Raw genomic sequence first — 271,600 nt, 5'->3', positions numbered from 1 at the left:
TAAATACTGTCATATTCTTCAGGAGTCTGCTTAATAACTAAATACTGTCGTATTCTTCAGGAGTCTGCTTAATAACTAAATACTGTCATATTCTCCAGGAGTCTGCTTAATAATACTGTCATATTCTTCAGGAGTCTGCTTAATAATACTGTCATATTCTCCAGGAGTCTGCTTAATAATACTGTCATATTCTTCAGGAGTCTGCTTAATAATACTGTCATATTCTTCAGGAGTCTGCTTAATAATACTGTCATATTCTTCAGGAGTCTGCTTAATAACTAAATACTGTCATATTCTCCAGGAGTCTGCTTAATAATACTGTCATATTCTTCAGGAGTCTGCTTAATAATACTGTCATATTCTCCAGGAGTCTGCTTAATAATACTGTCATATTCTTCAGGAGTCTGCTTAATAACTAAATACTGTCATATTCTTCAGGAGTCTGCTTAATAACTAAATACTGTCGTATTCTTCAGGAGTCTGCTTAATAACTAAATACTGTCATATTCTCCAGGAGTCTGCTTAATAATACTGTCATATTCTTCAGGAGTCTGCTTAATAATACTGTCATATTCTCCAGGAGTCTGCTTAATAATACTGTCATATTCTTCAGGAGTCTGCTTAATAATACTGTCATATTCTTCAGGAGTCTGCTTAATAATACTGTCATATTCTTCAGGAGTCTGCTTAATAACTAAATACTGTTGTATTCTTCAGGAGTCTGCTTAATAACTAAATACTGTCATATTCTTCAGGAGTCTGCTTAATAACTAAATACTGTTGTATTCTTCAGGAGTCTGCTTACTAAGCCGAAGTCGGAGATGACACCAGAGGAGCTCCAGAAACGAGAGGAGGAGGAGTTCAACACCGGACCCCTTTCAGTTCTCACTCAGTCTGTCAAGAACAACACGCAAGTCCTCGTAAACTGCCGCAACAACAAGAAGCTGCTTGGTCGTGTCAAAGCCTTTGACAGGTAGTTATAGAACTGGCCTGGGCCACTGACATTGATTCAAATATCCACCAGATATATACAGTTACTTATAGGGTCCATGGATGTCTAGCTATATTATCCAGCCCCATGCCACCTGCCACAGAGTTGACCGGTCCCATCCCGACTCACCCGTGATCAGGTTTGGGGGGGGAGGGGTAGTCGGGTAGTCACGACAACAACGTGAAAGTGTCATGCCACAGAGGGACATATCATCACAGTGTTTCCTCCAGGAATTTTCACATTAGTGGCGGATAGCCCTGTCCGCGCGATTTTTTTTCGCGTGCAGGGTTTCCGTTAACCGGTAATTACCGGTCTTTGTCCGGTAAAATCTATTGAAGTCCGACAAATTGAAACCTCTTCGGTCATAATGTCCGGTGAAAATAATTCCCTCTAAGCACAATTTGAATACAATTCGCTAAAGTTTAATTGTCACATTCTGATTCCTTCTATATGAAAAAAGACGAATATATAGGCTATATATTTCTTTTATTATTATATGATTTGACGCCGGCATGATGATGACTCCGCGAAACAGCGGTGGCAGGGTTGCCTGATGGGATTTTACAGCCTAACCAGTCTATTACCGCTAAACCCAGTAGCCCATTCGGCGATAACCCGGCCCATCTGGCAACCCTGCTTTTAACCTGCAAACGTTGCAGCTCAAAGAGCGAGCGAGAGGTAAACATGGCAAGACAAAGTAAGCTTAACAATGACTTCATGAAACCAAGCTACAATGAGTCTGAGGAGAAGTCTGACTCTAAAGAGATGGAGGTAGTGGCTCCTCCAGCCAGAAAGTCTCGAGGGTTCCGAATTGAATGGAAAGAACATTTCCCCTGGCTGCGTTTAGATGGGGAAGGAAAAATGTTCTGCTCACCGTGCAAAACATCGGGGAGGAATAACGGATTCATGAGAGGAGCAACGAATATGAGAATGTCGGCTCTCACTGATCATAGTCGGTGCAGTGAGCACATATCGGCGGTCAGTTTGAGGCAACAGCAAAGGCCACTGTGAGCAGGCTAATGAAACGGCTAACAATAAGCTGCACTCTCAGCTACAAGTTGCATTTCACATGGCAAAAAATGGCATCGCATGTCATCAGTATGGCGCGCGTTCAGCGCTGGACATATGGCATAGCGCGCATGCGAATCATGAAAGCCTATTATTATATTTATTATATAGCTCGCATCTAATCGTATCGGATGAGAAATAGACATTAAACGGCATATACTGTATAGGCTACACAACAGTAATCACTGCGACAAACAGCTATATTATATTTTAATATGATGACCGGAATATCTCACGTTTGTCCGGTAAATTGAAATCTTCCCGGACACGTTGACCGGCACAAATTTTTTCTAACGGAAACCCTGGTGCACGCGCATGAAACGCGCACGCGCGCTCAAAACAACGACCTAATTTCAACCAAAACTAGAGGGAGGATGGCAAAAAAAAAAATACAGAATATAAACTTATCAAATGACAAAGCTAAACGTTTAATGAAGGACATGAACGATTGTCAACAACACACTCAAGCAGTAAATAGAACAGACTAAACAACTTGGGTACTACGCACTCAACTGCGGACGGAACAATACTCCCAACTAGGGCTGGGTTCAAAAAATCGATTTCCCGATTCTGAATCGATCTTCATTAAAATGAGCGATTATCGATTCATAAATCCCGAGATCGATCTTTCATTTTTTTTATTTTATTTTATTTATATATTTATTTATTTTTGCTTGCAGCTTCAACCCGCAACGAGATCTCGTGGCCAGATCTCGCGCTACAAGAATTTATCATATCTCACGCAACGTGAGGTCTCAACACTAAAATCTAAAAACATGGCAATGGCAGGGACACTCAAGTCACCACCAGGCTTAAAGTCAGATGTCTGGGTGCATTTTGGATTTTAAAAATGTGACGATAGAGATGAGCTGGACAAAAGCAAAGTCATATGTAAATAAAAAGTACATTCATGTAACTGCTTTGGAGTCAATTCATTGATATGTTTAACAATGCTACATGTTATAGGGTTCCTTGAACCATTTATAGCATTAGTTCGGAGAATCTCTTTCATATTCAAGCAAAACATGTATATTGTAACTAGATCGAATCGGAATCGAATCGAATCGTGAATCGAATCGAATTGGGAGCTGTGAATCGGAATCGAATCGTTTTGGGAAATCAGTGGCGATACCCAGCCCTACTCCCAACCCATAGTTCCATGCGTGAATTATGTCAACCCACCACATTACAGAAGTAAAATCACAGTCAGATGGAGCATTCGGTAAACAGCTGAGTATCAGCTGAGTTAAAGAAAACAAACTCTTACCTTTGATGACACCCACATGAGCCCTGTTTTCCCGTACTTCTCCCGTGTGTCTCTTATTGTCCAAATGTTCCCTGAATTTTAGCTGCATGTTTTTCCAGCATGTAATTCCGTTGTCAATAAAAAAATCGACTCCCCTTCTTTTTTCCCTGCCAATACTGTCGTTGCTAAAGTGACGGCACATAAGAATCGTTTTTTGACTTGCTAATGTCTGCTGATACACCAACACAGCTAGCCGATGCTGATGGCTCTCCCGCTGTAGTTGTAGCTGGTGGTGGTGGTACCCCGCCATAAACGTTGTTAGCTGATCCACCACCTAGCTCCTTTGCTCCTGTCAGCCATGCAGTTTCGGATCACTCATAGCCACTGCTAGCTTCAGCAATGTTTGATGTGTCTGGGACATCTTTTTCCTTGAAAAATCCATCCATCTGTCGCTGTTTTCGTTTAATTTTTCGAAGTTATTTAACGTGATATCTTATTTGTGCACCTAGCTAGCTAGATCAGCTTTTTGTATCTTTTAGATGGTACTACCGGTGACTTTTAGCCCGTTATTTGCGAGGAGAAAACACAGGCGCCCGAGCATTTCGGCAGGTAAGACTGCTGAGCAGGGATGGTTGAGTCTGCACGGTTCTCATGCCGGTTCACATTTAGACCAATCAGGAGTAGCCCTTGTGTCACGTCGTCAACTGAATGTTTAATGTCATTAATCAGATTTTGGATCAGCGGTTAGAGAGAGATGGCCGTGGATTTAGGTGCACTTTTAGTCAACATCCATTATAGCGCTGATCTAGCATCAGATATATTTTAATCAGCTAAAATGTTCATATTTATATATTTATTTTTTTACATTTATTTTTAAGTGGACTGAATCAATTAGTGGCGGAGGAAATTCATTCGTGGCGGCCCGCCACCAATAAATGCATATAGAGGAAACACTGTCATCATCATCTTCTACTATCGAGAAAAGGTGCCGCCTGGCCTGCCCAACTGCAGTCGGAGTAAAACAGAACAAACTAATGAAGTTGAGGAAACACCTGTGCACTCACCTTGATTAGTGTTCGGGTAGACCAGACTTGCCCAGACCACACTTTTAGTAGGAGTTGATGATATGATGTCACTAGAGCCCAATAGATATATCAGAGCACTATTATCTCCCGATATTGGCCTTTTACAGAAATATCTGTATTGGAACATATTCCTCCGATAATGCTCTGAAGATGTGTGTCAGCCATACATTCAAAAATGATGTTTTTTTCCAGAGAAAAATAGAGGCCTATGGATCTTCATAAATGAATAAACGTATTTATTGCCATTTGCTGTTACTGGAGTGCCTACTGAAGTGGCTGAATTGATTTACCAATCATTTATTTGGCAACCAGCAAGTGCAGGGAGTATTCTAACTAGGGATGATCCGATATTGATATCGGATATCGCCGCGATATCGGTCCTGAATGCTGGATCGCAGATCGCACCAGAAAAAAAATAGGCTGCGATCCGCGTGCGCGATCCGGCGTGTCACTCACGTGATGACAACAGTAGTAGTCAGTGGTCACGGGCATGAGAGTTGACTACCTGTGTGTAGGGTTGGGTACCGAAAATCGGTACCGGTAGGTACTGGTTACTTTACATTCGGTATCTACCGTACCGAATTGCAAAGGAGATTTCGGTACCTCATTTCGGTACTTTTCTATCTCGCCCCCTGGTGTCCGGTGTCATGCAACAGTCAACTGGTGACTCGTGACGTGACATCGCCTGTTAAATTTCCACTCAGTGCGTGTCGTGGTAGTGAGCTGAGCAGTTGTGTATCATCATATTATCGAATTTCGCTAGCTAGCCTAGCTACGAGGTCACCGAGAAGACCTCACAACAAAAGCTCCAACAAAATTGTCTCCTACAGGCTGTCTACTGCGCTAGATAAAGCAGGGGATGACGCCATTTCTGTGGCTCCAGCTGCAACACAGCGAGGGCTGCATTCGTAAATTCGCTCCGAGAGCGCCGGAGCGCACACTGGGCTCAACGTCATAAAGCGACCGAGTAATTTGATTGGACAAGAGGCGTTCCACGAGTGCTGGTCGGATTTCCTGAGCGTATTTACGAACGCACCCCCAAACACTTCAGACAGTAGTCAGGAAAGGTGAACACACACACACACAATCGCGTTTGTGACCACCGTCGCAATTCACCTGTGTTTATCTGAATCATCCCTCTCTCTTGGATGTGACAGTCCTTGAAATGAATGCCAAATGGCCTAATGATCATTTATTACTCGATTTGCTCTCAGTGTTGTCTTGCATACGCAGCTCTCCGCGGACAATCATCGGTATATCTTCTTGTAAGTGCTACGATAACATCCACGGAAATATCAAACAGAACTAAACTATAATCGAAACAAGCCAGTGGTATAATATATAGTCAGTTATAGGCCTAGATGACAAGCAAACAATATTTGTTTACTTTATGTTTATAAATCTGTGCCATTAGACAATTGTCAAAACAAACAAAAAGTCAAAATGACAATAAAAAAGTCAAGAGAGGTGTCGTATTTTGCCAGAGAAGGCAAATATGCTGATCTTTTTGCAAAAGAATTGCTGAGGTGGGAGTTTTATTTTTATTTATTTTAATTTGAGTATATTTCACTGTAATATGTATGTATATTGTGCCTCAGTCAGCAGGAGTTTTATTTTCATTTATTTTAATTTGAGTGTATATTTAACTAATATATTATACTGTGCCTATATATTATTATATATATATATATACTATATATTATTATTATATTATAATATATAATATTGTGCCTCAGCAATAAAAAAGTGAAAAGCTGTTTAATTTTGTCGACCATGTTATTATTATATATATATATATATATTATGTCATTTAAAAAAATCAAAAGTACCGAATTAAGTACCGGTACCGTTTTTAAAGTATCGGTTAGGTACCGGTACCGGATAAAACCCAAACGATACCCAACCCTACCTGTGTGTAATGAGTCTGACAATGTCATGATGCTAGCTGGTGAAATCATAAACCATTTGCTAAAGTAATTTTTCGGTTATTTACATAGTCTGAAACTACAGATGGTAAGCTTTCAAATGATGCGTCATACATTGAAATCGGAAAGAAATTCAAGACGACACGAGTATTTGAATGTTGGTGCACCGAATGCGACAGGAGAAAAGTGACTCTGATCAAACCACAACAACAAACGCTGCTAGCGGCTAACAGCTAACAGTGGTACATCGCTAGGAACGTCTAACTGCGTTTTTATATCATCACAACATGCTGAGAGAACATGGACATGCTAAAAACACAACTCCATTCTGAATGCATCCGTTTGCGCGTCTGTTTTCAGTTTAGCGCTGCCTCTCTGGGAGCCCAGCCCCAGTTCATCAGCTCCCTCACCCCCACTCCCATCTTAACTAGATGAACACACAGTCCTTGCTTTTGAACACGTCCTAAAACGAGAGTATGTTTACAAGTCATTATCACTTACTGGTAGCCTCCGACAAACGAGAACAGTTAATCCAATCCACAGATTATAAGTATTTAGTGATGGTTAAACTGTTTTTTATTATATGGACTGGGTACAAAAAACGAAAACCAGATATTGTTGACACTCCTTCGATTCTGCGACTGGTTTCTGGTCTCACCAGCGGGCTACACTTTTAAAAAGGGTCCTATAATTGATTTGCCATTTGTAAGAGAAGATAAATAGAATACAAACCTGAAGGCACTAAAACTAGAAATCAGACAGTAACTCTTTTTTTTTCTACAATGCTGAATGCTGCTGTTTAAATTGTTTTAACCAGTTGGTCACTGAGTACTGCAGAGTACTGTTTTTGTTGCTTGAATAAAGGCTGGCAGTCTTTAATAGCCAACTGTTGTTGTGGACTATATACTGGGGAAGTATTTGTTATTATTCAGGAGTAAAACAATAAATACAAATATCGGATCGGTATCGGTATCGCTCGCAGATACCTGAAGCCCAGGTATCGGTATCGGTAGTGAAAAAATGGGATCGGGACATCCCTAATTCTAACAGTAGGTTTTAAGAATGCTCCCCCCCCCCCAATGTTGCTGACGACCGGAAGACAGCGGGTGCTTGAAATGTGATTACCCTCCCACATGGCAAAATGTTTGTTCTCAAAAGATTGGGACATTTGAAAAAAGATCAACATCATACATAGTCAGACATGATTACTGTAGAGTGGAAATGTATTCAAGGAGGCCAATCTGAAGTAAAACCACAGTAAAACTGTGCTGGGTTGAAAAGACTGTCCAACTCTGTAGCAGGTGACATGGAGGTGGATAAACCAGCTAGTTATATTGATAAACTTTACATGTTTTGCACATTCCATACAATATCTTTTACACTTCGGAATTCATGATATTAATCATTTTAATGTCATCAAATGAATGTGTGTGTTTCTGTAAGCTCTCTTATCTCCTATCCCCTCACCCCTCAAATAGTAAATTCTTATTGGTAACAATGTATTTGTAAAATGTTGTTTATTTAGACATTGCAACATGGTCCTGGAGAACGTGAAGGAGATGTGGACAGAAGTTCCCAAGAGCGGCAAAGGCAAAAAGAAGTCCAAGCCAGTCAACAAGGACCGCTACATCTCCAAGATGTTCTTGAGAGGAGACTCTGTCATTGTGGTGCTGAGGAACCCCCTCATCACTGGGAAATAGACTTCAGTCACCTGGCAGAGTCTAAGATGATGTCATAGTCTAAAGATGATGTCATAGTCTAAGATGATGTCATAGTCTAAGACGATGGCAGTGGACTGATTGGCGAAAATGCTAGTTTGTGTTGGATCAGAGCTGCGTTGGGGCTTATAGTCTAAGACAAAATGTAGTGTGAGAATTATAACTGCACACTTAGGATGGCTGATTAGGCTCATTCAGGTCTAATGTTTTATATTTTGTTTAGGGCTTTTTAAAAACGTTTTATAATAAAAGCAAAAATAGGAATTAAGTGTTTCTGTCAATGTGTTCCCTCCTACCCACCAGTTGAGTTGATGTTCTACTATGAGTACAGTCTCGTTGTAAAGCAGCAGATCCAAAGTGTCAACGGTAGAGCAAGGAGTCCACTGAGAGGAGCAGAACTCTTGACTCTCTCTCTCTCTTCACTCTCCCCTAGCCTGTTTCCCCTGGCAGCAGCTTGAGTGTCAGTGTTGATTTCAGTCGGCAGCGCTCAATATACGACAAACTGCCGTTTAAAGGCTCCATGCATTATCGATGAGACCAGATGTGCTGACTGTCACTTCACACCCCGCTCTCTGTTTTCAGCCTGTCCCTTGCCACAGCTCATTCCCTCCTGACCACTTTGTTAACTGTCTCAATAGCATATCTCTCTTACTTCACAAACATTTGGCACTTAACGTAGATAGTGCCGTCAACATGAGGCTTGTGTGCCGTGTAATTTTCCATGAATTGGTGTGTGTGCAAGGGCACCACAATCATTCTGCAGGCTTTCAAGTCACCTGAGTGAACAGATTGTGCATTTCTGTTTCACATTTTACTCCCTTTGGCCATTTAAGAGTGGCACAGTTGTACATAATCCTGTTGTGTATTTATGATTGATATCCTCTAACCTTTTGAGTGCAAGAGAAGGCACTTGACGCATTAACTTTTTATTCCTTTTTTTCAATAACACAAACAAGGATACAGAGGGGGAAATAAGTATTCAACACAAATAAATAAAAAACACATTTCCATTGCAGCTGTTCACATGAAATTTAGACCAGACATTGGTATTAACTCAATAAAACTACACAGCTAAAGGAATTGTAAAAGCTTTTTATGGATTAGAATGTTACAATTTCTTTAGCTGTGTAGATTTATTGAGTTAATACTAAATGTAATGTGAATAGCTACAATGAAAATATGTTGAATTGCTGATGTTGTGTTTAATATTTATTTCCCCTACTGTATGTGTATTCAGTTTCTGTGTTGAATACACAGAACATACACCTCCTCTAGCATACACAGTAGCATACACCTCCTCTAGTATACACAGTAGCATACACCTCCTCTAGCATACACAGTAGGATGGCCGAGCAGTCTCAGGCGCTGGGTTCAGGTTGTAATCACCTTTTCAGGTGTGGGTTTGAATCCTGCTTCTCACAGCCTTTTTTTTTTTTTTTACTTTTCAGTAATATAAAATATGGTGGACCCACATGCTACTGACTATGAAATACGATAAATGGTAGTATTCGTTCAGTGGACCACTGACTAACGACGAATGTTGGGTCGCTCACCACCAGATCTTTGAAGTGACTCTGTTTGGTGAACATTGTGTACCTCGTATTCTGTGATAGCAATTCAAGAATGAAAATAACAGTGATCGGTTTGAAGAAGAAAAAATAAATCTGAAAGCAAGACATTTGTCACACTCGAGTCCATGGAGAGACTGTAGCATAGGCTACACAGCGCCGGATTTGTCTGAAACGGTGAAGATTTAATATCGTTTGCACCTCACGGCTACATGACTCCGCCGAATTCGTGAGCTGAGATGATAAAACTGGGAGGGTGTTTTCATTTAATTTTCGGAGTCGTGTGGTTGGCGATTGGGTGCGATGACGCGGACACCCACAAATGTATCGTGGTTTACTTTACTTTACTTCTTTACTGTTCAGCACTTACATTCATTCATGACTTGATATATAGGACATGACGTGATATATAGGCTGAATAAAAGTATGAAAGTGGCAAGGCATTAGGCACGTAACATCCATATGCTGTATAAATAAAGTTTGATTGATGTATGTGCGCAGCCCACACTGTCTCCTTTCATTTCAGCCACAGCCAGCGACGGCTCCTTTCGGGGACAACGGTAAGTTCTTTAACTGCCTTCCTTTGGGCCTGATGCCTACTTCCTTCAGGAGCCTTGAGGTGGAACTGGCTACAAAGCCCCTGCATCCTACTGGCCCCTGCATCCCACCTCCACTGGCCCCTGCATCCCCCCTCCACTGGCCCCTGCATCCCACCTCCACTGGCCCCTGCATCCCACCTCCACTGGACACAACTTCGCATTCCAGCCTTGCTCCTCCACTTCAGCTGCCAGGTTGGCATACCGCATTCTTTTCCTTTCGAATGCCTCATCGATGGCATCCTCCCAAGGAACCGTCAACTCAACAACGAGGACACGCTGGCAGTAGTTGGACCAGAGGACCAGATCTGGGCGCAGGTCGGTCACTGCGATGTGGGATGAGGAAGGTGAGCTTCTGGCTTAGGACGACACGCATTTCCCAATCCCTGGCTGCATTCAGTGGACCTGTGTCTGGACGTGAGGAGTTAGTCCGCTTTTTATCTCCTTCCCGGATGAAGGATGTTGGGTGTGGGAAAGTGGTTTGGGCATTTAGGGGCATGGAGTCGGTTGTTACTCTCTTGCACTCAAGTGCTGAGGGCAGGGATTCCAGTACTTGGTTGTGGTGCCAGGTGTATCTCCCTTGAGTTAGGCTGGTCTTACAACCCACCAGGATGTGTTTGAGGGTTGCCGGGGCTGCACACTGGAGATTATACACCTTTCTGCACTTTGTAATACTGTGAATAAGTGATGATGGTCATCAAAATTGTTTGTGATCAGCTTGTTTGTCAGTAAAAAAATGTTTTATCTTCAACCAAAAGTATATCACTTATTTGACAAAAGACTGGCATTTCTTCTTCCATTGTACTGCAAATAAGTCCAGCTTTATGTCTACACCATCAGCTTTAACCCAACCAGTTGAGAAAACATCTTACAACAAGATCATTTCAAGCATTTCATTGTTGACCACATTCTCATCTCTGAGGGGAAAAGATTTAATTGGCCCGTACTCATTTTGTTTGAGGGTGAATGTTTCCCAGTGATGAGCAATGGCCCTCTGATGCTTTTTAGTTATGCTTTAGACATTTTTAAAATAATCTTTAAACAGCTTGTGTTTCGCTTCAAACCTCATACACCTCCAAAATAATCTTTGTGGGACAGTTTGTTTCTCGTTCTAAAAACCCATAATCAAAACCATACATCCTGGAAAGCAAGTCTTGCTCTGACATAAAGTGTTGTGTGAGAAGAAATTTGATTTCATACTGAGCCACACCCTCAAGAAGATCATGCATTATATCAAATGAATAGTTATTATTACAAACAAAGGTGACAGAAATAATAGCTACTGAATGACTCATTAAAACCAAGAATTGTGTGCATCCCTAGATTATCTCCAATGATCTGTGAGATTGTACCATATGTACTTAGCCCTATCATTCATCAACGGTTCCAGTATAACATCAAAACCATACTTGTTCCGATCTTGTGCGTGAAAAAGTGCTATCAAATGAATGTTCATCAAAACCGAATTAAATTTCGATTGTGAACAAAATAAAGACTTACATTTTGTGAATTCCATGTTTGGAGCCAAGGGGATTGGCTGTTTCAAAATCATAGTATAGTTGAATTTGTAATGCATTTCTTTTTGCTGTAAACAAAGGGTGGGTTTTAAAATAACTTCCTTCAAAAAAGTCAGTATAAGTGTCAGGCTCTGATCTACACTCTTTCTTTAAGAGAACACAAATGTCTGGATTTCTGCACATTCACATTTCTGGACTTCAATGTTTCTAAAATCAGCACATATATAATATGTGAATATATCCTTCACAGGTACTTGATCATAGGTACCGGATTTCTGATTTCGGCTGTTGTCATATCTCACTATATCTCAAATATTTATTTTGTTTCCATTTAGGTTAAGCAGAAATAACGGTATGCTTTGCTTCTGATGGTATGCTTTGCTCACTTGTTAGTTTCTCCAAATATCCTACAATTGAGGATACCAAACTATTGGAAATCCCAATATGGAGGAGTTACATATAGACTGCTACCTAGCTAATCACCGTAGCTGCTACCTAGCTAATCAAATTTGCTGTTCAAACAAGGCTTTGTAAAGCATATATTCTCTGTAGATGTTTCATTGTACATACTGCAGTTCACAGCATCAACTTATAATTGTTATAAATTATAAAAACAATAATAAAAATAGTCCTGCCGACTTGTCTCTAACCGAAGTAGTGAAATGTGTGGCTGGAGCTTAATTACATCTATCCAGAATTGGGCTAACACTAATGTGATCTGCTCCAACACTTCACACCATTTCAATCAGAATGTGTTAAAATTACACTTTGGGAGTGGAAATCAACTTCGGAAATGTTTAACTCTGAAATTATAACACTCCAATTTTTGCTGTGGCTTGAGACTTTTACTCAGCAAATTAAGAGATTCTAATCGTATTCAGAAATCATCCAAACTAAGAGATGTAATAATAAAGTTTTAAAAAACTCAGATTCCAGTTTGTCATGCATTTATGTATTCCAACACCACACAAAGTAAATACTAGTATTCTTGACTTGTGATTAATCATAATTAATCTGATTAATCACAGAATGTTATTGTGATAAACTAAATTACAATTTTTTAATCGATTGGCAGCACTATTCATTTGTGATTTGTATCCTTCAAATTATCTTTGTTTATTTCCTGCTGATGTTATTAATTCAGATGAGTTCTCTACCTAAAACTGCGGGGTGAACCATCTTTTGACTCATAACAACCCCATCCTGTGCTCTTTTCCCATGCTCTTTATTGACCTTGCTAGGCTTCTATGCTTCTGGCTGTGTCCTCCGGGTCTCCACCCTGTCTAATTGAACTTACAGTATAGACAAACATCCATACTCCCTGCTACATTGCCTCCCTGGGGCTTTTTTACCACCACAGCTACACCTGTGGTGGGTGGGTGTAGGGCTCATTCTCTGATTTATAGCTTTCAGGTGAAGCCACCTGGGATGGAATTGTCTATGCTCTGTATGTGTGAGAAGGAGGTCCACGCCGTGTGGGGATTCAAACTACAGGAATTGTATTGTCAGTGTATGACTCAAATACACTTGGATTGGATGGAATCTGTGTTCAAAGTTAGATTCTCCATGATACTTGACCTATTCATTGTCCTATTGTCTTCATATAGAATGATTTGTTGCGTGCCAGTAATTCAGACTTTTCAATCTGTGGTCAGACCTTCATTTGTTTCCACGGTAGTAGAGTGTGCGATGCCCAAGAGAAAAGTAGGCTAGATTTTCCTCCAGATTGTTGGGGTGAGTGATCCGCGGCAGGAAGGTGGATGTTTAATTCAGTAGGCATGCCGGCAGAATGCGCGATATGAGGGGAAGTGTGATTATGATAGCGATCAGTCAGTGTCGATACCCTCCCCTCCGCGCAACGGGACACCATAGCCCGGCGCACGGCTCACACTCGTCATCGACCCGCCGCAGTTTGTTACCAAGCAGATGCATGATTGGGGTGTCAGTGTCGCGAGGCCATGTGGAGAAAGGGTGACAGAAAGGTATCAACTTTGTATAAACACACACACACACACACACACACACACACACACACACACACACACGCACACACACACACACACACACACACACACACACACACACACACACACACACACACACACACACACACCCACACACACTCACACACACACACACACACACACACACACACACACACACACACACACACACACACACACACACACACACACACACACACACACACAAACTTGAGGTCACCTCATCTTCATGAATGTTACCCCATCCTACAGCCAAGGAGGATAGGCCCTGAGACGAGAAGAAAAAAGGTTTTGACATTGAGATTTAAAAAAAAAAAATATATAATTTAAGTAGGCCTATTGGGGTTGAAATAAACATTTTGCAGCAAAATATTATTTTAAACGTTATTTATTTATTTTATGTTTTTATCATATGTCCCTTGTAGTGGACATCGGGTCTTGGTTTGATCACAGAATGTAATGATGTAATGTAATGATTGCATTCATTTCCATGTGGATTTCTGTTTAAATTATTTTCATTTTATGAACATTGTTGCACTCTGTTTAAGAGAGGTTTCACCTTCCAAAGGGCATCATTCTTTTTCTCATCAGAGACATCAAGACCATTTGTGACTTTGTTGGACTGCCTAATCTTGAAGAATCTGTCTCAACCTCATTGAATTGGCTAAAACTGGGACTGGAAATTGTTTAAAAACGGGAGGTAGTAAGTCCTGTTGTCCCCTACAGAGGACATTGAATAAAAGTTGTGTTTTGAAACAGTTAAAATTACTGTATATTTCAGAAATCTTACTAAATTGAAGTTAAGACTCTCATATTGAAGAAACAATTTGATTATTAGCAGGAGAAATATAATATCTGCAAAAGAAGTACTTACCTCCCTTGTTGCCATAAAATATGGAACATATACAAGCCATTTTGAAAAGAAAGTCCATGTGCTCTGTTAGCCACACCCCCACAAGTGTGGCATCACTAGAAAGCAGGACTCAAATAGATAAGCATACATGGTGCTTGACTTAGAGGTCTCAGACTCATGTCCCCCCACAGAGGACAAAAATGATTTGCCATTGGGGCGCTTAGGTGGCGTAGCGGGTTAAGCGTTGACCATGTAACCGCAGGGTCACCGGTTCGATTCCGGGCCGGGTACATATCCTGCATGTCATCCCTCCCCTCTCTCTCACCCATCCTTCCTGTGTAAATCTCTACTATATCTGTAAATAAAATGAAAAATATGAGTGGGACTGCCCCAAAAAACTTTTAAAAAGTGGGACTTAAAAAATAAATTAAAATGAATTGCAGTATCTTAGGAGGGTAGAATCTACTGACATGTCACCCACCTACTGTACGTGCAATTGGGGTATTTAAAACGGTATACGTGCCGAGTAGTTAAGGTAAGAGGCGGGGGACATGGTAAATGTTGTTAAATGGTAAATGTTAGTAATCTTGGGTGCAACTTTAGCAATAGTCTACAACCTGACCATGTCTATAACAATGTATACTTTGTTATCAATCCAAAAGATTCATTATTTAAAAGTATCCTTATAAATAGAAAAGGTTATTATCATACGCCTAATGGGGCTACATAGTAATGTACAATGCCCTGCATAATTAATGGCGCAATAATTGTTTTCTTCTTTTGGCTTTACACTCCAGAGGTTTGGAATTGAAATCAAACAATTAGCTACTATGAGGTTAAAGAAGAGATTCTCAGAAATTACATGTTTTAATGAAAATCATAATTTGTCCAGTTGAGAGCCCCCCAATGTCTTGTATTGTGTCTGTATTGTGAGAACATCATTAAATGGGAAAAAAAAACTGGTGAGCTCAGAAATTGCAAACGAGCTGCTAGGCCAAGAAATACTTCTACAGTAGATGATTGAAAAATGCTCACCATGATTAATGAAGGAACCCCCCAGAATAACTGTCCCACAGACCAGGAACACTCCCCAGGAACACTCCCCAGGAACACTCCCTAGGAACACTCCCCAGGAGGAAGGTGACACTAGCAGAACTACAGAACACTCCCCAGGAGGAAGGTGACACTAGCAGAACTACAGAACACTCCCCAGGAGGAAGGTGACACTAGCAGAACTACAGAACACTCCCCAGGAGGAAGGTGACACTAGCAGAACTACAGAACACTCCCCAGGAGGAAGGTGACACTAGCAGAACTACAGAACACTCCCCAGGAGGAAGGTGACACTAGCAGAACTACAGAACACTCCCCAGGAGGAAGGTGACACTAGCAGAACTACAGAACACTCCCCAGGAGGAAGGTGACACTAGCAGAACTACAGAGGCTACACTGCATGGTGCAAACCACTAGTTGGCCAGGTTACGGTTTGCTCAACAGTGTCTTAAAGAGCCTGCAGAGTTCTGGAAAAAGGTATTGTGGACAGATGAGACAAAGATTAACTAGAGTATTAGTATGTACTAGAGTGATGGCAAGACTTCCCAATATTCACAGCATACCACCTTGTGTGAAATATGGAGGAAGGGGTGTTATGCCTTGAGCATGTATGGCTTCCACTGCAACAGGCTCACTTGTCTTCATTGATGGTGTAACTGCTGATGGCAGCAGCCAGATTAATTCTGAAGTGTACAGAAACATCTTGTCAGCCAGCCCATGGACATGGAAATGCCTCCAGACTAATTGAATGGCGCTTAATCATACAGCAGGACAATGACCCAGAACATTCTGCCATAGTAACAAGGGAGTTTTTCAGTGGGAAGTTGTTAACTGGCCAAATCAATATCCAGATTAAAATCCTTTCTAACATGCATTTACTGAGGAGGAAACTTCAAAACAATCGACAACTCAAGATTGCTGGCAGAGCATTACCAAAGAAGAGACCCAGTGTCTCGTGGAGTCAATGGGTTCGCAGACTTCAGACAGTTATTCATGCGACAGATTGTTATTAACAGATTGACAGATTGTTGACTAAATAAAAAAGTATTTTTTGGTGTATTTTTTTAATACAAATGCTTAATTTGGACATTTAATTAATCTGTGACCTAAAATATGGGAACTATGTCTAAAGAGTGTTGTAATGTATTTATGGTGAAAGCAATAAAACCTGGTAATAGCTACTTTCACCTCATAGTAATTGTTTGATAAAAAAAAAGAGAGACAAAATAAGAAAAAAAAATGTCACTCTCCCATTACTTACGCAGGGCACTGTATATAACTGGGACACTCACTAGAGGGCGCTCTTACGCTTCTTATCAGGGCTTTATTTGCAACTTTTAGTCAAACATCAGGCACTTTGGGGGCCCGCAGTCTGGGGCCTTCTTGGAAATATTGAATAATACATAACATAATGAATAATTTCATCTGTATTCTCAGCCAAGTACGTTTTGCATAGCTTTTCGACTCTTACTATTTGTGCTTTAGTTGGGGTTATCCTCCCCATTCCCCTCTGAGGGGGCCAGGGACCTGGTCCAGGTCAGCTCATTTGGACTCAACTTTCCAAATTCTTCCAGCTTCCATCTGCCTGGCGACTAGCCCAGATCTCACAACACAGTTTCTCTCTCCCTCTCTGTCCCCTCTAAACACACATTCCTTTCTCAGTATCATAAGAGCATTAGACATTTAAATAGCGTGCCATTCAGCTCATCTGGGTTTACAATGTTAGTCTGAGCTATCATGTATTGAAGAAGAAGATTCTTTGGTTTTCTACCTCCATAATATTTCCTGGAAAGATCATTCTACTAACTGGTCAAAACTACCCACGCTATCTTAATTATATACTGTATACATAACCGCTTTGCTTAAGGTAACAAATGACCTTAGGATAAATGCAGACTCGAAAAAACTCTCGATTCTTGTACTCTTAGACTTAAGTGCAGCCTTTGATACGGTAGACCATTCCATACTTATTGAGAGACTTGAAAACTGGGTTGGCCTCTCAGGTCCGGTCTTGAACTGGTTCAGGACTTACCTGGCTGACCGAGACTACTTTGTAGCCCTTGGTGACCATAAGTCAAAAAATTATAGCACAACCTGTGGAGTTCCCCAGGGGTCCATTTTAGGACCGTTGCTCTTTAGCCTATACATGCTACCCCTCAGTTCTGTTATCAAGAAGCATAGCGTTAACTACCACAGCTATGCTGACGACACTCAGCTTTATATCTCAGTAACTCCCAACGACTACAAGATGATTGACCACCTGATAGATTGTATTGCCGATATTAATATTTGGATGACACAAAACTTTCTCCAACTCAATCAAGAAAAAACAGAGGTATTGATCATTGGCGAGAAAACTGGGAGAGAGAAATTATCTGCACACTTGAAAACACTAGCTCTTAACACTAAGTGTCAGGCCAGGAATCTTGGTGTCATAATTGACTCAGATCTAAATTTTTAAACTCATATTAATAATACTATTAAAACATCCTTCTACCATCTAAGAAACATCACTAAGGTACAATCATTTCTCTCCCAGGCAGACACTGAAAAATTAATGCATGCGTTTGTTACTAGTAGGCTAGATTACTGTAATGCTCTCCTGACAGGTCTCCCCAAAAAAATGATAAATAGACTACAAATGGTTCAAAATGCTGCTGCTCGTGTCCTTACTACGACCAAACGAAGAGCGCACATCACACCTGTCTTGAGATCACTACACTGGCTCCCTGTCAGTCATAGAATAGACTTTAAGATCCTTTTACTAGTTTATAAATCACTTCACTGTGATGCACCCAATTACATGGTGGACATGCTCATAAGATACACACCAGCTAGACCCCTACGGTCTAGTGGCACGGAACTTTTAATAGTGCCAGAGGCTAGGACAAAGAGATTTGGAGGATCAGCTTTTAGCATAATATGCTCCTAGATTGTGGAACACCCTACCTGAGGGCCTGAGGTTGTCTAAAACTCAGGACATTTTTAAGCGTGACCTCAAAACCTACTTATTCAATGTCGCCTTTTGATACTACGGGAGACATTGGACATTATAGAACTAGGATCACTAGGCCATTACACCATACTCGTGTTTTGAGATTTGTGTTGACAGGAAAATGGACCCGGGTGCTGATGAGGCACTGTCAGCTCCAAATAGCACCTAGAGCAGTACTGGAACCAGTACAAGGGTGTACCAGGACCACCATCAGGTTGTATTGCTGTCATCTTTATTGTCTTTATTGTGTTGTTGCATCATAACTGTGCCTAAGATTCTCTTTTGGCAGGACCTGTGACCATCCGGATGCAGAACGATGCAAATATAACACTAAATTTATGGACAGAGTGTACGCCGATAATATGCAAGGAATTTTTCCTGGATACATGGTGTACAGGTTTTTGCCCTTGCTTGCTTGCTTTGTGCCGGTGGTCCTTGGCCTCCCCTTGGGGACCGCTGGGTACTGGTAGGCAAACTGGCTAGTAGTCGCTCTATTGGTAGAGGGCTGCAAGGGATTTTTTTCCTGGCTACATAGTATACAGGTTTTTACTTTTGCCTGCTCGCGGCTCTGTCAGTATTGATTGATTGACTGATTGACTGAACATTTTCATTGTGTGAAGCGCATTGAGTTGCATCTTGTAAGAAATGCGCTATACAAATAAAATTTGATTTGATTTGATGATAATGAAATAATCCATAATGCATAATCCATAAATCCATATTGTTACCCATATTAATTAGCTGTTATGAGTCCATACCTACAACTTGGCCCCACAGTTATGATCTCTTCTTTTATATTGTCATTATGCTGTCTTTCTTTCTTCTTTCTTTTTGGCTGTCCCTCAGGACCATACAGTTTATAGTCCTAGTCTCACAGACATAAAATGTAGTAGCATATATTTTTGTTAAAGATATGCTTATCTATTACTGCCAATCTGTTACTCTCTACTTTAATCTCATATTACCTCATGTTTAATGTCCAACAGGTCCACTGTGAAACTGCCAACTATGAAGAGAGCTGACGTCAAGGTGTGTTAAGGTGATACAGAGAAGGAAGAGGGGAGAACCCTAACATTACAGTATAACTACACACACACACACACACACACACACACACACACACACACACACACACACACACACACACACACACACACACACACACACACACACACACACACACTTTCATTATCACCCATCCTCTTTAAATGTACATCCTTGACTGGGGAAAAATCTGATGATGTCATTATTTAATTAACAAGAGCTTACATAATTGTTTGAAAATGTTCATTACTCTTTAAGCATGCCTGTAGAGTCAGTTTCAATAGAAGCCAGCAGAATGCAGAATGAAATGGATGACTCCAATTGTGCGACAGTTGCTATTGTGAATGGTCAGATGTGTGTGTGTGTGTGTGTGTGTGTGTGTGTGTGTGTGTGTGTGTGTGTCTGTGTGTCTGTGTGTGTGTTAATATGTTTACACAGGCTATGCAGATGTAATGCAATCCTCTCTCTTCTGCTCCTCTTGCCTCTCCCCCCATAGAGGAAATAGCACTCAATTAAATTACCATAGTATGGGTACCATAGTTTGTAGTCTAACCATATCCACATTTGCACACATTTTGGCTATGCTGGGCCCGGTATTTCAAAGATGTTTAATCCAGATCAGAATGATTCTTTTTGCTACACAGGCTCAAATTCGGAGTATTATAGGGGAAATCAGACAGCTTGATTTGATCCTGGATAGCAAAAAATAATCTGGATCATTCTGATCAAGATGAAAACTGTTGAAATACACTTGTTTACAAAGGCCAAGCAGAGTATGCTATATGCCTGAATTTGTTATGACATAGTCACATACCCTAACCCTAACCCTTTTTGGGTTTAATCCGATAAAATAAGAAAACCGTAGTGCTTTTTAGATATTAGGAGCCCAAATCCGATGGCCAGTTAGGCAAACTATTATATAGTGTCGTTGCCGATCAATGATCGGCGTCGTTAGCAGAGTCTTCTTCATATAGAAGATATGCTTTTAACCGTAAACTCAATGAACCAGGAGTTCACCCGCTGCTGCTCGCAGCACCGCTTGCTGCTGGATGAAACTCCCGTTGACAGCGGGGGGAGAGAATAGTTCTACCGGGGAATTCGCTCCGCGCTGTGTCGACCGTGATAGGAGTGTAGTATCGACACCATTCAAATGGTTATGGATTCCCTGTCCTCTCCCCTATCCGGACACGTTTGAATTGTTATCCTAACCCACGGTAAATCACAGTTATTAACCCGCAAAGGGTGCCTCCGGGCACCGTGTTTGCCCGTGAATAACACCGGCTATGAAGGTGGTACAAACCTCTACACCTACGACTTCACCCCCGTCCACCCCAGCAACTCCATCGTAAAGTTTGCAGACGACACCACCGTGGTGGGATGCATCTCGGGGGGGGGACGAGGCGGCGTACAGGGTTGAGGTAGAGCAACTGAGCAAGCTGTGCAAGGTTAACAACCTGCTGCTGAACAAGTCAAAGACCCAGGAAATCATCGTAGACTTCAGGAGGAAAAAGTAAGAGATCCAGCCCCTGCTCATCGACGGAGAGAGCGTGGAGAGAGTCTCAACCCTCCGATTCCTGGGGGTGCACATGCAGGATGACCTGACCTGGAAGGACAACACAAAAGCCACCATCAAGAAGGCACAACAGCGGCTATACATCCTGAGAGTCCTCAGGAAGGAACACAGCAAGCAGGAAATACTGGTGACCTTCTACCGCGACGCAGTGGAGAGCATCCTCACCAACGGCATCTGCAACTGGTTCTCCAGCTGCACAACCGCGGAGAGAAATGCGCTACAGAGAGTCGTGAGAACAGCCCAGAAGATCACCGGCGCCCCCCTCCCCTCTCTGGAAGAGCTGTACAACACACGCTGTCTCAGGAAGGCCTCCAAGATCTCCAGGGACCCAACCCACCCTGGGTACGAACACTTTACCCGGCTGCCCTCGAAAAGGCGGTTCAGGACCATGGCCGCAAGGACAAACAGACTGAAGAACAGCTTCTACCACAGGGCCGTCCAGGCCCTGAACACAGCAAAGACCTAGGTTCTGGGCCCTGGACAGTCTGGACGGATTGATGGCAGCTGCTGGACTGAAAAAATCAGGTGTAGTGCTGAGACACAAATATGTACATTTCAAGCCTGCAAACTGCGACACTTTAAATAAATGTGCAATAACACTATGTGCAATATGACAACCCTAGTCGTCTATCTGTACAGTATAGTATAGTGGATAGTGTACATAGCCTTTATTTATGTAAACCAGCTCCTTCCCTTCTTGTGTTTTTTTAAAAGTGTTTTTTTTAAAGTTTTTTTTCTTTCCTAACACCAGGGGAGCCACCCCTCCTAAATTTCGTTGTTTGGTACCTGTACTGTAGCAATGACAATAAAGACCATTCATTCACAATCACAATACTCCTTTGCTAACTTCACCATCGGTATACGGTCATTATGAGCCCTTAACCACCGCAATGACACCCCGAGAAGATATGCTTTTAACCGTAAACTCAATGAACCGGAACAAACATATACACATAACATATCACAAATATTACACACTAGACAAATTCAAAAGCGAAAATGCTATAAAACAAGCTAAGAGACAATGAGGTCCGTGGTGTCAAGTGCAAATAAAGACAACAATATTAAGAAAATAAAAACAACTATAAAAGCAAGCTAAAAGACATGAGGTCAGTGTCTCATCTGGTTCATCAGTGGTTCATCTGCGTCATATGCGTATAATGCGGTCAACAAAAATACATCGCTCCCCTCTCTCTCCACTACCGCAATGCAAGGTGCGCAGGTGCTTAAATTACCTTGCAATATCAACTAGGGCTGTCCCAAACGACTATTTTTCTAACGATTAATCTAGCGATTATTTTGTCGATTAGTCGAATAGTCTAACGACTAATTTAACGTTTTTTTTTTTTTTTTACTGTTCGGAGAAAAAAAAAATATATAAAAACAAATTAGCATGTGTAGGCCCCTTAATTTCCACCTCACTGCTATGTTTAGCCAACTTGAATGCCAACATGGCCATTTAGAAGTCTGTCCATCACCACAACACATAGCTAGCTAGTAGCTACATAGCTAGCTAACGTTACTCTCGCTGCTATGTTATGATTAGCTAAATTGATGCTAACGTAGCATGCGAGCTACGAGCTAGATAACATACAGTAGGTGCGAGCACCACAATGACAATAGGCTACCATAGCTAGCCAGCTACATAGCTAACGTTACTAACACCAGAAGACAAGACATACAAACTGTGGTGAGCTACATTGCTTGTGTAACATTAGCTAGTAGCTATCCATTTTTCACTCATACACGGCCGGAAAAGTGAACAGAAATACAATGGTGACTTACGGTGTTGCTATCTTGTGGCTGTCTTCACAAATAGCTCCAGGATGCTTTCGCTTGAGGTGCTCGTTCATTGCAGACGTACTGCTGTGATAGGCCATTTCATTTTTGCTTATTTTTTTTGCTTATTAAAAATTATTTGCTTATTTAATTTACGACTAACCGACGCATATTACGCAAACCGACGTATTGACGTAGTCGATGACGTCGATGACGTCGACTAATCGTAACAGCCCTAATATCAACCCCCATAACCATATGACTTCTCAATACGGTGATCAAGGCAATAAACAAACAAGTAAACTCACAATAAACTCCTGAAAAAGCCTGTTATACTAAATACCCCCTAAATCATATTCATGCCTCCGACAACACCTCAGGCCTTTGGGTGGTTCATCCACATGGATGGAGGCAGACTGAAAGTCTGTAATCCTACTTTGATTGTTTGTGAGAGGAGACCCAGGGGTGCACGTGGTATGGTGGGGAGGAACCAGGGGGTGTTATGGAGGAAGGGAGGCCGATGATGAGGCACTAAGACCGGACACTATAGGGTAGGCCATAGGCCCTGGAGGTCAGAGCTCCAGAGGAGGGGATACTAGTAGACAGCTAGGCCCAGTGAGGTCACTCCTACTCGGACTGGTAGTGTATCACATAGGCCCTGGAGGTCAGAGCTCCAGAGGAGGGGATACTAGTAGACAGCTAGGCCCAGTGAGGTCACTCCTACTCGGACTGGTAGTGTATCACATAGGCCCTGGAGCTGGACTTAGTCTGTGCAGAGTAGAGTGAGCTCCAGGGGAGAATGGTAGACAGCTAGGCCCAGTGAGGGCACACCTACTCGGACTGGTAGAGTAGCAGTTAGGCCCTTTAGTGGAGCTGGACTTAGTCTGTGGAGAGTAGAGTGAGCTCCAGGGGAGAGGAGGGGTGAATGGTAGCCAGCTAGGCCCAGTGAGGGCTCTCCTACTCGGCCTGATAGTGCAGGACTTGAGGCCCTGGAGCTCATGTGACCTCCAGCATAGGGCCACAGGCCTAGTCAGCACCCATGGAAGGTGTGTTGTCTCTGGGCTGTGTGTCTAGCTGAACACCTAGCTGGTAGTCTGGTTGGTACATCTCTTCCACAATGGGAGGTGAGAGTGAAGCCATTCAGCCTCCATTAGGCCTCCATTAGGCCTCCATAACAGGTAAGTTAATGCCCAGCAGAGTGACTCTCTGCTGGGCTGTGTGAGTAGCTGAACAAGCCTGGTTCTATTGTTCCACATGTAGTGAGGCCTATGACTCTGTGTCCATGCCCATGATAGTGTCTCTCTGCCGGGCTGTGTGTATAAATCAACACCCCTGGTAGTCTGTGTAGCTCAAAGGCCTTAAGGTCAAACTATGTGACCTCCAGCACAGGGGCATGGGGCATGTCAGCAGCCAGGGAATAAGTGTTGTCACTACCATTTTCACCCACAAGGATGTAGTGTCTATCCATTTATGGAGGCCTCCATGGAAGGAGAGCAGTCCAAGTCACTTTTTACCCCCATATAGAGTGCCATATGCCCCCAATAAAGTTATAATTCATTGAAACACACTTCTCCCTTCATCCAGGACACCTTGTGCATAGTCTACCCACAAATAGAGTGCTTTATCCCACATATTTTTTTGTGATACATTTTTTATTTTGATTTTATGTACAAACACACAAAGGACAATGACAAAACAATTACCAAAATACACATCATTTCATACCTGCATACATTCCCCCTACCCACCCTCCCACACCAAGGTCTTACTCCGCCCAAAAACCCTCAAGAAGGATTTAAACCAGCTCAACATAAATGCCACCAAATTAAATAAATAAACTTAATAGGATTATAATATTATATATATATATATTATAATAGGACTATAATATTCAAATATCAATACCCACCCCATTCCAAACCATAAGTTATGCATATCACCTCTGCATACATTCTATAAAGGAAGTCCATAAACTAATATTCTTTGCTTGAGCGCCATGCATGCTGGCCACGGACCTTTCTAGTTTGGCTAGATCTAACACAGTGTTTATCCCACATATTTAATAAAGTTCCATCAACAAGAGTGCTCCAGGCTGGGTCATATGGATGCTTAGGGTCATGGTCCTCTTGCTCACGGCCATACTAGCCTGAATACCCCCGATATGTTTGACGTTATGATTTTTCTGATTTGACCAAGGGCTGCCAGGCATAGATAAGACCTGTTATGCTACTTGGTCTTTTTTGTTGTCGTCCTTTGTCTATTCTATGTCTGTACCACATTCTGTTTTGTGCTGTCTGTCATGTCTCACTGTGTTATTTTACGTATCGTAATCTGTATGTGTTTTGTGAATAATGTAAATAACCAACTGAACAAATTATCTGTGAAATGTATTTTTGATAATAAAAGATAAAAAATAAATAATACCCCCGATCTCGTCCGACCTCGGAAGCTAAGCAGGGTTGGGCCGTGTTAGTACCTGGATGGGAGACCGCCTGGGAATACACAGTGCTGTAAGCTTTTCGTACCGCCACGTTACCGAGGAGAGTGTACTCTAGTGTACTCTAGTGTAAAATGACCGTATAGCGATGTTGGAGTGAGCCAGCATAGTCTTGTATTTTTACCACCTTCCTAGCCAGTGTTATTATTGGACCAAGACGGTGCCCGGGGCACACTCTTTGCGGGTTAATAACTTCGTTTTAACGGGGCTTACGGTGAAAATTCAAATGTGTCCGGACAGGGGAGAGGGGCGGGATCGTAAATCACTTTGAGTGGAGTCGATTGGAGACACCCATCGATGTCGACACTGCTCGGGGTGAAGTTAAGCACTTGACGCATGTTGAACTCCCGTTATATTGAGTTTACTCCCGGTTCACTTCTCGGGGTGGCACCACGGTGGTTCAGGGCTCAAAATGACCGTATACCGATGGTGGAGTTACTGTAGGAGCATAGTCTTGTGTTTCTACCCCCTTCATAGCCGGTGTTATTCACGGGCAAAGACGGTGCCCGGAGGCACCCTTTGCGGGTTAATAACTGTGATTTCAAGGACCCCAATTGAAATAAGCCAGTGGCTTTCTTGGGTTTTTATCCTGTTAGTTGACCTTGTATGTAATATGTACTGTCATGTACCTACTTCTGCAAATCTTCTAATAAAGTTTTCAATCAATCAATCAATTTACCGTGGGTTAGGATAACAATTCAAACGTGTCCGGATAGGGGAGAGGACAGGGAATCCATAACCATTTGAATGGTGTCGATACTACACTCCTATCACGGTCGACACAGCGCGGAGTTAATTCCCTGGTAGAACTATTCTCTCCCCCCGCTGTCAACGGGAGTTTCATCCAGCAGCAAGCGGTGCTGCGAGCAGTGGAGCCCCTAGACTTTTGGGGGCCCTAAGCAAACAACATTATGGAGGCCCCTGGTAAGGGTCTTAGGCGGGTGACGATGTGGACATTTTAAAATGTATTTATTTCCCTGACACTAAAATATAATACGGTTTTACGAAGTTCGCGCATATGCGCGCGCTCGTGTGTGTGTAAGTAAAAAAACTGTCTGAAAGACTAGCGTCTCTTTTACAAAGGAGCCCTGGCCAAGACAGCCACAATACAACAATTACATTTGACATAATAAAAGCACATAAAAACATGCAAAGCACATTACATAAAAACAGTAGAAACAGTAAAAACAGTACATGACCACAGGTACAGTAGCACACCTAGTACACATTGCGACATACTGGACCACAAGTAGCATACAAATTAAATGCAACATGGAGCATGTAAATGATATTTATATAACGTACTTTTCATCTCAGCGGATTGTTTGGCGCGTCATACAATTACCAGCCAGACCCTGGTTGCGTCTCTCAGCGACTTTTTACTTTTGGCTCTATCTATCTATCTCGCTACAGGTGTCATATAACCCTAACCCATATCCTGTCATATAAAAGTACCTTATTGAATCTCCAGGTAATGTATTTCTGACATCTATCACTTTTGCTGTCGTTAAGATACTTTATTTTTCTGTTTTGGTAGTCTGTCCAATGTGACAATTGCCCTCCTCCACCGGCCCTAGTTTTGGATCTAGCTTGCTGTTCATTATTTTCATGATAAAACGTCATAACATCTTCATATACACCATACAGTAGACACTGAACAGTAGACATAAGACATGTTCATAAATGTTTATCTTATATGTGTATATGTTTGTGAATATGTTTTCTGTTTTTTTGCACCTTCGGAAGAGCCACTACAATTTCATTGTATAGGCAACTGTACAACGACAATAAAGTCTATTCTATTCTATTCTATACAGGATAAATACTGATTAACAGTAGGCTACTTTGGCAAATGCCCATTGAACAGATTTATGTATTATCCTATCTTAAGAAAACTAATGTAACACTCCCATCTGGAAAAAAATTTAATAAAAAATTGGAGGCCCTTTTTGTTTGGTGGCCCCAAGCAATTGCCTTGGTTGCCTCTATGGACGGGGCGCCTCTGGCTGCGAGCAGCAGCGGGTGAACTCCCGGTTCAGTGAGTTTACGGTTAAAAGCATATCTTCTATATGAAGAAGACTCTGCTAACGACGCCGATCATTGATCGGCAACGACACTATATAATAGTTTGCCTAACTGGCCATCGGATTTGGGCTCCTAATATCTAAAAAGCACTACGGTTTTCTTATTTTATCGGATTAACCACAAAAAGGGGCGTGGACATGACGGGAGAGCAAAGTACCTGGATGCGTATTGCATAGAGAGTTTGAATTTTGTCAGCTTTAAAGCGGATGTGTTTCCTAGAACATGTCAATGCAATTGCGTATCACCGAATTGCATAGAGAGTTTGAATTTTGTCAGCTACAAAGCGGATGTGTTTACTCGAACAACTCGGGACTACAGCTGGAAATTAGCCATGTAGGCTAAAGCGGCTCCATTTACTGTTGTTACAGTTAATTAATGGGGACTGTCCACGACATCATAAACTAATAAACTAAACTAAATGCAATTGTGAATCACATTATTGCATTACAATTAGAATATTGACTCAAATAACGCAGGCAAAAGTGGCAAATGAATATGCTATTTTGGGATTGCAAAGTCATTTGCACATTAGAATGAACTTTTGAATTTTGTCAGCTACAAAGCAGCGCATGACTTGTCAAATGGCTTTGCATTAGGTACATGAAAATGAAAATGCAAATCATTAGAATTGCATTTGAATTTGAATATTGTCTGAAAGAATGCATGCAAAAGTGGAACATGCAATTGCAATCTCATATCGCATTAGCATTTGAATTGAGTCAGCTATATGCTTCCATAGAGAGGTTGTGTGTTCGTTCATCCACGGAGGGGAGGGGTGAGCCTGGAATGAAAGCCTGGAGTTGAGGCTGGCGGGTTGAGCTCAACACCAATGAAAGTACACAGTCCAGCTACCGTCCGGGAGGAATGTCTGGCAGGAAAGTTCACGGCGTTGACTCGATTTAAATGAAAAAGCGGGTGTAGTTTGACCGTGATTATTGTGCCCATTCGCCAGGGTTACCTGTTGAGAAAGGAGAGATGAGTCTAGGAGACTGATCGGAGTTGACAAGCCCGCTCAACTACATCCACTCTCTCACCCCCTCCTCCCTCCCAAACCAGGAAACCAGGAGGTGTGCTTGTGGCTCATACCACTGGCGGCTAGATAGATGTGTGTCTCGTCGAGATTGTCGTGTTTTATTGGCTTTTTCGCTGTTTGAAGCCGGGCTGAGATCTGAGATCTGAAGTCGGAGAACAAAGTGCGCCGGAGAGGATCTCCACTCTCTCCAGTCTAACAATGAGGTAAATATCTGATCTCTGTCCAGTGTGTTCATGTTGTTGAGGTGGAGGTGTTTGGTTATGAGTTCATCACATGATTTGTCTTATTCTGACCTGATGGATCTCGAGCTGTTACTGTTACTGTCGCTCAGTTGTGACCCGCGGGACATTAAAGTCATTAAAGCGCCAGGCTGTGTGAAGTTCTAACGCAGCGCACCTGATACAAAGTATCACTGTTTGGAGCCAGTGGTGGAACATTGGAAAGCGGTTCAGTGAGAAGTTCCCCAGTTACAAACGTATGACTGTCCACTGTCACTGTAGGCTAAACCAGAACAAAAGTCAATCATTGGTGTGTTCAATCATTGCAAACGAAATAATGAAGGCATATTTGCGTGAATGAGAATGATTTTGGAATGGAAAAGCGGTTCAGAATAGTAGCTTCAAGGCCTTTCATACTGTGATTTATAGCCTGTGGTGGAATCAACATCCTGGCCTGTTGGAACTGTCCCGGAATGTGGAGCAGCGCTCTCCGGTGTGATAGATCAGTGTGTCCTAGGCTCATACGTGTCCTGGGTTGGTTATTGGGTTCTGTTCTGTCTGCTACCCGCCAGAACCACGGAACCACAGCTGTGATCCCCACTATTTCCTTGTGTTGGGCTCGTATGTGCCGTGGGCTTCTTACCCGGAAACACACCGCAGAGCATGGAACTCTCCAGTCACACACTCCACATCCTGTCACTGCAGCTCCACTACAAAAGGAAGTTCCAGAAGAAACTTCATCGGCTTGCAAAGTCTTATTTTGGGGGTAGAAAATGTTTAAACATGTTTTGGACGATAGATAAGATTTGCTGGGTAGTTGAAAGAAAGTGAGACACTTATTTCTTGTTATGGTAGTGTGGACATAACACTGGTTGGTTTGGCTGGATGTATAAATGGTTGGTTGGATGTATAAATGGTTGGTTGGATGAATGAATGGTTGGATGGATGAATGAATGGTTGGTTGGATGTGTAAATGGTTGGTTGGATGTATAAATGGTTGGATGAATGAATGGTTGGATGGATGAATGAATGGTTGGTTGGATGTGTAAATGGTTGGTTGGATGTATAAATGGTTGGTTGGATGTATGAATGGTTGGTTGGATGTATGAATGGTTGGTTGGATGTATACATGGTTGGTTGGATGTATACATGGTTGGTTGGATGTATACATGGTTGGTTGGATGTATACATGGTTGGTTGGATGTATACATGGTTGGTTGGATGTATACATGGTTGGTTGGATGTATAAATGGTTGGTTGGATGTATACATGGTTGGTTGGATGTATACATGGTTGGTTGGATGTATAAATGGTTGGTTGGATGTATAAATGGTTGGTTGGATGTATACATGGTTGGTTGGATGTATAAATGGTTGGTTGGATGTATGAATGGTTGGTTGGATGTATGAATGGTTGGTTGGATGTATACATGGTTGGTTGGATGTATACATGGTTGGTTGGATGAATGAATTGATCCATAGAGAGATAGATACAGTAGGTGAGGAAAAGGTCAGGTAGACGAGAGAAGGTTGAACTTACAGGCATGCGTTGAGGCACCTCATGACAAATGGAGCAACAGTAGTCATGATTGATAGATTATTAATGACATTACTCTTAATTAATGGACGGTCTCCCTGGGTTCTTTATGTAAGCGTGTTTCCTCAAAACTCTGTTACATAGCTGCTCCAAATTCAGATTTAAATATGTCTGCAGAAAGAGTGGGGAGTTAGCTATCATATTCCTTGAATTTGAAAATATCTGTTTTGGTTGTTGAGCTACAGTAAGTGAAGTGGCTTTATATCCGGGAACAGAATGACTAGGAATAGGTCCCCTTTGAATGTCATTCTGTACATGATGATGTCTCTAAAATAGGGAAACAGAGGTAGAAATAAACACCGTTGAGGTAATAATGGATTATTATTGGGGATGTCCCGATCCCACTTTTTCACTACCGATACCGATACCTGGGCTTCAGGTATCTGCGATACCGATACCAATCCGATATTTGTATTTATTGTTTTACTCCTGAATAATAACAAATACTTCCCCAGTATATAGTCCACAACAACAGTTGGCTATTAAAGACTGCCAGCCTTTATTCAAGCAACAAAAACAGTACTCTGCAGTACTCAGTGACCAACTGGTTAAAACAATTTAGACAGCAGCATTCAGCATTGTAGAAAAAAAGAGTTACTGTCAGATTTCTAGTTTTAGTGCCTTCAGGTTTGTATTCTATTTATCTTCTTCAAGGACTGTGTGTTCATCTAGTTATGTGTAGTTATGTGTTTTTAGCATGTCCATGGCATGTTCTCTCAGTATGTTGTGATGTTATAAAAAAGCAGTTAGACGTTCCTAGCGATGTACCACTGTTAGCTGTTAGCCGCTAGCAGCGTTTGTTGTTGTGGTTTGGTCAGAGTCACTTTTCTCCTGTCGCATTCCCATTCGGTGCACCAACATTCAAATACTTGTGTCACCTTGATTTCTTTTCCGATTTCAATGTCTGACGCATCATTTGAAAGCTTACCATCTGTGGTTTCAGACTATGTAAATAACCGAAAAATTACTAAAGCAAATGGTTTATGATTTCACCAGCTAGCATCATGACATTGTCAGACTCATTACAAACAGGTAGCAACTAGCCAACTCTACTGTTGTCATCACGTGAGTGACACGCCAGATCGGCCACGCAGATCGAAGCCTATTTTTTTTCTGGTGCGATCTGCGATCCAGCATTCAGGACCGATATCGCAGCGATATCCGATATCGATATCGGATCGGGACATCCCTAATTATTATACATTAAAAAGGAAAATGGCAACTCACACAACTCACAAGAAACAGAAATCTGCCTTTGAAACTCTTCATTTAATGTGATTTAAATCTATGACATTTGTAATTTTCAGTGTCTTTTTTCCGTAACACCAAAATAAAATAACCTACACTTTTAACAGCAAAAACATATTCAGAGGTTAATATGGGTTATGCTGAATGATAATATGGGTTATGCTCTCACAAGCAGTGGCAGTAGCGTAGATAGATAGATAGATAGATAGGTAGATAGGTAGATAGATAGATAGACAGACAGACAGACAGGTAGGTAGGTAGATAGACAGACAGACAGACAGACAGACAGACAGACAGACAGACAGAGGATAAGTCTGGGGTAGTTCAGTTCTGCCCGCCTAACTGCTATGGGATCTAGAGCCATCAGCCGTTCTGCTCCCCACCTCTGGAACTCTCTGCCACCCAACTTACGCAATATTGACACTCTCACCACTTTCAAATCCTGTCTTAAAACACACCTTTTCACAATGGCTTACTTGGTTTGATCTCCTGTATTTTGTTTGTTGTTATATCTGATTTTGCTGTTTTTATCTCATTTTGCTTTGTTGATTTTAATGTTTTGATATGTGTTTTTAAACTGTCTTGTAAGGTGTCATTGAGAGCCTTGAAAGGCGCCCATAAATAAAATGTATTATTATTATTATTATTATTATTATTATTATTATTATTATTAGGGATGCACGATATTATCGGCACCGATATTTATTGGCCCGATAATGGGAAATTAATGTTTATCGGTATTTATCGGTTTTATAAAATTGTAGCCGATATAGAGCCGATAATATGAACTCTGCAGAATGTCAGACACACCGGGGAAGCTCTCATGTTTCGCTGTCGTCTATACACTGCGTGCCTGTACGCATGAGCTCATTTATTGTCATTGATATAGTACAGGTACCAAACAACGAAATTTGGGAGGGGGGGCTCGCTCCCCTGGTGCTAGGAAAGGGAAAAAAAATAAAATCATATCGGTTATCGGCCATGAGAAGCGGGTAAATATCGGTATCGGTATCGGTTGGAAAAAATGCATCCCTAATTATTATAATTATTATTACAGTGTTTCCTCCAGGATTTTTCACATTAGTGGCGGAGTGTTCTTTTTTCGCGCACTGGCGCTCAATACAAAGACGTAATTTCACCGAAAAATAGAGGGTGGCAACATTTAAAAAAAAATTGCCCTGTTTACCCGTACCTCCGCCGTTCTGTTCGTGGTGATTTGGGAGGCAATAGATTATCGCGCATATTGCCCTGTAATTAGACCACGCGACCACAGCTCCGTTGTGTCTCTTATTGTCCAAATGTTCCCTGAATTTTAGCTGCATGTTTTTCCAGCATGTAAATCCGTTGTCAATAAAAATTTGACTCCCCTTCTTTCCCCCTGCCAATACTGTGTCGTTTGTGACATTTACCAACGTTTATGCTACCAATAATTCGAAGCTAGCGTTAGATGCGAGGCTGCTCGGGAACATTATTTGTTTCACAAAATAGCCTGATTTAGTTGACCATGAACATCAGAGACTAGACTACATTACGAATGTTCATTTAAGATACTCTATAGTGAGCACTGGTATAAGAACATGAACCAGAGAACAGCAGTAAATGCAAGAACCCAAGGTCGTCGCTGATGATGTTGCATTTTCGATTAGGATACGCTTACGGGATTAAAGGGATGGGCGACGGGCGAAGAGAGAGGGAAGGGATTTCCAGAAATCCAAATGTCCCGCTAAATTCGGACCAATCACAAAACAGTTTTGCAAGCGTGTCGCCGACGAGGTTAATTGCAACATTGTAACATATTGTAACTTATTACATCCTAAATCGGAACGAAATGTAGGTCTGAAAGCGGCCTAAACTAGCTTCAATCTGATTTTTTTCTGTTCTCCGGTCATAAAGTGGACTGAATCAATTAGTGGCGGAGAAAATGCATATAGAGGAAACACTGTATTATTATTAGTGGAGTGGATAGAGAGTTTGTTGGTTAGTGGTCTCCTGTTGTTTTTGTTCAAGAGTTCCATAGCAGTTGCAGTAACAATGGGGCCCTCAGAATGTTGGCCTAAATCAACATTCCACCATGTTAAAAGCTAAGAGTTTTTGAGTTACAAAAATCTGAGTAGTTTAAAAAGTGTAATGAGATTGACAAATGGTGTGAATAGAAAAAGAAAGTAGTGGGAGTAGCCAGTAGCAATGCAAATGGTAAGAATTGTAGTAATAATAATAATAATAATAATAATAATAATAATAATAATACATAACCATAAGTATGAGCAAGAACAATAGTTGGACTTGTTGAAGAGTCCTGAAAGTTCCATGGCAGTTGCAGTAACAAAGGAGCTCAGTGTGAATTAGGGATGCTCCGATCTGGATTTTTGGGGCCGATACCGATCACCGATTTTTTTCCTCAAGATCAACCGATACCGATACCGATTTTTAAAAAAATACATAACTAGGCCTACTGACTGGATAGCCTACATATTTTTAGCTTTTTAGACAAAAGTTTTGATCCATTAGGCACCAAGCAAACGTAGACCCATTTTTATGGCATAGTAAAGGTCTGGCCTATCACCCAGTTAGGGCCTGAAGCCCAAGTCAGTCGATATGGCTGTATAAAAGACATCATAAACGTGGCCTTCATGGTTTACATACTGTTACGTCCTCCTATGTTTTCTGTTCAGTTATCTGTCTTCCCCAGGGGAAAAATAAAATAAAAATAAAAAATAAAAAATAAATCGGTTTTTGCGATCGGCCATTTTTGCCGATCACCGATCGAGTCATTTGGAGTGAAATCGGCCGATTTAAATCGGTGGCCGATAAATCGGAGCATCCCTAGTGTGAATTCCTAAATGAATATTCCACCTTTTGACCCTGATTAAAAGTTCATATCAGTCTCAGAGAGATTCTATCAGGGTTGATCCATGTTTGGACTTGTTGACACGTTTTACAGTTGGATTGGTGTGAATAGCTTGAAAGGTTAGAGAGAGGAGTGACACTAACTTCTGGCCACTATGGGTGAAAGGGGAGCACTGCTCCTTTTACAACTGCTGCACACAAACAGTGAGAAACCTCTGAGACATTTTCAAGTAAGTAAGTAAGCTTCCAGTGATCATTTAAACCCAATGGTATACTCATAGTAGTACAACTATGCGGTATCAAAAAGCTGCATTCAAGTTTTTAAAGTTTGAGCCAGACTGCACATTGCACTGTTGAATTGGTGTACCCAGAGTGTTCTGGTTGTACTTGTGCTAAGTATGTTAGTGAGTCTATTTGTAAAAGACAATGCAAAACAGTGCTAGCTAGCTAGAGACATAAATGGACTGCACTTATATAGCACCTTATTCCAAAGCACTTTACAATGGCCTCTCATTCACCCATTCACCAAAGCACAGTAATTAATATGATGAATAACTGTAGTGTTTCGTAAGTACACTAATAAGTATGAGAAAAAAAACAATAGTTGGACTTGGTGAAGCAAGCACACTTCTTGCATGCTTTGAAGTCTCCGCTATTGTTAATCCTTTTCTGCAATGTTATTTTTATTTCAATGAAACGCAATGGTCCCTTGCGATTATGACATGGGCCCAATGTTCACTTCCAAAATGAACTGCAAGTCTATTCAGAAGGTATTTGTAGCTAGGCTACTTTTACCTGTGCAACACATTCTTTATCTCTGGCCCATCTCACAGTACTTTTTCATAACCAAGTCGGGTAAGGATTATATTATCATTTTTTGATACCTTTGCTGTCCGATCCCTAGCCCTAAGTAGGCCTACATTATGTAGGGTCTGAGGCTCTCCTATGTTGGCTGCTGAGGGGTTTCACTCTTAGAAGATGAAATTGTCCTACATTAGTAGGGATGCACGATATTATCGGCACCGATATTTATCGGCCCGATATTGAGGAATTAATGTTTATCGGTATCGGTATTTATTATAAAATTAGCCGATATTTAAACCGATAATATGAAGCCGGAAATATTTCTGCTTCCGGTTTCCGGTTTCCGCACTCTGCTTCCGGGTTCCGCGCTCAGGCACGCAGTTTGTATAGACGAGACGCGAGCGAAACATGCCTTCCCCTGTGTGGACATTCTTCACAATTTCTAAGGCAGATGTTGCGTTTGCAATTTGCAATACATGTTCAACAAAAGTTCGGAGAGGAGGGCAAAGAGTTACAACACAACGAATCTGTGAAAGTCACCTGAAGAATCACCATTGCAAGCACGCTGTATGGAAGGAATATCAAGCACTCGTAGCAGAACACGTTAGCCCAGCCACGGAAAAAAAATCCGCGGTGCCTATTGAAAACGCATTTGAAAACAGCAGGAAGTTCACTCGAGACAGCTCAAAGGCTCAAGCCATCAATGAAAAAATAATGGAGTTGATGGCCCTCGACGACCAGCCTTTCTCTGTAGTAGAAGATAAAGGATTTCGCCAGCTAATTTCACATTTAGAGCCCAGGTATGTACTCCCAAGTCGCCGCTATTTTGCAGACGTGTGCCTGCCGGCTCTGTATGATACAGTCGCCACACACATCCATAGTCTGATCGATACTAGCGTAAGCCAGATAAGTTTTACCACGGACATATGGACTTCTGACGTTAGTCCAGTCAGTATGCTTAGTTTAACGGCCCAGTGGCTGGATGAGGACTTCAATATGAAGAAGACACTGCTTCATGCGCAGGAGTTCTCCGGTTCGCATACTGCGACAGCCATCCGCGGCGCTTTTGAAACCATGTTTGGACAGTAGAATATACCTAAGGAGCGGGTGCACGTTGTGCTGAGGGACAATGCGCGCAATATGGTCAGGGCTTGTGATGAATGTGAAGTTGCAAGCTTGGGCTGTATGGCCCACAGTTTACAACTTGCCGTTAATGAGGCTTTATTAAGCATATTAGTGTAGCCTACTATGTGCCTTGTATCATTCTGTTTATCTGCAGACTAAGCAGCCATTTGGCACTAGTTTCTGTACAAGTTCTATACAACTTTTGGTTCTTTAAAAGTCTTTATTTTTGTATTGACTGATGCACAAGGTGCACTTTATTTTTGTATTGACTGATGCACAAGGTGCACTTTATTTTTGACACTTTTTTGATCTAATTACTCTTAGGTGAGCCTTTTTTGTTTTCATAAAAGGAGGCCAGATCTTGGCTAAAAAAAGCATTGTGCACTGTATAACAGATTCTGTTTGTTAGAGGAAATAATAAATGAACATTTGAAGACTCAGAAGTGTTCTCTTTGTTGTGTTAACAATAGTGATGTAAGTTAGATTTGGTGAGATCACTATGGAATATTAAATCATCAATCTTTGCTCACTACATAGCCTTTCTTACCTTCAGGTGTGCATGAACTACAGGTTATCAACTGTGAAATGATATCTGAATGGTCTTTATTGTCATTGATATAGTACAGGTACCAAACAACGAAATTTGGGAGGGGGAGCTCCCCTGGTGCTAGGAAAGAAAAAATAAAATAATAATAATAATATCGGTATCGGTATCGGTATCGGCCACGAGAAGCGGGTAAATATCGGTATCGGTATCGGTTGGGAAAAATGCATATCGTGCATCCCTATACATTAGATACCTCATATAGGGCTTTCACACCAGCAAGGCTCTGTGCTGTTTACGTGTGTGTGTTTGAGCATGTGAGGAAGATAGAGAGAATGATGAAACTTTTGATAATTTCTTTAATCACTAATGATTAGATTTAGATTAGATTACATTTTGTCTCCTTCCTTCTTGCTGGTCTCTGCAGCCTAGAATTCGGTTGTTAAGTCGTGACGTGTTTCCGGGTCCAAAGTTGGCTGAGGCGCTCTCTTCGAAATGCCTCAGTAATAATAATAATAATAATCAATAATAATCAAATCTTTAATGCGCCATTGAAGACTTAATACCTACCAGACAATACATCCCTGCACAATCCTTACAGCTCAGTTCCCAAACATCCTGTACCTGTGTATCTCCAATTCTGCCCACAAAGGGTGGAGGCCATTTGTTTAGCAGTAGAGAGTGATGGTCTGTGCTGCATACCTACCAAACTAATTGCCTCCCTTCTTTGTGGGGGAGCCTTGGACTCCACATTTGGGAGGTCCTCTCTGGCTATCTGGTACCCATAATTATGTCATCCTGCATTGAACTAATCTCATTCATGCTGGTTCTTGTTAGTTTGTATGACAGATTTCTCTACCCTGTAGTAGATCCATATCAGTGTGATATGGTATCAGGTTTAGTAATCTCATACATTTCTCACCTAGATAATAATAATAATAATAAATGTTATTTATGTAGCTCCTTTTTAAAACAGTGTTACAAAGTGCTTTACAAATATGCAGATACAACAGATATGCAAATGAATCCAAAAATATGAGTAAAATAGTAAAACACAACACACAACATTAAAAAGAATATGGGCAACATCAGTGCTCTGAATGTATGAAAACCAGCACATACAGCCAGCTGAATGAATGGCCAGCCTTCCTAAAGAGGTCACATCATTTACCTTGCTTGCATAATAGGTGAGGAAAGGAATGTGGTCACATATTCACGTTCATTGTCCTCCAACATTCTGGTATGTGCATGTTGACACAGAAGTGCAGTCGATTGGTCAAACATTGTTTCCCGAATAGGTCTTAATCAGTATGGCAAGCTGACCCACATATGTGGGAAATAACCTCACAGTCAGTACATCTAACCAAGTTGTTATCACATATTACATAAAGATATATATATATTTTAAAAAGGTTGACAACCATGTCTGTGCATACATTCTACCAATACCCATAGTTTAGATTTTCCACCCAATTTCTCTCGTTTGTATTCACCGTGACACAGGAAAGACATCCTTCTGCAAAAAACACCATTATTTATTGTTATCAAACCAACGCCTGCGGTGACAGTGTCTGGGACTAAATGATCCCCTGGCTTATAGCACGGCTGCCAGGCTTGAGAGGAAACACAGGTGTAATGTGGCTGCAAATCGAACAAGTTCTTCCATGTGCTTTGTCTAGTTAGTAGCAACACTAAAGTGATTTTGTATTTGGGGCAAGAAAAGAGTGCTGTCAGCAGTTCTTCCATTTTCTTCTTTCACTCTCTCCTGTGAGCTCATAGGTGGTATTATTGATCCACTTTAAAGCAGGAACACAGACTCACCTTAAGTCTTTTATAAGTCCCTCACATCTCTCGCCTGTCTGCAAGTATACATTAGAACAGTCTGTAGAGGCCAGACGAGCAGACGAGCTGTGCTAACAGTATTTTTTTATTGACCCACAGAGCGAGGATCTTCGCTCATCATCACTGCCCCTCCCTGTGACCTTTTAACCTCATTACCTCAGGCTTAGGGCCCAGGCTAATGGCTGATGATTAGACATTTGCCTAACTTTGTTGTCTCTCAATGTGGGATGATAGTCATAGTGTTGTAATCTTAACCCACAAATACATGCATATACTCGTATAGGTCATGTTGACTTTCATGTCCCCCAAAGTTTTTCTTCTCCTCTCCTCTTAGTTCATGAGAGAGAATCTGTCTTTTGTGGCAGAGACTCAGATTGATCGGATTGTAGTTTTAAACACTATGTACGTACATTTGAAAATATTGGCTTTCCCTGTTTTGTACAACACAAGCAGTGACTGTGAAGGGAATGGGTCCACACATATTGTTCATTTCAAGCCTTTATTTCAACTCAGGGACCTCTGAGGGAGACCCTCATTTTTGGTTGGGCAGAGTGTCCAGGATATACAAATACATTGCAACACTATAAATACATAAACATACATAGTGCAACTATAAAAACACAATAATAACAATAACAAACACACATTTCATACAAGGATCAAACAAAGCAGGTACAAATAGATACGCAATGGTCCATAGTCATTGCCTTGAATTGGCCCATAGATGGGAGAGAGTTTTTTTAAAAAGTGCTTTGTAGCAGGTTCCAGGAGTGTGGAGCAGCACATAAGAAGGCAGTCTTTCCAAGTTATGTACGCATAGGGAACCTTTAGAGAAAGCCAGTCATTAGATTGGGTGAGGTAAGGGCCAAGATTCTGATTTAACAGTACAGAAATGTACGGTGGCAAATTCCCAATATGTGCCTTAAAAATAAACAGATAGATACCAATCTGTTTCCAGGGATGACCAACCGACCATGTTATATAAAAGACAATGGTGAATGAATGTTGTAATTAGCACCATAGACAAATCTATGGGCAGAGTGATAGACTGAGTCGAGTGGCTTTAGCGTTGAAGATGCAGCATGTCTATAGATCACATCACCATCGTCCAAGACAGACAGGAAAGTTGCTTCAACAATTATTTTCCTGCACGACAAAAAGCAAGATTTGTTTCTGTACAAAAAGCCAACCTTCCGACGCAGCTTGCTGACAAGGTTATCAATATGATACTTACATTTTAAGTTTATGATCAATCCAGATACTAAAATACTCTCTCAATGCCAGAGCCATTTACTGTGGTTATATATAGACTATCATGGTCAATATTTGTGATATTCGTAAATAATATACATTTAGTTTTACTTGTGTTTACCAGTTTAAGATTGAATAGTGCTTCTTGAAGAGCATTAAATGCAAGCTGCAGTCTTTCATAGGGTTGGGTATCGTTTGGGTTTTATCCGGTACCGGTACCTAACCGATACTTTAAAAACGGTACCGGTACCAAAATGGTACTTAATTCGGTACTTTTGATTTTTTTAAATGACATATATATAATAATAACTCGGTCGACAACATTAAACAGCTTTTCACTTTTTTATTGCTGAGGCACAATATATATTAGTTCAATATACACTCAAATTAAAATAAATGAAAATAAAACTCCCACCTCAGCAATTCTTTTGCAAAAAGATCAGCATATTTGCCTTCTCTGGCAAAATACGACACCTCTCTTGACTATGACTAGTCTATGACTAGTAGCATAGAACCGAATCTGCTCTCCCTGAATATGCCTCCGTCACTTTCCCGTCCGTATCCCCCGACATCCACCATGGTAAACCAGTGGCGTAGCGCAAAATCCCGGGGCCCCCCCGCAAGGTGGCGGCGGGGGCCCTTTCGCAACGGAGGTTTAAAAAAAAAAAAAAAAAACGTGCGTTTTTTAGAGTCCGATGGGTTATTGACGTTGCGAAATTTCGCAATATGCACTCTACATTCTAAATGCTTGACTTAGCAAAAGGTACAAACAAGTGAGAGCAATAGCCTATAACTAAAACCAAATGACTACATCAGTAGAATGTATTATCAGTAGAAAAGTACAAGCTTTATTTCTTTTAACAAAGTGTGGTGTGCACAGCAGCGCGATATCTGTAAACATACAAGCTGTAGACCAGGCCTATTCAATTAGCGGCCCGGGGGCCGCATACGGCCCAGGCGTGACCCCCGATTGGCCCAGCCATAAAAGCAGAGAAAAATGTTTTTCGCAAGTGTTCAGAAATTCATGCAGAAAATGTCTACAATAGTAGCCTACAGAACGTGAATATAACACTCTAAACAAACTAAGCGGGGAGCTTAAAACAACAATGGACAACGTGATGGCTACAATTAATTTTATTCGCTCCACTTCGAGCCTCCAACATTATTATTATTATTAACTTATTCCGCAAGCTGCTGTCAGAAATATCTGCTGAGCACCACGATCTTCTTTTGCATAACGACGTTGAGTGGCTGTCCAAAGGCAAGGCACTGGAGCGTTTCTGTAATCCACCTGGCCCTGCGAGCTCTAGAACAGTGGAAGAGCAACAGAGCGACGGAGCCGAAAGTTAACATGAGTTCAGAGGAGGACGTGTTTGAGGACGTGCGGAGACATTTCTCCGTGGTGGAGTGGTCCCGCCTGGCAGAAGGGGAGAAGGTCCGCTACAAGAGCATGAAGCGGAACCACCTGGCCCTGCGAGCTCTAGAACAGTGGAAGAGCAACAGAGCGACGGAGCCGAAAGTTAACATGAGTTCAGAGGAGGACGTGTTTGAGGACGTGCGGAGACATTTCTCTGTGGTGGAGTGGGCCCGTCTGGCAGAAGGGGAGAAGGTCCGCTACAAGAGCATGAAGCGGAACCACCTAGCCCTGCGAGCTCTAGAACAGTGGAAGAGCGACGGAGCCGAAAGTTAACATGAGTTCAGAGGAGGACGTGTTTGAGGACGTGCAGAGACATTTCTCCGTGGTGGAGTGGGCCCGCCTGGCAGAAGGGGAGAAGGTCCGCTACAAGAGCATGAAGCGGAACCACCTGGCCCTGCGAGCTCTAGAACAGTGGAAGAGCAACAGAGGCAGGCGCATTCCAAGTCAAACTGGACCTTTTCGCGGCCGACTTCTGCACCGGCAGAATGCTGCATTTTTCCGACGCTCCGCAAATACGTCTCATCCCCAGCACCAATCACAGATGTGATGACTGTTTTCATTGCGAGGTTGAAAGAGAACTTTGCTGGTCGACTGGATGGACTTGCTCTGCCCGCAGAGGTGATGGGCTTTGCCAGAGACCCGTTCACTGCTGCAATAGAAGGGGACTTATCCACCAGAGGAAAGGGAGTGGTGCCTTCCATCGACGAGGGGAAATTCATACTCGAACTTGTTGACATGCAGTCATCCGTAACCATGGCACAGGAGCTTCGCACTAATGGACCTGCGAAGTTTTGGAGTGATGTCAACGTGCACCAGTTCCCTAACGTTAAGAAAGTAGCAATCCATGTGCTCAGTATGTTTGGATCAACATACACCTGTGAATCAAGCTTTTCACACATGAACACAATAAAAAGCAGCTCTCGTTGTTCCCTGACTGACAGTACTCCACCAATGCCTTCGGATTGCATTGACATCTTATGAGCCAAATGTCGTGCTCTTGTTCAGAATAAAACATGTCACTTCTCACACTAAGAAAGTCAGCAGGGTAAGATTAGATTACATTTTATTGTTTAATTGTAACTTGTTAAATTGTGCACTCAAGGATGGTTATTTTCATTCAGTTAAAAGCACTTTGTGATGTGCCTGGGTCAGCTATGACCAACATTTTTATTTTACAAAAGGACATTTTTTATTGGTATACTACTGTACACTTTTTTATGCACTTTGAGATGTGCACGGGTCAGTTGAGACCAAAATGTTGTTGTATTACCTAAAAAGTGAAAAAAGTATTGCTATTAGGTTCTGTTCAATTACAGCTCTTTCATTGTGTTCAGTCAAGTCTTTTTGACGTGCCTGTGTCAGATGTTACCTAATTTGAAAGGAAAACTTTAAATAAACTGCTTGTATTTCATTAGGCCTACATTCATTTGTGTTGGTTTGAAATGTGTCATTACCTGGTGCCTAGGCTACTGGCCGCTGAAAATGTCTGGCCCAGCAAAAGTTCTTGGTTTTCAAATCTGGCCCAACTGAATTTGTAATTGAATACCCCTGCTGTAGACTCTCCGCTAAGGGTTGCCAGATGGGATTGAGAATTTCCAACCTAACCAATCTAAAAACTGCTAAATCCACCAAAAACCAGCCAATCTGGCAACCCTGTCTCCGCTGCATCAGAGTCTACTTGTTGCGCAAAATAGGCCAGGGTTAGTCAAATCCTTTGTTGGACATCTCGTTTCTTAAGTCCTGGTATATTGTGGCATTTCTTTACTGTTTGCCCTCTGGAATACCCAGGGAGACGCAGACAGCAGAAGTAGAATAGAATAGTAGAATAGAAAAAGAAACCGCTATAACCAGCTGAATGATGTACCTGTATGATGCACTGGCAGTCTGTGACTGTGTGCACCTGCCCGGACCCTGCCCTTCTGCCTGAGTTTGAGTAGGATGCTGCCCAAATGAATGTTATTGTTTCGTGATGCTGCCCAAATAAATGTTATTGTTTAGTGCTGTACGCTTTCGTGGTATTATATTGTGTGAATTATCATCTGTATGTTGTTTTCTTTCACTCGACTAACCGCCGAGATAATACTTGAGACATGTACTTCCGTAAGCATTAATCCAACTGTCCTGCAGTTCTAATTTGACGATGTGTCCCTCTACCATGGCAGAGTGGTCAATAACAACTCTCAAAAGGCTTTTGACGGACGCGAAAAACGCAGAAAATCGAACCTGTTCCGATTTTTTTGGGGGGGATGGACGAATATTACTGATTCGGTGTGCAAGCGTGATTGACACAACATGAGTTCTAATTTATTTTTTTAACGGATGTAAAAAACGCATTGGTGTGCAAGGGCCAGAAGCTGCATTGGGTAAAAGAAAATATGACATTTTTCGAAGTTTCGCTGAATTTTGTTCCTTTTTATAGGAAAGTTCCTGTTTTTGCGCACCGCTGAGGTATTTTCGCTTGCTCATTTTCGTGTGACGTCAAAGTCATGTTGCTATTGGATACGGCTAACTATGTTTATTTTTTAATATAGGCCTATATATTAAAATTAAGGTTGACACAATGAAGGGCCACTTCTTTTCTTTGTTTTATAAAAAATATGGATCCGATGTTAGGGGGCCCCCTAGTGGCTGGGGCCCCCCCTGCGGTGCGTCGCTTGCGGGCCTGTCCGCTACGCCACTGTGGTAAACCGATATCTGGCGTCGCAGGGAGCCATCAGGACAATGGAGTGGGCACCCTTGTAGTTGAAGTAGTCGCTGCCGGCGTGCGGCGGTGCCTTGATGTTCACGTGTTTTCCATCTACGCTGCCGACACAGTTCGGAAAGTTCCACGGTCTACTATGACTTTATCCCGTGCGTTGCCAGGTGTTTCATCAAGTTAGATGTGTTCCCTGCTTTACACGCGAATGATTTTAAGCATTTTGAGCACTTTGCGTTGTTTTCGTCGAGTCGGGTGAAATGCAGCCACACGTTAGAACGCTGCTTCATTAGGGGCTTCGGCATTCTCGGTGACCTCGTAGCTAGGCTAGCTAGCGAAATTCGATAATATGATTATGATGATGATAATAATAATAATAATAATACAATTCAGATAATATAATAATTTAGTATAAATTCACTAACTATATTACTACACTTACTATAAACTCACTCTTCTTAACTCGTAACACAACTGCTCAGCTCACTACCACGACACGCACTGATTGGAAATTTAACAGGCGATGTCACGTCACGACTCAGTCACGTGTGGTTGACTGTTGCATGACACCGGACACCAGGGGGAAAAAAAATAGAAAAGTACCGAAATGAGGTACCGAAATCTCCTTTGCAATTCGGTACGGTAAATAATTAATTAATTTTAATTTTGCCATTTAGCAGACGCTTTTAATCCAAAGCGACTTACAATTACGAATTACAGGGACATTCCCCCTGGAGTAACTGAGGGCTAAGTGCCTTACTCAAGGGCACACTAGTAGTGGTGTGGTTTCAGGCGGGATTTGAACTCACAACCTTCCGATCACAAGTCCAACTCACTATCCACTAGACCACCACTACCCACTAAATACCGAATGTAAAGTAACCGGTACCTACCGGTACCGATTTTCGGTACCCAACCCTAGTCTTTCAGTAGTACAGAATCTGCTACACAATAGACAATCGTATCGTCAGCATAAAAACATTTTGGGCAGTTTTTTAGTGCGGAGGCAATGTTATGTACAAAGTGAAGGCGATTGGACCCAGTATGGAACCCTGTGGCACACCTTTCGGGATGGGTAAAAAATCTGATTGAAAGTTTCCCGCTTTCACATATTGACACCTCTCACATAGATAGTCCAGCAAGCCTTATTGTCCATGCCAATATTAAACAGTGTTTGTAGGAGTAAGTAATGGTCTACTGTATCGAGAGCTTTAGATAGATCGACAGACAGTGCAGCACAATGCTTCTTCCTGTCTAAAGCAGATTAGGGGTGGGCATCAATGATCGACGATCGATAATTGATCGATAAGGATCTTGGTCGATCACAAAATATTTAGCTCGATAATCGTTAATATTTTTTATTATTATATTTTTTAATAATAATAATAATAATGGAAATTAGTTTGTCCACGTGTCACCAGATTGCGTTCGTCTCTCACCCCTGAACATGTTAACATGATCATCTTTCTGAACAAGAACCAGTAGGCCTGCCGCCTACAGTCTCTCGCTGGAGTTTAAATTTAAGTTAAGCTGGACGCTCTTAAGGACACTAACGTTTTCAGTCATCCTCCTATTTGTGAGTAACTGTTTTTTTACTGCTCCTATGGTGAGTTACTTATTTTCTATATTTTAATTTATAACGTAAAATGTGTTTTTAAGTTAAACAATTTAAGCTACTCACTGCCTTGTTTAAGAGGATTGTTATCTGACTGTAGTGTCTAGTTTGAATGTGAATGAATGAATGTGTGCAATAGCAACACAAATAAAGTTTTTTAATGAAAAAAAAGCTTAGCGATTAATCGATAATTGATCGTTAATTCTTGCGATTATCGAAAAAGAAATGTTGATCGTTTGCCCAGCCCTAAAGCAGATATAGGCTAATGTCATTTGTAACCAAGGTGACAGCAGTGATTGTACTATGCTTTGCTCGCTTAGTGTTCGCTAAGGTTTCTAAAATGTTTGCCAAATATGAAAGCTTGGAAATTGGGCGATAATGATGTAAATCCTCAGTGGTGCCTCCTTTATGTAAGGGAGTCACATGGGCAGTCTTCCAGGCCCTAGGAGATCAGAGATTAAATGTATTAGTTAATTGTTCAATGATGGATGGAGCTGCCAATGTTATCCTTTTATTTGATCTTATCTTCTCCAATCGGCCATCTGGCATTTATGGCTTGCGTGGCATCCAGGGCGTCAACAGGTGATATGGCTCGGAAGGTGAACGAGAAAGTACAATCTACCATATTCACACAGGAATTCTGAGCAAATGGAGGGTCAGAATAAGCTCAAATGAATGGCCGGCACTAACAAAATGTTAATTAAAGGCTAAATAAATATATTTTTGATCAGAAATTGTACATAGTGTATGTCTATCCTCACAAGCTTTCTCTTCAAAAGCATCCACCCTTGTGAAAGACTTTCTATGTTCAACACCTGATCACCACTCCCCCCTTTACCCATTACGACCTTTGGTCCTAGCTCCTCTCACACAAATAAATAGGCCTTTATGTGCCTCGGGATTAGACACATTGTTTCAGGAGTTGCTCAACATACAAAACATTTGTCTCAGTAGTGAAAAACTCAGTTACCTTGGTAGTTGTTGTTGTGTGTTCTTCTTCTACTACTGTAGGTCAGTGATCCTCAATGGATCCTGGTCCTGGAGAGCCAAAGTACTACATGTTTGTTTTTCCTAATCTAGAGCTCTAAGATTAGTTGAATTAGGTGTGTCATTGCTGAGCTAGGACAAGAGCCTATAGAACTTTGGTTCTCCATGATTGAGGATCCCTTGTCTAGATCAAGATGTCCTCCCTCTATGTTCAGAGTTGAAGCTGGCACATGGCCTACTACAATCTAGGTGGGTGGGAAAGGTTGTGCATGGTAAACAGGAAGCAATAGGGCCTAGCACTTAAGTCACTGACGAAATAAACCTCAGCATCCTCTTAAAGCATGGTACTCTCCCAACACCATTCCTGTTCTCCACCATCCTTCTACATATAGTACCTCTTTCCCCCTCCATGCTTGTCCTTTCAGTGGTGAGATATATTGCAGGCAAATATTTAGAAGTAGCTGGTTTAATTCCAGGTTTTGTCATACTTGATACGTTTCTGCAGGGTCCCCGGAAACTTCTAGGCCTTGCGTGGCAGGTTCCCCTGTGTGCTGCACATCAAGGGGGATACATCTTGTACAAAGTGCACTGTCATTGTGTTGCAATAGATGATGGAGGCAGAGTGAAGCATAGGATGTTCATATTAGGGATGGACGGTTTTTCGGTTAAACCGAAAACCGGGGTTTATAAAAATAGAAACGGTGTTTTATCAAAACCGTCTGAAACCGTTTTTTTTTTTTTTTTTTTTTTTATTTTTTTTAGAAGAATAAAATAGAATAAGAATAAAACTGGAACATGTCACATGTTTGTCGTGTGTGAAAATAACAATGATACAGTCTGAATCTGTGAGATTTGAGTGAATCTGTCAGAATGAGTGAGAGGTTTGGTCAGTTGTGAAGAATAACTGAGGATTAATATCTAATTGGGATTATATTTAAGGGTAACGAATCACTCTATGGGAAAGATAGTTGCCTTCAGTTATTGGTAGATAGGAAAGTTTTTTTACAATTACTCGCTTACATTTAATAAGATCATTTTCGCTGCTCTCTGTAAAGCGCATTGGGTCACTTTTGTGAGAAATGCGCTATAGAAATAAAATGTGATTTGATTTGATATCAATCAATCAATCAAACTTTATTTATGTTCTATAGCACAAATCATGCATTGAATGTAACTCCAAGTGCAGTATTTACTAAACCACAATATAATAAAACAAGAGCTATACGGATCAAGAGTGTTTGTGCACAGCGCCACTGTGTGTGAAGGCGCTACTGAAAGTGATGACAGAACGCATGTCTCAGAAGATACGCGGTCACTTAGTGACGCAAAGGTAGTTCTGTATTTATCTCTATCTGTATTAGTACATTTATTTTGAAAGCTCTATTTTGACAGCTCTACCATGGGCACTTTTATTTTGATGGGGCATTCTTTGTTGATTGACTTACGACAGTTCAGGACGAGTCAGTCTCGCGGCATGTGGTTTTTATGAAAAGCTTTAAGTATGTTCACTGCATAATTCTAAGTCTAATATTTCAGTGATTATTGAGCAGTATTCAAATATTTAAATACATTGAGCAGCAGCTGAAACTTTGTCTAAGAACCAAGATATTGAGAAAGCAGTTCATTCAATGAAGACGCTGTTCCAAGAGATGATCTTCCGTGCAGGCGTGCACCCTGGATCAGCGGAGCTGGTGTGTTAAGTGTTCATGTGTTTTCATGTATGGTGTAGCTTACAAAAGTCTGCCTTTCCACTTATATTTGTGAAACTAAGTAGCCTAAATGTGTTGCGACTGTGCTTACGGTGTTTTAATGGTGTTCGACATGAGTGTATTGTAGCAGTAGGGCTGAATTATTTGAAATTGGCGCTCTTTTTTTTTTTTTTTTTTACATATTATTTTTTATTTTTTATTTTTTTACTGTATTTTTCGGTTAACCAGAAAACCGCGGTTTTACTCTCTGACGGTTTTTCGGTTTCAATAATTGGAAACCGTCCATCCCTAGTTCATATGTACATTCTGTACTGTCTACTGGGAACCAAGCATGAGTGGAGATGTCTGAGTGGGACATAGTGAAACCAAAGCTCATTGCGGCTAGCAATGCTGTAATGATTTAATGCATGGTCAGCAATGGCTGTCATTAAGAAGAAGAAGAAGAAGAATGTTTTAATGGCCACACAGTATGTTCAGGAGAGTGCCACTCCATAATGGAGCATAATGATGTTCGAATAAAACAGTTTTATATTGTCAGCTATATCTATTTCATGTCTCCTAACTTTCCCTCCAGCCATTCGATGATGTTGAGACGATTCTGGATAAAGGCTGATACTATAGCTGGTTTGAGCTTCGGTGACAGAGGCACCATAAAAGTTAGAGTTTCTGAAGTAGATTCAAATGGAGGAGTGAGAGACATCAGTGTGGGTTAAATAAGGAGGATTTCTGTCCGGATTGAGCATTGAAAACCTTTCCTGCATGGGGAAAATCTTTGTGAGTGATTTAGGGATGAGAATGTAATCTTGTTTACAGAATCTATGCTCACCTCATCAATCAATGCTCCGAATCACTTCATCAAATCTCTCTCTTTGATACTGCCTGTGTTGATTCTAGGTTCTAGTGATATGGATCAAATTTGTCTAAAATGGTTAGTGAACTCATCTCTATTGCATGGCCAAAATAAGCAAATATTGTTATGAAACAATATTTATTGTCATAAAAAGCAAGATTTGCACTGATCCTTATTCCATCGCTTCATTCTCAAGTTAAACGGACAGTCATGCATAAATACCGTACCACAGTGACCGCACATTTTGATGAACTGTTTAATGTGAACTCAAAACTGTTTCTAGATAGCCCTATGATAGTCCTTCCTCTCTGTAGTTTTGCAATCTTAATTCAGAACACACTAAACCTGCTTAATCCATATAGGCCTATTTATTTTATTCAGTTTACTGATGTAGAGATTGTTTCAATAATCCCCCCCAAGCCGCTCCCTCTCCTGTCCACGTTGGGTTCAGTTTCCTACACTCATCATGACATACAGTCTGAATATGTGGACAGCTCGCCTACTGTACATGTCAGAACAGCAGAGTGGGAGTTTTGTCTCCTCTTCTCCCACCATTATTATCTCCTGAGGGTGGATGTATGTTTCCAAGGGGCTCTGCCTCAGCCTCCGTTAGGCAAGATATGCTTGGACCTGTAAAAGGAATTAAACACTGAGCTGATTTGATGGTTCCAAATAAGGGCATAGAGTGTGTCAGTCATGCCCCCCTTGAGCTGCAGGGGTTGGAATGCTGATTCTGCTCCTCAGCCTTTCAAGTGGTCAGACTCCCAAGGGGAGAGGCTCTGCTCAGACACCAGAGGAAGAGTTGGCTAGATAATGCCAAAGGAACACAGGCCCCCAATGAGTCAGAACACAAAGAAAGCTGATTGTTTTAAATCCGACTGAGAACCCCCAAAAAGTCAGACACCTTTGAGAATGAGAGAGTTGGACACGTTACACACACAGAGATTGCAAAAGAATGGCCAAATAGTCTGCATGCCTGATGTTGTGTGTGCCTGACAGGGAGAGACTGAAAGCAATAGCCTGCAGCTGTATGTGTTAGCAGCATGCTAGGACCTGTGTGAGGAGAGGCAAGCACAAGTAAGAAAAATAGAGAGGGAGAGAATGAAAAGAAGGAAGAAAGTTACCAACAAAAGAGAGCCCAAGGAGTAGTCATGGAGTCATGGTCCTCAGTCCTCACTTCTCTATCTGGGGCCTCAGCAGTCTGCTGGTCCATCTAGGGCTGTGTGTCATCTAGGGCTGTGTGTCATCTAGGGCTGTGTGTCATCTAGGGCTGTGTTTCATCTAGGGCTGTGTGTCATCTAGGGCTGTGTTTCATGTGTTTCGTGTGTTTCATGATACCTGTACGTAAAGGGTCTGGGCTAGACTGTTCATTTGGACTGTTTTTGATTGTGATAGAGGTCGCATCAGCATGATGGTGTTTTCTGTTTGACAGATTTGGGTCTGCAGTTCAAAAGGTGGGGTGTTAGAGGGTGAAAATATCTGTTTTCGTTGTTGAGCTACAGCATGGGTCACCCATTACATTTATCCAAGGGCCAGATAAATATATATAAGCATATGCTATATATATATGAATGAATGAATGAATGGTCTTTATTGTCATTGCTATAGTACAGGTACCAAACAACGAAATTTAGGAGGGGTGGCTCCCCTGGTGCTAGGAAAGAAAAAAAAACTAAAAACTAAAAAAAAAACACAAGAAGGGAAGGTTTACATAAATAAAGGCTATGTACACTATCCACTATACTATACTGTACAGATAGACGACTAGGGTTGTCATATTGCACATTCATTTGAAGTGTCGCAGTTTGCAGGCTAGAAATGTACATATTTGTGCCTCAGCACTACACCTGATTTTTTCAGTCCAGCAGCTGCCATCAATCGGTCCAGACTGTCCAGGGCCCAGAACCTAGGTCTTTGCTGTGTTCAGGGCCTGGATGGCCCTGGGGTAGAAGCTGTGCTTCAGTCTGTTTGTCCTTGCGGCCATGGTCCTGTACCGCCTTTTCGAGGGCAGCCGGGTAAAGTGTTCGTACCCAGGGTGGGTTGGGTCTCTGGAAATCTTGGAGGCCTTCCTGAGACAGCGTGTGTTGTACAGCTCTTCCAGAGAGGGGAGGGGGGCGCCGGTGATCTTCTGGGCTGTTCTCACGACTCTCTAGCGCATTTCTCTCCGCGGTTGTGCAGCTGGAGAACCAGTTGCAGATGCCGTAGGTGAGGATGCTCTCCACTGCGCCGCGGTAGTAGGCCACCATTATCTCCTGCTTGATATGTATATATTTATATATTTTTAAAATATTTTTTATTTTTATTTATTTAGGCATATTATTATTTAATATTTTCACTTTCTTACTAAATGAATAGAACAACTCTCTAGGGAATAAAAGCCTCATCAATCCATTGCACAGTTGAACTGATGAGAGACATTGGGCCGACACTGTCCTCCTCCCCACAGACTCCTCCTCCCCGTCACGTGAACATGTATTCATGTATGGACATGTATTCGCTTATTTTATTTTTTTTACCAGTTGTGTGAGACAATAAAGGCCAATGCACACGGCGTGCGATTTTGTCGCACCGCCGAATTCGATTCCATTGTTTTGAATGAGACAATGCACACGGCGTGCGATGCGATATTGTCGCACAACAACATTCGATTCTCAATTCACACCAATGCACTTCGTTGGTGTGAATTGAGAATCGAATGTTGTCGTGCAACAAAATCGCACGCTGTGTGCATTGGCCTTAAGACAAATGGACAGGACACAATTTAGCAGTGCAAATAGTAAAAAATAAAATGGTATAGAATAGAAATGTCATGAGTATTGCACTCCGTGGTGGTCGGTGTAAGAGGTAGTATTGAGTAAAGTGACTGTGCTTAACGACCAAAACACACATCCAGCAACAAATCGCATGAGTTTAATTTTGGCCCCCATGTTAGCGGGTTAGAGCAGCCATACGCCCTGGTAGGATACACCCATGTTAGCGGGTCAGAGCAGCCATACACCCTGGTAGGATTCAGAGTAACGTGCTATCGCTCCGCTTCTATCTACGACTCGCTCTAAAAAAACAACGAAAATAAAACAATAAATTATTTAACCAGTTACTGAGGAAATGCGATTAGACGAGTGGCCTAATCTAAACTATTTAAAGTTACGTTACATAAGAAATAAACAGATAATATGTTGACCAGACAGTCTGTTTTCTTCATGATCAACATGCAGTTTTATAAACAAATGACAGAGGAGCCTACTTACTTTCAAGTAAAATCTCGAAGTTGAAACAAGATATTGTGGAAAGACAAACGCATAGCACTTCTGATTCACCACAGACTGAACTTGTGCCTATATGTAATGTCCCCCTTTCTAATGTCAATTAGATAGGCCTAGTTCTCCATAAGCCCACCTCTGAAAACTTTATATTATTGACGGCCATTATCGAAGGGGAAACTGGATGTCCAGAGACAGGGCTGGCTGCAGCAGCTCCGCAGTGGAGCCGCAGGAGAAACACTTCCAGTAGGGAAGACGCCACAGGAAGTCCAGCAGAAGGTCCGCCACGCACACGCGTCACTGAGCTAACGCTGCGTATGTGTTTTAAGCCTACGGGTAGGTAGTCTGTATATGGGATGTGTGTGTGTGTGTGTGTCCCTGCCTGCCTGCCTGCCTGGAGACAGGTATATGTTGGGCCAGGTTATTTTTGCTCTGCCTTTAAGATTGTGTAATATCTGTATCTGCATCATCATCCACCCTGTAGAAATGGGGCCTCTATTTTTACCAAGGCTGGGAGAGGGAGGAGGTGTTAGTTACAGTATTGGTATTGTTTTAGCTCCACAGTTTTAAAGTTGAGGTTTTTAAAGAGCTTAAGTGAAGTGAACACTGGAGTGAGCTAAGTAGGAAAGAGAAGCTGGATGGATGGATGATGTTCATCTGTTTTATAGTTTTCAAATCATACATGAAGTTGTGAGGCCATCACCAAAGAGTTGAATCAGCACGATTCAGTGATGCACCATATTCCTATCCGTTATACATGTTGAAAATTAGAAAATGAGATTAGTGAATATTCACTCAAATTAATTTGTTGATGAAACACATTTGGCTCAAGTGTTGTTTTCGCCAGACTGTATTTAGATACAAATAAAGACTTGAATTGATCGGTTGTATTGCACTGGACATTATTTCTGGCATTAGTAAGCTGCACTAACTGGACATGCACACCCGTTCAACACAGGATGGACCGTCACACTTTCCTATCTGAGAACCGGAGATAGAAGGATGAGGTGGAGGGAAAAAGACCAACATATTAGTTGGAACCATGTTTGGAAGTGGCCTTCCTGAGACCCAAAGAGAAGTTAGATTGTACTGGTAGAAGTAGAAGCATATGGATGAAGAGGAGGATTGGGGGATTACGAGAGACGAGAGGGTGATGAAGACACAGGAAAAGGGGGGAGGAAAAAAAGAAGTTGTGTGGTGAGAGAGCATGGTGGGAGGGCCAGGTAAACAGAGGGAGGGAGAGAAACGCTGGGCCTGACTGTACATGTCAGTGCATTTGGGAAGGCTCTGAGTAAAGCCTTATACAGACATATCTTGGAGCGTGTGCCCCAGCCATGCACTGCAGCTTCCTGTTAACCCCTCACTGACTAGGAAACTGCCCTATAGGCTCCCATTCCGATTGTACAGGGTTGCTAGTATAGCATACATGTGGCCTGCTTTTACATAGGAGTCTCAATGTCTGAGTATATCAATAATTCACAAATTCACTGTCTTCCTCCTGATCCCAAGCTTTCTCTCCGTTGAAAATGTGTTTATTTCCCAGTCCCGTTCGCTGTCCTTTCCCAGTAACCATTAACTCCACACTCCTCCACACCACGGTCCTGTTCACTAGAAACCCACGGGAGAAAAGTTCAGATAACAATTTGAAACATTAGTAGTACTAGTGCCTTTCATTCTAGCTCTAATTTCTCCACTCCATTGCCCTGTCATCCCTCCGCTTCATTTATTTCTGTAATCTTTCCTTCTTTTCTCACCAACCTTAGCTAACAAACATCTGGGTCAGTACACTTACATAGGGTTAATAATGTGCGTATGGTATGGTGTGCGTGTGACGGGTGGGTGGGTGTTTAGGTATGATTGTGTCTGTGTTTGTAGGAGAGTATGAGCATGAGTGTTTGTGCGCTTACTGCATCAGGCTCAGCCAGCCCTTATTAGGCATTGCCTAAGTAGTAGAGGAGGATGTTGGCTGTGGTCATACAGTGCTGTGTCACTGGAAGTGGGAGATTCTATCAGGCTGGACAGACGGAGAGAGAGGAGTAGGAGAGGAGAGAGGAGGAGAAGAGAGAGGAGGAGGAGAGGAGAGAGGAGTAGGAGAGGAGTAGGAGAGGAGAGAGGAGTAGGAGAGGAGAGAGGAGTAGGAGAGGAGAGAGGAGTAGGAGAGGAGTAGGAGAGGAGAGAGGAGTAGGAGAGGAGTAGGAGAGGAGAGAGGAGTAGGAGAGGAGAGAGGAGTAGGAGAGGAGTAGGAGAGGAGAGAGGAGGAGGAGAGGAGAGAGGAGGAGGAGAAGAGAGAGGAGTAGGAGAGGAGAGAGGAGTAGGAGAGGAGTAGGAGAGGAGGAGGAGTAGGAGAGGAGTAGGAGAGGAGAGAGGAGTAGGAGAGGAGTAGGAGAGGAGAGAGGAGGAGGAGAGGAGAGAGGAGGAGGAGAAGAGAGAGGAGGAGGAGAGGAGAGAGGAGTAGGAGAGGAGTAGGAGAGGAGAGAGGAGTAGGAGAGGAGAGAGGAGTAGGAGAGGAGAGAGGAGGAGGAGAGGAGAGAGGAGTAGGAGAGGAGAGAGGAGTAGGAGAGGAGAGAGGAGTAGGAGAGGAGAGAGGAGTAGGAGAGGAGTAGGAGAGGAGAGAGGAGGAGGAGAGGAGAGAGGAGGAGGAGAAGAGAGAGGAGGAGGAGAGGAGAGAGGAGTAGGAGAGGAGAGAGGAGTAGGAGAGGAGAGAGGAGTAGGAGAGGAGAGAGGAGTAGGAGAGGAGAGAGGAGTAGGAGAAGAGAGGAGAGTAGGAGAAGAGAGGAGAAGAGAGAGGAGGAGGAGAAGAGAGAGGAGTAGGAGAGGAGTAGGAGAGGAGAGAGGAGTAAGAGAAGAGAGAGGAGTAGGAGAGGAGAGAGGAGTAGGAGAGGAGAGAGGAGTAAGAGAGGAGAGAGGAGTAGGAGAGGAGTAGGAGAGGAGAGAGGAGTAAGAGAAGAGAGAGGAGTAGGAGAGGAGACAGGAGGAGGAGAAGAGAGAGGAGGAGGAGAAGAGAGAGGAGGAGGAGAGGAGAGAGGAGGAGGAGAAGAGAGAGGAGGAGGAGAAGAGAGAGGAGGAGTAGGAGAAGAGAGAGGAGAAGAGAGAGGAGGAGAAGAAGAGAGAGGAGGAGTAGGAGAAGAGAGGAGGAGGAGTAGGAGAAGAGAGGAGGAGAAGAGAGAGGAGGAGGAGAAGAGAGAGGAGGAGGAGAGGAGAGAGGAGGAGAAGAGAGGAGTAGGAGAGGAGAGAAGAGTAGGAGAGGAGAGAGGAGAAGAGAGAAGAGAGGAGGAGAAGAGAGAGGAGGAGGAGAAGAGAGAGGAGTAGGAGAAGAGAGAGGAGGAGGAGGAGAAGAGAGGAGGAGAAGAGAGAGGAGGAGGAGAAGAGAGAAGAGTAGGAGAAGAGGTGGGAGGAGAAGAGAGAAGAGGAGAAGAGAGAGGAGGAGGAGAAGAGAGAGGAGGAGGAGAAGAGAGAGGAGTAGGAGAAGAGATGGGAGAGGATGGAAGAGGAAAAAGAGAGACATTAGACTGACAGCTTGCTACATATTTCTCTTTTTCTCTCTTTCTTGCCTCATCTCTCTTTCTTTGTTCTCTCTAACCTGACTGGGATCATGTTTGTTGAGGCAGAGCGGGAGGGTGGCACTCAGCATCTGTGTCTGTGTCATCCTGCCAACACACCTGTCAATGCCACCATACACACAGCACAACACCACAGTTCTATATATTGTTGTTGGTATTCACAGAACACGCGTCTCTTTGAACGTGTACGTTGTTTCTCCGTCAGATATGGGGTAGCGGTGCCACAGAGCAGAGCAGTCCTATTTCCCTAAGGGGCTACTTTTCCAATCCAGTCACTTTTTGTTTGTTCTACAGGATCTGTTTTGTTTCTCAGTTGACTTAATGCAAATCTCTGGTGTGTGTGTGTGTGTGTGCAAATCTCTGGTGTGTGTGTGTGTGTGTGTGTGTGTGTGTGTGCAAATCTCTGGTGTGCGTGTGCGTGTGTGTGTGTCTGTCTGTCTGTCTGTCTGTCTCTCTGTCTGTGTCTGTCTGTCTGTCTCTCTGTCTGTGTGTCTGTCTGTCTCTCTGTCTGTGTGTCTGTCTGTCTGTCTGTCTGTCTGTCTGTCTGTCTGTCTGTCTGTCAGTATAGGTAGGAGGAGATGTTGATGCCGTGCAGGTAGAAGGCTCCAGAGGCTGAAACACGACACAGCTTCCTGTCTTTGTCAGCCTCCATTGTTGTTCACCGCCCATCTTGTTTAAGATCAGACCAATCTCTCCTCTCCTCATGAAATGAACAAATGACAACATTCCTATTATTTTCTCTCTCTCTCTCTCTCTCTCTCTCTCTCTCTCTCTCTCTCTCTCTCTCTCTCTCTCTCTCTCTCTCTCTCTCTCTCTGCCTCCTGTCATTCATTCTTATTTACACTCGCGCTCGTATTGCAAGTGAACACATATTCACATTCATATCTGGCGAATGCATCATGAATCCATTCTCATGCCAAGAGACGACCTAATCTTTAGACTAACTACACACTTCAGTCTGTGGGTTGTGCTGCAGACACGCCACTCAGTACCTGCTGCTGTCCTTCATTCTGGGGGTGTTATTGAGCTGCCCTACATCAGCGCTCGGGTCCATTGAGAACCACAGTGTTGTCAGCCTGTATGGACGGCCTCCCCTCTCAGGGAAGGTTGTCAGCCTGTGTGGACGGCCTCCCCTCTCAGCCTGTATGGACGGCCTCCCCTCTCAGCCTGTATGACGGCCTCCCCTCTCAGCCTGTATGGACGGCCTCCCCTCTCAGCCTGTATGACGGCCTCCCCTCTCAGCCTGTATGACGGCCTCCCCTCTCAGCCTGTATGACGGCCTCCCCTCTCCCCTCTCAGGCGTATCTTATTTATGGCAGTGTGTGATGTGACTCATTTTTGTGATTATTTTTCCGCCCCTCTCTTCTCTCTTCACCCCCCTGCTAACCTCCCTGAGCCCTTCTCCTCCCTACTGCCCTGCCAGTCATCAACTGTTCCTTGTTTCGCCTCTCTCTCCTCTATTGTTTTGCTATCTTTATTTTTTCTCTCCTTATCTCATCTCCACCCTTATTTCTTCTCCTTCTTCTCTCTCTCTCTCTCTCTCTCTCTCTCTCTCTCTCTCTCTCTCTCTCTCTCTCTCTCTCTCTCTCTTTCTCTCCCACACACTCACTCACTCACTCACTCACTCACTCACTCACTCGCTCGCTCGCTCGCACACACACAACAACACAAAGGAAATGTTAATGTAACCAATGTTAATGATGAAGAGTCCAGTAACACTGTGTTCCTCTGTCCCTCTCTGTCAGTGAGTCGAGTATCTGCCAGGCTCGGGCCACAGTGATGATCTATGACGACGGCAATAAGAAGTGGCTCCCCGCGGGCACAGGAGCCCAGACCTTCAGCAGGGTCCAGATCTACCACAACCCCTCCACCAACGCCTTCAGAGTGGTGGGCCGCAAGATGCAGACAGATCAGCAGGTGTGGTGTGTGTGTGTGTGTGTGTGTGTGTGTGTGTGTGTGTGTGTGTGTGTGTGTGTGTGTGTATATGTGTGTGTGTGTGTGTGTGTGTGCGCGCGCGCGCATATGTCTTTCTAGGTCAGCACGAGACACTTAAACGTGCTGTACACTATGTGTCTTTTAAGCATTTGTTTATACCATATACCTATATTGTGTACATGCATGCATGCTCAGCTATTGTATGTGAGTATGTGTTTATTCATGTGTAGGAAATGTTACGTCATCAACAGACACTGGATCCCAACTGTGCACGTCTAGTAGCAACAAGACTGACAGCTGGACAGTATAACACCCCTCTCTCACCCTAGGACCAACTGGAACTGCACCTGACCAATGCTCGTTAGCCTCCATAGTGACACTTGCACATGTGCCCTAACCCAGGTTCTCTGTGCTGGGTGAGAGCCGTATGCTTCGTAGACAGGGTTGCCAGATGGGCTGGTTTTTGGTGGATTTAGTGTTTTTAGACTGTGGTTAGGCTGGAAATTGTCAATCCCATCTGGCAACCCAGTCCATAGGCATCTATCTGGGCCAGCAGGGTCGCAAAAGCTTGTGCAACACGATGACGTCAAACTCTGAAACGTGCAACAAGAAGTCATAATGGTGGAGTCTAGGATGAAGAGGTCCGAAGCGTGGCTTCATGTCTCCGAAGCTGTGTCTCTCTGAATGCACCCTGTGTCTCTCTGAATGCAGCTGTGTCTCTCTGAATGCAGCTGTGTCTCTCTGAATGCACCTGTGTCTCTCTGAACGCAGCTGTGTCACTCTGAATGCACCTGTGTCTCTCTGAACGCAGCTGTCTCTCTCTGAATGCACCTGTGTCTCTCTGAATGCACCTGTGTCTCTCTGAATGCAGCTGTCTCTCTGAATGCACCTGTGTCTCTCTGAATGCACCTGTGTCTCTCTGAATGCAGCTGTGTCTCTCTGAATGCACCTGTGTCTCTCTGAATGCAGCTGTGTCTCTATGAATGCACCTGTGTCTCTCTGAATGCACCTGTGTCTCTCTGAATGCACCTGTGTCTCTCTGAATGCAGCTGTTTCTCTCTGAATGCACCTGTGTCTCTCTGAATGCGCCTGTGTCTCTCTGAATGCAGCTGTGTCTCTCTGAACGCAGCTGTGTCTCTCTGAATGCACCTGTGTCTCTCTGAATGCACCTGTGTCTCTCTGAATGCAGCTGTCTCTCTCTGAACGCAGCTGTGTCTCTCTGAATGCACCTGTGTCTCTCTGAATGCACCTGTGTCTCTCTGAATGCAGCTGTCTCTCTCTGAATGCACCTGTGTCTCTCTGAATGCACCTGTGTCTCTCTGAATGCACCTGTGTCTCTCTGAATGCAGCTGTCTCTCTCTGAATGCACCTGTGTCTCTCTGAATGCACCTGTGTCTCTCTGAATGCAGCTGTGTCTCTCTGAATGCACCTGTGTCTCTCTGAATGCAGCTGTGTCTCTCTGAATGCAGCTGTGTCTCTCTGAATGCACCTGTGTCTCTCTGAATGCAGCTGTGTTTCTCTGAATGCACCTGTGTCTCTCTGAATGCACCTGTGTCTCTCTGAATGCACCTGTGTCTCTCTGAACGCACCTGTGTCTCTCTGAATGCACCTGTGTCTCTCTGAACGCAGCTGTGTCTCTGAATGCAGCTGTGTCTCTCTGAATGCACCTGTGTCTCTCTGAACGCAGCTGTGTCTCTCTGAATGCACCTTTGTCTCTCTGGGCGTTGGGAAATTCAGAGCGTTCAGAGCGTCCCCATTCGAAAATTCAGAGCACTGTGCTCTGGGAGCACTATATTATCACTATATTATCATTCACTATATTATCATTCACTATATTATCATATATATATTATCATTCACTATATTATCATATTATCATTCACTGTATTATCATTCACTATATTATCATATATATATTATCATTCACTATATTATCTTTCACTATATTATCATATATATATATTATCATTCACTATATTATCATATATATATATATATATATATATTATCATTCCTCAAACCACAGATGTAACGCTGACGCAGCACAAGCTGACCATTATAGCTAGCTATCGGCTTATGAAATAATGATCACAAAGCTAGTCAAAGTTGTGTGTTGCACGTTATAGCTACCGTGCCATTATAGACGTGCCGTTATAGCTAGTAATTGCAATATATGTGATTATGTCTGCCCATAGCGTAAATCATTTTTGCCCTAATGTTCAAGAACACATTTTGTTCCTGTTGTTATTATTATATGTAAACTAAGCATTGTGTTCAAACATTGTCAGGTTTTCACTAGTTCAAGTTCAAGTTTATTGTCATGTATTACAGTTTTTCCCAATTGCTAAAACACAAAAGCCAATTCTCTAAACCAAATGACCAGTTCTCTAAACACATTTATCAAAACTAGCCCCCATTTGCCAAAACCATAAACACATTTCACATGAAGACACAATTCACAAAACACAATCCTCCTTTTCTCATAAATCTAAACACATTTTGTCTTGCTAAAACACAAGTTGCAAAAAACTCGGCTCAAATTCTCAAATTAAAGCTCATGTGATGCAAAATGCTTGCCACAGTCAGCAACATTTGAACACAATGAACACACCTGGCTTCGTTCATTAAACATAACGACTCAAAATGTAAGACACTTGTTGCAAATGATTGTGGTGTGTGTGTGTGTGTGTGTGTGTGTGTGTGTGGTATAGTTCCATAAATAAATAAATAAACATCACACCCTGAACATTGTTTTCAGTGAGTATTGTTGTGTGTAATGGATCCTCTGTAGTGTTTGCATTGAGTTGTGATACAGTACAGTAGTGTACATGTTACGGTACATGTGGGAATACGGTACATGTGGGAAAACTAGGGTTAGGTGCTAGGGTGCTACGGTTAAGGTTAGGGTTAGGATTAGGGGTAGGGTTAGGGTTAGGTTTAAGGTTAGGATTATGGTTAGACATGCCAGCATGTTAATGAATGAATGGTCTTTATTGTCATTACTGTAATACAGTACAGGTACCGTACAACGAAATTTAGGAGGGGGGGGGGCTCCCCTCCTAAAAACAAGAGAGCCAAGGGTAAAACAAAAAAGAGAAAAAGAGCTGGTTGACAAAAATAAGATGTAATAATAATAATAAAATGTACACTATCTACTATACAATAAAACACTGTGCTGTACACTATGCTATGCTATAAATATCCTAACTTTTTCCTATATCTGAACCTTATGTAAACATGGGTTATCATATTGCACATAATACTTGTTGCGCATTCATTAAAGTGTCGCAGTAGCAGATTTAGAATGTTCACAGTTACAGTAATGTACCAAGTCACCCTAGCACCTAACCCTAACCCTAGTTTTCCCACATGTACCGTATTCCCACATGTACCGTAACATACATACTGTATTTTCTGTAGATTTACATACTGTTCATATGAAACACACAAATCTATGAATGCCCAATACTCTACAGTGATATATTCTGAGAACAGATACTGTAAGGTTTCTAAAAATGTGCTTTGGCAGTTGTGAAAAAAAAGAACATTCTCACACACTGAACATTGTGTTTTCAGTTGTTTTGTTGTAGTCTGTAATGATGCATATAGTGTTTACATTTTTGCAGGCTTTGAGCAGCTGTTTTGGTGTGAAAGTTTGATTGATTGATTGATTGAAAACCTTTATTGTCCCCAATGGGGAAATTTTGTTGTCAAACAGCTCAGTTAGGGCAGAAAACATTCAGTACAGAAAACAGAAAAACATTCAATAAAAAACATAAAACAGTGCAGGCTCAATAAGTAAAAAGTTCCAAAAGTTCCATCTCCAGGTCTCCCCCACCCTGCAGGGCCTGGTTGTAGAGTCGGAGTGCAGCTGGAATAAAGGACTGTCCAAATCTTTTTGTACTTTGACGGGGGAGAACAAATCTGTGGCTGAACTTGCTCCTCATCCCTGCCAGCTCGCAGTACATCGGGTGGGAGGGATTGGCCAGCATGGCCGCCAGTTTTTTCCCCATCCTCTGTTCTGCCACCACCTCTAGGCTGTCCAGCCCGGTCCCCACCACAGAGCTGGCCTTCTTCACCAGTTTGTTTAGCTTCGCAGCATCCCTGGCACAGATGTTTCCACCCCAGCAGGCCACGGCGAAGAACAGAACGCTGGCAACCACCGACTGGTAAAACATTTGCAGCAGCTTGTTGCAGACACCGAAAGACCTCAGCCTTCTCAGGAAAAACAGTCTGCTCTGCCCTTTCCTGAGAAGAGCCTCGGTGTTGTCAGTCCAGTCCAGTTTGTTATTAATTTGTACTCCCAGGTACCTGTAGGAGTCCACCCTCTCGACTTCCACCCCCTTGATGGTGATGGGGGCTGGGGTCCTTCTCTTCCTCCTAAAATCCACCACCAACTCCTTTGTTTTGCTGGTGTTAAGCAAAAGGTAGTTGGTGTCGCACCACTGCACGAAGCTCTCCACCAGGGCCCTGTACTCCTCATCCCTGTCGTCTGTGATGTAACCGACGATAGAGGAGTCATCCGAAAACTTCTGCAGGTGGCACTGGTCGGAGCTAAACTGGAAGTCGGAGGTATAGAGGGTGAAGAGAAAGGGTGACAGAACAGTTCCCTGGGGGGCACCGGTGTTGCACACCACCACCTCAGACTGACAGCCCTGCAGTCTCACATACTGACGCCTGTCTGTGAGGTAGTTGTGGATCCAAGCCGTCAGGGAGTCCTCCACACACATCACTGCTAGTTTGTCAGCCAGCAGTGATGGCTTGATAGTGTTAAATGCACTGGAGAAGTCGAAGAACATGGTCCTCACCATGCTCTGTGGCCTCTCCAGGTGAGTGTAGGCCCTGTGCAGCATGTAAATGATGGCGTCCTCCACCCCCATGCTCTCCTGGTATGCAAACTGCCGGGGGTCCAGGAAGTCCTTCACCTGGGGCTTAAGGTGTTGCAGCACTAGCCTCTCCAGGATCTTCATGACCTGTGGTGTCAGGGCGACAGGTCTGTAGTCGTTTGGGGTGCTGGGCCGTCCCTTCTTTGGCACTGGGACGATGCAAGAGGTCTTCCAGAGCTGTGGCACCCTCCTCAGTCTTAGAGATAGACTGAAGAGATGTTGGAATGTGTCCGCCAGCTCTCCAGCACACACCTTCAGAACCCTGGGGTTGATGTTGTCTGGACCTCTGGACTTGTTCACATTCACCCTGGAAAGCTGCCTTCTCACCTGCTCAGATGTTATAAAGCTGTGAGTACCGGTGTCTCCAGGTGTGAAGCATGCTCCCTGGCTCCTGGTGTTGGTAAGGGGAGGCAGTTGCTGTTGGGGTGCTGCTGGGGTGTCAGGGGGAGTGGGGGCTACTGTTGCCAGGGGTGCGGTACATTGGAGAGGGGAGGAGAGGGTCGGGGGCTGTGGGGGGTGACAGGGGGATGAGTTTTGAAGAGAGAAGGTGTGGTTTTGTTTATGTAGCTTTAGAAAAGTGTGTTGTGTTTAGAGTTTTGGGAAAATGGAGGAAAGTTTTGGGAAATGTGTTTTAGCAATTGAGAAAAACTGTAATACAATGAAATTCTTCAGCCTCGTCTCTCTCTGTAGTATCACACACAACAACATAGTCCACAATACAAACAAAACAACAATACAGTACAAGGTGGTCAAAGTGTACCTGTGTTCTCTGATTGACGTTGAAGAACAGATTTCCAGAGCGTATTAAATAGACCAGAACAGATTTCCAGAGCGTATTAAATAGTCATAAATAAATAATAATAATAACAATAACTACTCAAGTATTAAATATTCATACACATTTATTAATGCACCCCTAATTTATATGTACAAATGTTACGTTCAGATATTATACACTGTGTTCACAGACTCGAGATAATAAAACAGCTGCGTTGACGCTGAAACCCTGTGTAGGCGTTACCTACTTTTTTTCCACACAGAATTTTTTTATCAGAAATCGATAAAGAATCGAATATGAATCCAAGCAAGAATCGATAATGGAATCGGTATCAATGACATCTTATCAATTCCCCATCCCTAAACAAGACACTCTCACTGCTATCTCACTACCCCATCCCTAAACAAGACACTCTCACGGCTATCTCACTACCCCATCCCTAAACAAGACACTCTCACTGCTATCTCACTACTATCTCACTAACCCATCTTCCTTCATCTCTTCCCCATCCTCTCCAGCCCTCTCTGTCCCACTCAGTCACACAAGTGTTCCCAAGAGACGTGCCTTAAAGTGGATCTTTCCTGAGAGATGGTTGTGACCATTAAAGAAGCCTCCCCCCCCACTCTCCATAGCTCTCTCTTTCTCTGGGATCCAGTCCCTCAGCCCTTCTATCTCTGTATGTACCCCTGATATCTGTCCCCTGTCCCTGCCTGTCTCTGTTTTGACAGGCCTGAAGGTCAGGAATACCATTACGGTGCCTCAGTTCAACTCGCCAGCCTCTCTTTTTAGCGCGGGAGGCTTCCTCTCTCGCTCTTCTGCTCTGTGGAATTTTTTGGGGTTGTAAAACAAACAGAGAAATGACGCGTCAGCACATTCAGTGCGGCTCTAAACCCAGAGCACTCTTCCACCGACTCACAGGACGGGCACCACCTGCTGGTCTGAATACGTATCTCTGTGTGCTTGCGGTTATGGAATGTACTACCTTTGTTTATTATGCAACCTGACTACCAACCTGTCTGAAAGATTCTGTTCATTTTCAATATTACAGACTATTTACTTGGTGTACTTTGGTATGGACGTTTCTTGTCTTGGTGATTTAACTGGGTAGTGCAATTGTTGTTTAACAGGTGGTGATTAACTGTCCAATCGTGAAGGGTTTGAAGTATAACCAAGCCACACCCAACTTCCACCAGTGGCGGGACGCGAGGCAGGTTTGGGGGCTTAACTTCGGCAGTAAGGAGGACGCCACCTTGTTCGCCAATGGCATGACGCACGCTCTAGAGGTGCTCAACTCCTTGGCAGACGCAGGTACTGTTAAAATGTGTGTGTGTGTGTGTGTGTGTGTGTGTGTGTGTGTGTGTGTCAGGAGACAGGACTGTCAGTATTAAATGTACATGGCTGTCAAAGTACATGCTGCCTTAACAGACATTCCAGCAGCATGCCATGAACAATCAATCAATGAATCAATCAGACTTTATTGAACACATTTTATACACAAACATACCCAACCACAATGACTTTACAAGAAGAATAAATAAAAACATACGGAGATGATTTAAAAAAACAAAACAAACAAACAAGAAGATAAAAACAAAGGAGGATAATAAAAGTATGACCTCCGTGGAGGTTCAGGTGTGGGAACATGAGTACTCTCGCAGCTCTCCTCCTCAGAGTCATGCTAAGCCAGGTTACTTCCCCTCTTTCTCCAGGGTACGCTACCCTCCCCCGACCAGTGTCAAACGGGCCATCCCCAGAGGAGCTGGAGCAGCAGCGAAGGTACCAAGAGTGGGAACCCATGGTGGGGAGGGGAGAGTACACATTTGGGATGGTGGTTTCCCTGATGTAGGCTAAATCACACTCTTTGACTAAAGGTTTAATCTGTGTCAGGAAACCCAGCACTTTATCTTGATTTTTGCTAATTTACCTCTATATACAATTCCACTCTGCGGTCAAGTTAATCATTCTGTTTTAGTGCCAGTAAATAGATTGGGGGTGGGAACAACAGGTATGCCTATTTAGTGCCTCCAGTAGATTTCACAGATGGTTCAAACGGCTAACTGAGTGAAAGTTACTTCCCCATTGCATTGTCATTTGGGATGAACACTCAATGATCAACTGAAGACGATGGCTCTGTATAAACACGGTCCTGTTGGCACAGTGCTGCATAACCACATTTGCACGCTGAGAGGATTTGACAGGATTAGCGTCAGGCTGCTTAGCCCTCAGCCTGTCTCTTAAGGTCAGAGGTTAAAAAGCCGAAGAGGGTCAACGCCTCTGACAAGTAAATCCCTCCCTCCCTAGTCATTCTGGACCCACCATTTGCCCCAAATATGCCTGGCTTTAACCCTATCCTCATTTACTCTAACGGGCAAAATGTGACACAACTGAATAGGCTTTGGCATAGGTTGGCGAGGTTGTCTGTCAATTGGCGCCACTCATGGTCATTGATATGGGGTTCATCCAGTTGGACAGAATGTTTATAGAAAGGTATCATGTAGCATTGAACATTTTGTCCATCCTTCATGTCACATATATACATGGACAAAAGTATTGGGACACCTGAACATTACACTGATAGGTGCTTGTTGAACTTCTCATTCCAAAACCATGGGCATTAATATGGAGTTGGTCCCACCTTTGCTACTATAACAGCTTCCACTCTTCTGGGAAGACTTTCTACTAGATTTTAGAATATGGTTGTGGGGATTTGCTCCCATTCAGCCACAAGAGCATTAATGAGGTCAGGCACTGATGTTGGGCGAGAAGGACTGGCTCCCAGTCGGCGTTCCAATTCATCCCAAAGGTGTTCGATGGGGTTGAGGTCAGAGCTCTGTGTGCAGGCCAGTCAAGTTCTCCCAGGCCAAACTTGGCAAATCATGTCATTATGGACCTCACTTTGTGTATGGGGCCATTGTCATGCTGAAACTGGAAAGGGCCTTCCCCAAACTGTTGCCACAAAGTTGGAAGCATACAATTCTCTAGAATCCCATTGTATGCTGTAGTAAGATTTCCCTTCACTGGAACTAAGGGGCCTAGCCCAAACCATGAAAACAGCCCCAGACGATAATTGTGTCCACATACTTTTGTCCATATAGTGTATATAGTATGCTGCCAAGGAACAGCTCCTGTGGGTAACAGATGTGTTGGGGGAGGGAAGAGGGGCTGCCGTGGCCCGAATTAAGCTGTTTTGACCAGATGTGGACTTTAATTCCAGTGCTCGGCTAATCAGAAGCTGTGACATGCCTACCGATACACTGGGTATGGCCGCCTTGTCAGCAGAATCTAATCACAAAATGTGGTTTTGATTTTGACACTTCAAAATGCCACCTGTCACAATTAAACAGTATATCTAGAATTGTTTGGGCAAGGAGGTTGTTGATTAGATGAACAAAGTCGTCCTTAGTAGGAGGAGTCTTGTCCTTAGTAGGAGGAGTCTTGTCCTTAGTAGGAGGAGTCTTGTCCTTCATGGGCTACGGCGTCTTCTGACATGCTTCTGCCACTCCTTTTCAAGTGCTGCCATCTCATTCATACCTTCAGCCAATAAAACATTGAATGTTTTGTATACTAATCTCGATCCAGTAATTGTTTATGGGCATGCTTTCATGTGTCTGTTTGATTGTATGTGTCTGTGGTTGTCCCTCCAGACTAGAGCAGCAGAAGATGGAGCAGCAGGAGAGAGAGCGCCAGGAGAGAGAGCAGCAGGAGAGGGAGAGACAAGCTGCAGCAGGTAGCCTTAGTTAACTGAACTACACTGGCTCACAATAAATGCATATCATTTTGGGGGGGCAAAATGACACTATGAAATGTACAGTGAAAAGATAAGGAGTAGTCTGTCACAGTGTCTATGACTTTCTTGTTTAGTTCCCGTTCCCCCGGCCCCTCCTCCGATGGCCCCTGGAGGTCCCCCAGCACCCCCAGGCCCTCCTCCACCCCCCGGCCCCCCTCCTCCTCCGGGACCCCCTCCCTCAGGCCCACCCCCTGGCTCAGGCCCACCCCCGGCCCCACCGCTGCCCTCCTCTGGAGGAGACAGCGGCGGGGGGCTAGGCGGAGGCCTGGCAGCAGCTTTGGCTGCGGCCAAGCTCCGCAAAGTGGCCAAGGTGAGAGAACAAGGAGGAGGAGCTATATATCCTCTACAAGTCTACGTTTACATTGGCATCTGATATCTGAAGTTGTGTAGACTTAAATGCCAATGATTTAGTATGCTCAGCCATACCAAGAATTCAAACATTTACTGGATTGCTGAAGGTGTGCCCAGATAGTTTGATGTGTTCGTAACTCCTTTTTTCTGATGTTTATCTACTGACCTCTGCAGGATGACAGTGGTGCTGCAGCCCCAGCTGCCAAGGCTAGCAGTGGTAGTAGCAGTGGTAGTGGTGGAGGAGGAGGAGGAGGCGGCTTGATGGGAGAGATGAGTGCCATCCTGGCACGAAGGTGGGTGGCAGGGACCATGGCTCTCTTAAAGCATGAATATTGCCTTAAGCCCTGAATGTTGATCCCTCTAGCTCTAGTTGTTCTAAACCAGGGGTCACCAACACGGTGCCCGCGGGCACCAGGTCGCCCCCAAAGACCACTTGAGTCGCCCGCAGGCCTGTTCTAAAAATAGCGTCTAGTGAGCTGCGTCTAAAATGAAAAAAATGGAAAAAAATAAATAATAAATCTATAATTTATATATATTTGATTCTGTTGCTATTCTTTTTTAATCACACTTGCATTCATATAGATTTAAAAATGACAATATCTTAAAAATATGTTTATTATACATAAGTTTAGATAGGTGAACTCTGACCTACTCTAGTTCTAACGTCAGTATTGTGCGCGACAAGTGGAGAGTAAGTTGGCGGGCGCAGCGAAGGTGGGCGCTTAATGCAGTTTAGTACCCCAAAAACATGGCAGAAAAAATAATGAAAACGTATCACTTTCACAACGATTGGGAGGAGGAGTTCTTTTTTACGACTGTGAAAGAAACCTGCGTGTGTCTCATTTGTGGGGCGACTGTGGCCACGGCAAAGCGGCACAATGTGGAGAGACACTTCACTACCTGTCACAAAAGCTACCATGCTAACTACCCACCAGGGACCGCACTACGGGCAGAAAAAGCCCGCGACCTAAAGGCAGCTTTGGGTAAGCAACAATCTTTTTTCACGAGGCCGGCGAAAAAGTCACAAAAAGCAACCGAAGCCTCGTTTAGAGCTACACATTTTCTGATCAAGAAGAAGAAGGCATTTTCAGACGGAGAAGTTGTCAAAGAAGCAATGCTTATAATTGCTAACACTGTACTAAACGATGAGAAAAATGTAACCGATCTAATCTCCGCTCTCTCCGACGTCCAACTGGGGGCATCTACGATGGCTAGACGAGTGTCAGCTATGTCTGGTAACTTGGCCGATCAGCTGGACCAGGATCTGGCTAAGTGCAGCTGGTTTAGCATCCAGTGCGACGAGTCCGTGGACAGCAGCAGTACAGCGCAGCTGTCGGTTTTCATCCGGATGGTGTTTTAAGATTTCTCCACAAGAGAAGAACTCCTGACACTACTGCCCTTAAAGACAACTACGAGGGGAGTTGACATTTATAACACGGTGAAGGAGTTTTTCGTGCAGAAAAAGATACCGTTGGAAAAGCTGGTAGCGGTGACTACAGACGGGGCTCCTGCTATGATCGGCCGACATACAGGTTTCATCGCTCACTGTAAAGGTGACCCAGACTTCCCAACATTTCTGCATTACCACTGCATTATTCACCAGCAGGCGTTATGTGCAAAAGTGATCGGCTTTGAGCACGTGATGACTCCCGTTGTGAAAATCATAAACAACATCCGTTCCAAAGCAAAGCAGCGCAGGATTTTCAAGGTGCTATTGGAGGAGATGTCAGCTGAATATGGTGACCTGCTGCTACACACAGAAATCCGATGGCTCAGCAGAGGACGAGTTTTACGTCGTTTTTTGTCACTTTTGGGTGAAATCAAAGCGTTCATGCAGTCCAAAGGCGAAGATGTCTCACTGCTAGAGGACACAGAGTGGACACTTGACCTTGCATTTTTGACAGACATTACTGGGAAACTAAACAACTTGAACTGCGAGCTGCAAGGCAAAGGTAAGACTGTTGTTGTTATGATAAGTGCTTTAAATGCATTTAAAGCCAGTTTTTTCTGTGGATATACAGAGAAAGAAGGTGCTGCACTTTCCCTCTGTGCAGTCGGTGCTGAAAGACAATGCTTCTGCATCTGAGACATTTGACAAAGTTGCAGAAAAGTACTGTGAAGTCAAACAGACTTGGGCAAGAGTTTGAGAATAGGTTTTGTGACCTTCATCAGCTTGAGCCATGTGTGTCATTCATTTCCAATCCTTTCATGAATGTGGACACAACATGCTGTGCTGAGCAACTAAGTGCAACGTTCAACTTGGATGCTGGACAAGTGGAGATTGAAATCATAACATTGCAAAATGACCTCCACCTCAAAGCCCACCAGGCTGCACCAAACTTTTGGTGCCTTGTTGATACAGAGAAGTACAGTGGTGTATGCACAGCAGCTATGAAGGTTGCCAGCCTGTTTGGTTCAACCTATCTCTGTGAATCAGCGTTTTCTGACATGAACTTCATCAAGAACAAACACAGAACACGCCTCACTGATGCACATCTGAAAGACTCACTTACAGTTGCAGTGTCAAGTTACACACCAGATTACAATATACTGGTGAACAGCATGCAATGCCAGTCTTCCCACTAACAAAGAAACAGATACCAGATGTTGTCAGTGGCAACATGGCAGTGCCATGGCAAAGTGTAATTAAAATATTGAAGAATTGTGTTCAATTTAAAAGTGTGTTCATGACATGTAACAGTTATAATTAGTTAAAAATGCAGCAGATTTGGTCATTAGTTCAAAATGTGACAAGATGTATTTAAAAATATGTAAGTTGATTTTTCTTTAACATTACATAATTGATAACTTTTTGAAACATAAGTGATCATCTGAAAATGTAACAATTACTGAGATTAATAGAGATAAAGTGCTGAATATTGATATCTGTTTCCCACCTTGTTGTCATTTTTGAGAATTATTGTGAGAAATCATTAACGTGATCAGTGTCTTCACATAGATGAGTATCATTAATCATTATTAATAATATATAACTAAAGGCAAACTGAGCAAATGTGTTATTTCAGAAGAGCGTATCAAACTGGTAGCCCTTCGTATGACTCAGTACCCATGAAGTAGCTCTCAGTTTCAAAAAGGTTGGTGACCCCTGTTCTAAACAGTCAAATGTTTATTCTTATATCATCTTTCTGTCCTCCTCAGGAGAAAAGTAACTGATAAGGTTGAGAAGCCAGCGGCTAAGACGGAAGATAATGTAAGTATTTGGTTTATTATTAGTCAGTTGCATGTGTGTACCTCTAATTACCCGATAGCCAGGTAGTCATGGAGGATCAGAAAACTAATAGGGAGCTTTTAAGGTGAATGAGGGATTTCAGAGGAACAAACTCAAGTCTAACTTTGCTTCTTTTCTTTGTACAGGATGACTCAGAATCTCAAGTCCAAAGTGGTGAGCTGTGTGTGTGTGTTGTGTGTGTGTGTGTGTGTGTGTGTGTGTGTGTATGTGTGTATGTGTGTATGTGTGTATGTGTGTGTGTGTGTGTGTGTGTGTATGTGTGTGTGTGTGTGTGTGTGTGTAATCCGTTTTTATAGTTATTGCTATTATTGTAATTTCCTGTTTTTATTTTTCAAATGGGCCTTCCTCTGTTTCTTAGACACACTTAGGAAACCTTGGGAAAAGTCAGCCACTATGCCCAGGTAAGAATTCAGCTTTGTGCGTGTGTGTGTGTGTGTGTGTGTGTGTGTGTGTGTCTGTGTGTGTTTGTGTCTGTGTGTGAAGAAGAGTTGCCTGTCAGTTCTTAAGAGCAACTTATGTTTGTCCCATTGCGTGTTTCAGTCCCCAAGTAAAAAAAGGGTGTGTGAGATTTGATTGATTTCTGTTCTAAGAGCAGAGTGTGTGTGTCTCACAAACAGGAATAACTCCATCCCCAAGAGCATGGACTCCACCACTTCCTTGCCCCAGGGTTCCAGGTACAATGCCCCTATCTCCCCAATGAAGAGACAGGGCTGTTGCTCTCTCTCTCATCTCCCTCTATCATTTGGTCAACTGTGACACGGCTTCTGAGAGGTGTGCTGGGGCATTGCACGTCACTGTTGATAGCGCCATCTAGTGGAATGACAAAATAGAATGAATATTATGGCATAGTTCATCAGGGATCAGAGCTTTGCGCATTCCTGTGTGATTGTTACATGAAATCATTCTGGTAATAAATGTTTTTGTGTTGGATCAATTGCATTTATGCTAAAATGATTTGTGTTTTATTTCTGTGACATTTCTGGGCATTTGGTGGTGTCAATCTAACTAAAACAAGAATAGGGTTGTCCGGGTGTGTGTGTATGTTGCTCCATGAGGCGCTATGGTGATGAGTTTGATTGTCAGCAGGGGTTGTCATGGTGATGGACTTGCCTGGCTCTGGCAAAAGGCTGCTCCTGGCTGCAAGATTTTAGCATGCAGTTATTTAAATGTCTCTCTCTCTCTCTCTCTCTCTCTCTCTCTCTCTCTCTCTCTCTCTCTCTCTCTCTCTCTCTCTCTCTCTCTGTCTCTCTCTCTCTCTCTCTCCCTCTCTCTCCCTCACCCCCCCCTCTCAATTCATTCAGGATGAAGCATGGGGGTGGTAGTAGTGATGCAGGAGCTGGAGAAGAGTCCGATATGGAGAGAATTAAGCAAGTATGTCTTCTTTTCTTACGACACCACTTCTAGTCCAAATCAATATAAGAATGAAAATGATAGAACTGTTTGTTTGGAATGTGGCCTTTCTGCAGGATATTCTGGAGGAGGTGCGGAAGGAGTTACAAAAAGTCAAGGAGGAGATCATTGGAGGTGAGACCATGCAGATTTATATGTATATACATATACATATATATATATATACATGATTTGAACAAAATGATGTTTCAAATGAAAAGATTGAAGTAATTTACTAAAATATATAATTTTGCCCATCATTGAAATGGTCCCCAAATATAATTATTTCAGTTTCAGAATGACTCATAGGAATTGTGCTAAAAGACAGTTATGACTAAAACAACTGTAGTTCTCTAGTACTGTAGGCAGTGGGAGTGTGTTATCAACACACTTACACACACTCTCAAGCAAGGAATAGAACCAACTTTTATGATTTTTGCTTGATGATTACATGATTACATTTCTTATTTACATATTTCGAGCTGCAAAGGACATTTTGATGATGAGATGATTGAATCCTTAGTTTGCATCCATGTATTGGGTTTGCTCCAAACACTCTAAATTAAAAATAAAAACACAAGTAGTAGCGGGTAGTGGTGGTCTAGTGGTAGTGAGATGGACTTGTGATCGGAAGGTTGTGAGTTCAAATCCCGCCTGAAACCACACCACTACTAGTGTGCCCTTGAGTAAGGCACTTAGCCCTCAGTTACTCCAGGGGGAATGTCCCTGTAATTCGTAATTGTAAGTCGCTTTGGATAAAAGCGGCCATACAAACCGATTTGATGCAGTGTGCGGTGTAAGGTCTGGGCACTGACAGGCTGACATCGCACTTCTGCAACCTCTGCAGCAATGCTGGAAGCACTCGCACGTCTATTTTTGGAAACCAACCTCTGGATATGACGCTGAGCACGTGGACTCAACTTATTTGGTCGACCCTGGCGAGGCCTGTTCCGAGTGGAACCTGTCCTGGAAAACCGCTGTATGATCTTAGCCACTGTGCTGCAACTCATTTTCAGGGTGTTGGCAATCTTCTTATAGCCAAGGCCATCTTTGTGAAGCGCAATAATCCTTTTTTTCAGCCGCTCAGAGAGTTCCTTGCCATGAGGTGCCATGTTGTCCAGCATTCAGAGAGATTGTGCCCAAAACACCAAATTTAACAGCCCTGCTTATCATTTACACCTGAATCCTTGTAACACTAACGAGTCACATGACACCAGGGCGGGAAAACAACATCATTGGGCACAATTAGGACATGTTCACTATGGGGTGTACTCACTTTTGTTGCCAGCTGTTTAGACATTAACAGCTGTGTACTGAGTAATTTTCAAAGGACAATAAATCTATACTGTTATTCAAGCAGCACACTGACTACTTTTAGTTATATCAAAGTTTCAGTAGGATAGTGTTATCCCCTGAAAGGATATAACAGAATATTTGCAAAAATCTAAAGGGTGTACTCACTTTTGAGATATACCGTACTGTATATGCATGTGTTACGGTACATGTGGGAAAACTAGGGTTAGGGTTAGGTGCTACGTCGACTTGGTACATGCTGGCATGTCTAACCCTAACCCTAACCGTAACCCTAACCCTCCCCCTAACCCTAACCCTAGCACCTAACCCTAACCCTAGTTTTCCCACATGTACCGTAACACATGCACTGTGCGTGCAGCATTTTATCAGCAACTCATAGCCTACTCATAATGAATTAGGAATTAGGACACATCTTGAGGACTCCTAAATACAGAGTTATTTTTTATCGTTTTTTGTTTTGTTTTTACCGGGTTTTTTTTCTTTAAAGAATCTTGATAACTTGGATAGCTGAGGTTTTTTATGCACAAAGTTATTATATTTGACCGTTTCAATGGTGGGCTGATATAAATAAACTTAAAATACATGTTGAGTAAAATTCCACTTTAAGCTGAAATTAGACAACGGTTGTATAGTTTTGTTTCTTTTCCCTCTTCACAGCTTTTATTCAGGAGCTGCAAAAGCGGGGCTCCACATAGTTCTGCTAAACGATTGCTGGGAGGGATGGAGGGATGGGATGGAGGAGCTTCTGGCCCTGTGTGGACCGTTGATGATATGGTGTGGGACTATCCGCCATCACCTCATCCTGACTAGCCCAGGGATTTCTCTTTCTCGCACACACACATGCTGTCTCATATACACATGCATACATACTCACACACACCTACTTGTTTATCCAGGGAACCCATTCACATCCAAAGCCAGGACCCTACTTGTGATGATACCACCTCTCCTCTGGCTCACACTCTCATCCCCTCTTCTGTCCAAATCCTTCTTCATTTCACGAGAACTACTGCAGAGCTGCTGAACTGTTACTCCCTGTCATGTACAGATGTATCTCTCCCTATGTAAATTCTCCATTTACTCCTTCCCTTTGTCAGACATACCAGTTCTTATTCTGGGGACTTCAGTATTCAGGGAAGATCATGTCATTCATACAAGTTACTGTAATATGAGTGCTGGCATGTGTGGCTTTGTAATAATCATCTCTCCTATCCTGCCTGGCACCACTAGCTTCAACCTCAAATACTGCCTTCATAGAATCTTTTTGACAACCCTTAAAAACAAACACAGTGTCTTTGTTCACCTTGAGAACATTTGAAGATGAGAGGACACGATCTGATGGACTCCAGGGTGGATAGCTTTCACCCATAGAACACACTGCCCCCACAGGTCTGGGGGTAAAGTAGCAATCTTATTCTGCCCCCACTGCCTCATAGTAAGGGTTACACAGCTCCCATTGTCATTGGCCAAAAAAGAGACATAACACAAACATCAATGCAGAGCGTTAGAGGAGACGTTGACAAGGGAATGGGACAGACGACTAGAGTGCTGAGAGAGAGAAGAGGGCTGTGGTTTAACATAGCCACATAGGGAATCACAATTCTCTCTGCATTGCACTTGGCCCAGAGGAAGTGTGTCTTGTGTGCGATTCAATCGACACACACTCTTTTCCTCCCGCTCAGAATGAGACACTAATAGTTGGCCTGTGCAGTGGTTCTAAACTGTGCATCTCATGTATTTTTTCTTCTATTTTAGGTCTGTTTTCTAATAACATTGAAATATGAAAAAAAATGGCCATGACTAGGTCAATTAATTGCCCGTGACCAACTGCCTTGAGAATCGATATATAAATATATATCAGGGGGAAAAAAATATATATATTTGTTGGGAAAATTGTTAGCAAAAAAATTAAATGCTATTTCTTTTTTTTAATTGAGAATGACTGGTGAAGGGGGATTTTTTTTTTTTTATGATTGTTTTCTTTTTAATAGATGTTATTTTGGGTTTACTGTTATCTTTTTGTTTCTTTTTTTTCTAATAGAGTATAGGCTTTTTACACTGAAATATAAAGAAAACAGCGTAGAGACACTGGAGTAGAGATGCCTTTATAGTCGAATACAGCTGCTTCTTGTAATGCATCTGCGTCTTGAGTCTTCCTTTTTATTGGTCTTTCAATTGAATCACAATGCCTTCCAACCTCTCATTATAGGCCTACATTTTTATAATAGCATACCATCTACCTGTAGGCATTCAATGGTAGGGTATTGTTACATTCATATTTTGGGCATTTACCAGACATCCAAAGCGATTTACAACAAATCCATTCTGTGTAGACCTATGCATTGAGAAAACGAAATACATTTATTAAAATCAAGGGTGAACCAAGAGAATGCAATTATACTATTTTATATTTTTTTATATTAAACTTGACATCCTCAGGGAATTTGTTGTTTATTTTCACATAAAAACAACATGCACCATTTATCTGAATTACATTGAAGTCCGACTGAGATTAACATCTTTAAAAGGGATTGTACAAAACATTGCTTCATTCGATTGGTTCTGTGTGGACTGGACATGGCATCATAACCAATGTTTCCCGAATGGTTTGAAGCATCTTGGTAGACTGTTGACCTTGAAAGTGTCATAAATGGCAGGTGGATTGGGGGTAAATTGAAAAAGACATGTTATTGAAACAAACAGAAATGTATTTATAAGAATTCAAGTGTAAAGAAGAGCTGTCAAAATATGCGACCGTCCAAAATGTGGATCGATCTATCTCATATCAGTAAATGTGGATCTATCTATCTCATATCAGTAAATGTGGATGTATCTATCTCATATCAGTACTTGGTCTAAAGACAGCTCGCTGCATCTCTGCTGTGTTGAACGGGCCGGAACTGACGTCCCAGGGCGAATGACGTGGCAAAAATAGCTACTGAATATAATCCGAATATAGCCAATAAAGTATAAATATAACCAATAAAGCCTTTTTTTTTTTTTAAAGTGTTCCCTATCAATAGCAAAAGTCAAATGGCAGGTGGCATGTTGGTTTAGTGTGTTTGAGTGGGATGTCCTTCCAGAGAGAGAGAGGTGCCTGGCTGCTTCCGGTCTGAGACAGGCTGATCCATCTGACTGAGGCTGTGTTCGGAATGGCGTACTAGCATACTACTCATACTAGATATGACGTAGGTTTTGAGTATGCAGTGCGTTCACACTGTAGAGTATGTGAAATTTGAGTATGCAAGACATGTATGTAACTAGATTTTCGGTCGGCTGGTATTGGCATACTTATTATGAATTTAGTAGGCAGTATGCAGTATATACTAATTGAGTATGCTAGTATGCAGTATATACTAATTGAGTATGCTAGTATGCAGTATATACTAATTGAGTATGCTAGTATGCAGTATATACTAATTGAGTATGCTAGTATGCAGTATATACTAATTGAGTACGCTAGTATGCAGTATATACTCATTGAGTATGCTAGTATGCAGTATGCCATTTCGAACACAGCCTGAGACCCGCCGCCGTCCGTCGCGTTGAGGCAGTGGAGAGAGCCCGCTCACACCCGGCTGGGACACTTTGGACACATTCGACATTCCCTTGTGGCACCACAGCTAAAACATATAAAACATATCATATTCACATGTATCGGGACTGTATGTTCACTTCTGACTGACGCCCACCGAGGACCGCTCAGTGACGAGGTCGTTGCTAGGAGGCTGCCATTAGCCAGCTAGCTGCTTTAGCTAGCCTCTCAGACCCCCGGAGCAGCCAGAGGGAGACCACCACCATGGCCCAGATCCTGCCCATCCGCTTCCAGGAGCACCTGCAGGTACGTCAGCTAATAACATCTACACGGTCACAGCGGCTGTCAGGAGCGAGGTTAGCTGTTTAACCTAGCCAATTTACCCACACAGTCTGTCAGTAGCCCTACACGGCGTGATGTGCCTAGCTTACAAGCCAGCAACCCCCCAACACCCTGGGCCAGATGGATGACCTCCCCCCCCCCCGTTAGCATACGAGATGACAGCTAGCTAGCTGCTATAGTACATGAGATGACAGCTAGCTAGCTGCTATAGTACATGAGATGACAGCTAGCTAGCTGCTATAGTACATGAGATGATGGCTAGCTAGCTGCTATAGTACATGAGATGATGGCTAGCTAGCTGCTATAGTACATGAGATGATGGCTAGCTAGCTGCTATAGTACATGAGATGACAGCTAGCTAGCTGGCTAGTGCTGTGTCAAATGGCCATGTTTGATACAGCTAGCCGATTATTGTATCAATTACCCATTTTAGCTAAGCACTGACTGACATGTTCAACATAAGGATACTTTATAGATGAACTAATGTGTATGAAACAGGGCATGTTGACACACGAGCCGGAGAGCGTCCTCCTCCACACATCCACTATGGACAGACAGACAGTCCTCCTCCATACATCCACTATGGACAGACAGACAGACCTCCTCCATACATCCACTATGGACAGACAGACAGTCCTCCTCCATACATCCACTATGGACAGACAGACAGTCCTCCTCCACACATCCACTATGGACAGACAGACAGTCCTCCTCCATACATCCACTATGGACAGACAGACAGTCCTCCTCCATACATCCACTATGGACAGACAGTCCTCCTCCATACATCCACTATGGACAGACAGACAGTCCTCCATACATCCACTATGGACAGACAGACAGTCCTCCTCCATACATCCACTATGGACAGACAGTCCTCCTCCATACATCCACTATGGACAGACAGACAGTCCTCCTCCATACATCCACTATGGACAGACAGACAGTCCTCCTCCATACATCCACTACGGACAGACAGACAGTCCTCCTCCATACATCCACTATGGACAGACAGACAGTCCTCCTCCATACGTCCACTATGGACAGACAGACAGTCCTCCTCCATACATCCACTATGGACAGACAGTCCTCCTCCATACATCCACTATGGATAGACAGACAGTCCTCCTCCATACGTCCACTATGGACAGACAGACAGTCCTTCTCCATACATCCACTATGGACAGACAGTCCTCCTCCATACATCCACTATGGACAGACAGACAGTCATCCTCCATACATCCACTATGGACAGACAGACCTCCTCCATACATCCACTATGGACAGACAGACAGTCCTCCTCCATACATCCACTATGGACAGACAGACAGATCTCCTCCATACATCCACTATGGACAGACAGACCTCCTCCATACATCCACTATGGACAGACAGACCTCCTCCATACATCCACTATGGACAGACAGTCCTCCTCCATACATCCACTATGGACAGACAGACAGTCCTCCTCCATTCATCCACTATGTACAGACAGACAGTCCTCCTCCATACATCCACTATGGACAGACAGACAGTCCTCCTCCATACATCCACTATGGACAGACAGACAGTCCTCCTCCATACATCCACTATGGACAGACAGACAGTCCTTCTCCATACATCCACTATGGACAGACAGTCCTCCTCCATACATCCACTATGGACAGACAGACAGTCCTCCTCCATACATCCACTATGGACAGACAGTCCTCCTCCATACATCCACTATGGACAGACAGACAGTCCTCCTCCATACATCCACTATGGACAGACAGACAGTCCTTCTCCATACATCCACTATGGACAGACAGTCCTCCTCCATACATCCACTATGGACAGACAGACAGTCCTCCTCCATACATCCACTATGGACAGACAGTCCTCCTCCATACATCCACTATGGACAGACAGACAGTCATCCTCCATACATCCACTATGGACAGACAGACCTCCTCCATACATCCACTATGGACAGACAGACAGTCCTCCTCCATACATCCACTATGGACAGACAGACAGATCTCCTCCATACATCCACTATGGACAGACAGACCTCCTCCATACATCCACTATGGACAGACAGACCTCCTCCATACATCCACTATGGACAGACAGTCCTCCTCCATACATCCACTATGGACAGACAGACAGTCCTCCTCCATTCATCCACTATGTACAGACAGACAGTCCTCCTCCATACATCCACTATGGACAGACAGACAGTCCTCCTCCATACATCCACTATGGACAGACAGACAGTCCTCCTCCATACATCCACTATGGACAGACAGACAGTCCTCCTCCATACATCCACTATGGACAGACAGTCCTCCTCCATACATCCACTATGGACAGACAGTCGGATACTCATCATGTATCTCAATCAGATGACCACAGTTTGTAATAAAGTCCTTCATTCACTCACTCTGATTGTTCCTCTTGTGATTGTCGTCTGTGGCGGGTATAAAGCTTGCCAAATGTGCCTTCCACTAAATAAATAAAAAAATAAGAATGATTTTAAAAAGAATAATACAAAGTTGATCACAAAACAATTAAATAAACGTACTTTTCTGCTACTCGAGGGGTATTACAAAGCGAGCTGAGTTAGCGAGCTAACATTAAGGCCCGATCCCAATTCCCTTTTCTACCCCTACGGCTCGTTTTCGAGTGTCACTCGATTCGAAGGCCTTGCCTTCGAATACGTCACAAGCCCTACCCCTTCAAATCTCAGCCCTTTGAATTGGGACAGCCCTTCACGGCGCCTACGTCATCAACAGTGGTTTAGACGCGGTACGGGTGACGCGTTGTGTTGCCGGCGAATTCTCACATCTCGCAATGCCTTCAGCTGTGTTTATTTCTGTTGCGTGTGCTATAAGGATCTTTTTTCGTTTGTTATCAACACACTGTAGTGTTTAGACGTTCCTTTTTTAGTCTCTTCCGTCAGCGATGTCTTTTTTGTGGACATCGCAATAATGACAATGAATGACTCCAACCAAAACACAGAGTATTAACCATCTGTCAGCGCACAATGTTCCTCCAAAGATACCCGTGACTCAATCCTCAGCCACCACATACACACGAGTCCATCAGTAGTCATAAAGCGTTGTCCAAAAATCACGTTACCAAGCGCCTTTCTCAGAACAATTCGTCGTCTAGAATCCAAAAATTAATCCATCATAGTGGTGGTCAAAAACGTAGAAAGAGGATCTCTTGGGGACGCGGCCACATTTGCCCGTGAAGGAGAAATGACAAATAAGCGGAAACATTTCTCAGTAGAGTCGAACGGTGATAGATCATCATCCTTTACGCGTATCCTTAACTGTAGTTACATTTCGCGTGTCATATGCCATTAGACATGGAAATATGTCAATGCGCGGCTGTCATGCACAAATCAGCTTGTAACGTTAGACACACAGCACACAGCACATCGGCATGATAACGTTTTGTTGTTGTTGTGCTTGTTATAAAGAAAAGGTCTATAATGCATTGAAATGACATTAGTACATCAGACATTAGACATCAGACATGGACATTTGTCAATGCGCGGCTGTCATGCACAAATCAGCTTGTAACGTTAGACACACAGCACATCGGCATAATAACGTTTTGTTGTTGTTGTGCTTGTTATAAAGAAAAGGTCTATAATGCATTGAAATGAATGATACAACCCATTAATAATATTACCTAATAACAACTGCTCGGATTAGATTGCGGGTGGAAATAGGTCAAAATGCGCATCATGTACAAGTCAGCCGAACGTTTGATAGATAACTTTACATATGTGTACCATCATCCACTGTCAAACGCCACAGGTAATAATTGATTTATGATTGTACATCTCTGAAATGCTCGACTGTCATGCAGCGTTGCGTTACTGTAACGTTAGACACAGCACCGACATAAAAGCGATTTTTGGGTTAAGCTTGTTATAAATAAAAGGTCTATAATGCATTGTAATGACATTAAACTAAGACAATACGATGGTTATCATAATTTTTCAAATCTTTATTAATAAGTAATTACAGAGAAAGTAAAATGACATTTCCGCATTGAATAGAGCGACATAAGATTTCTGTAGATGATTCGCAATGCATCCTGGTATCAAGGGGTAGCGTACCGTTAGCCCTTCGAAGCTAGTGTGGTCCTGAAATCCCTCGAAACGAAGGGATAGTTAGCCCTCCCCCTTACCCCTAGCCCTCGATGAAATATGAATTGAGACAGCCCTCGCCCTAAACGTGAACGCGCAAATCGAGCCATAGGGGTGAAAACGAAGGGCTAGGGGTGAATTGGGATCGGGCCTAAGTCTTTACCATCATCCATCATCATCAGTCAGTGAAAGAACTACACTCACCGGCCACTTCATTAGGTACACCTTTTCAACTGCTCCTAAATCTATTAAGTCAATCACGTGTCAGCAACTCAATGCATTTAGGCATTTAGGCATGTAGACATTAGGGATGCTCCGATCTGGATTTTTGGGGCCGATACCGATCACCGATATTTTTCCTCAAGATCAACCGATACCGATACCGATTTTTTTAAAAATACATAACTGTAGGCCTACTGACTGGATAGCCTACATATTTTTTGCTTTTTAGACAAAAGTTTTGATCCATTAGGCACCAAGCAAACGCAGACCCATTTTTATGGCATAGTAAAAGTCTGGCCTATCACCCAGTTAGGGCCTGAAGCCCAAGTCAGTGATATGGCTGTATAAAAGACATCATAAACGTGGCCTTCATGGTTTACATACTGTTACATCCTCCTATGTTTTCTGTTCAGTTATCTGTCTTCCCCAGGAAAAAAAAAAAAAAAAAAAAAAAAAAAATCGGTTTTTGCGATCGGCCATTTTTGCCGATCACCGATCGAGTCATTTGGAGTGAAATCGGCCGATTTAAATCGGTGGCCGATAAATTGGAGCATCCCTAGTAGACATGGTGAATATGATCTGTTGAAGTTCAAACCAAGCATCAGAATGGGTGAAATGCCTTGTTGATGGCAGAGGTCAGAGGAGAATGGCCAGACTGGTTGGAGCTGATAGAATGGCAACTGTGACTCAAATAACCACTCGTTACAACCAAGGGATAAAGAAGGGAATCTAGTCTGAACGCACAGCATGTCGAACCTTGAAGCAGATGAGCTACTGCAGCAGAAGACCACACCGGGTGCCACTCCTGTCAGATAAGAACAGGAAACTGAGGCTACAATTTGCACGGGCCCACCGAAATTGGACAATAGAAGATTGGAAAAACGTTGCCTGGTAGAATTTGCCATTTAGCAGACGCTTTTAATCCAAAGCGATTTACAATTACAGGGACATTCCTCCTGGAGTAACTGAGGGCTAAGGGCCTCAAGGGCACACTAGTGGTGGCACAGGGATTAAAGTTCTCCGTCGCTACGACGGATTTCCGTCAATTTATTCCAAGTTGTGACGGATTTTACCTGGTGTAATATGATTTGTAGAGGCATACAATCTATTTTGATGTTGGTATTAGGTATATAAATGATATATAATAGCCTATATAGCCTACATATAGGCCTTTATTGGCTACAACTATGCGACAGTAACAGAGTAGTGAGAAGTAGGTGGACATGGTGCGTGGTGCTGAAATAGCCGACATGGTGTGTGGTTTGAAAAAAGTTACGCCAGCTCAGTAAATCATTCAAACTTAATGTTTACTTATAGGCTATGTGAATGTGACTGCACCACACATGTGAACAGTAACAAAGCAAATGCAGTTTAATTTCATGAAAAACATTGACAACAAAATCGGCGCAAAAAAAAGCTGAATCCGCTTAGCCTATATGCTCCTGAAACGACAGAGCAAACACGCTACATTACTATGGATAATAATTACAATGAGCCAATAGAAAAAATAATATTAGGCTATTTAAATCTCACTTAATGAGAAAACTGGCATCTCCCATCGGTCACTATTTGTTGGCTATCTGGTGATATGGACGTCTTTGAGTGTCTAGAAAAGCGCTATAAATATTTTTTTTATTTTTTTATTTGTTTTTCTGATTTCATCCCTTTTTCACCCAATTTGGTATCCAATTGCACCCAACCTAGCATCCAATTATCCCCTGCCTATTGCGTAGGATCCGCCGCACGACCCCGTGGCCGGCAGCCCCAGAGGAGATCGCCAGGCAGACTAGCTGTCTGGCTCCTCGAGCCCGACACCGTTACTCCAGCACCAGACTCTATTATTAATCTATTATTAGATTAGGCACATTTTCGTCATTGTGTGAAAATAATAATGGTACAGTCATGATACTCAAAACCACGGTTTAACCGTAAATCACAGTATTATTTGGAGACTGTCTATCTGTATCAAATATTGGAAACCACCCAAGCCTAGTGTGCGGGATATTTTCTTGGCACACTTTTGGGCCCCTTAGATAATAACAATTGAGCATCGTTTAAACGCCACAGCCTACCACTCATGGCTTTTGCACAATGCACTGGTTAGATGACGAGTTCTTAGTACTTGTACTCTGTCAATGACAATAAGGTTGAATCTTATCTAAAAAACAAACAAACAATGATTTAGGATAATAATACAAACAGAGATATCTGTTTTTGCAAAACAACCCCTAAATATGTTGTACAGTTCAATTGGGAATCATATTTAATTGGATCTGTAATTAGTAAACAATACTTGGATGTTATGAAATGTATTATCATAAATAATAAGGTGAACAGTACAACAAATAAAGTTTAAACTGATTCCGTTGTCGATGCAGTCTGGCACATAGATATTATATACGTATATATTATGGTCTGGCAGAGTTTTTCGTTGTTGTTGTTTTGTCGGGGGCGTTCCACTGACCATTTATAGGCAACTATGGGCATTAAAAGGGTGGGACAAGACGCTCGTTCACGTACGCAAAATGTAAAGTTCATTGTGATATATAAAAGGAAGCAAGCGTGAGACTTGCGTGCGCACCGGTTTATAAATCCGAATGTTAGTGTGCGTGAAGTGAACGTTCTTGCTTGTCTACGTACGCAATTTTACACCAGTTCTACGCAAAGCTTTGTAAATGAGGCCCCAGATCTCAATCCACTAGAGCACCTTTGGGATGTGGTGGAACGGGAGATTAGCATCATGGATGACGTGCAGGTGACAAATCTGCAGGCACTGCGTAATGCTATAATGTCAATATGGACCAAAATCTCTGAGGAATGTTTCCAGCACCTTGTTGAATATATGCCAGAAGAATTCAGGCAGTTCTGAAGGCAAAAGTGGGTCCAACCTGCTACTCCTAATGAAGTGGCTGGTGAGTGTATAAACTGTGTCTTGCTTGGCGGAGTAATTTTTTTGTTGATAAGGACATAGCCTCCGATTCCATCTGTCAATACCGTAGTATTACTAGGACTGGATAGAGGAGGATGCTAACACAGCGCTAGCTAACTAACTAACTAGCTAATCTAACTTAGTACGATATTGGGAAAAAATCACTTGACAGCCTACATGCATCTGTTTGAATTGAATAAGCTAGATAGTTATCTATCCATCACTCTTGATTTGAGCTTGGTTTATCTTAATATGCACACCAATAAGCTAGTCATTATCATTGAAAGCGACCTTTTATAAATGTTTATATAATATAGCTAGCTACATAACGAGATTAAAGTCAAAAGCATGCAAGCAATGTTACAGGCATACTGTATCCATTGGTTAAAGTAAATGGTTCAGGCTCGCTATCTGACATCATTAACTTATTTTTCTTCACTAGTATCTGGATCTATGATTCCAACTGTGTACTGTTGTTTTTCTTCACTAGTATCTGGATCTATGATTCCAACTGTGTACTGTTGTTATTCGTCCATCCTTTTGAACTAGCTCCAGAACCTGGGAATCAACCCGGCCAACATTGGTTTCAGCACCCTGACGATGGAGTCTGATAAGTTCATCTGTATACGAGAGAAGGTGGGCGAGCAGGCGCAGGTGGTGATCATCGACATGGCCGACCCCAACACGCCCATCCGCAGGCCCATCTCCGCTGACAGCGCCATCATGAACCCAGCCAGCAAAGTTATTGCCCTCAAAGGTAAGGCCTCCAACTCAGCATGAATACCAAACTGACCTCTGCAGAAAAGGATTCACCAAGACTGTCAGTATCAACTTAATGCACCTAAACGCCATTTATTATAGATTTAGTTCTTGCATTTGTCAGTCTAGACATATCACAATCTGCTTCACTTGTTAATGTCCTCAACAGGCCTATATTTCTATGTTGTTTTGTAAAACCCAGCCAGTTAAGTACTTGTAATTTGCTAAATAAAGTGTACATTTTAATAGTTTATTAACAATAAGTCAAATATATTTGTCAAACTGTCATACTATCATGAATGCTTTGTCTATTTTTGCTTGATTTTGCTCTTTTTTTCTTTTCTTACTGCTTTCTTATATGTTTGCAGATGGTGAGTTGAATTTTATATATCACAAGTTGTGGTTGTAATCCTGTTTGGACCGTGTTTGCACAGTATATGTTACATTGCATATTTGTTTAAATCACCAGTATTATGTTTTTCAGTGTTGAGTTAGGCTCACAGGAATAGGCTAGAGAGGTAGAGAATAGCAGGTTCTAAAGCCAAGCTCAAATACTCACTTTTGCAGATAGATAGAATGGGTGTGAATGCATCCCAATGCTTCTGGCCACTTCTTATACCCATCACATCTTTTTGTTTTCTGGTCTTATTTTGGCCTAATCTGCATTCAGACACAACCAATACCTACATCCGTCGTCAACCTATTTTGTCATGAGTCCTGTAATTCATGACAAAATCCTGGTTGAATCAACGCTATTTCCTTATGTCAACAAAAATACAAATGGGGGGGGGGGTTGGGGTGATCAGTTCAGCTGTCTTATGGCCTAAACTAAATGCAGGCCATATCACATTATTGGTTGTCTGTTGTTGATCATGCATTGCAACTACTGTCTTGTATGGTCATGTGGTGGTACTTGCACCAAACCATCACAACCAATATTTAGTGGAATTTGGTATTACCCTATTTTCATTTAATCTGATGTCTGTGTGTGGTAATTTGTAGTAGTCAGTAGTTAGTTATAAGGGAGTGCTAGACTAAGATTATCTAAACCTGCCTCTCTGAATTTCAGCTGCAAAAACACTCCAGATTTTCAACATTGAGATGAAGAGCAAGATGAAGGCCCACACCATGACTGATGATGTCACTTTCTGGAAATGGATCTCCCTCAACACTGTAGCGCTGGTCACAGACAACGCCGTCTACCATTGGAGTATGGAGAGAGACACACAGCCAGTCAAAGTCTTTGACCGACACTCCAGTCTTGCAGGCTGTCAAATCATCAACTACCGCACTGACGCCAAACAGAAATGGCTGCTCCTCATTGGAATTTCAGCACAGGTAGAGAAAAAGATGGAGAAAGTGATTTTATATTCTGTCAACTCTCGATAGTCTATACTGTATATGGGTCATTCCATAAATGAGGGGGCCAAAGTGCAAAAATGTATCCTGCAATGATAATAAATAAATGATAATAAATAAATAAGATGTCATGGAAGCGAGTGAGCAAGAGAAAGGGGGAGGGAGAGAGATAATGGTAGAAAGATAAAGAGACACCTAGGCCCAATCCCATTTCTTATTGTTACCCCTACCCAGTGGTTGAAATCCTCCCCTATGAAATGGAACAACATTTCAAGACCCTGATATGTCATCAGTGGTATGATAGAAAAGCATGTACGCTCGCCATTCATTCAGAACTTACACGCTAGTTACACGCTATCAATTGATCTTAGACGGTCCGCCTAAGACTTTTCACTGCAGGAAAGCCCTGCATTAATAGAATTGGAACATCATCTTGAGATGTTTACTTGCATTTCTGTACAATTGTAAACAGATAGTGCATCATCTGAGTACAGTATTTCCTGTCTCCAGCAAAACCGTGTGGTGGGGGCCATGCAGCTGTACTCCGTGGACAGGAAGGTGTCCCAGCCCATCGAGGGCCACGCGGCCGGGTTCGCCCAGTTCAAAATGGAGGGCAACACAGAGGAGTCCACCCTCTTCTGCTTCGCTGTGCGAGGCCAGGCTGGAGGAAAGGTATGACTCAGCCCAGCATGGAGATGTGAGGTAGCAGGGCTGTGAGGTAGAATAGGGAAACACAGCAAAAAAAAAATAGGTCATTTGACGAATGGGGAAAACAATTCTCTTGTTATATTTCCATTGAACGTGTCGTTGTGTGTCGCCTCTAGTTGCACATCATTGAAGTGGGGACCCCTCCGACCGGAAATCAACCGTTTCCAAAGAAAGCCGTGGACGTGTTCTTCCCTCCCGAAGCTCAGAATGACTTTCCTGTAGCCATGCAGGTACTCGAATCAGCTCAATCAGACATTCAAGTAGCCAAACCAGTTTTCTGCAGACATTCAGGCCCTTCACAGTAATACTGGTCACCGTACAGGTAGTGATGAAGCTCTGTCCCTGTCCTCTGTCCTCTGTCCTCTAGATCAGCTCCAAGCAGGATGTCGTCTTTCTCATCACTAAGTATGGCTACATCCACCTGTATGACCTGGAGACGGGTACCTGCATCTACATGAACAGGATCAGCGGGGAGACCATCTTTGTTACAGCGCCCCATGAGCCCACCGCTGGCATCATCGGCGTCAACAGGAAAGGACAGGTATGAGTCTCTAGTGTCCACAGGAAAGGACAGGTATGAGTCTCTAGTGTCCACAGGAAAGGACAGGTATGAGTCTCTAGTGTCCACAGGAAAGGACAGGTATGAGTCTCTAGTGTCCACAGGAAAGGACAGGTATGAGTCTCTAGTGTCCACAGGAAAGGACAGGTATGAGTCTCTAGTGTCCACAGGAAAGGACAGGTATGAGTCTCTAGTGTCCACAGGAAAGGACAGGTATGAGTCTCTAGTGTCCACAGGAAAGGACAGGTATGAGTCTCTAGTGTCCACAGGAAAGGACAGGTATGAGTCTCTAGTGTCCACAGGAAAGGACAGGTATGAGTCTCTAGTGTCCACAGGAAAGGACAGGTATGAGTAATTTTAATAATTTAATTTTGCCATTTAGCAGACGCTTTTATCCAAAGCGACTTACAGTTACGAATTACAGGGACATTCCCCTTGGAGTAACTGAGGGCTAAGTGCCTTACCCAAGGGCACACTAGTAGTGGTGTGGTTTCAGGCGGGATTTGAACTCACAACCTTCCGATCACAAGTCCAACTCACTATCCACTAGACCACCACTACCCCTCCACTAGACCACCACCACTGAGTCTCTAGTGTCCACAGGAAAGGACAGGTATGAGTCTCTAGTGTCCACAGGAAAGGACAGGTATGAGTCTCTAGTGTCCACAGGAAAGGACAGGTATGAGTCTCTAGTGTCCACAGGAAAGGACAGGTATGAGTCTCTAGTGTCCACAGGAAAGGACAGGTATGAGTCTCTAGTGTCCACAGGAAAGGACAAGTATGAGTCTCAGTATGTCAACAGGAGAACCTTCGGAAATGTGATGTTTCAATATGTTCAGTAATTAGAAGCTGTTGGGCTGGTCTATGAGTTTCCTGTACAAAACACAGAACCATCAAATATGCAGAAGGGTGGAAAGTTTATGGGCTACATATTGTCTATTGCTCCAGCTCCTCTTCTCAGCATTCAGATATACAGTACAGTGTTTAAGTGTTGGATTGAGAGCTCCATATAATGGCCTATATATGGCATTGTGAAAACAAGACTGTGTAGTAGGGGTGCAACGGTTCTCGGTTTTATATTGAACCGTACGGTTCGCCATCCACGGTTCAATACACTAGTGAATACACGGTACACAGTACCACAGTACCAATACACAGTACACGGTTCAATACACTAGTGAATACACGGTACACAGTACCACAGTACCAATACACAGTACACGGTTCAATACACTAGTGAATACACGGTACACAGTACCACAGTACCAATACACAGTACACGGTTCAATACACTAGTGAATACACGGTACACAGTACCAATACACAGTACACGGTTCAATACACTAGTGAACCGTGGCAGTTTTTCGGTTCATGCTGCGTTTCATTGAAAGTCGGAGGTGGAGTTTGTCTGGAACGCAGTTGCACCTTGTTCAAAAGTTTGTTCATGGCGACTGGAGTTGAGAACATGGCAACAGGTTTAGGGCTTTCACACCGGCAAAGAACCGTGCCGGTTCGCGTTCGCGTTCGGAAACCTCAGAACGTTGGCGCTGTCTGGCGAACGATACACTGTATGAACGCGGGCTCGTTCGCCAGACAGCGCCAACGTTCTGAGGTTTCCGAACGCAAACGCGAACCGGCACGGTTCTTTGCCGGTGTGAAAGCCTTAGTTGAGGAAGCCCCGGATTGCTACAAATCTGCGTTGTGGAGTCATTTCGGTTTTTGCTTCATGAGTGTCGTATATGCGCATATGGTCTACCTGTCAAGCCTAAAGTGCTTTCACTTTTACATTTGAAAGTGTTTTTTGTTTATATATATTTATATTTTTTATATAATACTTTTGAGCTGTGAGGAATATGATATGGTTGTGTAATTTGTCTATCCTCACGGGGGGCAGGGGGCAGTGTGATCTGGCATTCTTAGTGGGTAAGTGTGAATGGCCAAGATAACGCTAAACAATCACTAACACAACGAACAGGAGGAAAGAGAGGGACGGTAGCCGCAAGTGATGACGCTGGCTGTCCCCAGCTTGTTGATAAGAAGGTGCCAGAAGATAAATCTCACATTATTTTGCTTATAGAGCTAATGATGACAGCTAGCCGACCGAAATCACAAAGCCTATTTTTAAAAGATGTTCCAAGGCTATGCAGTCAAACGGAGGCAACATGTCAAATGAGCCACGCATCTTTCCTATAGGCATCATTAAAATATTAATGTCATTGAGATGAGACCTGGGTCTGTATTATGGGCAGATTACCGTATATAACCTTATATTTAGTATAATATTTAATGTAATGTAATGTAAAAATGGAGAGAATTATTTTGTGTTCACTCATTTGTTGTTCATCATAGTATACTAAATGTCAGCTATCAAATCACATTATGGATTCATTATTTAATAGGATATTATTTTACTTTGCCTGATGTTTTTTTGGTTACTGTGGTATCGTTTAAGAATCAAAATCGTGATACTCAAGCTGGCGTTGGTCTCATTTTGGCATCGTGACAATCCTAGCGTGTATTTATTTCCCTGTGACTTCAGTGTATTTGTGTCTGCCTACATGTGGATTTCTGAGCATTCCATCTGAAATGTCAAACTCTAGCGTGTGTATCTGTTAGTGTCCATCGGTGATGTAGCATGTTACCAGATGACCTTAGCTGAATTCATTCTTGTAAATAACGTGCTGCTGTAGCCCCTCCAGCAGAGAGCAGCATGTGACACACACAGTGGGAGGGCCTGCCGGGCGTCCTCGTGTCCTTGGCTCTCACACCCCGAGTCTGCCTCAACAATACGAGCGGATGTATCACACACAAACACTGCTCCCTGGGGTTAGGCGTCTGGGGATTTCAGGAACCTCATGAATCCACTTCTCAGAATGTAACGTCATGTAATGGAATTGTCTTAACTGTATTTTTGCACACAAGTGAACTCAAACATAGAAATTAGCTGAACAAAAAAGCTGTACCATTGCATTGGAAGTAATTGTTACGTACATATGTATGGTTTGAGTAGAACAATATGAAAACCTGCTCTTTCTAGGGGTGTAACGGTACACGTATTCCTATGCATGCGCATACACGCCACAGAGAGATGGCCAGTAGTTTAGCAGTTGTTATGGCGAACGCAAATAAACTAGAGCTTGAACTTGAAGTCTCCTGTTTGGGAAAATAACGGCTTCTCAGTTAACCACAATGACAATTGTCAAAGACAGGTGGATCGGACCAAAGCTATATGCCAGCATTGTTCAACTGTGGTGTGCCGCTGGCTGTGTATCGAACTTGCTCACTCATTTGAGACGGCATCATCCGAATGTGAAATTCACAGGTCCAAGAAAAGAAAAAAAACATCTGTCCAAGAAAGTTTGTGAGCCTAGGACTTTTTTTTTTTGTCCAGGCGGTTTTGGGCCTTTGTGGAACACTCTGAAACAGTTCCTCTCTAGATGCACATGCCCACATTACACTCTCCACAGCTTTGTGCTATGAATTACCATATTTTATTTTATTTTATATATATATAATATATAATAATAAATAATATTTGTTATTTATTTGAGAGAAGATATATTTTTATTTACTTTTCAGTGAATGTAACTTTATTATACAAGTACAGCACAGTTCAAATACAGTTAATTTTCTAAATGCTGCACCTTAATGGATATTTATTTTATTTATTTTAGAGAATATTTATTTTGATTTACTTTTCAGTACATTTGTCATACTTTTTTATTAGTAGGTTGCAGCAGTATTGGCGGGCTGTTTTTATTTCAGAAAGAAAGACTATTGTGTGTTCAGTAAACATTGTTTAATTAATTAATTATTTTTATTTTTATAAAGCAATGTTATGGATCATTTTTATCCTGCTGTACCAAAAGATTTTTGTGTACCGTTACACTCCTAGCTCTTTCTCATATCAAGTCCCGTCAGTGTTTGTATTCATGTGTACAAATGCTTTTCTCCTAGGTGTTGTCAGTGTGTGTAGAAGAGGAGAACATCATCCCCTACATCACCAACGTGCTACAGAACCCAGACCTGGCCCTGCGCATGGCCGTCCGCAACAACCTGGCGGGGGCTGAGGAGCTGTTCGCCCGCAAGTTCAACACTCTGTTCGCAGCAGGGAACTACTCCGAGGCTGCCAAGGTGGCTGCCAACGCACCCAAGGTACTGCCAATGCACCAACATCTAGCCCAATCACTAGCCCAAGCCATCCATTACTCGCCCAATCGACATTGTGCAAGTGTTTACTAGTACATTTTTGAGAAATACATTTGCTTGGTTTGAATTGTATAAAAGAGGATGGCGTAGGGCTCGGCTACGTAGGGCTAGGCTATGCTAGGCTAGGCTAGGCTACACGGCGCCGGATTTGGCTGAAACAGCGATGATTTGATATCGTTTGCTCCTCACGGCTACACGACTCCGCCAAATTCGACAGCTGAGACGGCGACGATATGAAAACTCTGTGAGGGCGTTTCCATATCGTATTTGGAGTCGTGTGGTCGGCCATACGGAAGCGTGTGTTTAAAACGATGGGGTAGAGTCACTGGATAAAAGCGTTTATAAATAAAGTTTGATTGATTGATATACGTATATGCGCATTGCGCTACAGATTAATTTCTCACACGACAAACATGTGATGCATGTTCCAGTTTTATTCTTTGAACAACAGAATAGCAAACGTTAAGTTACACAGATTAATAACGTATGAAACTCAAGAAACTCTCCTTTATTCTCATCCAGCGAAGATATGCAGCCATATTGTCATTACAACTGAAATAAACCTAACATAAACCGCCTCCAGGGGTGGTTTAAATATAATTGCTAATCCAGGTTTAAACTAGGTTTAAAATTACTGGTGCAACAGACTTGATTTAAACCAGGTTTAAACCTGGATTAGCAGAGGCTTAGATTTAAACCAGGATTAAATTAAACTCGGTTTAAGATAGGATTAAAGTTTGGTGCAACAGGATTAGTAGATAAGCCTTGATTTAAACCGGTTTAAAATTTAAACCAGGTTGGTGCAACCCAGCCTAAGAGTTTAGGATTTTACGACATTACGATTTACGATATTTACGGTATACCAATGTCACATTCTAACAATGAGAAACGAACAGCGCAAATCCTGGGTTCTCATTGGCTGGACTGACACACCCTCTCTCTCTGCCCCCCCGTAGGGCATCCTCCGTACACCAGACACCATTCACCCTCTCTCTCTGCCCCCCTGTAGGGCATCCTCCGTACCCCAGACACCATTCACCCTCTCTCTCTGCCCCCCTGTAGGGCATCCTCCGTACCCCAGACACCCTCTCTCTCTCTCTCTGCCCCCCTGTAGGGCATCCTCCGTACCCCAGACACCCTCTCTCTCTCTGCCCCCCCGTAGGGCATCCTCCGTACCCCAGACACCATTCTCTCTCTCTGCCCCCCTGTAGGGCATCCTCCGTACACCAGACACCATTCTCTCTCTCTGCCCCCCTGTAGGGCATCCTCCGTACCCCAGACACCATTCTCTCTCTCTGCCCCCCTGTAGGGCATCCTCCGTACACCAGACACCATTCTCTCTCTCTGCCCCCCTGTAGGGCATCCTCCGTACACCAGACACCCTCTCTCTCTCTCTCTGCCCCCCTGTAGGGCATCCTCCGTACCCCAGACACCCTCTCTCTCTCTCTCTGCCCCCCTGTAGGGCATCCTCCGTACACCAGACACCATTCTCTCTCTCTGCCCCCCTGTAGGGCATCCTCCGTACACCAGACACCATTCTCTCTCTCTCTCTCTCTCTGCCCCCCTGTAGGGCATCCTCCGTACCCCAGACACCATCCGGCGGTTCCAGAGCGTGCCGGCCCAGCCGGGCCAGACCTCCCCTCTGCTGCAGTACTTTGGCATCCTGCTGGACCAGGGCCAGCTCAACAAGTTTGAGTCCCTGGAGCTCTGCAGACCCGTCCTGCAGCAGGGCCGCAAGCAGCTGCTGGAGAAGTGGCTGAAAGAGGACAAGGTAACCATGGGAACCATGACTGTGATGTCAACCTGATTCTGTGTAGCACCCATGTTGGTGAGTTGTATTTGGTGTTGATCAGAAAGCTCAGATCATTGTATTGATGTAGAAGTCCATGAAAAGAGACACATCACATTAAAAAAACATCTTGAGGTTTAAAGTCTCATGATTATTGGTCTATGGTCCTAAATCTACTTTTATTTTGAAAGATTTTTTTGCATTTTCTCAATGTGTTTTCCTGTGTGTAGCTGGAGTGTTCTGAGGAGCTGGGAGACTTGGTGAAGTCTGTGGACCCCACCCTGGCCCTCAGCGTCTACCTCAGAGCCAACATCCCCAACAAGGTGATCCAGTGTTTTGCTGAGACCGGACAGTTCCAGAAAATTGTCCTCTATGCCAAAAAGGTTTGTGGTGTTCATGAAGGAATCCTCTACTCTGGCTCCTGTGGAGTACTGAGGAAAGGATGATATCCGGTTTGGAAAGAGGTTTTGTTTCCCTTGTTCCTTGTGTAGGTGGGCTACACTCCAGACTGGATCTTCCTGCTTAGGAATGTGATGCGGATCAGTCCAGAACAGGGTCTTCAGTTCTCCCAGATGCTGGTGCAGGATGAGGAGCCCCTGGCTGACATCACACAGGTCAGAGAGCAAAGTGCCGTTGACATTTATAATTTAAAAAAGCTTTATGGTAATATTTTATTTTACAGCCCCTTTTTCAGCTGTTATTTAGTAAGAAACTGGTAACCGGTTTCTGGTACTTTCCTCAATAAATTCAGCACAATCGGTAACTACCTGAATCTAAATGCCACATAGTTGTGCTGGAGTCAGTGAATAGTGAGTGTAATTAATATCCAATGGACCTATCGCTAATCACAGCAAAAGTAAAAAAAACTCAGACAAACAACCCGCTAATATCTGATGTTGAAAAGCTTCTAAACAAAATATTCTTGTCATCTTTAAAAAAAAAACATGTCTATTACTTGCTGTGGTAAATCAGAAATTTGCCAACTCCCGCCATTGTAAGTCATTGAATGTCATTCAGTCACGGTCGCTCAGTCATGTTTTATGTGACGTTTGCCTCTGCAGATCACTATTATATATCCAGTAGGAGACTGTGACTGTAGCTGATGTGTCTTTCTCTCCCTGTGCAGATCGTGGATGTGTTTATGGAGTATAACCTGATCCAGCAGTGTACCTCCTTCCTGCTGGACGCACTAAAGAACAACAGGCCCATGGAGGGCCCCCTCCAGACACGCCTGCTGGAGATGAACCTTGTACACGCACCTCAGGTACAAGTCACACACACATCCAAACACTCGCTTTAACGGTGCTTTTCTACTGAGGCCTAAAGTCTCAGACTCCATTTCTTTCCGTCTCGGAGAAAGGCAAAAAAAATTAAAAAAATCCCATGGCCCCAAGGTCCTACCTTGACCTGTGACCTTGGGGAGATTGTTGGGACTCGGGGCGGGGTTTGGGTTCAGACGTGCAATGTCTACTGTGCCCTCCCATTGTTTGGCTAGGCTAGTCTATTGGACTGCTACTTTTTTTTAAAGGCATGTTAACGGTTAGTTACTTTGATTTGATGTCACATTCAGAAGCACGTATATCCACTGGTAAGTTTGCACAACTGCAGGTTTCATTTCATGGGAAATGATGACTGGCCCACCTGGCTGAGTTTGGGGGTAATCTTAACAGAATTTTTGCCACACAAACACACATTCTCATCTCGCCACCTCATGTCATGATGTGAGTTGTTGGGTGTGTTCTTTCACAGGTTGCCGACGCCATCCTGGGCAACCAGATGTTCACCCACTATGACCGCCCCCACGTGGCCCAGCTGTGTGAGAAGGCCGGCCTCCTGCAGAGGGCGCTGGAGCACTACACCGACCTGTACGACATCAAACGCGCCGTGGTGCACACACACCTGCTCAACCCTGAGGTACAGTACCCAACACACCACCGTGTACAGCAGCATCTGTTTGGAAGGGGGAAACGCAGCTCGTCACGGGTGATTTGAAATCATTTCACTGTAGTGAGTGTTGTATCGAGCTGTCTCCCAACTCCACGTGGACCGGTCAGCTGTTTATTTAAGCAATATCACACGAGAGGGAGTGTGTTATACTGAATATCACAGGAGAGGGAGTGTGTTATACTGAATATCACAGGAGAGGGAGTGTGTTATACTGAATATCAAATTATTATTATTATATATAGACAACAGATTATGATTTGTTTGTGTATTGAATCATTTATTTTGTCTCCGTCAACAAAAAAAAATTCCGCAACTGGACTGTTGCCTAGTAACCTGAACACAAACATCTGCAGGCTAGCTACTTTGTATTAACGGTCATTTCGGAGTGATGCATATAGTTAAAAGTCCCAGTGCTGTTATACTGTATATATAATGCCTCTTGTCCAATCAAATTACTTGGTCGGAACTAACTGTTGTATAAGTACTGTTTGAAAACCAGTACCGTGTGTGTATCGTCTCTGGTCATCTGTGCACTGACTATGTGTATATCTGTATGACCTTTCTCTGCAGTGGCTGGTGAACTTCTTTGGCTCTCTGTCAGTGGAGGACTCTCTGGAGTGTCTGCGGGCCATGCTGTCTGCCAACATCCGCCAGAACCTGCAGATCTGCGTCCAGGTGGCCTCCAAGTACCACGAGCAGCTCTCCACACAGTCCCTCACAGAGCTCTTTGAGTCCTTCAAGAGCTTTGAGGGTAAGCTGGCCTTCCACCTGTTTACACTGACCACATCAGTTGTCCTGTCTCCAAAACCATAATACGGATCTCTGTTTTGACTGGAATTGTGTGGAGATGAAGGGAATTGTGTGGAGATTAAGTTCTTTGGTCTGTTGTTTGTTTTAGGTCTGTTCTACTTCCTGGGCTCCATTGTGAACTTCAGCCAGGACCCGGAGGTCCACTTCAAGTACATCCAGGCAGCGTGTAAGACGGGCCAGATCAAAGAGGTGGAGAGGATCTGCAGAGAGAGTAACTGCTACGACCCAGAACGCGTCAAGAACTTCCTCAAGGTGAAGGAGGTGTATTCTGCTTCTGAGGTTTCACAGATCAGAACACTCAAGTGTCTCTCTCGTCAACTTTCTACAAGGAAGGTTTGAATGTTTTTGTTATATCAGAAGCTGATCTGAGCCATTTCGTTCCTAACAGGAAGCCAAGCTAACTGACCAGCTCCCCCTGATCATCGTGTGTGATCGCTTTGACTTTGTCCATGATCTGGTCCTGTATCTCTACCGCAACACCCTGCAGAAATACATAGAGATCTACGTGCAAAAGGTACGTAGAAGGGCTGGCACGGTAATTGCATAACAGTCGCAATTTTTTCCGCGTGTACGCGCATGAAGCGTGCACTGGCACTCAAAACAAAGACGTAATTTCAACAAAAACTAGAGGGTGGCAACATTTTTAAAAATATATAAAAAATTGTTGTGGTTAAGTCATTAAAGCCGAACAGGTGATTTTATATAGAAGGTGATCAAATACCAAGATATCCTACAGCTGCAGCAGAACATGCGGAACGCGCATACAGCACTGAACATATAGCCTACATGTGACTGACAGACACACACACACACACACACACACACACACTCACACACACACACACACAGAAAGATCATCAGCTCATCGAATATGAAGTACACGAGAGTTAATCAGCTCATCGAATATGAAGTACATAAGAGTAGAGTACACAGGGAACCGGGAACGCGCATACAGCACTGAACAACATCCGTAGAATATAAACTTGGGACTGACAGTCACATACACACACACACACACACACAATGAAAGATCATCAGCTCATCAATACGAATTAGGCCTACATGAGAGTACACGCACAAAACGAGCTAACGTTACTCATTAACTGTTTACACAAGTAAAATCACAGTGTGACAGTCAGATGGAGCATTCGGTAAACAACCAACAGCAGGGTAATGCATCAGCTGAGTTAAAGAAAACCAACTCTTACACCGACATGAGCCCTGTTTTCCCGTACCTCCGCCGTTCTGTTCGTGATGATTTTAGAGGCAATAGATTATTTTTGCCCCGCCCATATTGCCCTGTAATTAGACCATGCGACCACAGCTCCGTTGTGTCTCTTATTGTCCAAATGTTCCCTGAATTTTAGCTGCATGTTTTTCCAGCATGTAAATCCGTTGTCAATAAAAATTAGACTCTCCTTCTTTTCCCCTGCCAATACTGTGTCGTTTGTGACATTTACCAACGTTTATGCTATGAATAGTTGGAAGCTAGCGTTAGGTGCGAGGCTGCTCGGGAACATTATTTGTTTCACAAAATAGGCTGATTTAGTTGACCATGAACATCAGAGACTACATTACGAATGTTCATTTAAAATACTCTATAGTGAGCACTGGTATAAGAACATGAACCAGAGAACAGCAGTAAATGCAATAACCCACAGTCGTCGCTGATGATGTTGCATTTTCAATTAGGATACGGGGATTAAAGGGACAGGCGATGGGCGAAGAGAGAGGGAAGGGATTTCCAGAAATCCAAATGTCCCGCTAAATTCGGACCAATCACAAAACTGTTTTGCAAGCGCGTTGCCGACGAGGTTAATTGCAACATTGTACCATATTGTAACTTACTACACCCTAAATCGGAACGAAATGTAGGTCTGAAAGCGGCCTAGAAAATGTATTTGTGGCGGGCCGCCACGAATCAATGCATGTAGAGGAAACACTGCAATCACAACCATGGAACAAATAAAACAACCACACATTTTTAGAAAACATTTTTAGACTGAGAGACTAGAATGAGTCATTGTTATAGCCCATAGCATGAGGGTTATTATAAGAAAATGCAGATTGTGTGTGGTTGTGGTTGTGTGTGCATCTGGAACCTGAGTGTGCGGCTTCTATTTCTTTCAATTGGAATTTGCTCCAATGCCAGCACCTCGCCTCCATTGTCCGTGGTGTGCGTTCTCTTCTTCTCAACGTGTGTGTGTGTGTGTGTCTGTGTGTGTGTGTGTGCGCCATAGGTGAACCCCAGTCGTCTGCCAGTGGTCATAGGAGGGCTGCTGGATGTGGACTGTGCTGAGGATGTGATAAAGAACCTGATCCTGGTGGTGAGGGGCCAGTTCTCCACTGACGAGCTGGTGGCGGAGGTGGAGAAGAGGAACAGGTGAGGACCATGGGGGCAGAGATGTTCAGCAGCTGATTAGTTCATTGTGTTGTTCACCTGAAAGGGAAATAAGGATGCAGTATTGCTGTTGTGGTCCAATGAAATGTAGAAGTATGTGAAAACCTCCCATTTTAAAACTCTTAAATCCTCATTACTCATTCATCCTTGAAAAAGCTTGATGTCCTCTTTCACAATTCCAGGAAAAATATCGATAATATAGCTGTTTAGTAGCTATTATATCTATTAGTCACTTTTTAAAAAAGTTTTCTCTTTGCACAGAGCATAGACAGGGTTGGTGTTCCAACCTTAATGAATATGGTGGTTGTAGTACAGTCCATGAGCAGGTTGTTCCTCAGGAGACACTCAGGATCTGTCACACAGAGCTTGTTTACCTGGGATTGAGCAGTCTGAAGTGGATGGGCTGTTTTTTAATTGTATTTTTAAATTTTATTATTTGTTTATATTACTGACACATTCCATTTAGATTATTTTTTTCAAAGTTGTAAAACAATTTGGCATACATTCTAGCTCGCTAGCTTTGGTAAATAGCTCTGGCATGAAAATGAAAAACAACAGAGATCAAACTTGTGTGAGACGAGGCTGATGGGACAGCAGCAAACTCTGTGTTGTCTGACATAAACTGTACCTGTACCTGGTGTATATAAGACTGACTGACTGTGTGTGTGTGTGTGTGTGTGTGTGTGTGTGTGTGTGTGTGTGTGTGTGTGTGTGTGTGTGTGTGTGTGTGTGTGTGTGTGTGTGTGTGTGTGTGTGTGTGTGTGTGTGTGTGTGTGTGTGTGTGTGTGTGTGTGTGTGTGTGTGTGTGTGTGTGTGTGTGTGTGTGTGTGTGTGTGTGTGTGTGTGTGTGTGTGTGTGTGTGTGTGTGTGTGTGTGTGTGTGTGTGTGTGTGTGTGTGTGTGTGTGTGTGTGTGTGTGTGTGTGTGTGTGTGTGTGTGTGTGTGTGTGTGTGTGTGTGTGTGTGTGTGTGTGTGTGTGTGTGTGTGTGTGTGTGTGTGTGTGTGTGTGTGTGTGTGTGTGTGTGTGTGTGTGTGTGTGTGTGTGTGTGTGTGTGTGTGTGTGTGTGTGTGTGTGTGTGTGTGTGTGTGTGTGTGTGTGTGTGTGTGTGTGTGTGTGTGTGTGTGTGTGTGTGTGTGTGTGTGTGTGTGTGTGTGTGTGTGTGTGTGTGTGTGTGTGTGTGTGTGTGTGTGTGTGTGTGTGTGTGTGTGTGTGTGTGTGTGTGTGTGTGTGTGTGTGTGTGTGTGTGCGTGCGCGCGTGCGTGCGTTCCCCAGATTGAAGCTGCTCCTGCCATGGCTGGAGGCCCGTATCCACGAGGGCTGTGAGGAGCCTGCTACCCACAATGCCCTGGCCAAGATCTACATCGACAGCAACAACAACCCTGAGCGTTTCCTGCGTGAGAATCCCTTCTACGACAGCTGTGTGGTGGGCAAGTACTGTGAGAAGAGGGACCCCCACCTGGCCTGCGTGGCCTACGAGAGAGGACAGTGTGACCAGGAGCTCATCCATGTAAGTGGGGAATAGCTGCCTACATTCAGCTGGAGAAGAGCTCCAAGCAGGCCAGTCATGTATTGTACACTACACAGTAGGCTAACGACCCATCTATATTATTCAGTAGTTTCATGATATCCAAAAGCAGAAACTTTAATGCATCGGTACAGCTAAATGCTCTAAATTGACTAATAGACTGAAATAGGAATGAATCTACATTTTACATTTACATTTTTGGCATTTAGCAGACGCCTTATTCCAAAGCGACTTACAATCAATACATTTGACTAAGGAAGTGAATCATCAATCCACCAGTTCTAGCAGGAGGCGTAATCTAGCACAGGCCAGGGCCCCCAATTTTTTATAGACACTGGAGAGACAGTACAAGGGGGACACTGAAGAGACAGTCCCAGGGGGGCAGTAGAGTCTTAGGAGGTGTAGTATAGGGGAGCATCAGGTGTCTCAGGAGACTTAGTGCTGGTGGGTGGTAATGTCTCAGGAGGAGTAGTTAAGGTGTAACCTGAAGAGATGGGTCTCAATCTCTGCTTGTTTGTTTGCCTTTTGTGTTTCTTGTGTAGGTGTGCAATGAGAACTCCCTGTTCAAGAGCCTGTCTCGCTACCTGGTTCGTCGTAAGGACCCTGAGCTGTGGGCCAGTGTGCTGCTGGAGAGTAACCCCTACAGAAGACCCCTCATTGACCAGGTACTGGAGATGCCCACTCCTCTTAATGAAGCTAACTGGTTCCAACCATGTTCTACTTCTAACTGAAGTGTTGTGTGTCTGGCGGGGTGGTGCAGGTGGTGCAGACAGCCCTGTCTGAGACTCAGGACCCAGAGGAGGTGTCAGTTACAGTCAAGGCCTTCATGACTGCCGACCTGCCCAACGAACTCATCGAGCTGCTGGAGAAGATCGTCCTGGACAACTCTGTTTTCAGTGAACACAGGTAAGTCTGCGTGATGTTTAGAAATTTGCAGGTCCAAATAAAAAATTCCCTGTACCTGTGTACTAAAGCGGTAGAATGACAGTTCAATCGTTTTTTAGACTCGGATCTATTCATACAACAAGGGACACAGCACTTTCCCGTTTTTCCCATATTGTCAGCCTCGGAAAAGCGCTATACAAATATAATGAATTATTATTATTACTGAGGCATTTCGAAGAGAGTGCCTCAGCCAACGTTGGACCCGGAAACACGTCACGACTTAACAACCGAATAGGGAAGATGTATTATTCGTTCATCTTACCAAATGTTCTCTAGTAGTTGTATCAGACCAAATAGTATTAACTCTTGTTCATTTCAAGGGGTGGTTTGAATCTTTTGTTATTTCAGTGTACCAATGATGAGAATGGTCCCATGTTGTTTTCAGAAACCTGCAAAACCTGCTTATCCTGACGGCCATCAAGGCGGACCGTACACGTGTGATGGAATACATCAACCGCCTGGACAACTATGACGCCCCTGACATCGCCAACATCGCCATCAGCAATGAACTGTTTGAGGAGGCCTTCGCCATCTTCAAGAAGTTTGACGTCAACACCTCTGCTGTGCAGGTCAGTGGAGTGGTGGCGGGCCTCCCCTACACACCCTTTTAATCATCTCATCAGGTCGCTACTTTTTGTGTCCCTCTTTGCCTCATTTGGTTTATGTTTATGTTTATTTTATTTGTAAAGGGACAATGCATATTAATGTGATGAACATAAAAAATGGAAATACGCCAGTTTTAGCCTGAAGGCAAATTTTCATCCATAGTCCCTTGCCACTTATAAAAAAGGCATATAGACAACACAGAAACACAGTACAGACATATAGCGTTCAGCATAGACAACAGCGGACAAGCTGACATGACACAGAAACACAGGTTAAGAATGTGAATGTGATAAAGCTCTTGTTGGTTGTGTGCAGGTCCTGATCGAGCACATTGGGAACCTGGACCGGGCCTATGAGTTTGCGGAGCGCTGTAACGAGCCTCCTGTGTGGAGTCAGCTGGCCAAGGCCCAGCTGCAGAAGGGCCTGGTGAAGGAGGCCATCGACTCCTACATCAAAGCTGACGACCCCTCCGCCTACATGGAGGTGGGCCAGGCTGCAGCCCAAAGCAGTAAGAGAGACAACGCCACAGTCATCTTCTCTACACATTCCCCCCGACCCGTCCAATGGACCTTATCGCTAAGCCACGAGCCCTTTGAAAACCCGGGACAAACAAACAACGCTTCACTGACAGTGACTGACTGACCGACCGTGACTGAATGACATTCAATGACTTACAATGGCGGGAGTTGGCAAATTTCTGATTTCTGATTTACCACAGCAAGTAATAGATTTTTTTTTTTTTTAAGATGACAAGAATGTTTTGTCTAGATGCTTTTCACCATCAGATATCACCGAGTTGTTTGTCCGAGTTTTCTGCCTGTCGTGACTAGGGCTGCAACGATTAGTCGACATAATCGACGACGTCGACTAAAAAAATTCGTCGGCGTGGAATTTGATTGTCGACTAATCGTATAAAATAAAAAATTTAAAAAACAGGATTATTTTTTTTCCTTTTTTACGGGAGCCATGCAAGAATCAGCTGGGTAAGTTTTAGCTAACGTTGTTAGCCAACTGGCTAACGTTATATTGTTAGGGTCGTAATGTTTATGTTAGCTTTACTGTTACATGTAGGAAAACAACGTCTCATGGACAGGGCTGTACATGCTATGAGCGTTTGTGCTATTAATTTATTTGCCCTGTGGCACGCGTGTGACAGACAGAGGCGCTTGTATGTAACGTTACGTAGCAGGGGTTTTCCATGTTGAAGCCAGGAGAACGCGAGATGAAATGAAGTGAGGGGTGGTCGCTATTAAAATACCAGGTAGTCATGGTGGATGATCATGAATGATGCTTGATAAGTGAATGCTATTTCAATTATGTTGAGTCCACCAGCGAGCTGTCTGTAAGATAAACAGCGCCAAGCGTAGCCTACTAACGTGAGCTGTCTGTAGTCTAGCCAGCAATGCTAGCTAGCCAATCAACTAGCTCTGTGAGCAGCTGTAGCTTGGCGTAACGTTAGGTTAGATAGCTAGTTAAGCCGGATTTATGCTTCTGCGTCGCCATTTACGCGCTGCGAAAAGCCACACGACTAATCGCGACTAACCGAAAAAATAATCGGCAGATTAGTCGACTACCAAAATAATCGTTAGTTGCAGCCCTAGTCGTGACTTTTGCTGTCATATGATTGGACAATTTCTATTTTGGGGGCGTGGCTTAGCGATAGGTCCATTCATGTAGGGTTTTACTCTAGGCTTGTTATTTGGATGTTGAGCTGTATCAAATAAAGTCAACGTTTATTAATCATATGCCCAAGATACAGGATGTAAATTGTCCAATGAAATGCTTACTTTGCATGCTTCTTCTCAACAGTGCAAATATCAGGACATAATAAAAATACAATAACACAATAGGCAGTAAGTGTAATGGGCATACATGTAAATAAGGTAATACATTTAACACTGAACAGCCATGAGGGGTCATTTGACCTCTGTGAGTAAAGAAAAGTGTTAGATCTTTGCACCCGATCAAATTTCAGGACCCTCCTTTCATGGCTTTTCCTAGATATGTGCGTTCTACCACCCAGTACCCTTACATTTTCAAAATCAGAATAAGCTAATATCAAACTAGTTTTTCTGTGTAGGAAGCAGGCCAATTTACAAGCGGCCAACTAATGGTCGTTGTGTGTAAATAGCAGCTTGAGCTCTTTTAGTAGGTAGAAAAGGCCTGGCTGTTCTAGTGTTAAGAATATGTATATGTTGGAGGTTGAGCTATGCATACTCCTACTGAGAGCTAAAAAATCCTCCCCAACTAACTCCAGGTAACTGGGAGGACCTGGTCAAGTTCTTGCAGATGGCTCGCAAGAAGTCTCGGGAGTCGTACGTAGAGACGGAGCTGATCTTCGCCCTGGCCAAGACCAACCGTCTGGCCGAGCTGGAGGAGTTCATCAACGGGCCCAACAACGCCCACATCCAACAAGTAACAAGTCCAAACCCTCCCAACAAACACCACTCATCTCTCTCTCACACTCTCACACAGACGGACGCAGCACGGGTCAGCCTGTCCATCTGCTGCATCACTGTCGTGTTTCACTTCCCTCCAGGTCGGGGACAGATGCTACGACGAGAAGATGTACGACGCAGCCAAGCTGCTCTACAACAACGTGTCCAACTTCGGGCGTCTGGCGTCTACTCTGGTCCACCTGGGGGAGTACCAGGCTGCTGTGGACGGGGCCCGCAAGGCCAACAGCACCAGGACCTGGAAGGAGGTCAGATATTCACAATATAACGCAACTATAGTCTATCTATATGCGTTACCGCATTGATTTTAAATGATCCCTGACCGTTTTTAAAGCACTAAATGGACTGGCCCCCCTTTACCTCTCTGAGCTCTTGCACCGCCACACCCCTTCCAGATCCCTCAGATCAGCAGACCAGCTGCTGCTGGTGGTGCCCAGAACCAGGCTGAACACCAGGGGGAACAGAGCTTTTTCGGCTGCTGCACCTAAACTCTGGAACAGCCTCCCCCTCCACGTACGGGCCGCTCAGACCCTGGAGATGTTTAAATCTCTCCTTAAAACATACCTGTTTTCCCTAGCCTTCCCCCCCACCTAGCTATTGGTCCCTGGCTTTTATTATCTTGCGGTTTTTGTTGTAGGTCCCTGGCTCTTATTGTCTTATTGTCTTATTGTTTTATTGTTTTGGTCCTTTTGTCTTCTCTTTTGATTTTGCCATGTTTTGTGTTGCATTATGTTGTGTGCATTGTGCTTGCTTGTTTCCTGCATTTTATCTATTTTTACTGTGAAGCACTTTGGCTCAGCATTGCTGTACGTAAGGTGCTATACAAATAAAGTTGACTTGACTTGACTTGACTATAACTATCTCCACGGTAGCAATTGATTTACTTTTCAGACATGAATCGTTCTCGATTCAATGTTTTTTGTGTTTTAATGAATAAAAGTCTTTTTTTTTTCCCAGGTGTGCTTCGCTTGTGTGGACGGGAACGAGTTCCGCCTGGCCCAGATGTGTGGTCTGCACATTGTGGTCCACGCTGACGAACTGGAGGAGCTCATCAACTACTATCAGGCAAGGGTGCAAATGCCACTGAGCCATTATGCCAACACAGTCACAGTGACAGACATACACTTCATCTACACAGTGACAGACATACACTTCATCTACACAGTGACAGACATACACTTCATCTACACAGTGACAGACATACACTTCATCTACACAGTGACAGACATACACTTCATCTACACAGTGACAGACATACACTTCATCTACACAGTGACAGACATACACTTCATCTACCACCAAGATCAGATACAGTACACAGTACCTGTGCTACTGCCCATATTCATTTAGAGAAATGTCTCTGTGTGTGTGTGTGTGTGTGTGTGTGTGTGTGTGTGTGTGTGTGTGTGTGTGTGTGTGTGTGTGTGTGTGTGTGTGTGTGCATCCGTCCGTCCGTCCACAGGATCGTGCCTACTTTGAGGAGCTGATCACCATGCTGGAGGCGGCCCTGGGGCTGGAGCGGGCTCACATGGGCATGTTCACCGAGCTGGCCATCCTCTACTCCAAATTCAAACCCCAGAAGATGAGGGAGCACCTGGAGCTCTTCTGGTCCAGAGTCAACATTCCTAAAGTAAGAGGCTTCCAAGAAACCTGTACCTGTACATCAGTCTGCATATTTTCACTCTAAATCGATATATGTTCTGATCTTATGTATATGCTGTTTGATCGACAGCAATGTTTTGAATGTATGATATCGTTAGCCTTATAGCATAATTGCCTACATCATATTTCGGCCAGATTGAGATATCTGCCTAACTCTTACTCTCCTAACACTGCCGATTCACTGTGCATTTATTGCCTATGCCATCAGCCTATCAGAATGCTTGTTACATTCCAAAAATCACTCTCTGCCCAAGTCATCTCTTTGACATTGGCATTTTTGACACTACATACAAAGATGGCTCGGCTGACCACAAGTGAAGCATGACTAAAGCCCGGTACACACATAAGGATTTTCAAAATCTTAACAGATTTTTTTTCTGAGACAGACCCCACACATGAAGATAAAAAATCTTGGATTGAACAGCCTTGATCGTATTGTGTGTGGTGTGCGCCGATATTCCCATTTCAGCACCCCACAGACATAAAGATTATCGTTACGACAATCTAGAGTCTCGTTCCCCAAGCCAGAAACCTCGCGTGATCAAACGTGATCTAATGTAGTACCCTGACTGACCTGTACGAGGCAGCCATGTGCGACAGGGCAAATAAAGTGCTGAAGAACGAAAAGAAGAAGTCAGCTCGCTTCTTGATTGGCTACATTCCATCCACGTCACAATCGGACTCGCGAGCAGGGTTGCCAGATGGGATTGACACTTTCCACCCTAACCACAGTCTAAAACGGCTAATTCCACCCAAAAAAACTGAGCCCATCTGGCACCCCTAGTCGGGAGTTGTCGGGAGTCGGGAGTTGCCCCCACACTTAAGGATTTTTGGTCGTAAATATTGAAGACGTTTAACATTTACGATTGTCGGCCCCGACCATTTTCTGAGCAGATTGTCGGGAGAAATTGACTCTTAACACACCTCACACCACAGGATAATCTTGTAGGATAATCTTTAGAGCCATCCGATAATCGGGCGTTTGCTGTCCTTGGTCGGAAGGGGGGAAAAATCGGCCAGATTATCTTTATGTGTGTCCCCGGCTTTAGGCAATTATGCTACGTGGCTAACGATATGGCAGTTGTCTCTGTGCTGCTGTGTGGATATACCATGTGTTTATCTGTGCTGCTGTGTGGATATACCATGTGTTCATCTGTGCTGCTGATATACCATGTGTTTATCTATGCTGCTGTGTGGATATACCATGTGTTCATCTGTGCTGCTGATATACCATGTGTTTATCTATGCTGCTGTGTGGATATACCATGTGTTCATCTGTGCTGCTGATATACCATGTGTTTATCTGTGCTGCTGTGTGGATATACCATGTGTTTATCTGTGCTGCTGTGTGGATATACCATGTGTTTATCTGTGCTACTGTGTGGATATACCATGTGTTTATCTGTGCTGCTGTGTGGATATACCATGTGTTCATCTGTGCTGCTGATATACCATGTGTTTATCTGTGCTGCTGTGTGGATATACCATGTGTTTATCTGTGCTGCTGATATACCATGTGTTCATTTGTGCTGCTGATATACCATGTGTTTATCTATGCTGCTGTGTGGATATACCATGTGTTCATCTGTGCTGCTGATATACCATGTGTTCATCTGCTGTAGGTTCTCAGGGCTGCAGAGCAGGCCCATCTGTGGGGGGAGCTGGTCTTTCTGTATGACAAGTACGAGGAGTACGACAACGCTATCATCACCATGATGAGCCACCCAGCAGACGCCTGGAAGGAAGGCCAGTTCAAAGACATTGTCACCAAGGTAACGCCGCAAAATGTGCAGGCAGATCAATCGATGGTGTTTTTCCAGCTCTTAAATCTTTTCCTACGGGTGATTCAAATGGTGCGGTATGACACTTGTCAGTATTCAATTCGTTTTGTATTAGACAAGTGTCATTGAATACAGGTCTGACTCGTGAATGTATGATGATGTGTCATTCTAGGTGGCCAACGTGGAGCTGTACTACAAAGCCGTCCAGTACTACCTGGAGTTCAAACCTTTGTTACTGAACGACCTGCTCATAGTGCTGTCGCCACGACTCGACCACACACGAGCCGTCAACTTCTTCAGCAAGGTACTGGGGTCCTGACGCGCCTTTGTCCCCCTATTTTCTTCCAGTGATTTACATACATGTGATTTACATACATGTGATTTACATTCATGTGATTTACATACATGTGATTTACATACATGTGCTTTACATACATGTGCTTTACATACATGTGCTTTACATACATGTGCTCTATGGTATTTTCTGTTAGCTGAATGGTGATTGATGTTTGTTCAGGTTCAGAGTTATTTACCCGACCAATTGTTTTGAACGGCCCTTGCGTCTCTGTCCCTGTCCCCAGGTCAAGCAGCTCTCCCTGGTCAAACCCTACCTGCGGTCAGTACAGAACCACAACAACAAGTCAGTCAACGAAGCACTTAACAACCTCTTCATCACAGAGGAAGACTATGCGGTACGAAGATCTACAATCTAAGATTTTTTGGATGTTTGTATCGATAGAATCATCCGTGGAGACACTGGAGTAAGAGTATTAACATTGTTAAAAGGGGAAAGTTCCTTGATAATTATTTATTTTATGAACTCTTGACTGTTGCGTAAATAAGTTTCTTTCCATCTCGCCAACCCCTCTGTGCAATTCATCTGTACTATCCAGGCTGTACGCTCCTCCATCGACGCCTACGACAACTTTGACAACATCTCCTTGGCCCAGGGTCTGGAGAAGCACGAGCTGATAGAGTTCAGGAGAATCGCTGCCTACCTGTTCAAAGGCAACAACCGCTGGAAGCAAAGTGTCGAGCTCTGCAAGAAGGACAAACTCTACAAGGTTCCAGTGAAACACTAGTTTATGCCTATTGATCAGTGGCCATGAATTACACTTTAATCCAAAGTGAATTAATGAACACAATAGTAGGCTCAGATGGGAACCCACAACTTTATCCCAGACCTTGCTCCAACCAACTGAGCCATGGAAAAGCTTTGACCATATTTAGTTTAGTTTCAAGTTTATTGTTACATCCCATTATACAAGTATATATAGCCCTATTCCCACGGGACTAGTATTATCTTGGGACCTCTAGTAATTTGTAATAATTGCGGAGGACGTCTGTGACCTTTATCCTGTGTGAATCTGCCATGTTCAGATTCAGGAGGCTAATCTCTCTACACAGCGTGGGGCCCATTCAAGCTCAAATCCAGAGCGAAATCTCGCATATCTATGTTACACAGAGCCTTGACATCATATCCGGGGGATAATATCAGTAAATTCGAGTAAAATACAGACTTCGCTTATCCCGTGCAGACAGACGTGAGGGGTGGGGGTCATTTCTAAATCACATGAGGTCCCCAGGTAATACTAGTCTTGTGCGAATAGGGCTTAAGACAGACAGTAAAACGATTGGTTTCAGTTCCTCGACATTGGACATTGCCGTCTTGGATAGTGGCACAAATTAATTTGGCAGTAGTTGGTTTGGTAAGCTACTATTGCTTGCTTTTAATGCGTGTCATTGTTGCAACCGTACCATCGTGACCTCTTCTCAGGTGTGATACCGGTGCGTCTGTGTCTCTCCAGGATGCCATGCAGTACGCCTCCGAATCCAAGGACACGGAGCTGGCGGAGGAGCTGCTGGCGTGGTTCCTGGAGGAGGACAAGAAGGAGTGCTTCGCCGCCTGCCTCTTCACCTGCTACGACCTGCTGCGGCCAGACGTGGTCCTGGAGACGGCCTGGAGGCACAACATCATGGACTTCTCCATGCCCTACTTCATCCAGGTCATGAGGGAGTACCTCTCCAAGGTGGGTCGGCAAGGACAGGGACGGTCGTTCACAATCTACGGCCTTTCATGCAGCTAGTCAAGCAGGTTTCTTAGGTTTGTAGTGACTCGGAATTGCCTGCTGGATTTCTTTGGAAAGGGGGAAACTCAAAGGGAGTACACAGTGGCATACTGTTGAATAGGTTGTATGTAGTTGTCAGGCATTTGACCTAAGAGCAGGCCATTTGACCTAAGAGCAGCAGGCCATGTTACAGCCAAACTCCAGCAGATCACACAGTGTGCATGCAGTATATCGGGACAGCATATCTTTTTTGTTTTTGTTTTACTGTTTAAATTGAAGCCTGCAACTCAGTTTCTACTTCCTCCATATGATCTCATTCTTATCCTTCTTTGTTCCTGTCAATCATCTTAATCATGTTTTTCTTTTGATTTGTGTTTTTCCATCTCTGCTACTTTTCCATACAAATGTTTTCACAAAGATTCCCACTGTTAAGTTATTCCTCATAGCACACATGTTTGTCACATGGCAGAAAATACCAGTTCTTCCATGCCTGAGATGTCAAGTGATTAAACATCATGGAATGATATACTGGTACCAGAGACAAACGTGGAACGTCATTGAAATGTTGTGATTGAATCGTATGTTAACATGAAATTGTAAAACTGACTTAAACCTGACAATATTTTAGGTACATATTGTGCAATGTATGTACAATTGTTTTAGAAACACTTAATATTAACATCTATTTTTATACATCATCTGCTGACTGACTTAAATGACCACTAATACTTAAATAGCATTTAAAATGAGCATTTGTATCAAAAAATGGCTTATCTACATCTCTCACTGTGATTTTCTCTCCCTGTTTTCTGTTAACTTGATGATTCCATATTTCTTGCTCTCTTTCTGTTAGAGAATTCAGTTTGTTTTTCTCCTCAAGTTGCCTCTCTGAATTCCCTTTCAGGTTGATGCGATTAAGGAAAAGGTGAAAGACGAATCCATTTCAAATCATTATTTTTGCCCCCCTTGTAGCCTGTAGTTTGGAGGAGTGAACCTAGATGAAATTGCATGAGTCTGTCCCCCTCCCCATGTCACTTTGCTGCTTCTGAGTCCACATGCCACACCTTGACTAGAATACCCACCCAGAATGTTCTATAGTGGGGCTGGCCTATCCTGTGTCTGAAGAGCCACTGAGCCTGCTGGTAGTTGTGACGGCTGTTTGTTCCAGCTCTGTGTTCATGGTTGAAGTCAGTGACCAGTGGAAGGTTCTGATCAGAAACTCATTCATTCCAACAACTCAAACAAAGGGACAAATGTCACGCATAACACCAGATCCACATAAACCAGCAAGCTCAGTAATTGTCTGAGTATGAATGGAGATATCTGCGCTGGATAACTGACTTACTGTAGCTAGCCAGTCCTCTCTCCAATATACCTGTACATACTAATGCCAAACTGTGATTTCACTGAGCTGCAGTCAGCTGCTTCCCTACATAACACATGAACAATATGACTTCCTATTTAATGTGTAATGTAGGTGGGGACTGGGAATTGGAGAGCTTACTGTAACTCTAAATGGACTCTTTCCACCATGTTGAGCCTAGCCTGATGTGATATGATTGAGGCATTGGCTAGCGTAATGATATGTTACTATACTACCTACTCGCAAATAGTAATAGCTTTGTCTTTCTCAAACTGGATGAGATTATAATGAATGAATGAATCAATAAAGATTCATACAGCATTTGGACTGTAGACCAGCTCTAGGCTGCTGCAAAGTCTGAAGCCAGAAATTGAAGTTAGAATAATTGATGACGTGACCATTCTTTCAGAGTTTGTTCTTTATTTATTTGTATCTATTGTGGCTATGTATTGGCTATGTCTAGTATGTATTAGTCAATTAACGCTTAATGTGATATATCCCAAGATTTGGGTGTAAATTAATTCCCATTACATTTCCGGTATGCATTATTTGGGGGGTTTTGGTGGTTATATTTTTTTTCTTTCCATTTTATCATTCTTTGTACTGAAGTTGCTATTTTAGCTATACTAGAATGTGTGTGTGTGTGTGTGTGTGTGTGTGTGTGTGTGTGTGAGAGAGAGAGACAGAAAGAGAGAGAGAGAGAGATGCAACCTGCAACAAACCTATAGTGTGAATTGACCATGTTGTCCAGGTCAAGCATGCATTTATCCTTTCCATAGAACTAGCAGCACTTTGGACAGACTAGGAGACATAGTTGTTGGCTGTGCCTGCTTCTGGACGTACAAACCATCCCTCCACCCTCTCACTCTCTCCACTGTGGCTCTGTGCCTCTCTCTCATGCACTTTTAACAGAGAAATAACCAAACTGCTGCTTCAGCATGTTTCTTTTCCCTTCTATGGAACTACAGTCTGTTGATCGATCTTGAAACAGCCTACTTAACCAAACTTACTGTAGTTGTAGACGGCAAGTATGTAGAGAACTGAACCCTGTATTGTGATTTAGAGAAATTTACTTTTACATGACAAATATTTCTGAATAATTTTTTTCTGGTGAGTTTCTTTCTGCTTGCTTGATGCTGTGAATTTGATCTTTTATAAATCATGCTCAGACTTGCTTCACTAACCAAGAGGACAAAATAATAAAATTATTATTATTATTATATTATTTGCAGATGGTTGTTTATAATTGTATAATTGTAAATATGATCAATTTATCCCTGTAGCCTGTTCTCTTGATTGTAGTTTCTAGTTGATTGTGTATTTCTGTAATAGTTTATGATAGGGTACGTTTCTGAAGCTGTAGTATTGTGATATGTTTTTTAATCTATTGTAATATTATTATATTAAATCATATTTAATTGACTAAAGCTGAAGCATGTTCATGTTTAAATGGGTTTGGTTCTCTACATACAGTTCAAACACCTGAAAAAAAGATACATCTGGTGGCTGGATGGTGGGACCATTGTTGTACGCTGTGTTTCTATGTCTGCTTAGTCTAATCCAAAGTCACACTCCCTACACTTGGACTGTCATGGTCATTCAAGCTTGGTACTGTACTGTAGTATAGCCAATAGCACCTACTATAGTCGTAGCTCCTGCCTAGAAAGCCCTCCCACCTAGTAGCAAGGCCCGTCTCGGCCAGCCTATTTTAATCTTGATTTATTCATCTCTGCCTATCAGGAATGGTCCCATCCGTCAGCCAGTGAAATAACCCAGAGGTCAGTTATAATGGCGACTCAGCCTTGCTCATCAGAGCTCCCCCTGCTGGCTGTGTCAGAGTCCTACATGCTCACCTCTCTGCCTCTTACAGGTGGACAAGCTTGATGCCTCCGAGTCCCTGAGGAAACAGGAGGAACAGGCCACAGAGTCTCAGCCCATCGTTTGTGGTAGGAGCTGTACGCTATGTTTATTGTTTATGGTAGGAGCTGTATGCTATGTTTATTGTTTATGGTAGGAGCTGTATGCTATGTTTATTGGATCTGTTATTTTCTTGGGCCACATGGTCTGTTATTCTGTTATTTTCTGTCTGTTATTTTCTTGGGGCATATGGTCACGTGTGTATCCCCTGTGCTTGTGTTTCAGGCACGCCCCAACTCATGCTCACTTCGGGCACCAACGTGGCTGTGCCCCCCCAGCAACCCTATGGCTACGGCGGATACACAGCACCGGCCGGCTACAGCCAGCACCCCCAGCCTGGCTTTGGCTATGGCATGTGAACCCACCCCCCCCCCCCCAGTCACCTCTGTTTCTCCTTGTGTTCCTCACCAGCTCCCATGGTCTTTCTACTCACAACAGGGGATTCAAACATGCGCTCATTAAATTATTTTTTATTATATTCTCCATTATAAAACTGTAATGAAGGACTTTTTATTTGTATTGTTTTAAAATAAATTTGATCACATGTTTTTGTTTTGTTTTCCACATTCCATATTTATGACTACTTACATCACTAGAATGAAGGTTTTTGTGTGTAATGATGTATTTCTTTTTATGTTTTTTGTTATGTAATTAAGTGGACTTCAGAATGAAGTAACTGACCTTGGAAATAGGCGGAGAAGCAACTGATTTGCACTCTGTTGTGAGAAGAAACTAATATAGAAATCTCTTAATTTTGATGTACTGAACATGTGAACAGCTTACATTGTCTTTTGTCTGTCTGTATAATGCATTTCATTATTGTATATTCTGGAAAAGGTTACATATAATATTTGAACATATATTGCCACCCAATGGCTATAGATAGCAACACTAAGTAATGATAGTATATTCTGCACATGCGTGTAGCTTTATGGAGTTTTAAATGCATACAGACTGTATGTGTGAGATCTAATGATCTAAATAAGAATTTTAATCCCCCCTCAGCTATATTGGCTCTCTAGTCAATCCAGTAGATGTTAGTCCTCCTGTGTTGGCTCTGTGTGTTCTAGGTGACCTTCTGTTGTACCGTGTACAGTGCTTGTGTGTGAGTCTGTGTATGTGCAAGGGGACCAAGGCTGACTCCTAGGGACCTGTATGTGTATTTACTCACCACCCTTCTTGTGCTGAGGTCTGTGTCAGGTATTGTGGTGTTTCTAGGTCACCATAAGTTTGTGTGGACAGACCAAATGATACATTTAAAAAGTGGAGACCTCCACTGTCCTGTCTTGAATTTACTGAAAGCCTCCTAGCACTAAAATCACCGTTAACCATTTGCCCACAATGGACTTGAGAGTCTTAGTGCTGTGATGCTTTAGAGAAACGTACCCGTTGGGTTTAGTGTGATTGGCACTGAGAACAAATAGTAAATGAGATGAGGAGACAGTGGTTTGGTTTCCCAATGTCAACTTGATCAGGTCAGTAACACTCCTGTAGGTTAGATATTTAGATGGTTATTATGAATAATTAGATCTCAGTACATAATACAGTTCTTTGTCAAGAATGGTCTGAAATAAAAGCCTGTATTTACCTTGATGTATTCTCTCAATGCTTTCAATTGCGTAGAGTCCTAATCTGTTAGAGTGCAGGGAAATCCCTCGGGCCCAACTTGAATACTTTAAAGAAGTGGCCTTGCACCTAAGTACCTACCAACAGATAGAACCCAGGGCCCAGTTGTTCAAAACGTTTCATCTGGATCAGAATGATCCTGATTCTGTTTTGCTATCCAGGATCATTTAGGATATATATAGGGTCTATTTGGTTGATTTCGAGCCGTATAGGGGAAATCAGCTAGCTCGATCTTATCCAGATTAAAGGTTTTGAACAACAGGGCCCAGGAGATGGATATAACTGACACCATAGTGACTGGCTGACTCATTTGTACCATTACTACATAACATCCTAAATGAGTATAATACTGATCATAACAGAATCACGATTGAACAAAATATAATCATCATGACATGGTTATACTGACTTATACTTGTTACATTTACATTTGAACCATCTAGCAGATGGTTTTATCCTCAACTACTAGAGATTACAGGGACAGTCTCCCTGGAGTGAAATAGGGCTAAATGCCCTAGTGGCGTTCCCAAGTTACCCCAGGCTACACTAGTGGTGGTGTTCAGTGTCCAGTTGGGATTTTAACTCATGACCTTCTGATCACCATCATAGGGAATATCATAACAGATGAGAAATCTGTCCCCTCACAAATCCACCAGTTGTGTGTGCTGATGTCATGTACTATGTACTGACTACTTTTAATTAGCAAATCAATCAAACTAGTTAAATTATAACTTTCTTTATGATCATGACCTTTATGACCTGGCTGAAAGATAAATATAGTCTAAATAAAATTGTGTTCAGTTGGTCTTGGGTACTTTTAATGGATCAGTGTGAGGGACAGTCAACAATTGTACAAACAAACGATTTGATAATGTAACTTATTATGAGTAGATATTAAGCCACAATTCGTCATCTGGTACTATCAATAGTTGGAACGTTCAGGTGAACACATTTACATTTACATTCATACAGTTACATTTACACTTTTCAAAAACATTCATGAATCATAATGTGCAATGTATACAGACATCTTTATTCAGAAATGATCTAATGATTATGCTATACTAGTTTCCAGCCTGTGCAATTGATTTTCTGTTTAGTCAACTGTTAGTAGCTTTAGTCAATGTTAAAAAGAGTGACAGTTTCTCTTTTCAAAAAGTAGGATCTAGGACTTTTCCCACCTGTTTTTTTAAGTTTAGGATTTGCATTAATAATGCTAGTGTTCCAGAGTAGGTAAGGCATGTACCTTCCTCTCCACTTCATTGCAGTATTTTTCTGGAAGTCCAGCAGCCCTGAAAGAAAAAACGAGTAAACATGAATTGATTCGGCGTATCGAAAATGGCCTCTTACTGTAGTTTACACACTGTAGAAAGCTTAATGTAAATGCTCTGTCTTTTCTATTGCAATTCACTAACTTGAGTTCCTTCAGCTTCTTCTCCTTGATCTCATCCAGGCGTATGCGACGCTGGCGGGCCTCTTCGTCCAGACGGTCTCCCTCTTTGAAGACCTCCCTGCGCTGTGTGACGGCCTGTAGCTCACGCTCCCTCACCTGCTGACGTATCCCGTCCGCATGGCGAAGGACCTTCTGCCTGTGATTGTCCTCCTTGTCCTTCTCCTTAGAGATGGACACCTGCTGGGCTCTGGTGGAAGAGGAAGCAGGGCAAAGAGACTGTTTGGAACTATAGTTACAACTATAGTTAGTACTGTGTGTAATATTTACTTACGAGCTCAAAAGGCAGTGTTTGTCTTCCGAAGAAAGTGTGACATTGCGGACATACCTCAACACCCTCTCAAATTCAGCCCTCTCTCGCCCGGCCTCAATGGAAAGGAGGTGCTCTTTGTGGGTGACCTGCTCCAAGCGCGCTGCCTTCAATCTCTCCTCCTCCTCTACTTTCTTTTTGAGCTGCTCTTTCTCTTTTCTCCTCCACTCCCTCTCTGCAGCCTCCTGGTTCCTCCGGGCTCGAAGCTCATCCTGACAGTCACATAGAAACACTCCCTGTTAATGTCTCCATGTCCTCTACAGCCAATTAGGTATCATACTAGAATAGCAACTTGTTTGCCTGGTCGCCACAACAAAAGAAATAGGTGTTGGCTAATAGAACAAAGGGTTTGGTGCAACTGGGCAAGCAAAATGTCTTGAGCTGAAAATGAGTTCAGGATGGCTGTTATGGTTGTGTGTGTTAAGGGGATAAATAAGTGAACTTGATGCTAACCTGCTCAGCTTTGAAGTCTCTGTCTCTCTCCTGCAGGGCTCTCAGTCTGGCCACCTCCTTCTCCTTCTCTCTCTTGATGCGTGTCTGTTCAGCCTCATACTCAGCCTCCCGCTCCTGTAGGTCATACAGAAATGAGTCTTTGTCCACCTCAAAGACTAATCTATTGGTTTGTGTGTGTTGGAGGGGGGGGGGGGGTACTGCACTGATCCACACAGTACACACATTTTGTACTGTATTCTCACCATTTTCTTGCGGGTGTACTCCATGGCTCTGAGGTTAGCCAGTCTCTCCTCTTCCTTCTTGTGTTCCTTGGCCAGCAAGCTGTCCTCATTGATGCGGAGGATCTCCAGTTGCAGCCTCCGCTGCTCCTCCTTCTTCCTCTCCAAAGCCTGTACCCACACAACCACAGATTGATCAGTCAGCCACACACACACACACACACACACACACACAGACATACAGTGCATATACCACACGCAGCCTACGTCCATACACACCACTCTGAGTTTTCAACTAGTTTGTTCCAGAATGATTATAGAATTGCTGTGCTGCACTAAAATACCTCCAGCTCCTCCACCTGCATCCTCTCTAGGTTCTCCAGCATCTGCTGCCCCTCCTGCTCCTTCACCTCATCCTGCAGCATCCGGTCCTCCAGACGCTCCTGCATCTGATTCACAATCAGCTGCTTTCCCCTGGACACTCACAAAACAGAGGAAAGAGTTGAGGTGTTGTATGGTAGAGACAGACTGACGTCTGGTGTGTGTGTGTGTGCGCGTCTGTGTGTGTGTGTCATAACGAGGCCTCACTGGATCCTCTGATGTTTGCGTTGCTCGACGATCTGGTCCTGGGCCTCCAGGGCTCTCCTGCGGTCCAGCTCCATCATGGCATCCAGATGCGTCTCCTCCTCTTGCAGCTCAGTCAGGATCTGCTGCTTCTCCAGTATCTGAGCATCACGCACTGCGTGGCATTGGGCACCTAGGATCAGCTGAGGACCAGAAAGGTACCCACATGGACAATAGGACACACACGCTTACACAGAGGTGGGAGAGTATGGTCAGTGAGTAGGTAAGATACTGCAGGAATGTGTTAGTTAAGTAATTTAAAATATATATATATTATAAAGGAGGTATGAACCACACAAGTGAAAGAGTGACCAGTTAATTTCCTACCTCATTGAGTTTCTTGACTTCATCCTCCTGCTCCATCCTCATGGCGTTGGCTCTCTCCAACAGGTACTGAGCCTTGTCCTTGGCCTCGGCCTCCAGCTCACTCAGACCCTGGTTCTTCTGACGCGACAGGTCGGCCTGACGGATATTAGCCTTCCTCTCCTCAGCAGCATCCTAGCCAGAGTTAACCATAGTAAACTTAGGTCAGTTTAGGCCTACACCTAATTGTTAAGGACAGGACTGTGGTAAGCTGAGCTGATCATAGATCTGTGTTGTAGGTGTTGAAGCAGATATATGACATAGTTCGTCATACAGCTGTGTCATGTATGAAGGGTTGCTCGCAGAAGAGCAACAGAACACACAAACATACACAGATACACACACACACACACACATATACACAGATACAAACACAAACACACACACACACACACACACACACACACACACACACACACACACACACACACACACACACACACACACACACACACACACACACACACACACCCTCACAGAGCAACATTCCTCACCATGGCGTCTTCCCTTTCCTTCTTCTGGGCTCCCAACATGGCGTCCCTCTCTTCCTTGGTTGGAACTTGAGATGCTAATGCAATACGCTTAAACTCAGTCGGCCGGAAGATTATGGACAGACCAGGTGGATCCTTACTTGAGATCCTGGCAAAATGACAGTAAATTTGTTCCGAATTTGTATTTGACCACTGGTAAAGTCGTTGTACATGTTTACTGCTACAATGCTGCTTTTGCCAAGTCAAATACTTTAGGATAGGCTTTTCTTAATGTTCATCAGATAATTGCAGTGCATGTTAGTAACTGGATACTTGCTTCAGGTCACGGATGAGGTCCATGGTAATAATGCGAACTGTCTCTGGTTTCTGAGCCTTCTGACTTGTAGCAGAGCAGGGCTGGACCCTGGGTAATGAGCAGCCCCTTCTCTCAGAGTCTTTCACATCACAGGTTGACAGCTTGGGTGGGAAAAAAAATCCAACATAAATTTCCACCATATCTCTCTGATACTCACCTACTTTGAGGTGTAGTGCTGAGGCACAAACATGTACATTTCAAGCCTGCAAACTGTGACACTTTAAATAACGTGAAAAAATACTATTGTGCAATATGACAACCCTAGTTGACTATCTGTGCAGTATAGTACAGTGGATTGTGTACATAGCCTTTATTTATGTAAACCAGCTCCTTACCTTCTTGTGATTTTATTCTTTTTCTAAAAGTTTTTTTTTTTTTTTCCTTTCCTAACACCAGGGGAGCCACCCCTCCTAAATTTCGTTGTTTGGTACCTGTACTGTAGCAATGACAATAAAGTCCATTCATTCATTCATTCATTCATACTCTGCTATTAACCTCCCATGACCCACCTGACCTGTGGCTCACCTGTTTTGGGGTTCCAAAGAGACTTTCATCCACATGGGAGGTGAGGGCATGGGTGCGATAGCGGCGTGGATGGGAGCTGCCCAAGCCTCGTTTAGATGAAGAGCCAGAGGCACTCCGTGTCTGGAGGCGAGACAGGACATGAGACAGGACATGAGTCATGTACAAACCTCCACTTAGCTACTAATGATGCAACGAATGTCAGAGAAGTGTGTCCCACGATTCAAAACGTTAGCTACCATGGTCTTTCAAATTGTTCTCTCTCGCCAACCAACATGACATAATAATTAAAACATTGAACAGAAGATCAACAGAACACCATTATTATAATACGAGATAGTATTATGAAACAGCAGTCCGGTGTATGAAGCAGGTACCAGTTCCTTCGCCTGTATCATTGTAGGCTGTGGGACGTTTGCACGAAGGTGTTTTGTTGTTGTTGCGTCTCCATGGAAACTACTGCGCTGCACGCACGCGTCAACCCCAGCAGCGTCAGGCGCGCGTCTCAACCGTGTCTCACGCTGCTACCGCGGCACGCCACCTAGAACAAAAACAAAACAAAAAACAAATATTATGGACATATTACTACTAGCCTACAGATGGCATGTATAACTGTAGGGGGCCGGACTTATATTTATTTATTTTATTTAGGCATAATTAGCATATTATTGTTTAATATTTTAACTTTCTTTCCAAATGTATGTTATTAATGGCTTATTATCAGTGTTAACAGACTCCTGACACCTATACTGCAGCCAGCCACCAGGGGGCGATCAAGATATTTTGGCTTCACTTTGTTATTACACATTGTAATCATTTTCAGTTATCAATCATGCAAAATGTCACTCTCAGACAACCTGAAGCGTAAAATTCACGTGGAAAACCGCAGTTTTAATGAGGAATGGACTGACAAGTACGCATTCATCTGGCCAACATTTAGTAAAGCAAAACCTGTAGGCTATGCCTCATCTGCACTGAAACGGTAGTTGTTGAAAAACGATACAATCTTCGCCGTTACAATTATACAAGGCATGCATCTTTCAGAGAATCATACCCTGAGAAGTCATACCCTGAGACTGCTCCTCCTGAGACATCTACTGCACCCCAGAACTGCGTCTCCTGAAGACACCCGCTTTTCCCCTCTACTGTGTCCCCTAAAAACTTCTATTGACCCCGTTGTACTGTTTCTCTGTTTCTCCAGATATATAAATAAAAAACAACAACCTGAGCTGGATTATTCTTCCTGCTACGACTGGTCACTGGTGGATTGATGATTCATTTGCTTAGTCAAATGTATTGATTGTAAGTCGCTTTGGAATAAGGTGTCTGCTAAATACCAAAAAATGATGCTGCCATGAAAGGAAGCATTTCTGATATTGCCTCAAGGTGCAGTGCCCAATTGCCAGTACGTTCAGCTCTCAGAAACTTGCGAAGTATGTCCACCATATCCATGTACTGCAACCAGAGGGCAGCTGTCCTGCTACAGGATTTTAAGTATTCACTTTTGCTTTTGAGTTGTTCCTTTATTCTGAGTATCACATCAGCATTGCAAGCCTTCTCTGCAGACACTGATCCCTCCATCAACTGTGCATAGAGGACAGCAACTTCATCCAGATCAGATGCATGCAGGTATCTTTGACCCTCTTATGGAAGCTTGGGCTAGTAATATAAGTAAGTCCAAGATGGCCGCGCGCTTAGACGCTGCAGCTCGGGGGGCTACCACACTGGTGTTTCATTGTGTTTTTAATTACATTTGTATGTTCACTTTTTTTTTGTAGTACTTATAGGGAACAGTTGTGTATATAGTACCTACAGCAGGCTCGACTTATTAGAAGTCGGCACGCAAAACGACAAGATAGTTACGGCGGATTTCCTGGAGCAATACAGGATTGACAAGGACATCGCAAGGCTACCGGGAGAGCCCTGGTTCACAGTCCCCTCCCTGAGGCGGAAACGCCGGCGGCGAGACCGTAGGAAACGGCGAGGCCGCCGGTGAGGCCTGCTAGCAAGATTGAGACGCAGCCCAAACAAACCAGCCTGACGAACAAGATGGATGAACTGAGACTACAGGTGGCCAAAAACAACATCGTAGGGGATAGCTGTGTGATTATTCTGACCGAAACCTGGCTAAATGACAACATTGTGGACGCTACTGTTAGCTTGGAGGGACGAACGCTGCACCGCGCTGACCGAACGCTGCTTAGTGAGAAGACCCGCGGAGGCGGCCTCATTATATCTACGAAGGACAGCTGGTGCTTAAACACGAAAACTGTAAGTAGCCACTGCTCCCCAGACCTGGAATACTTGACTGTTAAATGCCGACCCACATACCTCCCTAGGGAGTTTAACGCGGTGCTAATTACATGTGTGTATATAGCGCCTAGCGCAGACAGCAGAGTAGCATTGGCGCGACTATATGAAGTCATCAGTAGCCAACAAAGCACTGATCCACAGGCTATTCACATCATAGCGGGGGACTTTAATCATGTCGACCTGAAGGCAGTACTACCCAAGTTCTATCAGCATGTGAAATGTGCAACGAGAGGAGAAAAAACACTGGATAAGGTATACACCAACATCAAACGTGCTTACAAGGCTAGTCCGCTAGCTCATCTAGGCATGTCTGACCATGTGTCAATCCTCCTGATTCCTGCATACACTACAATGGGGAAAAGTGCTCCCATCACCACTAAGACTGTCAGAACCTGGCCAGAAGGGTCCGCTCCACTGCAGATCTGCCTAAATGACACCCTATGGCAGGAATATGAGCATGAGGACCTGGAACAGTACACGTCGTCGGTTCTGAACCACATAGTGAACTGCACCAACTCAGTCACCGTGGACAAACGGGTCCGGGTCTACCCCAACACGAAGCCATGGATGACTGGGAAGGTCCAAAAACTGATCAACGAGAGGGACAACGCCTTCTTCGCAGGGAAGAGCACACCGCTGTACAGCTCCATCAGGGCCAACCTAAAGCGCGGCATCAAAGCGGCCAAGGCAGAGCACAGAGAGAAGATTGAGGAATGCCTCCTGAGCAACGACTCCAGGCGGATGTGGCAGGGGGTTCAGCAGATGACAAACTTCAGAGCCAACAGGCTCACAGCCGCAGAGGACGACCCCCTGCTGGCGGGAAAGCTGAACACCTTCTACGCCCGGTTCGACGAGGGGCGAACGGAGGTAACCGCAACACAAACACCACTCTCTCCAGCTCTCAGCAGCCTCACCCTCACAGAGCATGAGGTGAGACGCGTACTGAAGGCGGTGGACCCCAGGAAAGCCTCGGGCCCGGATGGCGTCCTGGGACGGGTGCTGAGAGACTGCGCCGACCAGCTGGCCGGGGTTTTCACCAACATCTTTAACCAGTCCCTGTCCCAGGCCACCGTCCCACCCTGCCTGAAAACCTCAACTATCATCCCAGTCCCGAAGAAAAGCACGGTGAGCTGCCTAAACGACTACCGCCCGGTGGCACTCACACCAATCATCATGAAGTGCTTCGAGAAACTAGTCCGGGCCCACATACTCACACGCCTCCCGCCCAACCTGGATCCATACCAGTTCGCCTACAGAGCCCACAGGTCCACAGAGGACGCCATAGCGACGACTCTCCACGCCACTCTATCCCACCTGGAGAGGGGAAACAGCTACGCGAGACTGCTCTTCGTGGACTTCAGCTCCGCCTTCAACACCATCCTTCCAGACAGGCTAGTGACCAAACTACTAGACCTGGGTCTATCACACTCTATATGTGCGTGGATCAAGGACTTCCTGACCGACCGCCCCCCGAGGGTGCGGGTGGGCCCCCACACCTCCACAGCCCTCAGCCTCAGCACTGGGTCCCCCCAGGGCTGCGTGCTAAGCCCCATCCTCTACAACCTCTACACCCACGACTTCACCCCCGTCCACCCCAGCAACTACATCGTAAAGTTTGCAGACGACACCACCGTGGTGGGATGTATCTCGGGGGGGGACGAGGCGGCGTACAGGGATGAGGTAGAGCAACTGAGCAAGCTGTGCAAGGTTAACAACCTGCTGCTAAACAAGTCAAAGACCCAGGAATTCATCGTAGACTTCAGGAGGACTTCAAAAGTCCGAGATCCAGCCCCTGCTCATCGACGGAGAGAGCGTGGAGAGAGTCTCAACCCTCCGATTCCTGGGACATCACATGTGGGATGACCTGGCCTGGAAGGACAACACAAAAGGCACCATCAAGAGGGCACAACAGCGGCTATACACCCTGAGATGCCTCAGGAAAGAACACAACAAGCAGGAGATACTGGTGGCCTTCTACCGCGGCGCAGTGGAGAGCATCCTCACCTACGGCATCTGCAACTGGTTCTACAGCTGCACAACAGCGGAGAGAAACGCGCTACAGAGAGTCGTGAGAACAGCACAGAAGATCACCGGCGCCCCCCTCCCCTCTCTGGAAGAGCTGTACAACACACGCTGTCTCAGGAAGGCCTCCAAGATCTCCAGGGACCCGACCCACCCTGGGCACGTACACTTTATCAGGCTGCCCTCGAAAAGGAGGTACAGGACCCCGGCCGCTAAGACAAACAGACTGAAGAACTGCTTCTACCACAGGGCCGTCAAGGCCCTGAACACAGCAAAGGCCTAAGTTCTGGGCCCAGGACAGTCTGGACGGATTGTATGGCAGCTAGTGCTGAGGCACAAACATGTACATTTCAAGCCTGCAAACTGTGACACTTTAAATAACGTGAAAAAATACTTTTGTGCAATATGACAACCCTAGTTGACTATCTGTGCAGTATAGTACAGTGGATTGTGTACATAGCCTTTATTTATGTAAACCAGCTCCTTACCTTCTTGTGATTTTATTCTTTTTCTAAAAGTTTTTTTTTTTCCCTTTCCTAACACCAGGGGAGCCACCCCTCCTAAATTTCGTTGTTTGGTACCTGTACTGTAGCAATGACAATAAAGTCCATTCATTCATTCATTCATTCATTCATAATACAAAAAATACTTAAAAAGTGTAAAAGGTCAATCTTTTTTTTTTAATGGGTTAGGGTTAGATGGTCTGATATATATTTTTAGGAATACCTGGAATATGAAATTATAAAAACCTTTCATTACGAATATATTGCAAGAAAACGAACCCACTGGTTCCTCTTGACCCACTTACCTGTATGCATCTATGGGTTAAGAATTTCCTTTTACACACATATAGTACTGCATCCAACTCCATGTCTCATGTAAAACTCATGTTTCTGGGTGATTGTGGACAGTATTGAACACTTTGTGTGGACATCAGACAAGAAGACATGCATAAAAACATTATTTAACATGGGCGTCAAGGGGAAATTGTGGCATCACCAGTTTCAGTATTTTTCAATACTTTCCACCACTTGGATTTCTTAAGACTTTTGATATGTTATGAAGGACATATCCATGAGACTAGGACAGTTGAAAGAGTTTCTGTTGCAATTTGTCTGAGGTCATATTGTATATGCCTGTACTATCAACCCACTTCTGTTCTCTCTCCATCTGTCCTCTTTTCACTCTGTGTCTTGTCTTGCTGTCTGTGTTTTGTCTGTTTCTGACTGTGACATGGCTGTTACTGTCTTCATTGTCTGCGTGTTTGTACTGTCCGTGTCTCTCTCCATGATCTACTCTTCTGTTTGCATGGCTCCCTTGTAAAAGAGACCTTGGTCACAGCTCCCCAGGCTAGACTGTAAAAAAAAGTACATACATACATGAAAGCGCACACACACACACACACACACATAGACACACACAGACACACGCGCACATGCACACACAGACACACGCACACACACACGCACACACACACACACATGTCCAGACACGATATCCAAACCCAGAAGCAAAGGGGAAAACAAAAGTAGTGAAGAAGATATATAAGTCAGAAAATATGCAACCGTGGCCTGTGGTGGTCCAGTGGTCTGGCACCGCTGTCTACAGTGCACACATGTGCCCATGTTGGCATGGGTTCGAGTCTGGCCCATGCCCTGCTGACATGTCCTCTCTCCTTACTTTCCTGTCTGTCTTTACTATATCTGTCCAATAAAATGAAATGTGAGTGGGACAACCCAACTCAGAAAAAATGACTTAAAATGTTATATATTTTTTAAAATATGCAACCGCCTTGAACCGACCTGAAAATGTGTGCGTAAAATGACACCAGGACACCGGACGCCCCGCTACAGGTTAACTCTGGCACATCTGAGCTCTTATCCAAGAGATCAGAGATTAGAAAGACTTCACACACAAACACAGGAGGCTAATTCCCCATGTCAGACAAGTGTGTGTGTGTGTGTGTGTGTGTGTGTGTGTGTGTGTGTGTGTGTGTGAGAGAGAGAGAGAGACAGAAAGAGAGAGAGAGAGAGAGAGATGCAACCTGCAACAAACCTATAGTGTGAATTGACCATGTTGTCCAGGTCAAGCATGCATTTATCCTTTCCATAGAACTAGCAGCACTTTGGACAGACTAGGAGACATAGTTGTTGGCTGTGCCTGCTTCTGGACGTACAAACCATCCCTCCACCCTCTCACTCCCTCCACTGTGGCTCTGTGCCTCTCTCTCATGCACTTTTAACAGAGAAATAACCAAACTGCTGCTTCAGCATGTTTCTTTTCCCTTCTATGGAACTACAGTCTGTTGATCGATCTTGAAACAGCCTACTTAACCAAACTTACTGTAGTTGTAGACGGCAAGTATGTAGAGAACTGAACCCTGTATTGTGATTTAGAGAAATTTACTTTTACATGACAAATATTTCTGAATAATTTTTTTCTGGTGAGTTTCTTTCTGCTTGCTTGATGCTGTGAATTTGATCTTTTATAAATCATGCTCAGACTTGCTTCACTAACCAAGAGGACAAAATAATAAAATTATTATTATTATTATTATATTATTTGCAGATGGTTGTTTATAATTGTATAATTGTAAATATGATCAATTTATCCCTGTAGCCTGTTCTCTTGATTGTAGTTTCTAGTTGATTGTGTATTTCTGTAATAGTTTATGATAGGGTACGTTTCTGAAGCTGTAGTATTGTGATATGTTTTTTAATCTATTGTAATATTATTATATTAAATCATATTTAATTGACTAAAGCTGAAGCATGTTCATGTTTAAATGGGTTTGGTTCTCTACATACAGTTCAAACACCTGAAAAAAAGATACATCTGGTGGCTGGATGGTGGGACCATTGTTGTACGCTGTGTTTCTATGTCTGCTTAGTCTAATCCAAAGTCACACTCCCTACACTTGGACTGTCATGGTCATTCAAGCTTGGTACTGTACTGTAGTATAGCCAATAGCACCTACTATAGTCGTAGCTCCTGCCTAGAAAGCCCTCCCACCTAGTAGCAAGGCCCGTCTCGGCCAGCCTATTTTAATCTTGATTTATTCATCTCTGCCTATCAGGAATGGTCCCATCCGTCAGCCAGTGAAATAACCCAGAGGTCAGTTATAATGGCGACTCAGCCTTGCTCATCAGAGCTCCCCCTGCTGGCTGTGTCAGAGTCCTACATGCTCACCTCTCTGCCTCTTACAGGTGGACAAGCTTGATGCCTCCGAGTCCCTGAGGAAACAGGAGGAACAGGCCACAGAGTCTCAGCCCATCGTTTATGGTAGGAGCTGTACGCTATGTTTATTGTTTATGGTAGGAGCTGTATGCTATGTTTATTGTTTATGGTAGGAGCTGTATGCTATGTTTATTGGATCTGTTATTTTCTTGGGCCACATGGTCTGTTATTCTGTTATTTTCTGTCTGTTATTTTCTTGGGGCATATGGTCACGTGTGTATCCCCTGTGCTTGTGTTTCAGGCACGCCCCAACTCATGCTCACTTCGGGCACCAACGTGGCTGTGCCCCCCCAGCAACCCTATGGCTACGGCGGATACACAGCACCGGCCGGCTACAGCCAGCCCCCCCAGCCTGGCTTTGGCTATGGCATGTGAACCCACCCCCCCCCCCCCCCCCAGTCACCTCTGTTTCTCCTTGTGTTCCTCACCAGCTCCCATGGTCTTTCTACTCACAACAGGGGATTCAAACATGCGCTCATTAAATTATTTTTTATTATATTCTCCATTATAAAACTGTAATGAAGGACTTTTTATTTGTATTGTTTTAAAATAAATTTGATCACATGTTTTTGTTTTGTTTTCCACATTCCATATTTATGACTACTTACATCACTAGAATGAAGGTTTTTGTGTGTAATGATGTATTTCTTTTTATGTTTTTTGTTATGTAATTAAGTGGACTTCAGAATGAAGTAACTGACCTTGGAAATAGGCGGAGAAGCAACTGATTTGCACTCTGTTGTGAGAAGAAACTAATATAGAAATCTCTTAATTTTGATGTACTGAACATGTGAACAGCTTACATTGTCTTTTGTCTGTCTGTATAATGCATTTCATTATTGTATATTCTGGAAAAGGTTACATATAATATTTGAACATATATTGCCACCCAATGGCTATAGATAGCAACACTAAGTAATGATAGTATATTCTGCACATGCGTGTAGCTTTATGGAGTTTTAAATGCATACAGACTGTATGTGTGAGATCTAATGATCTAAATAAGAATTTTAATCCCCCCTCAGCTATATTGGCTCTCTAGTCAATCCAGTAGATGTTAGTCCTCCTGTGTTGGCTCTGTGTGTTCTAGGTGACCTTCTGTTGTACCGTGTACAGTGCTTGTGTGTGAGTCTGTGTATGTGCAAGGGGACCAAGGCTGACTCCTAGGGACCTGTATGTGTATTTACTCACCACCCTTCTTGTGCTGAGGTCTGTGTCAGGTATTGTGGTGTTTCTAGGTCACCATAAGTTTGTGTGGACAGACCAAATGATACATTTAAAAAGTGGAGACCTCCACTGTCCTGTCTTGAATTTACTGAAAGCCTCCTAGCACTAAAATCACCGTTAACCATTTGCCCACAATGGACTTGAGAGTCTTAGTGCTGTGATGCTTTAGAGAAACGTACCCGTTGGGTTTAGTGTGATTGGCACTGAGAACAAATAGTAAATGAGATGAGGAGACAGTGGTTTGGTTTCCCAATGTCAACTTGATCAGGTCAGTAACACTCCTGTAGGTTAGATATTTAGATGGTTATTATGAATAATTAGATCTCAGTACATAATACAGTTCTTTGTCAAGAATGGTCTGAAATAAAAGCCTGTATTTACCTTGATGTATTCTCTCAATGCTTTCAATTGCGTAGAGTCCTAATCTGTTAGAGTGCAGGGAAATCCCTCGGGCCCAACTTGAATACTTTAAAGAAGTGGCCTTGCACCTAAGTACCTACCAACAGATAGAACCCAGGGCCCAGTTGTTCAAAACGTTTCATCTGGATCAGAATGATCCTGATTCTGTTTTGCTATCCAGGATCATTTAGGATATATATAGGGTCTATTTGGTTGATTTCGAGCCGTATAGGGGAAATCAGCTAGCTCGATCTTATCCAGATTAAAGGTTTTGAACAACAGGGCCCAGGAGATGGATATAACTGACACCATAGTGACTGGCTGACTCATTTGTACCATTACTACATAACATCCTAAATGAGTATAATACTGATCATAACAGAATCACGATTGAACAAAATATAATCATCATGACATGGTTATACTGACTTATACTTGTTACATTTACATTTGAACCATCTAGCAGATGGTTTTATCCTCAACTACTAGAGATTACAGGGACAGTCTCCCTGGAGTGAAATAGGGCTAAATGCCCTAGTGGCGTTCCCAAGTTACCCCAGGCTACACTAGTGGTGGTGTTCAGTGTCCAGTTGGGATTTTAACTCATGACCTTCTGATCACCATCATAGGGAATATCATAACAGATGAGAAATCTGTCCCCTCACAAATCCACCAGTTGTGTGTGCTGATGTCATGTACTATGTACTGACTACTTTTAATTAGCAAATCAATCAAACTAGTTAAATTATAACTTTCTTTATGATCATGACCTTTATGACCTGGCTGAAAGATAAATATAGTCTAAATAAAATTGTGTTCAGTTGGTCTTGGGTACTTTTAATGGATCAGTGTGAGGGACAGTCAACAATTGTACAAACAAACGATTTGATAATGTAACTTATTATGAGTAGATATTAAGCCACAATTCGTCATCTGGTACTATCAATAGTTGGAACGTTCAGGTGAACACATTTACATTTACATTCATACAGTTACATTTACACTTTTCAAAAACATTCATGAATCATAATGTGCAATGTATACAGACATCTTTATTCAGAAATGATCTAATGATTATGCTATACTAGTTTCCAGCCTGTGCAATTGATTTTCTGTTTAGTCAACTGTTAGTAGCTTTAGTCAATGTTAAAAAGAGTGACAGTTTCTCTTTTCAAAAAGTAGGATCTAGGACTTTTCCCACCTGTTTTTTTAAGTTTAGGATTTGCATTAATAATGCTAGTGTTCCAGAGTAGGTAAGGCATGTACCTTCCTCTCCACTTCATTGCAGTATTTTTCTGGAAGTCCAGCAGCCCTGAAAGAAAAAACGAGTAAACATGAATTGATTCGGCGTATCGAAAATGGCCTCTTACTGTAGTTTACACACTGTAGAAAGCTTAATGTAAATGCTCTGTCTTTTCTATTGCAATTCACTAACTTGAGTTCCTTCAGCTTCTTCTCCTTGATCTCATCCAGGCGTATGCGACGCTGGCGGGCCTCTTCGTCCAGACGGTCTCCCTCTTTGAAGACCTCCCTGCGCTGTGTGACGGCCTGTAGCTCACGCTCCCTCACCTGCTGACGTATCCCGTCCGCATGGCGAAGGACCTTCTGCCTGTGATTGTCCTCCTTGTCCTTCTCCTTAGAGATGGACACCTGCTGGGCTCTGGTGGAAGAGGAAGCAGGGCAAAGAGACTGTTTGGAACTATAGTTACAACTATAGTTAGTACTGTGTGTAATATTTACTTACGAGCTCAAAAGGCAGTGTTTGTCTTCCGAAGAAAGTGTGACATTGCGGACATACCTCAACACCCTCTCAAATTCAGCCCTCTCTCGCCCGGCCTCAATGGAAAGGAGGTGCTCTTTGTGGGTGACCTGCTCCAAGCGCGCTGCCTTCAATCTCTCCTCCTCCTCTACTTTCTTTTTGAGCTGCTCTTTCTCTTTTCTCCTCCACTCCCTCTCTGCAGCCTCCTGGTTCCTCCGGGCTCGAAGCTCATCCTGACAGTCACATAGAAACACTCCCTGTTAATGTCTCCATGTCCTCTACAGCCAATTAGGTATCATACTAGAATAGCAACTTGTTTGCCTGGTCGCCACAACAAAAGAAATAGGTGTTGGCTAATAGAACAAAGGGTTTGGTGCAACTGGGCAAGCAAAATGTCTTGAGCTGAAAATGAGTTCAGGATGGCTGTTATGGTTGTGTGTGTTAAGGGGATAAATAAGTGAACTTGATGCTAACCTGCTCAGCTTTGAAGTCTCTGTCTCTCTCCTGCAGGGCTCTCAGTCTGGCCACCTCCTTCTCCTTCTCTCTCTTGATGCGTGTCTGTTCAGCCTCATACTCAGCCTCCCGCTCCTGTAGGTCATACAGAAATGAGTCTTTGTCCACCTCAAAGACTAATCTATTGGTTTGTGTGTGTTGGAGGGGGGGGGGGGGTACTGCACTGATCCACACAGTACACACATTTTGTACTGTATTCTCACCATTTTCTTGCGGGTGTACTCCATGGCTCTGAGGTTAGCCAGTCTCTCCTCTTCCTTCTTGTGTTCCTTGGCCAGCAAGCTGTCCTCATTGATGCGGAGGATCTCCAGTTGCAGCCTCCGCTGCTCCTCCTTCTTCCTCTCCAAAGCCTGTACCCACACAACCACAGATTGATCAGTCAGCCACACACACACACACACACACACACACACAGACATACAGTGCATATACCACACGCAGCCTACGTCCATACACACCACTCTGAGTTTTCAACTAGTTTGTTCCAGAATGATTATAGAATTGCTGTGCTGCACTAAAATACCTCCAGCTCCTCCACCTGCATCCTCTCTAGGTTCTCCAGCATCTGCTGCCCCTCCTGCTCCTTCACCTCATCCTGCAGCATCCGGTCCTCCAGACGCTCCTGCATCTGATTCACAATCAGCTGCTTTCCCCTGGACACTCACAAAACAGAGGAAAGAGTTGAGGTGTTGTATGGTAGAGACAGACTGACGTCTGGTGTGTGTGTGTGTGCGCGTCTGTGTGTGTGTGTCATAACGAGGCCTCACTGGATCCTCTGATGTTTGCGTTGCTCGACGATCTGGTCCTGGGCCTCCAGGGCTCTCCTGCGGTCCAGCTCCATCATGGCATCCAGATGCGTCTCCTCCTCTTGCAGCTCAGTCAGGATCTGCTGCTTCTCCAGTATCTGAGCATCACGCACTGCGTGGCATTGGGCACCTAGGATCAGCTGAGGACCAGAAAGGTACCCACATGGACAATAGGACACACACGCTTACACAGAGGTGGGAGAGTATGGTCAGTGAGTAGGTAAGATACTGCAGGAATGTGTTAGTTAAGTAATTTAAAATATATATATATTATAAAGGAGGTATGAACCACACAAGTGAAAGAGTGACCAGTTAATTTCCTACCTCATTGAGTTTCTTGACTTCATCCTCCTGCTCCATCCTCATGGCGTTGGCTCTCTCCAACAGGTACTGAGCCTTGTCCTTGGCCTCGGCCTCCAGCTCACTCAGACCCTGGTTCTTCTGACGCGACAGGTCGGCCTGACGGATATTAGCCTTCCTCTCCTCAGCAGCATCCTAGCCAGAGTTAACCATAGTAAACTTAGGTCAGTTTAGGCCTACACCTAATTGTTAAGGACAGGACTGTGGTAAGCTGAGCTGATCATAGATCTGTGTTGTAGGTGTTGAAGCAGATATATGACATAGTTCGTCATACAGCTGTGTCATGTATGAAGGGTTGCTCGCAGAAGAGCAACAGAACACACAAACATACACAGATACACACACACACACACATATACACAGATACAAACACAAACACACACACACACACACACACACACACACACACACACAACACACACACACACACACACACACACACACACACACACACACACACACACACACCCTCACAGAGCAACATTCCTCACCATGGCGTCTTCCCTTTCCTTCTTCTGGGCTCCCAACATGGCGTCCCTCTCTTCCTTGGTTGGAACTTGAGATGCTAATGCAATACGCTTAAACTCAGTCGGCCGGAAGATTATGGACAGACCAGGTGGATCCTTACTTGAGATCCTGGCAAAATGACAGTAAATTTGTTCCGAATTTGTATTTGACCACTGGTAAAGTCGTTGTACATGTTTACTGCTACAATGCTGCTTTTGCCAAGTCAAATACTTTAGGATAGGCTTTTCTTAATGTTCATCAGATAATTGCAGTGCATGTTAGTAACTGGATACTTGCTTCAGGTCACGGATGAGGTCCATGGTAATAATGCGAACTGTCTCTGGTTTCTGAGCCTTCTGACTTGTAGCAGAGCAGGGCTGGACCCTGGGTAATGAGCAGCCCCTTCTCTCAGAGTCTTTCACATCACAGGTTGACAGCTTGGGTGGGAAAAAAAATCCAACATAAATTTCCACCATATCTCTCTGATACTCACCTACTTTGAGGTGTAGTGCTGAGGCACAAACATGTACATTTCAAGCCTGCAAACTGTGACACTTTAAATAACGTGAAAAAATACTATTGTGCAATATGACAACCCTAGTTGACTATCTGTGCAGTATAGTACAGTGGATTGTGTACATAGCCTTTATTTATGTAAACCAGCTCCTTACCTTCTTGTGATTTTATTCTTTTTCTAAAAGTTTTTTTTTTTTTTTCCTTTCCTAACACCAGGGGAGCCACCCCTCCTAAATTTCGTTGTTTGGTACCTGTACTGTAGCAATGACAATAAAGTCCATTCATTCATTCATTCATTCATACTCTGCTATTAACCTCCCATGACCCACCTGACCTGTGGCTCACCTGTTTTGGGGTTCCAAAGAGACTTTCATCCACATGGGAGGTGAGGGCATGGGTGCGATAGCGGCGTGGATGGGAGCTGCCCAAGCCTCGTTTAGATGAAGAGCCAGAGGCACTCCGTGTCTGGAGGCGAGACAGGACATGAGACAGGACATGAGTCATGTACAAACCTCCACTTAGCTACTAATGATGCAACGAATGTCAGAGAAGTGTGTCCCACGATTCAAAACGTTAGCTACCATGGTCTTTCAAATTGTTCTCTCTCGCCAACCAACATGACATAATAATTAAAACATTGAACAGAAGATCAACAGAACACCATTATTATAATACGAGATAGTATTATGAAACAGCAGTCCGGTGTATGAAGCAGGTACCAGTTCCTTCGCCTGTATCATTGTAGGCTGTGGGACGTTTGCACGAAGGTGTTTTGTTGTTGTTGCGTCTCCATGGAAACTACTGCGCTGCACGCACGCGTCAACCCCAGCAGCGTCAGGCGCGCGTCTCAACCGTGTCTCACGCTGCTACCGCGGCACGCCACCTAGAACAAAAACAAAACAAAAAACAAATATTATGGACATATTACTACTAGCCTACAGATGGCATGTATAACTGTAGGGGGCCGGACTTATATTTATTTATTTTATTTAGGCATAATTAGCATATTATTGTTTAATATTTTAACTTTCTTTCCAAATGTATGTTATTAATGGCTTATTATCAGTGTTAACAGACTCCTGACACCTATACTGCAGCCAGCCACCAGGGGGCGATCAAGATATTTTGGCTTCACTTTGTTATTACACATTGTAATCATTTTCAGTTATCAATCATGCAAAATGTCACTCTCAGACAACCTGAAGCGTAAAATTCACGTGGAAAACCGCAGTTTTAATGAGGAATGGACTGACAAGTACGCATTCATCTGGCCAACATTTAGTAAAGCAAAACCTGTAGGCTATGCCTCATCTGCACTGAAACGGTAGTTGTTGAAAAACGATACAATCTTCGCCGTTACAATTATACAAGGCATGCATCTTTCAGAGAATCATACCCTGAGAAGTCATACCCTGAGACTGCTCCTCCTGAGACATCTACTGCACCCCAGAACTGCGTCTCCTGAAGACACCCGCTTTTCCCCTCTACTGTGTCCCCTAAAAACTTCTATTGACCCCGTTGTACTGTTTCTCTGTTTCTCCAGATATATAAATAAAAAACAACAACCTGAGCTGGATTATTCTTCCTGCTACGACTGGTCACTGGTGGATTGATGATTCATTTGCTTAGTCAAATGTATTGATTGTAAGTCGCTTTGGAATAAGGTGTCTGCTAAATACCAAAAAATGATGCTGCCATGAAAGGAAGCATTTCTGATATTGCCTCAAGGTGCAGTGCCCAATTGCCAGTACGTTCAGCTCTCAGAAACTTGCGAAGTATGTCCACCATATCCATGTACTGCAACCAGAGGGCAGCTGTCCTGCTACAGGATTTTAAGTATTCACTTTTGCTTTTGAGTTGTTCCTTTATTCTGAGTATCACATCAGCATTGCAAGCCTTCTCTGCAGACACTGATCCCTCCATCAACTGTGCATAGAGGACAGCAACTTCATCCAGATCAGATGCATGCAGGTATCTTTGACCCTCTTATGGAAGCTTGGGCTAGTAATATAAGTAAGTCCAAGATGGCCGCGCGCTTAGACGCTGCAGCTCGGGGGGCTACCACACTGGTGTTTCATTGTGTTTTTAATTACATTTGTATGTTCACTTTTTTTTTGTAGTACTTATAGGGAACAGTTGTGTATATAGTACCTACAGCAGGCTCGACTTATTAGAAGTCGGCACGCAAAACGACAAGATAGTTACGGCGGATTTCCTGGAGCAATACAGGATTGACAAGGACATCGCAAGGCTACCGGGAGAGCCCTGGTTCACAGTCCCCTCCCTGAGGCGGAAACGCCGGCGGCGAGACCGTAGGAAACGGCGAGGCCGCCGGTGAGGCCTGCTAGCAAGATTGAGACGCAGCCCAAACAAACCAGCCTGACGAACAAGATGGATGAACTGAGACTACAGGTGGCCAAAAACAACATCGTAGGGGATAGCTGTGTGATTATTCTGACCGAAACCTGGCTAAATGACAACATTGTGGACGCTACTGTTAGCTTGGAGGGACGAACGCTGCACCGCGCTGACCGAACGCTGCTTAGTGAGAAGACCCGCGGAGGCGGCCTCATTATATCTACGAAGGACAGCTGGTGCTTAAACACGAAAACTGTAAGTAGCCACTGCTCCCCAGACCTGGAATACTTGACTGTTAAATGCCGACCCACATACCTCCCTAGGGAGTTTAACGCGGTGCTAATTACATGTGTGTATATAGCGCCTAGCGCAGACAGCAGAGTAGCATTGGCGCGACTATATGAAGTCATCAGTAGCCAACAAAGCACTGATCCACAGGCTATTCACATCATAGCGGGGGACTTTAATCATGTCGACCTGAAGGCAGTACTACCCAAGTTCTATCAGCATGTGAAATGTGCAACGAGAGGAGAAAAAACACTGGATAAGGTATACACCAACATCAAACGTGCTTACAAGGCTAGTCCGCTAGCTCATCTAGGCATGTCTGACCATGTGTCAATCCTCCTGATTCCTGCATACACTACAATGGGGAAAAGTGCTCCCATCACCACTAAGACTGTCAGAACCTGGCCAGAAGGGTCCGCTCCACTGCAGATCTGCCTAAATGACACCCTATGGCAGGAATATGAGCATGAGGACCTGGAACAGTACACGTCGTCGGTTCTGAACCACATAGTGAACTGCACCAACTCAGTCACCGTGGACAAACGGGTCCGGGTCTACCCCAACACGAAGCCATGGATGACTGGGAAGGTCCAAAAACTGATCAACGAGAGGGACAACGCCTTCTTCGCAGGGAAGAGCACACCGCTGTACAGCTCCATCAGGGCCAACCTAAAGCGCGGCATCAAAGCGGCCAAGGCAGAGCACAGAGAGAAGATTGAGGAATGCCTCCTGAGCAACGACTCCAGGCGGATGTGGCAGGGGGTTCAGCAGATGACAAACTTCAGAGCCAACAGGCTCACAGCCGCAGAGGACGACCCCCTGCTGGCGGGAAAGCTGAACACCTTCTACGCCCGGTTCGACGAGGGGCGAACGGAGGTAACCGCAACACAAACACCACTCTCTCCAGCTCTCAGCAGCCTCACCCTCACAGAGCATGAGGTGAGACGCGTACTGAAGGCGGTGGACCCCAGGAAAGCCTCGGGCCCGGATGGCGTCCTGGGACGGGTGCTGAGAGACTGCGCCGACCAGCTGGCCGGGGTTTTCACCAACATCTTTAACCAGTCCCTGTCCCAGGCCACCGTCCCACCCTGCCTGAAAACCTCAACTATCATCCCAGTCCCGAAGAAAAGCACGGTGAGCTGCCTAAACGACTACCGCCCGGTGGCACTCACACCAATCATCATGAAGTGCTTCGAGAAACTAGTCCGGGCCCACATACTCACACGCCTCCCGCCCAACCTGGATCCATACCAGTTCGCCTACAGAGCCCACAGGTCCACAGAGGACGCCATAGCGACGACTCTCCACGCCACTCTATCCCACCTGGAGAGGGGAAACAGCTACGCGAGACTGCTCTTCGTGGACTTCAGCTCCGCCTTCAACACCATCCTTCCAGACAGGCTAGTGACCAAACTACTAGACCTGGGTCTATCACACTCTATATGTGCGTGGATCAAGGACTTCCTGACCGACCGCCCCCCGAGGGTGCGGGTGGGCCCCCACACCTCCACAGCCCTCAGCCTCAGCACTGGGTCCCCCCAGGGCTGCGTGCTAAGCCCCATCCTCTACAACCTCTACACCCACGACTTCACCCCCGTCCACCCCAGCAACTACATCGTAAAGTTTGCAGACGACACCACCGTGGTGGGATGTATCTCGGGGGGGGACGAGGCGGCGTACAGGGATGAGGTAGAGCAACTGAGCAAGCTGTGCAAGGTTAACAACCTGCTGCTAAACAAGTCAAAGACCCAGGAATTCATCGTAGACTTCAGGAGGACTTCAAAAGTCCGAGATCCAGCCCCTGCTCATCGACGGAGAGAGCGTGGAGAGAGTCTCAACCCTCCGATTCCTGGGACATCACATGTGGGATGACCTGGCCTGGAAGGACAACACAAAAGGCACCATCAAGAGGGCACAACAGCGGCTATACACCCTGAGATGCCTCAGGAAAGAACACAACAAGCAGGAGATACTGGTGGCCTTCTACCGCGGCGCAGTGGAGAGCATCCTCACCTACGGCATCTGCAACTGGTTCTACAGCTGCACAACAGCGGAGAGAAACGCGCTACAGAGAGTCGTGAGAACAGCACAGAAGATCACCGGCGCCCCCCTCCCCTCTCTGGAAGAGCTGTACAACACACGCTGTCTCAGGAAGGCCTCCAAGATCTCCAGGGACCCGACCCACCCTGGGCACGTACACTTTATCAGGCTGCCCTCGAAAAGGAGGTACAGGACCCCGGCCGCTAAGACAAACAGACTGAAGAACTGCTTCTACCACAGGGCCGTCAAGGCCCTGAACACAGCAAAGGCCTAAGTTCTGGGCCCAGGACAGTCTGGACGGATTGTATGGCAGCTAGTGCTGAGGCACAAACATGTACATTTCAAGCCTGCAAACTGTGACACTTTAAATAACGTGAAAAAATACTTTTGTGCAATATGACAACCCTAGTTGACTATCTGTGCAGTATAGTACAGTGGATTGTGTACATAGCCTTTATTTATGTAAACCAGCTCCTTACCTTCTTGTGATTTTATTCTTTTTCTAAAAGTTTTTTTTTTTCCCTTTCCTAACACCAGGGGAGCCACCCCTCCTAAATTTCGTTGTTTGGTACCTGTACTGTAGCAATGACAATAAAGTCCATTCATTCATTCATTCATTCATTCATAATACAAAAAATACTTAAAAAGTGTAAAAGGTCAATCTTTTTTTTTTAATGGGTTAGGGTTAGATGGTCTGATATATATTTTTAGGAATACCTGGAATATGAAATTATAAAAACCTTTCATTACGAATATATTGCAAGAAAACGAACCCACTGGTTCCTCTTGACCCACTTACCTGTATGCATCTATGGGTTAAGAATTTCCTTTTACACACATATAGTACTGCATCCAACTCCATGTCTCATGTAAAACTCATGTTTCTGGGTGATTGTGGACAGTATTGAACACTTTGTGTGGACATCAGACAAGAAGACATGCATAAAAACATTATTTAACATGGGCGTCAAGGGGAAATTGTGGCATCACCAGTTTCAGTATTTTTCAATACTTTCCACCACTTGGATTTCTTAAGACTTTTGATATGTTATGAAGGACATATCCATGAGACTAGGACAGTTGAAAGAGTTTCTGTTGCAATTTGTCTGAGGTCATATTGTATATGCCTGTACTATCAACCCACTTCTGTTCTCTCTCCATCTGTCCTCTTTTCACTCTGTGTCTTGTCTTGCTGTCTGTGTTTTGTCTGTTTCTGACTGTGACATGGCTGTTACTGTCTTCATTGTCTGCGTGTTTGTACTGTCCGTGTCTCTCTCCATGATCTACTCTTCTGTTTGCATGGCTCCCTTGTAAAAGAGACCTTGGTCACAGCTCCCCAGGCTAGACTGTAAAAAAAAGTACATACATACATGAAAGCGCACACACACACACACACACACACATAGACACACACAGACACACGCGCACATGCACACACAGACACACGCACACACACACGCACACACACACACATGTCCAGACACGATATCCAAACCCAGAAGCAAAGGGGAAAACAAAAGTAGTGAAGAAGATATATAAGTCAGAAAATATGCAACCGTGGCCTGTGGTGGTCCAGTGGTCTGGCACCGCTGTCTACAGTGCACACATGTGCCCATGTTGGCATGGGTTCGAGTCTGGCCCATGCCCTGCTGACATGTCCTCTCTCCTTACTTTCCTGTCTGTCTTTACTATATCTGTCCAATAAAATGAAATGTGAGTGGGACAACCCAACTCAGAAAAAATGACTTAAAATGTTATATATTTTTTAAAATATGCAACCGCCTTGAACCGACCTGAAAATGTGTGCGTAAAATGACACCAGGACACCGGACGCCCCGCTACAGGTTAACTCTGGCACATCTGAGCTCTTATCCAAGAGATCAGAGATTAGAAAGACTTCACACACAAACACAGGAGGCTAATTCCCCATGTCAGACAAGTGTGTGTGTGTGTGTGTGTGTGTGTGTGTGTGTGTGTGTGTGTGTGTGTGTGTGAGAGAGAGAGAGAGACAGAAAGAGAGAGAGAGAGAGAGAGATGCAACCTGCAACAAACCTATAGTGTGAATTGACCATGTTGTCCAGGTCAAGCATGCATTTATCCTTTCCATAGAACTAGCAGCACTTTGGACAGACTAGGAGACATAGTTGTTGGCTGTGCCTGCTTCTGGACGTACAAACCATCCCTCCACCCTCTCACTCCCTCCACTGTGGCTCTGTGCCTCTCTCTCATGCACTTTTAACAGAGAAATAACCAAACTGCTGCTTCAGCATGTTTCTTTTCCCTTCTATGGAACTACAGTCTGTTGATCGATCTTGAAACAGCCTACTTAACCAAACTTACTGTAGTTGTAGACGGCAAGTATGTAGAGAACTGAACCCTGTATTGTGATTTAGAGAAATTTACTTTTACATGACAAATATTTCTGAATAATTTTTTTCTGGTGAGTTTCTTTCTGCTTGCTTGATGCTGTGAATTTGATCTTTTATAAATCATGCTCAGACTTGCTTCACTAACCAAGAGGACAAAATAATAAAATTATTATTATTATTATTATATTATTTGCAGATGGTTGTTTATAATTGTATAATTGTAAATATGATCAATTTATCCCTGTAGCCTGTTCTCTTGATTGTAGTTTCTAGTTGATTGTGTATTTCTGTAATAGTTTATGATAGGGTACGTTTCTGAAGCTGTAGTATTGTGATATGTTTTTTAATCTATTGTAATATTATTATATTAAATCATATTTAATTGACTAAAGCTGAAGCATGTTCATGTTTAAATGGGTTTGGTTCTCTACATACAGTTCAAACACCTGAAAAAAAGATACATCTGGTGGCTGGATGGTGGGACCATTGTTGTACGCTGTGTTTCTATGTCTGCTTAGTCTAATCCAAAGTCACACTCCCTACACTTGGACTGTCATGGTCATTCAAGCTTGGTACTGTACTGTAGTATAGCCAATAGCACCTACTATAGTCGTAGCTCCTGCCTAGAAAGCCCTCCCACCTAGTAGCAAGGCCCGTCTCGGCCAGCCTATTTTAATCTTGATTTATTCATCTCTGCCTATCAGGAATGGTCCCATCCGTCAGCCAGTGAAATAACCCAGAGGTCAGTTATAATGGCGACTCAGCCTTGCTCATCAGAGCTCCCCCTGCTGGCTGTGTCAGAGTCCTACATGCTCACCTCTCTGCCTCTTACAGGTGGACAAGCTTGATGCCTCCGAGTCCCTGAGGAAACAGGAGGAACAGGCCACAGAGTCTCAGCCCATCGTTTATGGTAGGAGCTGTACGCTATGTTTATTGTTTATGGTAGGAGCTGTATGCTATGTTTATTGTTTATGGTAGGAGCTGTATGCTATGTTTATTGGATCTGTTATTTTCTTGGGCCACATGGTCTGTTATTCTGTTATTTTCTGTCTGTTATTTTCTTGGGGCATATGGTCACGTGTGTATCCCCTGTGCTTGTGTTTCAGGCACGCCCCAACTCATGCTCACTTCGGGCACCAACGTGGCTGTGCCCCCCCAGCAACCCTATGGCTACGGCGGATACACAGCACCGGCCGGCTACAGCCAGCCCCCCCAGCCTGGCTTTGGCTATGGCATGTGAACCCACCCCCCCCCCCCCCCCAGTCACCTCTGTTTCTCCTTGTGTTCCTCACCAGCTCCCATGGTCTTTCTACTCACAACAGGGGATTCAAACATGCGCTCATTAAATTATTTTTTATTATATTCTCCATTATAAAACTGTAATGAAGGACTTTTTATTTGTATTGTTTTAAAATAAATTTGATCACATGTTTTTGTTTTGTTTTCCACATTCCATATTTATGACTACTTACATCACTAGAATGAAGGTTTTTGTGTGTAATGATGTATTTCTTTTTATGTTTTTTGTTATGTAATTAAGTGGACTTCAGAATGAAGTAACTGACCTTGGAAATAGGCGGAGAAGCAACTGATTTGCACTCTGTTGTGAGAAGAAACTAATATAGAAATCTCTTAATTTTGATGTACTGAACATGTGAACAGCTTACATTGTCTTTTGTCTGTCTGTATAATGCATTTCATTATTGTATATTCTGGAAAAGGTTACATATAATATTTGAACATATATTGCCACCCAATGGCTATAGATAGCAACACTAAGTAATGATAGTATATTCTGCACATGCGTGTAGCTTTATGGAGTTTTAAATGCATACAGACTGTATGTGTGAGATCTAATGATCTAAATAAGAATTTTAATCCCCCCTCAGCTATATTGGCTCTCTAGTCAATCCAGTAGATGTTAGTCCTCCTGTGTTGGCTCTGTGTGTTCTAGGTGACCTTCTGTTGTACCGTGTACAGTGCTTGTGTGTGAGTCTGTGTATGTGCAAGGGGACCAAGGCTGACTCCTAGGGACCTGTATGTGTATTTACTCACCACCCTTCTTGTGCTGAGGTCTGTGTCAGGTATTGTGGTGTTTCTAGGTCACCATAAGTTTGTGTGGACAGACCAAATGATACATTTAAAAAGTGGAGACCTCCACTGTCCTGTCTTGAATTTACTGAAAGCCTCCTAGCACTAAAATCACCGTTAACCATTTGCCCACAATGGACTTGAGAGTCTTAGTGCTGTGATGCTTTAGAGAAACGTACCCGTTGGGTTTAGTGTGATTGGCACTGAGAACAAATAGTAAATGAGATGAGGAGACAGTGGTTTGATTTCCCAATGTCAACTTGATCAGGTCAGTAACACTCCTGTAGGTTAGATATTTAGATGGTTATTATGAATAATTAGATCTCAGTACATAATACAGTTCTTTGTCAAGAATGGTCTGAAATAAAAGCCTGTATTTACCTTGATGTATTCTCTCAATGCTTTCAATTGCGTAGAGTCCTAATCTGTTAGAGTGCAGGGAAATCCCTCGGGCCCAACTTGAATACTTTAAAGAAGTGGCCTTGCACCTAAGTACCTACCAACAGATAGAACCCAGGGCCCAGTTGTTCAAAACGTTTCATCTGGATCAGAATGATCCTGATTCTGTTTTGCTATCCAGGATCATTTAGGATATATATAGGGTCTATTTGGTTGATTTCGAGCCGTATAGGGGAAATCAGCTAGCTCGATCTGATCCAGATTAAAGGTTTTGAACAACAGGGCCCAGGAGATGGATATAACTGACACCATAGTGACTGGCTGACTCATTTGTACCATTACTACATAACATCCTAAATGAGTATAATACTGATCATAACAGAATCACGATTGAACAAAATATAATCATCATGACATGGTTATACTGACTTATACTTGTTACATTTACATTTGAACCATCTAGCAGATGGTTTTATCCTCAACTACTAGAGATTACAGGGACAGTCTCCCTGGAGTGAAATAGGGCTAAATGCCCTAGTGGCGTTCCCAAGTTACCCCAGGCTACACTAGTGGTGGTGTTCAGTGTCCAGTTGGGATTTTAACTCATGACCTTCTGATCACCATCATAGGGAATATCATAACAGATGAGAAATCTGTCCCCTCACAAATCCACCAGTTGTGTGTGCTGATGTCATGTACTATGTACTGACTACTTTTAATTAGCAAATCAATCAAACTAGTTAAATTATAACTTTCTTTATGATCATGACCTTTATGACCTGGCTGAAAGATAAATATAGTCTAAATAAAATTGTGTTCAGTTGGTCTTGGGTACTTTTAATGGATCAGTGTGAGGGACAGTCAACAATTGTACAAACAAACGATTTGATAATGTAACTTATTATGAGTAGATATTAAGCCACAATTCGTCATCTGGTACTATCAATAGTTGGAACGTTCAGGTGAACACATTTACATTTACATTCATACAGTTACATTTACACTTTTCAAAAACATTCATGAATCATAATGTGCAATGTATACAGACATCTTTATTCAGAAATGATCTAATGATTATGCTATACTAGTTTCCAGCCTGTGCAATTGATTTTCTGTTTAGTCAACTGTTAGTAGCTTTAGTCAATGTTAAAAAGAGTGACAGTTTCTCTTTTCAAAAAGTAGGATCTAGGACTTTTCCCACCTGTTTTTTTAAGTTTAGGATTTGCATTAATAATGCTAGTGTTCCAGAGTAGGTAAGGCATGTACCTTCCTCTCCACTTCATTGCAGTATTTTTCTGGAAGTCCAGCAGCCCTGAAAGAAAAAACGAGTAAACATGAATTGATTCGGCGTATCGAAAATGGCCTCTTACTGTAGTTTACACACTGTAGAAAGCTTAATGTAAATGCTCTGTCTTTTCTATTGCAATTCACTAACTTGAGTTCCTTCAGCTTCTTCTCCTTGATCTCATCCAGGCGTATGCGACGCTGGCGGGCCTCTTCGTCCAGACGGTCTCCCTCTTTGAAGACCTCCCTGCGCTGTGTGACGGCCTGTAGCTCACGCTCCCTCACCTGCTGACGTATCCCGTCCGCATGGCGAAGGACCTTCTGCCTGTGATTGTCCTCCTTGTCCTTCTCCTTAGAGATGGACACCTGCTGGGCTCTGGTGGAAGAGGAAGCAGGGCAAAGAGACTGTTTGGAACTATAGTTACAACTATAGTTAGTACTGTGTGTAATATTTACTTACGAGCTCAAAAGGCAGTGTTTGTCTTCCGAAGAAAGTGTGACATTGCGGACATACCTCAACACCCTCTCAAATTCAGCCCTCTCTCGCCCGGCCTCAATGGAAAGGAGGTGCTCTTTGTGGGTGACCTGCTCCAAGCGCGCTGCCTTCAATCTCTCCTCCTCCTCTACTTTCTTTTTGAGCTGCTCTTTCTCTTTTCTCCTCCACTCCCTCTCTGCAGCCTCCTGGTTCCTCCGGGCTCGAAGCTCATCCTGACAGTCACATAGAAACACTCCCTGTTAATGTCTCCATGTCCTCTACAGCCAATTAGGTATCATACTAGAATAGCAACTTGTTTGCCTGGTCGCCACAACAAAAGAAATAGGTGTTGGCTAATAGAACAAAGGGTTTGGTGCAACTGGGCAAGCAAAATGTCTTGAGCTGAAAATGAGTTCAGGATGGCTGTTATGGTTGTGTGTGTTAAGGGGATAAATAAGTGAACTTGATGCTAACCTGCTCAGCTTTGAAGTCTCTGTCTCTCTCCTGCAGGGCTCTCAGTCTGGCCACCTCCTTCTCCTTCTCTCTCTTGATGCGTGTCTGTTCAGCCTCATACTCAGCCTCCCGCTCCTGTAGGTCATACAGAAATGAGTCTTTGTCCACCTCAAAGACTAATCTATTGGTTTGTGTGTGTTGGAGGGGGGGGGGGGTACTGCACTGATCCACACAGTACACACATTTTGTACTGTATTCTCACCATTTTCTTGCGGGTGTACTCCATGGCTCTGAGGTTAGCCAGTCTCTCCTCTTCCTTCTTGTGTTCCTTGGCCAGCAAGCTGTCCTCATTGATGCGGAGGATCTCCAGTTGCAGCCTCCGCTGCTCCTCCTTCTTCCTCTCCAAAGCCTGTACCCACACAACCACAGATTGATCAGTCAGCCACACACACACACACACACACACACACAGACATACAGTGCATATACCACACGCAGCCTACGTCCATACACACCACTCTGAGTTTTCAACTAGTTTGTTCCAGAATGATTATAGAATTGCTGTGCTGCACTAAAATACCTCCAGCTCCTCCACCTGCATCCTCTCTAGGTTCTCCAGCATCTGCTGCCCCTCCTGCTCCTTCACCTCATCCTGCAGCATCCGGTCCTCCAGACGCTCCTGCATCTGATTCACAATCAGCTGCTTTCCCCTGGACACTCACAAAACAGAGGAAAGAGTTGAGGTGTTGTATGGTAGAGACAGACTGACGTCTGGTGTGTGTGTGTGTGCGCGTCTGTGTGTGTGTGTCATAACGAGGCCTCACTGGATCCTCTGATGTTTGCGTTGCTCGACGATCTGGTCCTGGGCCTCCAGGGCTCTCCTGCGGTCCAGCTCCATCATGGCATCCAGATGCGTCTCCTCCTCTTGCAGCTCAGTCAGGATCTGCTGCTTCTCCAGTATCTGAGCATCACGCACTGCGTGGCATTGGGCACCTAGGATCAGCTGAGGACCAGAAAGGTACCCACATGGACAATAGGACACACACGCTTACACAGAGGTGGGAGAGTATGGTCAGTGAGTAGGTAAGATACTGCAGGAATGTGTTAGTTAAGTAATTTAAAATATATATATATTATAAAGGAGGTATGAACCACACAAGTGAAAGAGTGACCAGTTAATTTCCTACCTCATTGAGTTTCTTGACTTCATCCTCCTGCTCCATCCTCATGGCGTTGGCTCTCTCCAACAGGTACTGAGCCTTGTCCTTGGCCTCGGCCTCCAGCTCACTCAGACCCTGGTTCTTCTGACGCGACAGGTCGGCCTGACGGATATTAGCCTTCCTCTCCTCAGCAGCATCCTAGCCAGAGTTAACCATAGTAAACTTAGGTCAGTTTAGGCCTACACCTAATTGTTAAGGACAGGACTGTGGTAAGCTGAGCTGATCATAGATCTGTGTTGTAGGTGTTGAAGCAGATATATGACATAGTTCGTCATACAGCTGTGTCATGTATGAAGGGTTGCTCGCAGAAGAGCAACAGAACACACAAACATACACAGATACACACACACACACACATATACACAGATACAAACACAAACACACACACACACACACACACACACACACACAAACACACACACACACACACACACACACACACACACACACACACACACACACACACACACACACACACCCTCACAGAGCAACATTCCTCACCATGGCGTCTTCCCTTTCCTTCTTCTGGGCTCCCAACATGGCGTCCCTCTCTTCCTTGGTTGGAACTTGAGATGCTAATGCAATACGCTTAAACTCAGTCGGCCGGAAGATTATGGACAGACCAGGTGGATCCTTACTTGAGATCCTGGCAAAATGACAGTAAATTTGTTCTGAATTTGTATTTGACCACTGGTAAAGTCGTTGTACATGTTTACTGCTACAATGCTGCTTTTGCCAAGTCAAATACTTTAGGATAGGCTTTTCTTAATGTTCATCAGATAATTGCAGTGCATGTTAGTAACTGGATACTTGCTTCAGGTCACGGATGAGGTCCATGGTAATAATGCGAACTGTCTCTGGTTTCTGAGCCTTCTGACTTGTAGCAGAGCAGGGCTGGACCCTGGGTAATGAGCAGCCCCTTCTCTCAGAGTCTTTCACATCACAGGTTGACAGCTTGGGTGGGAAAAAAAATCCAACATAAATTTCCACCATATCTCTCTGATACTCACCTACTTTGAGGTGTAGTGCTGAGGCACAAACATGTACATTTCAAGCCTGCAAACTGTGACACTTTAAATAACGTGAAAAAATACTATTGTGCAATATGACAACCCTAGTTGACTATCTGTGCAGTATAGTACAGTGGATTGTGTACATAGCCTTTATTTATGTAAACCAGCTCCTTACCTTCTTGTGATTTTATTCTTTTTCTAAAAGTTTTTTTTTTTTTTTCCTTTCCTAACACCAGGGGAGCCACCCCTCCTAAATTTCGTTGTTTGGTACCTGTACTGTAGCAATGACAATAAAGTCCATTCATTCATTCATTCATTCATACTCTGCTATTAACCTCCCATGACCCACCTGACCTGTGGCTCACCTGTTTTGGGGTTCCAAAGAGACTTTCATCCACATGGGAGGTGAGGGCATGGGTGCGATAGCGGCGTGGATGGGAGCTGCCCAAGCCTCGTTTAGATGAAGAGCCAGAGGCACTCCGTGTCTGGAGGCGAGACAGGACATGAGACAGGACATGAGTCATGTACAAACCTCCACTTAGCTACTAATGATGCAACGAATGTCAGAGAAGTGTGTCCCACGATTCAAAACGTTAGCTACCATGGTCTTTCAAATTGTTCTCTCTCGCCAACCAACATGACATAATAATTAAAACATTGAACAGAAGATCAACAGAACACCATTATTATAATACGAGATAGTATTATGAAACAGCAGTCCGGTGTATGAAGCAGGTACCAGTTCCTTCGCCTGTATCATTGTAGGCTGTGGGACGTTTGCACGAAGGTGTTTTGTTGTTGTTGCGTCTCCATGGAAACTACTGCGCTGCACGCACGCGTCAACCCCAGCAGCGTCAGGCGCGCGTCTCAACCGTGTCTCACGCTGCTACCGCGGCACGCCACCTAGAACAAAAACAAAACAAAAAACAAATATTATGGACATATTACTACTAGCCTACAGATGGCATGTATAACTGTAGGGGGCCGGACTTATATTTATTTATTTTATTTAGGCATAATTAGCATATTATTGTTTAATATTTTAACTTTCTTTCCAAATGTATGTTATTAATGGCTTATTATCAGTGTTAACAGACTCCTGACACCTATACTGCAGCCAGCCACCAGGGGGCGATCAAGATATTTTGGCTTCACTTTGTTATTACACATTGTAATCATTTTCAGTTATCAATCATGCAAAATGTCACTCTCAGACAACCTGAAGCGTAAAATTCACGTGGAAAACCGCAGTTTTAATGAGGAATGGACTGACAAGTACGCATTCATCTGGCCAACATTTAGTAAAGCAAAACCTGTAGGCTATGCCTCATCTGCACTGAAACGGTAGTTGTTGAAAAACGATACAATCTTCGCCGTTACAATTATACAAGGCATGCATCTTTCAGAGAATCATACCCTGAGAAGTCATACCCTGAGACTGCTCCTCCTGAGACATCTACTGCACCCCAGAACTGCGTCTCCTGAAGACACCCGCTTTTCCCCTCTACTGTGTCCCCTAAAAACTTCTATTGACCCCGTTGTACTGTTTCTCTGTTTCTCCAGATATATAAATAAAAAACAACAACCTGAGCTGGATTATTCTTCCTGCTACGACTGGTCACTGGTGGGTTGATGATTCATTTGCTTAGTCAAATGTATTGATTGTAAGTCGCTTTGGAATAAGGTGTCTGCTAAATACCAAAAAATGATGCTGCCATGAAAGGAAGCATTTCTGATATTGCCTCAAGGTGCAGTGCCCAATTGCCAGTACGTTCAGCTCTCAGAAACTTGCGAAGTATGTCCACCATATCCATGTACTGCAACCAGAGGGCAGCTGTCCTGCTACAGGATTTTAAGTATTCACTTTTGCTTTTGAGTTGTTCCTTTATTCTGAGTATCACATCAGCATTGCAAGCCTTCTCTGCAGACACTGATCCCTCCATCAACTGTGCATAGAGGACAGCAACTTCATCCAGATCAGATGCATGCAGGTATCTTTGACCCTCTTATGGAAGCTTGGGCTAGTAATATAAGTAAGTCCAAGATGGCCGCGCGCTTAGACGCTGCAGCTCGGGGGGCTACCACACTGGTGTTTCATTGTGTTTTTAATTACATTTGTATGTTCACTTTTTTTTTGTAGTACTTATAGGGAACAGTTGTGTATATAGTACCTACAGCAGGCTCGACTTATTAGAAGTCGGCACGCAAAACGACAAGATAGTTACGGCGGATTTCCTGGAGCAATACAGGATTGACAAGGACATCGCAAGGCTACCGGGAGAGCCCTGGTTCACAGTCCCCTCCCTGAGGCGGAAACGCCGGCGGCGAGACCGTAGGAAACGGCGAGGCCGCCGGTGAGGCCTGCTAGCAAGATTGAGACGCAGCCCAAACAAACCAGCCTGACGAACAAGATGGATGAACTGAGACTACAGGTGGCCAAAAACAACATCGTAGGGGATAGCTGTGTGATTATTCTGACCGAAACCTGGCTAAATGACAACATTGTGGACGCTACTGTTAGCTTGGAGGGACGAACGCTGCACCGCGCTGACCGAACGCTGCTTAGTGAGAAGACCCGCGGAGGCGGCCTCATTATATCTACGAAGGACAGCTGGTGCTTAAACACGAAAACTGTAAGTAGCCACTGCTCCCCAGACCTGGAATACTTGACTGTTAAATGCCGACCCACATACCTCCCTAGGGAGTTTAACGCGGTGCTAATTACATGTGTGTATATAGCGCCTAGCGCAGACAGCAGAGTAGCATTGGCGCGACTATATGAAGTCATCAGTAGCCAACAAAGCACTGATCCACAGGCTATTCACATCATAGCGGGGGACTTTAATCATGTCGACCTGAAGGCAGTACTACCCAAGTTCTATCAGCATGTGAAATGTGCAACGAGAGGAGAAAAAACACTGGATAAGGTATACACCAACATCAAACGTGCTTACAAGGCTAGTCCGCTAGCTCATCTAGGCATGTCTGACCATGTGTCAATCCTCCTGATTCCTGCATACACTACAATGGGGAAAAGTGCTCCCATCACCACTAAGACTGTCAGAACCTGGCCAGAAGGGTCCGCTCCACTGCAGATCTGCCTAAATGACACCCTATGGCAGGAATATGAGCATGAGGACCTGGAACAGTACACGTCGTCGGTTCTGAACCACATAGTGAACTGCACCAACTCAGTCACCGTGGACAAACGGGTCCGGGTCTACCCCAACACGAAGCCATGGATGACTGGGAAGGTCCAAAAACTGATCAACGAGAGGGACAACGCCTTCTTCGCAGGGAAGAGCACACCGCTGTACAGCTCCATCAGGGCCAACCTAAAGCGCGGCATCAAAGCGGCCAAGGCAGAGCACAGAGAGAAGATTGAGGAATGCCTCCTGAGCAACGACTCCAGGCGGATGTGGCAGGGGGTTCAGCAGATGACAAACTTCAGAGCCAACAGGCTCACAGCCGCAGAGGACGACCCCCTGCTGGCGGGAAAGCTGAACACCTTCTACGCCCGGTTCGACGAGGGGCGAACGGAGGTAACCGCAACACAAACACCACTCTCTCCAGCTCTCAGCAGCCTCACCCTCACAGAGCATGAGGTGAGACGCGTACTGAAGGCGGTGGACCCCAGGAAAGCCTCGGGCCCGGATGGCGTCCTGGGACGGGTGCTGAGAGACTGCGCCGACCAGCTGGCCGGGGTTTTCACCAACATCTTTAACCAGTCCCTGTCCCAGGCCACCGTCCCACCCTGCCTGAAAACCTCAACTATCATCCCAGTCCCGAAGAAAAGCACGGTGAGCTGCCTAAACGACTACCGCCCGGTGGCACTCACACCAATCATCATGAAGTGCTTCGAGAAACTAGTCCGGGCCCACATACTCACACGCCTCCCGCCCAACCTGGATCCATACCAGTTCGCCTACAGAGCCCACAGGTCCACAGAGGACGCCATAGCGACGACTCTCCACGCCACTCTATCCCACCTGGAGAGGGGAAACAGCTACGCGAGACTGCTCTTCGTGGACTTCAGCTCCGCCTTCAACACCATCCTTCCAGACAGGCTAGTGACCAAACTACTAGACCTGGGTCTATCACACTCTATATGTGCGTGGATCAAGGACTTCCTGACCGACCGCCCCCCGAGGGTGCGGGTGGGCCCCCACACCTCCACAGCCCTCAGCCTCAGCACTGGGTCCCCCCAGGGCTGCGTGCTAAGCCCCATCCTCTACAACCTCTACACCCACGACTTCACCCCCGTCCACCCCAGCAACTACATCGTAAAGTTTGCAGACGACACCACCGTGGTGGGATGTATCTCGGGGGGGGACGAGGCGGCGTACAGGGATGAGGTAGAGCAACTGAGCAAGCTGTGCAAGGTTAACAACCTGCTGCTAAACAAGTCAAAGACCCAGGAATTCATCGTAGACTTCAGGAGGACTTCAAAAGTCCGAGATCCAGCCCCTGCTCATCGACGGAGAGAGCGTGGAGAGAGTCTCAACCCTCCGATTCCTGGGACATCACATGTGGGATGACCTGGCCTGGAAGGACAACACAAAAGGCACCATCAAGAGGGCACAACAGCGGCTATACACCCTGAGATGCCTCAGGAAAGAACACAACAAGCAGGAGATACTGGTGGCCTTCTACCGCGGCGCAGTGGAGAGCATCCTCACCTACGGCATCTGCAACTGGTTCTACAGCTGCACAACAGCGGAGAGAAACGCGCTACAGAGAGTCGTGAGAACAGCACAGAAGATCACCGGCGCCCCCCTCCCCTCTCTGGAAGAGCTGTACAACACACGCTGTCTCAGGAAGGCCTCCAAGATCTCCAGGGACCCGACCCACCCTGGGCACGTACACTTTATCAGGCTGCCCTCGAAAAGGAGGTACAGGACCCCGGCCGCTAAGACAAACAGACTGAAGAACTGCTTCTACCACAGGGCCGTCAAGGCCCTGAACACAGCAAAGGCCTAAGTTCTGGGCCCAGGACAGTCTGGACGGATTGTATGGCAGCTAGTGCTGAGGCACAAACATGTACATTTCAAGCCTGCAAACTGTGACACTTTAAATAACGTGAAAAAATACTTTTGTGCAATATGACAACCCTAGTTGACTATCTGTGCAGTATAGTACAGTGGATTGTGTACATAGCCTTTATTTATGTAAACCAGCTCCTTACCTTCTTGTGATTTTATTCTTTTTCTAAAAGTTTTTTTTTTTCCCTTTCCTAACACCAGGGGAGCCACCCCTCCTAAATTTCGTTGTTTGGTACCTGTACTGTAGCAATGACAATAAAGTCCATTCATTCATTCATTCATTCATTCATAATACAAAAAATACTTAAAAAGTGTAAAAGGTCAATCTTTTTTTTTTAATGGGTTAGGGTTAGATGGTCTGATATATATTTTTAGGAATACCTGGAATATGAAATTATAAAAACCTTTCATTACGAATATATTGCAAGAAAACGAACCCACTGGTTCCTCTTGACCCACTTACCTGTATGCATCTATGGGTTAAGAATTTCCTTTTACACACATATAGTACTGCATCCAACTCCATGTCTCATGTAAAACTCATGTTTCTGGGTGATTGTGGACAGTATTGAACACTTTGTGTGGACATCAGACAAGAAGACATGCATAAAAACATTATTTAACATGGGCGTCAAGGGGAAATTGTGGCATCACCAGTTTCAGTATTTTTCAATACTTTCCACCACTTGGATTTCTTAAGACTTTTGATATGTTATGAAGGACATATCCATGAGACTAGGACAGTTGAAAGAGTTTCTGTTGCAATTTGTCTGAGGTCATATTGTATATGCCTGTACTATCAACCCACTTCTGTTCTCTCTCCATCTGTCCTCTTTTCACTCTGTGTCTTGTCTTGCTGTCTGTGTTTTGTCTGTTTCTGACTGTGACATGGCTGTTACTGTCTTCATTGTCTGCGTGTTTGTACTGTCCGTGTCTCTCTCCATGATCTACTCTTCTGTTTGCATGGCTCCCTTGTAAAAGAGACCTTGGTCACAGCTCCCCAGGCTAGACTGTAAAAAAAAGTACATACATACATGAAAGCGCACACACACACACACACACACACATAGACACACACAGACACACGCGCACATGCACACACAGACACACGCACACACACACGCACACACACACACATGTCCAGACACGATATCCAAACCCAGAAGCAAAGGGGAAAACAAAAGTAGTGAAGAAGATATATAAGTCAGAAAATATGCAACCGTGGCCTGTGGTGGTCCAGTGGTCTGGCACCGCTGTCTACAGTGCACACATGTGCCCATGTTGGCATGGGTTCGAGTCTGGCCCATGCCCTGCTGACATGTCCTCTCTCCTTACTTTCCTGTCTGTCTTTACTATATCTGTCCAATAAAATGAAATGTGAGTGGGACAACCCAACTCAGAAAAAATTACTTAAAATGTTATATATTTTTTAAAATATGCAACCGCCTTGAACCGACCTGAAAATGTGTGCGTAAAATGACACCAGGACACCGGACGCCCCGCTACAGGTTAACTCTGGCACATCTGAGCTCTTATCCAAGAGATCAGAGATTAGAAAGACTTCACACACAAACACAGGAGGCTAATTCCCCATGTCAGACAAGTGTGTGTGTGTGTGTGTGTGTGTGTGTGTGTGTGTGTGTGTGTGTGTGTGAGAGAGAGAGAGAGACAGAAAGAGAGAGAGAGAGAGAGAGATGCAACCTGCAACAAACCTATAGTGTGAATTGACCATGTTGTCCAGGTCAAGCATGCATTTATCCTTTCCATAGAACTAGCAGCACTTTGGACAGACTAGGAGACATAGTTGTTGGCTGTGCCTGCTTCTGGACGTACAAACCATCCCTCCACCCTCTCACTCCCTCCACTGTGGCTCTGTGCCTCTCTCTCATGCACTTTTAACAGAGAAATAACCAAACTGCTGCTTCAGCATGTTTCTTTTCCCTTCTATGGAACTACAGTCTGTTGATCGATCTTGAAACAGCCTACTTAACCAAACTTACTGTAGTTGTAGACGGCAAGTATGTAGAGAACTGAACCCTGTATTGTGATTTAGAGAAATGTACTTTTACATGACAAATATTTCTGAATAATTTTTTTCTGGTGAGTTTCTTTCTGCTTGCTTGATGCTGTGAATTTGATCTTTTATAAATCATGCTCAGACTTGCTTCACTAACCAAGAGGACAAAATAATAAAATTATTATTATTATTATTATATTATTTGCAGATGGTGTTTATAATTGTATAATTGTAAATATGATCAATTTATCCCTGTAGCCTGTTCTCTTGATTGTAGTTTCTAGTTGATTGTGTATTTCTGTAATAGTTTATGATAGGGTACGTTTCTGAAGCTGTAGTATTGTGATATGTTTTTTAATCTATTGTAATATTATTATATTAAATCATATTTAATTGACTAAAGCTGAAGCATGTTCATGTTTAAATGGGTTTGGTTCTCTACATACAGTTCAAACACCTGAAAAAAAGATACATCTGGTGGCTGGATGGTGGGACCATTGTTGTACGCTGTGTTTCTATGTCTGCTTAGTCTAATCCAAAGTCACACTCCCTACACTTGGACTGTCATGGTCATTCAAGCTTGGTACTGTACTGTAGTATAGCCAATAGCACCTACTATAGTCGTAGCTCCTGCCTAGAAAGCCCTCCCACCTAGTAGCAAGGCCCGTCTCGGCCAGCCTATTTTAATCTTGATTTATTCATCTCTGCCTATCAGGAATGGTCCCATCCGTCAGCCAGTGAAATAACCCAGAGGTCAGTTATAATGGCGACTCAGCCTTGCTCATCAGAGCTCCCCCTGCTGGCTGTGTCAGAGTCCTACATGCTCACCTCTCTGCCTCTTACAGGTGGACAAGCTTGATGCCTCCGAGTCCCTGAGGAAACAGGAGGAACAGGCCACAGAGTCTCAGCCCATCGTTTATGGTAGGAGCTGTACGCTATGTTTATTGTTTATGGTAGGAGCTGTATGCTATGTTTATTGTTTATGGTAGGAGCTGTATGCTATGTTTATTGGATCTGTTATTTTCTTGGGCCACATGGTCTGTTATTCTGTTATTTTCTGTCTGTTATTTTCTTGGGGCATATGGTCACGTGTGTATCCCCTGTGCTTGTGTTTCAGGCACGCCCCAACTCATGCTCACTTCGGGCACCAACGTGGCTGTGCCCCCCCAGCAACCCTATGGCTACGGCGGATACACAGCACCGGCCGGCTACAGCCAGCCCCCCCAGCCTGGCTTTGGCTATGGCATGTGAACCCACCCCCCCCCCCCCCCCAGTCACCTCTGTTTCTCCTTGTGTTCCTCACCAGCTCCCATGGTCTTTCTACTCACAACAGGGGATTCAAACATGCGCTCATTAAATTATTTTTTATTATATTCTCCATTATAAAACTGTAATGAAGGACTTTTTATTTGTATTGTTTTAAAATAAATTTGATCACATGTTTTTGTTTTGTTTTCCACATTCCATATTTATGACTACTTACATCACTAGAATGAAGGTTTTTGTGTGTAATGATGTATTTCTTTTTATGTTTTTTGTTATGTAATTAAGTGGACTTCAGAATGAAGTAACTGACCTTGGAAATAGGCGGAGAAGCAACTGATTTGCACTCTGTTGTGAGAAGAAACTAATATAGAAATCTCTTAATTTTGATGTACTGAACATGTGAACAGCTTACATTGTCTTTTGTCTGTCTGTATAATGCATTTCATTATTGTATATTCTGGAAAAGGTTACATATAATATTTGAACATATATTGCCACCCAATGGCTATAGATAGCAACACTAAGTAATGATAGTATATTCTGCACATGCGTGTAGCTTTATGGAGTTTTAAATGCATACAGACTGTATGTGTGAGATCTAATGATCTAAATAAGAATTTTAATCCCCCCTCAGCTATATTGGCTCTCTAGTCAATCCAGTAGATGTTAGTCCTCCTGTGTTGGCTCTGTGTGTTCTAGGTGACCTTCTGTTGTACCGTGTACAGTGCTTGTGTGTGAGTCTGTGTATGTGCAAGGGGACCAAGGCTGACTCCTAGGGACCTGTATGTGTATTTACTCACCACCCTTCTTGTGCTGAGGTCTGTGTCAGGTATTGTGGTGTTTCTAGGTCACCATAAGTTTGTGTGGACAGACCAAATGATACATTTAAAAAGTGGAGACCTCCACTGTCCTGTCTTGAATTTACTGAAAGCCTCCTAGCACTAAAATCACCGTTAACCATTTGCCCACAATGGACTTGAGAGTCTTAGTGCTGTGATGCTTTAGAGAAACGTACCCGTTGGGTTTAGTGTGATTGGCACTGAGAACAAATAGTAAATGAGATGAGGAGACAGTGGTTTGGTTTCCCAATGTCAACTTGATCAGGTCAGTAACACTCCTGTAGGTTAGATATTTAGATGGTTATTATGAATAATTAGATCTCAGTACATAATACAGTTCTTTGTCAAGAATGGTCTGAAATAAAAGCCTGTATTTACCTTGATGTATTCTCTCAATGCTTTCAATTGCGTAGAGTCCTAATCTGTTAGAGTGCAGGGAAATCCCTCGGGCCCAACTTGAATACTTTAAAGAAGTGGCCTTGCACCTAAGTACCTACCAACAGATAGAACCCAGGGCCCAGTTGTTCAAAACGTTTCATCTGGATCAGAATGATCCTGATTCTGTTTTGCTATCCAGGATCATTTAGGATATATATAGGGTCTATTTGGTTGATTTCGAGCCGTATAGGGGAAATCAGCTAGCTCGATCTGATCCAGATTAAAGGTTTTGAACAACAGGGCCCAGGAGATGGATATAACTGACACCATAGTGACTGGCTGACTCATTTGTACCATTACTACATAACATCCTAAATGAGTATAATACTGATCATAACAGAATCACGATTGAACAAAATATAATCATCATGACATGGTTATACTGACTTATACTTGTTACATTTACATTTGAACCATCTAGCAGATGGTTTTATCCTCAACTACTAGAGATTACAGGGACAGTCTCCCTGGAGTGAAATAGGGCTAAATGCCCTAGTGGCGTTCCCAAGTTACCCCAGGCTACACTAGTGGTGGTGTTCAGTGTCCAGTTGGGATTTTAACTCATGACCTTCTGATCACCATCATAGGGAATATCATAACAGATGAGAAATCTGTCCCCTCACAAATCCACCAGTTGTGTGTGCTGATGTCATGTACTATGTACTGACTACTTTTAATTAGCAAATCAATCAAACTAGTTAAATTATAACTTTCTTTATGATCATGACCTTTATGACCTGGCTGAAAGATAAATATAGTCTAAATAAAATTGTGTTCAGTTGGTCTTGGGTACTTTTAATGGATCAGTGTGAGGGACAGTCAACAATTGTACAAACAAACGATTTGATAATGTAACTTATTATGAGTAGATATTAAGCCACAATTCGTCATCTGGTACTATCAATAGTTGGAACGTTCAGGTGAACACATTTACATTTACATTCATACAGTTACATTTACACTTTTCAAAAACATTCATGAATCATAATGTGCAATGTATACAGACATCTTTATTCAGAAATGATCTAATGATTATGCTATACTAGTTTCCAGCCTGTGCAATTGATTTTCTGTTTAGTCAACTGTTAGTAGCTTTAGTCAATGTTAAAAAGAGTGACAGTTTCTCTTTTCAAAAAGTAGGATCTAGGACTTTTCCCACCTGTTTTTTTAAGTTTAGGATTTGCATTAATAATGCTAGTGTTCCAGAGTAGGTAAGGCATGTACCTTCCTCTCCACTTCATTGCAGTATTTTTCTGGAAGTCCAGCAGCCCTGAAAGAAAAAACGAGTAAACATGAATTGATTCGGCGTATCGAAAATGGCCTCTTACTGTAGTTTACACACTGTAGAAAGCTTAATGTAAATGCTCTGTCTTTTCTATTGCAATTCACTAACTTGAGTTCCTTCAGCTTCTTCTCCTTGATCTCATCCAGGCGTATGCGACGCTGGCGGGCCTCTTCGTCCAGACGGTCTCCCTCTTTGAAGACCTCCCTGCGCTGTGTGACGGCCTGTAGCTCACGCTCCCTCACCTGCTGACGTATCCCGTCCGCATGGCGAAGGACCTTCTGCCTGTGATTGTCCTCCTTGTCCTTCTCCTTAGAGATGGACACCTGCTGGGCTCTGGTGGAAGAGGAAGCAGGGCAAAGAGACTGTTTGGAACTATAGTTACAACTATAGTTAGTACTGTGTGTAATATTTACTTACGAGCTCAAAAGGCAGTGTTTGTCTTCCGAAGAAAGTGTGACATTGCGGACATACCTCAACACCCTCTCAAATTCAGCCCTCTCTCGCCCGGCCTCAATGGAAAGGAGGTGCTCTTTGTGGGTGACCTGCTCCAAGCGCGCTGCCTTCAATCTCTCCTCCTCCTCTACTTTCTTTTTGAGCTGCTCTTTCTCTTTTCTCCTCCACTCCCTCTCTGCAGCCTCCTGGTTCCTCCGGGCTCGAAGCTCATCCTGACAGTCACATAGAAACACTCCCTGTTAATGTCTCCATGTCCTCTACAGCCAATTAGGTATCATACTAGAATAGCAACTTGTTTGCCTGGTCGCCACAACAAAAGAAATAGGTGTTGGCTAATAGAACAAAGGGTTTGGTGCAACTGGGCAAGCAAAATGTCTTGAGCTGAAAATGAGTTCAGGATGGCTGTTATGGTTGTGTGTGTTAAGGGGATAAATAAGTGAACTTGATGCTAACCTGCTCAGCTTTGAAGTCTCTGTCTCTCTCCTGCAGGGCTCTCAGTCTGGCCACCTCCTTCTCCTTCTCTCTCTTGATGCGTGTCTGTTCAGCCTCATACTCAGCCTCCCGCTCCTGTAGGTCATACAGAAATGAGTCTTTGTCCACCTCAAAGACTAATCTATTGGTTTGTGTGTGTTGGAGGGGGGGGGGGGGTACTGCACTGATCCACACAGTACACACATTTTGTACTGTATTCTCACCATTTTCTTGCGGGTGTACTCCATGGCTCTGAGGTTAGCCAGTCTCTCCTCTTCCTTCTTGTGTTCCTTGGCCAGCAAGCTGTCCTCATTGATGCGGAGGATCTCCAGTTGCAGCCTCCGCTGCTCCTCCTTCTTCCTCTCCAAAGCCTGTACCCACACAACCACAGATTGATCAGTCAGCCACACACACACACACACACACACACACAGACATACAGTGCATATACCACACGCAGCCTACGTCCATACACACCACTCTGAGTTTTCAACTAGTTTGTTCCAGAATGATTATAGAATTGCTGTGCTGCACTAAAATACCTCCAGCTCCTCCACCTGCATCCTCTCTAGGTTCTCCAGCATCTGCTGCCCCTCCTGCTCCTTCACCTCATCCTGCAGCATCCGGTCCTCCAGACGCTCCTGCATCTGATTCACAATCAGCTGCTTTCCCCTGGACACTCACAAAACAGAGGAAAGAGTTGAGGTGTTGTATGGTAGAGACAGACTGACGTCTGGTGTGTGTGTGTGTGCGCGTCTGTGTGTGTGTGTCATAACGAGGCCTCACTGGATCCTCTGATGTTTGCGTTGCTCGACGATCTGGTCCTGGGCCTCCAGGGCTCTCCTGCGGTCCAGCTCCATCATGGCATCCAGATGCGTCTCCTCCTCTTGCAGCTCAGTCAGGATCTGCTGCTTCTCCAGTATCTGAGCATCACGCACTGCGTGGCATTGGGCACCTAGGATCAGCTGAGGACCAGAAAGGTACCCACATGGACAATAGGACACACACGCTTACACAGAGGTGGGAGAGTATGGTCAGTGAGTAGGTAAGATACTGCAGGAATGTGTTAGTTAAGTAATTTAAAATATATATATATTATAAAGGAGGTATGAACCACACAAGTGAAAGAGTGACCAGTTAATTTCCTACCTCATTGAGTTTCTTGACTTCATCCTCCTGCTCCATCCTCATGGCGTTGGCTCTCTCCAACAGGTACTGAGCCTTGTCCTTGGCCTCGGCCTCCAGCTCACTCAGACCCTGGTTCTTCTGACGCGACAGGTCGGCCTGACGGATATTAGCCTTCCTCTCCTCAGCAGCATCCTAGCCAGAGTTAACCATAGTAAACTTAGGTCAGTTTAGGCCTACACCTAATTGTTAAGGACAGGACTGTGGTAAGCTGAGCTGATCATAGATCTGTGTTGTAGGTGTTGAAGCAGATATATGACATAGTTCGTCATACAGCTGTGTCATGTATGAAGGGTTGCTCGCAGAAGAGCAACAGAACACACAAACATACACAGATACACACACACACACACACATATACACAGATACAAACACAAACACACACACACACACACACACACACACACACACACACAAACACACACACACACACACACACACACACACACACACACACACACACACACACACCTCACAGAGCAACATTCCTCACCATGGCGTCTTCCCTTTCCTTCTTCTGGGCTCCCAACATGGCGTCCCTCTCTTCCTTGGTTGGAACTTGAGATGCTAATGCAATACGCTTAAACTCAGTCGGCCGGAAGATTATGGACAGACCAGGTGGATCCTTACTTGAGATCCTGGCAAAATGACAGTAAATTTGTTCCGAATTTGTATTTGACCACTGGTAAAGTCGTTGTACATGTTTACTGCTACAATGCTGCTTTTGCCAAGTCAAATACTTTAGGATAGGCTTTTCTTAATGTTCATCAGATAATTGCAGTGCATGTTAGTAACTGGATACTTGCTTCAGGTCACGGATGAGGTCCATGGTAATAATGCGAACTGTCTCTGGTTTCTGAGCCTTCTGACTTGTAGCAGAGCAGGGCTGGACCCTGGGTAATGAGCAGCCCCTTCTCTCAGAGTCTTTCACATCACAGGTTGACAGCTTGGGTGGGAAAAAAAATCCAACATAAATTTCCACCATATCTCTCTGATACTCACCTACTTTGAGGTGTAGTGCTGAGGCACAAACATGTACATTTCAAGCCTGCAAACTGTGACACTTTAAATAACGTGAAAAAATACTATTGTGCAATATGACAACCCTAGTTGACTATCTGTGCAGTATAGTACAGTGGATTGTGTACATAGCCTTTATTTATGTAAACCAGCTCCTTACCTTCTTGTGATTTTATTCTTTTTCTAAAAGTTTTTTTTTTTTTTTCCTTTCCTAACACCAGGGGAGCCACCCCTCCTAAATTTCGTTGTTTGGTACCTGTACTGTAGCAATGACAATAAAGTCCATTCATTCATTCATTCATTCATACTCTGCTATTAACCTCCCATGACCCACCTGACCTGTGGCTCACCTGTTTTGGGGTTCCAAAGAGACTTTCATCCACATGGGAGGTGAGGGCATGGGTGCGATAGCGGCGTGGATGGGAGCTGCCCAAGCCTCGTTTAGATGAAGAGCCAGAGGCACTCCGTGTCTGGAGGCGAGACAGGACATGAGACAGGACATGAGTCATGTACAAACCTCCACTTAGCTACTAATGATGCAACGAATGTCAGAGAAGTGTGTCCCACGATTCAAAACGTTAGCTACCATGGTCTTTCAAATTGTTCTCTCTCGCCAACCAACATGACATAATAATTAAAACATTGAACAGAAGATCAACAGAACACCATTATTATAATACGAGATAGTATTATGAAACAGCAGTCCGGTGTATGAAGCAGGTACCAGTTCCTTCGCCTGTATCATTGTAGGCTGTGGGACGTTTGCACGAAGGTGTTTTGTTGTTGTTGCGTCTCCATGGAAACTACTGCGCTGCACGCACGCGTCAACCCCAGCAGCGTCAGGCGCGCGTCTCAACCGTGTCTCACGCTGCTACCGCGGCACGCCACCTAGAACAAAAACAAAACAAAAAACAAATATTATGGACATATTACTACTAGCCTACAGATGGCATGTATAACTGTAGGGGGCCGGACTTATATTTATTTATTTTATTTAGGCATAATTAGCATATTATTGTTTAATATTTTAACTTTCTTTCCAAATGTATGTTATTAATGGCTTATTATCAGTGTTAACAGACTCCTGACACCTATACTGCAGCCAGCCACCAGGGGGCGATCAAGATATTTTGGCTTCACTTTGTTATTACACATTGTAATCATTTTCAGTTATCAATCATGCAAAATGTCACTCTCAGACAACCTGAAGCGTAAAATTCACGTGGAAAACCGCAGTTTTAATGAGGAATGGACTGACAAGTACGCATTCATCTGGCCAACATTTAGTAAAGCAAAACCTGTAGGCTATGCCTCATCTGCACTGAAACGGTAGTTGTTGAAAAACGATACAATCTTCGCCGTTACAATTATACAAGGCATGCATCTTTCAGAGAATCATACCCTGAGAAGTCATACCCTGAGACTGCTCCTCCTGAGACATCTACTGCACCCCAGAACTGCGTCTCCTGAAGACACCCGCTTTTCCCCTCTACTGTGTCCCCTAAAAACTTCTATTGACCCCGTTGTACTGTTTCTCTGTTTCTCCAGATATATAAATAAAAAACAACAACCTGAGCTGGATTATTCTTCCTGCTACGACTGGTCACTGGTGGATTGATGATTCATTTGCTTAGTCAAATGTATTGATTGTAAGTCGCTTTGGAATAAGGTGTCTGCTAAATACCAAAAAATGATGCTGCCATGAAAGGAAGCATTTCTGATATTGCCTCAAGGTGCAGTGCCCAATTGCCAGTACGTTCAGCTCTCAGAAACTTGCGAAGTATGTCCACCATATCCATGTACTGCAACCAGAGGGCAGCTGTCCTGCTACAGGATTTTAAGTATTCACTTTTGCTTTTGAGTTGTTCCTTTATTCTGAGTATCACATCAGCATTGCAAGCCTTCTCTGCAGACACTGATCCCTCCATCAACTGTGCATAGAGGACAGCAACTTCATCCAGATCAGATGCATGCAGGTATCTTTGACCCTCTTATGGAAGCTTGGGCTAGTAATATAAGTAAGTCCAAGATGGCCGCGCGCTTAGACGCTGCAGCTCGGGGGGCTACCACACTGGTGTTTCATTGTGTTTTTAATTACATTTGTATGTTCACTTTTTTTTTGTAGTACTTATAGGGAACAGTTGTGTATATAGTACCTACAGCAGGCTCGACTTATTAGAAGTCGGCACGCAAAACGACAAGATAGTTACGGCGGATTTCCTGGAGCAATACAGGATTGACAAGGACATCGCAAGGCTACCGGGAGAGCCCTGGTTCACAGTCCCCTCCCTGAGGCGGAAACGCCGGCGGCGAGACCGTAGGAAACGGCGAGGCCGCCGGTGAGGCCTGCTAGCAAGATTGAGACGCAGCCCAAACAAACCAGCCTGACGAACAAGATGGATGAACTGAGACTACAGGTGGCCAAAAACAACATCGTAGGGGATAGCTGTGTGATTATTCTGACCGAAACCTGGCTAAATGACAACATTGTGGACGCTACTGTTAGCTTGGAGGGACGAACGCTGCACCGCGCTGACCGAACGCTGCTTAGTGAGAAGACCCGCGGAGGCGGCCTCATTATATCTACGAAGGACAGCTGGTGCTTAAACACGAAAACTGTAAGTAGCCACTGCTCCCCAGACCTGGAATACTTGACTGTTAAATGCCGACCCACATACCTCCCTAGGGAGTTTAACGCGGTGCTAATTACATGTGTGTATATAGCGCCTAGCGCAGACAGCAGAGTAGCATTGGCGCGACTATATGAAGTCATCAGTAGCCAACAAAGCACTGATCCACAGGCTATTCACATCATAGCGGGGGACTTTAATCATGTCGACCTGAAGGCAGTACTACCCAAGTTCTATCAGCATGTGAAATGTGCAACGAGAGGAGAAAAAACACTGGATAAGGTATACACCAACATCAAACGTGCTTACAAGGCTAGTCCGCTAGCTCATCTAGGCATGTCTGACCATGTGTCAATCCTCCTGATTCCTGCATACACTACAATGGGGAAAAGTGCTCCCATCACCACTAAGACTGTCAGAACCTGGCCAGAAGGGTCCGCTCCACTGCAGATCTGCCTAAATGACACCCTATGGCAGGAATATGAGCATGAGGACCTGGAACAGTACACGTCGTCGGTTCTGAACCACATAGTGAACTGCACCAACTCAGTCACCGTGGACAAACGGGTCCGGGTCTACCCCAACACGAAGCCATGGATGACTGGGAAGGTCCAAAAACTGATCAACGAGAGGGACAACGCCTTCTTCGCAGGGAAGAGCACACCGCTGTACAGCTCCATCAGGGCCAACCTAAAGCGCGGCATCAAAGCGGCCAAGGCAGAGCACAGAGAGAAGATTGAGGAATGCCTCCTGAGCAACGACTCCAGGCGGATGTGGCAGGGGGTTCAGCAGATGACAAACTTCAGAGCCAACAGGCTCACAGCCGCAGAGGACGACCCCCTGCTGGCGGGAAAGCTGAACACCTTCTACGCCCGGTTCGACGAGGGGCGAACGGAGGTAACCGCAACACAAACACCACTCTCTCCAGCTCTCAGCAGCCTCACCCTCACAGAGCATGAGGTGAGACGCGTACTGAAGGCGGTGGACCCCAGGAAAGCCTCGGGCCCGGATGGCGTCCTGGGACGGGTGCTGAGAGACTGCGCCGACCAGCTGGCCGGGGTTTTCACCAACATCTTTAACCAGTCCCTGTCCCAGGCCACCGTCCCACCCTGCCTGAAAACCTCAACTATCATCCCAGTCCCGAAGAAAAGCACGGTGAGCTGCCTAAACGACTACCGCCCGGTGGCACTCACACCAATCATCATGAAGTGCTTCGAGAAACTAGTCCGGGCCCACATACTCACACGCCTCCCGCCCAACCTGGATCCATACCAGTTCGCCTACAGAGCCCACAGGTCCACAGAGGACGCCATAGCGACGACTCTCCACGCCACTCTATCCCACCTGGAGAGGGGAAACAGCTACGCGAGACTGCTCTTCGTGGACTTCAGCTCCGCCTTCAACACCATCCTTCCAGACAGGCTAGTGACCAAACTACTAGACCTGGGTCTATCACACTCTATATGTGCGTGGATCAAGGACTTCCTGACCGACCGCCCCCCGAGGGTGCGGGTGGGCCCCCACACCTCCACAGCCCTCAGCCTCAGCACTGGGTCCCCCCAGGGCTGCGTGCTAAGCCCCATCCTCTACAACCTCTACACCCACGACTTCACCCCCGTCCACCCCAGCAACTACATCGTAAAGTTTGCAGACGACACCACCGTGGTGGGATGTATCTCGGGGGGGGACGAGGCGGCGTACAGGGATGAGGTAGAGCAACTGAGCAAGCTGTGCAAGGTTAACAACCTGCTGCTAAACAAGTCAAAGACCCAGGAATTCATCGTAGACTTCAGGAGGACTTCAAAAGTCCGAGATCCAGCCCCTGCTCATCGACGGAGAGAGCGTGGAGAGAGTCTCAACCCTCCGATTCCTGGGACATCACATGTGGGATGACCTGGCCTGGAAGGACAACACAAAAGGCACCATCAAGAGGGCACAACAGCGGCTATACACCCTGAGATGCCTCAGGAAAGAACACAACAAGCAGGAGATACTGGTGGCCTTCTACCGCGGCGCAGTGGAGAGCATCCTCACCTACGGCATCTGCAACTGGTTCTACAGCTGCACAACAGCGGAGAGAAACGCGCTACAGAGAGTCGTGAGAACAGCACAGAAGATCACCGGCGCCCCCCTCCCCTCTCTGGAAGAGCTGTACAACACACGCTGTCTCAGGAAGGCCTCCAAGATCTCCAGGGACCCGACCCACCCTGGGCACGTACACTTTATCAGGCTGCCCTCGAAAAGGAGGTACAGGACCCCGGCCGCTAAGACAAACAGACTGAAGAACTGCTTCTACCACAGGGCCGTCAAGGCCCTGAACACAGCAAAGGCCTAAGTTCTGGGCCCAGGACAGTCTGGACGGATTGTATGGCAGCTAGTGCTGAGGCACAAACATGTACATTTCAAGCCTGCAAACTGTGACACTTTAAATAACGTGAAAAAATACTTTTGTGCAATATGACAACCCTAGTTGACTATCTGTGCAGTATAGTACAGTGGATTGTGTACATAGCCTTTATTTATGTAAACCAGCTCCTTACCTTCTTGTGATTTTATTCTTTTTCTAAAAGTTTTTTTTTCTCCCTTTCCTAACACCAGGGGAGCCACCCCTCCTAAATTTCGTTGTTTGGTACCTGTACTGTAGCAATGACAATAAAGTCCATTCATTCATTCATTCATTCATTCATAATACAAAAAATACTTAAAAAGTGTAAAAGGTCAATCTTTTTTTTTTAATGGGTTAGGGTTAGATGGTCTGATATATATTTTTAGGAATACCTGGAATATGAAATTATAAAAACCTTTCATTACGAATATATTGCAAGAAAACGAACCCACTGGTTCCTCTTGACCCACTTACCTGTATGCATCTATGGGTTAAGAATTTCCTTTTACACACATATAGTACTGCATCCAACTCCATGTCTCATGTAAAACTCATGTTTCTGGGTGATTGTGGACAGTATTGAACACTTTGTGTGGACATCAGACAAGAAGACATGCATAAAAACATTATTTAACATGGGCGTCAAGGGGAAATTGTGGCATCACCAGTTTCAGTATTTTTCAATACTTTCCACCACTTGGATTTCTTAAGACTTTTGATATGTTATGAAGGACATATCCATGAGACTAGGACAGTTGAAAGAGTTTCTGTTGCAATTTGTCTGAGGTCATATTGTATATGCCTGTACTATCAACCCACTTCTGTTCTCTCTCCATCTGTCCTCTTTTCACTCTGTGTCTTGTCTTGCTGTCTGTGTTTTGTCTGTTTCTGACTGTGACATGGCTGTTACTGTCTTCATTGTCTGCGTGTTTGTACTGTCCGTGTCTCTCTCCATGATCTACTCTTCTGTTTGCATGGCTCCCTTGTAAAAGAGACCTTGGTCACAGCTCCCCAGGCTAGACTGTAAAAAAAAGTACATACATACATGAAAGCGCACACACACACACACACACACACATAGACACACACAGACACACGCGCACATGCACACACAGACACACGCACACACACACGCACACACACACACATGTCCAGACACGATATCCAAACCCAGAAGCAAAGGGGAAAACAAAAGTAGTGAAGAAGATATATAAGTCAGAAAATATGCAACCGTGGCCTGTGGTGGTCCAGTGGTCTGGCACCGCTGTCTACAGTGCACACATGTGCCCATGTTGGCATGGGTTCGAGTCTGGCCCATGCCCTGCTGACATGTCCTCTCTCCTTACTTTCCTGTCTGTCTTTACTATATCTGTCCAATAAAATGAAATGTGAGTGGGACAACCCAACTCAGAAAAAATGACTTAAAATGTTATATATTTTTTAAAATATGCAACCGCCTTGAACCGACCTGAAAATGTGTGCGTAAAATGACACCAGGACACCGGACGCCCCGCTACAGGTTAACTCTGGCACATCTGAGCTCTTATCCAAGAGATCAGAGATTAGAAAGACTTCACACACAAACACAGGAGGCTAATTCCCCATGTCAGACAAGTGTGTGTGTGTGTGTGTGTGTGTGTGTGTGTGTGTGAGAGAGAGAGAGAGACAGAAAGAGAGAGAGAGAGAGAGAGATGCAACCTGCAACAAACCTATAGTGTGAATTGACCATGTTGTCCAGGTCAAGCATGCATTTATCCTTTCCATAGAACTAGCAGCACTTTGGACAGACTAGGAGACATAGTTGTTGGCTGTGCCTGCTTCTGGACGTACAAACCATCCCTCCACCCTCTCACTCCCTCCACTGTGGCTCTGTGCCTCTCTCTCATGCACTTTTAACAGAGAAATAACCAAACTGCTGCTTCAGCATGTTTCTTTTCCCTTCTATGGAACTACAGTCTGTTGATCGATCTTGAAACAGCCTACTTAACCAAACTTACTGTAGTTGTAGACGGCAAGTATGTAGAGAACTGAACCCTGTATTGTGATTTAGAGAAATTTACTTTTACATGACAAATATTTCTGAATAATTTTTTTCTGGTGAGTTTCTTTCTGCTTGCTTGATGCTGTGAATTTGATCTTTTATAAATCATGCTCAGACTTGCTTCACTAACCAAGAGGACAAAATAATAAAATTATTATTATTATTATTATATTATTTGCAGATGGTTGTTTATAATTGTATAATTGTAAATATGATCAATTTATCCCTGTAGCCTGTTCTCTTGATTGTAGTTTCTAGTTGATTGTGTATTTCTGTAATAGTTTATGATAGGGTACGTTTCTGAAGCTGTAGTATTGTGATATGTTTTTTAATCTATTGTAATATTATTATATTAAATCATATTTAATTGACTAAAGCTGAAGCATGTTCATGTTTAAATGGGTTTGGTTCTCTACATACAGTTCAAACACCTGAAAAAAAGATACATCTGGTGGCTGGATGGTGGGACCATTGTTGTACGCTGTGTTTCTATGTCTGCTTAGTCTAATCCAAAGTCACACTCCCTACACTTGGACTGTCATGGTCATTCAAGCTTGGTACTGTACTGTAGTATAGCCAATAGCACCTACTATAGTCGTAGCTCCTGCCTAGAAAGCCCTCCCACCTAGTAGCAAGGCCCGTCTCGGCCAGCCTATTTTAATCTTGATTTATTCATCTCTGCCTATCAGGAATGGTCCCATCCGTCAGCCAGTGAAATAACCCAGAGGTCAGTTATAATGGCGACTCAGCCTTGCTCATCAGAGCTCCCCCTGCTGGCTGTGTCAGAGTCCTACATGCTCACCTCTCTGCCTCTTACAGGTGGACAAGCTTGATGCCTCCGAGTCCCTGAGGAAACAGGAGGAACAGGCCACAGAGTCTCAGCCCATCGTTTATGGTAGGAGCTGTACGCTATGTTTATTGTTTATGGTAGGAGCTGTATGCTATGTTTATTGTTTATGGTAGGAGCTGTATGCTATGTTTATTGGATCTGTTATTTTCTTGGGCCACATGGTCTGTTATTCTGTTATTTTCTGTCTGTTATTTTCTTGGGGCATATGGTCACGTGTGTATCCCCTGTGCTTGTGTTTCAGGCACGCCCCAACTCATGCTCACTTCGGGCACCAACGTGGCTGTGCCCCCCCAGCAACCCTATGGCTACGGCGGATACACAGCACCGGCCGGCTACAGCCAGCCCCCCCAGCCTGGCTTTGGCTATGGCATGTGAACCCACCCCCCCCCCCCCCCAGTCACCTCTGTTTCTCCTTGTGTTCCTCACCAGCTCCCATGGTCTTTCTACTCACAACAGGGGATTCAAACATGCGCTCATTAAATTATTTTTTATTATATTCTCCATTATAAAACTGTAATGAAGGACTTTTTATTTGTATTGTTTTAAAATAAATTTGATCACATGTTTTTGTTTTGTTTTCCACATTCCATATTTATGACTACTTACATCACTAGAATGAAGGTTTTTGTGTGTAATGATGTATTTCTTTTTATGTTTTTTGTTATGTAATTAAGTGGACTTCAGAATGAAGTAACTGACCTTGGAAATAGGCGGAGAAGCAACTGATTTGCACTCTGTTGTGAGAAGAAACTAATATAGAAATCTCTTAATTTTGATGTACTGAACATGTGAACAGCTTACATTGTCTTTTGTCTGTCTGTATAATGCATTTCATTATTGTATATTCTGGAAAAGGTTACATATAATATTTGAACATATATTGCCACCCAATGGCTATAGATAGCAACACTAAGTAATGATAGTATATTCTACACATGCGTGTAGCTTTATGGAGTTTTAAATGCATACAGACTGTATGTGTGAGATCTAATGATCTAAATAAGAATTTTAATCCCCCCTCAGCTATATTGGCTCTCTAGTCAATCCAGTAGATGTTAGTCCTCCTGTGTTGGCTCTGTGTGTTCTAGGTGACCTTCTGTTGTACCGTGTACAGTGCTTGTGTGTGAGTCTGTGTATGTGCAAGGGGACCAAGGCTGACTCCTAGGGACCTGTATGTGTATTTACTCACCACCCTTCTTGTGCTGAGGTCTGTGTCAGGTATTGTGGTGTTTCTAGGTCACCATAAGTTTGTGTGGACAGACCAAATGATACATTTAAAAAGTGGAGACCTCCACTGTCCTGTCTTGAATTTACTGAAAGCCTCCTAGCACTAAAATCACCGTTAACCATTTGCCCACAATGGACTTGAGAGTCTTAGTGCTGTGATGCTTTAGAGAAACGTACCCGTTGGGTTTAGTGTGATTGGCACTGAGAACAAATAGTAAATGAGATGAGGAGACAGTGGTTTGGTTTCCCAATGTCAACTTGATCAGGTCAGTAACACTCCTGTAGGTTAGATATTTAGATGGTTATTATGAATAATTAGATCTCAGTACATAATACAGTTCTTTGTCAAGAATGGTCTGAAATAAAAGCCTGTATTTACCTTGATGTATTCTCTCAATGCTTTCAATTGCGTAGAGTCCTAATCTGTTAGAGTGCAGGGAAATCCCTCGGGCCCAACTTGAATACTTTAAAGAAGTGGCCTTGCACCTAAGTACCTACCAACAGATAGAACCCAGGGCCCAGTTGTTCAAAACGTTTCATCTGGATCAGAATGATCCTGATTCTGTTTTGCTATCCAGGATCATTTAGGATATATATAGGGTCTATTTGGTTGATTTCGAGCCGTATAGGGGAAATCAGCTAGCTCGATCTTATCCAGATTAAAGGTTTTGAACAACAGGGCCCAGGAGATGGATATAACTGACACCATAGTGACTGGCTGACTCATTTGTACCATTACTACATAACATCCTAAATGAGTATAATACTGATCATAACAGAATCACGATTGAACAAAATATAATCATCATGACATGGTTATACTGACTTATACTTGTTACATTTACATTTGAACCATCTAGCAGATGGTTTTATCCTCAACTACTAGAGATTACAGGGACAGTCTCCCTGGAGTGAAATAGGGCTAAATGCCCTAGTGGCGTTCCCAAGTTACCCCAGGCTACACTAGTGGTGGTGTTCAGTGTCCAGTTGGGATTTTAACTCATGACCTTCTGATCACCATCATAGGGAATATCATAACAGATGAGAAATCTGTCCCCTCACAAATCCACCAGTTGTGTGTGCTGATGTCATGTACTATGTACTGACTACTTTTAATTAGCAAATCAATCAAACTAGTTAAATTATAACTTTCTTTATGATCATGACCTTTATGACCTGGCTGAAAGATAAATATAGTCTAAATAAAATTGTGTTCAGTTGGTCTTGGGTACTTTTAATGGATCAGTGTGAGGGACAGTCAACAATTGTACAAACAAACGATTTGATAATGTAACTTATTATGAGTAGATATTAAGCCACAATTCGTCATCTGGTACTATCAATAGTTGGAACGTTCAGGTGAACACATTTACATTTACATTCATACAGTTACATTTACACTTTTCAAAAACATTCATGAATCATAATGTGCAATGTATACAGACATCTTTATTCAGAAATGATCTAATGATTATGCTATACTAGTTTCCAGCCTGTGCAATTGATTTTCTGTTTAGTCAACTGTTAGTAGCTTTAGTCAATGTTAAAAAGAGTGACAGTTTCTCTTTTCAAAAAGTAGGATCTAGGACTTTTCCCACCTGTTTTTTTAAGTTTAGGATTTGCATTAATAATGCTAGTGTTCCAGAGTAGGTAAGGCATGTACCTTCCTCTCCACTTCATTGCAGTATTTTTCTGGAAGTCCAGCAGCCCTGAAAGAAAAAACGAGTAAACATGAATTGATTCGGCGTATCGAAAATGGCCTCTTACTGTAGTTTACACACTGTAGAAAGCTTAATGTAAATGCTCTGTCTTTTCTATTGCAATTCACTAACTTGAGTTCCTTCAGCTTCTTCTCCTTGATCTCATCCAGGCGTATGCGACGCTGGCGGGCCTCTTCGTCCAGACGGTCTCCCTCTTTGAAGACCTCCCTGCGCTGTGTGACGGCCTGTAGCTCACGCTCCCTCACCTGCTGACGTATCCCGTCCGCATGGCGAAGGACCTTCTGCCTGTGATTGTCCTCCTTGTCCTTCTCCTTAGAGATGGACACCTGCTGGGCTCTGGTGGAAGAGGAAGCAGGGCAAAGAGACTGTTTGGAACTATAGTTACAACTATAGTTAGTACTGTGTGTAATATTTACTTACGAGCTCAAAAGGCAGTGTTTGTCTTCCGAAGAAAGTGTGACATTGCGGACATACCTCAACACCCTCTCAAATTCAGCCCTCTCTCGCCCGGCCTCAATGGAAAGGAGGTGCTCTTTGTGGGTGACCTGCTCCAAGCGCGCTGCCTTCAATCTCTCCTCCTCCTCTACTTTCTTTTTGAGCTGCTCTTTCTCTTTTCTCCTCCACTCCCTCTCTGCAGCCTCCTGGTTCCTCCGGGCTCGAAGCTCATCCTGACAGTCACATAGAAACACTCCCTGTTAATGTCTCCATGTCCTCTACAGCCAATTAGGTATCATACTAGAATAGCAACTTGTTTGCCTGGTCGCCACAACAAAAGAAATAGGTGTTGGCTAATAGAACAAAGGGTTTGGTGCAACTGGGCAAGCAAAATGTCTTGAGCTGAAAATGAGTTCAGGATGGCTGTTATGGTTGTGTGTGTTAAGGGGATAAATAAGTGAACTTGATGCTAACCTGCTCAGCTTTGAAGTCTCTGTCTCTCTCCTGCAGGGCTCTCAGTCTGGCCACCTCCTTCTCCTTCTCTCTCTTGATGCGTGTCTGTTCAGCCTCATACTCAGCCTCCCGCTCCTGTAGGTCATACAGAAATGAGTCTTTGTCCACCTCAAAGACTAATCTATTGGTTTGTGTGTGTTGGAGGGGGGGGGGGGGTACTGCACTGATCCACACAGTACACACATTTTGTACTGTATTCTCACCATTTTCTTGCGGGTGTACTCCATGGCTCTGAGGTTAGCCAGTCTCTCCTCTTCCTTCTTGTGTTCCTTGGCCAGCAAGCTGTCCTCATTGATGCGGAGGATCTCCAGTTGCAGCCTCCGCTGCTCCTCCTTCTTCCTCTCCAAAGCCTGTACCCACACAACCACAGATTGATCAGTCAGCCACACACACACACACACACACACACACAGACATACAGTGCATATACCACACGCAGCCTACGTCCATACACACCACTCTGAGTTTTCAACTAGTTTGTTCCAGAATGATTATAGAATTGCTGTGCTGCACTAAAATACCTCCAGCTCCTCCACCTGCATCCTCTCTAGGTTCTCCAGCATCTGCTGCCCCTCCTGCTCCTTCACCTCATCCTGCAGCATCCGGTCCTCCAGACGCTCCTGCATCTGATTCACAATCAGCTGCTTTCCCCTGGACACTCACAAAACAGAGGAAAGAGTTGAGGTGTTGTATGGTAGAGACAGACTGACGTCTGGTGTGTGTGTGTGTGCGCGTCTGTGTGTGTGTGTCATAACGAGGCCTCACTGGATCCTCTGATGTTTGCGTTGCTCGACGATCTGGTCCTGGGCCTCCAGGGCTCTCCTGCGGTCCAGCTCCATCATGGCATCCAGATGCGTCTCCTCCTCTTGCAGCTCAGTCAGGATCTGCTGCTTCTCCAGTATCTGAGCATCACGCACTGCGTGGCATTGGGCACCTAGGATCAGCTGAGGACCAGAAAGGTACCCACATGGACAATAGGACACACACGCTTACACAGAGGTGGGAGAGTATGGTCAGTGAGTAGGTAAGATACTGCAGGAATGTGTTAGTTAAGTAATTTAAAATATATATATATTATAAAGGAGGTATGAACCACACAAGTGAAAGAGTGACCAGTTAATTTCCTACCTCATTGAGTTTCTTGACTTCATCCTCCTGCTCCATCCTCATGGCGTTGGCTCTCTCCAACAGGTACTGAGCCTTGTCCTTGGCCTCGGCCTCCAGCTCACTCAGACCCTGGTTCTTCTGACGCGACAGGTCGGCCTGACGGATATTAGCCTTCCTCTCCTCAGCAGCATCCTAGCCAGAGTTAACCATAGTAAACTTAGGTCAGTTTAGGCCTACACCTAATTGTTAAGGACAGGACTGTGGTAAGCTGAGCTGATCATAGATCTGTGTTGTAGGTGTTGAAGCAGATATATGACATAGTTCGTCATACAGCTGTGTCATGTATGAAGGGTTGCTCGCAGAAGAGCAACAGAACACACAAACATACACAGATACACACACACACACACACATATACACAGATACAAACACAAACACACACACACACACACACACACACACACACACACACAAACACACACACACACACACACACACACACACACACACACACACACACACACACCCTCACAGAGCAACATTCCTCACCATGGCGTCTTCCCTTTCCTTCTTCTGGGCTCCCAACATGGCGTCCCTCTCTTCCTTGGTTGGAACTTGAGATGCTAATGCAATACGCTTAAACTCAGTCGGCCGGAAGATTATGGACAGACCAGGTGGATCCTTACTTGAGATCCTGGCAAAATGACAGTAAATTTGTTCCGAATTTGTATTTGACCACTGGTAAAGTCGTTGTACATGTTTACTGCTACAATGCTGCTTTTGCCAAGTCAAATACTTTAGGATAGGCTTTTCTTAATGTTCATCAGATAATTGCAGTGCATGTTAGTAACTGGATACTTGCTTCAGGTCACGGATGAGGTCCATGGTAATAATGCGAACTGTCTCTGGTTTCTGAGCCTTCTGACTTGTAGCAGAGCAGGGCTGGACCCTGGGTAATGAGCAGCCCCTTCTCTCAGAGTCTTTCACATCACAGGTTGACAGCTTGGGTGGGAAAAAAAATCCAACATAAATTTCCACCATATCTCTCTGATACTCACCTACTTTGAGGTGTAGTGCTGAGGCACAAACATGTACATTTCAAGCCTGCAAACTGTGACACTTTAAATAACGTGAAAAAATACTATTGTGCAATATGACAACCCTAGTTGACTATCTGTGCAGTATAGTACAGTGGATTGTGTACATAGCCTTTATTTATGTAAACCAGCTCCTTACCTTCTTGTGATTTTATTCTTTTTCTAAAAGTTTTTTTTTTTTTTTCCTTTCCTAACACCAGGGGAGCCACCCCTCCTAAATTTCGTTGTTTGGTACCTGTACTGTAGCAATGACAATAAAGTCCATTCATTCATTCATTCATTCATACTCTGCTATTAACCTCCCATGACCCACCTGACCTGTGGCTCACCTGTTTTGGGGTTCCAAAGAGACTTTCATCCACATGGGAGGTGAGGGCATGGGTGCGATAGCGGCGTGGATGGGAGCTGCCCAAGCCTCGTTTAGATGAAGAGCCAGAGGCACTCCGTGTCTGGAGGCGAGACAGGACATGAGACAGGACATGAGTCATGTACAAACCTCCACTTAGCTACTAATGATGCAACGAATGTCAGAGAAGTGTGTCCCACGATTCAAAACGTTAGCTACCATGGTCTTTCAAATTGTTCTCTCTCGCCAACCAACATGACATAATAATTAAAACATTGAACAGAAGATCAACAGAACACCATTATTATAATACGAGATAGTATTATGAAACAGCAGTCCGGTGTATGAAGCAGGTACCAGTTCCTTCGCCTGTATCATTGTAGGCTGTGGGACGTTTGCACGAAGGTGTTTTGTTGTTGTTGCGTCTCCATGGAAACTACTGCGCTGCACGCACGCGTCAACCCCAGCAGCGTCAGGCGCGCGTCTCAACCGTGTCTCACGCTGCTACCGCGGCACGCCACCTAGAACAAAAACAAAACAAAAAACAAATATTATGGACATATTACTACTAGCCTACAGATGGCATGTATAACTGTAGGGGGCCGGACTTATATTTATTTATTTTATTTAGGCATAATTAGCATATTATTGTTTAATATTTTAACTTTCTTTCCAAATGTATGTTATTAATGGCTTATTATCAGTGTTAACAGACTCCTGACACCTATACTGCAGCCAGCCACCAGGGGGCGATCAAGATATTTTGGCTTCACTTTGTTATTACACATTGTAATCATTTTCAGTTATCAATCATGCAAAATGTCACTCTCAGACAACCTGAAGCGTAAAATTCACGTGGAAAACCGCAGTTTTAATGAGGAATGGACTGACAAGTACGCATTCATCTGGCCAACATTTAGTAAAGCAAAACCTGTAGGCTATGCCTCATCTGCACTGAAACGGTAGTTGTTGAAAAACGATACAATCTTCGCCGTTACAATTATACAAGGCATGCATCTTTCAGAGAATCATACCCTGAGAAGTCATACCCTGAGACTGCTCCTCCTGAGACATCTACTGCACCCCAGAACTGCGTCTCCTGAAGACACCCGCTTTTCCCCTCTACTGTGTCCCCTAAAAACTTCTATTGACCCCGTTGTACTGTTTCTCTGTTTCTCCAGATATATAAATAAAAAACAACAACCTGAGCTGGATTATTCTTCCTGCTACGACTGGTCACTGGTGGATTGATGATTCATTTGCTTAGTCAAATGTATTGATTGTAAGTCGCTTTGGAATAAGGTGTCTGCTAAATACCAAAAAATGATGCTGCCATGAAAGGAAGCATTTCTGATATTGCCTCAAGGTGCAGTGCCCAATTGCCAGTACGTTCAGCTCTCAGAAACTTGCGAAGTATGTCCACCATATCCATGTACTGCAACCAGAGGGCAGCTGTCCTGCTACAGGATTTTAAGTATTCACTTTTGCTTTTGAGTTGTTCCTTTATTCTGAGTATCACATCAGCATTGCAAGCCTTCTCTGCAGACACTGATCCCTCCATCAACTGTGCATAGAGGACAGCAACTTCATCCAGATCAGATGCATGCAGGTATCTTTGACCCTCTTATGGAAGCTTGGGCTAGTAATATAAGTAAGTCCAAGATGGCCGCGCGCTTAGACGCTGCAGCTCGGGGGGCTACCACACTGGTGTTTCATTGTGTTTTTAATTACATTTGTATGTTCACTTTTTTTTTGTAGTACTTATAGGGAACAGTTGTGTATATAGTACCTACAGCAGGCTCGACTTATTAGAAGTCGGCACGCAAAACGACAAGATAGTTACGGCGGATTTCCTGGAGCAATACAGGATTGACAAGGACATCGCAAGGCTACCGGGAGAGCCCTGGTTCACAGTCCCCTCCCTGAGGCGGAAACGCCGGCGGCGAGACCGTAGGAAACGGCGAGGCCGCCGGTGAGGCCTGCTAGCAAGATTGAGACGCAGCCCAAACAAACCAGCCTGACGAACAAGATGGATGAACTGAGACTACAGGTGGCCAAAAACAACATCGTAGGGGATAGCTGTGTGATTATTCTGACCGAAACCTGGCTAAATGACAACATTGTGGACGCTACTGTTAGCTTGGAGGGACGAACGCTGCACCGCGCTGACCGAACGCTGCTTAGTGAGAAGACCCGCGGAGGCGGCCTCATTATATCTACGAAGGACAGCTGGTGCTTAAACACGAAAACTGTAAGTAGCCACTGCTCCCCAGACCTGGAATACTTGACTGTTAAATGCCGACCCACATACCTCCCTAGGGAGTTTAACGCGGTGCTAATTACATGTGTGTATATAGCGCCTAGCGCAGACAGCAGAGTAGCATTGGCGCGACTATATGAAGTCATCAGTAGCCAACAAAGCACTGATCCACAGGCTATTCACATCATAGCGGGGGACTTTAATCATGTCGACCTGAAGGCAGTACTACCCAAGTTCTATCAGCATGTGAAATGTGCAACGAGAGGAGAAAAAACACTGGATAAGGTATACACCAACATCAAACGTGCTTACAAGGCTAGTCCGCTAGCTCATCTAGGCATGTCTGACCATGTGTCAATCCTCCTGATTCCTGCATACACTACAATGGGGAAAAGTGCTCCCATCACCACTAAGACTGTCAGAACCTGGCCAGAAGGGTCCGCTCCACTGCAGATCTGCCTAAATGACACCCTATGGCAGGAATATGAGCATGAGGACCTGGAACAGTACACGTCGTCGGTTCTGAACCACATAGTGAACTGCACCAACTCAGTCACCGTGGACAAACGGGTCCGGGTCTACCCCAACACGAAGCCATGGATGACTGGGAAGGTCCAAAAACTGATCAACGAGAGGGACAACGCCTTCTTCGCAGGGAAGAGCACACCGCTGTACAGCTCCATCAGGGCCAACCTAAAGCGCGGCATCAAAGCGGCCAAGGCAGAGCACAGAGAGAAGATTGAGGAATGCCTCCTGAGCAACGACTCCAGGCGGATGTGGCAGGGGGTTCAGCAGATGACAAACTTCAGAGCCAACAGGCTCACAGCCGCAGAGGACGACCCCCTGCTGGCGGGAAAGCTGAACACCTTCTACGCCCGGTTCGACGAGGGGCGAACGGAGGTAACCGCAACACAAACACCACTCTCTCCAGCTCTCAGCAGCCTCACCCTCACAGAGCATGAGGTGAGACGCGTACTGAAGGCGGTGGACCCCAGGAAAGCCTCGGGCCCGGATGGCGTCCTGGGACGGGTGCTGAGAGACTGCGCCGACCAGCTGGCCGGGGTTTTCACCAACATCTTTAACCAGTCCCTGTCCCAGGCCACCGTCCCACCCTGCCTGAAAACCTCAACTATCATCCCAGTCCCGAAGAAAAGCACGGTGAGCTGCCTAAACGACTACCGCCCGGTGGCACTCACACCAATCATCATGAAGTGCTTCGAGAAACTAGTCCGGGCCCACATACTCACACGCCTCCCGCCCAACCTGGATCCATACCAGTTCGCCTACAGAGCCCACAGGTCCACAGAGGACGCCATAGCGACGACTCTCCACGCCACTCTATCCCACCTGGAGAGGGGAAACAGCTACGCGAGACTGCTCTTCGTGGACTTCAGCTCCGCCTTCAACACCATCCTTCCAGACAGGCTAGTGACCAAACTACTAGACCTGGGTCTATCACACTCTATATGTGCGTGGATCAAGGACTTCCTGACCGACCGCCCCCCGAGGGTGCGGGTGGGCCCCCACACCTCCACAGCCCTCAGCCTCAGCACTGGGTCCCCCCAGGGCTGCGTGCTAAGCCCCATCCTCTACAACCTCTACACCCACGACTTCACCCCCGTCCACCCCAGCAACTACATCGTAAAGTTTGCAGACGACACCACCGTGGTGGGATGTATCTCGGGGGGGGACGAGGCGGCGTACAGGGATGAGGTAGAGCAACTGAGCAAGCTGTGCAAGGTTAACAACCTGCTGCTAAACAAGTCAAAGACCCAGGAATTCATCGTAGACTTCAGGAGGACTTCAAAAGTCCGAGATCCAGCCCCTGCTCATCGACGGAGAGAGCGTGGAGAGAGTCTCAACCCTCCGATTCCTGGGACATCACATGTGGGATGACCTGGCCTGGAAGGACAACACAAAAGGCACCATCAAGAGGGCACAACAGCGGCTATACACCCTGAGATGCCTCAGGAAAGAACACAACAAGCAGGAGATACTGGTGGCCTTCTACCGCGGCGCAGTGGAGAGCATCCTCACCTACGGCATCTGCAACTGGTTCTACAGCTGCACAACAGCGGAGAGAAACGCGCTACAGAGAGTCGTGAGAACAGCACAGAAGATCACCGGCGCCCCCCTCCCCTCTCTGGAAGAGCTGTACAACACACGCTGTCTCAGGAAGGCCTCCAAGATCTCCAGGGACCCGACCCACCCTGGGCACGTACACTTTATCAGGCTGCCCTCGAAAAGGAGGTACAGGACCCCGGCCGCTAAGACAAACAGACTGAAGAACTGCTTCTACCACAGGGCCGTCAAGGCCCTGAACACAGCAAAGGCCTAAGTTCTGGGCCCAGGACAGTCTGGACGGATTGTATGGCAGCTAGTGCTGAGGCACAAACATGTACATTTCAAGCCTGCAAACTGTGACACTTTAAATAACGTGAAAAAATACTTTTGTGCAATATGACAACCCTAGTTGACTATCTGTGCAGTATAGTACAGTGGATTGTGTACATAGCCTTTATTTATGTAAACCAGCTCCTTACCTTCTTGTGATTTTATTCTTTTTCTAAAAGTTTTTTTTTCTCCCTTTCCTAACACCAGGGGAGCCACCCCTCCTAAATTTCGTTGTTTGGTACCTGTACTGTAGCAATGACAATAAAGTCCATTCATTCATTCATTCATTCATTCATAATACAAAAAATACTTAAAAAGTGTAAAAGGTCAATCTTTTTTTTTTAATGGGTTAGGGTTAGATGGTCTGATATATATTTTTAGGAATACCTGGAATATGAAATTATAAAAACCTTTCATTACGAATATATTGCAAGAAAACGAACCCACTGGTTCCTCTTGACCCACTTACCTGTATGCATCTATGGGTTAAGAATTTCCTTTTACACACATATAGTACTGCATCCAACTCCATGTCTCATGTAAAACTCATGTTTCTGGGTGATTGTGGACAGTATTGAACACTTTGTGTGGACATCAGACAAGAAGACATGCATAAAAACATTATTTAACATGGGCGTCAAGGGGAAATTGTGGCATCACCAGTTTCAGTATTTTTCAATACTTTCCACCACTTGGATTTCTTAAGACTTTTGATATGTTATGAAGGACATATCCATGAGACTAGGACAGTTGAAAGAGTTTCTGTTGCAATTTGTCTGAGGTCATATTGTATATGCCTGTACTATCAACCCACTTCTGTTCTCTCTCCATCTGTCCTCTTTTCACTCTGTGTCTTGTCTTGCTGTCTGTGTTTTGTCTGTTTCTGACTGTGACATGGCTGTTACTGTCTTCATTGTCTGCGTGTTTGTACTGTCCGTGTCTCTCTCCATGATCTACTCTTCTGTTTGCATGGCTCCCTTGTAAAAGAGACCTTGGTCACAGCTCCCCAGGCTAGACTGTAAAAAAAAGTACATACATACATGAAAGCGCACACACACACACACACACACACATAGACACACACAGACACACGCGCACATGCACACACAGACACACGCACACACACACGCACACACACACACATGTCCAGACACGATATCCAAACCCAGAAGCAAAGGGGAAAACAAAAGTAGTGAAGAAGATATATAAGTCAGAAAATATGCAACCGTGGCCTGTGGTGGTCCAGTGGTCTGGCACCGCTGTCTACAGTGCACACATGTGCCCATGTTGGCATGGGTTCGAGTCTGGCCCATGCCCTGCTGACATGTCCTCTCTCCTTACTTTCCTGTCTGTCTTTACTATATCTGTCCAATAAAATGAAATGTGAGTGGGACAACCCAACTCAGAAAAAATGACTTAAAATGTTATATATTTTTTAAAATATGCAACCGCCTTGAACCGACCTGAAAATGTGTGCGTAAAATGACACCAGGACACCGGACGCCCCGCTACAGGTTAACTCTGGCACATCTGAGCTCTTATCCAAGAGATCAGAGATTAGAAAGACTTCACACACAAACACAGGAGGCTAATTCCCCATGTCAGACAAGTGTGTGTGTGTGTGTGTGTGTGTGTGTGTGTGTGTGAGAGAGAGAGAGAGACAGAAAGAGAGAGAGAGAGAGAGAGATGCAACCTGCAACAAACCTATAGTGTGAATTGACCATGTTGTCCAGGTCAAGCATGCATTTATCCTTTCCATAGAACTAGCAGCACTTTGGACAGACTAGGAGACATAGTTGTTGGCTGTGCCTGCTTCTGGACGTACAAACCATCCCTCCACCCTCTCACTCCCTCCACTGTGGCTCTGTGCCTCTCTCTCATGCACTTTTAACAGAGAAATAACCAAACTGCTGCTTCAGCATGTTTCTTTTCCCTTCTATGGAACTACAGTCTGTTGATCGATCTTGAAACAGCCTACTTAACCAAACTTACTGTAGTTGTAGACGGCAAGTATGTAGAGAACTGAACCCTGTATTGTGATTTAGAGAAATTTACTTTTACATGACAAATATTTCTGAATAATTTTTTTCTGGTGAGTTTCTTTCTGCTTGCTTGATGCTGTGAATTTGATCTTTTATAAATCATGCTCAGACTTGCTTCACTAACCAAGAGGACAAAATAATAAAATTATTATTATTATTATTATATTATTTGCAGATGGTTGTTTATAATTGTATAATTGTAAATATGATCAATTTATCCCTGTAGCCTGTTCTCTTGATTGTAGTTTCTAGTTGATTGTGTATTTCTGTAATAGTTTATGATAGGGTACGTTTCTGAAGCTGTAGTATTGTGATATGTTTTTTAATCTATTGTAATATTATTATATTAAATCATATTTAATTGACTAAAGCTGAAGCATGTTCATGTTTAAATGGGTTTGGTTCTCTACATACAGTTCAAACACCTGAAAAAAAGATACATCTGGTGGCTGGATGGTGGGACCATTGTTGTACGCTGTGTTTCTATGTCTGCTTAGTCTAATCCAAAGTCACACTCCCTACACTTGGACTGTCATGGTCATTCAAGCTTGGTACTGTACTGTAGTATAGCCAATAGCACCTACTATAGTCGTAGCTCCTGCCTAGAAAGCCCTCCCACCTAGTAGCAAGGCCCGTCTCGGCCAGCCTATTTTAATCTTGATTTATTCATCTCTGCCTATCAGGAATGGTCCCATCCGTCAGCCAGTGAAATAACCCAGAGGTCAGTTATAATGGCGACTCAGCCTTGCTCATCAGAGCTCCCCCTGCTGGCTGTGTCAGAGTCCTACATGCTCACCTCTCTGCCTCTTACAGGTGGACAAGCTTGATGCCTCCGAGTCCCTGAGGAAACAGGAGGAACAGGCCACAGAGTCTCAGCCCATCGTTTATGGTAGGAGCTGTACGCTATGTTTATTGTTTATGGTAGGAGCTGTATGCTATGTTTATTGTTTATGGTAGGAGCTGTATGCTATGTTTATTGGATCTGTTATTTTCTTGGGCCACATGGTCTGTTATTCTGTTATTTTCTGTCTGTTATTTTCTTGGGGCATATGGTCACGTGTGTATCCCCTGTGCTTGTGTTTCAGGCACGCCCCAACTCATGCTCACTTCGGGCACCAACGTGGCTGTGCCCCCCCAGCAACCCTATGGCTACGGCGGATACACAGCACCGGCCGGCTACAGCCAGCCCCCCCAGCCTGGCTTTGGCTATGGCATGTGAACCCACCCCCCCCCCCCCCCAGTCACCTCTGTTTCTCCTTGTGTTCCTCACCAGCTCCCATGGTCTTTCTACTCACAACAGGGGATTCAAACATGCGCTCATTAAATTATTTTTTATTATATTCTCCATTATAAAACTGTAATGAAGGACTTTTTATTTGTATTGTTTTAAAATAAATTTGATCACATGTTTTTGTTTTGTTTTCCACATTCCATATTTATGACTACTTACATCACTAGAATGAAGGTTTTTGTGTGTAATGATGTATTTCTTTTTATGTTTTTTGTTATGTAATTAAGTGGACTTCAGAATGAAGTAACTGACCTTGGAAATAGGCGGAGAAGCAACTGATTTGCACTCTGTTGTGAGAAGAAACTAATATAGAAATCTCTTAATTTTGATGTACTGAACATGTGAACAGCTTACATTGTCTTTTGTCTGTCTGTATAATGCATTTCATTATTGTATATTCTGGAAAAGGTTACATATAATATTTGAACATATATTGCCACCCAATGGCTATAGATAGCAACACTAAGTAATGATAGTATATTCTACACATGCGTGTAGCTTTATGGAGTTTTAAATGCATACAGACTGTATGTGTGAGATCTAATGATCTAAATAAGAATTTTAATCCCCCCTCAGCTATATTGGCTCTCTAGTCAATCCAGTAGATGTTAGTCCTCCTGTGTTGGCTCTGTGTGTTCTAGGTGACCTTCTGTTGTACCGTGTACAGTGCTTGTGTGTGAGTCTGTGTATGTGCAAGGGGACCAAGGCTGACTCCTAGGGACCTGTATGTGTATTTACTCACCACCCTTCTTGTGCTGAGGTCTGTGTCAGGTATTGTGGTGTTTCTAGGTCACCATAAGTTTGTGTGGACAGACCAAATGATACATTTAAAAAGTGGAGACCTCCACTGTCCTGTCTTGAATTTACTGAAAGCCTCCTAGCACTAAAATCACCGTTAACCATTTGCCCACAATGGACTTGAGAGTCTTAGTGCTGTGATGCTTTAGAGAAACGTACCCGTTGGGTTTAGTGTGATTGGCACTGAGAACAAATAGTAAATGAGATGAGGAGACAGTGGTTTGGTTTCCCAATGTCAACTTGATCAGGTCAGTAACACTCCTGTAGGTTAGATATTTAGATGGTTATTATGAATAATTAGATCTCAGTACATAATACAGTTCTTTGTCAAGAATGGTCTGAAATAAAAGCCTGTATTTACCTTGATGTATTCTCTCAATGCTTTCAATTGCGTAGAGTCCTAATCTGTTAGAGTGCAGGGAAATCCCTCGGGCCCAACTTGAATACTTTAAAGAAGTGGCCTTGCACCTAAGTACCTACCAACAGATAGAACCCAGGGCCCAGTTGTTCAAAACGTTTCATCTGGATCAGAATGATCCTGATTCTGTTTTGCTATCCAGGATCATTTAGGATATATATAGGGTCTATTTGGTTGATTTCGAGCCGTATAGGGGAAATCAGCTAGCTCGATCTGATCCAGATTAAAGGTTTTGAACAACAGGGCCCAGGAGATGGATATAACTGACACCATAGTGACTGGCTGACTCATTTGTACCATTACTACATAACATCCTAAATGAGTATAATACTGATCATAACAGAATCACGATTGAACAAAATATAATCATCATGACATGGTTATACTGACTTATACTTGTTACATTTACATTTGAACCATCTAGCAGATGGTTTTATCCTCAACTACTAGAGATTACAGGGACAGTCTCCCTGGAGTGAAATAGGGCTAAATGCCCTAGTGGCGTTCCCAAGTTACCCCAGGCTACACTAGTGGTGGTGTTCAGTGTCCAGTTGGGATTTTAACTCATGACCTTCTGATCACCATCATAGGGAATATCATAACAGATGAGAAATCTGTCCCCTCACAAATCCACCAGTTGTGTGTGCTGATGTCATGTACTATGTACTGACTACTTTTAATTAGCAAATCAATCAAACTAGTTAAATTATAACTTTCTTTATGATCATGACCTTTATGACCTGGCTGAAAGATAAATATAGTCTAAATAAAATTGTGTTCAGTTGGTCTTGGGTACTTTTAATGGATCAGTGTGAGGGACAGTCAACAATTGTACAAACAAACGATTTGATAATGTAACTTATTATGAGTAGATATTAAGCCACAATTCGTCATCTGGTACTATCAATAGTTGGAACGTTCAGGTGAACACATTTACATTTACATTCATACAGTTACATTTACACTTTTCAAAAACATTCATGAATCATAATGTGCAATGTATACAGACATCTTTATTCAGAAATGATCTAATGATTATGCTATACTAGTTTCCAGCCTGTGCAATTGATTTTCTGTTTAGTCAACTGTTAGTAGCTTTAGTCAATGTTAAAAAGAGTGACAGTTTCTCTTTTCAAAAAGTAGGATCTAGGACTTTTCCCACCTGTTTTTTTAAGTTTAGGATTTGCATTAATAATGCTAGTGTTCCAGAGTAGGTAAGGCATGTACCTTCCTCTCCACTTCATTGCAGTATTTTTCTGGAAGTCCAGCAGCCCTGAAAGAAAAAACGAGTAAACATGAATTGATTCGGCGTATCGAAAATGGCCTCTTACTGTAGTTTACACACTGTAGAAAGCTTAATGTAAATGCTCTGTCTTTTCTATTGCAATTCACTAACTTGAGTTCCTTCAGCTTCTTCTCCTTGATCTCATCCAGGCGTATGCGACGCTGGCGGGCCTCTTCGTCCAGACGGTCTCCCTCTTTGAAGACCTCCCTGCGCTGTGTGACGGCCTGTAGCTCACGCTCCCTCACCTGCTGACGTATCCCGTCCGCATGGCGAAGGACCTTCTGCCTGTGATTGTCCTCCTTGTCCTTCTCCTTAGAGATGGACACCTGCTGGGCTCTGGTGGAAGAGGAAGCAGGGCAAAGAGACTGTTTGGAACTATAGTTACAACTATAGTTAGTACTGTGTGTAATATTTACTTACGAGCTCAAAAGGCAGTGTTTGTCTTCCGAAGAAAGTGTGACATTGCGGACATACCTCAACACCCTCTCAAATTCAGCCCTCTCTCGCCCGGCCTCAATGGAAAGGAGGTGCTCTTTGTGGGTGACCTGCTCCAAGCGCGCTGCCTTCAATCTCTCCTCCTCCTCTACTTTCTTTTTGAGCTGCTCTTTCTCTTTTCTCCTCCACTCCCTCTCTGCAGCCTCCTGGTTCCTCCGGGCTCGAAGCTCATCCTGACAGTCACATAGAAACACTCCCTGTTAATGTCTCCATGTCCTCTACAGCCAATTAGGTATCATACTAGAATAGCAACTTGTTTGCCTGGTCGCCACAACAAAAGAAATAGGTGTTGGCTAATAGAACAAAGGGTTTGGTGCAACTGGGCAAGCAAAATGTCTTGAGCTGAAAATGAGTTCAGGATGGCTGTTATGGTTGTGTGTGTTAAGGGGATAAATAAGTGAACTTGATGCTAACCTGCTCAGCTTTGAAGTCTCTGTCTCTCTCCTGCAGGGCTCTCAGTCTGGCCACCTCCTTCTCCTTCTCTCTCTTGATGCGTCTCTGTTCAGTCTCATACTCAGCCTCCCGCTCCTGTAGAGGTCATACAGAAATGAGTCTTTGTCCACCTCAAAGACTAATCTATTGGTTTGTGTGTGTTGGAGGGGGGGGGGGGTACTGCACTGATCCACACAGTACACACATTTTGTACTGTATTCTCACCATTTTCTTGCGGGTGTACTCCATGGCTCTGAGGTTAGCCAGTCTCTCCTCTTCCTTCTTGTGTTCCTTGGCCAGCAAGCTGTCCTCATTGATGCGGAGGATCTCCAGTTGCAGCCTCCGCTGCTCCTCCTTCTTCCTCTCCAAAGCCTGTACCCACACAACCACAGATTGATCAGTCAGCCACACACACACACACACACACACACAGACATACAGTGCATATACCACACGCAGCCTACGTCCATACACACCACTCTGAGTTTTCAACTAGTTTGTTCCAGAATGATTATAGAATTGCTGTGCTGCACTAAAATACCTCCAGCTCCTCCACCTGCATCCTCTCTAGGTTCTCCAGCATCTGCTGCCCCTCCTGCTCCTTCACCTCATCCTGCAGCATCCGGTCCTCCAGACGCTCCTGCATCTGATTCACAATCAGCTGCTTTCCCCTGGACACTCACAAAACAGAGGAAAGAGTTGAGGTGTTGTATGGTAGAGACAGACTGACGTCTGGTGTGTGTGTGTGCGCGTCTGTGTGTGTGTGTGTCATAACGAGGCCTCACTGGATCCTCTGATGTTTGCGTTGCTCGACGATCTGGTCCTGGGCCTCCAGGGCTCTCCTGCGGTCCAGCTCCATCATGGCATCCAGATGCGTCTCCTCCTCTTGCAGCTCAGTCAGGATCTGCTGCTTCTCCAGTATCTGAGCATCACGCACTGCGTGGCATTGGGCACCTAGGATCAGCTGAGGACCAGAAAGGTACCCACATGGACAATAGGACACACACGCTTACACAGAGGTGGGAGAGTATGGTCAGTGAGTAGGTAAGATACTGCAGGAATGTGTTAGTTAAGTAATTTAAAATATATATATTATAAAGGAGGTATGAACCACACAAGTGAAAGAGTGACCAGTTAATTTCCTACCTCATTGAGTTTCTTGACTTCATCCTCCTGCTCCATCCTCATGGCGTTGGCTCTCTCCAACAGGTACTGAGCCTTGTCCTTGGCCTCGGCCTCCAGCTCACTCAGACCCTGGTTCTTCTGACGCGACAGGTCGGCCTGACGGATATTAGCCTTCCTCTCCTCAGCAGCATCCTAGCCAGAGTTAACCATAGTAAACTTAGGTCAGTTTAGGCCTACACCTAATTGTTAAGGACAGGACTGTGGTAAGCTGAGCTGATCATAGATCTGTGTTGTAGGTGTTGAAGCAGATATATGACATAGTTCGTCATACAGCTGTGTCATGTATGAAGGGTTGCTCGCAGAAGAGCAACAGAACATACAAACATACACAGATACACACACACACACACATATACACAGATACAAACACAAACACACACACACACACACACACACACCCACACAAACACACACACACACACACACACACACCCTCACAGAGCAACATTCCTCACCATGGCGTCTTCCCTTTCCTTCTTCTGGGCTCCCAACATGGCGTCCCTCTCTTCCTTGGTTGGAACTTGAGATGCTAATGCAATACGCTTAAACTCAGTCGGCCGGAAGATTATGGACAGACCAGGTGGATCCTTACTTGAGATCCTGGCAAAATGACAGTAAATTTGTTCCGAATTTGTATTTGACCACTGGTAAAGTCGTTGTACATGTTTACTGCTACAATGCTGCTTTTGCCAAGTCAAATACTTTAGGATAGGCTTTTCTTAATGTTCATCAGATAATTGCAGTGCATGTTAGTAACTGGATACTTGCTTCAGGTCACGGATGAGGTCCATGGTAATAATGCGAACTGTCTCTGGTTTCTGAGCCTTCTGACTTGTAGCAGAGCAGGGCTGGACCCTGGGTAATGAGCAGCCCCTTCTCTCAGAGTCTTTCACATCACAGGTTGACAGCTTGGGTGGGAAAAAAAATCCAACATAAATTTCCACCATATCTCTCTGATACTCACCTACTTTGAGGTGTAGTGCTGAGGCACAAACATGTACATTTCAAGCCTGCAAACTGTGACACTTTAAATAACGTGAAAAAATACTATTGTGCAATATGACAACCCTAGTTGACTATCTGTGCAGTATAGTACAGTGGATTGTGTACATAGCCTTTATTTATGTAAACCAGCTCCTTACCTTCTTGTGATTTTATTCTTTTTCTAAAAGTTTTTTTTTTTTTTTCCTTTCCTAACACCAGGGGAGCCACCCCTCCTAAATTTCGTTGTTTGGTACCTGTACTGTAGCAATGACAATAAAGTCCATTCATTCATTCATTCATTCATACTCTGCTATTAACCTCCCATGACCCACCTGACCTGTGGCTCACCTGTTTTGGGGTTCCAAAGAGACTTTCATCCACATGGGAGGTGAGGGCATGGGTGCGATAGCGGCGTGGATGGGAGCTGCCCAAGCCTCGTTTAGATGAAGAGCCAGAGGCACTCCGTGTCTGGAGGCGAGACAGGACATGAGACAGGACATGAGTCATGTACAAACCTCCACTTAGCTACTAATGATGCAACGAATGTCAGAGAAGTGTGTCCCACGATTCAAAACGTTAGCTACCATGGTCTTTCAAATTGTTCTCTCTCGCCAACCAACATGACATAATAATTAAAACATTGAACAGAAGATCAACAGAACACCATTATTATAATACGAGATAGTATTATGAAACAGCAGTCCGGTGTATGAAGCAGGTACCAGTTCCTTCTCCTGTATCATTGTAGGCTGTGGGACGTTTGCACGAAGGTGTTTTGTTGTTGTTGCGTCTCCATGGAAACTACTGCGCTGCACGCACGCGTCAACCCCAGCAGCGTCAGGCGCGCGTCTCAACCGTGTCTCACGCTGCTACCGCGGCACGCCATCTAGAACAAAAACAAAACAAAAAACAAATATTATGGACATATTACTACTAGCCTACAGATGGCATGTATAACTGTAGGGGGCCGGACTTATATTTATTTATTTTATTTAGGCATAATTAGCATATTATTGTTTAATATTTTAACTTTCTTTCCAAATGTATGTTATTAATGGCTTATTATCAGTGTTAACAGACTCCTGACACCTATACTGCAGCCAGCCACCAGGGGGCGATCAAGATATTTTGGCTTCACTTTGTTATTACACATTGTAATCATTTTCAGTTATCAATCATGCAAAATGTCACTCTCAAACAACCTGAAGCGTAAAATTCACGTGGAAAACCGCAGTTTTAATGAGGAATGGACTGACAAGTACGCATTCATCTGGCCAACATTTAGTAAAGCAAAACCTGTAGGCTATGCCTCATCTGCACTGAAACGGTAGTTGTTGAAAAACGATACAATCTTCGCCGTTACAATTATACAAGGCATGCATCTTTCAGAGAATCATACCCTGAGAAGTCATACCCTGAGACTGCTCCTCCTGAGACATCTACTGCACCCCAGAACTGCGTCTCCTGAAGACACCCGCTTTTCCCCTCTACTGTGTCCCCTAAAAACTTCTATTGACCCCGTTGTACTGTTTCTCTGTTTCTCCAGATATATAAATAAAAAACAACAACCTGAGCTGGATTATTCTTCCTGCTACGACTGGTCACTGGTGGATTGATGATTCATTTGCTTAGTCAAATGTATTGATTGTAAGTCGCTTTGGAATAAGGTGTCTGCTAAATACCAAAAAATGATGCTGCCATGAAAGGAAGCATTTCTGATATTGCCTCAAGGTGCAGTGCCCAATTGCCAGTACGTTCAGCTCTCAGAAACTTGCGAAGTATGTCCACATCCATGTACTGCAACCAGAGGGCAGCTGTCCTGCTACAGGATTTTAAGTATTCACTTTTGCTTTTGAGTTGTTCCTTTATTCTGAGTATCACATCAGCATTGCAAGCCTTCTCTGCAGACACTGATCCCTCCATCAACTGTGCATAGAGGACAGCAACTTCATCCAGATCAGATGCATGCAGGTATCTTTGACCCTCTTATGGAAGCTTGGGCTAGTAATATAAGTAAGTCCAAGATGGCCGCGCGCTTAGACGCTGCAGCTCGGGGGGCTACCACACTGGTGTTTCATTGTGTTTTTAATTACATTTGTATGTTCACTTTTTTTTTGTAGTACTTATAGGGAACAGTTGTGTATATAGTACCTACAGGTTTCTCCTTGTGTTCCTCACCAGCTCCCATGGTCTTTCTACTCACAACAGGGGATTCAAACATGCGCTCATTAAATTATTTTTTATTATATTCTCCATTATAAAACTGTAATGAAGGACTTTTTATTTGTATTGTTTTAAAATAAATTTGATCACATGTTTTTGTTTTGTTTTCCACATTCCATATTTATGACTACTTACATCACTAGAATGAAGGTTTTTGTGTGTAATGATGTATTTCTTTTTATGTTTTTTGTTATGTAATTAAGTGGACTTCAGAATGAAGTAACTGACCTTGGAAATAGGCGGAGAAGCAACTGATTTGCACTCTGTTGTGAGAAGAAACTAATATAGAAATCTCTTAATTTTGATGTACTGAACATGTGAACAGCTTACATTGTCTTTTGTCTGTCTGTATAATGCATTTCATTATTGTATATTCTGGAAAAGGTTACATATAATATTTGAACATATATTGCCACCCAATGGCTATAGATAGCAACACTAAGTAATGATAGTATATTCTGCACATGCGTGTAGCTTTATGGAGTTTTAAATGCATACAGACTGTATGTGTGAGATCTAATGATCTAAATAAGAATTTTAATCCCCCCTCAGCTATATTGGCTCTCTAGTCAATCCAGTAGATGTTAGTCCTCCTGTGTTGGCTCTGTGTGTTCTAGGTGACCTTCTGTTGTACCGTGTACAGTGCTTGTGTGTGAGTCTGTGTATGTGCAAGGGGACCAAGGCTGACTCCTAGGGACCTGTATGTGTATTTACTCACCACCCTTCTTGTGCTGAGGTCTGTGTCAGGTATTGTGGTGTTTCTAGGTCACCATAAGTTTGTGTGGACAGACCAAATGATACATTTAAAAAGTGGAGACCTCCACTGTCCTGTCTTGAATTTACTGAAAGCCTCCTAGCACTAAAATCACCGTTAACCATTTGCCCACAATGGACTTGAGAGTCTTAGTGCTGTGATGCTTTAGAGAAACGTACCCGTTGGGTTTAGTGTGATTGGCACTGAGAACAAATAGTAAATGAGATGAGGAGACAGTGGTTTGGTTTCCCAATGTCAACTTGATCAGGTCAGTAACACTCCTGTAGGTTAGATATTTAGATGGTTATTATGAATAATTAGATCTCAGTACATAATACAGTTCTTTGTCAAGAATGGTCTGAAATAAAAGCCTGTATTTACCTTGATGTATTCTCTCAATGCTTTCAATTGCGTAGAGTCCTAATCTGTTAGAGTGCAGGGAAATCCCTCGGGCCCAACTTGAATACTTTAAAGAAGTGGCCTTGCACCTAAGTACCTACCAACAGATAGAACCCAGGGCCCAGTTGTTCAAAACGTTTCATCTGGATCAGAATGATCCTGATTCTGTTTTGCTATCCAGGATCATTTAGGATATATATAGGGTCTATTTGGTTGATTTCGAGCCGTATAGGGGAAATCAGCTAGCTCGATCTGATCCAGATTAAAGGTTTTGAACAACAGGGCCCAGGAGATGGATATAACTGACACCATAGTGACTGGCTGACTCATTTGTACCATTACTACATAACATCCTAAATGAGTATAATACTGATCATAACAGAATCACGATTGAACAAAATATAATCATCATGACATGGTTATACTGACTTATACTTGTTACATTTACATTTGAACCATCTAGCAGATGGTTTTATCCTCAACTACTAGAGATTACAGGGACAGTCTCCCTGGAGTGAAATAGGGCTAAATGCCCTAGTGGCGTTCCCAAGTTACCCCAGGCTACACTAGTGGTGGTGTTCAGTGTCCAGTTGGGATTTTAACTCATGACCTTCTGATCACCATCATAGGGAATATCATAACAGATGAGAAATCTGTCCCCTCACAAATCCACCAGTTGTGTGTGCTGATGTCATGTACTATGTACTGACTACTTTTAATTAGCAAATCAATCAAACTAGTTAAATTATAACTTTCTTTATGATCATGACCTTTATGACCTGGCTGAAAGATAAATATAGTCTAAATAAAATTGTGTTCAGTTGGTCTTGGGTACTTTTAATGGATCAGTGTGAGGGACAGTCAACAATTGTACAAACAAACGATTTGATAATGTAACTTATTATGAGTAGATATTAAGCCACAATTCGTCATCTGGTACTATCAATAGTTGGAACGTTCAGGTGAACACATTTACATTTACATTCATACAGTTACATTTACACTTTTCAAAAACATTCATGAATCATAATGTGCAATGTATACAGACATCTTTATTCAGAAATGATCTAATGATTATGCTATACTAGTTTCCAGCCTGTGCAATTGATTTTCTGTTTAGTCAACTGTTAGTAGCTTTAGTCAATGTTAAAAAGAGTGACAGTTTCTCTTTTCAAAAAGTAGGATCTAGGACTTTTCCCACCTGTTTTTTTAAGTTTAGGATTTGCATTAATAATGCTAGTGTTCCAGAGTAGGTAAGGCATGTACCTTCCTCTCCACTTCATTGCAGTATTTTTCTGGAAGTCCAGCAGCCCTGAAAGAAAAAACGAGTAAACATGAATTGATTCGGCGTATCGAAAATGGCCTCTTACTGTAGTTTACACACTGTAGAAAGCTTAATGTAAATGCTCTGTCTTTTCTATTGCAATTCACTAACTTGAGTTCCTTCAGCTTCTTCTCCTTGATCTCATCCAGGCGTATGCGACGCTGGCGGGCCTCTTCGTCCAGACGGTCTCCCTCTTTGAAGACCTCCCTGCGCTGTGTGACGGCCTGTAGCTCACGCTCCCTCACCTGCTGACGTATCCCGTCCGCATGGCGAAGGACCTTCTGCCTGTGATTGTCCTCCTTGTCCTTCTCCTTAGAGATGGACACCTGCTGGGCTCTGGTGGAAGAGGAAGCAGGGCAAAGAGACTGTTTGGAACTATAGTTACAACTATAGTTAGTACTGTGTGTAATATTTACTTACGAGCTCAAAAGGCAGTGTTTGTCTTCCGAAGAAAGTGTGACATTGCGGACATACCTCAACACCCTCTCAAATTCAGCCCTCTCTCGCCCGGCCTCAATGGAAAGGAGGTGCTCTTTGTGGGTGACCTGCTCCAAGCGCGCTGCCTTCAATCTCTCCTCCTCCTCTACTTTCTTTTTGAGCTGCTCTTTCTCTTTTCTCCTCCACTCCCTCTCTGCAGCCTCCTGGTTCCTCCGGGCTCGAAGCTCATCCTGACAGTCACATAGAAACACTCCCTGTTAATGTCTCCATGTCCTCTACAGCCAATTAGGTATCATACTAGAATAGCAACTTGTTTGCCTGGTCGCCACAACAAAAGAAATAGGTGTTGGCTAATAGAACAAAGGGTTTGGTGCAACTGGGCAAGCAAAATGTCTTGAGCTGAAAATGAGTTCAGGATGGCTGTTATGGTTGTGTGTGTTAAGGGGATAAATAAGTGAACTTGATGCTAACCTGCTCAGCTTTGAAGTCTCTGTCTCTCTCCTGCAGGGCTCTCAGTCTGGCCACCTCCTTCTCCTTCTCTCTCTTGATGCGTGTCTGTTCAGCCTCATACTCAGCCTCCCGCTCCTGTAGGTCATACAGAAATGAGTCTTTGTCCACCTCAAAGACTAATCTATTGGTTTGTGTGTGTTGGAGGGGGGGGGGGGTACTGCACTGATCCACACAGTACACACATTTTGTACTGTATTCTCACCATTTTCTTGCGGGTGTACTCCATGGCTCTGAGGTTAGCCAGTCTCTCCTCTTCCTTCTTGTGTTCCTTGGCCAGCAAGCTGTCCTCATTGATGCGGAGGATCTCCAGTTGCAGCCTCCGCTGCTCCTCCTTCTTCCTCTCCAAAGCCTGTACCCACACAACCACAGATTGATCAGTCAGCCACACACACACACACACACACACACACAGACATACAGTGCATATACCACACGCAGCCTACGTCCATACACACCACTCTGAGTTTTCAACTAGTTTGTTCCAGAATGATTATAGAATTGCTGTGCTGCACTAAAATACCTCCAGCTCCTCCACCTGCATCCTCTCTAGGTTCTCCAGCATCTGCTGCCCCTCCTGCTCCTTCACCTCATCCTGCAGCATCCGGTCCTCCAGACGCTCCTGCATCTGATTCACAATCAGCTGCTTTCCCCTGGACACTCACAAAACAGAGGAAAGAGTTGAGGTGTTGTATGGTAGAGACAGACTGACGTCTGGTGTGTGTGTGTGTGCGCGTCTGTGTGTGTGTGTCATAACGAGGCCTCACTGGATCCTCTGATGTTTGCGTTGCTCGACGATCTGGTCCTGGGCCTCCAGGGCTCTCCTGCGGTCCAGCTCCATCATGGCATCCAGATGCGTCTCCTCCTCTTGCAGCTCAGTCAGGATCTGCTGCTTCTCCAGTATCTGAGCATCACGCACTGCGTGGCATTGGGCACCTAGGATCAGCTGAGGACCAGAAAGGTACCCACATGGACAATAGGACACACACGCTTACACAGAGGTGGGAGAGTATGGTCAGTGAGTAGGTAAGATACTGCAGGAATGTGTTAGTTAAGTAATTTAAAATATATATATATTATAAAGGAGGTATGAACCACACAAGTGAAAGAGTGACCAGTTAATTTCCTACCTCATTGAGTTTCTTGACTTCATCCTCCTGCTCCATCCTCATGGCGTTGGCTCTCTCCAACAGGTACTGAGCCTTGTCCTTGGCCTCGGCCTCCAGCTCACTCAGACCCTGGTTCTTCTGACGCGACAGGTCGGCCTGACGGATATTAGCCTTCCTCTCCTCAGCAGCATCCTAGCCAGAGTTAACCATAGTAAACTTAGGTCAGTTTAGGCCTACACCTAATTGTTAAGGACAGGACTGTGGTAAGCTGAGCTGATCATAGATCTGTGTTGTAGGTGTTGAAGCAGATATATGACATAGTTCGTCATACAGCTGTGTCATGTATGAAGGGTTGCTCGCAGAAGAGCAACAGAACACACAAACATACACAGATACACACACACACACACACACATATACACAGATACAAACACAAACACACACACACACACACACACACACACACACAAACACACACACACACACACACACACACACACACACACACACACACACACACACACACACACACACCCTCACAGAGCAACATTCCTCACCATGGCGTCTTCCCTTTCCTTCTTCTGGGCTCCCAACATGGCGTCCCTCTCTTCCTTGGTTGGAACTTGAGATGCTAATGCAATACGCTTAAACTCAGTCGGCCGGAAGATTATGGACAGACCAGGTGGATCCTTACTTGAGATCCTGGCAAAATGACAGTAAATTTGTTCTGAATTTGTATTTGACCACTGGTAAAGTCGTTGTACATGTTTACTGCTACAATGCTGCTTTTGCCAAGTCAAATACTTTAGGATAGGCTTTTCTTAATGTTCATCAGATAATTGCAGTGCATGTTAGTAACTGGATACTTGCTTCAGGTCACGGATGAGGTCCATGGTAATAATGCGAACTGTCTCTGGTTTCTGAGCCTTCTGACTTGTAGCAGAGCAGGGCTGGACCCTGGGTAATGAGCAGCCCCTTCTCTCAGAGTCTTTCACATCACAGGTTGACAGCTTGGGTGGGAAAAAAAATCCAACATAAATTTCCACCATATCTCTCTGATACTCACCTACTTTGAGGTGTAGTGCTGAGGCACAAACATGTACATTTCAAGCCTGCAAACTGTGACACTTTAAATAACGTGAAAAAATACTATTGTGCAATATGACAACCCTAGTTGACTATCTGTGCAGTATAGTACAGTGGATTGTGTACATAGCCTTTATTTATGTAAACCAGCTCCTTACCTTCTTGTGATTTTATTCTTTTTCTAAAAGTTTTTTTTTTTTTTTCCTTTCCTAACACCAGGGGAGCCACCCCTCCTAAATTTCGTTGTTTGGTACCTGTACTGTAGCAATGACAATAAAGTCCATTCATTCATTCATTCATTCATACTCTGCTATTAACCTCCCATGACCCACCTGACCTGTGGCTCACCTGTTTTGGGGTTCCAAAGAGACTTTCATCCACATGGGAGGTGAGGGCATGGGTGCGATAGCGGCGTGGATGGGAGCTGCCCAAGCCTCGTTTAGATGAAGAGCCAGAGGCACTCCGTGTCTGGAGGCGAGACAGGACATGAGACAGGACATGAGTCATGTACAAACCTCCACTTAGCTACTAATGATGCAACGAATGTCAGAGAAGTGTGTCCCACGATTCAAAACGTTAGCTACCATGGTCTTTCAAATTGTTCTCTCTCGCCAACCAACATGACATAATAATTAAAACATTGAACAGAAGATCAACAGAACACCATTATTATAATACGAGATAGTATTATGAAACAGCAGTCCGGTGTATGAAGCAGGTACCAGTTCCTTCGCCTGTATCATTGTAGGCTGTGGGACGTTTGCACGAAGGTGTTTTGTTGTTGTTGCGTCTCCATGGAAACTACTGCGCTGCACGCACGCGTCAACCCCAGCAGCGTCAGGCGCGCGTCTCAACCGTGTCTCACGCTGCTACCGCGGCACGCCACCTAGAACAAAAACAAAACAAAAAACAAATATTATGGACATATTACTACTAGCCTACAGATGGCATGTATAACTGTAGGGGGCCGGACTTATATTTATTTATTTTATTTAGGCATAATTAGCATATTATTGTTTAATATTTTAACTTTCTTTCCAAATGTATGTTATTAATGGCTTATTATCAGTGTTAACAGACTCCTGACACCTATACTGCAGCCAGCCACCAGGGGGCGATCAAGATATTTTGGCTTCACTTTGTTATTACACATTGTAATCATTTTCAGTTATCAATCATGCAAAATGTCACTCTCAGACAACCTGAAGCGTAAAATTCACGTGGAAAACCGCAGTTTTAATGAGGAATGGACTGACAAGTACGCATTCATCTGGCCAACATTTAGTAAAGCAAAACCTGTAGGCTATGCCTCATCTGCACTGAAACGGTAGTTGTTGAAAAACGATACAATCTTCGCCGTTACAATTATACAAGGCATGCATCTTTCAGAGAATCATACCCTGAGAAGTCATACCCTGAGACTGCTCCTCCTGAGACATCTACTGCACCCCAGAACTGCGTCTCCTGAAGACACCCGCTTTTCCCCTCTACTGTGTCCCCTAAAAACTTCTATTGACCCCGTTGTACTGTTTCTCTGTTTCTCCAGATATATAAATAAAAAACAACAACCTGAGCTGGATTATTCTTCCTGCTACGACTGGTCACTGGTGGATTGATGATTCATTTGCTTAGTCAAATGTATTGATTGTAAGTCGCTTTGGAATAAGGTGTCTGCTAAATACCAAAAAATGATGCTGCCATGAAAGGAAGCATTTCTGATATTGCCTCAAGGTGCAGTGCCCAATTGCCAGTACGTTCAGCTCTCAGAAACTTGCGAAGTATGTCCACCATATCCATGTACTGCAACCAGAGGGCAGCTGTCCTGCTACAGGATTTTAAGTATTCACTTTTGCTTTTGAGTTGTTCCTTTATTCTGAGTATCACATCAGCATTGCAAGCCTTCTCTGCAGACACTGATCCCTCCATCAACTGTGCATAGAGGACAGCAACTTCATCCAGATCAGATGCATGCAGGTATCTTTGACCCTCTTATGGAAGCTTGGGCTAGTAATATAAGTAAGTCCAAGATGGCCGCGCGCTTAGACGCTGCAGCTCGGGGGGCTACCACACTGGTGTTTCATTGTGTTTTTAATTACATTTGTATGTTCACTTTTTTTTTGTAGTACTTATAGGGAACAGTTGTGTATATAGTACCTACAGCAGGCTCGACTTATTAGAAGTCGGCACGCAAAACGACAAGATAGTTACGGCGGATTTCCTGGAGCAATACAGGATTGACAAGGACATCGCAAGGCTACCGGGAGAGCCCTGGTTCACAGTCCCCTCCCTGAGGCGGAAACGCCGGCGGCGAGACCGTAGGAAACGGCGAGGCCGCCGGTGAGGCCTGCTAGCAAGATTGAGACGCAGCCCAAACAAACCAGCCTGACGAACAAGATGGATGAACTGAGACTACAGGTGGCCAAAAACAACATCGTAGGGGATAGCTGTGTGATTATTCTGACCGAAACCTGGCTAAATGACAACATTGTGGACGCTACTGTTAGCTTGGAGGGACGAACGCTGCACCGCGCTGACCGAACGCTGCTTAGTGAGAAGACCCGCGGAGGCGGCCTCATTATATCTACGAAGGACAGCTGGTGCTTAAACACGAAAACTGTAAGTAGCCACTGCTCCCCAGACCTGGAATACTTGACTGTTAAATGCCGACCCACATACCTCCCTAGGGAGTTTAACGCGGTGCTAATTACATGTGTGTATATAGCGCCTAGCGCAGACAGCAGAGTAGCATTGGCGCGACTATATGAAGTCATCAGTAGCCAACAAAGCACTGATCCACAGGCTATTCACATCATAGCGGGGGACTTTAATCATGTCGACCTGAAGGCAGTACTACCCAAGTTCTATCAGCATGTGAAATGTGCAACGAGAGGAGAAAAAACACTGGATAAGGTATACACCAACATCAAACGTGCTTACAAGGCTAGTCCGCTAGCTCATCTAGGCATGTCTGACCATGTGTCAATCCTCCTGATTCCTGCATACACTACAATGGGGAAAAGTGCTCCCATCACCACTAAGACTGTCAGAACCTGGCCAGAAGGGTCCGCTCCACTGCAGATCTGCCTAAATGACACCCTATGGCAGGAATATGAGCATGAGGACCTGGAACAGTACACGTCGTCGGTTCTGAACCACATAGTGAACTGCACCAACTCAGTCACCGTGGACAAACGGGTCCGGGTCTACCCCAACACGAAGCCATGGATGACTGGGAAGGTCCAAAAACTGATCAACGAGAGGGACAACGCCTTCTTCGCAGGGAAGAGCACACCGCTGTACAGCTCCATCAGGGCCAACCTAAAGCGCGGCATCAAAGCGGCCAAGGCAGAGCACAGAGAGAAGATTGAGGAATGCCTCCTGAGCAACGACTCCAGGCGGATGTGGCAGGGGGTTCAGCAGATGACAAACTTCAGAGCCAACAGGCTCACAGCCGCAGAGGACGACCCCCTGCTGGCGGGAAAGCTGAACACCTTCTACGCCCGGTTCGACGAGGGGCGAACGGAGGTAACCGCAACACAAACACCACTCTCTCCAGCTCTCAGCAGCCTCACCCTCACAGAGCATGAGGTGAGACGCGTACTGAAGGCGGTGGACCCCAGGAAAGCCTCGGGCCCGGATGGCGTCCTGGGACGGGTGCTGAGAGACTGCGCCGACCAGCTGGCCGGGGTTTTCACCAACATCTTTAACCAGTCCCTGTCCCAGGCCACCGTCCCACCCTGCCTGAAAACCTCAACTATCATCCCAGTCCCGAAGAAAAGCACGGTGAGCTGCCTAAACGACTACCGCCCGGTGGCACTCACACCAATCATCATGAAGTGCTTCGAGAAACTAGTCCGGGCCCACATACTCACACGCCTCCCGCCCAACCTGGATCCATACCAGTTCGCCTACAGAGCCCACAGGTCCACAGAGGACGCCATAGCGACGACTCTCCACGCCACTCTATCCCACCTGGAGAGGGGAAACAGCTACGCGAGACTGCTCTTCGTGGACTTCAGCTCCGCCTTCAACACCATCCTTCCAGACAGGCTAGTGACCAAACTACTAGACCTGGGTCTATCACACTCTATATGTGCGTGGATCAAGGACTTCCTGACCGACCGCCCCCCGAGGGTGCGGGTGGGCCCCCACACCTCCACAGCCCTCAGCCTCAGCACTGGGTCCCCCCAGGGCTGCGTGCTAAGCCCCATCCTCTACAACCTCTACACCCACGACTTCACCCCCGTCCACCCCAGCAACTACATCGTAAAGTTTGCAGACGACACCACCGTGGTGGGATGTATCTCGGGGGGGGACGAGGCGGCGTACAGGGATGAGGTAGAGCAACTGAGCAAGCTGTGCAAGGTTAACAACCTGCTGCTAAACAAGTCAAAGACCCAGGAATTCATCGTAGACTTCAGGAGGACTTCAAAAGTCCGAGATCCAGCCCCTGCTCATCGACGGAGAGAGCGTGGAGAGAGTCTCAACCCTCCGATTCCTGGGACATCACATGTGGGATGACCTGGCCTGGAAGGACAACACAAAAGGCACCATCAAGAGGGCACAACAGCGGCTATACACCCTGAGATGCCTCAGGAAAGAACACAACAAGCAGGAGATACTGGTGGCCTTCTACCGCGGCGCAGTGGAGAGCATCCTCACCTACGGCATCTGCAACTGGTTCTACAGCTGCACAACAGCGGAGAGAAACGCGCTACAGAGAGTCGTGAGAACAGCACAGAAGATCACCGGCGCCCCCCTCCCCTCTCTGGAAGAGCTGTACAACACACGCTGTCTCAGGAAGGCCTCCAAGATCTCCAGGGACCCGACCCACCCTGGGCACGTACACTTTATCAGGCTGCCCTCGAAAAGGAGGTACAGGACCCCGGCCGCTAAGACAAACAGACTGAAGAACTGCTTCTACCACAGGGCCGTCAAGGCCCTGAACACAGCAAAGGCCTAAGTTCTGGGCCCAGGACAGTCTGGACGGATTGTATGGCAGCTAGTGCTGAGGCACAAACATGTACATTTCAAGCCTGCAAACTGTGACACTTTAAATAACGTGAAAAAATACTTTTGTGCAATATGACAACCCTAGTTGACTATCTGTGCAGTATAGTACAGTGGATTGTGTACATAGCCTTTATTTATGTAAACCAGCTCCTTACCTTCTTGTGATTTTATTCTTTTTCTAAAAGTTTTTTTTTTTCCCTTTCCTAACACCAGGGGAGCCACCCCTCCTAAATTTCGTTGTTTGGTACCTGTACTGTAGCAATGACAATAAAGTCCATTCATTCATTCATTCATTCATTCATAATACAAAAAATACTTAAAAAGTGTAAAAGGTCAATCTTTTTTTTTTAATGGGTTAGGGTTAGATGGTCTGATATATATTTTTAGGAATACCTGGAATATGAAATTATAAAAACCTTTCATTACGAATATATTGCAAGAAAACGAACCCACTGGTTCCTCTTGACCCACTTACCTGTATGCATCTATGGGTTAAGAATTTCCTTTTACACACATATAGTACTGCATCCAACTCCATGTCTCATGTAAAACTCATGTTTCTGGGTGATTGTGGACAGTATTGAACACTTTGTGTGGACATCAGACAAGAAGACATGCATAAAAACATTATTTAACATGGGCGTCAAGGGGAAATTGTGGCATCACCAGTTTCAGTATTTTTCAATACTTTCCACCACTTGGATTTCTTAAGACTTTTGATATGTTATGAAGGACATATCCATGAGACTAGGACAGTTGAAAGAGTTTCTGTTGCAATTTGTCTGAGGTCATATTGTATATGCCTGTACTATCAACCCACTTCTGTTCTCTCTCCATCTGTCCTCTTTTCACTCTGTGTCTTGTCTTGCTGTCTGTGTTTTGTCTGTTTCTGACTGTGACATGGCTGTTACTGTCTTCATTGTCTGCGTGTTTGTACTGTCCGTGTCTCTCTCCATGATCTACTCTTCTGTTTGCATGGCTCCCTTGTAAAAGAGACCTTGGTCACAGCTCCCCAGGCTAGACTGTAAAAAAAAGTACATACATACATGAAAGCGCACACACACACACACACACACACATAGACACACACAGACACACGCGCACATGCACACACAGACACACGCACACACACACGCACACACACACACATGTCCAGACACGATATCCAAACCCAGAAGCAAAGGGGAAAACAAAAGTAGTGAAGAAGATATATAAGTCAGAAAATATGCAACCGTGGCCTGTGGTGGTCCAGTGGTCTGGCACCGCTGTCTACAGTGCACACATGTGCCCATGTTGGCATGGGTTCGAGTCTGGCCCATGCCCTGCTGACATGTCCTCTCTCCTTACTTTCCTGTCTGTCTTTACTATATCTGTCCAATAAAATGAAATGTGAGTGGGACAACCCAACTCAGAAAAAATGACTTAAAATGTTATATATTTTTTAAAATATGCAACCGCCTTGAACCGACCTGAAAATGTGTGCGTAAAATGACACCAGGACACCGGACGCCCCGCTACAGGTTAACTCTGGCACATCTGAGCTCTTATCCAAGAGATCAGAGATTAGAAAGACTTCACACACAAACACAGGAGGCTAATTCCCCATGTCAGACAAGTGTGTGTGTGTGTGTGTGTGTGTGTGTGTGTGTGAGAGAGAGAGAGAGACAGAAAGAGAGAGAGAGAGAGAGAGATGCAACCTGCAACAAACCTATAGTGTGAATTGACCATGTTGTCCAGGTCAAGCATGCATTTATCCTTTCCATAGAACTAGCAGCACTTTGGACAGACTAGGAGACATAGTTGTTGGCTGTGCCTGCTTCTGGACGTACAAACCATCCCTCCACCCTCTCACTCCCTCCACTGTGGCTCTGTGCCTCTCTCTCATGCACTTTTAACAGAGAAATAACCAAACTGCTGCTTCAGCATGTTTCTTTTCCCTTCTATGGAACTACAGTCTGTTGATCGATCTTGAAACAGCCTACTTAACCAAACTTACTGTAGTTGTAGACGGCAAGTATGTAGAGAACTGAACCCTGTATTGTGATTTAGAGAAATTTACTTTTACATGACAAATATTTCTGAATAATTTTTTTCTGGTGAGTTTCTTTCTGCTTGCTTGATGCTGTGAATTTGATCTTTTATAAATCATGCTCAGACTTGCTTCACTAACCAAGAGGACAAAATAATAAAATTATTATTATTATTATTATATTATTTGCAGATGGTTGTTTATAATTGTATAATTGTAAATATGATCAATTGATCCCTGTAGCCTGTTCTCTTGATTGTAGTTTCTAGTTGATTGTGTATTTCTGTAATAGTTTATGATAGGGTACGTTTCTGAAGCTGTAGTATTGTGATATGTTTTTTAATCTATTGTAATATTATTATATTAAATCATATTTAATTGACTAAAGCTGAAGCATGTTCATGTTTAAATGGGTTTGGTTCTCTACATACAGTTCAAACACCTGAAAAAAAGATACATCTGGTGGCTGGATGGTGGGACCATTGTTGTACGCTGTGTTTCTATGTCTGCTTAGTCTAATCCAAAGTCACACTCCCTACACTTGGACTGTCATGGTCATTCAAGCTTGGTACTGTACTGTAGTATAGCCAATAGCACCTACTATAGTCGTAGCTCCTGCCTAGAAAGCCCTCCCACCTAGTAGCAAGGCCCGTCTCGGCCAGCCTATTTTAATCTTGATTTATTCATCTCTGCCTATCAGGAATGGTCCCATCCGTCAGCCAGTGAAATAACCCAGAGGTCAGTTATAATGGCGACTCAGCCTTGCTCATCAGAGCTCCCCCTGCTGGCTGTGTCAGAGTCCTACATGCTCACCTCTCTGCCTCTTACAGGTGGACAAGCTTGATGCCTCCGAGTCCCTGAGGAAACAGGAGGAACAGGCCACAGAGTCTCAGCCCATCGTTTATGGTAGGAGCTGTACGCTATGTTTATTGTTTATGGTAGGAGCTGTATGCTATGTTTATTGTTTATGGTAGGAGCTGTATGCTATGTTTATTGGATCTGTTATTTTCTTGGGCCACATGGTCTGTTATTCTGTTATTTTCTGTCTGTTATTTTCTTGGGGCATATGGTCACGTGTGTATCCCCTGTGCTTGTGTTTCAGGCACGCCCCAACTCATGCTCACTTCGGGCACCAACGTGGCTGTGCCCCCCCAGCAACCCTATGGCTACGGCGGATACACAGCACCGGCCGGCTACAGCCAGCACCCCCAGCCTGGCTTTGGCTATGGCATGTGAACCCACCCCCCCCCCCCCAGTCACCTCTGTTTCTCCTTGTGTTCCTCACCAGCTCCCATGGTCTTTCTACTCACAACAGGGGATTCAAACATGCGCTCATTAAATTATTTTTTATTATATTCTCCATTATAAAACTGTAATGAAGGACTTTTTATTTGTATTGTTTTAAAATAAATTTGATCACATGTTTTTGTTTTGTTTTCCACATTCCATATTTATGACTACTTACATCACTAGAATGAAGGTTTTTGTGTGTAATGATGTATTTCTTTTTATGTTTTTTGTTATGTAATTAAGTGGACTTCAGAATGAAGTAACTGACCTTGGAAATAGGCGGAGAAGCAACTGATTTGCACTCTGTTGTGAGAAGAAACTAATATAGAAATCTCTTAATTTTGATGTACTGAACATGTGAACAGCTTACATTGTCTTTTGTCTGTCTGTATAATGCATTTCATTATTGTATATTCTGGAAAAGGTTACATATAATATTTGAACATATATTGCCACCCAATGGCTATAGATAGCAACACTAAGTAATGATAGTATATTCTGCACATGCGTGTAGCTTTATGGAGTTTTAAATGCATACAGACTGTATGTGTGAGATCTAATGATCTAAATAAGAATTTTAATCCCCCCTCAGCTATATTGGCTCTCTAGTCAATCCAGTAGATGTTAGTCCTCCTGTGTTGGCTCTGTGTGTTCTAGGTGACCTTCTGTTGTACCGTGTACAGTGCTTGTGTGTGAGTCTGTGTATGTGCAAGGGGACCAAGGCTGACTCCTAGGGACCTGTATGTGTATTTACTCACCACCCTTCTTGTGCTGAGGTCTGTGTCAGGTATTGTGGTGTTTCTAGGTCACCATAAGTTTGTGTGGACAGACCAAATGATACATTTAAAAAGTGGAGACCTCCACTGTCCTGTCTTGAATTTACTGAAAGCCTCCTAGCACTAAAATCACCGTTAACCATTTGCCCACAATGGACTTGAGAGTCTTAGTGCTGTGATGCTTTAGAGAAACGTACCCGTTGGGTTTAGTGTGATTGGCACTGAGAACAAATAGTAAATGAGATGAGGAGACAGTGGTTTGGTTTCCCAATGTCAACTTGATCAGGTCAGTAACACTCCTGTAGGTTAGATATTTAGATGGTTATTATGAATAATTAGATCTCAGTACATAATACAGTTCTTTGTCAAGAATGGTCTGAAATAAAAGCCTGTATTTACCTTGATGTATTCTCTCAATGCTTTCAATTGCGTAGAGTCCTAATCTGTTAGAGTGCAGGGAAATCCCTCGGGCCCAACTTGAATACTTTAAAGAAGTGGCCTTGCACCTAAGTACCTACCAACAGATAGAACCCAGGGCCCAGTTGTTCAAAACGTTTCATCTGGATCAGAATGATCCTGATTCTGTTTTGCTATCCAGGATCATTTAGGATATATATAGGGTCTATTTGGTTGATTTCGAGCCGTATAGGGGAAATCAGCTAGCTCGATCTGATCCAGATTAAAGGTTTTGAACAACAGGGCCCAGGAGATGGATATAACTGACACCATAGTGACTGGCTGACTCATTTGTACCATTACTACATAACATCCTAAATGAGTATAATACTGATCATAACAGAATCACGATTGAACAAAATATAATCATCATGACATGGTTATACTGACTTATACTTGTTACATTTACATTTGAACCATCTAGCAGATGGTTTTATCCTCAACTACTAGAGATTACAGGGACAGTCTCCCTGGAGTGAAATAGGGCTAAATGCCCTAGTGGCGTTCCCAAGTTACCCCAGGCTACACTAGTGGTGGTGTTCAGTGTCCAGTTGGGATTTTAACTCATGACCTTCTGATCACCATCATAGGGAATATCATAACAGATGAGAAATCTGTCCCCTCACAAATCCACCAGTTGTGTGTGCTGATGTCATGTACTATGTACTGACTACTTTTAATTAGCAAATCAATCAAACTAGTTAAATTATAACTTTCTTTATGATCATGACCTTTATGACCTGGCTGAAAGATAAATATAGTCTAAATAAAATTGTGTTCAGTTGGTCTTGGGTACTTTTAATGGATCAGTGTGAGGGACAGTCAACAATGCCTGCCTGCACTTTACCACCAAGACACTATGGGGCACAGTAGAATATTGTGCAACAGCAGAATATGATCGTTGAGAGCTTGCGAATGTGAAAACACGATTATTGAGGAGAAAACATTCAGTAGCTAGCTATCATGCCGCCCCAAAAAAGGCCACTGCTGCCGATCGAGTCGACAAGCCTGGAAAGTTTCGGTTTTCATCCAAGAAACCAAACTTGAATTTAGCTGCACCTGTTATGACACCCAACGTTGAAACTGTTGAAATAGCAGAGCTCAAACAAAACCAAGTGCTTCCGAAGAAAGTAGCAGAACTCCCCTCCAGTATGTATAGGGAGACAGCTGGTTCGTTCAGGGCCAACCTTAATGAGATGAATGGCAGAAAGGTGTCATGTTTAACTTTGTAGCATTTGGTGTTCAGGTTTGCTTTCAATCACTTTAGACTAATTGTAACAGACATTTAAACCAGGGGTGCCCAGCCACATGTCTGCACCCCACTGTATGTCTGTAGTCACCATTGGACTCCCCAATTACTCATTAACTTTTTAAGGCTGAGAGAACCCTCAATAACATTCTACAGTTACAGAGAGGCGTAGGCGGGGTTGGAGAGCGGGGGGGACACAGCCAAGTGAGCAGGATCCTGACTTGTTTTTTTTACCAACTACTTGACCAAAGAAACAAGCAAGTGTCATTCCATTAACAGCATCAGAACATATCAATTGCATTCTCTGCCTTTTGCCTCTTCCTTGCACCTTTAAGAACTTGGATATTGGGTTGGGAAGTTGACCATTAACCCCACTATTGATTATAGCTCTAATCCCTCCTCTAACCAGCTCTCTACTACAACAGATCCTGACTCAAAGTTCATAGTCATTGGTGGCAGAAGTATTACCCCCTTGAAGAAGAGGAGTCTTTTCCCTCCTCTGCAGTTTTGACTTTTGAGAAGCTTTTTCAATTTGAGCCTATTTCTTTGGACTGCCGTAACCATGGCGACATCAGGTTATGGATACTACCGCACCACAATTTTCCTGGCCATGTTTGTGGGTTACACACTGTATTACTTCAACAGGAAGACCTTCTCCTTTGTGATGCCTTCTTTGATGAAAGAGATCGAGCTGGATAAAGATGACCTGGGTAAGACCTTGTCATTCATTGTCTTCGCGTCTGTTTTTGTCTAGCATTTCTGTTTTGTCTAGCATTAAGTTCTGTGGAGCTCTTGAAGTACAACATTTACAACACAATATGTTTTGTTATCTGCAGTTGACCCCAAACAACTAATGTCAACCATCAATTGCTGCTGATGGTGGTGTCATTATAATTACAATTAACAAGCTTTCAGTGGGCAGTGAGAAAGTTTCCTTTTTAAGTTGATCGTGAATGTCGAAATAATTCAACATCATCACTTATTCACTGTTGAGTTGTCACAACAGTTGAGTTTTACTATAGTTTACTATATTGCTTTTTAATCAAGTTTCAATAATCTAAATTCTATGTCTGGACTGTGTGTCCTATCTACCCCTCAGGCCTGATCACCAGCAGCCAGTCGTTAGCCTACGCTATCAGCAAGTTCATTAGCGGCGTGCTGTCAGATCAGATCAGTGCTCGCTGGCTCTTCTCCATTGGCCTCTTCATGGTGGGTTCCATCAACGTGGTCTTCTCCTGGTCCTCCACTGTGGCTGTCTTCTCTGGGCTGTGGTTCCTCAACGGCCTCGGCCAAGGCCTGGGCTGGCCCCCATGCGGCAGGGTGCTGCGCAAGGTAGGACCAGGAGGTAACACGTCTGTTTGAAATAAGAAACGTCCACACAGTGTATGAGGTTAACATGAAAAAACACCATTCATGGTATCCCTGTGGCACATGCCAAATCTGTTAAGTCTTACGATATGTCATTTCCTTTCTCTTTGTTGTTCCTCAGTGGTTTGAGCCCTCTCAGTTTGGAACATGGTGGGCGATTCTGTCCTGTAGTATGAACCTGGCTGGGAGTTTAGGTCCCATCATCGCCACTGTGATGGCAGAGAGCTACAGCTGGAGGACGACTCTGTCCATCTCAGGCCTGAGCTGTGTGGTCGTCTCCTTCTTCTGTCTGCTGCTGATCAGGAACGAACCCAAGGACGTGGGCCTGCCCAACATCGAGGACGGGGCCAAGAAAGGCAAAGCAGGTGAGAGAAGAAACAACCCATGTGACCCAGTATGATATAAATTGCTTGGTTACTAAGTTACTAATTACTGTGTTATTAAGTTCAGGTGTTTGGGTAGATGCGTTTCCTGCATTTTATATCTCGTTTATTTACAACCTGATAGTTTTTTTTGATATGAATGCATTCGATATGAATGCACTCATTCATTTATTCGACAGACCTGGTTGAATTTGCAGAATCCTTTTCATTGTTCGTACCCTGAAGCAAACTTACTGTTTCTAATAGTTGTTATTAATTCTCAATAAAGAAGGCTAGAATAGTCACTGATCTATGGTGTGTGTGTGAGATCATAAGTGTCATTGATTGTATTCTCTACATGTGTTTAGAACTGCACGTGCTGTTGTGTCTAAGGTCAGTGACACTGTGGTAATGGACTCTGTACCCACATGCCACTAGTGTGAACAAGATCGTGGACACTCATAGTGATGTGCTAACGTAACTGGCCTCTGCCCCAACCTCTGCCTCCTCATTCTCAGGCTCCTCCAGTGATGAGAGCACTCTCAAAGAGTTCCTCCTGTCCCCCTACCTCTGGCTGCTGTCTCTAAGCTACCTTGTGGTGTTTGGGGTGAAGACGGCATGCACTGACTGGGGTCAGCTCTTCCTCATCCAGGACAAGGGCCAGTCAACACTCATGGGTATGGAAGTATAACATGTTAAATACCTCTTTTGTACCTCATGGCACATGGACATGTAGTTCTGTTGCTTGTTGGTAATAACTCCCCTTGCGTGTAGTGAAATCATGTCTATTTGTCTGAGTTTGCTTTTCTCCACACATTTACCTGACCACGGATATTGTTTCTCTCACAGGCAGTTCCTACATGAGTGCCCTGGAGGTGGGAGGGCTTTTGGGCAGTTTAGCTGCAGGATATTTTACAGACAAGGCTGTGGCACAAGTGAGTTGACATTGATGCATACAGTACAATACACTGTTTTACATACCACTTTTTCGTGGAACCTCTACAAAATCTATGGAGTATTTTGACATATATCTATTTGTTTGTACAGCAAGGCATGAAAAGCCATGGCAACCCCCGACATTTTCTGTTGATTTCAATGATGGCTGGGATGTTTGTTTCCATGTATCTCTTCCGGGTCACTGTCACTGCAGACAGCCCTAAGGTAAGGTATACACAAACTGTCATAATTAGCATTAGTCATATTTAGCACTTTTAGTGCTGCAGCACTTAAAGAATATGTGATGCAGCATCATTTCTGAATAACTCAACTTTTAAACTTTTAGATGTGGATCCTTGTTTTGGGGGCCGCCTTTGGCTTCTCATCTTATGGACCAATAGCCTTGTTTGGGGTGATAGCCAATGAGAGTGCTCCCTCCAACTACTGTGGGACATCACATGCAATTGTTGCCCTGATGGCAAACAGTAAGTTAATTGTAAACCAATTGTGCAATAATGTGTAATATTGTGTTACCATATTTTGCAGTCATAATTAGTCAAGATATCCTAGCATGAATGACAGATCAGAGATGTTGGTCAATGATTAAAACTGTCTATCCCCAGATTAGAAACCAGTCTCAATAACCCTTCTGCTTTGTTATCAGTTGGTGGCTTCCTCTCTGGACTGCCATTCAGCACCATTGCCAAACACCATGGCTGGGAAACGGCCTTCTGGGTAGCAGAGATCACCTGTGCCGTCACCACCGTCGGCTTTTTCCTGCTGCGCAATACCAGAACGAAGATGGGTCATGTCCCCAAGAAGGCTGACTAATCGTTGTATATCAGAACGCTATTGCCACTGTGGAGAGAAAGTACACGTCTGTGGCCATTATCTCTTTGTGTTGTCTTTTACATACATTGTTGCCTCGAAACCCTTTTTCATATTTGAACCCTTGCAAAAGAGCCAAACAGATATGATCATGTACAGTGAAAGTTTATATTAATAGTCTGTACAGTATATAACATAACATATATAACATAACAACTCATCTAAACACTGAAGGCTAATGCCGAAACACGTATGTGTGACCACTGCTGCAATGCTAAAAGTAATTACTAAAAGTAATTCTAATGAGTGTTTTTAGAATGAGTTGAGCATTCCATTCCCCCTCTCTGTCATCTAGAAACATGCTATTGACAAACATGTAATTCTTTTGTTGTTTGTTTCAGTGCTTTGTTTCAATGATTACATTTTTATTGATGATTTGCATTGTTTTTGTAAAGAGCTAGGAGAGGTGCTAGGAGAGGAGCTAGGAGAGGAGCTAGGAGGAGCTAGGAGAGGTGCTAGGAGAGGAGCTAGGAGAGGTGCTAGGAGAGGAGCTAGGAGAGGTGCTAGGAGAGGAGCTAGGAGAGGAGCTAGGAGAGGTGCTAGGAGAGGAGCTAGGAGAGGAGCTAGGAGAGGAGCTAGGAGAGGAGCTAGGAGAGGAGGTAGGAGAGGTGCTAGGAGAGGTGCTAGGAGAGATGCTAGGAGAGGAGCTAGGAGAGGAGCTAGGAGAGGTGCTAGGAGAGATGCTAGGAGAGGAGCTAGGAGAAGAGCTAGGAGCTAGGAGAGGAGCTAGGAGAGGAGCTAGGAGAGGAGGTAGGAGAGGTGCTAGGTGGTGAGATAGTTGACTGAAGGATTCTTTTTTACATTTCAACAATACTTCACGGGAAGTGAGAAGGTGTATATAACTGTACTGAATGTAATACCAGACTTCTACTAAAGGCCAACTCAATCATTTTTCAAGCAAGTATAACCATTTGTTGTGTTGTCCCCATATGGGTGAAATCTGCTTTAACTAATAAACTTATAGTTTAGTTTATAGTTATATTATAGATATAGTTATTTTGCAGTCCCTTTCAAATGTCTCCATATAAATTGTAAAAAAAAAAAAAAGAAACCTTAAACCAGTATAAGATATCTAACATATAGTAGGCTTTGTGAGACAACTAAGATCTTTACATAGTGATGTTTATTCCATGTAAGTATTTAAGTATTTACAAGTATTTACAACATATCCCAGTATTACTTATGCATGTCATTTACCAGTTCCTAGTTCTGAAACATCTTGACCCAAACATAAAGTACTGGAGCTTCCCAGTCACAATTAACTTCATTTAATGGATTGGTTCAAAGAATGTTTGACCAATGTTTGCCATTTTTGTTCCCGTTCATGATCCAGGTCCAAAGTTGCCAGCTTTCTCTGCAATCTCCAATGAGCTCTTCAAATTCTGATCGAAGAGTTCACACCTGAAATACAGAGTGCAAATCATAATTCATGATGGCACATTGGCCTCAAAACTGATGGGTCCTCATAGGACAGAGACAAGGTGGATATCTAACATGTGACTAGCTACAGTAAGGTACCTGATAGGCATCTCTAGAGAATAGAAAGGGTTCTTGAGGGCAAAGTCTGAGTAGATCTCATAAATCTTCCTCAGGAGTGCATCAATGCCGGACTGCCGGGGGTCTGCTAGCACAATGAACTTTATACCTGATAAAACATCATGATGCACAGTGAGACAAACAACAAGAGCTTCTATGGACAATTCACACAGAACTGTATTGAGTTGAACATGCATGGTACATTGTTTACCAGTGAGAGTCTGAAAGCAGTGCAACTTGAAGACATCTGTCTCAAGAATCTCAATTCCTGAACTGCCAACTTCAGGGGACAGCTGTGAGCCAATTGCAAACAATCTAGGACATAGCACAACATGCTGAGAACATTACCCAAATTAGACAGCGTGCAGTTGAAATAGTTACTTCTTTTGAGGTAATAGATTATTTAAAAAGGTCCTTTGGAGGTCTGTACTGCTTGTAGTAGCTATAATCTATTGTCACAGCAATATAACCAACATTAGCCACAAGAATGTTTGTGCAACCCAAACACCACTAATGGATAAAGGATGTGTGTTGTGTTGCCATTACTACTATAGCGTTAACATTGACTAGATGCCTAGATGACTAGATCTGGGACTGTACTTACGAATGAAACATTGAAGCTAGCATCAGTTTTTCATTGGAACTCAAGCGAGCCCTTCCAAATCGTATGGACACTGGATAGTTTGCTGAGTCTTTCAAATACTCGATGATCTCCTTGCCCTCTGCAGTAAACTTCCCATTCACATCCACTCCATTGATGGACAGCAAAGCATGGCCCACTGGATGAAGAGACAGTGTTAACAATTGCTTCAACAGACTTGAGTATGCAAATGGTTCAATGGGTACGAATAAGGCTTCTAAAACGTTTTTTTTTTTTTTACTTTGTTCAAAATACATAACATTTATATTTTTGAGTATGTGACAATGTGCTTAAACATGCCGCATTTGTTCATTAGTTTAAATATATATTTTTTACTGAATTTCTAACTTAATTGCTCAAAAAATGTCAGGTGGCGCAACCAATTATTTGTAAAAGTATTTATATTTTCCTATTATTTATTTATTAAGTGAAATCTTTGTCATGTATCTATTATCTATCTATATCTATATCTATTAGATTGTCTATAGTGCCTAAGACATTTGTTTTTGGGCTGCTTTTTCCTTCACTGACAGTGGCATCTAAAATGATTAAAAATAAGACATTGTAATCGTGAAAAGTTTAAAAGTGTTAATAAATATTGAAGTAGACACAAATACACATTTTAGAGCATCTTGGAGCTTTAAATAACAGTATTTATTTCATATAGTGGCATTAATTGTGGTTGCGCCAACTGTCTTACCGGTTGCGCCACCTGACTTTTGCCACTGATTTCAAATTTAACAGGCTTCTACTTGGACACCTGCATTAGCTTTGACCTATGCTAGCAATATCATACAAATCATTTTAAAACAGAATAAGTAGTTTTATGATAAAATAACATTTTCCTAGTTTTACATTGGTTGTACCACCTGACATGGAAATTATACCATCCTACCTCTGAGGTGAAACTATCTATTTTTATAAATATTTGAGAGCGCTCTACAAATCTTTTCACTCAGCCACAGATGTCAGACAGGGTCCTCTGGATGATGCAACATTTGGCTGATGCAATAGACTCTTAATTTCAAAATGAAAGTCCCATGTTTACAGTTGCCACCCTGACATTTGAGGTAAACATGTGTTTATTTGAAAGGTTTCAAACATAAAATCATGCCACAGTATTTTATATTGAATATATTATTATTAAAATACCACTTTTAACAGTGTTCTTCTTAATCTGTTCCTTCTGTTCCGGTTGTGCCACCTGACATTTTGGGGGTTCTGTTTAAATTGTGAAGTTAGCTTGAAAAAGAAGTTCCAGAAGAAACTTTGTGGGCTTGCAATGTCTCATTTTGGTAGGTTGGTTTGAACAATAGATTTGCTGAGTAGTTGAAAGAAAGTGAGATAGTCTTATACAGTTAAAGATTGGTTTAAAGATTGGTTTGGTTGATTGGATGGATGATAAGATAGTTAGATACTGTAAATAGATAGAAAGAAGGGCAGCCTAGATCCATTAGGCCTAGGTAGATCAATAGATAGATACAGTAGATGAGAGAAGGTTACATATATATAGATAGATATTTACATTTACATTTTTGGCATTTAGATTGCTAGATAGAAGAGAGGTATTATGGTAGTGGATGAAGCTAAAGATGGTTTGGTTGGTTGGGTAAATGGATAGAAGTAGGAATGGATAGCCAAAAGAGAGCTAGGATAGATGAGAGAGGGCAGGTAGATCAATACAATTAAGAGATGAATCAGTAATAGCCTAAGCAGCAGTGACTGGGGAAAGGAAGAACATATGATGGCTAGATAGATGGAAGGTTAGATAGACATACGGTTGGAAAAATAGGCTATAAGGTAAGAGGGTTAGATAGAGAGTTAGTATGTTAAAATATAACAGATAGAATCTTAGATAGATAGAATGAGCCTGAGGGAGGTCAGTGGGGTGAGCAGAGAGTTGGTTGGTTGGTTAGCAGTTGAGAGTGGTAGAATTGGTCAATTTACTTACAGACAGATGTGTGTGTGTGTGTGTGTGTGTGTGTGTGTGTGTGTGTGTGTGTGTGTGTGTGTGTGTGTGTGTGTGTGTGTGTGTGTAAAATCAGTAATGACTGGTAAAAAAACGGTCTGAGGGTAGAATAGCCAGCTAGATGAGAGGTTCGAGGATAGACAGATATATACAATAACACTAACTCCTTACTGGTGGTAGGTAGCCTATGGGTTAAGTTAGGGTTCGCCTATATGATGAAAGGATGATGGCTAGGTAGTTGGACAAAAGTGAAATAGTCTTATTCTGGTGGATAGATGATACGGTTGGTTGGTTGGATGGATGAATTGATAGATGAAAGAGCTAGATAGATAGATAGATAGATAGATTGCTATATGCGATAGATAGCAAAGTGAGATAGGTCAGTCTTATGATTTTAAAAAGCAAGCCCACTAATAATAGTAATAATAATAATAATAATAATAATAATAATAATAATAATAATAAGCCCACTAATGAGACTGTGACTGTCTACCTCGAATTCCATCGCGTTGACCAAATGATACAACCACCTTCTCGTCGTGGATCTTGAGCACCAGATCTAGAGGAAAGCTGAATGTTTTCTCTGCCTCTGCTCTCGGGACATAGTTGTCATATTGGTAAATTAATCCGCCAGCCTTATTTACTACGTACACACTGAAAATCGCCATCTTTGAACTGCTCCGCACAGCTGACTTCCTGACACATTGTCACGTGACAGGAACTATTTCCGATAGTGTTGAATAAATCATGGGCTGTGTTCGGAATGGCATACTAGCATATTAAGCCCAATTTATACTATACTAATACTAGATATGACGTAGATTTGAGTATGCGACAGCGTTCACACTGTACAGTATGCGAAATTTGAGTATGCGAGAAATGTACTATGTATACTAGATTTTGCTGAATATTTTAGTATGCCATGACTGGACACTACTTGGGGTACTAATGGCGTTTTTCCATTGACCGGCTCGGCACAGCTCGGCACGGCTCACCTCGGCACGCTTTTGAACAGTTCCGGGTACGAGACGTTTTCCACTATACAGGAACGACCCGGGACTGTAGGAGGAGTTACGTGTCATAAGATTCCCCCCGCTATACAGATCAGCGGGGGGGAAATGCAGCATATGGATGTTACGTGCCTGTTACCTGCCGCTTTCAGTTATAGTAGTTTAGATCTCGCAACCAGGGAAACGCCGACATGTGTTAAAGGGAGCAAGACGCGAATCTACCAGCATTTGACTCATGAGTGAAGAGGCTTAAATGTTGAAATAACAGTAATACAATGTTCATTGATAAAATGACACAAGGGATGGAAAGGGGAGATGGCAGTTTTAGAAGGGGGATGATGATGAGGAACAGCATAGGCACATCGGCATAATAGCGATTTTTTTGGTTATGATTGTAAAGTTCTATGATGCATTGAAATGACATTAAACTAAGATAATACGATGGTTATCATATTTTTTCAAATCTTTATTAATAAATTATTACAGAAACAGTAAGTGACATTTTCCTAGAGCGAAATCTGTTGTGGTATTTAAAAATGGCGGTTAGCGAAGAAATCTATGAACATGGGATGACGATTACCATTGACCAATCAACGGTGTGCAGCGTCACACGTCACACGCAGCCTGGCAAAAAAGTACCTTTCGGCCCTGTAGTTCCTGCTCGTGAAGGGTAGCTAAAACGGCCCGCTTCGGCTCGCTTCGGGCCAGCTCGGTTGGCAATGGAAAAAGGATAATAAACCTGTAGTGGAAAAGCGCCATAAATCCCCAAAATGCATTGTGCGTCTCTTCAGTCTCGTCAAACTGCGTCATACAGCTGTTGTTTACAATGGTCCGAGAGCCTAGAGACCGAAAACATGCAATAAACATCGTTTTTTTGCACAGATTTCAGTGTGCAGATGCAGTTTTTTTGCACTCTATTTGATAATCTTCAGCTGCAGCACCCCAGCTAAAGCGGGGTACACACATAAGGATTTTCTGGCCGATTTTGGCCCGATTTTCCCCCTTCCGACCAAAGACAGAAAACGCCCGATTATCAGATGGCTCTTAACATTTTCCTATAACAAAATCCTGTGGTGTGAGGTGTGTTAAGAGTCAATCTCTCCCGACAACCTGCTCGGAAAATGGGCGTGGCCGGCAATCGTAAATGTCAAATGTGTTCAATACTTACGACCAGAAATCCTAGGGTTGTCAGATTTTTTGGGTGGAATTAGCGGTTTTAGACTGTGGTTAGGGTGGAAAACAGTGGCGGCTGGTGCAAAAAATTGTGGGTGGGGCACAGGTTATGGGGGCATGCTCCACGGGGAAGAATATCAACTTTAAAATCTGGATTTACAGTCGATTTTAGCATGAGAATAACAGTGTTTCCCCTAGGTTTGCTGCCTTGGGGGGGTGGCATGGACCAGCGTCATGTCCAGAGGGTGTACTAACTTGTACATTAAGCCGCCTCACGCTACGGAAACAGGAGATAGGCTCCTTCCCTATGGGCCATTAGGCTCGAGAACCATCGGTTCTCAAGGCTACTACTTATGTGGTCTTGACTACCTGTCCACTTTCTCACCTGGTTCTTGCTCTCTCTCTCTGGTGTGCCGACACCATCCTGCTCTCTCTCCTTCTCTCCCTCTCTATCATCCTCTCTCCCTTTTGCTGTCAACCAAAAGGCAAACATAACAACCAGAGTATTTATAATCTAATAAGAGGTATAAATTGATCCATATCAATTTATAACATAATTATAATTGAATTTTGGATTGCTGTGGGCAATGCAGTCAGATAATGTCATTTTGACATTACTCTCTCACCTGGAAAAAAAAACATGTCCAACTATACTATACAAAACAGACATTTCAAATGCTTCAATCCACTGTCCATGTACTGTAAATATGCCATTATGGTATTACCAATGAAGCCCAATTCTAGCAGAATAAGAAAGATTGTATATCTAATTTAACTTAAGTAAAATAATAAAGTGCCTCCAGTTAGCTCTTTAGCTGGCATGTGTGCAGCAGACTAGCTCATCTCATCACCTCTGAGCTAGCTAGCTTGATAGTTCTTTGACACTATTTACAATGGAATTATAGTCATTGTCAAGTGTCAGTCAGACACTTTCTAGTCACAATAATAACGACCAATTTTAACCAACTTTCTCTGTCAGAACACTCAGCAATTATATTTGCTAACATTTCAACTTGCTTACTTTCTATCTGAAGACATCTCACCCGGCAAAAACTCTCTCGCGTCGCGCGCACAATGTTGTATTTCTGGTTTGGAGCCGGAAATTGCAAAACGTCACGTTTGACGTCAGACTTAACAACCGGATATTCAGGGCATTTTTAAATTTTGACTACCCCTAGTGGTAGTTGCCCTAGGCTGCAGCCTAGGTAAGCCTATAATCTGCGCATGCTCGGGGCACAATTGGAGCGCTGCTACAGCTCACGTGTAAGCCAAAAGTATTTGGCCTGCCATAGACTTGCATTCGGCCGGCGCCCCGACTCCTCCCCCTATGTATTTTAACAGTGAATTTTACACACACACAGATAACGGATTTTTAATGAATGTTGATAGGCGCCGACAGAATATCAGCCGCATTTTGTGAATAAACAATGTTTATTTTAAAAAAAAACGTTTACAAATCGCAACTAGGAAGGGAAGGTGGGGTCCAACTATGACGTGCATGGAATGTAGCCAATCAAGAAGCGAGCTGACTTCTTCTTTTCGTTATTCGGCACTTTATTTGCCCTGTCGCACATGGTTGTCTCGTACAGGTCAGTCAGGGTACTACGTTAGCAAATCTAACACATTTTGTAGGTAACATAGCAGACAAGATGCATTTGAATGGGAGAGGGTGGAGTCCTATAGGAAACACTGGGGGGAGAAGTCCTCATTCATGCCTCCTGGATTAACAGACTGGAAATAGAAAATCCATCTGCATTCAGTTTGGAGGAGTCTGGTGTCAAGATCTCCACCTCTACGCGATTTTTTTTACTTGTTGGATGACCATGTATGTCAAGTCTGCTGTAGAGTGATCGGCTTCCATGAAATGTCTGGCAACTGGAGATTTAGGGTGTGTTCTCACTAGAACCTTTGCTTCACTTGGAATCGGAGTTTAGGATAAAATCTGTTTGCTCTGCGTCGTTTGGAGCTGTGAGAACGCGCATTCGAAGTCGCTCCCGGAGCAAAGAACCAATGGATGCTCCGCTTGAAAAGGGTGGTTTCGCTCCGATTAGAAACGACGCATCCATCACTTTGCTTCGCTTCGCTTTTGGTGAGAACGCTGCTCGAGGCTGTCCATAGGAAAACAACAGCGCACGCGTGTTGATCTGTATAAGAGCGGGACAACGGGCAATTCTACATTTCTGACCAATCAACTACCACGTCTGTTGCTTTGATTGCGTATGTTACTTCGTTTACATGAAGGGCTGTGAGAACGCAAATCAGAGAAATAATTTATGCAACAAAACTCATCCACTTGCTCCGGGTCCTGATTCAGACTTTAATCTGAGAACATGACCTTTATGTCCTTGCATCTAATGGCACTCATATGTTCTATTATATGTGTGCGGACTGGTCTAGATGTTTTTCCTACATATTGGAGATTGCATTTACACAAGATCATGTAGATGACATTGGGAGAGCTGCAGTTGACAAATTGTTTGATAGTGTATTGTTTGTTAGTGACTGCACTCTTGAACGTGTTGGTTGTCTTAGAGTGAGAACAAGCTACACAGTGACGACAAGGATAGAAGCCGGTCACTCCATCAAGACGCCCTGTGTGTTGCTGTGGTGGTATGTAACAGTCTGCTTTCACCGTCCCTGATGCTTTGATATCTATAATGTGAGAAAAGGGGAGGGTCTGTGAATATCTTCGCCCATTCAGGTTCAGCTGACCGAACATGCCAATGTTTCTCTATGATCTTACGAACATCATTGATAACTGATAAGAGGGTTATAGGTGGTGATACAGGTACATGAATATTTCTTAGGGGTCTGTGCACCTGGGTTGGGATGTTGGTTATGTAGTTTGGTTAGTGCAGACAGAGTCAAGCCACTTTCTGGGATAACCCCTATCGACAAAGTAACTATACATGATATTTCTCTCTTTCTCAAAATCAGATGGATTACTACAGATCCGTTTCAGTCTAAGACATTGAGAATATGGTAGGCCCTTCTTGAGGGGAGGTGGGTGTGCACTAGTAGCATGTAACAGGCTATTGTTGTCTGTGGGTTTGGTGTAAAGGGTGGTGGACAATTTACCTTCAAGTAAACGTACTCGGGTGTCCAGAAAAGGTCAAATCTCTTGGGTCAAATTCCATATTGAATTTGATGGAGGGGATCTGGTTGTTTAAGTAGGATACACATTTGTGGAGCTCTTCTTCAGTGCCCTGCCAGATGAGAAAAATCAATGTATCTTTTAAATAACAACATGTTAAAGACCATGGGGTTGTTGAGCCACACTGAGTTATGTTCCAGGTAACCCATGGCGATGCCTGCATAATCTGGGCTGAAAACTGAGATAATAGTTGCTTTCAAACAACATTTTTTTTTTGTGTAGGATAATGGATGTCATCTCTACCAGGAAGTTAGTGGGGGGTATGAGTTCTTCCCTTGAGTCTGAATAGAATCTTAAGGATTCCATACCAAAGTCATGGGGGAGACTACATCAAGAGTGACGGTGGTGGTCTTAGGGATATTTACCTCTGAGAGTTGTTGGATGAAATCCCGTGTATCTTTCAAATAAGAGGGCAACTTGGTGACAATGGGTCTCATATAACGATCAACAAGCTGGGAGAGGGGCTCTGTGAGGCCGTCATTGGAGGCCACTATAGGTCTGCCTGGAGGATGAGAGAGAGATTTATGAATCTTGGGAACATAATAGAATAGTGGGACAGAAGGGTTATTTTTGGTTAGTAACCTACATTCTGCCTGAGATATACATCCCCCTAACATGGAATCATGAAGAAAGCTATCAACTTCTTTCTTGTAATTGACAGTGGGATCTTTGTCCAATTTAACAAAGCAGGGGCCTCATTCATAAAGAAGTACTTGAACGTCATCTTTGACTTTCACGTAAGCACAGTTTTCTAAACGGACGTAAGCATTATTTATAAAACGGGCTGAGATGGTTTAAAGTTGCGTACGTGCTTCCTTCTATAAATACCAACGCAGGTAAAAATGAACGCAGGTGAATGAGGTTTGTATTAACACCCTGTGATAGAGGCTGAATTATAGCGGCTGAATTAAGACAAGTGCTATAATATAGGGTAGGCGTTCGTCTGGAAGTGGGAGAGGGCAGAGAAGGGTGGCTTCTCTGTAAGTTGCATTTGTAACGTTTGATCATGACAACTAACCAGGCACACAGGCACATGCTTATACTACTCAAGTTGTAAAAGAAAATCAGGGGAGGTGGTGGATTTTATAAGAGGACAATTTTAGCATCCCCTCGCCAGTGACTTCAGTGTCAGTAACTGTCATTGCATGTGTGCGTGCCCCCTCGCACCTTGAAATAGCAGTAATACCACGTTCATTGATAAAATGACATTAAGTATGGAAAGAGGGGGGTGATTTTGACTGTTTTTATTTCAGGGGGGATGCCATCCCCCCTCAACTCGAGTGCTGCTTATACTGTAATAATATAATGGTCTTATTCTTATCAGGTGGTCTTATTCTTATATGGCTGCTCACTCCCTGACACCGGAGAAAGTCCAGTATAATTTAGAGCTTGGCCGGGCAAGGTCCGTTGTGGAACGCACTAGGCATGTTGAAGGGGAGATAGACAGCTCCGGAGGGATATAAAGGAAGACTGAAATACAATCAGAAACATCAGTTCCTTTTAAATCTTGAATTAAACTCATTTTCTCGGCTGATAACAACATCGTAAATTTTATTACGAGCCACTTGCATGAATTACACTAGGCAGTGCGGCTCACATGCCTGTAATAACTCCGCATAACCAGTAGGTAATGTGCGTAAGCCAGTTGAATACTCGAGGTCGAGCTACGATCGTTTCCACGATCAAATTGACTCACGTTGAAATTGTATAAATCACTACGTTGACGTGGTTTTCTACGTACGACACGGGTAAGCTCAACATTAAGCACCCGTTATGAATGAGGCCCCAGGAAGTGTTGGAGAGTTGAGATAAAGCTTCATCAACATAATCAACAAGTAGACATAAGCCACCACCTTTATCGGCTGGGCGATAGATAACATCATGTTGTTTAGACAGTGTCATGAGCATTTCACGTTCAGTTTTACCCACATTTCTCTGAGTGCTAGGGGCCTCATTTATAAAAAAGTACTTAAACGTCATCTTTGACTTTCACTTAAGCACAGTTTTCTAAACGGACGTAAGCATTATTTATAAAACGGGCTGAGATGGTTTAAAGTTGCGTATGTGCTTCCTTCTATAAATACCAACGCAGTTAAAATGAACGCAGGTGAATGAGGTTTGTATTAACGGCCTGTGATAGAGGCTGAATTATAGCGGCTGAATTAAGACAAGTGCTATAATATAGGGTAGGCGTTCGTCTGGAAGTGGGAGAGGGCAGAGAAGGGTGGCTTCTCGGTAAGTTGCATTTGTAACGTTTGATCATGACAACTATCCAGGGGGCCTCATTCATAGAACGTGCTTAGATCAAATTTTGATCTTACCCGTGTCGTACGTAGAAAACCACGTCAACGTAGTGATTTATACAATTTCAACGTGAGTCAATTTGATCGTGGAAACGATCGTAGCTCGACGTCGAGTATTCAACTTGCTTACGCACATTACCTACTGGTTATGCGGAGTTATTACAGGCATGTGAGCCGCACTGGAAAAACGTTGCCTACTGTAATTCATGCGAAGTTTAAGTGGCTCGTAATAAAATTAACGATGTTGTTACCAGCCGAGAAAATTGGTTAAATTCAAGATTTAAAGGGAACTAATGTTTATGATTGTATTTCAGTCTTTCTTTATATCCCTCCGGAGCTGTCTATCTCTCTTCAACATGCCTATGCCTTGCCCGGCCACGCGCTAAATGATACTGGATTTCGAGTTGAGTCGGGATGAGGGGGAATGGCACCCCCCCTGAAATAAAAACAGTCCAAATCATCCCCCTTCTAAAACTGCCATCCCCCCTTTCCATCCCTTATGTCATTTTATCAATGAACGTGGTATTACTGCCCTCTCCCGCTTCCAGACGCACGCCTACACTATAATATAGTATTAACGCCCTGTGATAGCGGCTCAAATAGCGGCTGAATGAAGCCAAGTGCTATAATATAATATAATACAGACAGTATATAATATTGTCAGTATTGTCTGTCTGTATTATATTATATTATAGCACTTGGCTTCATTCAGCCGCTATAATTGAGCCTCTATCACAGGGCGTTAATACAAACCTCATTTGTTGTGTACCTACTGTGGTTAGTAGGCTACTCAAATAAACACGGAGAAACGGACTGTAGTTTACTAGCTTCTTTACTTGGAGTAATGACCACGTTACATTGCATGTCACGTTCTACATAGGAATGCTGGGAGGTACGTCCAACAGGTACGTAATAACGTAGTGACGTAACATACTCAGGCCAGGTAGAATAAACAATGCTAGAGCAATAGATGCAAACCCAAATACTCTACAACTCCTCCCCTTCTAGATAACAACAACATTAAACACCATAGCATTTACTAGGTTGAACATAACTAACAATACCCTTGCTTTAAACGGATAACTAAACACACTAGTGTCTGATTCAGAGAGATAGTTTGTCTGGAGGTCTGTGGGTGCGTGTTGGATAACGTCTCTCCTCCGGGGGTGTGACCCCCGGGCTCGCACCACCAGCAGGGAGACCCAGACGTGGGGTCAGGGGCCGACCAGGGCTAGGCAGACACCCCGTTTCACGGTCGGAGGTCGGCAGGCCCAGGCTCTCCTGAGCAGTGTTGGAGGTAGGCAGGCTCAGGCTCTCCTGAGCAGCGGTGATACGTGCAGCAGGATCCACCACCTCTTCTGCAGTGCGTACCTCTGACCTCCGTAGTTGGTCAAGGTGGCGTCGCCAGACAGTGTCAGGAGCTACTTCTACAGTGTAGGACAAGGGCCCTTGTCTTTCTTTGATTATGCCGGGCACCAGGGCTGGACTGGGACAAAAATTAGGCCCTGCCATGTGGCTCAGACCGGTCCAACACAATCGGTCCGACACCGCCGATCAACATGCTGGCAGTCTGTTGAATATACCATTTGTAAAAACCCCTATGTAGCTCAAGCCCCTCTTGCCTATCACCTTCACCACATCCACAACACACTCCAAAACCTGGCGTTTCTTTCTTACTTGCTGCCTATGAGCAGACATCTGACTGCCAGCAAACTTGCTCTGGATATCTCCTTTTCTACTTCTTAGAAAATAGGCTTCAGCACACTTTCGGTGTGTAGCACTCTTTTCATGCTCCTCCACATTCTGTTGCGCACGTCTCCATCCTGTCATTCCAGTAATACATTTTCTGGGGTCAGTGCTATTGCCAAATGCCATACAGACAAAACAAAACAATGTATGCTGTTCTTCGCAATATGTGAGCCACTTCCTACTGGTGCCATCTGCACATGTGAAATACTTTTGTGCCGCTGTATTTTTGGTTCTCTGCTGAGGGTGGTAATCTAAAAAGTGATCTAGCATGGAAGGCTCAGGACAGGCAAAGTAATTGAAGTCCTGAACGTGGCACTCTGTTTCCTCTGTTTCATCTTTTTCTCTCTCCTTTTCCTCTCTTTCCCTGACACTCTGCTTTTCTGGGGAGGGCAGCAGCAGCTCAACCTGGTTCAACAAGACATGGACAGAGAAGTAAACTAACTGGTTGTCAAAATCAGCAAAGTTCTCATTTACATGTACACACAGGCTGCATGATTGCATTATGTTACACCAGAAGCCCAGTCATTTCAAATGGAAGGTTGCAAGACAACATTATTGGGTTGCAGACTGCATGAGTTTTATTTCTCCATGCAATAAAAAGCATTCATTAGTTCTGAACTAGGCTAGTGTAGATTTTTTTTTAAAATATTTTTATTTTCAAATAAAAAGTATTATTAACACCCATTGTTGGTATTGCATTTATGTCAGTGACAGTGATACCTCAACTTGCTAGCTAGCAACAAAATAGAAAGTCACAAAATGCAGAACACCCCCATCTAACGTTAGCTATAGAGTCCACAGCCAAGCAGCACTAACGTTACACCACGAGAGAGATCACTGTGTGTGCATGAATTCCAGCCAAGTCCTGGTGAAGCGCAATGCAATTATGCTGCCTGTACGGGTTAGCATAAGTCATAAGACATTCTCTGCTGCTGCTCCCTTAATCTGGCCAATGCAAGCGACTAACATAACTTTGCTTTTGTAAAACCAAGTAACAACATTGCTTACCTCTCTAGCTGTGTCCTCTGTCTCCTCCTCAATTGCTAACGGCACATCAGTGCTACTGCTAACGTTAGTTAGCGGTAAAGATTTTGCTGTGGCAGCCGCAGCTGTAGTAGGCCTAGCCCCCACAGTCGATGCAGAGAACATATCTGTCAGTTTCTGACATTTTGAGGCATCCTCTGCTAGCTTCTTACTTTTTTTCTCCCTAGTTTTCTGGGCACCCCCTTTCACTATCTTATCTACGGACATGACACTGTACTTGGGTTGTCGGCCGAGGGATCAGAGTGGGGGAGGGGGCCGATGGACAGCAGGTGTGTGATTGGGCCAGTCCATGTGTTAGTATAAACGGGGGCCGCCGCTTGATTCAGCGCTAGTTGATGCCGCGCTATTTTGGGCCGCGCTAGTGTTTTTTTTTTTTTTTTTTTGGCCCGACCGGCCCAAAACTAGCGCGGCCCATCTGCCAGCGGGCAGAAAGATTGTATGGCCAGTCCAGCGGTGCCGGGCACCCACTTGTGTTCTCCACGGTAATCCCTGGCCAGCACAGTCTGTCCAATCTCTAGTTGACGTGTTTCCCTGTCGTGCGCCCTTAGACCCTGTCTGATCTGCCGATCCATTACAGTCCGCCGCAGATTTGGCTTAAGCAAGTCCAGTCTTGAGCGTAACCCACGTCCTAGGAACAGCATGGCGGGTGTCCGGTTGGTAGTAGCGTGAGTGGCGTTACGGTAGGCAAACAGGACATTGGCCAGCTTCTGACGTAGAGAGAGAGAGGCATCTGCCATAGCTCGCAGACCTTGTTTTAGGGTTTGTACGAACCTCTCGGCGAGCCCGTTGGTAGCCGGATGATAGGGGGCTGATGTTATGTGGCGAATTCCATTGAGCTTCAGGAACATCTGGAATTCATTAGCCGTGAATTGAGGACCATTGTCACTCACCAACTGTTCGGGGATACCAGTTCTTGCAAAGAGGCTTCTCAACACGTCGATCGTGTGGGCTGTTGTCGTGGAGCTCATGGTGAACACTTCTGGCCACTTTGAACATGCATCGACCACCACTAGGAATGTTGTCCCCATGAATGGACCGGCGAAATCAATGTGGATACGTTGCCATGGCGATGCAGGCCATTCCCAGGCATGGAGAGGTGCAACTGTCGGCTCATTCTGTACACGCTGGCAGCCAGAGCAATGCATGGCGAGCTGTTCTATCTGTTGGTCAATCCCCGGCCACCAGACGTAGCTCCTGGCGAGTGCTTTCATCTTCACCACTCCCAGATGGCCACTGTGTAGCTCTTCCAGCACCCTGGACCTGAGCTTGGTGGGGATGACGATCCTCATTCCCCACATAAGGCATCCAGAGTCAATGGTGAGCTCGTCCCTACGTCGGTAATAGGGAGTGAGGGGAGACCCTTCGTGGGTTGTCCAGCCAGTCTGTGTTGCTCTGTACACTTGTGAGAGAGTTGCATCTTTCCGGGTCTCTCTCTCAATCATTTCCGCCGTCACCGGGAGGCTTTCGAGTTGCATGAGTGTGAACATCTCCACCGGTTCCTTGTCCCCCTTTGTCGTTGTTGCTGTGTCAAGTGGCAGCCGGGACAACCCGTCTGCGTTGGCGTGTTGCAGTGTTCTCTTGAATTCGATCTTGTACCGGTGCCCTCCTAGGAACAGGGCCCAGCGTTGCATCCGTGCTGCAGCTGTCACGGGAATCGCCTTCTGGGGGTTGAATATCGAGACCAGCGGTTGATGGTCAGTCACCAGGATGAACTCCCTGCCGTACAGGTACTGGTTAAACCGTTTTACGCCCCAGACCAGGCCCAACGCCTCCTTGTCTATTTGAGAGTAATTCTTCTCGGCCGGGGCCAGGGAGCGTGAGGCGAACGCTATTGGTCTTTCGGTCCCGTCCCGCATCACATGTGACATAACGGCTCCTATACCATACGGCGAAGCGTCGCATGCTAACTTCACAGGCAAGGAGGGGTCGTAGTGTGTGAGTACTGTCTCCGATGTCACAAGCTTCTTCACTTCCTGGAAGGCCTGTTCACATTCTGTGGTCCATTTCCATTTCCATTCTGCCTGAAGTAGTTGGTTCAACGGGTAGAGCACCGTGGACAGGTTAGGCATGAACCGGTTGTAGTAGTTGATGAATCCGAGAAACGACCTCAGCTGCTGTACATCCTGTGGCTGAGGAGCCTCCATGACGGCCTCGATTTTCTCTTTGCATCTATGCAAGCCCTGTGCATCGATGGTGTGGCCACAGTATGTGATACATGATTTAAAAAACTCACACTTGTCACATCTGGCCCGGAGTCCGTAGTCTTGAAGTCTCTGTAAGACCTTCTGGAGGTTCTCCAGGTGTTCGTTATCGTTGGCCCCCGTCACAATGATATCATCTAAGTAGCACTGTGTGCCTGGAATCCCTTGTAACACCTGATCCATGGCTCGCTGCCATATGGCCGGGGCAGAGGCCACTCCGAAGACCAGCCTGTTGTATCGGTACAGGCCTTTCAAAGTGTTTATCGTCAGGAACATCTTCGAGTCTTCTTCTATCTCCATCTGTAGATAGGCTTCAGCCAGGTCCACCTTGGTGAACCGTTTTCCACCGGCCAGGTTTGCGAAGATGTCCTCAATCCTGGGTAATGGATATTGTTCTGCTTGTAGCACAGGATTGATGGTGATCTTGAAGTCTCCACACAGCCTCACTGCCCCTGACTTCTTTGCTCCTGGGACAACGGGTGTGGCCCATGGACTCCAGTCTACCTTGGACAGGATCCCATCAGCTTCCAGGCGGTCCAGCTCAGCTTCCACTTTCTGTCGTATGGAACTGGGCGTGCTTTGTGGAAACGTGGGTTGGCTCCGTCTTGGAGAACGATTTTTCCCTTGATGTGTTTTAACGTCCCGATGCCGTCTTGGAATACAGGTGCTGCGGCATCCAAGACTTTCTCCAGTTTCACCTCTGTGGACTTGTGAGTGGGGTTTGGCGCCACCTGCAGGCGCTTAATGGATTTCCAGTCCAGCTGCAGCTTCCTCAGCCAGTCTCGCCCCCACAACGCTGGTCCTCCTCTTCTTACGACGTACATGTCCAAAATGCATTGTTGACCATTGTGTTGTACATCCACAGGCAGTACTCCGAGGGGCTTGATTTTCTCTCCAGTGTACGTTTTTAGGAGGATAGATGATGGGTTCAGCTTCTGGTCTCCAAAGTACTTCACAAAGTCAATGTGTGCCATCACTGACACTGCAGAGCCGGTATCCAGTTCCATTTGTACTTGTTTGCCATTCACCTGTGGTGCAAGCCAGATAGCTTCCCTGCCGCCTCCTTTGACATGGTAAACATCCAAGCTATTGGTATGTTCACTCTCCTCGTCTGACTCGTCGTCTGCAGCCTCCTCCATGTTGTGCAATTTCCTGTTCTTTTGCGCACTCCACTGTGTCTTTTTTTCATTTTTGTTCACTCTTGATTTTCCCGAGCGACACACCCTTTGGATATGTCCAGTTTTGTTACATAGTCTGCAGACTTCGTCTTTAAACCTACACTGTGATGGGGAATGTGAGCCCCTCCCACACCTGTAACACAGTTCTTGCTCTCTTGTTTGTGTGACGGTTGCCATTTTGTTTACATTTACTGCCTTTACTCCTGTCTGCATTTCAACAGCATCCCTGGCTGCTGTTTCCATTGAGACTGCGATTTCCACTGCCCTTTTGAACGTGAGGCCGGCCTCTGTTAGCAGTCTCTTCCGTATGGCCTCACCAAGAATGCCACATACCAAACGGTCTCTCAACGCATCATTCAGTCCATTTGCAAATTCACAATGTTCAGTGAGTCTCTTCAGCTCAGCCACGTAACTGACTATGGATTCACCCTCATGTTGATTTCGTCTATGGAATCTGAAACGTTCAGCAATTAGTAGTGGTTTTGGGGATAAAGGTTCTTTCATTACCTCCACCAGTTGTTGGAATGTTTTTACGGAAGGCTTTTCTGGGGCAGTTAAGCTGCGCAACAGGCCATATGATTTCCCTCCCATTGCACTCAGCAACACTGCAACATGTTTGTCATCCTCAATGTCATTTGCCTTGAAATACTGTGAAATGCGTTCAGTATATTCGACCCAGTCATCCGTCGCGCCGTCAAACGGGTCAATTGATCCAATTCTAGCCATCTTGCCACGCTGTATAACGGGACTTTCACTTTCACTACTCACGTCGGAGTCACAGTTTGTTGTTCCCGCGAAACAAGTTCGGTCATATCAGAGACAGGGTTCACTTTCCAACCACCTCGTCGCCACTGTTGTGTACCTACTGTGGTTAGTAGGCTACTCAAATAAACACGGAGAAACGGACTGTAGTTTACTAGCTTCTTTACTTGGAGTAATGACCACGTTACATTGCATGTCACGTTCTACATAGGAATGCTGGGAGGTACGTCCAACAGGTACGTAATAACGTAGTGACGTAACATACTCAGGCCAGGTAGAATAAACAATGCTAGAGCAATAGATGCAAACCCAAATACTCTACATCATTCACCTGCGTTCAATTCCAAGTATGTTTGGTATTTATAGAAGGAAGCACGTACGCAACTTTAAACCACCTCAGCCCGTTTTATAAATAATGCTTACGTCCGTTTAGAAAAATGTGCTTACGTGAAAGTCAAAGATGACGTTCAAGTACTTTTTTATGAATGAGGCCCAAGGTCCGTTGTGGAACGCACTAGGCATGTTGAAGGGGAGATAGGCAGCTCCTGAGGGATATAAAGAAAGACTGAAATACAATCATAAACATCAGTTCCCTTTAAATCTTGAATTAAACTCATTTTCTCGGCAGATAACAACATCGTTAAGTTTATTACGAGCCACTTAAACTTCGCATGAATTACAGTAGGCAACGTTTTTCCAGCGCGGCTCACATGCCTGTAATAACTCTGCATAACCAGTAGGTATGTGCGTAGGCAAATTAATACGTCGAGTTACGATCGTTTCCACGGTCAAATTGACTCACGTTGACATTTTATAAATCACTACGTTGACGTGGTTTTCTACATACGACACGGGTAAGATCAAAATTTTGATCTAATTTGATCTAAGCACGTTCTATAAATGAGGCCCTAGACCTCATAAGCAGGCATGATAATCGCTCACCTTTCGGCGAAATTCGCCGTTTGTGACCAACATTCATATTTATTTATTTATTTTTTGCAATCTTGTAATTCTGCATGTGACCACCACTAGAGTAAATCTAAAAGAAATCAGATATGGGGCCTCATTCATAAAAAAGTACTTGAACGTCATCTTTGACTTTCACGTAAGCACATTTTTCTAAACGGACGTGAGCATTATTTATAAAACGGGCTGAGATGGTTTAAAGTTGCGTTCGTGCTTCCTTCTATAAATACCAAACATACTTGGAATTGAACGCAGGTGAATGAGGTTTGTATTAACGCCCTGTGATAGCGGCTCAATTATAGCGGCTGAATGAAGCCAGGGGCCATCTTTCTTTATATCCCTCCGGAGCTGTCTATCTCTCTTCAACATGCCTATGCCTTGCCCGGCCACGCGCTAAATGATACTGGATTTCGAGTTGAGTCAGGATGAGGGGGAATGGCACCCCCCCTGAAATAAAAACAGTCCAAATCATCCCCCTTCTAAAACTGCCATCCCCCCTTTCCATCCCTTATGTCATTTTATCAATGAACGTGGTATTACTGCCCTCTCCCGCTTCCATTCTACCTGGCCTGAGTATGTTACGTCACTACGTTATTACGTACCTGTTGGACGTACCTCCCAGCATTCCTATGTAGAACGTGACATGCAATGTAACGTGGTCATTACTCCAAGTAAAGAAGCTAGTAAACTACAGTCCGTTTCTCCGTGTTTATGATCTTTCTCGGCAGATAACAACATCGTTAATTTTATTACGAGCCACTTAAACTTCGCATGAATTACAGTAGGCAATGTTTTTCCAGTGCAGCTCACATGCCTGTAATAACTCCGCATAACCAGTAGGTAATGTGCGTAAGCAAGTTGAATACTCGACGTCGAGCTACGATCGTTTCCACGATCAAATTGACTCACGTTGAAATTGTATGAATCACTACGTTGACGTGGTTTTCTACGTACGACACGGGTAAGATCAACATTTGATCTAAGCACGTTCTATGAATGAGGCCCATGAGCACATGGAAGCTAATTTTTCCACAAAAAAAACTTTCTGCCGGGACCGCCTAGCCCTAGCAGGTTCCGGGTCTCGTATCCTTCTCACCTTTTTCACCCCGACCCATTTTCAAGCCTGCATAAGGTTGTCAATGTCTTTGTCTACCAGTTTGGTAAAGGTATCAATTGTTGAGTTGTTAACCGGAGGGCAAAATTGAGATGATGATTTAATCCAGCGCCTTAGACCGCTCGGCCACACTACCCCTTAGTCCCAGCAGAAGATAGTCAAACCTCTTTCTGGCTTTAAGGATCTGATGAGAAAAGGGACGAGGCCAATAGCCTAGCAAGACGAGGGAGCTGAGTTTTTAAGCTGGAGAAGAATACTAAATTCTATTGATGGAGATCACAGCGCTATTAGTTATATAATGCATAGCTTGTATTGGGACAGCTTATCTAAAGATGGCAGCGGTGGGATTTGAACCCACGCCTCCAGAGAGACTGGAGCCTAAATCCAGCGCCTTAGACCACTCGGCCACGCTACCTGACTGTACGCCTTTTAAAGCTGAGCCTGCCACTCTCCTTTTTAATGGACTTTAATGGAGTCGAGAAAGGAGTTTGGAGATTTGGAACAAGGTCAGAATGAGATGGTATTCTGTCCTCTTTCGCTGTGGAGCCATCCTAGCTTCTCATCTTTGAAAATATGGCAGTGGTGGGATTTGAACCCACGCCTCCGGAGAGACTGGAGCCTTAATCCAGCGCCTTAGACCGCTCGGCCACACTACCCCATAGTCCCAGCAGAAGATAGTCAAACCTCTTTCTGGCTTTAAGGATCTGATGAGAAAAGGGACGAGGCCAATAGCCTAGCAAGACGAGGGAGCTGAGTTTTTAAGCTGGAGAAGAATACTAAATTCTATTGAGGGAGATCACAGTGCTATTAGTTATATAATGCATAGCTTGTATTGGGACAGCTTCTCTTAAGATGGCAGCGGTGGGATTTGAACCCACGCCTCCAGAGAGACTGGAGCCTAAATCCAGCGCCTTAGACTGCTCGGCCACGCTACCTGACTGTAGGCCTTTTAAAGCTGAGCCTGCCACTCTCCCTTTTAATGGACTTTAATGGAGTCGAGAAAAGAGTTTGGAGATTTGGAACAAGGTCAGAATGAGATGGTATTCTGTCCTCTTTCGCTGTGGAGCCATCCTAGCTTCTCATCTTAGAAAATATGGCAGTGGTGGGATTTGAACCCACGCCTCCGGAGAGACTGGAGCCGTAATCCAGCACTTTTTTTTTCTTTCTCTTTTTATTATAAAAATATCAAAGTATATTCATTTACATATCATAATGAAACAAGACATACATACAAGGATACATACAATCCGTCATGCTCACTTCAAGTCAAAGCAACCAGGCTTGGGTTCAAATTTAGAAAAACATAAACATTATCACATAATACATAAAGGGCAGGCCTTACCTACCTTCAACTCAGAGAAACCAATAAAATAAAATAACCCTCAGATTTTAATTTCCATTTCCCCACCCCTATTTAAAGAAATCAAACCACTCCCGCGGACAAAATCCTTCTCAAACACCTCCTTCTTTAAATATTTAAACATCAAAAAAACATCTCTTCTCATTGCAGATTCAAATAAACCCCAAGCATCTACTTTTCTTTCCTCAAAGTGAGCTATATTTCTCCGCCTCCACACTGCATGCCTAGCATGACTCAACACAACATTCAATAGACTCGCATTCCATTGCAAACTTTTCCCACATACCCCAAACAGGAACAATTTTCTCCACTCCAATTTTGCAATATACCCTCTATCCCAGTTACTACATAACAATTCCTTTAACCTAACGAAAAAATGCCTCAAATCCCTACACTCCAAAAACATTATGCATTACAGTTTCCACCTCAGTATCGCATACATCACACTCTCTTTTAACGTCCCCATTCATTTTATGTATTACCACATTTGAAAAAATCCTATTATGTCTTAATCGAAAATCTAAATGTTCGCACTCAATACTGTTGTATTTTATTCTTAGATTTTGCCACAAATTCCTCACTTTGATATCTTTGAAAACCTTGCCCCATACCGCTTCCGCTGCCGGCACTTTCAGGATGTTTTTAATCACCTTCTCATAAATCTTTTTAGTTGTCAGGTCCGATACACGGTTGTATTCCTCCACAGAGTCCACAAACAATTCTGGAAAAGTACATCCTCCTCCCCCCCCTGCTTCCTTCTCTATTATACCTACCCAGCTACTGGGCAGGCTAGTCTTTACATTTTCACACACATGATCCACCAACTCCCCTCTCACATCCTCATCATATTCGGCCACATACTCATATACCCCTTCGTTTGGCATAAACCCCGGTACAACTTAATACGCTATATCCTTCACCTGTCTTACCCCAGCCCCCATAAACACTTCATTATAAAACATCCTATTACCTTTACTTATTTTTGGATTTAAAAAAAGAGGTTGATTTAACACCAGATTGCTCGTGTCACATTTGTATTCCAGAAACGGAACGAACTCCGTCCATGCTGCAAACACTTCTTGATAAAACATTGGCATTCTAGAATACATCCTCTTCTTCACACACATCAACAACCCATTATCCCCACACCCCCCACAAATGGAAATAAAATGCTTAAAAAAACATTTCCACCCATATTCCACCTTGTCATATAAATATTTCTTCACTAATTTTATTCGGAAAGCCTTTCTTTTACTTTCTAAATCCACCAATTGTAACCCTCCCTCCTCATACCCCGCTATCAGTGTATTATGTGCAATCAACACACTTTTCCCCCTCCACAAAAACTTCCCCACAGCACTCTTCACCTCCTTTAACACCCATTCTGGCAAATCAATCGCCCCCATGACATATATTAGCTTTGACATTAATAGGGCATTTACCACAATTACCCTCCCTCTTAATTTTAAATCCCTAAATCTCCAAAAATTCAGTGTTTTTTTGAATTTATTTAACACCCCTGTCCATGTCATATCCCTCGCTACACTACTATTTGACCCTACAAATACCCCCAGAACCCTGATATGCTGCTCTGCTATTTTAAAAGGAAAATTCCCTTTATTTACCTCCCCAATGTACATTATCTCAGACTTTCCCATATTCACTTTCGCCCCCGAAGCTTCCCCATATACTTTTACATGCTTCATAATCCTCCCTATGCTATCTGTATCCCTAACGGTAAAGGTGGTGTCATCTGCATATTGGTGGATAAGGCTTTTTCCTTGGAATGGTATTTCCACTGCTTTTAATTTGACATCTGCCTTCACCAGGCATGCCAACGGCTCTGCCGAGATGGCATACAGCAGAGCTGAAAGAGGACAGCCCTGCCTCACTGACCTCTCCAACGGAAAGCAGTCAGTTAGGCTCCCATTTACCTTGACACAACTCTTCGCTTTACTATACAATAACTTCACCCAGTTCACCATCCTATGCCTAAAATTAAAGCTCTCCATTGTTGAGAATAAAAAATCGTGCTCCACCCTATCAAAAGCCTTATTTAAATCTAAGCTAAGCATAATCCCCCCCTCCTCACTATTCCCCATACTATCCACTACATCCCTTACTGTGCAGATTGTGTCAACTATATCCCTGCCCGGGACGCTGTAGGCTTGTGTTGGTGATATTATTGTCCCCATGACCCTCTTCATCCTATTTGCAAGTACCTTGGTTAAGATTTTATAGTCGCTTGTTAACAAAGTTATAGGCCTGTAATTGTCTAAACTTACTTTATCCCCCTTGTCTTTATATAAAATGGTTAAAATCCCAGTAGCCATTGAATCCGGCACCTCCTGCCCCTCTTCCATCCCATTAAAAACCCTCAACAATATCGGCGCCAATATCTCTACAAAGGTCTTGTAAAATTCATTGGTCAGACCATCTATCCCCGGGCTTTTATTTGATTGCATTTGTTTGATAGCTGTTACTATCTCTTCCAACAAAATCCCATTGTCACACATCTTTTTTTCCTCCTCTGCTATCTTGGCCTCTACATGCCCCAGCACCTCCCTCACTCTCTCCTGATCACTGCCCTGTTTTTGAAAAAGTTTTTTATAATAATCCTCTACCACCCCTAACAGACCCACATAATCTCCCACCTTCTCCCCCTTCTCATTTTCTAACTCCCTAATATAGTTTCTTTCCTGTCTCTTCTTCTCCAACCCCAGAAAGAAGGAAGTGCTCTTTTCTCCCTCCAGCGCATACTTTGCTCTGCTCCTCACCATGGCTCCCTCACATTTCCTCTTAACACACTGACCCAATTCCCCCTCAATTTTCAAATATTCAGCTACATCATGATTTGGATTTTGCTCGCATAATTTAAATTCTGTTTCCAATCGTTCTTGTAATTCCCTCCCCTCTTGTTTCTGCAAAAAACTCCTTTGCCGTGCATATCTCACACACACTGTCCGTATTTTTCTTTTCACATTCTCCCACCATTTACAAATATCAGTTTCCATCAATGGATCTTCCAATTCCCTCACAATACATCCCCCCACCCTACACTGCAACAACTCCTCCCTTAGCATGCTAGAATTTAAGCACCACACCCCTCCCCCTCTTTCCTCCCTTCCCACCCCCATATTCACTTTAAGCACTGCATGGTCACTCAGACCAGTAAAATTATAATCTACCCTGTTAATACACCCCAAAATATCATTCTTAACTAAACACAAATCAATTCTACTCCATTTCATTTCTCCCATCACCACCTGTCTTCTAGAGCTCTGTTGTGCATTTGCATTCCCTGCCCTCCAACAATCAACCAAAAGATTTTCCTCTATTAAATCAAACAAAACATTCCTAGACATATCTTGCCTAAAACAAAAACATGAAGTGTCTAGCCTTGTACAGTGTACATTAAAGTCTCCAATAACTAAACATTTCCCCTGACATAATGGTTTTAATTTAACAAAAAAATCCTTCCTCTCCCTCTTATTATTTGGTGCATATATATTAAATAGTTGGTACGTTTCATTATTATGCTCAAACTCTACCCCAAGGAGTCTCCCACCACCGTCATTATAAATACTCTTCATTTTAGTCACATTCCTGGCCAGAATTGCCACTCCACAAGATCTCTCAGTCGCATGATTCACAAAAATCTTCTCCGACCAGTACTTTTTCACATGTATCATGCTGTCCACCGTCCAATGTGTCTCTTGTACACATAATATGTCCGCCTTTACTGATAGCATCATCATCTGCATTTTTAAGTCCTTTCTTAATCCATTTGCATTAAATGATGCTATCAGCATGAATAGATAGAGAAGAAAAGCAATGCACCCCATCATTTTGTTGGCTCACCTTTCTTCTTCCTTCTGTCTTTCTCTCCTTCTCCTCCTCCCTCCTCAGCAAGGGGGCGCTTTCCCAACGAGGTGGTAGGTTGTCTCCCAGCAGCTCCTCCTGTCTCCATCTCCACCGCATCCTCCCTCGGCGTCACTCGGGCCGAGCCTGTCACCACTGGGGTCCCACCTGTCCCAAAGACCAGGCCTCCGGAGACAGCGACCCGCACACCCGACCCACCGGAGTCTTCGCCCTGGGACGGGGTAGGCGCCTTGCCGACCCCCACTCCGCCCGTCTGCGAATCCTCCTGCGTCTGGCCGTCCTCCACTCCACTAACATCGTCATAGGTGTCACCCATCTGGTCCGCTCCCGTCATCCTTGGGTCTTCCTCGGGTGTGCGGGTCGCTGTTCCCTCTCCGCCCTCCTCCGCATCACTGCTCTCCAGGTCCCCCTCTCCGTCTGCCTCTGGTGCTGCTTCACTTTCCTGCCCGGTCTGATCGCCCTCCTCCTCCTCCGCCTCCGGTGCTGCTTCATTTTCCTGCCCGGTCTGCTCGCCCTCCTCCTCCGCTCCGCATTTGCAGTCCCTCGGTTGTCTCCAGCAGCCCTTGCACATGGTGAGGGGACATTCCCGTTTATAATGCCCCTGCTCGCAGCAATTGTGGCATATGAATTTTGGACACTCGCGGATCACATGCCCCTCCTTGATGCACAAACGACACTTGTTGCCTGTCATGGATGACACGGAAATATTCCGTGCCCTCCAGCGTCGAAAATTTCGTCGTGTATGGCAGGGACCGGACCTCCTCGGTGAACTCCACCTTGCAGAATCTGGTCCCGTCCACTATCTCAGTCCCCGGTGTAAGGTGATCAACTTCTCCAGAATTGATTTAATTGAGTCGTCACTTACAAGCGAGTCCGTTTAATCTCAACGAGACGTCCTTGATATAACTTCTAAGATAAAATGATCCAATCAAATATTCGGCACCACTACTGAACTGTTCTTTAAGAGAATATTTATTCGAGCACATCTGCAAACAATAATATCAGCATACAATAGCATTTCATTCCATGGAAAGGGGTCTTATCTAGCTTCACCTCCACAGACCAGGATTAGCTGGTTAACTGCAGAAGTTTCACCGGAGAAGAGCCACATTTTGCCTGGGTCCACAGTCTATATCTATTTTTCTTTAACATTTTGGGATGGGCTGTCCCTCTCGTAGGTTTTATGGTAAACGTCTGTTTTATGTCTGAATGTGGCGTTCGACTCCTTTCGGTGTCCGTGCGAGTGTGTTATCTTCTTCTTCTGACCCCCCGGTCGTTTGTCATGGTGGGAGTGTTTGGACACTCTGTCTGCAACGGTGTCCTGAACAGCCTAACACGACCTTAGACACACACACATTCTAATGTTTTTTTAAGGAACCAGTAAGCATATGCACACAGTTATGTTTTTAGAATGCACAGATATTTTGATAGTTATTTTGGGTGTATTCTACATACGTTCTAAAGCACTAATTGGCCAGTTATTTAATCTTCAACCACATTCCTTCCATGACCAGGTCTGTATGGTTCTCTGTCCTTATCAGGATCGCTTGTGTAAACATCACTGTTGCCAGGCCCACAGATTCCCATGACTTGGGATTCGATTAACAAGTTTAAAATACAATATTGAAGAATAGACTTATCATTAATCATTAGTTATGATAGTATAAAATGAGTATAGGAAAATAGGATATCATAACAGCAGGTACAAAATGGTTGTTAGTACATAGGTAAAAATAAGCAATCTACAGGCGGTTTGAACCACAATACTTTCTCCCAGTCGGGAGCCCCTTCCCCCCACGTCGCTCAAAAGCAGAGCCTCTCTTCCATGACTCTGTGAGACTTCAACTGATCCCTACGGTGGCCGACAAGGGCAAACGCGCTGCAAATACCGGAAACGCGCTGCATATAGAGAAACGCGCTGCAAATAGAGAAACGCGCTGCATATAGCTCACAACACAACGGAAGTGTAGAAAAACGCTGCAAATAGAGAAACGCGCTGCATATAGCTCACAACACAACGGAAGTGTAGAAAAACGCTGCAATTCAGTTCACAACACAACAGAACTGTTCTCACAACGGAAGTGTTCTGGGGGGGAACGATAAGTGGAACGGACCGGAGACGTGTTTTTGAAGTTCCGAAAAGCAGTTCTGAAGAGGTTGTGGAGTGAAGAGGCGACATAAAAGGTACATATTATATTTCTTATTTATGTCTGCAGATAACATGTGCTGTATTTCAAACCGAAGGGCTCATTCTATGCCCTACACCCTATGAAGGGTTCGTAGAAGCTTGTGCAGTGGAGGGATTCTTTATTGGGAATTAGCCGTTGGATCGTATTCAGACATAACGTAGGCTGGTTCTGTCAAGATATTTGTTGGCATTATGAGGAGGGCAGGTGACTTCCTTAAACCTGTGAGAGGGAAGTCACTTCCCCTTGATGTTCAACCACAATGGTCATCTGACCAACTGTTGGATGCTGCTTTAAAGAAGCTGAAAGATTTTAACCAGGACATGAAAGATGTTTCCTATGTCTTGCTGTACCCCGATGGTCAGGAAGTTCGAAACATTCCAGGAACAGACACCGCTTTCACAGTGGAGAAATACAAGGAGGCCATTGGAAAGGCCTACCAAAGAATAACACTGTACATTTGCCCTGGTGAACAATTCACAAACAGTTGTAAGTGCAAGTTTCCACCTTGTTTTAAGCTCCACTCTGTAAAACTGAGGCAATGAGTGAAATTCATCTTTATACCCACATCATTTATGCCAATTATTCTTTTTCAAAGGTTACAGTGGACAGTCTTCAAGTGAAGATGATGACGGTGTGGTTCAAATGGTTAATTTGGCATCTGGAGACAGTCCACTTTCAGACACCGTGGTCAGTTTGCATCATGGCATTTCTCCTTAAATGAAGTGAATTGACAATATTTTGATAATATTTTCATTTGATCTAATCTGTCATTTGTGTGTTGTATGCAGGTGTGGGACGGTCCAAATGAAGTGAGCACTCCAAATGAAGTGAGCACTCCAAGAATGGAGAACATTTTGCAAGAGTAAAACACAGCACAGTCAACATGAACTTTTCTTGCACAAGCAGCACAATACAGTACAGCAGTTTAAATTGTTGTTTTTTTCCAGACCTGCCAGACGCTTACAGACAGCATCTCATCAAGTAAGAAAATCCATATCCTCTAGTGTTGAATGTGTGAACCTGAAATTATGAAATGCCTGTAAATAATTTCATTAATTCACCAAGCCAAACTACATGTAATGTGTGCTGTTTTAGTTACTAAGCCAATAACACTGTCATTAAATTAACTGCTAATTTTTGGGGTAAAACTAGGATGGAGGACAAACCGCAGTCCAGGAACAAGACAAATGTGCCCGGGGTCAGAATAACTTCTACAGGTAAGCTGTGTTGACAGATGCAACCTTTACACATTTGCTAGTTTACTCAGAATTGTGTGGATTTTCAATGTATTTCTTGCATCTTTGTCAAATGTTTATGGGCAGTGTGCACCAATATGCCAAATGTGCTGGTATTGTATGTTTTAAACCTAATGTTTTTCAAAGAAACCAGACGAGGATTGACATCTGAATTTAAGCCGTAGGTATTTTTCTTTTTCAGCTCAGTGAAGCAGGGTGCACAAGGCGACAGGAAGAAACCTGTGTACTTGGATTCTGGAGAGACTATCTTCTTGACACAGAAGGTTTCTTTTAATTATCTCATCATAAACACACTCCCTACCCTGCAGAAGACCTGAACAGTCCCCAGATCTTTTAATTATGTCATCTTGATATCATCTTCTATTGCTGGCAGTTCCATTGAAATATTATATTTTACAACTAAACTAAATCTACTTTTTTCAGAGAAACAAACAGGAATCTTCCTCCAGGACATCCTCATGTTCGCCACAGGACTCGACGCACTGCCTCCCTCTGGGATCCAGCCACCACCCAAAACTGCTTTTTCTGCGGACATCACGCTTCCCAATGAGCAGAACCTGCGCCAACACAATAGAGATACAGATGGCCATGAATTACAATGAGTTTCAGAACAACATGGACTTTGGGATACAAAATTCCCCAGGGTTTGGACTACAGTAAACTAAACTGGCTTAACTAGATTTCAGTAGTTAAAGGGTTAACTTTGTTCTTTGAAATGTGTACTCACATATCATGACATATCAGCCATGTTCTTCAGTCTGATATAGTTCTGTACACCAGACTGCCAGGTCAAGGCCTGCATCAGACCAAGCCTTCTCTGCAGGTTCTCAAAGTGTCCCTGGAGATGCTGATCTCCACATGGACTGTAGGTAGACTCCGAAACAAACTGGCCTAGTTCGTGTGGTGGGACTTTGAACCCACAGTCAGTTCTGCCAAACCTGTGGGTAACAGTTAACTGGCACACTAACTGTACTGTTTTCATTAAAACATTTTGTTATAAATGTATCATTGTATCAAATAATCATTTTTTAGAGAAAAGTATTTCAATTGAAAGCTACTCAACAGGCAACTACAGTTGATTGCATTTTAGACAATTAGAAGTACATGTGAATTGTGAATGTAGAAGTACAAGAATGAAAAAATTATTGTAATTGATAGAACCAAACCTGTGAGGCAGGTTGTACATGACATCTGGTTTCCCAGATGAACAACGAGACTGGTGAACAGGTCTGATGGTGTGTGTGTTCCACTTTTCCCTGCATTCATCAAGGTCCCGCTGTAGCACACCCATGAACACAAACCGCACTAGGCATGTGTGCTCATGACTGCCACTGAACAAATCTCTCTCCCTCAGGTCATTCATGAGGTCCATCCAGAATTGAGATCTGAAAAAACACTCAAATTAGAGATGTAGTTTGTTGTAGGTGATGCATTTCCATGTAATGGATTTAGAATTAGCATAATGATCATCAAACAACAGAAAACCTGCAGTGCCACAAAAGGTATTTACTAAATAGAAGGGGTCCCTCTGTGTTTTAAGGTGTTTCTGATCAGTTCAGTGGAATGGAAATCAATGCTCCAACAACTAGATGTACCACCAAGTAATCAGAACGAATGAAATTCCATGGGTATTTTAAGATATACTGTGTTCCCTACTAGGGGTGTAAGAAATATTTTAAAAGTTGAGGACACCTCTGTTTGCGGAAGTATGACCACCAGCTTTCGATTAGTTGGTTTGCTGTTGAGGAGCCATACATATGACTGGCAGCCCCAGCAAAGTCATCGGTGTGTGAAGATCTTAAGCTGTTTCCATTTTGTGCAATTTGTGTAAGTCGTGGTGTAAACATCATAGACGGCAGAAAAACTCCTGCTGCTCCAGAATATAAATCTAGAGATGAGATTCTAGGTTTTGAGGAAAATAAACCTATTCCTTCTTCATCCCCATATCCCTTCCTTTAAAACTCATCAATAAAACATCACAGGGTGTGTGTGTGTGTGTGTGTGAGTGTGTGTGTGTGTGTGTGTTCCCTCATCCATATTCCTATTACGGTAGAGATGGGGAAAATACAGTACCAGAACACACACAGACACACAAACACACACACAATTATAGTATGGAACCCCAGCCAGGCTGAAGAATCCCTCCACTGCACAAGCTTCTACGAACCCTTCATAGGGTGTAGGGCATAGAATGAACCCTTCGGTTTGAAATACAGCACATGTTATCTGCAGACATAAATAAGAAATATAATATGTACCTTTTATGTCGCCTCTTCACTCCACAACCTCTTCAGAACTGCTTTTCGGAACTTCAAAAACACGTCTCCGGTCCGTTCCACTTATCGTTCCCCCCCAGAACACTTCCGTTGTGAGAACAGTTCCGTTGTGTTGTGAACTGAATTGCAGCGTTTTTCTACACTTCCGTTGTGTTGTGAGCTATATGCAGCGCGTTTCTCTATTTGCAGCGTTTTTCTACACTTCCGTTGTGTTGTGAGCTATATGCAGCGCGTTTCTCTATTTGCGGAGCGTTTCTCTATATGCAGCGCGTTTCCGGTATTTGCAGCGCGTTTGCCCTTGTCGGCCACCGTAGATCCCAGTCACATGTTATTTAAATGAACACACAGTATTTAATACAAATCCCTAACACCGGCCACTTCCTCCTCTTAATTGGGGAAACCGCGTTTACCCTCCATAGGTGTAATTTATCTATAATGTCACTGTCCTCTATATAAACTGGTAAGTTCATGAATGATACTACTAGTTCGTTTTTGTTCATGTCTCTTGCCAGTATTCTACTATTTTTGATTTTGAACCCATCTATCAACTTCTCCTTTCCCTTCAAATGGCTCATTGTCACTTCATATTTGCCGGGTGACTTGTATCGACAGCCGATTACAGTCCCACATACTGCCTTTATCCCACGCAATAACTCCATCATTGTTATTTTATCCTCCCCGACAATCTCCACTCCTACCGTCAGCTCTTTCCCGTACATTGGTGTTTTCCCGTTTATGCCATCATCACTTGTCGTTGTCTTATCCGTTCCGTGTTCATTATCCATTATCAGTCAGAAAAAAAGCGATTTACGTCCCCCAACCAGCACTAAGCTGTCGGGGGATCGCACTCCAAAACGAAACCGAAATTAAATTGAAAAAAAACAAATACGCATAAACAGAAAACAAAGAATTAAACAAGCAAAACGTTTTCTCTCTCAACCAGCAGTCCTCTGAGCTCAGGCAATCACACCTGCTCCCACTCACACTGATTGAATCCAGCGCCTTAGACCGCTCGGCCACGCTACCTGACTGTAGGCCTTTTAAAGCTGAGCCTGCCACTGTCCCTTTTAATGGACTTTAATGGAGTCGAGAAACGAGTTTGGAGATTTGGAACAAGGTCAGAATGAGATGGTATTCTGTCCTCTTTCGCTGTGGAGCCATTCTAGCTTCTCATCTTTGAAAATATGGCAGTGGTGGGATTTGAACCCACGCCTCCGGAGAGACTGGAGCCTTAATCCAGCGCCTTAGACCGCTCGGCCACACTACCCCATAGTCGTAGCAGAAGATAGTCAAACCTCTTTCTGGCTTTAAGGATCTGATGAGAAAAGGGACGAGGCCAATAGCCTAGCAAGACGAGGGAGCTTAGTTTTTAAGCTGGAGAAGAATAGTAAATTCTATTGATGGAGATCACAGTGCTATTAGTTATATAATGCATAGCTTGTATTGGGATAGCTTCTCTAAAGATGGCAGCGGTGGGATTTGAACCCACGCCTCCAGAGAGACTGGAGCCTAAATCCAGCGCCTTAGACCGCTCGGCCATGCTACCTGACTGTACGCCTTTTAAAGCTGAGTCTGCCACTCTCCTTTTTAATGGACTTTAATGGTGTCGAGAAAAGAGTTTGGAGATTTGGAACAAGGTCAGAATGAGATGGTATTCTGTCCTCTTTCGCTGTGGAGCCATCCTAGCTTCTCATCTTTGAAAATATGGCAGTGGTGGGATTTGAACCCACGCCTCCGGAGAGACTGGAGCCTTAATCCAGCGCCTTAGACCGCTCGGCCAGAAGATAGTCAAAGCTCGTTCTGGCTTTAAGGATCTGATGAGAAAAGGGACTAGGCAAATAGCCTAGCAAGACGAGGTAGCTGAGTTTTTAAGCTGGAGAAGAATACTAAATTCTATTGAGGGAGATCACAGTGCTATTAGTTATATAATGCATAGCTTGTATTGGGACAGCTTCTCTAAAGATGGCAGCGTGGGATTTGAACCCACGCCTCCGGAGAGACTGGAGCCTTAATCCAGCGCCTTAGACCGCTCGGCCACACTACCCCTTAGTCCCAGCAGAAGATAGTCAAACCTCTTTCTGGCTTTAAGGATCTGATGAGAAAAGGGACGAGGCCAATAGCCTAGCGGGACGAGGCCAATAGCCTAGCAAGACGAGAGCTGAGTTTTTAAGCTGGAGAAGAAAACTAAATTCTATTGATGGAGATCACAGTGCTATTAGTTATATAAATGCATAGCTTGTATTTGGACAGCTTCTCTAAAGATGGCAGCGGTGGGATTTGGAACAATGCCTCCAGAGAGACTGGAGCCTAAATCCAGCGCCTTAGACCGCTCGGCCACGCTACCTGACTGTATGCCTTTTAAAGCTGAGCCTGCCAATCTCCCTTTTAATGGACTTTAATGGAGTTGAGAGTAATTAAATAAAGAGTGAGAGTAATTAATTAAAGAGTAGTTGAGAGAAACAAAGTGTTTGGAGATTTGGAACAAGGTCAGAATGATATGGTATTCTGTCCTCTTTCGCTGTGGAGCCATCCTAGCTTCTCGTCTTAGAAAATATGGCAGTGGTGGGATTTGAACCCACGCCTCCGGAGAGACTGGAGCCTTAAGAAATAATTTGGATTGGTCTCTTAATTTTTCCAGAGCTATATATATATAAACCCCTCAAAAAAGTTCGGAAACGTTAGTTTGGTTGAATTTACATCCCCTTTATTAATACCAATTGGTATTGTATTTTATATCGTTGGAAAGCCTGATTAGTCACCTTTACAACGAGGTACAACTTGTAAGAATCATATATTCGGGGAATGAGCAACACAGCTAAACGTGTGGGTAGCGGCCCAAAAATATTTGCCAAAATCCCCTATATTCTTCTGTTGGTATTCACTCTCGTTTTGAGTTGCTTGGTGGATTGGATGATTGCACTCTCCCACAGTAATAAGGAAAAAACAACACATATTGGCCATTTTTACACTTTATTAATTTGACACTGTCAGGGACCTCAGCAGCGTGTGTAAGATCCATACGCAGTCACAACAGCTTGGCACCCCATTCCTCAACCAGGATTTGCCGCAAGTCAGCCAACATGGTTGCGTTGGTCACTCTGGCACGTACAGCACGCCCAAGCTGATCCCACAAGTGTTCAATTGGGTTGAGGTCTGGACTCACGGCAGGCCATTCCACCCTCTCCACTCCCCCCCAAATTTTTTTTTTCACAACTTTGTTTATTGAAGTTTTCATGGCAGTACAAAATCTGCAGTAGGTCAAACTGTACATATATACGCTAGACATATTGCACATACCTACATATATGTAGTCAAAATAGAGGTCTATTAAACGTAGACTACAGTAAATAAATCACACACAGAAAAAAAAGAAAGAAAAGAAATAGCTAGGACACATGGCCAATTGAAAACACATGAATTGTATAATTAGGACATGGATTATACAGGAGAAATAAAAAAAACATTCAAAAAAATCAACAACAACAACATTGGGTTACACTTCACCATACATGTCAGATTATCTCAACCAGATGATACTAGGACAAGAGTGATTATTGCTTATGGGGTGTCAATTGAACACTGTTCGCCAACATAGGTAAAGAAACGACCCCATGTTTTATAAAATCTCGCTGTTGAACCCCTTATGACACACCTTATTTTCTCCATCTTAAGAAAATGCAAAATATCTCTGAGCCACATAGAGTGAGATGGAGGAGTGGGTGACTTCCATCGAAGTAAAATAAGACGTGGCCAGAAGAGTTGAAAAGGCTACCAGGTCAGCTTTATGTCGTGGTAGAAACAAGGTAGTAGGAGGAAAACCAAAACAAGCCGTTACGGCAGTCGGACTGATTGGGATTTCAATACAAAAATTATATAGGGAGGGGCAGGACCAAAACATGTGACTATATGTAGCAGGGGCCTGATAGCATCTATCACAGGTGGGATCAATGTTGTCATAGATCTTGGCTAACCTAACTTGGTCAAATGTGAGCGGTGAACAATTTTACACTGAATCAGCCCGTGCCTGGCACAAATTGAAGAGGAGTGGACCCGGCGTAAAATATTCTCCCACAGGTCTTCTGTAATGTCCTCACCCAGATCCTCCTCCCATTTCCTCGTAATATTTTGTGAGGAAATCAAACCATTTTGTGAGGAAATCAAACCATACATAACAGATATAATACCCTTTGTGACAGGTGCAGGCTTCAATAGAATGTCAATAGGAGTGGCATCTGGGAGGTTGGGGAATTGTGGATTGATATTACGTACGAAACTGCGGACTTGCAAGTATCTAAAGAACTGTGACCTTGAAAGAGAAAACTTCTCGGACAGTTGTTCAAATGATGCAAATATATGTTCTATATATAAATCTCTGAACGTTCTGATACCAAGAGCAGACCAGGAGAAAAAACCTCTATCCATCACGGAGGGGGGAAAGACAGGGTTAGCTGTAATTGGAGCTAATAAAGGAAAAGATTGTACACCAAAATGTCGTTTAAACTGGTTCCAGATCCTAAGTGTTGATTTAACAATAATATGTTTAGAATAGGGAGAAGCAGAAAAATGTAAAGGTGCGTAAGCAAGAGCAGTCAATGAGCAGGGCTGGAAGAAGAGGATTCCAAACCCAGCCATACAGGAGATGAAGGGGAGGTTTCAAACCGTGCCCAGTGTTGTAATACTCTAAAGTTGGCTGCCCAATAATAACATCTAAAATTGGGCAGAGCCAACCCTCCCAGAGGTTTTGGTCTTTGTAAGAGGGCTCTACCGAGCCTAGGAACTCTCCCGTTCCAGATGAACCGTGACACCAGACTGTCAATTTTCTGGAAAAATGTTTGTGTAAGAAACACTGAAAGAGGTATGAGAATGTTGGCAGGGAGTTCATCTTAACTGAATTGACTCGTGCAGTTAGAGACAGGGGCAAAAGCGACCAGCGTTCAAAGTCTTTCTGCAGTTTGCTTAATAAAGGGGAGAAGTTAAATTTAAATAAATCCTCGAATTTATCTGTGAAACGAATGCCAAGATATGTGAAGCCTAGTGGGGAAATTTTAAAGGGGAAAGTATGCAAGGGATAATTTCGACCTTCTGCGTTCAGAGGGAATAGCTCACTTTTATCTCAATTTAGCTTATAACCTGATATTTTACCAAATGAACTGAAAATGTCAAGGGCAGTTGGAATAGAGACAGAGATATTTGATACATATAAAAGCAAGTAATCTGCGTAAAGCGAAGTCTTCTGTTCGATACCAAATCTATGAATACCAGTTATACTAGGATTTGACCTGAGAGCAATGGCCAACGGTTCTATTGCGATCGAAAATAATAATGGACTCAAGTTACAACCTTACCGAGTAGAGCGAAAGAGAGGAAAGTATTCAGAATGTGTGTTATTGGTTCTGACTGAGGCTATAGGAGAGGTATAAAGCAGTTTCACCCAACTGATAAATGTTTTACCCAATCCAAACTTCTCCAGAGTACAGAATAGGTAGCCCCACTCCACCATATCAAAAGCCTTCTCGGCATCAAGCGAGATCACAGCTTCTGATGTTAAAGAAGAAGAAGGATTATACATGACATTAAGAAGCCGCCTAATGTTGAAAAAAGAGTACCTGTTCTGTATGAATCCCGTCTGATCGGGGGAAATAATAGAGGGTAATACAGATTCCAAACGCATAGATAATAATTTAGAAATAAGTTTCAGATCTACGGAGAGCAAACTTACAGGGCGGTAACTCCCACATGAGAGAGGGTCTGTTCTTTTTCAAGATTAAGGAAATTGAGGCCTGAGTAAGTGTATGGGGCCACTCCCAAATTCTGGAGGTGCTCTGTGATGATCCTGGCTCTGTGGGGGCGAGCGTTGTCATCCTGGAGGATGGAGTTAGGTCCCAGATTCTGGAGATATGGGATCACCACTGGCCCCAGAATATAATTCCTGTCAATTAGGTGCCATTCAGGTGCCAGTCACACACCTGTGACTGACATATGTAGCCGTACAGGATATACTAGGACCCTTGAGTACACAACAAGAGGAGGCGATATACAGTATATTGCAACCATAAGTTTATTAACAATTCATAAAAAACACCTGCACCAGGATCAGGACGAGTAATATTAAAAGTATAAAATCAATCTCTACGGCAGAGTGGTCAGGCGGCACCAGTCACAGCCACTATGCTTTGGGACAACGATACAGTTGGGCCCAGTTTGGCTCCCCCTGATGGAGAGTCTGAGTAATGCTGCTCTAAAATAACACTGCACACAGTAAACCACAACAAAACCGTATCACTGCAAATACACTGCAAAACGTATCACTGCAAATACACTGCTAAATAACGTATGGGGTAGGCTGTACCCAATAAGGCATGCGAAACACTGCACACTGCAGCTGACTACACTGGTCCTACCTGAACTATACTGTTACCTCCAAGCGGGCAGCCGAGACTAGGCTTCTAACCGGAACTCTGCTAAAAATACTAGTATACCTAAAACTACTAAACCTGATGGTGAGGATAGTTCGAATGGATAGCGCCGCCCACTCAAAGCCCAACCCACAGTCTCGTCTAATCGGGAGAGGGGAGAGGGGGAATCCCAGCACTTCAGTGTCAGTGATGTCGCTCAGTCTTGCGACTCTCGGTGGAAGTCCAGGGAGCGGGTTGTTCGCGATAGGCGCCCGTGGATAGGTGTTGATCGTTCCCGTAATCCTCACTCGTCGCCCGGCGTTCGGTGATGGTTGGCTGGTCCGGTGTGCTGGTCGGCTGGTCCGGTCCGGTGCGCGCTGTAGTTCAGGAGGGGGAAGGATAAAATCAGTCGTCAGACACATACAAAAGGAGAACCCGGTGTTGCTCAACTCACACACAGGCAAGGGTAGTACGACTTCCCTTTACTGTGATGAATTGAGGGCGTTGTATAAAGTCTCTCGTGTGGCGTGGAATCGTAGGTCCGTTCCCGTCGTTCGAGCCCTCGATTTCGCCGGTGCGTGGAAGGAAGGTCGGGCCTCTCGTAGAACGGAAGCACCGGCCTTTATACTCACAATCATGGGAGTGATTGTGATTTGGAACACCTGTGGAGAAGCAGATGACGTACACACAAGCACTCATTCGCACCACTACACCCTGACACGCCCACTCATTCATACCTGTCATTCCACCCCGCTTCACATACACCTGCCAGCACTTGAAGCTCAAAACGAGAGTGAATACCAACAGAAGAATATTGCAGGGGATTTTTGCAACAACAACAAAATGGGCCGCTACCCACACGTTTAGCTGTGTTACTAATTCCACGAATGCATGATCCTTACAAGTTGTACCTCGTTGTAAAGGTGACTAATCAGGCTTTCCAACGATATAAAATACAATACCAATTGGTATTATTAAAGGGGAGGAAGAATCGACTGAAATAACGTTTCCAAACTTTTTTTGAGGAGTTTATATATATATATAGAAATCAATATTAAAAAAACGTTGTACTGTGTCGAGGCTTGTTAATAATAGTCTAGTGAGCACCCTTCTGTTTACCGTTGACCTGCATGGATTTGTTCTAGAATCTAGCCATTTAGCAGACGCTTTTAATCCAAAGCTATTTACAATTACAGGGACATTCCCCCTGGAGTTACTGAGGGCTAAGAGTCTTACTCAAGGACACGATAGTGGTGGTGTGGTTTCAGGCGGGATTTGAACTCACAACCTTCCGATCACCAGTCCAGCTCAGTCCAGTCCAGCTCACTATCCACTAGACCACCACTAATCTCTGCGTCTACTTAAAAACTGCTTGCCGTATACAAACTGCACTACTGCAAAACGTAGTCCCTTCATTCTCTCTTGCTTCTATCTGCTCCCCCCTGACTTGCTCTCAACTTCACTGTGGCCTATTTCGTTCTGCAAAACACTGGTTATTTTGCAGACTTGCCCTCACATCAAATCAATTTGAAAATGTAATCAACCCAGTGAGAGAGGATGGGGGGTATGGAGTGTAGCCTGAAAAGCAGTGGTGTGAAGTATTGAGGGTATTACCAAAGCCTCTTTATTACACTGTCAAAGTGGTGCATTTCAGACTGAAGACAAGCTCTCAGGCGAGCGAAGGTGTCCCGTGGGAGGCATCCAGCCGTGGATGTGTTTACACTTAATTTAGCGTGTTGTGTTCAATTAGTATCAATGCTTCCATTTCTAGTGGAGTCCCGCCAACCCTACGTGTTTGCTTTCATTTGAGCAGTTGTTGATTTTGCTACCCAGTATGGCACATCTTGACTCTCTATGATCTTGTTTCCATACAAGGTTAATTGTATCAGATGCTTCTCTGCAGCAGTTGGCTGTGGTCCGATTCTTTACACATGGACTTCTTCACTCCTCCATGGTCTTGAAAGGAAAGGCTTGCTGTACCAACTGTAGTATATCTACCCATTGCTTACACCACATCCATGCTTGAATATCTATGAGGGGGAGCAGACTATAGTGCGCTCTTTTGGCAGAAGCAGGAGCCATCTATAGACCCACAGGCAACTGAAGGTTATGAGTTATTGACAAAGAAGGCCATGAAACAACTGTCTGCAGTGTCCCTCAGCCTAGAGAGGCTTGGGCTGGGGGCGTGTGAGACACAGGGTAGCGCCTGCTGATGGATGCTGTCAGCTGTCGCTTTTGTCATTGCACAGCACTACACCTCGGGCAGAGATGGGAAACAAGCCGCAGGATGCACACACGGACAGATGAATAACCTCTCTGCCACCATGAGCTCCACTGGCATCTCGCCTTGGAGGGAAAAAAAACAATTGCTTTACTGTTTTTTTAGTAAAAAGAAGTTTATTATTGATTCTCATGAATGACGAATTTATATGCGACAGGCATGTGTTACATTGAAATACATGCAGTTTTGTTTGGAATGGGTTCCTGCTTGCTCTTCAGAATTGGCTCTCATGAGTTTACCCAGGTCTTTTTTATTTTGAAACTATATGGACCTATCCATCAACTCGGCATTAAGTGGTGAGCAGCAGCTTTGGAATTGAAAACAAACGCTGTCAAACCTCTCAAATTTCACAGGCGTCATGATTTTGAATCAACTCAGTAGAATATCAGATTTCTGAGGCTTTCAGTAAGACACTGTGATGCTTGATACATCTGGGCTTTGGGAGTTACACATAAGGGAAATGTAGTGATACATGCTACCTAAGAAACTGACTGACTTTCCTCAAATGATTGCTTATGTGAAAAAATACAAAGCACCATGCATAACACTCTGCCCCATAGATGCTTTCACTGCAACTGCTGCTACAATTACACCCCTCTATCTATTAATACACTGTAGCCTGTCTGTCTCTTCTGTCACTGACCACCCTCCAAGACCAAGCTGGGAAGCTGTCAGAAAGACCACCGCCACACTCTTATGTGAAAGCCATAACTGAAATAGAACTCTGAAATAAGTCGAGCCTATGCTTCAGCAGTGACTCACTGGTATGCAGGGATGCAAAGAGCAGATTTCAGACCCAGACAGAACTGTGTTCCTCCTCTGTTGTTGTACTCAAATGTTTTCCCCTGGAAACAAGAATCCCAGGGGACTCTTTTGTATGTATGAGTCGTAGCTTTCACACACTCTCTCTCTCTCTCTCTCTCTCTCTCTCTCTCTCTCTCTCTCTCTCTCTCTCTCTCTCTCTCTCTCTCTCTCTCTCTCTCTCTCTCTCTCTCTCTCTCTCTCTCTCTCTCTCTCACACACACACACACACACACAGGTATTTTGAGTAGACAATCAAAAAGAGAAGAAGGGGAGCCCTAGGCAGAGAGAGAGGTACATATGAATATGCAGGAAGTGGGAGCGTTGGATATGCAGGAAGTGGGAGTGTCTTCTGGTGGTGATTAGTTGGGGCAGTTCCTTGGCAGATTTATGGCACGCAGCTGTTGAACGCCTGACACACGTCCGAGGACCCTGCCAGTGCTACCCCAGGACTGCTGCGCCACAGAAGCTCAGTTTGTTACTCAACACACAAAGGTAGGTGGACCTGCTCTCTGTAGTCTGTGTCACTGCTATTACACTCTGAGGCTCTCTGAAATCTCTATATCTAAACTCTATTACACACTGAAATCTTCCACATCTTTGTATTATTCTGTTGAGTTTCAACTTGTCTTATTTGACCTGCCTGTGTGAGTGTGTGAGTGTGAGTGTGAGTGTGAGTGTGAGTGTGAGTGTGTGTGTTGTGTCTGTGTGTCTGTGTGTCTGTGTGTGCGCACACATGTTGTTTTTCACTTTGCTTTCATGTTTGTCTTGCATAGAAAGACAGAAGAAAGAGTCCTGAGTTGATATAGGTGGATGTATTCTCCTTACTCTGTCTACTGCTGTCAGGAATTTGACCATACATGGGCAAAAATATTGGAAGACAGAAATAAGTTGTCAGAGTACCTCAGTTATGACTTACGTTTCCATACTGTATCATACAGTTCTGTATATTAGTTTTGCTCATGCTGGGTTCCTGTGGGTCTTTTTAAATATAGTACACAATGCTGTGTCCTATTTTTAGAAGTGGAAGCATTACAGCATTGGGGAGATATGAAGACGGCAGCTTAGACAGAGAGGGAAACTTAGCAGAGACCCAAGGGCTTGACTTTGGATAGGCTTCTCTTTTCCGACAGGCTTCTTTTCTGATTTATTGTTCTTTCCAGCATTTTGTATACATTAATATCCTCTAGTGAACAATTTGAGAAAGTCATTTCTTATTTACTACGAGGCTCTGGAAGTTCTACTGGCGTTTGATCAAGTCATAATGAGGTGAGAAGAGAAGCCTGGAATCTCAATGACAGTCCTACCCCACTGATCTAGGCAGGCAGGACACTGCACAGTGCTACTCTTGCCCTCTAGGTTCTCATCTAGAGTGTAAAGACCACAGCAAATGGAATATCACTGGTTTAAAGTGATAAGATGAAAAGCACTGTTAAAAGTCTATGGGGGTGAACTCAGTACTTCATCTCAGGAGAATCTATGGACTAGTGGGGTACCCCTTCTTGTGATAGGACCTCATAAAGGCTTGTGTTAAACTAACTTAGGCTTGTGTTCTGTGGAGACGGCATGACCAGAATGTTGGTTCATAAAGGCACATTAACAGAGGATGTTTTTTTCCTTTGCACTCCAAGGGCGAGGTTTTAAAGGCATGTGTATTTGGGTTACTATGGTAACTATGGTTACTATGGTCTGTTGCTGGATGGCTTAAAAAAACCTTTAAAGATTCAACCACAAGTTGCTCCTCTCACTCTGTTGTTTTAGCTAGACCTCCTCTTTAGATTGATTCGCAGAGCAGAGCAGAGTTATTCAACGTTGATGAAACATTTTCACAAATGACAGAATAAGTTAATTACAATGACAAAGTTGTTTCTGCACACACAAGCACTTAATGTAACCAAGGCAGTCCAAATTGCTATCCTTATTGATGGAATTAATTTTCTTTTACTTTTTTAATGGTTATACTGTATGTCCTATATGTGCCTATATGTTTGTATCTATGTTTACTTTCATAAGGACATTCTGCTTCATATGATTGGTCACACTAGAGTTATTTAAGAAAATCATTTTGGGAACTGCTGCTGAAATGCAAGTCTTTATGATGTATTCTGATTGCTCAGTCTGATAAGTGCAAATGTGCAGTGAAATGGAAAATAAGTAATCCACACAACAAGGTGGTTCTTATCAATTCCCTTTTTAAGTTTAATGTTTGGTTTAGCTATTTTATGCTACATCATGTGTTGTTGTGGAATAAGGCTGTTTATCACTGCCTGGTTGTAGAGTCTGTGTGACCTCCTGTGGCCAGGTCAGACCTGGTGGGGAGAGATACTCTGGGTACTTTATGCCAACACGCTTGTTTCCTATGTTTACTGCAAACAGCAGGAAACAATTGTTTGTAGCCACGATGACTAGGCGTTTATCATCCTCTCTGAAACATGTCTTCCTAGGGAATACACCCAAGCAGAAAGCTTATAGGCTTTTTGATCCATTACTTTCTATGATATAGTTAGCAAGATATACAGCTAAGGGAGCAACATTATGATGTTCGTAGATCATTCATTAGGTCCAACAGTTGACATGAAAAGGCTGTAGCCTTGTGTCTCTATTTCAAATGAGAGTTAGCCTGTAGTAGTAGTGTTCCTAATTGCAAATACACATTCTACATCTCTCAAGGTAACCTCGTCATTATTGGTTGGTAGTCGGCCAAATTACAGTTAGGAGGTGTACTGGCTGAGCATCTGTTAATGTCATGAGAGAATTATGGTCCACAATGAAAAGTTGCTCCTTAAACATGATGAACGTCATGTTTACCCCAGCAATGAGATGAAGCATCTGTCCATATGTAAATCAACCAAGCTGATGTTTCCAATTCCAGATGGGCATGAATCAAATCTCTGAGAAAGTAGTCTTGTTTGTTGAGAGAACAGCAGAATCTTAAGGGAACTTGAATGATCACAAATGTTGAATCGAGCACATTTTTATACAGGTGTGTTCTTGCAGTGTTGGTGTTGAGTTTTTTTAGGGTGGGTTGTTTTTTTTACATTTAGCAGACGCTTTATAAATGCATACAAACACTTTTTCATGTGGAAATGAATGTGCAGTTAAAGGGCTTCAATATCATTTATTTTGTTATTTCTGTCACCCAATCCACCCACCTTCACAGTGGACTGTGAGCTCTAACTGATTTAACTGAGGATTTAGATAATGTTGCCGTCATATGGAATATAAAATATATTCAGCCATTGTACTGTTGATTTATTTACAGTTCATACATCTTTATATACTCTGCTCAGTTTTATATTTAGTACAGTATATATGATTATAAACTAAAGCCAGAGTTATAAGAGGGTGTCTTTTTTCCTCTTGCCTTCTGCCAGCTTTGAGTAGAAATATACTCAAGTTTTCCATTCATGCTCTGGCCAGATATCCCCCAGATCATTGCATGACCTCTCTTTTTTTTACCTTTCCATGACTTTTGCTCATATTTTTGTTTTTGTTTTTTGTGCCAACCTAGCATTTTGCCCCATGGATATGATTTTGTTTGTGGTTCCTTTTATCTTATTTACATGTATTAAGTGTTCTTTGTGGTATACTGAAACCTAGCTATTGACGGGAGTGGAACTATGTACAAGCCTTCTGGGCTTCGTTCCCTCCTTGCACCGTTTCATGTGTGCTAAATAAACTAAACTAAACTAAACCTCATGATGAAGACTGTCTAAAAGCAGGCATTGTACAGTGATTGCTATGAGGCATACATAAGCTGAGGTATGAGATATGATTCTTAGATATACTGTATGATGAATTGAAATTGCAGAGTAATGTATTATCAAATCAAAGATGTCCACACTGATACTAACTGCCAACTGGTCCATGTCATTGTGTTTTCCCCAGCAGATGGTGCGAGAGCAGTATGTCACCACCACGCAGGACACCGGCGTCCCTGCCCCCATCCCAGATCACATCTATAAGATTGGGATTTATGGCTGGAGGAAGCGCTGCCTTTACCTGTTCGTCCTGCTGCTCATTATCATTCTGGTGGTGAACTTTGCCCTCACAATATGGATCCTCAGAGTCACATGGTTTAATACGGTATGTGGCAGTGGAGATGACTGACTTTCTTCAATAGCCCCTATTGTGCATATTCTATATTGTAACTCATGCAAACATACATTGGCCATTAAAATGTATGGTTGCTTTTTTAACTCAGGCAGAGACACAATTCTCCAGATGGCAAATGTGGAGTTATGCAGATACTGTACCATACAGACGTAGCATATTGATTTACATTTTTGATTTGACTTGCATTGCATTGCATATGTTGCGTACTAATAAGAGGACTTTGGAATGGGGACATTCTGAGCGCACTGCCGTCAGCTCAGAGCAGTGGAGGCTAATGGACAGGAGGTCACGCCCTCTAGCGACCGTTGTCTCAGTAACAGATGCCCATTGTCTAGAATACAGGGTCATTTGACATCGAGGGCGCGCTAAAAGTAGGTGAAACGGCCTCCGCGCTTGAAGTGTTAAAACAGTAGTAGGAAAATATTGTAGATCAAAACAGTTACTTTTACCCCTCAAACTATTTTCCCCAATAAAATCTGAAGATGATGAGATGACAGAATTCTTTCATGCAAGAAGTAAACCTAACTGTGCATGTATTTAGTGAGTTTAATCTCTAACTGGTTTCTGAAAAAAAAAGCTGTGTGTTACAATTGATCAGAAGTGGAAAGAGTACTGAAATATCCTACTCAAGTAGATGCACTGTTACTTCAGTGAAATCTTACTCAAGTAAAAAGTTAGTTAAATTCAGTAGTAATGATGGAGAGAAGCTCCGTAAGTTCATTGAAGAAGATAGTAGAGTATTGGGGTGGTCTATATACAATTATAAAAAGAATTCGAGTGGAACATTTAAAAACAACTGAAAGATATTCAAAAGCTAAACATTCTCAGAAGGATGGCTGTTTGCAGTTAAAACTGTCTCTGAAAAAGGAGGCGATTCCACCACCTTTCTTATGGGATCTGACAAGATCTTAAGATTCTGTCAGACTGTCAGTGTCAACTGGTTATGGGTGACATCGGGGGGGGGGGGGGGGGGTAAACTGCGGCGCAGGGGTGGGTGTTGTTGATGAGGCTAGCGTCATTTCTTTTTTTAGCCTGCCTCCTACACAGAAAAACAGCAAAATAGCTATCAAATAAATAGTATAAAATACTATTCTGATGTGATTTTGAAAATGTAAGGATACTGGGTGGTAGAACGCACATATATAGGAAAAGTCATGAAAGGAGGGTTTGATTGATTGATTGAAAACTTTATTAGAAGATTTGCAGAAGTAGGTACATGAAAGTACATATTACATACAAGGTCAACTAACAGGATAAAAACCCAAGAAAGCCACTGGCTTATTTCAATTGGGGTCCTTGATTCTCAATTCATCGTTAATTGAGGTTAATGTTCAATTCAGGGTCCTGGAATTTGATCCAGTGCAAAGATATAACATTTTTTTTACTCACTGTCAGATGGCCCCTCATGGCTGATTAAGTGTTAAATAGCTACACATACAGAATAAGAAACAATATGTCTCACAATTGATCCAGAACACACTACAGTTGGCAAGTTGGTGTCTTTTATACAGTCCTTAATGTTATGCTTTTTATTTGATGCACTACCAAGCTAAATCTTTCTGCTCCAATTGTCATTGCAGGAAGGGATGGGTCACCTAAAAGTGACATCGGATGGGGTGAGACTGGATGGCGAGTCTGAGTTCCTCTTTCCTCTCTATGCCCAAGAGATCCACTCCAGAGAGGTACGTCAAACACACTACCACACTCTTCTCCTCACACACTCACAAACCATTGAGATTTAAGTTGATTGTTTGTTGAATCTTGTTGAAATTCTTAGCAGGAAACTCGTGAGCATCAAAACTTTCTTGAGATATCATGGTTAGATGCAGTATTTATATCGTTTTTTTACATATCTTTCTTGCGTAACTGAGGAATGTGTGAATAAGCAGGGACTGTACTGCAGTGAGTTCCTTATTAACCTCTTGGATATTTGTGGTAGAAAATAGTTTATGACACACCATCCAGCAGCACATGGTAACACTTTGCAGCAGCTTTTTACATGTTAGGGTTAGGGTACTCATAGTGCATTGTTTTCCCCCACTCTTTCTTTATGAGCTTCATTAAAAAGGCAACGTATTCACCATTCATAGACTGGAATGAGCAACACAGCTAACCGTGTGAGTAGTGGCCCAAAAACATTTGCCAAAATCCCCTGCAATATTCTTCTGTTGGTATTCACTCTGTTGGTATTCAGCTCATCATTCCTGAATAGTGCTTTTTGTCCTTTTTTTGGTGATAAGGATAACCAGATATTTGAGCCTTTGAGCATACAGATATTCATTGAGTCCCATGCTCAATTACAGTTCTGTCCTGTGATAGCTGATAATGATGCAACATGCACAGGTTGTTCATTACCAAACTGATTTTCTTTTGCAGGACTCATCTCTTCTAGTGCACTCATCTGAAAATGTTACCCTCAATGCCCGCGATGCAGATAACAATGTTGCAGGAAGCCTTTCTGTGGGTAGGAAGCACACACACACACACACACACACACACACACACACACACAGCAAACAGGGACATTCATACTCTTATAGAGGATGGGGAGGGACATTCATGCTCTTATAGAGGATGGGGAGGGACATTCAGCTCTTATAGAGGATGGGGAGGGACATTCATACTCTTATAGAGGATGGGGAGGGACAGTCATACTCTTATAGACAGATGGGGAGGGACATTCATGCTCTTATAGACAGATGGGGAGGGACATTCATACGCAGGATATCCACCTATGGTTATTCGTCCTCCGAATCTTGTTGTGCCCTATCTTCAATATCTTCCCCGTAGACACAATTAGTGTGGGACTGGTTGTTATTTATGATGGGGGAGAGAACTTTTGTTTCACATAGCCAGCCCCCAACGCCTACAGAAAAGACATGATTAAAACATACGATAATGTTTTAAACATAATACAAGTATAGCAGAGGACCTACGCACTCCAAGGACTAAGACAACCTATTACAGTTGCAAAATGAATGTCCTGCTGATCAACAATAGGCACACACACAGACAGATCAACGGCAAAACAATTACCAGTAGCATTAAACAGGCACATTAATTAAGTAAACACTTGAGTTCTCCATAACAATTATAACAGACAGTCGAAAGCTTACCGTGGCAATATTTCCACCAGTGATTTTGTAAGGCAATACCCACCGTGGACAGCAGTCATGAATGATTCATTGATAGCACTATTGAACAAACATTATTTTGCAAGCATATAGAGTGCCCTGTGTAAGTAATGGGACAGTGACCATTGTTTTCTTCTTTTGATCCTATACTCCAAAAGTTTGGATTTGAAATCAAACAACTATGACATTAAAGTATAGATGCTACAGACTTTATTTGAAGCTATTCGTGTACATATTGGTTTCACCATTTAGAAATGACACCTCTTTTTATACACAGTCCCCTTATTTCAGAGCACCAAAAGTAACAAGACAATTGACTCGACAGGTGTTTCTCATGTGTCATGTGTTCCATCACATCATTTGTGCAGGCATAGGAGAGCTGTCTAGTATTGACTCTATGCTTTACATTTGCTATTGGTGAGGGCCTGGTAGGAAAATGAAGACTTCTACGCTGGATGACCGAAGAATGCTTAACATAATTAAGAAAATGACCAAAACAACTGTCCCATAGATCAGGAACACTCCAGGAGGTAGGCGTGAATGCGTCAGAGACTACCATCCACAGAATATATCACCAGCTGAACTGCAAGGTGCAAACCACTAGTTATCCTCAAAAAGGATGGTCACGTTACAGTTTGCTAAAAGTATCTTAAAAAGCCTGCCTCCAAATGTATTGGGTGGTGCTTCATTATACAGTAAGACAATGACCCCAAACATGCTGTCATAGCAACTAGGGAGTTTTTCAAGGCCAAAAAGTGGAATGTTCTTGACTGGCCAAGACTTGACTGGCCAAGATTTAAATCCAATTGAACATACATTTAATTTCCTGATGATAAGATTTTAGGCAAAAATACCTCAAAACAAACAATTGAAGATGGCTGCAGTCCCCGCCTGGCAGGGCATCACCAGAGTAGATACCTGGGACCTCATTTATAGAAAGTACTTTGGATCAAATTTGATCTTACCCGTGGCGTACGTAGAAAACCACGTCAAAGTAGTGATTTATACAATTTCAACGAGTCAATTTGACCGTGGAAACGATCGTAGCTCTACGTCAGGTATTGACTTGACGTACGCACATTACCTACTGGTTATGCAGAGTTATTACAGGCATGTGAGCCGCACTACCTACTGTAATTCTTGCTAAGTTAAAGTGGCTGGTAATAAAATTAACAATGTTGTTATCAGCCGAGAAAATTTGTTTAATTCAAGATTTAAAGGGAACTGATGTTTATGATTGTATTTCAGTCTTCCTTTATATCCCTCCGGAGCAGTCAAGGCAACGCCATCTCCCCTTCAACATGCCTATTTTGCGCTCAACAACCTTGCCCGGCCATGCGCTAAATTATACTGGATTTCCTCCGGTGTCTGTCTCTGTTCGCAAAGGGAGTGAGCAGCCATGTTTTCAATGTCACCTGATAAGAATAAGACCATTATATTATTACAGTATAAACATTTGCCTGGTTAGTTGTCTTGATCAAACGTTACAAATGCAACTTACCGAGAAGCCACCTATAGGAGCCATTTAGTCCTACATGTTAATTATCTTAATCTTCTAATATTAATTTAGAATTATTGACTTATGATATTGATGGCTTTAATTTAATTATGTTAATATTTATATATTCTATATTCCCTATTTTATGTTATTTAGATTGTTCCTTGTGGTCATTCCCCCCTGGTGGTTGGGATGAATGAATATTGGGGATAAAAGGGAACAGGAAAGGGAATTGCTTGGGAGCAAACAAGTTTCAACAACAGTTCAGACAGATCAGGACAAGACAGTTCAATAGTAGTGAACAGTAGTTGGCAGTTCAGGACAGTTTTGTGGACAGCCATAAACTTTGCTGACAGGATCGTTAGTATGGATCATGCTGATGGCGATATATTTACTTTGAAGAAATAAAAGAATGTGTTTATTTTTATACACGCGTCACTCTGCCTTTTTCTTGGGAACTGTTTGTTGGAACCTACGACTCACCCAATGTAGAGACTATTTGAGAAGCGAGAAGAGGTTAAGAAGCCTCTACACCACCCTTCTCTGCCCTCTCCTGCTTCCAGACAAACGCCTACCCTATATTATAGCACTTGGCTGCTTACATCCATTTCGAAAAATGTGCTTACGTGCAAGTTAAAGATGATGTTCAAGTACTTTTTTTATTTTTATAAATGAGGCCCCTAGTGTCTGATGGGGCCAATGGGTCACAGACTTCAAGCAGTTATTGCATGCAAAGCATTGTCAACAACATGAGTGCTTAGTTTGGACATTATATGAATCTATCCCGTTACTTTTGGTGCCCTGAAATGGACTATGTATAAAAAAGTGTTGTCATTTCTAAATGGTGAAACCAATAATAAAAGCTAAGTCTCTAAATTAGCTTCATAGTAATTGTTTGGAAAACATTTGTAGTATAGAGTCAAAAGAAGAAAAAATGCTTCACTGTCCCATGTTCTTATACAGGTGTATCCACTGTATCGATATCTCAATAATGCAGTGTCCACACATTTCCATAGCCTTGACTGTTTCAGGTGTCTAATGCGTTGTCTTGGTGTCATCTCAGGTCCAGAACTGGCACAGGGACATGGACAGAACCTGGTCATCAGCTCCAACTCTGAAAAGATGTTGTTTTCTGCAGATGCAAAAGAGGTGGTCGTTGGGACAGGGAAGCTACGTGTCACAGGTTTGCCACCACTACTTAACCTATACTATATGAGTACACCACTACTTAACCTAGACTATGTACACCAGGCACGTGCCGTGAGCTTTTAGATTGGGTAAGCATAAGATATAGAAATACACATAATTACACATACACGCTATCAGTGAACGCAGTTTCAAGGAAATGCAATTTTGATGCCCTAGAACCCGCTAATAAACGGTAGGGTCACTTTGTGATCAGATTACCAAAACCAAAAAAAACAGTTGCCAGTTTCGACTATATCAGGGGTGCTCATTGTTCAATCTTTTTTGAACTAAGATCTTTTCAAGTAGCCAACCTGCTGAAGTCCAGTTTCAACATCGCAAACGCACACATGCACAACACAGACACACACCGTTTCCATCCTCCATAGTAAACTCACAACACACTTTCTTTTCACACTTTGTCACACAGGCACTTGACATCACATCAAACCATATAAACAAGCACAGATCGCCACCAGCCTCGCCAATCATATAAATCATATAAACCGCTCATACCAGGCTTGCTGCATCCCCTAGCGACTCTCCCGGGCGGCCTTTAGCCAGTAGTTGTGTTTTTCCAGTCCAGTCCAGTCCAGTCTACGAAATCCCTTTAGGTCGCTGACAGTAAAGTCCATATTCACAAAATCAAGCAAGTTATCCTTATTGATTATTATTATTTAGATCGTTTGAGCTAGCTGGCATAAGCTATTCTGCCAGGCGAGAGAAAGTAAGGTGAAATGTTAAGTGAACTTGAAAGTGATAAGAGCCAATCAGTAGCTCTTATCGGAATTAAAGACCTACTGATTGGCTATAAGCATGCTTACCCAGGCCACATTAAACAGCGGGCTGAGGCATCGGAAAAAAATAAAAAAGACATTTTCACGCATTCGAATTTACGCGAGGGAAAGCAGAGAGAGGAGTGCTTATATGCAACGCAATGCAGAGTAGGGAGTGCTTACTCCTGCAGGTGGCGCTAAAAATGCAACGTCAAAATGATTGACTCCTGCTGCCCTGGGACCTAAAATACGACTCTTTTAATGAAATCAAACAAACGGTTACATGCACTTTTATTTTAATATTTTCACGGTCCTTTTTTTTTTTTTCGTTGGGTAAGCACTGCTTACCTCTGCTTATATGGACGGCACGTCCCTGGTGTACACCACTACTTAACCTAGACTAAATGTGTACACCACTACTTAACCTATACTATATGAGTACAGCACCTAATTTATCACTATTCCAGTTGCCTCTTTTTCCTAAAAGTCATTATTGTGTCCAGAGTGTGTATTGATGGGAGGTCAGTGCACTTGTGCTATGGGGGATAATTAGCTAAAGAGAGTGTCCCTTGATATCTTAATTATGTCTGGGTGATTTGGATGCACAGTGACTCGTGGAGAGTGACAGTCATTTTACATCAGTAAGACGCTGAAGCTCTAAAAAGGAACAAAAGAAACCTAGAGAAGATTAGCCAGACAGTGCATACAGTGGGGGGAATAAGTATTCAACACATCAAACATTTTTTAATTCAACATATCTATTGCAGCTATTCACATGACATTTAGACCAGACATTGGTATTAACTCGATAAAACTACACAGCTAAAGAAACTGATAAAAAAGCTATGTGCAATAAAGTGGAATGACACAGGAAAAAAGTATTGAACACAGTAAGATAAACCAGCTTATGCCACTAATGAGTTCTCCTACCTGTGCTAGAATCATCTGGGTTAGTGCATGTTGGTTGGTAAGTACTTTGACTCTTTCAAAAGACGATTCCCACCTCTGAAAGCAAGTAAACAAATTTGTCACCAAGCTTTCCTGCAAGAAACATCTCATGATGGGTAGAGGCAAAGAGCTAACCCAAGACATTCACAAAAAGATTGTTGAGCAGCATAGTAATGGCACTGGTTACCGACAGATTTCTCAACTCCTAAATATTCCTATAAGCACCATTGGGGCCATTATCTGCAAGTGGGAGATCACGCGACCCTCAAGCGGCTACACAAATCCTTGCAAGATTTCTGACCGGAAGTCAGAAAGCTAGTCAGAGCCAAGGACCAGTCAAGCAGAGCTCCAGAAAGACCTGGAAGCAGCAGGTACAGTTGTCACAAAGAAAACAATAGGCAATGCACTCCACTGCCACGGTCTCTATTCACCATGAATCCCGGAAGACTCCATTACTGAAGAAAAGGCATGTTGAAGCTCGTTTGAAGTTTGCTACAGAACATTTGGAGAAGCCTGTAGATTACTGGGAGGATGTCGTCGAGACGAGACAAAAATCGAACTTTTTGACAACAATACAACGCGCCATGTTTGGAGAAGAAACGGCTCTGCATATGATCCCAAAAATACCATACCTACAGTGAAGTTCAGAGGTGGAAGCACCATGGTATCTGTATCTGTATCTGGTATCTGTTTCTCTTCACATGGTACTGGTGGAATCCAAATGATCTCAGGGAAGATGATGAGACACGGGTGGATTTTCCAGCAGGATAACAATCCAATACATACTGCAATTAAATCCAATAGAAATATAATTGTTTAGTTTGTGTTGTTTTGTTTTGTTTATATTATTTCGCTGTGTAGTTTTATTGAGTTAATACCAATGTCTGGTCTACATTTCCTGTGAATAGCTGCAATGGAAATATGTTGAATTAAAAATAAATTGAATACTTATTTCCCCCACTGTCCATCGAGCATATCTAAAGAAGTGCACCACAAACAGCCCTCTCCTCAGGCACCAGCCTGGTGTCAGGTGATGGGCAGCGCTGCATGCTACAGTGCAACTGGCAATGGCAGAGGGTGATAAAGACAGAATTAGCATGAGTGAGGTGTCACCATCGTAATGAAACCTCTGCAAACGTTTTTCTCTCCTTCAAGGTGGTTAGAGGTGACTCTGTAATCTTCACACAGACACCAGTTGACACACACAGGGGAACTGGTTGTAGAACCACCTGCCAAGCTTACATGGGGTAGCACCGATGATGTTTCATTGACTACCAACTGTATGAAGCACAATGTTTTAACCTTTTGTGTCCCCTTTAAATGTAGGTGCAGAGGGGGCACTGTTTCAACACTCTGTAGAGACACCCCTGGTCAAAGCAGAACCTTCTGAAGACTTGAGGTGAATTTTGAACACATATTAGAAATAGGTTGGTTGTATCCGCCATGTGTATTTTTGGGTATTTAACTATTTGCGTGTTTGATAAATTTGATGATTTAATAACATCTTTATCTTTATTTTTGTGTTAGGCTGGAGTCTCTAACCCGCTTTGTCAGTATGGATGCACCATTCGGGGTTCATGTCAAAGCACTGACTGGGACCATCGAGGCTGACTCTAAAATGGATCTTCTACTGCACTCCAGTGACGGACTGGTAAGACAAACAACATTGTACAATAACTGAGTGTAATTGATGCACTTATACTTGCTTGATATATTTGCTTAATTGATATACTTAGGCAAGGCAAGTTTATTTGTATAGCACATTTCATACAACCGGGGCAATTCAAAGTGCTTTGCATACCGGTACATTATGAAAAAATACTGCAAGAGGAGCATAGTAAGAAAAATTAAATTGACAATGAATAAAAGCAAATATAAGAAGCAAAGTGTTTTACATATAGCATTAAAAGAAATACAGAAAAAGTAAGACAAAAAAATGTAATAAAAATCTTTCAGCACACTCCCTTTGTTGGCATAGTGGGCTAGGAGAGCCTCCACGTTGTTATACATCCCAATCACCACTTCGTGATGTTAGAATTATAAGGTTCTATCTCCATTTTTGTCAAAATTGAGTTTTTTTACATAATCTGATCCATTAGGTGTTTATTAATGCCTGTGTGGTGTTATTTTTAAAATGTTGAATTATTTGAGTTATAGTAATTAATAAAATACAAAGGTTCCATCTCACAAAACATAATGGAATGTAAAAACTTTGACGCTCAATATCTCTGAACTACCCTAAACAGAGATAACCTTATAATTCTAAACTCACGACTTGTATTGACAAAGAAAGCACCAATTAACCACAAGCTTTCCTACACTTGTCTTGCTAGATCATTTAGGCTTATCCCATTTGTTTTTACAAACTTACATACCTACTGTATATACTTTGTATGTATATACATGTATCTGACAGAGAATGTAATGAACATGGGCATTCTTTTTGGAACTGCAGGCATTCATTTACTGACCTTGCTTGTGAAAGTAGTTGAAAGCTGTTGTCACCTTATGAATGAATGAATGAATGAATGAATGAATGAATGAATGAATGAATGAATGGGTTTAGGTCTTAGGTCTTCTATGAGCATCATCAATGTGAGTTCAGTGTCTAATCCCATTATTGTCTCCATTGTTTTTAGCTGATCCTGGATGCGGAGACATTGAGCCTTCCCAAGATACCTGGGGGGGAAGGTAAGTTGTCTGGGAACGCTCAAGGACTCTATGAAGTGTGCGTCTGTCCCAGTGGGAAGCTGTTCCTGTCAAAGGCTGCGATCACCACCACATGTAGCGAAAGCCAAGAATGCTAGAGACTTTGGCATCAGAATATACCCCTGTAAATGAATATACTTTTACATTGAGTAGTCTCTAGAATAAAGATGAACACAAAAAACACGATTCTTTATATATCTGAACAAAACTGCTAGTCAAACTGCTAATCTGTCATCATTTGAAAATGATTTTCAACTCAAACATGAATATGACAATTGATACCAATTGTAAGTGGCTTACTTCTGCACTGTTTCTGTTGATATGAGCTTACTGTATGTTTGCAGTGAGTTTAGATACTTGTTGTTATTTACTTTCTATCTACAGTGTTATGGCTGGGCAATGAAGAGCTGGTTAACAGCTTGCATCCTATGCAATATGTGCATACAGTGTCCTGCATACGTTATATGGGACTTATTTTGTCTCTATACTCCAAATGTTTGGATTTAAATCATTACTACAAGGTTAAAGTACAGATTGTCAGCTTTTATTTAAACATTTGTTTGTATTCAGAAATTACACTTTTTATGCATAGTCCCCCTATTTCAGGGTAGCAAAATGTAATGGGACAGATTTATGAAATGTACAAATGAAGTACTGATGTTTAGTATTTGGTCAACAATCCTTTGCATGGAATAACTGCCTGAAGTCTGTGACCCATTGACCCTACCAGACTCGGGCAGACAAGATGTTTCTGGACACTTCAGAATACATTCTGACATCAGCAGTTACAATTGTCAATTAAGATACGTGAGCCAGTCGTAGTGGCAGCTATGCATGTCCAAACCTAACACCCCCTGCACCGTGTCACAGATGAGGTGGTATGCTGTGAGGTGGTATCTTTTTTAATGATAATTCCAAACTGTTGATTTTGGTGAGATGAAGGTTTTGCCTACGCTTCTGTTATTTATTTTCAGAGTTTTCAGCCTAATAATGGCTTCCTTGACTTTCATTGACACCTCTATAGTCCTCATGTTGACAACCAATAGCAGACTAGCCGACTCCAAAGGCAAATGTCAAGCCTAGAATCAGTACTAGACATTGACAGCTCTCTTAGGCTCTCAGTGAGGTGGTAGTGGTGGTCTAGTGGATAGTGAGTTGGACTTGTGATCGGAAGGTTGTGAGTTCAAATCCCGCCTGAAGCCACACCACTACTAGTGTGCCCTTGGGTAAGTCACTTAGCCCTCAGTTACTCCAGGGGGAATGTCCCTGTAATTTGTAATTGTAAGTCGCTTTGGATAAAAGCATCTGCTAAATGGCAAAATTATTTAAAATTATTAATTATTATCTTATAACTGCACAAATGATGTGACGGAACACACCTGACTTACCAGAAACACCTGTCAAGCCAATTGTCCCATTACTTTTGGGGCCCTCAAATAGGGTGACTACTAACTTACTTATAATAAGTATTGTCATTTCTGAATGATGAAACAAATAAATCAAATTAATTAATCAAATAACAGCTTAGAACCTCTACTTTCATGGTAATTGTTTGATTTCAAATCCAAACTGTTGGAGTGTCGAGCCAAAAGGAGAGAAAATACTTCCCTGTCCCATTCCCTTACACAGGGCACTGCATGTTGGGGAGAAAAGCATGATAAGATGTAGTATGTAGAAAAAGTAGTGTCAGATAAAACCTCTTAGAAAGAGAAAAGTTATAGTACAGTACAGCTGAGTGCCTTTGTAGTTGTGTTTTGTATGAATTCATATGCAATGTTGAACAACCCCAAACTTCTGATCCTATTGCAACAGATGTTGCAGTGTTGTGATAAAAGTTTTACTATCATTCTTTTTTTCAACTGCATCACTGCATATCACACAAACTATGCCAGATGGCCCTTTGTTTCTGTTGATCTTCCATTTACTGGATTAACAAATGCATTTGTAGGGGGGAAATGTTTTATATTGGAGTTAACATGAAAGACAACTATAATAATGGGAGATAGGCATGTACATTTGAATTACTCTCTCACAATTGCTATAACTGAAGTATTTTCCAATGTTCTTTGCAATTACCAAATAACCATCAGGTACGCATTTGTCTTCTCTTTGTAACAGTAGGGATTGTATTCTTTATTCTAATGAGTTACGTTTACTTAAATGCTTTGTTTGTTTGTTTACCAGGTTTTATTGGATGTGTTTAGTTGTTCTACACAGTGTGTAATATATTGTAAAGTTTGAAATCCTTACTAAAATGTAGGATGTTTTGATAAATTGTTGTTCATTGTTTATTAACTACCAGGTTTTGTATGTTTCAATAAAACATTTGTGCTATTCTTGTAAACGTGTCTGTCTGTCTTGATGACAATTTAGTGAAACAAACATTTTTCCATGGACATTAGTAATGTCAGTGCAACAAAGGACAGTACATTTCTTTATTTTCAAAATTCCATTATCATTTGATGTTTTCTCCCCTACCACAAGACTGAGTAGATTTGGGGACTTTGCATGACTTTCCAATGCTCTTCAGTTTTTCATCCATAATGCATTGCTCTCTAATGCACTCTAGTGGAGTACCTCTGCAACAGTAGTATATCACAACATTCTGGCCATACAGAAAGTTGCACACAATGTGTCCATTCCTGAACTGCTTTGAGTTACATTCAGTCATACATGCAGTATTTCCTGGTCTTTGTTTATGTCAATACAGTGGCACTATATATAGTCATAGAAAGCATGCCCATACACTGAGATCATTATTACCATAGTTCTTCTCTATTAGCATTTCTGTACATCTGTTGCTGTATATACTGTGATTATATATATTAATATATATATATATATACATATACAGTATGTATACACACACAAAGTGTCCTGAGTAAGTTATATGAGACAGTGAGGCATTTCTCCTTCTTTTGGCTCTATACTCCACATAGTCCCCCTATTTCAGGGCACCAAAAGTAATGGGACTGATTCATATAATGCCCAAATTAAGCACTCGTGTTTAGTATTTGGTCAATAATCCTTGCAATAACTGCCTGCAAACCATTGACCGCACCAGACACTGGGTATTTTCTCTGGTAATGCTCTGCCAGGCCTGTACAGCAGCCATCTTTAGTTCTTTTGGGGTCTTTTTAGCGACGACTCTCCACGCCACTCTATCCCACCTGGAGAGGGGAAACAGCTACGCGAGACTGCTCTTCGTGGACTTCAGCTCCGCCTTTAACACCATCCTTCCAGACAGGCGTACAGGGATGAGGTAGAGCAATTGAGCAAGCTGTGCAAGGTAAACAACCTGCTGCTAAACAAGTCAAAGACCCAGGAACTCATCGTAGACTACAGGAGGAAAAAGTCCGAGATCCTGCCCCTGCTCATCGACGGAGAGAGCGTAGAGATGGTCTCAAACCTCCGTTTCCTGGGACACATCATACGGGATGACCTGGCCTGGAAGGACAACACTAAAGGCACCATCAAGAGGGCACAACAGCGGCTATACACCCTGAGATGCCTCAAGAAACAACACAGCAAGAAGGAGATGCTGGTGGCCTTCTACCACGGCGCAGTGGAGAGCATCCTCACCTTCGGCATCTCCAACTGGTACCACAGCTGCACGGCAGCGGAGAGAAACGATCTACAGAGAGTCGTGAGAACAGCACAGGGGATCACCGGCGCCACCCTCCCCTCTCTGGAGGAGCTGTACGAAACACGCTGTCTCAGGAGGGCCTCCAAGATCTCCAAGGACCCGACCCACCCTGGGCACGAACACTTTGTCAAGCTGCCCTCGAACAGGAGGTACAGGACCCCGGCCGCTAGGACAAACAGACTGAAGGACAGCTTCTACCAC

General features: G+C 43.6%; 18 protein-coding genes across 21 annotated transcripts in view; 10 read left to right on the top strand and 8 right to left on the bottom strand.

Moving 5' to 3' along the window:
• Nucleotides 1-8,278, top strand: part of LOC308168779 (small nuclear ribonucleoprotein Sm D2) — a 10,677-nt gene extending 2,399 nt beyond the window's left edge. Inside the window, exons 2-3 of the mRNA XM_080543417.1 lie at nt 794-973; nt 7,841-8,278. Coding sequence (XP_080399543.1) covers nt 794-973; nt 7,841-8,015 — 355 coding nt within the window. The 3' untranslated portion in view covers nt 8,016-8,278. The remainder of the gene's footprint in view (nt 1-793; nt 974-7,840) is intronic.
• Nucleotides 8,279-28,724: 20,446 nt separating this feature from the next.
• LOC308168210 (vasodilator-stimulated phosphoprotein-like) lies at nt 28,725-76,725 on the top strand. 2 transcript variants are annotated; one of them, XM_080542713.1, is made up of 14 exons: nt 28,725-28,832; nt 57,943-58,114; nt 64,924-65,104; nt 65,506-65,572; nt 67,441-67,523; nt 67,658-67,893; nt 68,109-68,227; nt 71,094-71,145; nt 71,310-71,337; nt 71,543-71,585; nt 71,802-71,858; nt 72,486-72,555; nt 72,651-72,708; nt 74,545-76,725. In XM_080542713.1, the coding sequence occupies exons 1-14, from the start codon at nt 28,828-28,830 to the stop codon at nt 74,580-74,582; spliced, it is 1,209 nt and encodes a 402-aa protein (XP_080398839.1). In that variant the 5' UTR covers nt 28,725-28,827; the 3' UTR covers nt 74,583-76,725. The 2 variants fall into 2 exon arrangements, with proteins under 2 accessions (XP_080398839.1, XP_080398840.1); XM_080542714.1 differs by lacking the exon at nt 71,802-71,858.
• An 875-nt stretch (nt 76,726-77,600) lies between these two features.
• On the top strand, nt 77,601-129,506 carry LOC308168366 (clathrin heavy chain 1-like). 3 transcript variants are annotated; one of them, XM_080542929.1, is made up of 32 exons: nt 77,601-77,728; nt 85,612-85,819; nt 86,891-87,159; nt 87,691-87,852; nt 88,005-88,118; nt 88,256-88,429; nt 92,405-92,602; nt 94,227-94,427; nt 94,676-94,828; nt 94,937-95,059; nt 95,572-95,709; nt 96,195-96,359; nt 96,963-97,143; nt 97,291-97,454; nt 97,591-97,716; nt 99,443-99,585; nt 100,876-101,110; nt 101,671-101,793; nt 101,889-102,034; nt 102,459-102,642; nt 102,995-103,187; nt 104,937-105,094; nt 105,219-105,383; nt 106,093-106,200; nt 106,598-106,765; nt 108,420-108,569; nt 108,751-108,882; nt 109,160-109,270; nt 109,472-109,642; nt 110,387-110,608; nt 127,881-127,956; nt 128,153-129,506. In XM_080542929.1, the coding sequence occupies exons 1-32, from the start codon at nt 77,687-77,689 to the stop codon at nt 128,284-128,286; spliced, it is 5,037 nt and encodes a 1,678-aa protein (XP_080399055.1). In that variant the 5' UTR covers nt 77,601-77,686; the 3' UTR covers nt 128,287-129,506. The 3 variants fall into 3 exon arrangements, with proteins under 3 accessions (XP_080399055.1, XP_080399056.1, XP_080399054.1); XM_080542930.1 differs by lacking the exon at nt 127,881-127,956 and adding an exon at nt 113,881-113,956; XM_080542928.1 differs by lacking the exons at nt 127,881-127,956; nt 128,153-129,506 and adding exons at nt 113,881-113,956; nt 114,153-115,502.
• LOC308168498 (cilia- and flagella-associated protein 45-like) lies at nt 116,770-120,737 on the bottom strand (the record flags this gene model as incomplete). The annotated part of the gene is made up of 12 exons (XM_080543098.1): nt 116,770-116,845; nt 116,969-117,193; nt 117,332-117,525; nt 117,767-117,880; nt 118,009-118,155; nt 118,329-118,458; nt 118,573-118,751; nt 118,936-119,106; nt 119,466-119,597; nt 119,775-119,918; nt 120,343-120,462; nt 120,717-120,737. The coding sequence occupies 12 exons, from the start codon at nt 120,735-120,737 to the stop codon at nt 116,770-116,772; spliced, it is 1,653 nt and encodes a 550-aa protein (XP_080399224.1).
• A 1,267-nt stretch (nt 129,507-130,773) lies between the features above and the next one.
• On the bottom strand, nt 130,774-134,738 carry LOC308169053 (cilia- and flagella-associated protein 45-like; the record flags this gene model as incomplete). The annotated part of the gene is made up of 12 exons (XM_080543688.1): nt 130,774-130,849; nt 130,973-131,197; nt 131,336-131,529; nt 131,771-131,884; nt 132,013-132,159; nt 132,333-132,462; nt 132,577-132,755; nt 132,940-133,110; nt 133,467-133,598; nt 133,776-133,919; nt 134,344-134,463; nt 134,718-134,738. The coding sequence occupies 12 exons, from the start codon at nt 134,736-134,738 to the stop codon at nt 130,774-130,776; spliced, it is 1,653 nt and encodes a 550-aa protein (XP_080399814.1).
• Nucleotides 134,739-136,132: 1,394 nt separating this feature from the next.
• On the top strand, nt 136,133-143,436 carry LOC308168363 (uncharacterized protein). The gene is made up of 3 exons (XM_080542925.1): nt 136,133-136,611; nt 141,888-141,963; nt 142,160-143,436. The coding sequence occupies exons 1-3, from the start codon at nt 136,390-136,392 to the stop codon at nt 142,291-142,293; spliced, it is 432 nt and encodes a 143-aa protein (XP_080399051.1). The 5' UTR covers nt 136,133-136,389; the 3' UTR covers nt 142,294-143,436.
• A 1,343-nt stretch (nt 143,437-144,779) lies between these two features.
• Nucleotides 144,780-148,748, bottom strand: LOC308169052 (cilia- and flagella-associated protein 45-like; the record flags this gene model as incomplete). Its single annotated transcript, XM_080543687.1, has 12 exons — nt 144,780-144,855; nt 144,979-145,203; nt 145,342-145,535; nt 145,777-145,890; nt 146,018-146,164; nt 146,336-146,465; nt 146,580-146,758; nt 146,943-147,113; nt 147,477-147,608; nt 147,786-147,929; nt 148,354-148,473; nt 148,728-148,748. 12 exons carry the CDS (start codon nt 148,746-148,748, stop codon nt 144,780-144,782), a joined length of 1,653 nt encoding a protein of 550 aa, XP_080399813.1.
• Nucleotides 148,749-150,142: 1,394 nt separating this feature from the next.
• LOC308168267 (uncharacterized protein) lies at nt 150,143-157,517 on the top strand. The gene is made up of 3 exons (XM_080542788.1): nt 150,143-150,621; nt 155,893-155,968; nt 156,165-157,517. The coding sequence occupies exons 1-3, from the start codon at nt 150,400-150,402 to the stop codon at nt 156,296-156,298; spliced, it is 432 nt and encodes a 143-aa protein (XP_080398914.1). The 5' UTR covers nt 150,143-150,399; the 3' UTR covers nt 156,299-157,517.
• A 1,267-nt stretch (nt 157,518-158,784) lies between these two features.
• Nucleotides 158,785-162,749, bottom strand: LOC308169051 (cilia- and flagella-associated protein 45-like; the record flags this gene model as incomplete). The annotated part of the gene is made up of 12 exons (XM_080543686.1): nt 158,785-158,860; nt 158,984-159,208; nt 159,347-159,540; nt 159,782-159,895; nt 160,024-160,170; nt 160,342-160,471; nt 160,586-160,764; nt 160,949-161,119; nt 161,478-161,609; nt 161,787-161,930; nt 162,355-162,474; nt 162,729-162,749. 12 exons carry the CDS (start codon nt 162,747-162,749, stop codon nt 158,785-158,787), a joined length of 1,653 nt encoding a protein of 550 aa, XP_080399812.1.
• Nucleotides 162,750-164,143: 1,394 nt separating this feature from the next.
• Nucleotides 164,144-170,810, top strand: LOC308168723 (uncharacterized protein). The gene is made up of 3 exons (XM_080543348.1): nt 164,144-164,622; nt 169,881-169,956; nt 170,153-170,810. The coding sequence occupies exons 1-3, from the start codon at nt 164,401-164,403 to the stop codon at nt 170,284-170,286; spliced, it is 432 nt and encodes a 143-aa protein (XP_080399474.1). The 5' UTR covers nt 164,144-164,400; the 3' UTR covers nt 170,287-170,810.
• A 1,961-nt stretch (nt 170,811-172,771) lies between these two features.
• On the bottom strand, nt 172,772-176,735 carry LOC308169050 (cilia- and flagella-associated protein 45-like; the record flags this gene model as incomplete). The annotated part of the gene is made up of 12 exons (XM_080543685.1): nt 172,772-172,847; nt 172,971-173,195; nt 173,334-173,527; nt 173,769-173,882; nt 174,011-174,157; nt 174,329-174,458; nt 174,573-174,751; nt 174,936-175,106; nt 175,464-175,595; nt 175,773-175,916; nt 176,341-176,460; nt 176,715-176,735. The coding sequence occupies 12 exons, from the start codon at nt 176,733-176,735 to the stop codon at nt 172,772-172,774; spliced, it is 1,653 nt and encodes a 550-aa protein (XP_080399811.1).
• A 1,394-nt stretch (nt 176,736-178,129) lies between these two features.
• LOC308168364 (uncharacterized protein) lies at nt 178,130-184,796 on the top strand. Its single transcript, XM_080542926.1, has 3 exons — nt 178,130-178,608; nt 183,867-183,942; nt 184,139-184,796. The coding sequence occupies exons 1-3, from the start codon at nt 178,387-178,389 to the stop codon at nt 184,270-184,272; spliced, it is 432 nt and encodes a 143-aa protein (XP_080399052.1). The 5' UTR covers nt 178,130-178,386; the 3' UTR covers nt 184,273-184,796.
• Nucleotides 184,797-186,757: 1,961 nt separating this feature from the next.
• LOC308169049 (cilia- and flagella-associated protein 45-like) lies at nt 186,758-190,827 on the bottom strand (the record flags this gene model as incomplete). The annotated part of the gene is made up of 12 exons (XM_080543684.1): nt 186,758-186,833; nt 186,957-187,181; nt 187,320-187,513; nt 187,755-187,868; nt 187,998-188,144; nt 188,314-188,443; nt 188,558-188,736; nt 188,919-189,089; nt 189,413-189,544; nt 189,722-189,865; nt 190,290-190,409; nt 190,807-190,827. The coding sequence occupies 12 exons, from the start codon at nt 190,825-190,827 to the stop codon at nt 186,758-186,760; spliced, it is 1,653 nt and encodes a 550-aa protein (XP_080399810.1).
• A 3,726-nt stretch (nt 190,828-194,553) lies between these two features.
• LOC308169048 (cilia- and flagella-associated protein 45-like) lies at nt 194,554-198,524 on the bottom strand (the record flags this gene model as incomplete). The annotated part of the gene is made up of 12 exons (XM_080543683.1): nt 194,554-194,629; nt 194,753-194,977; nt 195,116-195,309; nt 195,551-195,664; nt 195,792-195,938; nt 196,110-196,239; nt 196,354-196,532; nt 196,717-196,887; nt 197,253-197,384; nt 197,562-197,705; nt 198,130-198,249; nt 198,504-198,524. 12 exons carry the CDS (start codon nt 198,522-198,524, stop codon nt 194,554-194,556), a joined length of 1,653 nt encoding a protein of 550 aa, XP_080399809.1.
• A 1,394-nt stretch (nt 198,525-199,918) lies between these two features.
• Nucleotides 199,919-206,059, top strand: LOC308169047 (uncharacterized protein; the record flags this gene model as incomplete). Its single annotated transcript, XM_080543682.1, has 3 exons — nt 199,919-200,397; nt 205,654-205,729; nt 205,926-206,059. The coding sequence occupies exons 1-3, from the start codon at nt 200,176-200,178 to the stop codon at nt 206,057-206,059; spliced, it is 432 nt and encodes a 143-aa protein (XP_080399808.1). The 5' UTR covers nt 199,919-200,175.
• A 2,837-nt stretch (nt 206,060-208,896) lies between these two features.
• Nucleotides 208,897-212,523, top strand: slc37a4a (solute carrier family 37 member 4a). Its single transcript, XM_080543430.1, has 8 exons — nt 208,897-209,304; nt 209,694-209,926; nt 210,084-210,327; nt 210,843-211,001; nt 211,174-211,259; nt 211,372-211,485; nt 211,607-211,745; nt 211,925-212,523. The coding sequence occupies exons 1-8, from the start codon at nt 209,157-209,159 to the stop codon at nt 212,089-212,091; spliced, it is 1,290 nt and encodes a 429-aa protein (XP_080399556.1). The 5' UTR covers nt 208,897-209,156; the 3' UTR covers nt 212,092-212,523.
• Nucleotides 212,524-213,259: 736 nt separating this feature from the next.
• Nucleotides 213,260-216,966, bottom strand: trappc4 (trafficking protein particle complex subunit 4). The gene is made up of 5 exons (XM_080543056.1): nt 216,787-216,966; nt 214,289-214,463; nt 213,896-213,999; nt 213,667-213,793; nt 213,260-213,549 (listed from the first exon to the last, which is right to left on the bottom strand). The coding sequence occupies exons 1-5, from the start codon at nt 216,959-216,961 to the stop codon at nt 213,471-213,473; spliced, it is 660 nt and encodes a 219-aa protein (XP_080399182.1). The 5' UTR covers nt 216,962-216,966; the 3' UTR covers nt 213,260-213,470.
• Nucleotides 216,967-257,278: 40,312 nt separating this feature from the next.
• On the top strand, nt 257,279-267,851 carry sgcg (sarcoglycan, gamma; the record flags this gene model as incomplete). The annotated part of the gene is made up of 7 exons (XM_080542829.1): nt 257,279-257,473; nt 259,084-259,185; nt 259,880-259,967; nt 263,199-263,318; nt 266,371-266,443; nt 266,572-266,695; nt 267,684-267,851. The coding sequence occupies 7 exons, from the start codon at nt 257,279-257,281 to the stop codon at nt 267,849-267,851; spliced, it is 870 nt and encodes a 289-aa protein (XP_080398955.1).
• Between the last annotated feature and the right edge of the window lie 3,749 nt (nt 267,852-271,600).

The sequence above is a fragment of the Nansenia antarctica genome (genome assembly GCF_963989245.1).
Source record: "Nansenia antarctica genome assembly, chromosome: 12".
NCBI classification, from domain to species: Eukaryota; Metazoa; Chordata; class Actinopteri; order Argentiniformes; family Microstomatidae; genus Nansenia; species Nansenia antarctica.
This window is presented reverse-complemented; position numbering and strand designations above follow the sequence as displayed.

Bases quoted from the DNA above. Each gene is read 5' to 3' on its own strand.
- LOC308168723 (XM_080543348.1), top strand. From the start codon at position 164,401: ATGGATGAACTGAGACTACAGGTGGCCAAAAACAACATCGTAGGGGAT. The intron at 164,623-169,880 runs GTAAGTAGCCAC...TGCCTCTTACAG, and splicing joins GGTGCTTAAACACGAAAACT to GTGGACAAGCTTGATGCCTC. The intron at 169,957-170,152 runs GTAGGAGCTGTA...CTTGTGTTTCAG, and splicing joins GTCTCAGCCCATCGTTTATG to GCACGCCCCAACTCATGCTC.
- LOC308168267 (XM_080542788.1), top strand. From the start codon at position 150,400: ATGGATGAACTGAGACTACAGGTGGCCAAAAACAACATCGTAGGGGAT. The intron at 150,622-155,892 runs GTAAGTAGCCAC...TGCCTCTTACAG, and splicing joins GGTGCTTAAACACGAAAACT to GTGGACAAGCTTGATGCCTC. The intron at 155,969-156,164 runs GTAGGAGCTGTA...CTTGTGTTTCAG, and splicing joins GTCTCAGCCCATCGTTTATG to GCACGCCCCAACTCATGCTC.
- slc37a4a (XM_080543430.1), top strand. From the start codon at position 209,157: ATGGCGACATCAGGTTATGGATACTACCGCACCACAATTTTCCTGGCC. The intron at 209,927-210,083 runs GTAGGACCAGGA...GTTGTTCCTCAG, and splicing joins GCGGCAGGGTGCTGCGCAAG to TGGTTTGAGCCCTCTCAGTT. The intron at 211,486-211,606 runs GTAAGGTATACA...TTAAACTTTTAG, and splicing joins TCACTGCAGACAGCCCTAAG to ATGTGGATCCTTGTTTTGGG.
- LOC308168364 (XM_080542926.1), top strand. From the start codon at position 178,387: ATGGATGAACTGAGACTACAGGTGGCCAAAAACAACATCGTAGGGGAT. The intron at 178,609-183,866 runs GTAAGTAGCCAC...TGCCTCTTACAG, and splicing joins GGTGCTTAAACACGAAAACT to GTGGACAAGCTTGATGCCTC. The intron at 183,943-184,138 runs GTAGGAGCTGTA...CTTGTGTTTCAG, and splicing joins GTCTCAGCCCATCGTTTATG to GCACGCCCCAACTCATGCTC.
- LOC308168210 (XM_080542713.1), top strand. The intron at 67,524-67,657 runs GTAGCCTTAGTT...TTTCTTGTTTAG, and splicing joins GGAGAGACAAGCTGCAGCAG to TTCCCGTTCCCCCGGCCCCT. The intron at 72,556-72,650 runs GTATGTCTTCTT...GCCTTTCTGCAG, and splicing joins ATATGGAGAGAATTAAGCAA to GATATTCTGGAGGAGGTGCG.
- LOC308168363 (XM_080542925.1), top strand. From the start codon at position 136,390: ATGGATGAACTGAGACTACAGGTGGCCAAAAACAACATCGTAGGGGAT. The intron at 136,612-141,887 runs GTAAGTAGCCAC...TGCCTCTTACAG, and splicing joins GGTGCTTAAACACGAAAACT to GTGGACAAGCTTGATGCCTC. The intron at 141,964-142,159 runs GTAGGAGCTGTA...CTTGTGTTTCAG, and splicing joins GTCTCAGCCCATCGTTTATG to GCACGCCCCAACTCATGCTC.
- trappc4 (XM_080543056.1), bottom strand. From the start codon at position 216,961: ATGGCGATTTTCAGTGTGTACGTAGTAAATAAGGCTGGCGGATTAATT. The intron at 214,000-214,288 runs GTAAGTACAGTC...GCTATGTCCTAG, and splicing joins CTAGCTTCAATGTTTCATTC to ATTGTTTGCAATTGGCTCAC. The intron at 213,550-213,666 runs GTACCTTACTGT...TCTGTATTTCAG, and splicing joins TCTCTAGAGATGCCTATCAG to GTGTGAACTCTTCGATCAGA.
- LOC308168366 (XM_080542929.1), top strand. From the start codon at position 77,687: ATGGCCCAGATCCTGCCCATCCGCTTCCAGGAGCACCTGCAG. The intron at 77,729-85,611 runs GTACGTCAGCTA...CTTTTGAACTAG, and splicing joins GCTTCCAGGAGCACCTGCAG to CTCCAGAACCTGGGAATCAA. The intron at 103,188-104,936 runs GTAAGAGAGACA...AACTAACTCCAG, and splicing joins CCAGGCTGCAGCCCAAAGCA to GTAACTGGGAGGACCTGGTC.